The sequence below is a fragment of the Hippopotamus amphibius genome, chromosome 7 (genome assembly GCF_030028045.1).
Source record: "Hippopotamus amphibius kiboko isolate mHipAmp2 chromosome 7, mHipAmp2.hap2, whole genome shotgun sequence".
NCBI lineage: Eukaryota > Metazoa > Chordata > Mammalia > Artiodactyla > Hippopotamidae > Hippopotamus > Hippopotamus amphibius.
In genome coordinates, this window is record NC_080192.1 from 3845091 (window position 1) to 4112251 (window position 267161).

The 267161-nt window shown below is 47.2% G+C and overlaps 1 protein-coding gene and 1 long non-coding RNA gene across 4 annotated transcripts; both read right to left on the reverse strand.

Moving 5' to 3' along the window:
- Nucleotides 1–57989: 57989 nt before the first annotated feature.
- On the reverse strand, nt 57990–216856 carry ATXN10 (ataxin 10). 3 transcript variants are annotated; one of them, XR_009054719.1, is made up of 13 exons: nt 216597–216850; nt 195559–195750; nt 190421–190503; nt 182200–182296; nt 179843–180001; nt 173428–173508; nt 165629–165794; nt 149989–150097; nt 148148–148317; nt 87651–87714; nt 58772–58958; nt 58221–58289; nt 57990–58045 (listed from the first exon to the last, which is right to left on the reverse strand). XR_009054719.1 is itself a non-coding variant. In XM_057741951.1 (12 exons), exons 1-12 carry the CDS (start codon nt 216710–216712, stop codon nt 58283–58285), a joined length of 1431 nt encoding a protein of 476 aa, XP_057597934.1. In that variant the 5' UTR covers nt 216713–216848; the 3' UTR covers nt 57990–58282. The 3 variants fall into 3 exon arrangements, 2 of the variants coding, with proteins under 2 accessions (XP_057597934.1, XP_057597935.1); XM_057741951.1 differs by having other exon boundaries at nt 57990–58289; nt 216597–216848; XM_057741952.1 differs by lacking the exon at nt 173428–173508 and having other exon boundaries at nt 57990–58289; nt 216597–216856.
- An 11768-nt stretch (nt 216857–228624) lies between these two features.
- LOC130856921 (uncharacterized) lies at nt 228625–239125 on the reverse strand. The gene is made up of 4 exons (XR_009054724.1): nt 239011–239125; nt 238490–238655; nt 238187–238255; nt 228625–228699 (listed from the first exon to the last, which is right to left on the reverse strand). It is a non-coding gene; the product is annotated as an uncharacterized LOC130856921 (long non-coding RNA).
- Between the last annotated feature and the right edge of the window lie 28036 nt (nt 239126–267161).

The window sequence follows — 267161 nt, forward strand, 5'->3', positions numbered from 1 at the left end:
CCCAGCGGCCTGTCCTCTGCCCGCGGTAACCGTGTGAGCAGGGCGGATGAATGGCATTCCTGCCGAGGGCCGGAAGGCATGCGGTGGGGCCGGTTTGGCCACTGCCCGCTGTCCCGGCAGCCTGGCATCAGGCAGAACCGCTGATCAAACAGCCCCCGTCTGCCTGGGTACCCACACAACCTGGCCCCAGACCCAGATCCCAGCGGAGAGGCCACCAGGTGGGCTTTTGGAGGAGGACACGCCCCTCCACGGTGAGACAGGAGAGAGGGGGAGACAAGAGAGAGCCCTGGACCTGGAGTTCAAATCCTGTCCCTCCTGCAACCCTACCCAACCCCGGGCACAGCAGCCTCTGGGGCACCCTCACCCCCACCCCGCCCCGGCCAGAAGGCTTCAGTTTCTCCATGTGAGAGCCGGAGGTGGCCAGGGCCAGGACTCGGGGGTCGATGGGGTGTGTGGGGCCTGAGCCAGGCCGGGCCAGGGAGTTTGGCAGGAGGCCCCTGTTCCCCACGAGACGGTAAGCAAATCCGCGGTGGCGGCTGCAGCGGAACGCCGGGGTCCAGCTACTCCCACAGGGCCAGGAATGAGGAAAGAGCTTCGAGAATGCCACGGCCCCAGTGCCCAGACTGTACTTATTTCTTGGCCACGGTTCAACCCCAGCCCCGGCCTCCCAGGGCCGCCCAGAACATCCTCCAAGGGGCCCTGCCCGAGCCTTCAAGCCCACACGGCCGGGCCCGGCCTGTGGGCCCCCCGACCTCCAGCCCCAGGTTCCACCTCTGAGGCTAATGTTTCACAAGCATTTCCCCAGGGGGCCCTGCACCCCCAGCACGGTGGCTCACTTCCCACAGAATGACACCTGTGCCCCACGCCCCCCCGCCCCGGCTCTGGCCCGTCTTTCTCTGCTGGCCTCGGAGATGCCGGGTGCCTTCCTGCCTCTGAATTTGCCTGGGACGCGCCTTCACCAGGCTTGCCTTCCCTCTGCGCCCAAGAGAGGACAGAATCACCAAGGCTGCAGCGGTCACGTGGGCTGCCCTGGGTGGGATTTGGGGCCACTAGCAGGGGGAGCCTGGAGTTTGGGGAGCACGTCTCCACCACCCATTCATTCATGCATTTGCTCAGCAATTCATTCAGCCCTGGTCTGGCCCGGGGACAGGGGTGGTTCAAGCCTGGCCTTGACCTCCAGGGGTTCCAGGTCTTCGCTCCACCCCTGCCCTAAGCAGGCAGTCCATTCTGGGGGGTGCAACTGCGGACTGACACAGGCTGGGAGGTGGAAAGGGCTTTGGACCAGCTCTTCCACACCTCTGAGCCTCACTGTCCCCCTCTGTAGAATGGACACAGAGGAGGCAGCTCTGTCCAGCCAGGCTGGGGTTCCCTCTTTCTCTGTCTGGAGGGCACTCCTGCCCACACTTTGCTCTCTGGCAGAGACTTTGCATCAGGGTCTACCACGCTATCCCCCCTACAGGCTGTCCACTCAGCCGCTGTCTGGTGGCCAGAGCTCAGGGGGGCCCTGTGGCCGTGGTGGGCAGAGGCTCTCTCCTCCCTGTGGCCTTTGAAGTCCTTCCGGATGCTCTGTCTCATCTCCTACAGCCCGAGGCCCCCCCCACACAAAGCCCCCAGCCCTGCCAGCAAGCCTCCCGTCCCCAGAGCTGCCCCTCCCCACTTCCCTGCCCAGCCTTTGTTCTAGCTGTGCCTTCTGCCAGGGATGCCCTTTCTACCATCCCGTGCCCACACCCCTCTTCCCCATAACCCTCCCCCTTCCCCAGCAAGCTCGCTGGGGCTCCTGCCCTCCCTCACCCTCCTTCCTGGCTCTTGTCCTCACAGGCAGAGGTCTCATTGCTGTGACTGCCCCGCCCCCCAGCAGGCTGAGGGTGCTTGGAAGTGAGCAGGCCTGCGGAATAAAGAACACCACCCTCCACCACGCCGGTCACTGGGCCTGGTCCATGGTTACCCGCAACCTTCACAGCAGCCCTTCCCCAGATAGGTCAGTGCTAACTCCATTTTATAGATGGGAAAATCAAGGCATAGAGAATAAAGGATTCTGTCCCCAAGATCATCCAGCTAGTGAGAGGCAGAACTGGGATTTGAACTCAGGTCTTCTGGCATCTTCCTTCCACCCAATTTATATGCCAGCTCTCATGAGGGGAAACTGAGGCCCCGGGGCCTTGTCCAAGGCCTCACAGAGACAAGTGGGAAGAGAACAGCTAAGGCGGGTCTCAGGGAGGAGATGACAGCAATGTTGTCTCTTCCCTGAGCGCAGAGCAGGGAAGACTGGGCGAAAGAGCAGCAGGCGGGATCTGGGTTAGACACCTGGGTGAACTTCCTACCTCCTAGAGCTGGGAGGTGGGGAGGGGTCAGGATGGCGGGCTGTGGGCCTGGTGAAGGGAAGAGGGGCAGGTGACCTGGGCTGAGTGGGCCTGGAGCGGGCAGAGCTGTGGTCCAGGGGCCCGAGGGGCCCAGGAAGGGGATGAGAGGAGAGTGGGGACTGGAGCTCCTGGCACTTGGGCGAACAGGGGACGTTGTGAGGTCCCCTGAGCAGAGAAGGGTCCCTGGGAGCCAGGGGACGCAGCTGAATATGACCTTGAACCTCACCTGCTGCTGTCCCTGCCCTTCCCTCCTCTCGGTCTGATTTTGTGCCCACCTTCCTTCTCTGTGATGCCCCCTGCCTGCTCATCAGGTCCTTGGTCTTGCAGGACCCGGGGACTCAGCTGCCTGACCTGGGTGTCCCAGGACTCTTGGGAATCTGAACGTGTGGGTCCTAGAGGGCCCAGGGAGTCACCGGCCTGGCACCCACAGCAGTGCCCAGCAGAGGCCTGGGAGGTGGGCACGTCGTCCACCAAATGCACGGCTGAGGGGGGTTCAGGGCCCACCTGCAGCCTTCCCTGGGCGGGCACTGCTCCTAGGGTGCCAGGGTGAGCAGCGCCCGGGCCAGAACTGCCTGGCCAGGGCCCCTGGCTGGCCTGTCCTCCTGCGGGCTACGTGCCTCTCTGAACACAGCTGGACTCTGCAGCTGCCTGGGATGCTGCGGGATGGACAGGCCTCGCAGAAGGAAGCAGCCCAGATGCAGGCAGTGCAGGCCCAGGACCAGGAGTCCTCTTACTCCACCTGCAGGCAGAGGCCAGGGGCCAACAGGGCAGCCAGGGCTGAGACGCCCTCCAGGTGCTGGACACAGGTGGCCTGGCTCATCCCCTGTGGGTGGCCAGCCCACCCACCCTGAGGCCCCAGGGTGGCCTCTAGGACTCCAGTCCTTCTAGACTAGCCCAGTGTGGGGTCTCACTGGTAACACCGTGCAGGACCCCATGAGGCCTCTCTGGGGTCTGCAGCTCGGGAAGCCACCTGCCTGAGCTGCCGGGGCCAGGCCACAGCTGGGGCCAGTCTGCCACTCTGCTGTGTCCCTCCCTGGTTTCTGGCTCAAAGCCTTGCTTCTGGCTCCTGAGCCCTTCTTTTTCCACCAAGCAGGATGGGATGGTGCATCCACCCATCCCCACATTCCTCTGTTCCCTCAGCCATCACCGCTCAGAGCTTGGCTGGGCATGGCGGGGTCCCAGAGCTGATTCTGAAATGACGCCCTCCCTTAGAAGCCCCAGGCCAGGATGCGGGACAAAATGATGAACAACAGGTCCCTTCAGTGCCCACCCCCCGCCTACCATCCATCCCTAAGTCTGCAGCGGAGGGAGGAGGGGCTGGGAGTGCAGAGGGGCAGGGAACTGACCCTGGGGGGACATGGGGCTGTCAGCAAAGCTTCCTGGAGGAGCTGGTCTCTAGGCTGAGGCCTTGAAGAAAAGGAAGGAAAGAGAGGGGTCGGGTGGGAGGCAGGAGGAAAAGGGATGCTTCGGGGTCAGGATGGAGGTGAGTGAGGGTCTAGGGTGGGACCTGGGATTAGCTGGATGCACCCGGAGCACAGAGTGTGCAGGGGCTGGCAGTCGGGAGAGTGGAGCCTGGAGAGCTGCCCCACCACTGACAAGATTCTGGAAGGTTCTGGAAGGACAGAAGGGAGCCTTGCACTTGAGTCCCATGGTTTCCAGCATTTGTCAGGAACTCTCACTCCCTGTTCCTTCTTTCCCCAGGGTCAGCACGGGTCCATGTCTTCTGGGCAAAGCCCGCTGGCTTCCCTGACACTCAGGCTGCAAGATACAGCCTCCCCTATACCATAGAAAAGTCTCTCAAACAAGAATCGTAGGGCTGGGCGGGGTGTGGGGAGGAGGGCTGGGCACTGGGGTCCCACCTGAAGCAGCTCCTCCCCCTCTCCGCTCTCTGCTGGGCCTGGAGGCCGGGCAGTCCATTGCCCTATTTGGCTGGCGGCGTCAGGTCCAGGATGGGCCCGGCCACCTGGACTCCCCATGCCTCCCGCCTTGAGCTACCAATGCCAATGCCAGGACTTTGAGCTTCTCCTTGTCAACCAGTGGCGGGGGAGGGCACCCTGCCTGCTGAGGAAGTGGGGATGGCCTTGTCAATGGGTCCTGACACGGGGTGACTAACGCCTGCTCCCTCTCCTGGGTTCCCAGGGGAGAAGGATCGATGAAATCTCAACGGCAAACACTCTAGGAGACGGAGGGCAGCTGGCGGCCAGAGCTGAGTCACCAGGTCTGTCTCCGGGAGCTGGGGGTGTGCCCACAGCCGGGAGAGGCACTCCTTGATCTCAGCAGCCCTGTTCTAGTGGGAAGGGCCTGCAGACCATCAGGGTCTTCCATCGCTGCTCACCGCTCACCGAGGAGACTCTGGGGCAGCCCCAGGAGGTCCAGTGCGGGGCAGGCTGCAGGCCACATTAGAAGGACTTTCTCACTGGCTGAGCTACAGGAAGCAGGGAGTTCCCTGCCACTGGAGGAATTCAAGCATGGTTTGATCTCCACGTGCTGGAGGGGGAGGTGTGCAGCCCCCATGGTATTCTGATTTCATGATTCTCAGATGCTGAGAGTCTGTGCTTTCTGTCTAGGGTTCCGGGAATCTCAGTTCTGTGGCTGGAAGAAGTCACAGTTCTGGGCCAGGGCCCAGGTGGGGTTGGGATGGGTGGTGTCGGGCTCTGGGAACGCTGCCTTGTCCAGGTCCTTTTCTTGCGTGCTTCACCTGGAGTTTCCTCTGGAGGTGGGAAGCACTTCCTCTCACCCTTACTCATCTGCTGGGCAAATATTGTTGTGCATCTCTTGTGCGTCAGGCACTGGGGGTGCAGTGAAAGTCCTGCCCACGGGGAGCTGACAGTCTGGAGGGGCATAAGACAAAAAGCATCTATTAGAAGTGTAATAAACATCACGGCCCATAAAGGGTTCAGTGTGGAAGGAGGTAACCAGGGCTTAGGAAAAGCCAAGGCAGGTTATGGAAGATGGGTGGGCGGTCAGAGTGGGCCACATGAGACGGATGAGCTACCGCTTCACGGAGACAAGGGAGGAAGACATAGAGGATGTTCCAGGCAGAGGGACCAGCCAGGCCAGAGGCTGGGAGGAGAGAGAATGGTTGGCAGATTGGGGGAGCTGCAGGAGGCTGGTGTGGCTGACACAGAGTGAGGGTGAGAGGGCGGAGGGTAGGCGGGCAGCAGGCTGGAATGTGCATGGGCCTCTGCGAGGACTTGGGCGTCCCCCCCAGCGACAGGCGCGGCAGGGTTTTCCGCAGTCAGTGCCATGGTCTGCCTTCATCTCTAGCAGGATTGAACAGGGTCTCTCTGCTGCTGTGCAGGGAAAAGTACGGGGCAAGGGTGGAAGCAAGGAGACGGGCGAGGAGGCTACTGTAACCGTCCGGAGGGATGTGGTCTTGGAAGAGGTGGTGGATTCTGGACGTGTTTTGCAGGTGATCAGATCCTGGGCAGGAATCCCAGGTATGGGAAGGCCAGAGAAGGCCCAGGTGTGCCTGGCCAGGCCGAGTGCCCTGCTGCCCCTCAGGTGCAGGGGGGAGGGGTTTGCCCCAGGGCACGCAAAGTTGGGGAGGACCTGGACTGCAGGCCTGCGTCCTGCTCAGAGGGCCTGGCCCCTCTTCACTGTGGCCCGCGCGTGGAGGGGGTGGCTCGCTGGGCCCAGGAGCAGGCTGACAGCAGGGCCTCTAGGTGGGATCCTTTCCTGTCTTTGCGACCTTGGGCGACTGTGCCTCAGTTTCCCCTCTGTAAGACAGGATGAGAGTTCCTGTCCAAGGGGCTGCGAGGCAGTCCAGTAAGATGGCACAGGCCATCTGATGACATCACTTGCACTCAGAAGACGTCATCAGCCTTTCCCTACCCCCCTCTCCCCCTCCCCCTCCTGCCCCCTCCCCCCTCCCCTCCCCCTCCTGCCCCCCTCCCCCTCCCCCTTCGGCCCCCCTCCCCCCACTCCTCCTCCTCCTCACCATCCGGTCCAGCTGAGAGGCGGAGGGCAGATGTGCCTCCCCAGGCTGTGCCAAGCAAGGACACTGGGAAGCCCCTCTGCCACCCGCTCTGCTCGATCCCCCCTTGGCTGGGCAGGCTCATGGGTGGGGTGGGCGGAGCTGCAGGGGTGGGCAGACCCTTCCCACCCCCACCTCATGAGAGCAGGACGGCTTCCCTGGGGTATTCTGCCTGTGGACAGAGCCTTGCCAGCCCCAGGCAGCCCCGCGCACAGCAGGCACCACAGGCTCCGGAAAGATACCAAGAGCCCCGCCTCGGTGCGCCCACCGCGCTGTACAGTTTGCAGATTTCCCTCCGGACCGTTATCCAGCTCAGCCTCAGGCCTGGGAGCCCCAGGTCCCGACCTCTCCCTCGTCCTCGGGGCGCCCCTCAGCGGCTGCCCTTCCCCTTCCCTGGTCCCTTCTGGGGGGCTTCTCACCCGGTGCTGGCCCCTGGCTGAGGCTGGGCCTCAGGGGCCCAGGGTCCCCTCCCGTGCCCCCACGGGCTTCTCATGGCCACAAGCCGTCTACAGTTCCGAGCTGCTGCTGTCTCCTGGGCTGGGGTGGCCACCGAGGTTCCTGCAGGCGGCCCCCAAACTGCCCTCCCCCTCTGGGGACGCCTCCGGGGCCCCTTGCCCTGGACTCCTCCCCACAACCCGGTCACCTCCGCTCCCTGAGGACCCCAGGTTCATGTCCCAGCTATACCCTGGAGCGCAGCGCAGCCAGGACACCTTGACCTGAGGTGTGAGCAGACCACCTGGCAGTGCCCTCTCCCCACCCCTTTTCAGACCCCTCGAACCTGCCAGTCCCCGGCCCTTCCCTCCCCCGGCCCTTCCCTCCCCCTGCCCCTGCACCCGTCTCCAGCCCCTCCCTCACCCCTTCTCTGGGGCCCCTCCGCCTCCTCTGGCCGATACGCCCCTCCCCTGGTGGCTCCTGGTCACCCCTCGGCCGGGACGTGGCTTCCGCCGGGACAGCCTGTCTGTGCCGTCCCCACCCGGGCTGGGTTAGTGTCGTTTCTTTCCTTGTTAGTGGGGGCGCTTGATTACCATCAGGTGAAGGGGGCCGGACGGGGTCCAAGCCCCTCCTGGGTGCCCCCCGCCCCCGACGCGGCCCCTGGCCCGGCTGGCCCGGCGCTGACGTGCCCCCCGCACAGCCGTAATGGGCACCTTAATCCCATAATCGTTTTCTGATACCTTCGTGCTCCTGTCACCGGCAGTGAAGTCAAAACTTGGCACGAGACCCGGAGCGCCAGGCCAGGCCAGGCCCCGCTGGCGGGCGGGGCAGGAGTCCCCGCAGGGGACGGGAGATGCACCTATTTTTAGCCTGGAGAAGAAAACTAAACCCCAACACACACAACATGTGCAACACAAATATTTGTTTTTATTCTTAAAAGGGCTCGGGTGGCGGGTTTGGGGCCCGCCGCACACGCTCGGCTGCGCCGCGCTGGCTCAGGGGAAGGTGCGCCTGTCCCCACACGCCCCAGCCAGCACGCCCCCGCCGCCCCCGCCCTGCACCCTGGAGCCTCTCGGGTCCCCACCCACCGGCGCTGTCCCCGGGCACCAGGCCCCTCTCCCCGCGGCAGCCGCAGAAACCCCGGCCTCCTCGGACGTCTCCCCCTGCTCTGGATGCTCCGGCTGCCCTGTCGCCCCCAACCGGCCTCCATCAGCCGTGGCGGGGGGCAGACGCGCCCTATCCGGGGGTGCCACTCTGACTGCCCCGTCGGCTCCTGCACTGGGTTCCGGGCACGGGGAAGATACCCCAAGGTGCTCACACCCCTGCGGAGGCACAGGAACGTCTTTGCTGCAGGGAGGATGCGGCCCGGCCCTCCGTTCCCTGGGTGCCGGGGAGGCGGCCGGGCGCGCTCTCCTGAGGCTGCTCTAACAAACCGCCACAACTGGGCGGCTGGACTTCTGAGGCCAGAGGTCCGAAGTCGAGCTGTGGGCAGGGCTGCCTCCCTGGAAGGTTCCTGGGGACGGCTCTTCCTGTCTGTTCCAGCTCCTGGTGGCTGCCGGCTTCCTTGGCTCGTGGCCGAGTCACAGCAATATTCAAGGCCAGCATCTTCCCACCTCTCTCTGCCCCGACGTCACGTGGCTGCTCCTCTGTGTCCGAGCCCCTCCGCTCCCTCTCAGGACACCTGCGCTTGCGTTTAGGGCCCACAGCGAGTCCACAATAATCTCCCGTCTCAAGATCCTGACCTTAATCACAAGTACCACGTAAGGAAACGTGCACAAGCATGGCATTTGGCCCTGGATATCTGCGAGGCCACTGTTCAGTCTACTACAGACAGCCTGGGCTGGAGTGCTCCCCAAAGCCCCCCAGAGACAGCTCCTGTGAAGAGGAGGGCTAATTTGTTGGGGGCGGTTGGGTGGTCCGCAAGGCAGAGGGCAGCTGATGCCTCCAGAATCTGGGTTTGGGGGAGAAACGCAGAGCTCCTGCCGCATGCCAGCCGCCCGCCCGCCCCGACCCCAGTGTGCTTGCTGGCTGGGTTGTGAGGCCCACTCCGGGGTGGAGTGGGCCCGGGTCAGCCCGGCTCACACTCGTGGGCCTTGTACCAGCGAAGAAGCGCCTGTACGAGGCTGCTCGGGGTCATCACGGTTCACGCCTCGGAGGGCCCTTCCTCGGGAGGGCCAGCAGAAACGGGTGGGTGAGCAGTGAACGTCCAATACACCGTGGCTCTTAATATTCTCCTGACTCCACTCTGTCCCCGCCCAGTCCCTCCTGCCCAGGAATGTCTGATCCACCTCCAAATCGGCCAGGGTTTGCCCGGGACCCCGCTATCCCTGCTGCCCCCTCGCCTGCCTGTGGGGGGTGCCCTCTGCCCGGGACAGACCCCTGAAGACCTCCATGTGGCTGTCCTCCTGCTTTGGGTCTCAGCTTGGTGGTCCACCAGCTCAGAGAGACCCTCCCAGGCTCCAAACTGTAGAGGCCACTTCACTATCTGCACCATCCCTGGAGCTGGCTCTCACTAAGCTTGTCCCCAGATCCTGGTTGGTTCCGCTGGCTGTACGACCATGGCTGGCTGGTCACCACCGAGGCCCAGTGACAGGGCCCAGGGCCTAGCAGGAACACAGCAATGTTTTGTTGACCCAGTCAATGGATGGGTATTTTCCAGACCTTGGTTCAATGAGAAAATGCCATAAATAACAGAAAACAGCAATGTGTAAAAACAAAACCCAAATAGTGGGCGGTGCTAATGGAAGAGACAGCCAGACCGCTCTGGCAACCCAGGGGACACAGCAACCCCCTCCCCTCACCCCCACCCAAGGTCCTGGCTGGATTCAGCTTTCTACAAGATTAGGAGCTCAGGTGGAGCTTTTGCCCAGTGAGTGCATTTATTGAGCGCCCACTATATGCCAAGACTGCCTGGTAAACAGAGTGCTAAGTGCCAGATCCAGAGACACGCCCAGCTGGGGGACCATGATGAGGCCCTAAGCCCAACCTCAGAGCCCAAGAGATCTTCCCGGAGAAGAACGAGAGGCTGGATGGATATCTTTCTGTTGTGTCCTAGAGCCAAGCACCCGGTAGGGCTCAGCGATGACTCTTGAATCAAATCAAACAGAAGGCTGAGACAAGACCTTGTCACCCCTGTGCACACAGCCAGGCAGAACTCAAGGAGTGTTCCCAATGGTTTAAATCGCAAACCCTCTTCCCCCTCACAGCCCGTGTGTGTGTGCTGCCGGGAGAAGGGCTCGGGGCCTGAGTCACTGGCGTGGCCGTCTTGGGGGGCGGTCACAGAACCAGCAGTCCTTTCCCACTCAGACCTTGTTTCGGGTGGGGGCAGCGGGGGCGCAGGGGACATTGGGGCGCGTTCCCTGTGGGCCTGTGCTCGGGGCAGGGGTCCAGGCGCTGATCGGGGACGGGCCTCCGGGCCCTGCGACCTATCCCTGCAGAGCAGCTCGGCTGCGGCCGCTTTTACAAGCTGGGGTTCCACGGGAGGCTTAGTCTGACAAAAGCGCTCTGCTGCTAACAGGTTGACAACCATGAAGGATGTCCGGCCCCGCTGTTTCATGGAAGGTGTGCAAGGCTCAGAGAGGGACACCGTCTGCCCCGGGCCAGACAGGCTGCACAGGTCCCCGGCCCCCATCTGCCAACCCAGGGGCTCCCCGCAAACAAAGGCTCCCTGAAGCTGGACTCTCAGCTTCTGCAAATATCTGGGGGTGGCCTGGAATGGAGCAGCCCAGCGCTGGTCCCATCGCCCCCCACTCAGCTGGGGACCCAGAGGGAAAGTCCCGGCGGAAAGCCAAAGTCCAGGTCCTGTGCTTGAACGTTCCTAAGTGACACTGTCACATGAAAGACAAGTTCCAGAAACGCTCTGAGAGCTTCTAGGCCTGCTAATTAGCTACGGAGGTCATGGGCCAGGGCAGGCGGCACAAGGATGCCTTGTTACCAGGTACGGGCGGGCTTACCTGGGGTTACACTGGGAGACCCGCCTGCCATTTCCCGGGGGATCCAGCTGCTGCTGTCCACTGCTGGCTGTCGCCCCCTGGAGAGGGGCGGTCCAGACAGAGCCTGGCAAGTTGGCGGAGTCCCCCTGTGCCCCGTGGGCGGGCTGAGGGCCTCGGCGCTGGTTGATCTCAAGAGGCAACAGCGCAGCCCACCCACCAGCACCACAGCGACCCTAGGCCTCCTGCCTGGATATGAGAAAGGCTTGGTCCTGCCAGAAGGCGCCGCCCAGCAAGGAGACCAGACCAGCACGCAGGGCCCAGAGAGAAGTGCCTGGTGGGCGGCAGAGCTGTGGGACGCAGAGGACCACCCCCAGCTTCCTAAGGCCAGGTTCAACTCTCCATATCTGGCTGGCAGAGATGGGGGAGGGGCTTCCAGAGCCAAGGCCAAGGGCAGAAAAGCCCAGGGACCTCAAGGGCCAGGTGAGCATCTCGGTCCCCACAGGGAGCAAGCGGAGCTCTGGGAGGCCAGCAGGGGCTGGGTCAGAGTGTGCAGGGCTTGAGTACCGAGCCCGGACCACAGACTCTGCTGCAACCCCAAGAGCACACCTGCCCCACCCCGCCAGGCACAGCCTGGTGCTGTCTGGGGTCAGATCCAGTGGACGCTCTCAGGCCCCTGGCGCCTGGCTTTCGGTGCGTCTGCCACGGCTGGGTGTCAACGTCGCAGGGAAGATTTCTCCTCCGTGGCCCACACCCAGCACCTGCCCCCGGCCTCCGGAGGGTAGCCAGTGAAAGAACGAGCTGGGGGAGGTGTGAACAGAAGGATGAGCGAGTGAAAGAATGAAGGAAAGAGCGAGGGTTCCATAAGGGGAGGAGTGAACGAACACATGAGCAGAAGCCCTCCCCGCAGAGCAGACCCCCTCCCCAAGTGGGGCAGAGGAGCCCCAGGCCACGCCCAGGCAGGACTGCGCTGGGGCCTAGACGGGGGTCAGCCCAGCGCCCCCATCCCCAGGGTCTCGATGGCTGCTAGGTCTTTGAATGCCCCGGAGGTTCCCTGGGGTCTCGCAGGACGTGACCGTGGCCAGAGTGGCCCGTTCTCAAACCCACGGTACCTCAGCCCCCTTTCCTCGGTGCCACTGCCGCCCCAGCCCCACTGCTTTTCCTCTCCCAAGGGGACCCTCCAGTCGTCTCCGCTGGGTAAACTCCTGCACATCCTTTAAGAGCAGCTCACAAGTCACCTCCTCCGGGAAGCCCCAGGTGCTATGCAGACAAGGGCAGGAGCAGGGACTCCAGGGGCCGAGCCACCGCTGACTCCTCCCAGCCGCTGTGCCAGGCTGTGCTGTCCTCCTGTCGGCACCCAAGGGCCCACCCTTGGAGCAGAGTCGAGGGGAGAGAGACTCCCGCACACAGTGCTCCGCGAGGCAGGCGGGGTGAGGGGCCTGCTGGTGGCTGCTGTAGGGATGGAGTTAACACAAGGGGAAACTGTTTGGTCTCTGTGGCCTCGTGCCATTCCCCCTCCCCCCTCCCGCCTCCCCCCCAGCAGTGAACACTCCCTGACCCTCCAGATGCCCGGTAGGGCTGGGGAGGGGGTCTGTGTGTGTGGGGGGGGCTCACAGGGACCTGACTCCTGCCCACATCCCTCAGCGCTGGTGTGGCCCAGGAAGTGGCTCTGCTGTCCTGGGCCCGGGGAAGTCCCTGGGTCCCCTCTGTGAGACCATCACAGCCACAACCCCACTCCTGTGAGCTGCTGGGGCTCCCGCCTTTTACGGGGATGCCTCGGAGCTCGGAGGGGTCTGGCGGGCCGTGGCCAGCCAGGCCGGGAGAGCCGGCGCTGGTGGGTCCAGGCCTCAGCACAGACGCTCCCTTCTGGGGCCTCAGCTTCCTCGTTGGTGATAACCCCAGGCCCTGGGAAGACGCCCCTCTGCTTGGGCCCAGGAGGGCGACCCCCCGGGCTTTCACTGGTTGCCCCATCCTTGGGGTAATTGAGAAAGCGGCTTCCTTTTAATTAAAGCTCTGTAAAGGGCCTGAGCTCCCCAGGAAAGGAAAAGTGGAGATGCAGAATAATTAGCCGGACAAAAGGCAAATCCTCTTAGCATCTCCCGGGCGATCGCAGGTTAATTGGTTGACGCTCCTGCCCGCCCAGGCCAGACCCCGGCTTCCCCCAGCCTCCTACTGCTCGCTGACCCGGAGGCCACACCTGCCCCGCTGTCCAGCGTGGGAACCCAGCGGGGACTCCAGTTGCCCTCTGATCCTCCCTGCCCCGCCAGGCCCTCTGCTCAGCCTCTGGCCCCTCCCTCGTGGCCCCCCAGAGCCTGGGTGAGCCTCCACAGCAGCCCTGGCTGGTCTCCCTGGAGCTCCTGCCGCCCTGGGGAAGCGTCCCACCACGGCCCCGCAGGCACGCGTTCCCGCGGCCACACGCCAGCCGCAGCACAGCCCTGAACCACTTCTGCCTGGCCTGCCCCTCCCAGCCTATACCTCCCCCCACCCCCACCGGGAACCCGGGATAACTCCTCCTGCGGGGGCAGGACTGGCCCAGCCTCTCCCGAGACCAGCCTTGGGCAGGGAGCCGCTTGGGGCCCTCCCAGCAGGTGGCCTCGCTGGCTATGAACCCCGGCTCTCCAATTGGTCCCCGTCCTGATCTGTCCCCAGGCGGGGTCGGAGTCCTCCCCAAGGACTCAGGGCCCCCACACAGGCCCAGCACACAGTAGGCACTGAAGGATGGCCAGGTGCCCAGCACAGGTTAATGCAGGTTGGAACAAGGAGGGAACTAGCTCGGAGAAACTGGAAAGTTATCAGAGGGCAAGAAGGAAGGAAGGGGGGAGGGTGGGAGAGAAGCAAGGGGGGAGGGTGGGAGAGAAGGAAGGGGGGAGGGTGGGAACTAGGGGGAAGAGATGGGAGGGAGGGCGCGTCGGCGCCTGATGACCAGACCGAGGCAGCTTCAGGACTGGCCGAGGCCCACCGGGAGGCCCGTTCCATCCCCACCTTTGTTAAAAGTCATTCTGAAACAATCGTTTTCCTGTCCTGCTATGGTGAGGCCTTTCTCGGGCGGTGGCCCCTGCTTGGATCCCAGAGCCGCAGGCACCGCTGTCACTGTCCACAGCCGTGGACGGAGCCTGCCTCTGGTTCAGGCTGTGAGGCCACTGAGGTGGGGATGGGGGTCGGAGTCAGGGCCGCCAGTCACGAGCTGCGCCGCGGGAGCACAGGGGCACAGTGGGAGGGGCACCCCCCTGTCCTCCTGCCTCCGGGGCACGTGGGGCCCAGCTGGGGCAGGCCCGGCCCGCGGTCCCCGCAGGGCTCCTCGGGGCAGCCCCGGGCCCCTTCCCGCTGCCCCCACCCCGGTGGACGGTGACTCAGCCGCACAGCTTGGTCTGAGGCCGCGGGCCGCGGCGGTGTTTCCAGTTGTGGAGAGCGGTGGACAGCTGTTTATTTTTCTTGCCGGTAAGGGGGGTGGCGGGGGCGGGGATGGAGGGAGCTGACCCTGCTGGTTCTCACACCAGCGCAAGCTCCCCAGGAGCCCCCAAAAGGAAGGAGGCCTCGGGGACAGGCGGCCGGGGGGGTGTGGGGCCGGGGCCTCCCCGCCACACTCCTGGGGCGGCTGGCCAAAGCCAATTCCACAGGCCAGTTCCTGGAGCGGGATGTTGGGGTTTCCGAGGTCGGGAAGGACCTGGCAAGGCTCAATTCATGATGTCACCGGCCCAGCCCCAGCCCCGGCCCCGGCCCAGGCCCCGGCCCTGCCCCCACCTCTCGGGGACGAGGGGCACCCTGGGGTCGGTGCAGAACCGCTGCGGTGAGGCGCCCGGGGAGGACTCAGGTGCCTGTCCCAGGGCAGCCCCAGGCACCCCTGCCCCTCGACACCCGGACTCTGACTGCTGGGGCCCCCAACCTGGGGAGCCCCTGGAAGGTGGGGACTGAATCCCCTATCCCTGGGCCTGGCCTCAGGGGCATCGAGTGGGTGTTTCCCGAACCAGAAGAACATCCTTCCAAGATGCAGTGATTCACCCATCCTGGGAGGCCCTCCCAAGCACGGCTGACCCTCCTCTCGGCAGGCTTGGGCCCCAGAGGGGACAGAGACCCCTGCCCGGCCCAGGGCCTGGTGCAGGGTTAGGGGGCCATGCGGTCTGCAGGCTAGATGCCCCCTTCCCGAGCCTTCCAAGTTGAGGACCCCTCCTGGTGGGCAGAGGATGACCGAGAGGAACCGTCTTCCTTCTCCTTTTCTGGGATTTCCAGTTTTCTGCCGCAAACACTATTTTTTCTGGAACTTTTTAATGAAGTATAACCCACAGGAAAGTGGACACAGAAGTGTACAGCTCGACGAATTTTCACAAACCAAACCCTGCACGTAAGCGGCACCAGATCAGAAACAGAACGTGGCCGGTTCCCAGAGGCCCCAGAGCCCCTCCCGGCTGTGGTCCCACCCGGGGTTGCCTTTCTCGCTTCCCGCTTGCTTCACCCCTCGCAGGGATGGTCACAAACCCTGTCCCCTCTGCTGTCTGGATTCTGCGTTCGACTCCGTGTTTGTAAAGGAAAATAACTATGTGAGGTGCGGAACACGTGAGTTAGTGGATTGGGGTAATCACAGCACGAGGTGAACGTTTTCAAAGCTTCATGCTGTACATCTTAAATAGTACACTTTTTAGGGGTCGGTAGTACCTCAATAAAGCTGGAAACAAAAGAATGCATCAACAAACAAAAATGGGACTTCCCTGGTGGTGCAGTGGTTAAGAATCCACCTGCCAATGCAGGGGACACAGGTTGGAGCCCTGGGCCGGGAAGATCCCACACTCCGTGGAGCAATTAAGCCCCTGCGCCACAACTACTGAGCCTGCTCTCTAGAGCCTGCAAGCGACAACTACTGAGCCTGTGCGCCACAACTACTGAAGCCCGTGTGCCTAGAGCCTGCGCTCCACAACAAGAGAAGCCACCGCAGTGAGGAGCCCGTGCACTGCAATGAAAGAGTAGCCCTGCTCGCCGCAACTAGAGAAAGCCCACTCACACACAGCAAGGAACACCCAACACAGCCAAAATAAATAAGTAAATAAATAAATTTATTAAAAGAAACAAACAAAAATGGTGTTTGTGAGATTCAGCCACACTGTTATATGTGGCTGTAGCTCATGTAATCCCCCCCTCTTTTTACTTTAATTTTTTTTTTTTTTTTTTTTGGCACACGGGCTTAGTTGCTCCGCGGCATGTGGGATCTTCCTGGAGCTGGGATCGAACCTGTGACCTCTGCATTGTCAGGCGGATTCTTAACCACTGCGCCACCTAGGAAGCCCTCCCCCCCTTTTTTAACAGACTTTTTTTTTTTAGAGCAGTTTTGCTTTACAAAAAAATTGAGGAAAACGTACAGAGTTCTCGTATACCCCACTCCCCACACCCCTACAGTTTCCCCTAATATTAACATCGCCCATTAGTGTGGGGCATTTATTACAACTGAGGAGACAATATTGATACATTATCATCCGTAAAGTCCACAGTTTACTTTAGGGCTCACTCAGTGTTATACATTCTATAGGTTTTGACAAACATATGATGACAGGTATCCACCACTACAGTATCACACAGAGTGTTTTTACAGCTCTAAAAATCCTCTGTGCTCCCCTTGTTCATCCCTCCCCTTCCTGCCCCCAGTCCATGGCAACCGCTCGTCTTCTTCCTGTCTCCACAGTTTTGCCTTTTCCAGAATGTCACAGAGTTGGAATCGTACATCATGCAGCCTTTTCACATTGGCTTCTTTAACTGAGTGGTATGCATTTAAGGTTCTTGCATATCTTTCCAAGGCTCGATAGCTCATTTCTTTTTAGCACTGACTAATATTCCGTTGTTGGGATGGACCACAGTTTCTTCATCCATTCACATGCTGCAGGACATCTTGGTTGCTTCCAAGTTTGGGCAATTATGAGTAAAGCGGCTAGAAACATCCAGGTGCAGGTTTGTATGTAGACATGTTTTCCACTTTTTTGGGTAAAAACCAAGGAGAGTGAATGATGGGACACATGGTAAAAGTATGTTTAGTTTTGTAAGAAACTGCCAAACTGTCTTCCAAAGTGGCTGCACCATTCAGTGCTCTCACCTGCATTGAGCGAGAGTTCTGGTTGCTCCACATCCTCACCCGCATTTAGTGTTGTCAGTGATCTGGAGTGTTGGTCCTTCTAATAGGTGTGTATTAGTATCTCATTGTTGTTGGTTTTTTTAAAATACATTTATTTATTTATTTATTTACTGGCTGTGTTGGGTCTTTGTTGTTGCACACGGGCTTTCTCTAGTTGTGGAGAGCAGGGGCTGCTCTTCATCGTGGTGCACAGGCTCCTCCTTGCAGTGGCTTCTCTTGCTGCAGAACACAGGCTCTAGGTGCACAGGCTTCCGTAGTTGCGGCACACGGGCTCAATAGTTGTGACTCTAGGGCTCTAGGCTCAGTAGTTGTGGCGCACGGGCTTAGTTGCTCTGCAGCATGTGGGATCTTCCTGGACCAGGGCTCGAACCCGCGTCCCCTGCATTGGCAGGCGGATGCTTAACCACAGCACCACCAGGGAAGCCCTCATTATTGTTTTAATTTGCATTTCCCTGATGATATATGGGGATGAGCATCTTTTCATGTGCGTATTTCCCACAAGTGGGTTATGAAACCTGCCATTTCATATACTTACTTATCATCTTTGGTGGGGGCATCTTTTCAGACCTTTTGCCCATTTTTAAAATGGAGTTGTTTGCTTTCTTACTGTTGAGCTCTAAGAGTTTTTTTGTGCCTTTAGGATACCAGTCCTCTATCAGATGTGATTTGCAAACATTTTCTCCCAGGCTGTGTGTGGCTTGTCTTCTCCTCCTCGCGACATTGTTTCTCACAGAGCAGAGGTGTTTCACTTTAATGGAGTCCGGCTAGTCAACTATTTCCTTCGTGGATCGCGCCTCTGGTGCGATATCTAAAAAGCCATCACCATTGTCAAGATCGTCTGGGCTTCCTTCTGTGTTATTTTCTCAGAGTCTTATGGTTTCACATTTTACATTGAGGCCTCTGATTTTGAGTTCATTTCTGTGAAGGATGTGAGGTCTGTGCCTAGATTCTCCTTTTGCATGTGGCTGTCCAGTTGTTCCAGCACCATCTGTTGACAAGACTTTTCTTTGTTCCGTTGTGTTGCCTTTGCTCCTGTAGCGAAGGTCAGCGGGCTGTATTTATGGGGGTCTGTTTCTGGCTCTCAGTTCTGTCCCGTGGATCCACTTGTCTGTTCTTGCGCCGACACCACACCGTCTTGATGAGTGTAGCCCTACAGCCTTGTGCATTGTGCATTGCTGTAGCTTCCTAGCAAGTCTTGTGTAATACTCTTTTTAATTAAGAAAAACGGCCACTACTATTTTTAAGAGATGCCACGGTAGGAAGAGCTCTGCTTGCAGCTGGCCTGCTGCCTGGGGTGTCTGCTCTGCTCGCCCCCTGGTCCCTGGCCGTGATGCCCAGGCCCCAGGGGGCCCCTGGGTGGCAGGGTGGGGGGGTGGGGGACCCTTCCCCATCTCCCCATTGTCGGTGAGTCTGGTGTGTTGTTTCTCAGGCTTGTGGTGGGGGCGTGGGGAGTGGAGAGGGGGGATTCCTCGCTGTGGTTTGTACATGAACAACTTTATCAGCCAGACTGGGCCTGGTGGCAGCCGAGGTGGGATCCCCGTTTCCCCGAGTTGGGCAACTCCCATGCAGCTTCCTGTGGCCACTGTAGAGAGGAGTCCCCACCAATGGTACTGCAGTCCCGGGCGGGGGTGGGGGAGGCGGTGAGGAGGGGAGCTGAGTCCCTCTGGGAACTTGGGCAGGTCACTCCCTCTCTGAGTCCGTTTCCTCACCTGCAAATTGGGCAATGGGCAGAAAGCCCTTTGCAAACTGTAAAGTGCCAGGCAGACCTGTGACTTTAAATGTCCGCTGTAGTGTGCGCAGGGGCCAGGTGGCGCATGGAGGTGGTGGAGATGGGCCAGGAGGGGAGCTTTCCAAGTGCCTCTGTCCCTAATTCACAGGTGTCTCCCTGTCTCCCGAGGGACGAGAGAGGTCACTTGCCAGGCGCACAGGGCGTAGGAGGTAACGGCTTCCCTGACCTGGTCCTTCCCGCCTCCCGGCACCAGCTCGCTCCCAGGCCGGGCCATCCACCTGGTGAAGACCTGGGCTTGAGCAGATTGAAACATGCAGAAAGCCTGGTGCTTTGTGAAGGGAAGTTTAAGAAATAAGGTTGGAGAAGGAGGAAGGGGTGCATCCTGACACCCCTGGAACGCTGGGCCTGGAGTTGAGACTCTGTACTCTGGGCAGTGCGGAGCCGTGGGAGGTTCCTGGGCTTGGGGAGGAGGGGGGGTGGCTGGAGGGAGATCGCCCTGGTGGGCACTTCTGATCTTTGTAATTTACAAGTCGCTCTCAGGACATCCGTTCCCTTGACTTAGAGACAGCACATCCAAGGCTGGAGCAAGGCTTCCCCAAGCCAAGGACACGAGGCCCCTGGTGGGTGCCGGACATGTGGGTGGTGCAGACTCACCATTGGCTGCTCTCTAGCACCTGGGGCCAGACTGTGCTCCTAGGTGGGGGCTGCAGGGCCCTCAGTGACCGGCCAGCTCCTCATCTTACAGATCTGGAGATGAGGCCCAGGCCAGCCCAGGGCAGAGTCCCCTCCCTGCTGAGGGCCAGCGCAGCGTGCAGTAGGACCGGCAGACTCATCCATCAAGACCCGTTAGCGCCCCCAGGCTCCCCAGGGGGACATTAGAAACTGGCCAAACCAGTCACAGCTGCAGGGTTACCCACCAGCAGCTGTTCCTTCACTTCCTACCAGAAGCTGCAGCTTCCCTGCCTCTGAGGCCAGGCAGCCAGGCACAGCCCCGCCGTCGTCTGGTCAGACATGGGCCTCCCTCTGCCGGCAACCCAGCCTCACCTCCTCCCCTCTCTCCAGTCTCCCCACCTTGCCCCCCACCCCCGCCCCAGCAGCCCTGTCTGACCTCAGACTCCACCTGGGTCCTTGCCTCCCTTCTCTGGCAGGCTGACTCCCGCTCACCTTCTGAGACAAAGCTCCACCTCCCCTCCTCCAGGAAGCCCTCCCTGTTTCCTCTCAGGGCAGGGCCCTGATGAGGGACATCCAGGGGCCCACGGGAGCCCTGCCTGAAGGTCAGGAGGGCTTCCTGGAGGAGGTGATAATGGAGCAGAGGTTTAAGTCAAGAGGAGACAAGAAGGAGGTATTGAAGGAGGATCAGGTGGGCCTAACACTGGCCACTCACATCTCTATGGACATGGGCAGGGGAGCAGAGTGATCAAGAAAGTGAGTTCTGGATCCCCCACTGTGACGGTGACCTTGGACAGTTCACTCAAGCCCTCTGTGCTCTGCAAGAGGAGAGTAAGCCATGGCCAGCCTGGGCTGTGGGACTGGACAGCCCACACGTGGAAAACAGTGGGACCAGGGCCAGCACAGCAAACCCTGGGAACGTGGCACCAAGGGCTCATCATGTCACAGATGCCCCCGAGGGGAGGTTATCAGGCTCCGTGGCAGTGCTGGCTGGGGGCTGCAAGACCCCAGGTGCCTGTTCTGGGGTGACGCCAGGAGCAGATCCAGACAGTCCAGCCCTGGATGAAGCCTCCAAGCCCCTCAGGCCCGGGCACTGCCCCAGGGGAGGGACAGAGACCCCAGGGAGGGACAGAGAGCCCAGGAGTGGGACAAAGAGCCCAGGGGAGGGACAGAGAGCCCAGGGGAGAGACAGAGACCCCACGGGAGGGACAGAGAGCCCAGGGGAGGGACAGAGACCCCAGGGGAGGGACAGAGACCCCAGGGGAGGGACAGAAACCCAGGGAGGGACAGAGAGCCCCAGCATCCCATGAAGCGAGTAGGATAAGGGACTGTCCAGGCCCAGGGAGGGGCAGGGGCCAGCTAGCGGCAGAGTGGGAAGTGGGGCTGGGCCCCTGGGCAGGACAGTCAAAGCTGGGGAACAATTCATCGTACAAACAAGGACACATTTTGAAAGGATGGGGGACACGAAAAATCATTTAAATTATCAGTTGTTTGAACCGACAAATTAGTTTTATTATAACAGTGGTTCTATAAAATAGCTATATTCAAAAAAATTTTAAACAATACAATTATTTCTGAAATAAGTTAAATAAATTGTATCAGTGCACATTAAGGCCCATTAAAACGATCAGCCTCTCCCCAATACTATGAACTTTAAAAAAATAACATATGTAGAACGTCAATTCTTGGTCACACTCACATCTTAGAGCCCCATCTGTCTCTGTTCCTGGAATTTCTCTCCACAGTGTATTTTTAAAAATATGGTCTTATTATTTTTAAGGTTTATTTCCATCCATTTTCCAATGTGATGTGAATGTGTTGGTAGGTTTGCTCAATGCTTCTCTGCAGGTCGCAATGTTTTAGCTGAGAAGATGCTCTGTCTGTGGGGTTGGGGGACCTGGTAAGCTCAGAGCAAATTCTGTAAACAAAGAAAGTTCTTCTTTTTTAAAAAAAAATAATTAATTAATTAATTTATTGGCTGCATTGGGTCTTCGTTGCTGCATGTGGGTTTTCTCTAGTTGCGGTGAGTGGGGGCTACTTTTCATTGTGCTGCACAGGCTTCTCATTGCGGTGGCTTCTCTTGTTGCAGAGCAAGGGCTCTAGGCGCTCAGGCTTCAGTAGCTGTGGTGCACGGGCTCAATAGTTGTGGCGCACGGGCTTAGTTGCTCCGCGGCATGTGGGATCTTCCTGGAGCAGGGATCGAACCTGTGTCCCCTGCATTGGCAGGAGGATTCTTAACCACTGTGCCACCAGGGAAGTTCCAGGAAGTTCTAAATCCTAATATTTTGCACTGAAATGTGTAAATAATTCAGCCCAAACATTCTCATGGGCATTGCCTTTCGGCCTCCACTCAGGGTGCAAGCATCCAAGAGCCAAAGACCAACAATAAGAGACAAACCCTGTCAGATAAGTTATCTCTATTTATGACTCTTTTTCATGATTCTTCAAACTTAGATGATGTAAAACTGTGGGCCTTTTCCCTTTCAGCCCATTTCAATCCAGAATATGAATGTACCCAATTAATAACAGGAACTCCAGCCGCAGATGCTTCCATGGGTCAAGCTGTCCCAGTGGGAAATTGTACAATTACAGAATATAATTCCTCATCACCTTCGAATGGGATCACCTCCTCCCTTGCTTTTGTAGGGATGGATTTTAACGTCTTCTGGTTGGCAAGCTGTTGTTTGAATCCTTGCAATTCTGTAAAGGCTTCCAATGCTGGAGCTTTTGAGTGCTCTATTTGTTGAAATACTTGATCAAGAATTTCTGACAGATTTTTTTTAACGAATTGCTAATGAAATTTAGGAAATTCTCTTCCCAACCACTTGTGAACATCGTAGGTCTCTTGGGCTGATTCATGAAGCAAGGCTCCAGCGGCTTTTGGGCTGAAGGGCGAGAGGGGGCAGCGGGCTGCGTGTCCCCTGAGGGCTGGGGACTTTGTAAGCAATGCCCTGTGATTGCAAAAATGCAGCCGTTCAGCCCCGGCCTGGACACGTGCAAAAACACATATAAAGACGGATGGCCCCAGGTCCTGATGTGCTGCTTGCAATTAGGAATTCTGTGTCCATCACAACCGAGCACGACTCGACCCCAGCGGTTGAGTGTAGTAGGAGCTTTGCTTTTACCACCAGAATCTGTATCGTTAAACAAAGCATTTTGGGGACTTCCCTGGTGGTCCCGTAGTTAAGATTCCATACTCCCAGTGCAGGGGGCCCGGGTTCGATCCCTGGTTGGGGAACTAGATCCCACACGCATGCCGCAACTAAGAGTTCACATGCCACAACGAAGGTGCCGGCGAGCTGCAGCTAAGGAGCCCGCCTGCAGCAACGAAGACCCAGCACAAGCAAATAAATAAATAGATAAATATTTTAAAAAGCACTTTATAAAAAAACCATTTTTCAAAACCAAATTATTTTGTCTTCGTGCTGAACTTCTAGCTGAATTCACAAGTGTGTTCACGCTTGTGTCACCCCAGCCACCTCGCCAGGATTGACTTCTGGAGGCTCTACCTTGATTGCATAAATGGGGTGGAAGTGTCTGCTGTCGGAGTGGGTGAACCGTGTGCCCCAGGCAGGGAGTGGGGAGGGTAAGTCCCCCAGGCGTCCGGAATCAGGGTGCGGCAGCCCCTACCCCAGGAGTCCCGCCAGCGACCGCCGTCCTGGAAGCACAAGACGCTGCCTCTCAGGGCCCCCTGCCCTACCCGGGCCGGTTGACTCTGGGGGATCAGGGGCTGAGGGGTGGGCCCCGTGAAGACCCCTGGGCTTCTTTCACTGACTCAGAGCCACCCCCCGTCCAGAGCACGGGGCTGGGCCTTAGAGAGCACTGGGGAAACTGAGGCTCAGAGCCAGACAGAGCCTGGGGTCTGGTTGCACCTGCCTCCTGGGGTGAGAGCAAGGACACGGCCTGGATTGCTGCCTGTGGGGACGGGGGCCAGCAGGGCTCTGCCAGGAGGCCGTGGCTCCTTGGGGACATGACATCACAGCTCCTAAGCCACTTCTCCCACACCCTGACATGCCACCCTCGTGGCTCCACACCCACGGCTCCGTGCTCCCGGCAGTTTCCCACACCTCCATGACCATGGAGCCTTTTTGTGGTCCAGCTTGCATGCCTCGCGGGGTTCCACGGAACACAGTTTGGGAATCACTGGGCGATCCTCACATTCATGACACTGCGGTGAGAGCACCTGGAGGAGTCGGAGGCCTGGCCCAGCAGAGAGAGCCCGGCCCACGGGGTAGCTTCTGGGTTTCTCACAGTGGAGGGTCTCTGCCTGCCTGCTTGGCCTCCAGCTGCTCCCTTCCCCCTGCCTCAGTCTCCCTGCTTGTACAGTGAGGCCACTGACCCTTCACGCTGTCAGGAGCTGCTTCCCTGGGGCCTTGGGCACACCATGCAGGAAGGGACAGGGTCCCAGTCGGGTCTGCTGAGTCTGGGGGCTGCTCACACCACTTCAGACCCTGCAGAGTCCCAGTCCTGTTCCCTGCAGTTCCCAAGTCACAGCTGCCCAGGGCCAGGCCTGGACGGGGAGGCCCTGGAGGAGGCAGGAGAACTGGCAGAGAGGCGGCCCCCGACACAGGCAGCCGTGCCAATAGGCAGAAGGGCCCCCAGCGGTCACTGTGTGCAGAGGAGTCCCAGAGTGCCAGCCAGGGCTCTCTCAGGAGGCTACTTTGTGTGACATGGTCACTGCGTCCAGGTCCTGGGGCCCCGGGTCAGCCCTTCCTTCCTCTGGGCCTCAGTGTCTCCATCCAGAAACAAGAGCTGCAAAAGGTTGAGAAGGCCACAGGCACAACAACAGGGCTTCAAAGTGCCCAGGGTCCAGGGTGTGGCTGAGGAGGCGGAAGGGATTGTGCCCATTTCACAGATGGGAAAACTGGGGTCAAGAGAGCAAGGGAGGGGCCTGGGGTTGGAGGAGGCCTGGAGGCCCTCGGGGGCCCCAATCTCCCCTACTGGAACAGGCACCCACTCCCAACACCCATCAGCTGCATGGTGGGTGCTTGTCTGCGGGTGCGTGGACACAGCCGTGAGTAAGAGAGACCACTGAGCAGGTGCCGCCTGGACCCGCCACTCCATCACAGCCACAGAAAGGAACTGAGGAAAGAAGGAGGGCTGGGGTCAGAGCAGGGGGGCCGGGGGGTTAGTTCAGGGATGAGGGCCTCACTGGAGAAACAAATGAGGTCTTGGGCTGACGGGTGGTCTTGGGTCTGACAGGACCACGAGGGAGGGAGTGCAGGAGGTAACTCTCTGGGCCTAGCCTAGTGCTGTCTCCCTTGTCCTCTCTGGCAGCCTGATTACTGCACACGTCCCAACACCTCTGCTCTGCTCCCTTGTGCACGGGCCCCGCGCTCTCACACTGTCTGCTGGGCACAGAGAGCCCTGAGGGCCAGGGAGGCAGGATGGACATCCTCAGACTCACATGGTTTCGCCTTGATTTTTGCAGATTAGAGAGTAAGCAGAGGCCAGGGAGCAGCAGGGAGCGGCTTGCCCAGAGCCCCACTCAGTTAACAGGGAAAACACCTACCACTGCCCTGTGGACCCCCGTCTGGGGCGGGAGGTCCTCGCCCCCTCGTGCAGGTGTGGAATCAGAGCTGGGAGTGGCGGTCACGCGGCCCAGGCCTCAGGGCCAGCGCTGGGATCTGGACAGGGGCGTCGGGGGCCAAAGCTGCTGTTTTCCCAGGGCTCACGCCTGCCTCTGGGGCCTGTGGGAATTCTCTCTGGGGAGCATCCTGAAAGGCCAGAGGGGCGGGGGTGCTGAGTCCAGCTGATGGAGGCGAAAGGGCCACATGCTTTTTGTGGTCGAATTATCCAAACACTGAATCGCTCTATCCGCCCGGGTAGCTGTGAACGGGCCGGCTTTGTCCAGCCTGAGAACCGCGGGACGCGCGGGGCCAGACAAAGGCCGGCGCTGACGCGGCCTTTTCCATGGTCCGGCGGAGAAAGAAAGGCCTGGCGGACAAAGCCCGGTGGAGTGGATGGGGCGGGGACAGGGGCTCGGGCTTTAGTCACGGTGGGGCTGGCGGGCGGCGCGAGGGGCCCCCACCGGAGCTTCCCGCCAGCTGGTCCTGCCGTGAGGGGTCAGGGTGGGAACATCGAGGCAGGAGCCGACCTGCCGATGGTCCTCTCCACCCCGGGGGTGCGAGGCCCACCCCAGAGGAGGCCTGACCGGGACACCAGGTCCCCAGTGCCATCAGCACCCACCCAGTCTGGCCCCAGGGCCTGGCCGCGCATCCCGGACAGAGGAGGGCTGGTCTCGCCACGCCTGGGTGGGCAAGGGCCCCCCCAGCCCCACAGCCAGCAGCCCCCGGGAGGAGCCCAGAGCGATGGGCCAGACGGACCTCTTAAAAAGTGTGTGCGGCGGGGGCAGGGTGGGAGATAGCGACTGTCTTCAGGGCTGCAGCCCTTAGGGGCCGGGTGAGAGGCACACGGAGCTGGGAGGGGGACCCCTTTGTCCTCACCATTCTACTCCCCGGAACCCAGCTCTGCTCCAGGTATGGGTGTCCGAGGAGTGACCACAGGCTGAATGCCAGGCTCGCGGGGCTTAGAGCGAGGTCAGAGCTGCAGGGAAGGGCGGGGTGGGGGGGTGCTCCAAAGAGGAGGAGACCCCGGCAGGAAGTACAGGCAGAGCCAGGCCCCGTTCAGGCCCCCTCCGCCCTCCGGCTTTGGCTCCCCGGGGTCCGTCTGAGGATCCAAGGCCGCGCCCTGGCCCCCCGAGGAGCAGGCAGCACCCACGTCTGTGCCCGAGGCCCCTGGGCTGCGGGGAGCCTCAGGCCAACGACAGGAAGGGCAGGGAAGGTGCTTCCCCCTCAGGCCCAGGGCTTCAAGGGAAGAAGGCGTACCTTCCTGAGGCTGCCTTGCGAGGGAGCGGGGGTGGGGGCCCAGGTCTAACCTGGGTGGGCCCGTGGGCGGCCGCTGTGGACCACTCAGCACCGCATATCGTCAAAATGAGGGATGGTGTGGGTGGACGGTCAGGGTCCCCTGGGTGAGCTGGGAGGAGTGTGGGGCCTGGGGCCAGCAGGGGGGCCGTCCCATTCTAGGGGGCATCCAGACGCCAGAAGGGCAGGCCCTGGAGACGGGGCCTGCCCTGCCAGGCCTGGGGCAGCCTCTCCACACACCACGGTTACATCATTTAGTCCTCAGGACTGCCCGGAGGGTGTTCTCTCGTTTACGCCCGTGGAAACGGAGGCTCAGGGGGAGTGGGCACCAGGGCCAGGACCACGCGGGCTGTCCTCACCGTGCCGGATGGCTGCCGTGACTCATCCCACCCCACGGCTGACCCCGAGACCCCTGTGTCGTCCCGTGGGAGCGCTTGCACCGTCCCTGCAGGTGAGGCCGGCTCCCCCCAGCACCAAGTCCACCTGGGGCCCTGGGGGACACCGGACACCAGCGCGTGGCCTGCTGGGAAGCCACCTGGGCCTTGGCCAGGGCTGGCGTCATCCTCCCGCAGGCAGAGCAGGGCCGCTGAGCCGGGAGGGGGAGCCCCCAGCCTCACCCCGGCCCACATGGCCCTCTGAGGCCCGCCCCAGCTCCCATCTGGGTCCCATCAGCTTTGCCCTCGGCCAAGAGCGTGTGGCGTCCGTGGGAGTAGGAAAAGCAGCCGCAGGGGCCCGGCCTGCTGCCGACGGGCCTGGCTGCCCCCCAGCTGGGAGGGCGCGTTTCTGATGAGGAAGCAACTCGGCCGATCACCCCCCACCAGGTGGTGCCCGGGGGGCCCCCGGGCCCCCACCCGGCCCTGGCCACCGGGCTCCGGCCGCGGTCTTCCGCCAGGATGTGACGAAAGGCCTGGCCGAGGTCTGCGGGCCGCGGGGAGGGCAGCCCAGCGGGCACTCAGAAGGTCAGGACTGGCTGTGTGTGCGTGTGTGCGTGTGCACACACGCGTGTGTGCTTGTGTGCATGTGTGCACGTGTGTGTGCGTGTGTGCAGATCTGCACTCGGGTCCCGGCGCCGGGAGGGGCAGGGGGCCAGCCAGCCGCCTCCAAGCAGAGCGGGTCCTGCGAGGCCTGTCGGGGTCCCGGCCCCCCGCCCCAGACCCTGGCAGCCGCATCAGACGCCCAGGGCTCAGGTCTCTGCCTCTTTCGTCCACCCGGCCTCGTGTCTGAGCCCCCACTTCCCCAGCGAGACGTGCCGGTGACGCTCTCTCCCCACAGGCCTGGCGTGAACGGCAGGAAATGAGGTCATTTCTGCAATCCCCCGGGTGTCGCCCTCGGTCTGAAGCAGGTGCTCAGTGAACAGGAACCTGCCCTCTGAACAGTCCAGAACCTTCAGGGACTTGGCCAAGGGTATCAGAGGGACCGTCTGTGAGGAGGCAGGGAGGGGACCTCGGCCTGCAGCCCGGCCATCCCACTGGACTCAGCAAACCTTCCCCAAGGTCCTACAACAGACCAGGCCTTGGGTCCAGGGTCCAGGGCTAAGGATCCCAAGATGACTAGAACCTGGTCCCTGCCCTTGCAGTCTGACTGCCCCCCAGCACCTGCCTCTCTGGACTGCAGTGCAGTCAGGGAGGGCTTCATGGGAGAGGGAGCGTTTGAGCTAAATGTATAGAATGAACACGTCGGCCGGGCTGATGAAGAGAGGGAAGAGCCAGCAGGGAACGGGACCGGCACAGGCAAAGGCCTGGGAGAGAGGCTGTATATTGTGTCACATGTGGGACCGAGTGAGGTGTAGGGAGGTGTGTCAGGCGGGGCCAGGGGACACACCCGAGCAGGGGCACGTATTACCCGAGGCCCACGTAGAAGGTGGGCTCTGCAATCCTCTGTGCCCACCCTCTCCCGTCCAAGCCCGGGTGCCCGATGTGAAGGGTCTGGCAGCGACCACCCCCCCCCCAGAAGAGGAGGTGGCTGGACCCATTCCCGACCCTGCAGAGAGCAGTGCGGGCCCCCGAGGGCTGGCCTTGCAGTGGACACTCAGCGAGCCGCCTGGGAAGGGCATCTGCGTTTGGGTAACGAGGGCGGAGAGAGCATACATTCCAGAAAGCTGATGTGTTTGGAGAGAGCAAGCGAGCGGCCCAGGATGCTCGGTCACTGCTGGTCATCGGAGGCCCGGCCTTTGTTCCCCGGCCTCTGGGAGCTGGAGTCTGGGGGTCAGGGGGCCCCGTCACAGTCAACCGAATCAGGCAGGCCCTGATCAGACTGGGGGTGGGGGTCAGCCCCAGGGTCCCCTCCCCCGCCCCTGGGTAGGCCTCCGCGCACAGGGAGGGCACACACCCTGGCCCCCCAAGTTCACATCAGGTGGAACAGGCACGCGGGGAGGCCTCGAGGCAGGTGGTGGTGGCAGTGGGGACAGTCAGGGACAGAGGGGACACCCGGAGGGTGAGGAGGGTGAGGGGAAGCCAGGAGGCCGAGGGGCCTGGGGAGCAGGGCTGTGGACGGGGTGCGCCTCCCGCTCCCGACAGGGCCCTCAGCGGTGCCCGGGGCCCTGCTCAGCTTCCTCGCAGGAGGGGGCTCCGCGGGGGGCTGCTGGGAGATGTACGCCCCAGGCTGACTTCCTGCCCGGCTCCTGGGGGCTTGGAGGCGCTCAGGCTGCAGGAGCTCAGGGGCTCCAGGACCCGCCACGCAGACCGGCTGGTGCAGGATCCCACGGGAGAGACGTGGGGGAGCGGAGGGTGCTTGGACCCAACCTTGAATGAAGCCTGGGCTTGCAGAGCCCGAGAAACCGAGGCAGGGTGCTCCAGGGAGGGGGGTGACATTGGGCGGGGAGCTCCCACGTCACCACAGCTGGAGCTGGGTCAGGGCTGAGGAGCAGGGCTGGGCTCCCAAGCAGGGGCTGCTGGCGCTCGCGCACCTTTCCAGACACTGCTAAGCTCCACTGCCCTGCTCTCAGCCAGGCCCTTCTCTCCAGGGTGTCAGTGACAGGGGCTGTGACAGCCGCCGCCTGGTGGCCTCTCGGGTGGCCCTGGGCCTGGGCTTCTGTCCTCCGGGCCCCAGGCGTCCATCCTCCCCCCGTGAGCACCACCTCACGAGGGCGCCCCATTGTACAGTGAACACAAGTGAGGCCATCGAGGTCCCGCGGTTTCCCTGGGGTCTTCTGGGTGAGGGGCAGCCTGGCTCAGGAGCCGTGCCCTGGACCGCCACACCATGAGGTGAGGATGGGCACAACCGTGTAACCTGCTAAGGTTTATGGGTTGCTTTCACTTTTCCTGAAACAGGCCCTGCTCCCTCCAGCACCTCCCGTGGCTCCCCGTTGCCCACAGGACGCAGCGGACATGAGCCCAGGGCGGCTTCCCCACGCTGCTCCTGAACGTGGCACGGCCGTGCCTTGCCCTGCTGCTCCTGCAGCATGAGGGCCTAACACCGTGACCCCCGTCAGGAGCCTCGGCCCTAGGGCTTCGCTTGGGGCCGAGGCATCCACAGCCCCCCAGCCGCAGCCCCGGGCCCCGAGATGCGCTCGTTTGAGCCTTTGGTGGCAGGGGCCGCTGCGCATCTCGCTCCTCCGGGCTCACGGAGGACAGAGGCTGCCCGTCACCTGCGTCCAGCGTCTGGTCCCAGAGGCCCAGTCTTGGCCGGTGACCAGGCACCGCTCTGGGAGCTGCACTTCAGGCGTCCCGCTAGACCGCGCTGTAAAGCGGTGTGGGCCAGACCTAGGGCTGGACAGACGCTGGTGTCAGGAGCTCCCCCGGCGGACACAGACACTGTCAAACCCAAGGACACGGAGGGCCCCAGTTAGCGGTCACGATGCCACGCTCCCTGCCTGCCTCAAGTGACGGCTTGGAATTATGGTTCCCAAATCTGTACTTACTTGGGTTTGCTTTTGAAAAGGTTGGGATTTAGGAATCACCCGATAACACACACATGCCCAGCTACACCCGAAATTACAGAGCAGCCGGGCCCAGGGGCTGGCGGGGGCCCACGGCTTGGTGAGGAAGCGTCCCCGGGCTGCGGGCCCCTGCGTGCAAGGAGGGGCCGGTCTGAGCGGCGCCACAGAGCTGGGGCATTGCAGGAGGCCTCAGGGTGCTGCTCCCCGGGGCAGAGGAGGGTTTTCAGGGCACCCCGAGGACAGAGAGAGACCCCGCCGGCGGCACACACACAGTACAACGGCCGGTCCCTGGGAGCGGAGAAGAGACCCCGGCTCACACAGAACAGCTGCTCCTCAGACCTGTTAGGAGTCTGCATCGCTGGGGTCCTGGGCAAGTTTCTTACCCTCTCTGTGCCTCAGTTTATCCTCTGTAAAACAGGGATAAGGCTGTTGTACGTAGAGGGAAGGTGTGCAAAGACCAACCCCCGGGCCCACTCGAGGCAACACCGGGAGAGTCGAGGGCGAGCACGGCCCGGAGCGGGCAGGTGGCAGCGAGCCCGGGCGTGCGCCTCCCAGCACAGGGCCTGGCGTGTCCCACGTGCCCGGTCATGGCCGTGGCGACTATTATTATTAACGACATTGTTGTTCTTGGCTGCGCGAAGGCCACCGGCAGGAGCCAGAGAGGCAGGGCAGCGTGGGTGACGCCGGGGACCTCTCTGCTGCTTGTGCCGGTCAAGCCTGCAGGGGGAAGAACAGGCTTCGGGGAGGAGCCCTGGGCGAGGCCCGGTGCCTGGGACCCCTGGAGGTGCCACCCCTTCCCTCCCCTCTGGCTACAGAACGGGGCCTGTGTTCTGCGGCTGCAAAGCCAGGCTGCCCAGTTTGAGGGCCGGTCCACCAGCATCCGCTCCCACGTCCGCGTGAAGCAGCCGCCTCCCGCCCAGCCTCCGTTCCCGGGCCCAGCTCCCCGCCCTCAGGCCCTGGGCACCCTCTCCCTGTCCAGCTTCTGCTGCAGGGAGCCTGGCGGGTGTCGGGTGGAGCCTGCTCTTTCCCTGGGAGCTGTGGGGCTTTGGGAAAGTCGGTTAACCTCTCTGTCCCGGGGTTCCTCTCTATGAATGACGGTAACACTGTCTCCCCCAGGGCGAAGTGGGTGGGTCTCTATGGACATCATAGGTGCTCAGTCTAGTGCCAGCAAACACCGGTCGGGTTGGCACTGGGGACGGTGCCTGAACCCCCAGGCCCGAGCCGGGGCCCCGGACCCACTGTCCAGGCTCCCAGGGCCTCCCGGCCACTTGGGCCAACGTGGTTAACACAAGGTAAATTCTGGTCAGCCTGTTGGTGGCTGGACCGCGAGCTTCCCCAGTGCAGGACTGTGGACGAGGGGTCCCCCGGGTGCCCCCCACCCTGTATCCTCGGGAGGGGCATCTGCCGGCTCCCAGGGTGCAGTGCTGCCCCGGGTCAGTTCAGCCTCTGGGAGCAGCCTGCCCGGCGGGCACTGAGATACGGGCGCGGGGAGAGGGCAGAGGCATCGGCAGACGTCTGACCCTGGGCTCGTCGAGGCGGTGGGTCGGAGCGGAGGTGACCGTCCACTCAAGTTCATTTGCTCACCTGGAGCACTTCTGGTCACAGTCTGCAGTGGACATACCCCCATACGGTGTGACAGGCCAGGGAGGTCTGGCCTGGAGGCAGGAGGTGTCCACAGCCACGGGCCCTGGGAGGATGGGGCTGGCCTGAGCCTCTGCGGCGGGGCGGTCCAAGCCCCCCACCCCGAGGGCCGTGCCAGCGTGGGGCTGGGCGCAGGGACACGCCAGGGACCGGCACACAGCTGGGGGGGTGGGGAGGCCTGGGTTCAAGTCCCTGCCCGGCCACCACAGGGCTGTGCCGACCTCGGGGGCCAGTGGGTCAGCCTCCCGGGGCCTCGGTTTCCTCGACGCTAACGGAAGGGAGCAGAAGCTCCCCCCCACCCCAACCCAGCAGAGCCGCCGTGAGCAGGAGGCCCGGTTACCATCACTGCGGTTTCCGTGGCGCGCCCATCACCGTGTCTCCAGGGAGTACGGCTCTCAGGAACGCCAGCGGGGACATCCCAGGGGTCTGGCTCACGCGAGCCTCTCGGGACAGCAGCTGCGGGGCTGGCTGGGAGCCGCCAGGAGGTCAAGTTTAAGCAGAGGCCTCCCTCGCTTCACTGGCTTCTGCACGAGAAACCCAAACCCAGACAAAACGCAGCAGCAGCCGCCACCAGTGCCTTTGTGTCTGCAGAGGCTTCCACCCACTGGGACATGTGTGGCTGCCCCGGCAGGGGACACGGCAAGAACAAGGGCCACACTCTGAATAGGGTCCCGGGGCGGCTGCATTCAGCGGGGACCCCCGGCTCAGGGGGCTTCCTCTGGGCCCCGCCCCCCAGGACCCTGGGCTGCCTCCAGCATTCTCTCCCCAGGGTGGTCCCCAGCGGAGCCCCCCATCCCCCGTGTCTGCCTTCGCCCCGAGAGATGCCCAGGGGTCTGGGGTATTGTCCCCGGGCCACCTGTCCTGTCCCGGGGTCACGACTGCTCTGGCTCATTCACACGGGCCTGAAAGGAGCCCCTTGCAGGCAATTGCCCTCCTCCTCCTCCGTCGCATCTGAACTGCGCAGGGGGAGGGGCGGGCAGAGTCAAACAGTATTTTTTCTGTTCTCTCCTGCACAAATGGAATTCAATTAAGAAAGAAGAAACTCAAGCCCAGCCAAACAGTACTTAAAAAAAAATCCTGCAGGCAAGAATCATCTTCCCAGACCCTCAGCAAATCAATGAGATCAACGGGTCCTGTGCATTTTCCTCCCAAACGCATAGGGTGCAGCCAGAAAGTTCTCTCCCGCACCTACGGGAGGCCAGGCGGTATGGGGAGCCCGGGGAATACGCACGGAGCTCACTCCAGCCCCTGACCCCGTTCCTGCCCCACAAACCGTGGTGTGAAAGCAAGACCGTCCCCGAGAAGCGGGCGGCCAGCAAACGAGGCCAGCTCTGCCGCCTCCCTGTGCCAGAGCCTGGGCAGGTCACGGGTGTCACCGGGCTCTGAGGGAAGAAAGCGTCTCCCTGCTGCCCGGCTGCCTCCGCTCTTCCTCCGGGGCTTGGCCACCGCCCAGAGCTCCCGAGAGCAGGCAGGGCCGGCCTGGGCCCAGACACAGAACGTCACGGCAGGTGGCTGGATCCACGGGGCCTGTCTCCCGCCATGGCCTCGGTCACCAGGTCCCTCCCAGGCTGTTCCCAGGGTCTCAGGCAGCCATTGCTCCTAAACGGTCTCTGTAGAGCCCCCTGTGCCACTGCTTCACGGGGAGCCGTCCCCTTCCCAAGGAAACACCCCAGCCATCCTGAGGCCAAGCCCCCTCCTGGCCTGTGTGTGGTCTTCTTTGGAAGAGGACGGAGGACTCTTCGAAGTGTCCTTTCTTAGCTCTAGACGCTTCGTCTCCAGAGACTTTCTCTGCCTAGAGAGCCAACTATTTTCAGAATATCAGTATGAAACCAGAAGCGAAATTGATCAGGATTTTTTAAAAAAAGAGCCTCCTCTGACCCTGAGTAGAGGCAACGTCCGCCTGTGACCTCACGTCACGGGAAGACCACGGAGCCGAAGTCTGGGTGTCTGGGCTCTGGCCGTGCCCCACCCCCACCCCGCCAGGCTCAGTGCTGTTCTGCAGATCCTTGTTGCTGAGTTACCCTGTCTGGGAGGTGCGCAGGTCGGGCCCAGGACCCCGAGCACTTGGGGAAGATGGGGGTGCAGCAGTGTCTCAGCTGTGGGGAGGCAGCACCTCCCTGACCTGGCAGTAGAGTGGTGGTTTCCATGCCAGCTGCTCTGGCCCTTCGCACCTACTCGTTCCTCTCCCCGTGGGGAAACCGCCTGCCCGTCTCCCCAGCCCCCACCCCGACCCCAGCTCCTCTGCTGTCTCTTCTTCCAGAAGGGGCCCGTTTTGCCCCAAGACGCGGGCCATCCTGACCTCCCCCAGGCTGTGAGCTCCCCAAGGGTGGCAGCCCCTGTCTCATACCACCCAAGGGTTCTCAGCAAGGAACCGGCACATGGAAGGGACTCAGTGAAGCGGCCCGACGGCAGCCGCATCTTCTCAGCTGTGCGGTGAGAGTCCTCAAGGAGGGACCCCTGGCCTGCCCTGCGTGTGCCTCTGCGTCCTGCCCTGTGGATGCTCTGCCTTGTACCCACATTGAGGTGGAGTCCCCTTGGGAAGAGCAGGTGGTCAGGACTCAGCCACCGAGCGCACCCCCTCCCCACCCCCCTCACCACAGCCCGTTCTGCAGATGCCACGGGTCTGAGGTCGCCCAGCCAGAAGGGGCAGGAAACACCTGGGCGTTTCAGCAGAGGATCAGCTTGTGTTCAACGCCCTTTGATGTTCTGAACCAGAGGGTGACTTGGCTACCGGTGGCTTGTCTCGCAGATTGCCGCAGCACTAATTAGCGCTAATTAGAATCTGATCGACTCGCCAAGGCAATCTGTCCTGCTGGGGCAGGCGGGATCCCAGAAGCACGTCTGATCTCGAAGGGAGTTTGGAGCCTTTTCTGCAAAAAGAGCCTGTGGGTAGCTTTGGGTGGGGGGCGGGATGTCTTTGTGCCTCGGTGCTGGCTTTGAGGACATAGCTGTTGGAAGCAATTCTGTTCAGACGTGTCCAATGTATTCCAAGGGGAGGCAGGACGAATGCACGCCTTTAAGAGATGGGTGAGGAGAGCAGCAAGGCCAGCCAAGTGTCATCTTCAGCGTTTAGTACAGAGGCACCCACGGGGCTTCGCAGGCCAGGGTTACCATGGGAACAGTCTCTGAATGGAAGGGGAAAGCGGCATCCTGAATCTTCCCTCCCTTCCTCTCCCCCTCCCCCTGGGACCCCCTCCTGGGCACCTGCCTGGGCCCTTGCACGGCCTGGAGAGGGAACAGAGTTGGCAGAAAGAAGCCTGAAGCCTGGTCCTGGCAGAGGGCAAACAGCCAGGTGAGGGTGCGGCTTAAAAGTCGTGCCAGCCACTGTGACGGGTGATTGACAGGCACGATCCCACCCACTCTTCACAATGGGTCCTGGAGGTCAGTGCTATCATCTCCACTTGACAGGCAGGCGAGGGACAGGCAGGGCCGGTGACAAACCAGGGCCCAGAGGTGCATCCGGTCACCATGGTGAGCAGCGACGAACACCCAGTCATGCTGCGTATCGCGCAGCAATGGCTACGCTCGCAGCCTCCATCCCGGCGGCTGGGCTTCTTGGAGTCCAAAGCGCACCCCCATTTTATAGGCGGGGGATTGAAGGTCAGCAGGGGCGGGGACTCGCCTGTGGTAAGACTGAGCTACCTGCTGTGGTTGGGCCCGTGCGTTTACATCCTGACGCTTTGATAGGAAATACCCACCTGCACACACGTCCTGTTTTTCTCCACTGGCCGGTGGGTGAGCACCTTGGCCACAGAAATGAACCCTCAGGATGGCCGGTCCAGCGTGGAGGGCAGAGCCTCAAGGGGCCCCCAGATCGGCAGAAGCACAGCTCCCGAGATGCTCCTTTGGGGACACCATGTAGCTTCTCCCTCTGGGCCCAGGGGCTCCCTGTGTGCACGTGGGGTGGGGATGAGGGGTCCGACTATGCTGGCCTTACCAGCCACAGGCAGACCTTCCTGGGAAGAGGGGGGATTCCATGTGAGAAATTCCTGACCGAGGCCAATTTGCAGAAGGGAGCGAGTGAAAGGTCAGAACCTCTGGGTTTCTGATGAGCCCAGGGACAGCAATTCAGATTCTGGGTCAGCTCTCCATTATCAAGTACCTCCGTGTTGTGGCCACGGGGAGGAAGGGGCCTCACTTATGGAACATTCCTCTTGCTCTTTTCTTAAAAGCAGCTTGTCGGACAATTAACTGCACGTTTAAAGTGTACAGTTTGATAAGTTTTGACACACGTATACATCCTTGAAGACACACATATGCCTCCTTGAAACCACCACCACAAAATCAAGATAATGGACAAATCCGTTATCTCCAGAAGTGTCTCTTTGCAATCAATCCCTCCCTCCTGCTCCTCTCACCCCCGCCCTGTCCCCAGGCAACCACTGATCTGCTTTCTGCCACTACAAATTAGCTTGTATTTCCTGGGATTTTAGATAAATAGAATTATACGATACGTTCTCTTTTTGTCTGGGTTCGTACACTTTGTGTAATGATTTCAAGATTCATCTGTGTTGTGGGCAAGATGATCGTGAGTTTCTTTTTACTGTTCAGGGTCTACCATCATTTGTTTTCCCATTCACGGGTTGATGGACATTTAGGTTGTGTCCAGTTTGGGGTGACAAATAAAGCTGCTGTGAATATTCATATGCAAGTCTCCGTACAAAGCTGTGTTTTCATTTCCCTTGGGTAAACACAAGACTGGAATGACTGGATCCTAGGGTAGGTGTATGTTTAACTTTTTAAGAAGTTGCTAAACTGTTGCCCAAAGTGCTTGTACCATTTTACATTCATTGCTACCAAGAAGTGGGTGAGAGTTCTAGTTCCTCCACATCCTCAACAACACTTGCTGTTGTCAGTCTTCCCAATTTTAGCCATTCAAAGAGATGTATGGGGTATCTCACTGAGACTTGACTTTACATTTCCCTAATGAATAATAATACTGAGCACCTTTCCATGTGCTCATTTGGTCTTCATATATCTTCTTTGGTGAAATGTTCAAATATTTTGTCCATTTAAAAAATTAGGTTGTTAAAAAATAAAAACAATTTAAAAACTGGGTTGTCTTCTTATTATTGGGTTTTGAGAATTCTTTGTTTGTTCTGGATACAAGTCCTTCATCAGATATACACTTTGAAATTATTTTCTCCCAGCCTGTGGCTTGTCTTTTTGTTCTCATAACAATGTCCTTCAAAGAGCAAAAGAGCTTAATTTTTATAAAGTCAAATTTATCAGTTTTCTTTACTGAATCATGCTTTTGGTGTCATATCTAAGAAATCTTTGTCTAACCCAAGATCACAAAGGTCTTCTTCTAAAGTTTTATAGTTTTAGGCTTTTCAATTATGTTCTGAAGAGATTAGAATTTTTAAAAAATGTCACATACATACCATTTCCAGTGTTCTTAATCCCTTTGTTAGACCCATGTTTCCAGCTGGTATTATTTCTACTCTGCATGAAGGATGTTAACGTTCCTTGTGGTGCAAGTGTGCTGCTGATGAATTTTTTCCTGCTTTTTTGTGTTTAAATATGTCATTATTTCACTTTTGCAAGATATTTTTGTTTCAGAGATAGGTATAGGTCAATAGTTTTCTTCTAGTAGTTTAAAGGTGTTGCTTCACTCTCTTCTCACTTGCATTGTTTCTGACAAGCAATCTGCTGTCATTCTTATTTTCTTCCTCTCTATGTAATTTTTTTTTTCTTCTGGCTGCTTTTAAGATTTTTATCCTTCTCACTGTTTTTGAGCAATTTGGTTATGATGTCTCTTGTTTTTCTTCATGCTTACTGTGCTTGGAGTTTGCTGAGCTCCTAGATCTGTGGGTTTACAGCTTTCATCATTTTGGAAAATTTTTGGTCATTATTTGTTCAAATATTTGTTCTGTTCCCTGCCTCCTCACCTTCAGGGACTCTAATTACTCATATATTAGGCTGCTTGACACAGCTCACTGATGCTCGTTTCATTGGGGGATTCTTCTTCTTCTTCTGTGTGTTTCTTTGTGGATGGTTTCTATTGCTATGTCTTCAAGTTCATTCATCTCTTCTGCAATAACTAATTTTCTGTTAATTCCACCCACTGTATTTTTTATCATGCATTGTAGTTTTTGATGAAGTTTGATTTGGGTCTTTTTAAAATTCTCCATATCTCTGTTATTTGAACTTGCAGAAGAATACAGTTAGGATGTCCTTCTCCGTTAATTCTAACATCCGTATCTCTTCTGGGTCAATTTTGATAGATTAGTTATTTCTTCACTATGGCTCACACTGCCTGCTTCTTTGCATGCCTCATAATCTTTGGTTGAATGCTTGACATTTGTAAAAATCTATCTTTGGGGCACTAAATTGTAGTGTATCCCAGTAAACATTCTTGAACTGTGATCTGGGATACAGCTAAGTTACTTGGACTCAGTTTGATCCTTTTGGGTCTTGCTTTTCACAATATATTAGGTAAGTCTGGGTAAGGACTCAGTCTAGGAATAGTTCTTCTCCACTACCTTTCTGAGTCCTTTACCCTCTTCCCCCAAGTGTCTCACTCACCAGAATTATGATTTTTTTCCAGTCTAGCTGGTGGGAACAGGCATTGTCCCCAGTGCTATGAAAGCACTGGGCACTGTTTCCTTTGATCTGTTAGGATGATTCTCTCTCAGGCCTTGAGTAACTCCTCACACACATGCAGGGATCAGTCCTCTGGGGAATACTTGAGGGGGGGCCCTACACACATCTCCAGGGCTGTCTCTCTGTGCAGCTCTCTCTTCTTTGATACTAAACCCTATCAACTCCACCCACCTTGGTTCTCCTGGACTCTGAGCTCCATCTTTGGAACTCAGGGCGATTCCTGGTATTGGCCTGGGAACTCTCTCAAGGCAGAAAGCTGGGCATATTGTACAGTTCACCTTGTTTCCTGTCTCTCAGGGATCACTTCATTTTATTTCATTGCCTGATGTCCAGTGTCTTGAAAACTGCTATTTAATATATTCTGTCTGGCTCTTTTGGTTGTTTCATGTGGTGGTAAAAATAGCCCATTACTTCATCTTGGCCAGAAGCAGAAGCACTCCTTTTTAAAACCAAATATTGGCCGCCTCCTTCTTGCTGGGTGTGTGACCCCATGCAAAGCTGGACAAAACGCCAGCCCTCTCCTGATGACAAGTCCTCCCCAAACCTCCCAAGGGATAACAACTTACAGACAGAGGTTTCAGCAGGAAGAGAGTCAAATGTGATTTGACACAGGTTGTTGGGTACCTGGGCTGGTCAGGGAAGGACACACCTGGATGGAGGCAAGACAGCCAGAAACAGCCTCCTGGTAAGGGTGCTCGGGGCCTCTGTTCACACAGACAAAAAGAGCCTGGTGTTCACTGAGGGAGTCGGGAACCCCGCATTCTGGTTCCAGTTGGTGAGCAGAGAGCATTTTTCTCCTAAGTTGGAGAAAAAGATGGACAACTTTTCCAGCAAGAAAGGTCTGAGGTGTTACAAGTCAGGAAGAAGGGTGAGAACCAAGTTACCCAGGTGAGGGCAGAATAAAATAACAGCTGGTTGACGGGCTTATTGTAGTTTAGGGGGCCTAGAATTACGGTAACAACAGTCATCACCACTCGGTTCTTGAGAAGCCACTGTGATTCTGCGCTTTGGGCACTTCCCACCGGTCATCTCATTTGGTCCACACAGTGACCGGGGGGGTCCCTTTTATCCATGCTCACTTGGGGGAGGTCGTCACCGAGGCTGGTGCTTGGCCTGGGAATGGCACCCTCCCTCACAGTGTCTAAACGCGGCACGGTAGAGCAACACTGCCTTTGGAATCCAGAGTAACAGGTGATGCAAACCACAGCCTCCCTCTGGGCAGCGTCCTTGCCTGTGCTGGAAGATGCTAGAGAAGACTGTCTCGACAAGAAGGGTCTGCTAGCGCCGACTCTCTGGGGTCCAGTCTGATGCCAGGGCTGTGACGGGTCATTAGCAAATTTGAGGACCCCTGGCTCCCTAAACAGTGCACACATGGGTGTGCGTGCGTGCGTGTGTGTGTGGCAGTGAGCACTCCCAGAGGACAGAGTCCACGTCTGAGACTGGGGCCTCTGAATCTTCCCAGCCCATAACTGTCACAATAATGTGGCGGCCAGGGTTGAGCCGCGAGCTAATCTGGCTTTGAAGCTGACCCGCAGGGCAGCCAGGGGACCAGGTCAGGACCACCTGCTCTGGCCCTGATGAAACGCCGAGGGTGACTCCAGCCCACCCAACCTGACCTGAAGCCACTTGAAGGCTAAAGGGTGGGGGTGGGGCTGGGCTTCCCCAGGACCGGAGAGAACCTGTCCCAGAACCTTCCTGTTGGGACACCCGGTTCTGAGCAAGCGGCAAAGGGCCTGCCTTGTGCTGTTCACGTGGTGGGCATGGAATGGGCAGCCGCCGTGCGCCAGCGCTGTTCTGGGCACGGGGTAAGGAGCAGTAAGCAGAGAGGGAGAAATCCTTGCCCTTGTGAATCTGAGAATCCATGAGACAGACACTGGACGGGCTGGAGAGAAGCCCAAGGCAGGGAAGGCAGGGGCTACTGCGGAACAGGGGCCGAGCTGCAGTTTCACTGAGAAGGTGACATTGTAGCAAAGACTAGGAGAAGGTGAGGCAGTGGGCTGGGTGGACAGCTGAGGGAGGAGCGTTTAGGCAGAGGGGATGCCAGGTGCAAAGGCCTTGAGGCAGCAGAGAGCCAGGCTTGCTGGAGGAGCACCTGGGAGCCCGCGAGGCTGAAGGGGAGCTGGAGGAAGGGAGCAGCCCTGGCGACCCCTGTGATGCTCGGCTGTGCCCTGAGCAAGATGAGAGTCTTGGGGGGCTGCTGGCAGAAGAATGACATGAGCAGGCGATCCCATCCATCCTGCAGAACAACGTGGTTCGTGGTGGCTTCGATGGGAGGTGGTGAGAAGTGTGACACCAGGTAGGGAGCTGGGTGCAGAATCTGGAGCTCAGGTGGCAGTCTGGGCTGGACATATTTTGGGGTTGTCAGGCATATTACTGGTATTTAAAGCTTTGAAACTCGATAGATCTCCAAGGAGTGAGTAGATGCAGAAGAGAGAAACTCCACCACCTATACCCTGGAGGATTCCAGGCTTTATGGGCTGGGAGATGAGAACAAGCCAGTGAAGGAGGTGCCAGAAGCAGCAGTGAGGGGGCAGGAGAGAGGGCTGGGGAGCCGGCTGCAGACATGGTCGCATCCGAGGAGGTCTGAGCACCCATCACCGTCTGAGGGGTGTGACGGTCTTCTGTGGCCTTGACAGGGGTCTTCTGGTTGCTGCTATTTCCAGAGCTGGGAAGGAAGACCCTGAGCTGGGAGCCAGGGTGGTGCACGGGGCGGAGTCCGAAATGAGAGATGCAGGGGGCAGCGGTGTGTCCCGTGTGCAGAGGTGCTAAGGCACTGGGGACAGGGTCACGCCTGCGCTACCCGGCTGCAGGGCAAGCATGTCCCCCAAGGAAGCGGCAGCCACAGCGTGGGCAGGAGGCTGGATGCAACCAGGACTGGGATTCTGCCAGGAAAGAATTCCCTGTGGGAGAGGGGCCAGGGCTAGGGCGTGCGGGCGCGTGAGGACAATGCAGAGCATGGACCAGGGTGAGGACGTGAGGCACAGAGGGCTCTGGGGGAGCTGCAGGACTGCGCCCCGCAGACGGGAGGCAGTGGGCTTCGGGGCACCTGCAGCAGGATGCGATTGTTGGCAGTGACACGCTCCAGCCGTGCCCGTGGAAGGGAAAGGCTGAGTGGTTCACTGGAGTCGCTCTCGGAGCCTCCGTTTCCTCATCTGTAAAATGCTAAAATGCAAACAATAATGGCAGCACCTCCGAGACTGCTGAGGGTTAAACGTGGCGTGTGCATCCCGTCCTCAGGATGATGCCTGCTGAACCGGCAGCACTGGCTGAGCGTCAGCTCTAGTCGTCCTCACCATCCTCCCTGGAGGAGGGGCGCCGAGGCCGAGCCAGGGCTGCCGGCACCATCTCTGGGTGGGCAGGGGTCCGGGTACCACTGCAGAGGTAGCGGAGCATGTGGTGAGCGGGGGCTGCGGGCAAGGAGGGCGGGGCAGCGGCAACCCCACTGGGAGTGCGCGGGGCGGGGGGGGGGTCCTGGGTGCCGGCCTCCCCCCCCCCCCCCCCCCCCCGTGCCCAGAGGCCGCATCCGCCGCCTTCCTGCGGGGCAACCCCCAGAGGGCAGTGCAGGATCAGCGCTCGGCCACATGCCGTCTCCCCGCGGCTGGGAGGCCGGCGCTTTCTGCAGTCCCTGCACCTGCCTGGGCTGGGTTCTACCCTGAGAGCTCCTGTTTTTCTTCTTTCCCGGCCCGCGGCCCCGATGGACAGCGCTTCGGCCCAGCGCTGCCCTGAGCTGCTGCGTGTGCCATCTCACTGGGCCTCCAGTGCAGCCCCAAGCAGCCCTTACCATGAGCATCTCTGTCTTACAGAGAAGCAAACTGAAGCTCTGAGAGGTCGAGCAACTTGCCCAAGGCCACGCAGCTAGGAAGGAAGGGGCTGAGGTTTGCACCTGGGAGGGTCTGGAGCCAGAGGGGGGTCCGATCCCTCCCCTGTGCTGTGGGGGCCCACACGCTCCCTGCTACCGCACACAGGGCCCCTGTCCTCCCTCCCACCCACCGGCTCGGTCCCTTCTTGGCCCATCCCCATGTGTCATCTTGTAACTTGTTGGTACCGGGTTCTGCCTCCTGGACATCAGCTCCAGGAGACCTGGTCGGTCTGCACAGGACACTCGATGACCACCGCTGACCGGGGACCGGCTGACTGCGCATGGTCACAGGAGGAGAGAACCCCACGCTGGGCCCCCATAGGGTTCTCTCGTCCCTGGATCCGCCCTCCCCGTCACACGGCACCACAGGTAGGAGGCTGGAACTGCAGGGAGTCCACGGGGAAGTGGGGTTCTCACACCTTCTTGAGCTAAACCCCGTGTTCCCCGGGGCTCAGGCCATGGCGGGCAGTGACAGGGCTGTGGGTGGCTGGGGATGGCTGCAGTGCCCTGTATGCTGCACCGTGTCTCCGCACTGCCCCGGGACCTGCCCCTCGCCGGGTTGTGGCTTGTCCCCTCCACTGTCCAACCCCAGCCGGCCCTGTGCCCTGGGCGGGGGGCAAGACGTGAGTGAGTCCAGCACCGAGGCCCAAGCCGAGAAAGGAGGGCGGAGAGGGGCAGGGGCCCCAGGAAGAAGCAGAAGAAAACAGAGAAGGAAGCAACAGAAGGGGAGGAGCGGCGGGGGGGCGGGGGCAGCTGGAAGCACGGAGCCGAGGGTGAGGAGCGCTGGGGGTCTCCGCAGCCGGGCTCCGAGCAGACTTACTATTTACAGGATCTTAACTGCGGGGAACAGATCGCAGCTGGACACCCTCTAAGTGCCGGCTAAATGCCTCAAAGAAAACCCTAGCCTGTGCAGGACTCTGGGAACAAAGCCTCCACGTAAACATCTCCCGAGGTGTGGAATCTCTGGGTGACTCAAGGACCTCACATTCAGACACCGAAGTTGTGAAACCTGAATCCCTCTGAGGCTGTTGAAGTCTCTGCTGGGCCTGTTGACAGTGGAATGCTGACTTTCCGAGCGTGAGTCGTCGCAGCAGTACCTAGGAAAACACCCAAGTCACCCCAACTACAGAGTTATCAGTCGTTGCCACTGCTCTGTAACCCAACCCCACGAAACTGGAGGAAACGCCAGCTGGGCCTGGCTGGGAGGAGGCCAGTCCCTGGCAAAGGCTGCCCCCCTGGCAGCAGCCTCCGCGGTCACGCCCAGTCACAAGCCCGGTGTGGTCGACGTGTGCAGAGGTGTCGGCCCCATTTCACAGTCATGGAAACTGAGGCCAGGCAAGGCCAAGGCCGCTCCTGCAGCTCAGACCCACGGCAGAGAACCCTGGAAGAGAAAGGCTGCCTGGAGGAGGCAGCGGCCTCAGGTGGCCAAGGGCTGGCGTGGGGGGTGTCCCCTGTGCCACCATTTCGGGGCACCTGTGCCGTGTGGGCAGGTGTCAGAGGCGCCCCCACCCCCCCGCATTACCTCATCGACCTCGACAAAGTAGGTGCCACCACTTCTGTTTTACAGATGGTGGAACTAGGGCATAAGGAGGCTGTCACTTGCCCAGGGTCACTCAGCTAAAGAGCAGCAGCCCTGGGTTAGACCAGCCCTACGTGAGTCCACGCCCACGCTCCTCCCAGGGTGACCTGCTGCCTTTCCATCCCCGACATGAAGGCAAACACGCTGAGTGAAGGAATCTGCCTTGCCTTAGCGGGTCTGTTTTAAGGCCCCGTGTGTGCCCGCCCGCACGCACGCATGGCCATCCCACCAGCAAAGATGTGCGCTGGGGCATCCGCGCCGCCCCCTGCCTCTGCCATGCTGCGGGCGGTGAGCCGGGCCTGGCCCCGGAGAGCGGGGAGGCCGATGGCGGCTGGCCCACCCACGAGCCGGGAGCTCTCCATGCCCTTAATCAGTAAGATATGTTTCTGGAATAAAACCCGCATCAGCATTTTTATTTTCAAGTTCAGACAAGGATTTTTTTTTTCCCTTCCCAATTTTCCCTTCACATGGGTGAGGCTAATCCGCTTGCCTTGACTGACAGGTCTTTAGACTCTGCCATACACATCAAGAAGCAAAGAATCGATGGCAAGAGCACGGGGTTGGCAGTGGGGGGCGGGGGGGTGCTTCTCTTCTTCCACACTTTTTCAGGTTTCAGTAAGACCACAACCTGTAGTCACAACGCAAAACGGTTAAAAATTGATAGCAAAGCGGCAGCAGGGCCGGCTCTGCCGTGGTCCCCGCCGACACACAGGGAATGGGCTGACGGTGGCTCTTGTCTTTCCTCTGTTTAACCTACGGATCCGCACCTCTCTTCCCGAGGGTCTGCCCTGTGGGGTGGGGACAGGGAGTCCACAGGTAGATGGGCCTGGATCAGGGGCGGGGAGGGGGGAAGCCCGACAGAAGCTCGACCTTGGGGGAAAGACGACCTAAGATAATAAAAAGCAGAGATTAAAGGGGACGAGGAAGGGGGAAGTGGGAAGGAGAGGAGACTGGGGCACTCGGGAGGGCCCAGGTGTGGGCCGGAGCTCCCAGGGAAACCACTCACCATCAAAGAAAAGGAAGATCTGGAGACAGCCTCTCTTTCAAGAGTGGGGAGGCCTAACCGTGGTCACAGAGTAAATATTAGAATTTCCTCCCCCTCCCCTTAGTGCTTTTAGTGCTTAGCGTATATTCAAACTAAAAGTCGCTGCTCCTGGAATTGAACCTGACTTATACTTAATAAAAAGGGGTGCAGGGGGAGGGAGGCAAATCCAACGCAGCAGGTTTGTTGGGCACGTGTTTGGAAGCAGAGCCGGAAGGCTGAGCCGGGATTAGGCAGGTGAAGACGAGGTAGAAGGGCTGCAGGCAAAGCTAACAGCATGTCTAATTCCCAGGGGTGAAGCCACGAGAAGACTCCGTCCGGCAGGGCTCGGGGCGGGGGGCGGGGTTCCTGCGGCATTCTCAGCAGCGTGACTCTTCACTGTGGGGTCTGCTCCAGGCATCGCTGGGTGTGTGACGCCCGTGCCCACTCAATGCCCAGTGACATCCCATAAGGGTTGTGACAACTCACACTCCCACGCCTTCCCAAACGCCCCCTGGTGGGGGGGCCGGGTCCTGCCAGCAGAGGACCACGGGGCAGCAATCGGGCGTGTGCGCACTCCAGTGTGCGTGCGCTCCCGCGTGCGTCCATGCGCACAGGGCACGGAGCGGGGTAGGACGGTGGTCAGAGACGACGCTGTGGAGAGGCAGGCAGCGCTGGGATCAAAGCCACACTCTGCGGTAGGAAAGACCACTGGCAGCCGGGTGCGGCTCGCGTTACAGGCGTTAAGATCGAAGACAGAGGCTTGGGATTTTCTTTGTGGAAAGACCAATCGCACATTCAATTTCTTTGACATAGGGCTATTTGGATTTTCTATTGCTTTCTGTGTCCATTTTGATAATTCATGTCTTTAACAGAAATAATCTGTTTTCAATTTTTTCTGGCATAAAGTTGTTCATGCTTCCCTCATATTCCCCCATTTTCCTTTTAATGTCTGTAGGATTTGTAGTGATGTCCCATCTTTCCTGCTGATCTCGCTCATTTGTGGGGGTTTTCCCTCGAGCACCCTCACTGGAAATCTGTCCACTTTATTAATCTTTTTAAAGAAGCAGCTTTTGGTTTCACTGATTTTCTCTCCTGTTTGCCCATTTCTTATTTTATTGATTCCAGCTTTTATTGGTATTGTTCCCTTCCTTCTACTTACTTCCTGTTTCATTAGCTCTTCTCCTTCTAGCTTCCTATAGTGAAAGATCATCAATTTTAAATCTCTCCTCTTTTCTAACAAAGCATTTTGAAGCTCTAAATTTCCCTTAAACACTGCGTTAGCTGCATTTTGAGAATTTTCATATACAGTTGACCCTTGAATAACACAGGGTGGAACTGTGTAGGTCCACTCATACTCAGATTTTCCTACACAATCCTGATTGGCTGAACCCCCAGATACGGAACCTTGGATATGGAAGCCTGACAATGGGACTTGAACATCCGTGGACTTTGGTATCTGAGGTGGGTCCTGGAGCCAATTCCCCTCAGATACCAAGGGACAACTAACTGTACTGTGTTTTTCTTATCATTTAAATATTTTAAGTTTGTTTTATAATTTCTTCTTTCACCTACAGGTTATTTACTAGTGTGCTTTTAAATTTCCAAATATTCAGGTATTTTCCAGGTATCTTTTTGTCATGGATTTTAATTTAATTCTGTTATGGCCAGAATTCAATTCTGTATATGAAATCATACATATTCTGTATGACTTCAAGCAACAAAATACTACATTATGATAAAATTCTGTGAGTAAAATAAAATAGAAATGCAGATTCCGGAAGAAAAAGTAAAAATATTATTTCCAAACATTAAAAGAAATCACATTCACCTTTAAAATGGATTATGTTGGGAACCACATTTTTCTATATTTCAAGTCTATTAAAGTCATTTAAAGGAGTGATGTAACAGTTCTCTTTAAAGCATCTCTACTATTTGTTGCAAATTATATTATTTGTAACTATAAAGACTTAAGATGAAAAAAAGATGTCAACTTGAAATGGTGTAGATTTTGCAAAGTTCTTTTAGTGAAATGTGAACAAAAAGTTTGAAGACAACTGAGCTAAATAATGAAAGGGTACCTGGAATTTTTTTTTAAGATAGTTGAAACCTGAGCCTTTTGAAAAGGAGGCAGGAAGGAGAGGCTGAAGACATGACACTGCCTGATGCTGAGATCCCTGTGGGAACAGAACAGAGGCACCACTGTATGTGGGGAGGGACCAGCCTTGAAAGAAGGTGGGGCTCCTTCCTGCGACAGGAGGGATGCAGGAACAAGGCAGGAAGCCTTGCCGATCTGGTGGTGAGAGATGTCAGCAGTTCCTGTTCAAGGGCCCTGGTGACGTGGCAAGTGGGGGGAAGACAGTGGGGCCAGAAGCTGGGCGAGATTCAATGAAGGCTCTACAGAGCGGCGGTGGAGTGCCAGGGGTGCTGAGGGTGTGATGCGCCTGCGTGTGCCGGGGCACCGCTGTGCACTCATAGGCCCGTGTGTCCCTCCGGGCACTCACCACGGCCGTATCTGCACTTCTGTGATGATCTGGTGAACATCTATCTCCCTCCTCCAACTGGCAGTGGCTCGGGGGACCACTGACAACCTAGTCCCAGCACCCAGCACGGTGCTTGGCACTTGCTACTTGTTGAAGGGAGGGATGACTGGCCAGGTGTCCGGTCATCGAGCAGAGCTCTGTGAACGTCATTTCTGAGATTCCAGCGAACTGCTGTGTCAGGGCAGCAGCCTCCCCTCCCTCCCCCATCACCTTTTCTGCCTCAGTGGTCCTGATACAGGACATAATCTAGGCAGTGGCTGCAGACACCAGCGATTAGTGGAAGGCGCAGATTAAGGAGAACCTAAATCGTTGAAGGCCTCCCAGAGGAGGAGAGTGTTATGGTGGTTTGAAAAACTGAGCAGGGCTTAGGAGCACAGTGGGAGGAAGACCCAACTCAGATCCAGCAGAAGGAAGCAGGGACGGGCTGGACCCAACCCGAGCCCACCCCTGGCCCCACCCTCTACAGGGGGCGGTCTCCGCCCTCTGCAGGGTGGGGGGGCTCTGCCCTCTGCCCCGGAGCAGGTTCCCCGTCCTGCTCCTGCCACCCCACCCTGCGGGAGCCCCAGGAGAGGAGCTGCCCCTCGCTGAGACTGAGCATCTCCTAAGAGCGATGCCCCTTACATAAACCATCAGATTAATCCTCACCTCGACTCTGGCTCGATGGGTGAGGTAGACAGTGACGCTCGGAGATGCCCGGTAACTTGCCAAGCTCGCAGACTCGGGAACCGGACCTCGGTTTGAAGCTTTCCGCTCCGCCAGGCTGCCTCTCGCCCGGCCTCTGTGCCATCAGTTTCGCTTTGTCCAGCACATCTGCAGCTGCCAGAGAGAGGGTCTCCTGCTGGGGGTCGGGGGGCTCCACACCCTCTCAGGCCGTGGCCCAAACTCCTTAGGGAGGCACATGAGGTCTCCCTGGCAGGCGACCCTTCAGCAGCGGTGAAAATGTTCCCAGAGGCACTGTTCTTTCCCGGTGCCCTGCTTAGGATGCCCTTCTGTCCCACACCCACCAGAGTTGCCCCCGAAGCCTCCTCCAGGAAGCCTTTTCTGGACACCCTTCTCCTATGGTCGCTTCAGAGCCCGGTGCTGTAGCTTCTTTGCTTATGTGGCTGCCCCCGACATTACAAAGGGGGCTCATGGAGGACAAGGGTGAAAGCGTCTTATGGCTTCAATCTTCAGCAAACCTAGGGCCGCCATAACAAGATGACATTCTGGTGACTTACACCACAGAAGCCCATCCAGTCTGGAGGCCAAAGTCTGAGATCAAGGGGTGGGCGGGGCCGGCTCCCTCTGCCCCCTGAGGCCTCTCTCTTGAGCCTGCAGGCGGCCGCCCTCTTGCTGCCTCTTCATGGGACTGGCCCGCTCAGCACGCAGGCCCTGCTAACCGTGTGTCCAAATTCGCTCTTCTCATACGGAGCCACCAGTTAGACTGGACCAGGGTTCGGGCTGTAATGAAGTCACCTCTTTAAAGGGCCTACCTCCAGGCACATTCGGAGGTGCTTGGGGGTTAGGGTTTCAACATGTGAACGTGGAGCGGGGGCGTGATTCAGCCCCGAACAACGCTGAATACATGAGGGACATCAGACAGCGTCCGGGCTCTGGCTGGCCTGCTAGCCAGCTGGGATGCAGGCGGTCCAACAAGCAGGTGACCTGGGCCCAGGCGGGCGGCAGTGCCAGCCGAGGGTCCCTTCCCCGGGGGGCCCAGCTGCAGCAGCCCCTTCCCCACCCCTGCTCCTCCCCCCTCCCCCCTCCTCCTCCTGGCCAGTGTCCACTGTCACACGCCGCGTGCGCATCTCCCACCTCGTGGGCCCTCAGAGAGCGTGATGGTTTGTTCCACGTGAGCCTGACTGGGCCGGGGTGTGCCGGGACAAGGGGTCAAACATGATTCTGGGCGTGTCTGCGAGGGTGAGTCACACCGGAATCTGAGTACGTGGAGCAGACGGCCCGGAAGGCCCGAATACAACAAAAGGCTGACACTCCCCTGAGAAAGGGCTTCTCCTCCTGCCTGACTGCCTTGAGCTGGGCTATTGGCTATTTTCCCTGCCTTTGGACTTGAAGGGAAACTGGCCCTTTCTGGGGACTGAGCTTGCAGGCCTCGGGACTGGAACGTACACCACTGCTTCTCCGAGACTGGCCGCCTCCACAGTCACAGGTGTGACTCCATCCACCACTCTCTCTAAGGGTGTGTGCAGACACCCTCAGCTTCTGTTTCCCGGCAGAACCTGACACAGAGGTGCTGCACCAGCCTCGGAAGCTACGGCTCACGGGGACCTAAAACAGGCCTCCTCCAGGGCAGGCACGGAGGCTCCACACCTTCCCTGAGCCCCGGGGCCCGCCCCTGCTGCCTCCTCCTGGCCCCCCGGACAGTGACCACTCACTGCATGACCCACCCGGCCACGGCACACGTGCATTTAAGCAAGGACTCCCAGAGCTCCCTGCCGTGGGGCCTGCTACTGAAGGGAAGGCACCCCGGGCTTCACACCCCCCGTCCTGTCCCCGCCTCGCCATCCCCCGCTCTCCGTCCACGCCCTGGCTTCTCTTTCTCTCTTGAATTGCCCTGGCTCCCACTCGGCCTTCATGCCTAGCTCTGGGACCCGCAACGTCTGGCTCCTCGGGCCTGACCCGACACTTACTCCAGGCACCGTGCTGCGTATCTCTGCAGGCTGCCTCATCCTTCAGGCCATTCCAGCCAAATACATCTGCTCAAACAGCCCTCGGCCAGCCGCATGAGAAGGGGGCTGGGGACACTAGAAAGAAGGGCCAGGAGATGAAATCCCTCCCACGCGGGGCTTGACATCACAATTCTTGGTGTTGTCACAGACCCTGCCAGCTGCCCCCACCACCCACCTTCCCTCCTGCCTGTGGTCAGGGACCACCAGCACTCTAGGGGGGCACATGGCCCTGGACTAGACACGGCCCGGCCCAGCTTCACTCATAACTAGGTGTGGCTGTGGGGAGCGTAAGACATGTGCCTGTCCTTCACTCTCCTTCCTTCTTCCCAAAGGCAGGAACAGGCACAGCAGCCGTCGCCCAACTTCACCTGTGCACAGAGGTGACGGCAGAGCCGCCGGACAGAGGAACAGGGCTCCTGCTGACCCCAGGGCTCTCTGTCCCCACCCCACTTGTCCGTCTACCTTGAGTGACTGCCCAGAGGCCACTCATCACGGGATGAGAAGGAAGCATCAGTCTGGTGGGGCCACAGTGTTTTGGGGTCTCTGTACAGCAGCTCAACTTGCCCCCAGGGGACCAGGGGGGCATCTTTGTTAGTGTGGAGTATAAAACGCACAGGGAAGGACACAAGACCTACGTGCACAGCTCAGTGAATGGCCACAGAGGGACCGCACCCACGTGACCGCTCTCCTTGCTTGTACGGTCTGATCTGTTGGTGAACTTCACAGAAGCCGTCCTATGGTAATCATCTGTGCGCGGCATCTTCACTCGATGCTGGGAACCCACCGCTGCTGCGTGTGGCTGCAGAGCCTCGCACTCTGCGAGCGTGTCCCTAGTGATGTCACCACAACCCTGCTGAGGACACTCAGGTTGTTTCCACATCCTGCCGTCACAAGCAACGGACGTCTGCACCTCTCTGTGTCTCTGCTTCACCGACGCACACGTCTTTGCTACACATGATCCACGTGGTGGAACTGCTGGTCATACCCTACGCTTAGCTTCAAACTCAGCAGACAGCGAATGCCAGGCTGCTTCCCCAAGTGGTGACAGGGTTGTGCAGATTTACACGCCCCAGCAGTGTCTGCCCCACATCCTCCTCAACAAGCACATGGTATTGTTGGCCTTTTTAACTGTTCTGGTGGGGAGCAGTGGTATTTCATTGTGGTTTCAACGTTCATCTTATTAATGAGCTTAAGTACCTTTTTGTGTGACTGTTCGTGAAATGGACATCCTCTGTGTTGAGTGCCTGTTCAAGCTTTCCCAATTTTTTAACTGTAGTAGTTTACATATTTGTAGTTCTTTTCATACTTGGGATAGGAACCCTTTGTCAAGTTAGGTATGTTTCAAATAGCTCCTCCCACTGCCTTTTCACTTGCTTAAAGGTGATTCCTTAGTTTTTAATAAAGCCCATTTTAATCGCTTTTGTAACAGTTAAGAAATCTTACCCTATCTAAGGCTGTGAGATTCTTATTCTTTAGAATTTGTAGCATTTTGCTTTTCGTATTCAGATTTACAATCCAAGTCGAGCCTGATACTTTAATATGGTAAAAAGGGTCAATTTCCTTCATCCTCTATAGTCAATGGTCTCAGCAGGGTTTTTTTTTTGTTTTTAAAAGATCACCCTTTCCCTGTGCTCTGTGACGCCACTTTAAACATATACCCAGCGTCCATTTGTGAGAGTCTGTTTCTGGACTCTGCTCCACTTCTTTGGTCCATTTATTTATCCTTGTGTCAATATAATACTATTCTAAGGAATCTTGCTTTCAATAGTTTGATCCATCACTTTCTTCTTTCAGAGTGCCTTGGCTATTCTTGGCTTTTTGCATTTCCTCTAAACTTTTCAGAATTTATTTAAAATTCTTACTTTCTAAATGTTTGTTGATAGTCTGTAGAAATTCAATGGATCTTTGTATATTAACCTTGTATCCAGCAACCTTGCTATAGTCATTGATTCACCGTAACATTTCACGCACAGACTTCTGCATTGGCCACGTAAATAACCCTGAGTTCTTCTTTTCTGATTACTATCCTTTCACCTCCTCTTCTGGATGCCTCTCATTGCCTATTTCACCTTTCCCACGTAAGTGGTGAACTGTGACTGACCTTTATTAATAATGTCAAGAGGCCAATTTTCAACTTTTCTTCATCAAGCTCAGTATCTGTGCTGTTCGGTATCTGTTTCTGTAGATAACGCCTTATCAGAATAAGGAACTTCCCTCCTATTCCAAATTTGCTAAGGTGTTTTAATAATATGTTGGATGTTGAATTTTGTGAACTTTTTTCTGCATGAATTATGATTTTGTCTTAATTTGTCAATGTAGTTTACTACTTTAAAAAATGTCATCCCAATCTTGCATTCCTAAAATATAGTCGATAACGTCTTTACAATCTTTGGATCTATGTTCACACATGAGATTGGCCTTTACTTTTCTTCCAATGAACTTTTCAGATTTTGGTATCAGGATCATGCTGGCCTTATAAAGAGTTGTGAAATGTTTCCTTTTTCTGGAAGAGTCTGTGTGTGGTTAGCAGCATTCCTAAATTGTTGGTAGAATTTGTTACACAAGCTGAACCTCAAGTTTCCTTTGTGGAAGTTTTAAAGATTCAATACATCTTTAAAAATATTTATTTATTTATCCATTTACTTATTTTTATTTTTTATTTTCTTGGCTGCATTGGGTCTCATTTGCGGCATGTGGGTTCTTTGCTTGCAGTGCATGGGCTTCTCTTTAGTTGTGGCGCATGGGCTTAGTTGCCCTGTGGCATGTGGGATAGTAGCTCCCTGACCAGGGACTGAATCAGTGTTCCCTGCTTTGCATGACCGATTCTTAACCACTGGACCACCAAGGAAGTCCCAAGATTCAATATTTTAAATATTATAAGATTTTCATTTTGTGTCTGTTTTGCTTTGGTTTTTTTTTTTAAAGGAATTTGTCCATGTCATCTAAAAATTCAAATTTATGAACAAAATAGTCACGATATTCTTTTATGGACTTTTAATGTCTACAAGGCCTGCAGTGATAATGATTTTCTAGGTGCTCTTTTTTTCTTTATTGGTCTTACCACAGTTTTCTCAATTTAACGTATTTTTTCAAAGAGCCAATTTTTGGCTTTAACCTTTTTGCGTGTTTCTTGTTTTTTTAAAAAAATTATTACTTTTGTGGTTATTTCCTGTTTAATTATTTTCTGCTCTCATATTTATTCCTTTCTTTCCCTTGAACCGTGGTTTTAAGTTCTTTTCATAACTATTTAATGCTTAGGTTATTGGTTTTTGGTCTTTTCTTGCATGTGCATTTAAGGTAATAAATCTCCATCTAAGAGTAGCTTTAGCTGCAGTGCACAATCCTGTAGCATTTTCATTAACATCAGTTAAAAACATTTCCTCATTTCCATTCCTTCATTTGACCCTTAGGTACTGAGAAATACATTATTTAATTTCTAAAATTGTGGGGATTTTGCAGTTACCTTCCTGGTATTGGTGTGCAGCTTAATGGTACTGGGGTCACAGTAAGCCACGTATGATTTCTCTTTTCTCTTTTAAAATGTTCTTTTTTGGTTGCACCGGGTCTTAGTTGCAGCAGGCGGTCTCCTTAGTTGCGGCATGCAAACTCTTAGTTGCGGCATGCGTGTGGGATCTAGTTCCCTGACCAGGGATCGAACCTGGGCCCCCTGCACTGGGAGCGCGGAGTCTTATCCACTGAGCCACCAGGGAAGTCCCCCGGTGTATGATGTCAATCCTTGGAAATTTAAGATGTGTCTTACGGCACAGCAAAAGGACCAACTTTGGTAAGTGGTTCCATGAATACTTTAAAAGAACACGTGTTCTGCAGTCGTTGGGCGTGCTGCTCCATAAGTCACACAGGGGCAACCCTACAACTGCACTGATCAAATGTTTACCATCCTTCCTGAGTACTTCTGTCTGCAGATTTTTTCACTAAGAGGACAGACCACTGCATGCTGACCACACGATGGCTGCAACCAGCATGCAGATGGAGGCCAAAACATCCACAAGTGGTCTGTGGACGCCTGACTGGGAGCAAGGGGCAGCTGAGGCACCGGGCGGGGGGGGGGGGGGGGGGTGTTTAGAAACGGACAGAACAGTCCCTGGAAACACAGCCCCTCCCCGATGCTGCTCACAACTACCGCTTAGCTTACTTGAAGGAAAGACAAGAGTCATCTAGGTTGAGTGACGTTCACATGAAATTGCTCTCGCTGCTGCCTTCTTCTTGGTCACCTGAAAGTCAAAACTAAACTTATGTCCTCATCTTGTTTATTTTCTTCATGGCATTTACTACAATATGTGATGCTTTTGCTTTTATCCGTTTTGTTTCCTTGTTAACTGTCAGTCTCATCAGAATGTAAGCCTCACGAGAACACGGACTGTGTCTTGTTTATTACTGTTGGATCCCAGGACCAGCCTGGTATACTGCTGGAGGAGGAAATTTAGGCTCAGAGTGGTTAAGCAACCTGCTCAAGGCCACACAGCTGGCAAGAAGTGGAGCTGAGATTTGAGTTTGGATTTTTTCTAACTGCAAAGCCTGCGCTCTCCCCATGAAGCTCCCCTGACTCTACGTCTACAACCACAACTTAGGCATTTCTGCTACATTTACTTTCTATGCTTCTGGGGAAAGAAGCCCTATTTTGTCCCACATTCATTCCCTTCTCATTAACCACAGCAGTTAACCACTAAGCGTTTACTGCTGTGTGACTCCAGGCAACTCACTTCCCCATCCATATAATGGGATTAATACTGGAACAGCTGCACGACTGCTGTGGGCATTAAGTGACTAATATTTTTAAAGTGCTCAGAACACTGCCTGGTACACAGAAAGCATCACACAAGTATCTGCTAAAGAAACAATACACACTTAGTGAGCACCTACTGTCTGCCCAGCACTGTGGGGAGAGGAGGAGAGAGACAGGACGCAGCTTCCACGCACGTCCATCAGCTATGCTCACAATGAAGGTGTCAAAGGCTTAAAAATGCGTGTGGCGGCAGCAGGAACAACAAGCAACCTCAGCGCGTGTCCACCACGTGCCTGGCAGTGTCCTGAGCACGACCACACCCTCATTTATTTTTTTCCTCATGCATCCTAGAGGCTGGTGGTGTTACAGGCCCCATTTTAGTTCTGACAGAATCTGGCCAAAGTTATGCAGGTGAAGGAGGGGGCCCGGAGGCCAGGCCCTCACACAGAGTTTACGCTCTCAACCACCCTGCTGTACACAGTGGTGGTTAAAAACTACATCCAGGCTGTAAAACATCACATAAGCTCTTGCTTAAGTGAAGTAAAAGAAGCAGAACACAATTTTACATGTAAATGGAGAATGTACATTACGTTGTTTAAACAGATAGAAACATTTAACTTTATGTTCCTAATTTAAGGTTTCAATTTACGCAAGAATAAACAATTATCGAAACCCTCAGAAAGCCCCTTCCATCGACGTAACTGCCTTTGGACATGACGAGGCAAGGCTGGCGAGCGAGTTAACGCTGTGACTACCACACTTCCACAAACAGGTCACCTTTAAAATTCATGTACGCTGTCGATGGTAAACCATTTTTATATTGTAAAATGCCACCTAAATAAGATCTGACTTGAAAAATCCAAATGAATACAGTAAAATGTGTAGGGAAGAAGAAAACATATATTCTATGATATAATTACAAGGGGAAAACACCTGAATTTTTTTTAAAAAAGGGTTTTAATTGATTTTCCATATTCAGGCCACTGTAGCTGAAATTATCAGAACCTTGGACAGCACTGGAAGGGCTTTTTCCTCCAAAGGACTGGTTTTATGGTATATTTTAAATGTTAAGGTTACTTCCTTCCCTTCTCTGCATTTAAAAATTCTAATTTTATTGCCTCTCATACAAAAATTGATTCCTTTCTGTGCAGAACTTATTGATGGCGAAATATATATATATTTAAGTCTTCCTCTGGCATTTCTGTCCCAACACCTTATCACCATTCACGTTATCCCATTATCATTACTCAGATAATTAATAATCGTGAAATTAAAGGATCATGAAAAATCACTTAAGTTAACATTTAAATCCCAGGTGTTGCTATAAGAGCAGCAGATCAATGCCTTCAGAAGTTAATGGACACGAGATATACATATGTAAAATCTAAATTTTTGGTTTAAAATTTACTCATGGGTAGCCCAAAGGAGGTCAATCATTCCTCTACATCCCATACTGAAAAATGGACTTTTAGCAGCTTCCAAAGCGTGGTGGTTAGCTTCAGAAGTTACTGAACAAAAATGCATCTGGTATTAGTTTCCAAAAAAGCCAAACCCATGAGATGTATTCATATATGGATATATAGACAAATTCTAATAGTTTATTACTAAAACTGTGAAAATAAATATTTTTGAAATATTAACATCCATTGTTAAGGTATTAAAGAAATCATTCTGCAAATACTTGGCCTTGATGTCAAGCAGAAAAGCTTTTGCTCCACTATCTTTTAGAAAGAAGCAGGCTAAAAAATGGAACTGCTTTGTCAGTTTGCTCTTGAAAGCAACAGTACGGTCACAAACTTGCTGTGACCATTCTGTCTCTTCACAAATTTTGTAAGGCTGGTCAGCCTTTTTTTCCCCCCTTCTAAATGACTGATTGAGGTGGTGCTTTAATCCTCTGTAGCATGTAAAACAAGGTTCTCAGAAGCTCCAAGTCCCCTGGCAGAGGACAGGGAAGCTGTTGTGCTCAGGAATTAATCTGTCCAAAGGCATCAAAAGCGGCCACAATGCAGCCATGGGCATGTTTTCACTATGCGAGCCCCACGTTTCCTATTTAGAAAACATGCAGCCGTCACCCCATTCTGTATCCTCACAGGCTCCCTTGTATTTGCTGATACCGGCATGTCTGTGTGATGCCACTGGGGTGCACACATCCATGAGAGAGGGAGAAAGACGTGTCTATTGCAAACTTGGTGAAAGGAACAAGGGACCCCCACTGCTTCTTCCCTTTGGCCAGACTTCTATTTAGAGGATAGGGTTTTAACTCTTTGTGTCCCAGAAGAGAATGACTTCTTTGTGCATTTTGAATTCTGCAAAGGATTCTTCACTGATGGAATGTCACAAACGAGAGAAAATAAATGTTATTCAGAGATTATCACAGTCCTAGAAGCTGGCATTTCTTCAGTTATACAGAGGACATTAGATCGCACTTGGGAAAATGTTTATTTCATTCTTAACATGCTTAAGCTGGTTTTTACAAAGCAATGTAAGTATGGCTACAAAACCTTAGGGGCACTTCACTTTAGAACAATCGGTATTTCTGTAAAACTTCTGGTTGGGCCTTTGTTGTTTCCATTTAGGGAGGTTCAACAGGAGTTGCACAAAATCTCACTAGATAGTTTAGTAACACCACTATTCAAGAAGACAACGTTTGAAACGTGTGCGACACGATGATCTGAGTGGTTACAGAGATTCTAGTGCTCACTTAATCCAGTTCTACCTGTGAATGTGTGTATATAAAGAGAGAGATAAAGACAGACAGATAGACAGACACAGGTCAAATTAACCTCCCACCTCTTCAACTCTGCAATTCCAGTGATGCCCTGGCCTAAACTGAGTAGCGTGTCTTTCCGAGACTGGTGCTTTCTAAACTGGGGAAGACCCGGACGGACGTTTAATGCTATGGCCCTGCACACAGAGACGACCGTGAACTACTCCTTCCTGCTTAGAGCCGTGACGGTGGGTAAGATGCAGGCACTGGCCGGTGAACGTCGTGGGTCTGGAGAAGCCCGTGTCTCGGCTGGTCCGGGGCAGGAAGAGTTAACGGCCCACATGTTCCCTCACCCGCTCACTCCCCCCACATTCCAAAGGGACAGGGCTCAGTGACAACACAGCCCAGGACCCCAGTGAAGAGGGAGAGCCTTCTATTCTTCAGCATCTCTCGAATTAATTAACTGGAAATGAGTCTTGTCAATGTTTTGGAAAGGCAGAAGGGGTGAGAAGAGACTGCTAGAATTAATCACAGTGAGAAACTACTTCAACTGCCTGCCAGAGCCCAGAAAACCCCACAGGAAGGGACAATGAGGGGAAGGAGGCCGACCTGCCATCTAAAGGAGCAAGTGGACCTGAGCAAAATTCCAAGTCTTTGCCAAGGAAGGGACATGCGCTCAGCAAGAGGGGTTTATTTTCTGCAGCGGCAGTAAGTACATCACTTAAACGCACACTGTATCCATGGGGACAAAAGCAAACCAGACAGTTACGTTTTTAAAGCAAAGAAACAACAGAATACTCAGGTACTTTCACTTTTAAGCTTATACACATTTAACTCTAGTATCTAAAAGATTCACAGGTTCTTGAAATTAGTACTTAATAAATCTTCAAACTTGCAATTCACATACCGCGGAAGATGAAAAAAATCCATGAAACAGATTCCAAAACTTCAGATTTTTGGATGGAGAATTCATTCACTGAGAAGAAAAAAGAAACAAAATTGTAGATGTAACAGAGCTATTTACAAGAATCATCAAAGGAAAAAAACATACAGGCAATTTTGTTCAATGATAGAAATAATGGAAAGAAACCTGAAACAACTCATTCAATATCACACAAGGAGTTTTCTGTTCTTTTCACTTGGTCAACATGAGCTGTCTTTTAAAGAAAGTCTAATTACTGCCAGAAACCTTTAGACCACGTGAAAATTTTGACATGCTTTTCCTACTTCTTCCCTAGAATGAGTCTGAAATTTCAACTCTCTTAAGAAAATGGCAGCGTAAAGCCTGAACAAGAAGTTATCTGCAATTAAGTTTAGGGCTTTCCTTGCCATCTTAGAAGGCAAAATACTCCCATCCACGTCCTTATGAAGGAATCGTGTCGCACCCAAGGCGACAGAGAAGCGGGGACCACTTTCTACAAACTGAAAGGGAACTGCCTCTCCTCCTGGCATACTTACCACTGTGGTGTGTCACTGGTAGACTTTAGAATGAGCTTGTCACCCCGCTTTTCAACTTCAAACCCCATTTTCTTAAGCAGGGATGCGTCTGCCAGCCCCTGCTCCTCCATCTTCGCGATCAAATCCTGGTTCTGGCTGTTGTCCTCTGTGAGGTTTCGGATGGCGTACACCACCCACTGTGTCAGAACTGGAACCAGAGTGAAGGAGCCTGCCAGCGTACGTGCCTGCTTCACAGCTTCCCACGAGCGTTGCTGGAGCGGGGAGAGGGCCAAGCGACCCTAAAACCCAGAACCCATTTACAAATTTTTCCCGAAGATGTGCTGTGAACACGCATGCCAAGCGGGAAATAATTAGAAAGGTATAAGACACGCACACACACGTGGCCAGCGTGTGTGCACGCATGCGTGTGACGTCCAGCACCCGGCACAGAGCGGTGCTTAACTGACTGAACGAGGAAGCAAAGGCTTAGAGCAGACACGTCTGAAGTGTGTGAATACAAGCGTGTATATGGGAGCATGGGCACGCACACGCACGCCTGCTGGACACTTATGTTACCAAGTCACCAGGGAAGGACTAAGAGCATTACAGAATGGGTCACAACGATGCCAGGTTAGAATCAGACAAGAAAATCATCTTGTTTAAAGTAAGCCCAGTTACAAATAACAGCTGTTTCCTGGGAGTCACCATGGAATTCCCCTCATTCCGTATTTTAAAGATGAAGAAAGCCTTTGAAGGATTTACTGTTTAGTCTGAATCCTTGTGCCTTACTGTGCCCTGGCCCTAATTTTAAATGTCGTGCACAGAGTCCTTCATAGCAGACAGAAGACACCTTACGAAGAATATAGAATCACTGCATTGTTTCCTGAGGTTTTTTATTTAGTTACCAAGGGCTGTGTAAACCTCACAAAGGCATCAGGTTGCTACTATATGTCCTTCTCTATAGGCCACATAAAAACTGCTGTAGCCTTGTACCCAGGGACACAGAGAGATGCTAGGACCAGTGGGCCTGGCAGCCTCTGTTGGTTTGGAAGGAACAAAGAGCCCAGCAAGGAATAAACACTTTTTCCAATGAGAAGAGGCTTCTCTAACCATGATCGGATGGAAAGGAAAAAATTCCTTTCTCCTTATCACCAGATGCTTCCCATGCACGCGTTTTCTGATGCCAGCACTGGGGCATCTGTGCCCCCAAGGGAACCGGGCGGGTCCTGCAGCTGGAGAGTCAGCCCTCCTGACCCTGGCCTGCACCTGGCACAGCGCTGAGGCTGGGGCCACACACTGCGGGCTCCTCGGCTCGACGCGGGAAGCCACAGAGACAGGCCGCCATGTGCACCAAGCAAGTGCATCAAAACCGTTTCCCTAGCTCTGTATCCTCAGAGGAAGCTAGCAAAAAACGCGCCTGTCCACTGAGGTCAGGCAACCGGAGCACAGGAAACACGCCCGTTTCGTGCTCAGGAAGCACTTTCTGGTTGCTCCATCTTAGTTCCTCCGACGCGGCCCACGCTGGTCCGCAGTCCTGAGCACACACGTACCCTGCCCGGGAACCAGCTGCCGGCTGGCCCACCGCTCCAGCTCCTCCAGGATGGGCCACGGGGCTGCCCGAGGAGAAGGACCAGCACATGTCTGCGGAGTAAACGAGTCGCTGGCCTCTGGAGGTTTATCATCAAAACCACTTGTGGGTATAAATGACAAACCTTTTCCAAAGGGCAAAGGATGGGAACTGTGAGCGCCCAGCTGAGGTGACTCTAGAGTTAGCTGCCCCCGGGAGGGAAATGTTTTCATTGCGCCACCAACCGTCATCCTCTCACGGTAAAGCCCCGGCCCTTCAGAAGACTGTGTTTCTCTTCCGGAGACGAATCCACACAAATACTTCAACGCGTAAAACCTAACCTTGAATTCCTCCTTCTTTTCCACAACCACCAAACCCCACTCTGTGACAGGACAGAGAATAAAAGTAATGATTCCGGCAACAAAAACTTCCCACACATCAGTCAATTTCTCAACGATGCATCGCTCGCTGTAATTCATCTCTCTCGCGGGAGGACACCATCGTGACACAAACTCACTTCCTCACTTGCTAGAGGAAAAGGGGGAGGCAGTGACCACGAAACGTGACGGGTGGGGCAAACCCCTAGGGGTGAATTTAGGCAAGACAGTGTGTAAGCCTGGAGAATTCCCGGGCACGCGCACAGCAACTCTCTAGTGCTCAACGACAGACACACAGCACTTCCTCTTGAAGCTCCTGGTTATTCACTTAATTGAAAGTAAAAAAAAGGGAAATTCCCATAAATGCACTGAAAGCACCTCAAAATTGGAGGGTTGGTTGGCTCTGTAACTGAGGAACGTGATGGCAGCCTTGGCACTGCCAGCTGCCAATGCTGAGTGTCTCCAGAGCTTCAAACGGTCAACGATTTCAGTTACAGGCGAATGAGACCCCCTGCCGAGGGTCGCCGGGCCCCCTCCTGCCAAGTGCCCTTCACACCCCAGGCTCCAGCAACATCACCTCGCCAGGCGCCACCTGCCTGTCCACACACGAGGCCCTGACCTGGGACATGCTTCACCCTCCCCTGCCCCTTCCGCGCTCCTGGAAGCCCACCCACTCTGTTCCATCCACCCATCGTCACCAGCTTAAGCTAGGCGCGCCCACCTCTGTTTCCAAAACATTCTCCACGCTTTTTAAAACAAGTTCTCATCATGTTGCACCTACTTATCTGCTTATGTGTCTGTGAGCTTCTCAAGGGCAAGGAGCCACACCGACACCATCTCTGCATGCCCAGCACACAGCAAGTTCCCGACACAGAGTGGATTCTCCATGTGTTTGTTGACATTATGTGAGCCATGGTTACTTGTTTACATCTCTGCCCACCCCAACACCCTGTGAACTGCTCATAAGCAAGCCTGATGTCTTATTGACCCTTCTGTCCTCTGTTCCAAGAACAGTGCTAGGGACGTTTGCTTGATGTCTGAGTGAGCGAATGCTATCTTCCACTCACTGAGTGTGTGTGTGTGTGTGTGTGTATAGAGGGGGGCGTGGTGGCACTGCAGTGACCCACACAGGCTGTGCTTTTCCTTCTTGTTCTTGGTGTGGTTTCCTGACTCAGGACTTTGCAGGGTTGAGAGATTAGATGAAAGTGAACCAATACAAATGCAACTCAGGCAAGGAAGCTGGACTGTGTAAATAAAAGGTCCATGACGACAAAACACAGGAGAATTCCCATGCGGACGGATGCAAGGGTGGGTTTCAATCATGTTCATCTGGGGGGAATGAGCACATTTTGTGGACGTCCTGTAACAGTGCTTCCACAGCATTCACCCTTAGGGTGTTTAGTAGCTCATTTCTGTAGAAAAGCTTACACAATCCCCATTGTAAATGCAGCAAAAGAGGAGCACAGAAGAGAATGAGATTAACACGATTCTGCTGAAGAACAGCCCCCGTGTGCCCAGCCCCCCCCCCCCCCCCCCCACCGCCCCTGGCGAGGGCGCTGCTCCCAACTGGGCTGCACGGCTTCAGGAACAAACGTGACCATCCCCGACCTCACAAGGAGCAGGTTCCTGTCACGGCGGCCACATCAACAACCTAACAGAAGCAGCACTGGAGCCCAAGGCAGAAAAGGCAACTTAGTCTCCTTCCAAAACCTGGTACTCACAGGGCAAGAGACATAAGTGGAGGGCATGGGGAGTGGGGTCAGGGGAAGTAAGGCCACACAACCACAGCAGAGTCAACGCCTTTCCAGCCCCTTGAAAATCAGAAATAATCCATGAACAACAGTGAAACCCCCAACACTTTTCACTTAAATGTCTGTTTCATATTCTTTATGTTACAAGCGAAACTAACCTTACTTCCTCTTTAAAGGAGGAAATTCACAAAGTGCTGCTTGACACTCTTCCTGGGCAGCTACTAAAGGTGTGCGCTACATGTCTACCCTAAGCAAACAAAGCATTTTGGGATTTGTACTGTCTGCCTATACATTAAACACCATACAAAGGTCCTCTAATTTGTCCCCATCTCCAGTGGGAACATTTTGGCACTGCTGTCTAGGGTCTCTGACTTAATAATAATTAAAAAACCAAATTTCAATAGTTGTTCCTTTTTATAACGTTTGCACTGAAGAGAGGAGCATGGAAAGCCCCGGTGTGAGCTGTGTCTGATGCCCAAGCCCGGCTCATGAATATGCACGATTCCCCTTGTTAGTGCAGGAAGGGCCCAGCCTGGGCGCCCACGCAGACCCAGGCGCAGACCCCAGACAGCCTCGAGGGTCACCGCGAGATGAAAGCGCGCCCCGGTTAATATTCACAGTGCCCTCTGGCTCCCTCTCCCCGGAGACACAGAGCAAGCAAGAGTGGGGGAGAAAATTAAACATCCTCTACAGTCTCTAATCCCACCAACACTCCAAGTGCCTTATTGTCTGCTTAGCTTTAGAAAGAGAGCTTCTCATGTTTCCATAGCAACTCCAAATAGAAGGCGTGAGCCTGTTTGTTACAAAACTGCCTTCAAAGAACCCTTGGATCAGCACTTGGGTGAGGACTCGGCAGTCCAGCCAGCTCTTCATCAGAACACGTGGTGTCCTGAAAGAGCCACAGAGATGCTCACGGGACTGAGCACCGGGAAGCCGCAGGGCCTGGTGAGCTGAAGCGAGAAGCGGTGCCTGGACCCTGAGCACTCTGGGCTCCACACTGAGCCCTGCAGCCTTGCACCAGGTCAGTGAGGAGACAGGGCAGGCAGAAGGATGTAGGCTAGGGGAGGACCCGAGACAGAAAGATTCCATGAGCAGCAGATTTATGTGCCAAATTCACTTTTAACAAGTCAGGTGAGATAAAGCATTAAACCTGGAACTGTTCTGACAAGAAAGATTCCACCTAACTTTCAGTTATTGGAATCAGTGCTACTTCAAGTCCTGCAGGTGACCAGGACACAGGCCCCGCAGTGACAGGGACTCTGCTCTGGTCACTGCACTTCGTGTCTAGAAAGCTGCTGAGAACAGGGTTTGGTAAATTATGGCCTGTGTTTTTGCATGGCTGCAAGTTAATAGTTTTCTTATTTTTCAATGGTTGGGGAAAAAAAATCAAAAGAAGAATACCAATTTGTAACACACAAAAATTATTTGAAATTCAAACTTCAGTATCCATAATAAATAAAGTTTTATTGGCACATAGCCAAGCCCGTTCATGAATTGCCTACGGCTGCTTTCATGCTGTAGCGGCTGGGCTGGAGAGTGTAAGGGAGACAGTATGGCTAGCAAAGCTAAGGATGCTGAGTAAATGCAGCCCTTGAAGGAAAAGGTTTGCCAAACTCTGGCCTAGAACATGGAAGGAATCAATAAATATTTGCTAATAAATAAATAAATAAATAAATAAATATTTGCTGAATGAATCAATGAGCTTTTAAAAGAACTGGCACTGAAAAACAAAGTACTTAAATTAAAACAATTTAAATGATAAAAGACTTTACTGATTTTTCAGGATATATATTATGTACACACAAAACTATACGTGTAATATCTATATATGTTGTTTTACATATGAATATATCTGTAGATGTACAGCATACATCTATATCTGATATAAAATGTATAATATACATCTAACAAATGTGTACTGTACATAACATCTATATTTAATTTTGCTTCCAGGATATTTTTAAAAATTATTTTTAGACAACAAACCCATTTATGGCAAGGAACTTATGTACTGGCAAACTTTCCAAAGCATATGACTTACTAGGGCACAGAACATAACACTGGAAGCCTCTGACGAAGTTGGTCTGAGAACAGGACGCCCCACACAGCCAAGGCTACTTCACTAGGCTTCCACAGAACCACGCCCTCGTCTGCCATGTGATGACAAGGTTTCCCTCAAGATGCGGCTGCTTAATAAGTAACTGCCACATCTAAACCAACGTCTTCTCAGACTATGGTAAAGCTGCATAATACTTCAGAGTACGAAGCAGTAGTTCGGTTTTAAAACTGTTCTGAAATTGCTTTATGTTGTTGAAAATCAAAACACTTCAAAATATGGCAGTTTGTCAGCCAAAGGAGAAAGGGCATGGAACGTGACACTGAAAGGATGATTTCTTTCCTTGCTGAGATGACACGGTTCTGCCTCCCTCCCAGCCACGCACGCTGGAGAGACGGAGCACCTCGGGGGCCGTGTTCCCCGTCGGCCCAGCTCTCCGATGCCGACCCTGTCTGCAGGAGTCCTAACCAACCTCCACCCTGCTCTTCAAGTATGCACCTCCTGAGGGTGAAAAAGGGGTTTCCCAAACTGTTGGCCAGGGAACCCCAGGCTCCCCTGAGGCTTCTCTGCTGGAGGAGGAACTTGTCCAAACCACCCACAGAGGGCACCCTGTGGGGCTGGGGCAGTGCGGCGGGCTCCAGCTGGGAGGGTGGGCAGCGCTGGGCTGAGGGCAGAGGAGGGAGCGCAGCTCACTTACGCCACGGGGGACAGACCGGAGAGCGTCCTTGTGGAGGAAACACACCTGAAAAACACCGTTACTGTCCTGTATGGGTGCCACCCACTTCTCCTGCAGAGGTGAACTCTATCTCCAAACAGCAAAAGAAACTTCACTGCGTAGTAAATTGCATTCTAGCTCTGCCTTCACCTGTGACAGTTCTCTCTCAGCTTCCATATAAGTCACTCAGTTAAACTACACACTCTCCTCACTGAGAAAGTTAAAGTGCAAGCCTTCACTGTGCAGCCTCCGTGCAGGACACTGGAAACCAGCGTGTGTTCAGTAACCACCACAAACCGCCCTTCGGGATCCCTCTTCCTTCTCCAAATTGTTGGTCTATCTGGTGTCTAATTTCCCTCCGCATTTTTGCATTTTAATACGAGGGCACATCTGTGGTTCCAGTGTTTCAGTGCCGTGCTGATGCGGACTGTTCTAGGTTTTGTAAGGTATCCTAACAGTACTGACAAATCAATGTATGCGTACTCTCTCACTTGCCCATTAACCGCTGATCATTAATACTGAACAGCGTAAAATAAACCCCAACAGAAGAGGGTGGGGGAACAAACTGCTGGATTTGTGAACTGTAGGCCACGGTCTGAAGAACATAAAATAATGCTTGTGTTTAATATGTCCTACAAGAAGGAGCAGAGAGTTTCAGTCTTTATTGAGGGAGAAAGTCATCTCAGAAACACCACTGCTTTGAAAGCTGAGGCTGCTTTTCGGCCTCTAAATCCCTAGGGAACTAGAACATCAAAGGACGTGGTACAAAGGCCCAGAGAAACACTGCTGAGTTCTGACAGAAGTATCCTAACATGCATCAGCCAGAGAAACCATATCTCTGTGTATGACCCAACTTTTTTTGTTTGTTTGTTTGTTTTCTTGGGGGGCTGCATTGGGTCTTCGTTGCTGCGTGTGAGCTTCCTTTAGTTGCAGAGAGCTGGGGCTACACTTTGTTGTGGTGCTCGGGCTTATTGCGGTGGCTTCTCTTGTTGTGGAGCACGCGCTCTAGGCATGTGGGCTTCCGTAGTTGTGGCGAGTGGGCTCAGTAGTTGCAGCACGCAGGCTCAGTAATTGTGGCTCGTGGGCTCTAGAGTGCAGGCTCAGTAGTTGTAGTGCATGGGCTTAGTTGCTCCACGGCATGTGGGATCTTCCTGGACCAGGGATCAAACCCGTGCGCCACCCCCCCACCCCCCGAATTGGCAGGCAGATTCTTAACCACTGTGCCACCAGGAAGTCCCGACTGTTTTTTTAATGATCTTGAAACAAAGGCTACATTCACTGTCCTCGGTACACACAACTTACTTTCCATCAGTTGACTGTTTAAAGTGAGAGATTAGGTGGTCCCAGCTTTAAGGCGCCTCTCCTTTTGGAAGCCTGTGCTGTCTTTCCATCTCACCAGGCTCCTCAGTGTCATCATGTGGGCACAGAACCACGGAACCACGGTCCTCAGCCTAGGCCCTGGCCGGGATGAGCCCTCCGTCCTTCACAAACCCCAGATGGCTAAAGTGCGGGCGCCTGAGGTTGGCTGCTGTCACCCCGCCCAGTGAGCCTGTCAGTGCGGCGGTGAAGTAACGGGAAGATGACACCCCGCTCGGGTCCGCAGTCACCACGCGCTCCCCACTCCAAAGCGCCTGCGGCCAAGCGAGGGCCAGGCTCGCAGGTACCTCACATCCACGGGGTTTGTGGTAAAGGATCCTATGGCACCGAAGCTAATTTTGTCCATTACACACTCCGGAATCATCTTACTCACCACTTCAAAGCCCAGCGTGGTACGAGGCAGTCGGTCTGGCATCTGCCGCACAACAGGTTTCAGATCAGAACCAACCAAGGCCACTTCTAACTGAAACCACACCAAAGGGCCTGGGGCCTGGCTCTGTGTGCATTTGGGGCAGGGCTCTAAGGTCACTTCTGAGACTCTACACGAGCCACCGCGCGTACTGCGTTCAGCAGAGCCGGCACACGCCGGGCATAGAGCAGAGGCTCACGGCATGCAGCAGGGCCTGGCACGCGAGGTGTCCTCCTGACCCCTCCTGCGGAACGTGCGTGCACCTGTGCGCGGGGACTCCAGGCGCACACAGGAGGAGGGAAGTTTTACATGTCCGCCGGATGCCTGCTCCCCGGCCTCCAGCTGCTAACAAGGGGTGGCCCTCAGCTCTCCTGTTAGATCTGAGCACGTAACATGTCACTGGCCACGCAGACTCCCCATGCTACACAACCTCTGCCCTCAGGCTGCAGAGGAGACCTCCTCAGGGAGAGGCTTTCTGGACACAGGAAACTTCTCAAGAGAAGCTACTGCCCCAGAGTCTCGGCTCACACCAGGGTCGCTGCTGGTCACAGTGAGCTGGCGGCACAGGAGGGTGTGAGGTGGCCTGAGATCAGATCACTGGGCTCTCATGAGAAGCCAGTGGCCGCCCAGCAGAGACAGCGCACACTTAGCTGGCGGCCAGGTAAGAGGGTATTTCTTTAGCACCCTTGTGCTCTTTGGAATAAAGGAATTGCTGGCTTGAATGAATTTCCACCTTCGATGTAAGCAAAGCTTTGCCCGAGGAATTAACTTAGGCGTCTCTCACGTAAGTCCAGACTGCCAGTTCATCTGCACAAAATACCAGCAGAGTAACACACACAAGGGCAGCAGCGCGTGTGACCATCCGCAGGCCGCACAGTGTGTCAGGGGCTGTCACGGGCACGCACAGGAGGTACGCAGCCTCCACAAACACGCCACCCGTGGGAGGTGTTATCCACCCATCCCGCTGATAGGAAAACTCAGACACAGGAGGCTGAGGACCTGGCCGAAGTCACACCACTGACGTGGTCGGGCCTGGCTTGGATGCAGGCTCCAGCACCCTCCTCAGTGACCGCAGCCGGTGAGGGGAGACCTGGAGGAGGCCCAGCACAGGCCTTCCTCTGGCCAGTCTGACCGCACGCTTCTGAGCTCTGTCTACACATCCGCGGAAGGAATGGCAGGTTTTAAACTACTTGAAATAGAGTCCCTTTATTGTCAAAGAAATCTCAAAAAATAAAATAAGCTCTCGGATACCAGTTAGAGTGACGGGCTCTGCAAACACCTTTGGAAAGAACAATTAAGAGTTCAAAATTTGGAGAAGAAAAAGTAAGTAACCCTATCTAAATAATGCAAGACGACTGCTGGTCTGGTACTACTGACACTGACATTAATGAAGCACAGCCAAGGGGCCAACAGAGCGCTCAGACACAAAGGCTGAGTGAACAGCACGCAGCTTCTAGAGGGCTGCGGGCCAGGTGAGACCGGGCAGGTACCACACTGTCAGCACACTGCACGTGTGGGTGCCCGGGCATCCGTTATCACCGTCCTTGGTCCAAATGTCGCTAGTCTCTGGGGACGATGAGCTCCACAGGTCACCCCCGCCATGCTGGTGGCCTCTCCACGCCCCCCTCCCCTCCCAGCAGCTTCCAGAGAGCCCGCACTCAAGAGTGGGTGGGCCCGCAGCCTTCAACAGGCACAGACCTGCCGATATCTCGTGCTGGCTGCTCCCATTTCTATCTTGGGCGCACACCTGTGACTCTGCTCACCCTAAGGGAGGGGCTCTGCTGTGTCCATTTTAAAGTCAAGACAACCTTCAGCAGAAACATAATGTGCAAATGACTCCAACACTAATGGGAACTAAACACCAGTAACACTTGAGAGGATTTAAAAGCCATGTTGGTTGCAGGGATGACACTAAGTTCTAAAGCTCTTCGTTGATGCATGTCTCTTCTAAAACTTCTAAAGTTCTGGATATCTCACTTTGGGGGGAAAAACCTCATTCAGTGATAGAAATCTAATACTTTAACATGTTTTTCCTCTCCTCTATAAACGACGTGCTTCTCGATTCTTATACTGGAATTAGAGAAGGGATTTCAATACAAACGCACACTTACACTGGTAACCACACATCCAAAGTCTCTCGAGAGTTCAATCATGGTCTGTGCACTCATCTGAGAACACGAAGGTCTTGGGCTCGATGCTGGGAATACAAGGACTAACGGGACAGCCGGGTCCCTGCCCTTGTGGCGCGGACCTTCTAGAGGGGAGGCAGTGCCAGCCCCAAGCAAACCTTCAGGTGACCCGGTAACGTGTGACCACAGGAAGACAAGGCACTGAGCAGGGAGGGCGGAGATGGCTGCTCCGAGGAGGGGACTGAGCTGAGACCACAGGATAAAAAGCCGCCGGTCACCCGGGGAGCTGAGGGGACGGCAGTGGCGCGGGCTTCGTGGGGCCTCAAGACAGGAGACACGAGCCAGGCAAGGCCGTGGCCGGAGGTGGGGCGTGTGCGGGAGAGCGCTGTCGAGCCAGAACCTGAGAGACTTTAGGCTGTGGGGAGGAGTCTGTGTTTTATCCTAAAATGACGAGAACCCACTGAAAGAGCCGAAGTACAAAAACTAAGCAGCTCGCTGGCAGCCGTGTGGAGGGTGGCTCGTGGAGGCAGGTGTGGAGTGGGGACCAACCAGGCGTCCTAACGGCAGCCGTGAGACTGAGTGTGGAGCAGGACGGACTGGGCTCAAACCCCAGCTCTGCGGCTGCAAGCTGTGTGGCTTCGGGCAACTTCTGTCACTTCGCCAAGGCCGACCTGGACAGGCCGAACGTGAGGGTGACAGGAGGGGGTGCCTGTCGCGCCTCGTCCAGCCCCTCCCTCCGCCCCCCCCACCATGCAGCCCATCGGCCGGCCACGGGCACTCAGCCCCCTACCCGGCTCCCCTGCCAGGCGCGGGGCTTCTCTTTCCTCGGCCTCAGTTTCAATGAGGGGACGACAAAACAACTTCCCGATATGGCAATGACAGCCCAGGACAGAGATGATGTCTCCGGCCCTGGAGTAGTTACAAAGTCCAGGTTGAAATCACCATTCCTGCTGCTCCCCAGCTCAGGGCCTTGGCCAGGTACAAAACCTTTTGCCTCATCTTCCTCTTCTACAAAAGGGGGGATAATCATAGTATCTGTCTCCGACAGTGCTTGTGAAGTCTTATAGATAGGATCAGAGTGCCTGGCCTGAAAGCAGCACTCAAGAAACACGGATATACAGACCAGCTGTTACAGCTACAGTTACTGTCCTAGGCATTTACCCTGAGACCAACAGAGTTGGGCTACGGGTTACGGGTGTCACAGGAAAAGCTCCATCACTCATGTCTGTTCAGTTAGCATTTGGTTCCCCAGCTGCCACCACACCACCCAAGGATATATGACCTGTTCAAGGCATCTCACAAGTCACTGTTTCTCAAACAGCATCTAAAGCTACAAGTAGATCTCGTTAAATACCATTTGTCAGAGTTTCTTTGTTCTCCCTTTGCCAATTTTCAGCTCAGGGATGAAAAGCGAAGGCAACCACCACGGAGGGCAGGCGAGGCAGAGATGGCGTGCACGCGCACGTTCACCTGTTTACTCAGTAAGTACCAACCAAGCACCCACGGGCTGAAGGCCTCAGGCCGCAGTGGTCCTGCACTTCGAGGTCCTGATCTTCCTGGAACGTCCAACGGAGAGAAATAAACACATCACTAACTGGTAATAACAGATACGATGTGAAATGACATGATAAATGAAACAATAAAAGGGGGCCTTATTTGAACTGGGGTCCTAGAAGATTTCTCTTGAATAAATAATGTCTAAATCTAACTGGGAGAACAAGCAGGGGTTGGCCAGTGTAGGGGTTGGCAAGGGAGAAAACCCCAGGTAGAGGAAGAGCCTGGGGAGCTGGGGAGGAGGAGGGAGGCCAGGGTGCTGGAAGGGTGAGTCAGGAAGGGCTCAGTGACACTGGGTGGGACAGCGTAGGGAAGGCCTAGGGAGACGCGCCCCTCCCTGAGCTGGGGGTGACTGAAAAAGAGGGAAATCCAGGAAGCTCATGATCAAGTACAGGTGGCAGACCCAGCCAGGGCACGTTGCAAGCTGCTCGGGGCACAGAGGGGAGGCTTCCGAGGGAGATGCCAGGGCCCCTGCCCTCTGGGATGCTGAGCAGATGTCCTCCAGCCTGGCACACACTGTGCCCACCCCCCTAGACCACGGGCTCCACGAGAGCACAGACAGCGTCTCCTCTTTAGTCACCACTGTATCCCCAACAGCTGGAACAAGGCCCAGTGCATAACACAGCAGATACTCAAGGGACAGCTGTGGAATGGACCAGTAAAAGTAAGGATAAAGACGCCAGTGAGCTGAATCCAGCCGCACAGGAAAGGGGTAACGCATGAAACACTGGTTACCATCCAAAATGTCCTCAGCCTGCTATCAAGACGACATGGCCACAGTAATTAAGACAGTATCACGCAAGGACAGAGAAAGAGACTGACATTTTCAACAGAGAAGCGATAGTGAAGGTGGAATCGTGCCCACAGGACAGTGACTTATGACAAGGTGGCCCTGCAGAGCTATGGGTGAAAGGAAGGCCTTTCCAGTGCTGAGACAACTGCATACTGCAGCGGGAATTAAAAACTCTGATCCCTGCTGTACACTGTAAATATGAATTAGCTTCTGAGAGGCTGCAGATCTAAACGCGAAAGGGAAAACTATGAAGCTTTTAGATGAAAGCACAGAAGAATATTCTTATAACCCCAGGGTCTTCAATGAGACACAAAACCCACTAACCACAGAAGGAAAACCCCACAGAAGTGAGAAGAGCTCTGGGGATTGCTACTGGGTGAGGAGGGATACAAAGGAGCCTCCTGGGGGACGAGAACTTCCGCATCTTCATCTGGGTGATGGTGACATGGGTGTACACACGCTGTTGTGTTTTACTACATGTAATTTACACCTTGACAGCAACAAGACACAAAGAAAATAAACAGAATAAAACAAGACAGGATGGGAGAGACCGTTTCAATATTGATAAATGGACAAAAAATTTATATCCTGAATACAGAAAAAAATCCCTATGAATCAATAAAGACAGAAAACATAAATACAGGAAAAAAACCTGAACAACTTCATGACAGGAAGTCCAAATGGTCAATAAACCAAATGATCAACAAAAAATGCAAACGTACTTATTACTAACTAGACTCATTAAACAGTATCATAGCACGCACTGTGCTCTTCAGAATGGCAAAAATGTGGACGTGACTGCCTCCAGTGTGGACAAGAACGTGGAGGAAGGGAGCTCATGCACTGCTGACAGAGGTATAGACTGGAACAATCAATTCTCAAGATCCTGGCACCGTCTAGTGTACGGCTGAAGACACACAAGAGAGATTCCACTCCTAAAACCCCTCAGGCTCATGTGTCAAGACACATGTGTGTACGAAAAAGCTCACGGCAGTATCAACTGTGATGGCCCCAAAGTGGAAATGAGCCACACGTCTGCTAACTGAGTGAATGAATAGATGTCACATTTCCTTGTGATGGAGTACCATGCGGTATACTACACGCGACAATCTGCGTGAATCTCAGAGTCATGCTTTTGCGTGACACATGGCAAAACAACACAAGCCATGATTCCACGTGTATGAATTTCAAAGACAGCCAACTCAAAGCACACTGTGCAGGCCGCCTGGGCAGCAGCGAACCAGAGGCGGGCAGGGATGTCGGAGGAGGAGCTCGGATGGGGCGGGGCTCAGCGAAATTGCGGTGTTTTCCCCATGACCTGGGTGTTGATCACACATCTGCTTTACAATTATTTGCGAACAACACACATAGACTCTTTCCACTTTTCAGTACGCACGTTATATCGCTATTTCAAGATACAGTTAAAAAAATCAGGATGATGGCTGAACTTGAAGTTTGGGGTGATTTGCCAAAGGCAAGTTACGTGTTCCTTCAACTACAAATACTGCCCGACACCCCCAAACTCCTCCGAATTCCATGGGTCCCATGGTCGTGGTGATTGACAAGCACTGCCCAGGACGTGCAGTCATTCCCAGCCCAGGTACCTGAGCAATTGGGCACAGGAAACTTTCACTGTCATTTGCTTCTTGAAAACCCATATGGATTTCCTGGTGCTCCCTAATTACACCCTGAGGAAACACGAGAATAAGAGCCGTGCTAGTTTCTGAAGGTGCTTTAGGAGAGAAAAATAGCAGAGTAGTTTTGATTCGATATATTTTGGTTCCTCTCAAAAGCTGGGAAAATGTTTTGACGTTTTAGAGGCTTCTCCTGTCCTTAACAGAAAGTGCAGGTCTCTCTCTGCATCTGACACTGTCATTGTCACTGTTCTGTCAGTGTCTATGAGAATGTAAAATTAGGCCATCAACTAGAAATGAAGACAAGAATCTCTTGTAAAAGGCTGATCACAGTCACCTGAGAACTCTCCAGCGCGCGCTGGGTCTGTGTTGTACACTGCAACCCACCTCCTGGTCTTGCTCTAGCCTGGCTTCTGTCACCAGTGAGGTATCTGCACAGCCCGGGGCCTGTTCTCTGCTGCACTCAGTTAACCCTGAAGAGGAGGTCTGTCCGTTCCCCACGCGGCCTTTCCTGCAGCTCCGAGGCCAGCTGCCGCCAGTGGGAGGGGGCCTGCCAGGGTCATGGGCCACAGGGCCATCCCCCCCCCCCCCCCCCCCGCCACTGGCGGCCCCGGGGCAGAGGCCCTTCATCTCTACCTCAGAGACGTCCAGACCTGAGGACCGTTAGGGTGGAAAAAGCGAGTGTATCTGAAAGTTAGCGTTATTTTTATATTTTGAGTTTTGACCATTATCCAAACGAAGGGGGCTGGTGTGGACCCATAAACCAGGAGGATGACAAAGCCCAGAGCACCGGGGGCCTCCTTGTCCCCGGTGCCCCCGTGAAGCCACCAGCTCCAGGCGGAAAGCAGGCCCCTGCCTTCCCTCCGAGTTGCTCAGAGCCACGAAGAAACGTGGGAAAGCTGCCGGCAGGGTCAGCGTCGGGACAGAGCCGGCCCGGCCGCTCTCCTCCATCACAGCCCACGAGCAGGGGTCCCAGCCTCCTGCCCCAGCATTTCCAGGGCCTGGCCCATGGCCTCCTTGTCCATATCCAACGAGGGCCGACCTCATCCCTTCGCGCCCAGTAAGGGCTTTGTTTTCCTTTAATCTTCTGATTGTAGAAAAATAAGTGGTACAGAGAACCCAACACCTCCTGCTAAGAAGGATGATTGCAAATGGACAGCCAGGCAGCTATTGCTTCCCGGGGCTGCACACGGCTGTGGCACACAGGAGTTTCCACCAGCCCTTCTCTGTCACTGCTAAATTTCACTACGGTCATTTTAGGCAAAAATACTGACATCCGTCAGGGTAACTGGAACATGTTCCTCTACGTCACGCTTCAGCAGCCCAACCTCTCAAGTGTCATACAAAATGTGTATTCTGTGTGGCAGTGTCATTTGCGTACAGAGACTTAAAAAAGTTATTAACACCCTAAACATTTTCCAAAGTCACCGCTCACTTTAATAAAGAAAGCAAATGCAAAAGGAAAAACTGGCAATTACCTAACTTTGCACGAAAATATATACACCTAAATAACAACGATACTCTGACAGCACAAACGCCGTGCCCGGAACTGCTCTGTGCTCAGCAGTCCTCCTCGACCCTGAGCTCAGCAGCTCTCCCGAAGGCAGATCCTCCCCCTCTGGGGCCGCCGTGATTACGACAGCCGGAGGCCTCTACCTCGAGCAGGACAGGCCTAGCGAGGCGGCCTGTGAGGCCATTTGGGGAAAGAGATGAAGTATGATTGGCAAGCACTAAAAGGATGTCCTTGCGCTGGTAAACTTTACGCTGAACGTGCTTTCAAAGGTGTCCGACACGCTCTGTGCAGAGAGAGGTTCCCGAGACTCTGAGTACAGCCTCACGGGAGGTGGGGTCTGAAGGAAACTGTCATGCGTCTGAATTTTAGGCTGATGTTTCAGACTTACAACTTTACGGTCTCATCTACACGTCAGACGTACAATTTCTGACACAAAGTCAAGACTTAGGGACGTTCTCTGCACATGATCCTCTCTTTTGTGGAGAAGCTGGGAGGGTGCAGAATGACACCACGCAAACACTGTCGGAGAGCACAGCTGCGAAAGCAAGCATCTGGCTCACCCGACGGCGGAAGGGAAGAGGGAGAAACAGAAAATAACCAATATTTCATATAGTTTCTTCCCGTTTCAAAATTCAAAATTCTCTCCTGGGTGGACTACTAGCGTGGAATGGTTTAATAAGCAAGCACGTCTAACACGGTTTCCCAGCAACACCCTCCCTGGAGTTACGCTCACCCGGCAGCGTCTGTTAAATCAACCTGCCTCAGGAGCAGGTCCTGAGGAGCACAAGTGAATGGCAACACATGTCCACATGAAGTTTTGCTCCTGGTCTGAAACCAATTTTACACGGTGGCACTTAAAACACTAATAATAACCACTGAGAAGGAAAATTAAGCAAACACAGTGTCACCTCAAAGCCAGGTGGCTGAAGAGACAGACAGAAGTCCAAGGAAGCAGCTTCCAAGGACCCTTTCTCACTCCTTCCCGTCCCCACCCAGGCTGAATGGGAGCAAGGGCGACGTGGCCACCTGCAGACCACATGGTTCACATGGGGCACCTCACCTTGGAAAAATGACTCCCATTTTCTAACCTACGTGACAGTAAACCTCAAGCAATCTTGCTTTCCGTGCGAGTAAACCAGACAGAGCGGGCTTAGCAAGACCAGCCCAGAGGCCGGGCGTGTGTGCGGGGCTGAGCTCAGCGGGCAGGTGCTCTGCACCCCAGCTTCCACGTGCAGACGTCTCAGGGTGGCGGCAACAGTTTTCACCGCTAGCCGCTACGACCTCAGAGATGTGAGAAAAGGAGACACACACAACTAAAAGCGAAGCAGACATGATCTGAAGGAGTACAACCTGAGATATTTCAGGCTTATTTCAAAACAGTTTCACTATTTGCCAAAACACCTGAACAAGGAAACAGAGTCCGCTTTTGTGAGAGCGTCATTCATGACTTGACATCCCAACTCTTCCAACTTTCAGCTTCGAGCCCTGGGGAACCAGTTGCTAGGATACTGCAGAAGCCACATAAAGCGGGTCTTCTTCCCTCTTTCACTCTGAACGGGTCACTCAGATGACGCCTTGGCCAGCATCTGTGTGAGCGTGTGTGGGGTGCGGGGTGGCGGCCTGGGAGCGGCACCAGAGCATCGCCCACCCTTAGCCCCACAGCAACTTGCTTCATATGGGGCCCAGGGAGGCCTCCGCTAACCTGCGAAGTCACGTGCGCGCTTGTTTGCTTTGGATGGGGAGAAAGGTTTGGTTTGCACATCTTCAATCACACTAGGTGAGGGGCAAGCGAACCAATGAGAGGCTTTAAAAAACCAAATTAGGTCACTGGGAAGCCAAACCCAAAGTTTATCTTTTTAAAGCCAAACAGCATTAAGAGGTTTTCTAGTTTTAATAAACGTCAGCTCAAAGGCTGAAGGAATGATCACCAAACGTTCATCAGCTGTTTAATGCTGGGGACACCGAAATTGACAGGAGACAGTCCTTACCCTCCGGAGGAGGAAAGACTGATTTCAGCAGAAAGACTTCCTAGCCATTTGAACATGAGGACAGGCAAAGTAAGCTATTAAAAGCAGAAACGTAGTGTTTTGTGAACACAGCATGAGCAGTTCTCCAGTGTGGAAATTCACTGATACCTTCCACAAACAACATAAAGTTTAGTCCGCTGTGACATTCTGAAATGTTCAAGGCCTTTCCCTGAACGACGCCTCCCTCTGGCGGCTGCGTGGCAGGCCTGGTTACAAGCTGGACTCCTCATGAAGAAAAGGACAGAATGGAACAGGTTTCCACATTTATACTAAAATTCCTGCATTCCCCAAGATGTGGCACTATAGTCCAGAATTTCCAAAACGCACATGAGAACAGTAGACTCTGCGGAGTCCTGCAAGAGAGGCGCCTGCTTAGCACAGGTCCTACACACATATATTCTTTAGAAACCTCCTCTCGTGTAATAGCTATTTAAGGTACTGCAGAAAAAACCTGCTTTGGAACGAACACACTGTGGTAACACTCCCTTGGCTCTATGGGGTCCAAGGTGGGGTGTGCAGAACAACACAGATCCCGCCTAGGAGAGACTTTCCTAGAGGAAAAGAGTTACGGACCCAGTTGTTTCCATGTGTGCTGTTCACGGAGCACATGAAGCAACACAACTGACCCACAGAAGACCAAGATGAGGCACTTGGGCTCAGGTAAGGGGGATCGTGCAAGAATTCGAGGGAAGACACACAAGCTCGAGTCTGAGAAGAGGAAGGAGAGCGCCGTAGGAGAGGTACCTGTTTTTCAAAGCAGCTACCACCTCAGGGCTGAGGTATCTACCTTGATTATGACCTGAGGCCAAAGCAGAGCAGTGCATGGGTACCACATGCTACACGCGCGACACGATTAATTAACTCAAGACTGGATCCAACCCCCAGCTGAAGACCCATGTGTCCCCCAAGAAAGTACACCTGAAAGAAACACTGTGAGGGAGGGAAGGTAGCGCCCACATGGAAGTCTGGACACTTGAACCAGGACCACAGCACAGACAACCCTGGGCTCGCACCCTGGCCCTGCCACTCGTGAGCTGGGAGAACCCGGACCAACTGTAGGCAGGGAAGCAACTTGCTGACCTTTACTTTTCTCACCTGTAAAATAACAGTCCCCAACAAAGAGGCTTGTTAAAAAAAAAAAAACTGTGCAAGATAATGTATGTCAAGGGTATAGCACAGGGTTTGGCACCTACAAATAACTCAATAAATGATTAAAAAAATATTAATATGAGGAGCAACAGAACGCACACATCCTAAGCGTACATCCTGATGGGTTTTCTCACGCGTATACATCACAAAACCCCACCCAGATCAAGATACAGAACGTGCCCAGCACCCTGGAAGGCCCCCGGGTGCCCCTTTCCAATCAATATCCGCCCTTCTATCCCTCAAGGTAACCACTATCCTGACTGCTATCAACAGAGATCAACTCTGCCCGCTCTTAAACTTCGTGTAAGTGGAACCATACAGCATGTACTCGTTCAGAAGCTGGCTTCTCTAGCCAAATACTGTGTTAGGGAGAATCATCTATTTGTTCCACAGAGCAGGTCATTCTCTGCCACTGTACAGCGTCCGTGGAGTCATCATTCCACCAACTTATCTATTCCACTACTGAGGACTGTTTGCGATGTTTCCATTTGGGGCTATTGATAGTGCGACTAGGAAGGCCCCTGCACACGTCTTCAGATGGACGTGTGTATGCACTTCTCCTGGGGGAACACACAGGGTGGGTGGACGCCTAGTGTTAGCAGACACTGCCAAAGTTTCCAAAGGGGCTTTTCCACCTGACATCTCCACCATCAATTTATTACAGCTCAGGGTGCTCCACATCCTTGCCGTCCCTTGGTGCTGTCAGCCCCTCGTTAGCCGTTCTGGAGGGTTCCTCACGACCGACAACACTGAGCTCTTTCTACATGTTTACTGGCCATCTGGATTTCCTCTTCTGTCCATTCTTAAAAACTGAATTATCGTTTCTTTGTTGTTTTGCAGGAGTCCTTTATATATTATGGGTATGAGTCCCTTCTCAGATATGTACGATACAAATACCCTTTCAAAGTCTTTCTCTTACAGTTAGCGCTTTTCGGTGATACTTTTATTTATTTGTTTATTTAATTTATTTTTTTTTGTGGCTGCGTTGGGCCTTTGTTGCTGCAAGCGGGCCTTCTCTAGTTGTGGTGAACAGGGGCTACTCTTTGTTGCAGTGTGCGGGTTTCTCATTGCAGTGGCTTCTCTTGTTTGTGGAGCATGGGCTCTAGGCGCATGGGCTTCAGTAGTTGTGGCATGCAGGCTCAGTAGTTGTGGCTTGTAGGCTCCAGAGCACAGGCTCAGCAGTTGTGGCACAGGGGCTTAGTTGCTCTGTGGCACGTGGGATCTTCCCAGCCCAGGGATCGAACCTGTGTCCCCTGCATTGGCAGGCAGATTTTTAACCCCTGCGCCACCAGGGAAGTCCCCTGGTTATAATTTTGATGTCTTGTTTAAGAAATCTTTGCCTATTCCAAGACAATAACCATATTCTCTTATGATTCCTTCTAGAAGCTCTCTTGTTTTTTCCCTTTCACATTAAGGTCTATGATTCATCTTGAGTTAATGTTTGTGAGTGGTATGAGATAGGGGTGGTAGGCTTTCTTCCCCCTTATGGATATTGAATTGGTCTAGCACTATTTATGGAAAAAGACCATCCTTTTCTCCTCAACTACAGGGGGCCCTTTGTTGTGTACGTGCAAATCTGTTTCAGGACTTTCTCTTCTGTTCTGTGATACTATTATCCTTATTATTTGAGTTTTACCACTGACTCACAGTGCAATCACACATGAAAGTCTACCTTTCTCCTAGGCATTAACAGCTATCACAGGGTATTTGTACGAGCACATCTGTTTGTTGAGAAACTAGAGGCTGGGCACTTTGCAAACACGATGACATTTCATATTCACCATAACCCTGTGGGGACAGGTCCCACTTTAAATAAATAAGCTAAAGCTCACAACAGAGTGAAGTGTTTAGAGGGCAGGAAGCGGCAGAGTCTGGGTCTGCCTAGCCCCAGGGCTGACACGCCTGCGCCTGTGCCGGGCATCCTCCACAGGAGACTGCTGCGGAAGTGCTGCTGGTTATTACTCCTGTGAATAGTGACATTTCTGTGCACGAGTACAACTTACAGATGAGGCCTTTCAATAAAAAGGAAAGAAGAAAGAGAAAGAAAGGAAGAAAAAGACAGAAAAGAACAGGGAAAAAAACCCCAACCCTGTTTAGACACTCATCCTATCTCTATCCCCTCCCCCTCCAGTAAAAGCAAAATATATAAAAAAAAAAAAACCACATCAAGGACAACTGATCAAAACACAGATCAAAAAAGAATCAAAGAAAAACATTTCAAATAAAGTTCAGCTGCTTCTCTTTGGAAACAACAACAAAAAATTCCACTTGCCACAATAAACTGACAAATAAGCAACTGGCTCTGTGGTAGCGGAGCTGGAACTTTCCGACGGCATCTGCTCCTATATCATTACTGCGGGTCTCCGCAAGGGAGCCGGTGAGTGAACAGCTGGGCTTCTGTCCCTGACGCGGCGGCCACTGCGGAGGGCCATCCTTCGGAGTTAAGCACCCTTTGAGATGATGCCTTTTCCCTGGAACTAGAAATCCCAGTCGGTCTCTAGAAGCCACCTCTGAGAAATGGGACCGTAAGCTTTCCAGACCTGTTCCTAGCCTGGGGCAGTTTTCAGCTCAGTTTGCTCTGATATGCCACCTTGAAATTCCTAACCCTCAAGGGTAGCCGAGAAAGAGGAAGTCTTTCATGAGGTGTGAACCACAGATTTCTCACGGAGAACTGAGGGCTACTACCCTAAAGTAACTCGAGCCCCCACCCCCACGCTGTGGAGGACACGTGAGCACACGGACACATGGATCCACAGTGACAGAGAGCGGAGGTATTTTTACTGACTGACAGTTACTGTCAGCACGGATTCCTGGTCTAGGCATACACAGAATATCTATTGCTTTTTAGCACAAAAAATACTGAAAATTCAATGAAAGCTTGACTGGCGTTAAGTTAGTCAGGGGTTAAACCAAACACAGTTGAAATAATATCACTGCCAAACCAAGCTTATTCAATTCACAAAAGAATCATCAAACCCAGGGAAGAAATTTCTCCTGTGCCTAGACCCACCCTCCCAGCTGTCAAATAAACACACACAAACACACACACGTTTCATCAAGCTGCTGTTTTTTCACTCATCTGCTCACTGTTCTACTCCACCATCCACCATCTAAGAAATATTTATTGGACATTTACTATGTACCTTACAGTGGCATTTTATATTGAGGTGAAAAACAGAAAAAATGGTCCCTGCCCTTATAGACCTTGGTCTAGAGGGTAACTAAGACATAAATGCACAAATTAAGTAATTAATTATAGGCTGTGATAAGCTGAAGGAATAGAGCAGGTTCTAGGAGGGGGTGATGGGGCGACCTGGCCTCGACTGGGGCCACAGGAAGGCTTCCCTGAGGAAGGGACGAGGAAGGTGGACACAGAGACCATGAGGACTGAACCAGGGGAGTGAGTCCAGGCTGAGAGACGAGCGTGACAACTGCCTGGAGGTGAGAAATTAGATGGATCGGAGACACAAAAAAGGAAGCGTGTCTGGGGAATGCTAATAAAGGGAGAACGGCCTAGATGCAAATGAAGAGGCAGGTGGGGCAGGACCAAACAGGACCTTTTAGGACGTGCTGCAGCCTGTGGATTTACACTAAGAACAACTGACAGGCTTGGAGGTTTCGTAAACAGGGACATGTTTATGAGAGATGGTGTGGGGCAGGGAGAGTCAAGAGGCAGAGAGGAATGACCCCATTTTGGTTTTAAAAGATTGCACAGAATGGATGGGCAATAAATATCACCTGAACACAACAAAACCAGAAACTGAAAGATGAGTGATAGGAAGCTACTGCTTCCAGGCCAGGAGTGAGGAAATTATGGACTGGATGGTACCAATGGAGATGAAGGGAAATGGGTGGGTTTGGGATGTAATCTGGAGGGAGAACCAACAAGACTTGGTGACACTTTAGAAGTGGGAGAATGAAAAAGAAACAGCATCACGGGCGACTCCCAGGTTTCTGACCTGAGCAACTAGATGGATGGAGATATTCCCGCATTTACTGAGAAAAACAGGGGAGAATTCTACAGAGATATTAATAACTTAACTCTGGACATCCTACATCTGGGATGTTGGTGAGATATACAAGCAAAATGTTAAGCAGGTGTCAGAGAGATAAGCCTGAGACTCAGAAGAGTCTGTCTAGAGAGGAAACCTGGTAGACACAGGTGAACAGATGATGTTTAAAGCCTTAAGAATACCCAGAATACAACTCCATCTCCTGTCTCCACGGCTACCCGCCTGGCCCAAGCCACTGTCATGGCCTGCCTGGATGCCTGCAGCAGTCTCCCTACAGGACTCCCTGTCATTCCACGGGCCCTGCATAGTGCCTGGGATAGAAAAGGTGCTCAATAAACACTGAATGAATCAACAAATAAAGGAATAAATTTAAATAAATAAATAAATTTCCCTAAGATTCCCCAGGGAGAAAATGTGGAGTCAGAAGAGAGCTCCTGAGCTCTGGAGTGTCCAGGAGAACGCCAACGTTTAAAAGCTGCGTAGAAGAGTAAGTAACAACAGTGAATGAGAAGGAGGAGGCAGGAAGACGTGAAGAAAAACCAAGAGAAAGCACTACCATGAGAGAAACAAGTGTTATGTTAAGGAGGAAGTGATTAGTTCTGTTGAACTGAGTTGTAATATGATGAGATCTGCAAAGCATCCGACGATTTTGACAGCACATTCATCTGCCTATGTTCTCCTTTGAAATTACTCCCTGTCTTTCTCAATAAATGGGGGAATATCTCCATCGCCCTAGTTGCTCAGGTCAGAAATCTGGGAGTCACCCTTGATGCTGTTTTTTATTCTCCTGCCTCTAAAGTGTCACCGAGTCTTGTTGATTCTCCCTCCTGATTACGTCCCAAATCCATCCAACAAAAAGGGTAAAGGGGCTTCCCTGGTGGCACAGTGGTTAAGAATCTACCTGCCAATGCAGAGACATGGGTTCAAGCCCTGGTCCAGGAAGATCCCACATGCCGCGGAGCAACTAAGCCCGTGTGTCACAACCATTAAGCCAGTGCTCTAGGGCCTGTGAGCCACAACTACGGAGCCCACATGCCACAACTACTGAAGCCTGTGTGGCTAGAGACTGTGCTCTGTAACAAGAGAAGCCACTTCAATAAGAAGCCTGCGTACCACAACGAAGAGTAGCCCCTGCTCGCCACAACTACAGAAAGGCTGCGTGCAGCAACAAAGACCCAATGCGGCCAATGATAAATAAATAAATAAAAATTTAAAAAATCAATTAAAAAAAAAAAGATAAAGTAGAGACACTCTGGCTTGAAGGATACCAGATGCAGAGGGTGTAGATACCACGCTGGAAATACTGGAATTAAGTCTAAGTATACATATTAAAACATTGAGATCCTGTAGCTATCCCAACAAGATGCTGGAATCAGGCATATATTTTCAAACAAACTCAAATAGTTCCTTACCCATGAACCCACTTTAAAGAAAATTCTAAAAGAAGGACTTCAGGCAGAAGGAAAATGATCCCAGGTGGACAAAGCAATGAGATGGGGCAAAAGGCAGGAAAGTAGTAAGTGTGTGGTTAGATCTAAATGAACATGGACTTTATAGAACTACAATAATAACATTTTATAGGACTGTAAAAATAGAATAAAAATATATAACAACAGCATATAAACTGGGGGGTGCTAGGTGATCCTGTATTATCTGAGAAGGGGGGTAAAGGTCTGAAAAACATTAGATTTTCCTTAGTCAAGGATATATGTTATAATTTCCCAGGGAACTATCAACAGGATAGAAAAAAAGAATTAAAAACTTTTAAACTAGAAAAAGATAAACACTGAATTATATAAAACAATAAATCTGAAAGAAGGCAAGAGAGAAAAATAAAATAGAAAGCAAACCAGAATGGCTTAAATATAAACAGACCAGTAATTAAATTAAATATAAATGGGCTAAATGCAATAGCTAAAAGGCAAAGAAACTAGATTAAGAAAAAAATCAACTATGCTGTTTACAACAAACACCTCTGATACAGAAAGGCTGAAAATAAAAGGACTGTAAATGTTATACCATGTAAATACCAACCAAAAGCGAGATAACATAGCTATATTAGTATTAGGCAAAAAGCATTTTTAGAGATATAGAGGGTCACTTTACAATGACAACAGGGATATTTTTCAAGACCTATTATACACCTTAATCTAATAATACTGTCTCAAAATATATAAAGAAAAATTTTATATAACTAAAAGGAGAAATTTAGAGAAAACTATAAGCACAGTAGACAAAAATATCACTAAAAATGCAAAAATTTTTACAAACTTGACCTAAAAATACTGTACTCCACTACTAGAGAATAGATGTGATTTTCAAGCACACATAGAACAGCTGCAGAAACTGACCACAGATGAGGTCATAAAGCAAGTCTCAATAAATTTCACAGGACAAAGAACATCAAGTGTGTGCTCTCTCATCGTAATACATTTACGTTAGAAGTCAGCCTCCAAGAGATGATTCTTATCTGTTCAGAAGTTAAGAAATGCATTTCTAAATAATCCATGGGTCAAAAAAAAAAGAAAGAAATTAGAAGACACTTTAAGTGCCTGGTAACCAAAATAATATGTACTAAAATCCACACACAGGAGCTATACAAACACACAGAAAGGAATAAAAGCTGAGAAGTAATAACCCTGAATGAACGGACAGATAGAGCATGTTCACGGGTTAGAAGACTCATGTCAAGTCTCATTAAACTGATTTCAGCCGATGCAATCTCAATGAGCAGCTCACTACGTAGGGACTTCAAATTGTTTTTGTTGGTGGTGACTTTACATGTGCGCACGTGTGTATGCACGTGTGTTCACATAAATGTACCAGTGTGAATGTGCAGAATTTGACTAGCTGGTTTTAAAACTTTTATGGGGAAATACAAATGACCAGAAATAGCCATAATACTCTTAAAAGAGGAGAAACGCCGAAGTTGTACGGACTCAACTGACTGACATCAAGATACTTTAGAAAGTGACAGTCCTGAAGACCACAGAACTGGTGCAGGGATCGACGGAAAAGAGAAGAGAGTCCAGACCCACACATATATAGACACCTGACTTATGACACAACAGGCACTACAGTAGACAATGTGTGTTCTTTTCAATAATCGGGCTGGGACAACTGTGTGCCCTTATGGAAAAATATAAAAACAGACCCCTAAGTCACACCACACACAAAAATCACCTCTAAGTGAACTACAGACCTAAATATAAAAGGTAAAAATGTGAAGTATTCAGAAGATAATATAGATTATCATCATGACCTAAGGGTACAAAAATATTTCTTTAACAAGATACACACCCAAAAAGCTAACGATTAAAAAAAAAGTGATAAATTTGACTAAAAGTTAAGAACTATTAATAAAAAAACAAACAAAAACTATAAAGAGAATGACAAGTCATAGAATAAGAGAAAGGAAATACTAGCAAACCATGTAGCTGACAAAGGACTTTGATCTAGAATATATAAAGATTACAAACAAATTATAAAAAGATAACCCAATGAAAAAATGGACAAAAGGTTTTGATCAAGTGCGCACACACACAATCCTACACCTCCTGGCATTTTTTTAAAAAGCCAATATAGATTTATTACTTTGATGAATAAAAAATATGGGAAAGAAAAAAATGTAAGAACGGGGAGGGGTTAGTGAATGAGAGGTAAGGAGGCAAGGTCGGGGTAATGAACTAATTCTTGGGAGAACTTGCCCGGAGCAGCGCAGAGGAGCTACGGGTGGGTCCAACTTGCTCTGGCTTCTAGGGAGGCCGGGTTTTAATTCATGGCTCACATCTAAAAACTGAATCCTCAGGCTATGATGCTTCTTCATTTCTGACCATTCAACCATCATTCTTCCTGTGCTCTCGTATTTTGGTAGGTATCTCATACCTTATTAAGTATATTTTGCATGTCTTTAAAATCTAGTAGGCATTTATAAACAGAAGTCCAAAGAGTTACTAAATACATATCACACTAAACATGTAACATTTTACCTTTTCTTGACAATTTAGAGGAGATTCTGGACTTGTAATGCTTCATTATCACTATAAAAACCATCCATATAAATTTTTTAAATTTATAATTCTGAGTAATTTCTCCACTACATGAATATGTTACTGTGCTTCCTCTGCATGTGTTCTGTCCCCTCCCAGTGACTCATAAAGAGGCGGTTTTGGAACATGGCTAAGAATCAGGCACACGCAAGTTTCACTTCTGGGTCTGACCTTCACGTCAAGTCACTAAGGCCCTCTCTCAGCTACAAACAGGCAGGATGCTGAGAATAGCATGTGTGTCAGTGCTGTCCAGTTAAATAAGGTGATGTATGTGAATCCACAGGAAGGATTCAACCAATGTTCCCTGAAAGAAGTGAATGAATGAATGAGTATCTGGCAAGGAGATGCCAACATTTTAAAAGTCTCTGCAAGCATGAGCCACAGGCAGCGTACCTGCAGCACTGCGACATGCTGTGTGCAAGCAGACTTTGAATTTTTTGGTCTCTGCTAAAGGCCAGAGATTAGCGAGAAAAACCTTTTCTCACTAGAAGGTCAATTCAGGGAATATAAAAGTAAAACTGGGTGAATTTCTTTGTTTGCAATAAATCATTTTTTTCATCAGGAAATGCAACACCTGCAGGTACACCTGAATGTTCTTTTACTGCTTTCCTGTACGGAAAGCTTTCTTTTTTTTCCTTTCCTTTTTTGGGGCTAAAAAATTTCAGAACTCTCTAACGAGTGCAGCCTGCGGTGCCTGATTCTAACGCGATGCAATGAAGCAACTCTATTTTACTTTGAAGAAAAGTCTTCTGAGGCTGTTTTTCTTTCCCTGACTGAGCTTATAAAGCTATCATGCTCTTCAAAACAGGGGATTTTCTTCTATTGCCAATCACACAAATGACAGTATCTTTAGCACAAATAATAAGCATTTCTCAATCTACTTACTTTGAAACACATGATTTTCATCAGCCCCTTTTCTCTTCTTGACAGAAACCACAGTGAGCATTTTAAAAATAAAATTCCTCTCCTCCTTAGGCTCCTACAGGGTTACAATCGCAGGTCCTCGCAATGGCCTGATTCACCCCGCCCTGACCTACGATGAGCATGAGACCAGGCAACAGCCAGCGCGAGGGACTGGGCTGACAGCTTCCCACCAGGGAAGGTCATGAAATTAAACAGATTCTCTCTCAAACCTTAACAGGCTGCACCCTGTCCCTGGCTCCTCCTCCCTGTACCAGATCGGTTTCCTACCGGGCAAGACGTTGGTGGAGTGGTGGGGAATAAGCAAGTTCCCTGCAGAACACCCTCCAGAAGGGCAGTCAAACCAGGTGGGGGCAAGTGCCAGAGTCCCCAGCGTCAGTAACACAGGGTCGCAGGACAGCACCAAACAAAAACAAGAATTGAGGGCCACAGAAATGTTTCTCCCTCCTCCTGGGGTCTCAGAGGCCTCCAAACTACTGGTAAAATGGTTCTTTCAAAGGACTGGATACTCTGAATTACAGAAAAAAAATGTAAGCTTCTTCACATTTACTCCCAGGAACACACAGTGTGTGGAAAAGTGACACCAGTGACACGCGGCGTGCACAGGGGCCATGGACGAGCTTTTGCCCTGAGTCATGCGGCACTCTGCAGTAGAACGCTGGTGGAGAATGGCCTACGCACCTGGAAAACTTGAGCTCGCTACACTGCCCAGGCTGCAGGAGTGATGCTCCAGAATGTGGCTTAGTTCTTAGGAATGAGCCAGCAAGAAAGCCCCCAGCTACCCACTGAATGAACACCAGGCCAGGGCCTCGTTCTGCGAAGGCCCCTGAGTGTGAACGAACGCTCGTGAGTCACGTCAAGGATACAGGGGTTACTGTCATCGATGCTACAGCTGTCCAGGATCAGGGGAATGCCGTCCAGCTCGTTCACCTACAAGAACAGAGAAGACAAATTTACACCCTGAGACAGCCAGGGAAGGGCTGGAGATTACCTGTGACCTGTTTTGCCCTTTTTTATTTCTATACTCATTGTTAAAATAATACTATTTGTGCAATTACCTGAAATGCCTATATCAATCCAGAAATATTTACAGATGTGTAAACAAAGAGTGATACTTTTTCTTTTCATCCTTCCTCAAAAATGTTGAGCAACTGGAAAGCCATATAAAAAAGTATAATTAAACACAACACTGTAAATCAACTAGACTTCAATAAAATTTTTTAGAAAAGTATAAAAGCGGATCTCTTCCTAATACTATTCACCAGGATAAATCCCAAATGAATCTCAGTTTATTAGTAAGTGAATTCTTTTTCTAAGTCAGAAGCAGGGAAAACGTTTCTAACCATGCCTCAAAATCCAGAAACAATAAAGGTTTTAAAATTTGACCACATTTTTTTAAAGGCAAATGAAAGCTGTAAAAATTATCTGAAAGATACCACAGGCAAAGGGTTAATATTTTAATATACACAGAGCTTGTCATAATTGAGAAAAGACCAACAATCCAATAGAAAAATGGAGAAATACACGAACATAAATGGCACAGAAAAAAGGAAATGCGGATGGACTGCAGAAGTATCAGTATCTGCTCTGCTTTGCTCCTGATAAAGACACAGGCAAATGATGACACCCCTCCCCAGCTGCCACAAGGGCACACGGTCCCGTGTGACAGCACCTGCTGCTGGTGAGGCTCCCCCGGCACCGTGGGGGTGGGTGCTGAGGGCAGCGGGCAGTACACAGAAAGACCGCATATGATCCCACCTCTAGGACTGCTGATCAAAAATACAGTCATGTGGAATTATGTTTGCACAAAGTTATTCACTGCAGCACAGCTTATATTTGTAGAACAGTTTTACTGAGGTAAAACTCACACACCATAAAACTCACCTTTGTACAGTATACGGTTCAGTGGGTTTTAGCGTATTCACAAAGCTGTGTCACCATCACCACAATCCAGCTTCAGAATGTTTCATCACCCCCAAAGGAAACTGCATTCCTATCAGCACGCACTCCTCACTTCTTCCTCTCTGCAGCCCTTAGCAACTACTAAGCTACTTTCTGTATCTATGGGTTTGTCTATTGTGGGTGCTTCAAACACATGGGCTCATTCAACATGAGACTGGCTCCCTCCCTTACTGTAATGCTCCCAAGGTTCATCTACGCTGAAGCATGTGTCCACACTCTATCCCTTTTTACGGCTGAATAACTTCTGTTGTCTGGATACATATTTTACGTTCCATTCACCCGTGGATGCGCATCTGAGTCACTTCAAACTTTTGGCTGCTATGATAATGCTGTTACAATCATCTGTGCACCTCTTTTTGAATGGCTATACATATTCAATTCTCTTGGCTATATACCTAGGAGGAAACTGTTTAGTCATACGGTAAACTCTATATTTCACCTGTTGACGAACTGCCTGACTGTTTTTCAAAGTGGCTGTACCATTTTACATCCACCAGCCATGCATGAGGGTTCTGATTTCTTGACATCCTTGATAACACTGTCTTTTATTTTAGCCACCCTAGTGGACGGACATGAAATGGTATGTCACTGTGGTCTTGATTGGCATGGCTCTGATGATGAATGATGTTGAATGTAGCACAATTTATAACAAAAATCCTGGAAAAACAACTCAAGTGTCCATCAGTACAGGCTGGTTGAATAAACCATGATCACCACGTGCTGCTACGGAGAGATCATCAGGACAGAATGGTAAGTGGAACAGCAGAGTGCAGAACAGGCTTCTACGTGAAACTTTTGTGTAGTAAAGGAGGAGAAACATGACTTTTCTATACTTAAAAAAATAATGAAAGGTTAAAACAAAAAACTAATAATGGTTATTTACAGGGCAAAGCAAAGACTGAAGTGGATGAAACAGGAATGGAGGAGAGACTTCTGTGACTGTACCCGGTTGTACAATTCTGACTTTGGAATCCTGTATACGTTTTATAAAATTTTTAAAATTAAGTTTATAATGCATGTTAATCAGACTTATTGGGGTGATTACTTCACCATATATACAAATACTGAATCATTATCTTGTGCACCTGAAATTAACATATTATTATATGTCAATGATAGCTCAATTTTGGAGAATTAAATTTATAAAGTTATAAAAACAGCGAACAGAAACAATCTAATCTGATGACACCTGAAACAGAGACAAATTATCTCACAGAACTGAAACAGTGCTTTGATGGGACGTCCCCAGGGAGCTGCGTCCTCAGCTCAGATGGCCGCCTTGGCACCGTTAACGCTGAGGCTGGCATTCTGAACCCGTATTCACAGATTTAGCTGAAAACAAATGGGTAATTTATGTCATTAGGAACCAAGATTTTTTAGCATGAAAAAGAAGTATCAAATCAAAGACGTTTACGTTCACATTAGAAATAGCAGCATGAACTCGCAGTTTTCTCTTTCTGAAAAATGTTTATTTCCTAGCTATTTACTGAAAAGGCCTAGAAGCAAAGATAAGCCAAGAGCAATGAATATTCCCAGCATAAGACTAAAGATTCTAAACACCACAGTCCAACTGATAGAAACCCGAATCTCCAGTTGGCTGTGATGCACAGACTTGCTGAAGGCAGGAAAGAAGAGAGGAAATCTAATTCCTATAAATTTCCCTAGGCACTGGAGGCTGGTTAACGAACTACTATTTAATAGACATCCAGCATCTACCAGGGAATGATAGACACTAATGATTTCATTTAATTCTGACAACGCCAAGGTAGGTATTAGTGGTTCCATTTTAGAGATAAAGAAAGTGAGGCTCAAAAGTTAGTTACCCTCCCCACGGTTATTTCATTAGTAAGGTCTATTCAAAGTGAGGTCTGGAGAGCACTGTCAAGTCTGTAGGAACAGTGTGTGAAAAGAGTTAGAAACCGTGCCAGTGACTTAACAGACTTTGCTCTCTTTCCTGAATCTTATAATAAAATTTGGACTTGAATTTTCTATGTCTTAAACATCTTTTTCGTTTTCTAGTAATTCATTTATATCATCTTTTATAGGCATACTGGTCCAGGACGGTGTGGGAGCAAGATAGCTAGCTCTTCATCACTGATAGTCTGAGAAGCTCTCGGATGGAGGATTAGCCCACTGCACAGGGCTGGACCTCACGTTTTTCAGAAGCGCAGAGGGAAATTTTCTGGCCAAACTGGTAGTGGCCCCACCTGAGACTGTACCCAAAGCTTCTCCTTGCAACCGTCACACCCTACTTGTCCAATAACCTGCCGTGCGCCTATCCTCAGGGGGTGCTAACAGTGAAACCTCCAAACGGGAGAGGAGAGCCCCCGCCACAGGCACGTGTGTCGGGGAGAAGAGGACGCCCAGGAGAGCAGCCCTGGTGACCGGCACAGACGGGGGGACACCAGCTGACCCTCACCCGCTCCCCGCGAACATGAGACCCACGCCCTTGTGGAACACGGGTGCGTCTCCACGCCAGAGGAGCTGGGTGTTTGGGGTAGCAGGGGGCGCTCAGGGAAGGCCTCCCTGCAGAAGAGACCCATAGCTCAAAATGAGAAGAATGAACAGGAATTGGACACAGACGTAAAGGGGCTGTGGAGATGGCTCTCAGCAGGGGGAAGAGCACGCGCGGGAGCTGGGGGATGAGCAGCAACCTGAGTGTTCCGGGAACCAGGGGGCGGCGCAGCGCAGGGACGGAGGGCGAGGACTGCGCAGCCAGAGCGCGGAGCGCACAGTCTGGCTCCACAGCCCTTCTAGCTGGCGGCTTTGGGCAACTCCTTTACCCTCTAAGACCTAAGGTTTCCCGCCTGTAAAATGCGGACCATACGACCCACTTCACAGTGACCGTGAGAAGGGCGGGGATCACTGCGCTGACCGGCAGGCAGTCAAGACTTAACACAGGGCAGCGGGGGCGGTGGTGGTAGCTGGTAAGTTCTGTGTTGTGAGCTGGGGGACATTCAGTTGGTCAGAGCAGAGTTCGGGGCTGGCGCCCAACAGCACAGGAAAACTGGAGGATAACTTCCACAAGGCTGAGTTACAATTCGACTTTGTAAGAGGCAAAATTGTGAATTTATTTTCAAAAACCAATTTTTCTGATAAATGAGAAAGTATTCAGGATCTATTATTCAGTGCAAGAAAAACATCTCATTTTCAGTGGGGGGAGTAGACTTCTCAGATATGTTAAAAATGGGTAAGGAAATAAAATCACACGCTAGGGGCTTCCCTGGTGGCGCAGTGGTTAAGAATCTGCCTGACAATGCAGAGGTCACGGGTTCGATCCCAGCTCCAGGAAGATCCCACATGCCACGGAGCAACTAAGCCCGTGTGCCAAAAAAAAAAAAAAAAAAAAAAGAATCTGCCTGCCAATGCAGGGCACATGCGTTCGAGCCCTGGTCCAGGAAGATCCTACATGCCTCGGAACAACTAAGCCCACGCACCTAGAGCCTGGCTCCACAACAAGAGAAGCCACTGCAATAAGAAGCCTGCACACCGCAACGAAGAGTAGCCCCCCGCCCTGCCCCCGTCTCCGCAACTAGAGAAAGCCCCCACAGCAACGAAGACCTAATGCGGCCAATAAATAAACAAATAAATAAATTTATTAAAAGTAAATAAAATAAAATCACATGCTAAAAACTGACATTTGAAAGCAGGCAGTAAGGGTGAATTAAAGAGTTCTTGAAAATCACGGTTACACTAGAGCCTTGCCTGAACCGAGGGTCTGCTTTCCTAGATAAATATTTCTCATTCACACCACTGCATTATGAAATGATACGAGATAATTTTTTATAGAAATTCATTAAATGTTTATAACATAAGCGACCCATTCTAGACAAGGATGGCAGTGACATCATGACAAAGACATAATATACACTGCAGAGTGAACACAGGGTAGTCTCTGGGAAACGAATCCCAGGACGCAACACCTCCAGGAGAAGTGACTTGATCTATGTGTCATCACCAAGCTCAGGTTTACAAGTTCCTGCTGCCCTGAGCTGAGCATGGAGCTCATGTCAGGAGCAGGGGAAACAATTAGGAAATTAACAAGTTCTCTTCTGTTCGCACTTCTGTAAAACAAGGAAGTTTGTTTCTTTACCTAACATGCTGGGAACTGATTCTAGACCCATAATAAATGAGTCACAAGTTGTAGTTCCTATTAAGGAGCCAAGCTCAGACAATGCTTTCACGAAGTAACACATCTCAACAAGACAGTAAGTCTGGCTTAAACAAACTAACATTTAGCCTCTGGAAACAGAGTGTAAACAGCAGGACAACTCACTGATGTGCTAACTGTTCTCTCCCACCGAAGCCAATACTCATCTCAGAGAATGCACTCTGCAAAGCATGCAGGCCCAACTCAAATAATATCTAAGCTTCTTTGGGAAAATGTATTAGGTTGACAAAAAAACAGAGCCTCAATCATTCTGTCTGCTCTCAAACCGAACAGTAAATACAAAACCCCAAAAAACTGAAGAAAGGCAAGAGTCCAACACCAACACAGGACTGCATCTCCTATTTAAACGCCCCGCGAATCAACACAACCAAAATTTGGTGAAAATGTGTTCGTAACATAGTGCATACACAAAGGTCAGCAGTCCTGTGCTGAAGTGAGCACACGACCAACGCGGGTGTGGCAACGCTCAGACAAGGCTTTTATCTACCCATGAAGCCATCCCCGAGGTGTGACAGCCAACTCAGAAGGCCTGAAGCCCACGGGAATGGAGGCGGATGTCAGATGCTGGGTGAAGTGGATCGTCCTGTATGAGATGTGTGTGTGCCCACCCACGGGGTCAGACCAATCACCATCCCAAGCACTGAGAGGAAACAGATACTTCTGGAGACAGACAGACAGACCTATGAGAGAATCCAGCTCAGCCCTCTAGCCATGTAACCTGCAAAGAGTTCTGAACTTCAGGAAGTCCAGATTTTCTTGTATGTAACAAGAGGGTGGTGCCCACCTCACAGGGTTAGAGTGAGGGTTACACAAAAAAGCATTCGGCACAGCACCGAGCACATAGTAGGACAAAGCAAACGGCAGCTCTTTGTAATATTATTTTCACCTGGTTCTGAGGAATCTATAGGATTCCTTTACCACCCACACTTGAAAAGGGCTGCACATAGTAATCCTTCACCAAGCACACGTTTTTGTTCAGCAGAGTTTGAACTTCTAAAGCTCTCTTTCTATAACCCATAGGAAATGTGGTAGGTAAGGGTCACTCTAAGTTAGTCTCATGAACGTGGTACACCTCTGGGTTACTAATTTCCACACAAACTTTTCTCCTGGCTTTTGCCCTAAACAATCAATTCTAAGTCTTGTAAAAATACAGTACTGTTTATCTCCCTGTTGCACCTATTTCCGCGGTGATCTGTGCAGCTTACTCCCGGGCATTTCACGATTGAGCTGCTGTTCTGTCCGCAGGGCCAGAGGTACAATTAAGGGTGTTACTCAAGAAGCAAAAAGAAAGCACACGACCTGCGTTTTGCAGACAACCTTTCTACGGGACTCAGAGCAAAAGCTGAGGCCAGTGGTTCACAACCTTGTCTCCACATCAGATCACTGGGGAGGTTTCAAAAGGAACCAAGGCTGTGGTCCCAACCCCAGAACACCTCTATCAGAGTCTCTGGGAGCAAAGCCTGGATATCACTGTCTTCGACAAACTCTTGAGGTGATTCCGACATGCAGCGAGTTGTGGACTCCTGATTTCGGCAAAGTCCAAGAGCGCCCACTGAGGTAAACAAAGTCTGAGATCTGCTGCAAGCCCTCAAAGAAATTCCTAAAACTGAAGACACTATCCTTCATGTTTTTCCCCCTGGAGCTTTAATTCTGAAACGAACTTTATTGAGACGTAATTTACACACAGCAGACTGCAACTGCGCCTGTGTAACCACAGACAAATCAGGATAGAGAACATTTGCATCACCCCAGAAAGTTCCTGTGCACCCCTGCAACCACCGCTGCTCATCCTCCAGCTTTAGCAACCACTCGTCTGCTTCCTGTCACTAGAGTCTATCTTGTCTATTCTATACTATGCTATGAATAAGCCCGTCTCAAGGGAAGTCTTTCCCATTGTTTCTGATATTCATCCATGTTGTTACATACATCAGTAGTTTACTTTTATTTCTGATTAGGTAATAAACCATTTATTTACCCATTCACATGTTGATGGCTAGTTTTATCTGTAATGAATAGAGGTGCTATGAACGTATGTGTGCATGCTTTCTTGTGGACATGTGTTTTCACTTCTCTGGGGGTGATGTCTAAGAGTGAAATTGCTAGGTCATATGTTAAGTTTATGTTCAGCTTTATAAGAACTGCCAGGCTATTTTCCACTGTGATTGGACCATTTTACATTCCCTCCAACAATGTAACTGAGTGACCCTGGATCCTTAACAATGCTTGGCATTGTCAGACTTCTTAGGTGACATCATATTATGGGTTTCATTTGCATTTCCCTGATGAGTGATGTGGAGCATCTTTTCAGGTGCTTATGGGCCATTCCTATCTCTTCTTTTATGAAGTGTTATTCAAATATTTTGCCCATTTTATTAACTGGGCTACTCTTTCTTGTTGAGTTGTAACAGTTCCTCACATAATTTGGATACAGGTGAGTCCTATGCCAGATGTATGCATTTTGGATATTTTCTCCTAGTCCATGACTTGCCTTTTCAGTTTCTTAACAGTGTGTTTCAAAGAGTGTAACTTTTAAATTTAGGTGAAGAACAATTTATCAAAATATTTTTCATGCTTAGTGCTTTTTGTGTCCTAAGAAATCATGGCTTACTTCAGCAAATCAACATGTCTTCTTCTATAGGTTTTATAGTTCTAGCTTTCGTATTTCCATTATAAATCAACTTTTGAGTTTGGTGTAAGATACGGGTCACAGTTCTTCTTTTTCCTCCATAAGGATATACAGTTGTTCCAATACCATTTGTTGAAAGGACTAGCTTTTCCCCATTCACTCCACATTCGGACTCTATTCTATACTGGACTTTCTACACATCTACTTATATTTATGCCAATGCTACGTTGCTTTAATTAGCCTACTAGTAAGTCATGAAAGAAGAAGCATAATCCTCTTTGTTTTCTGAAATTGCTTTGGCTACTGTATTAGTGTCTTAAGGCTGCTGTAACAAAATACCAGAAACCGAGTGGCTTAAGTAACAAAATTTATTCTCTCACAGTTCTGGAGGCTACAAGTCTGAGATCAAGGTGTTGGCAGGATTGGTTCCTTCCAAAGGCTGTGAAAGAGAATCTGTTCCATGTCTCTCTCTGAACCTCTGGTGGTTTACTGACCACCTTTGATGTTCTTTGGCTAGTAGATCTCTGCCTTCATCTTCACATGCCTTCTTCTTCCTCTTCTTTTTTTTTAATTGAAATATAGTTGATTTACAATATTGTGTTAGTTTCAGGTGTACAGCAAAGTGATTCAGTTCTGTATTTACATATTTTTTTCAGATTCTTTTCCATTATAGGTTATTACAAAATACTGAATATAGTTCCCTGTGCTATACAGTAAGTCCTTGTTGTTTATTTTATATATAGTACTTTGTACCTGCTAAACCCAAACTCCTATTTATCACCCTCCCCTTCCCCTTTGGTAACCATAAGTTTGTTTTCTGTCTGTGAGTCTGTTTCCGTTCTATAAATAAGTTCATTTGTATTATTTTTTAGATTCCACATATATGTGTCATCATATGATATCTGTCTTTCTCTGCCTGACTTCACTCAGTATGATAATCTCTAGGTCCATCCATGTTGTTGCAAATGGCAATATCTCATTCTTTTTTATGGCTGAGTAATATTCCATCGTGTGTGTGTGTGTGTGTGTGTGTGTGTGTGTGTGTGTGTATACACACAACATCTTCTTATCCACTCATCTGATGATGGACACTTAGGTTACTTCCATATCTTAGCTATCGTGAATAGTGCTGCTATGAAAACTGGGGTGCATTTATCTTTAAAAATTAGAGTTTTCATCTTTTCTCGATATATGCCCAGGAGTGGATTGCTGGGTCATACAGTACCTCTATTTTTAGCTTTTAAAGGAACCTCCACACTGTTTTCCACAGTGGCTGCATCAATTTACATTCTCACCAATAATGTACAAGGCTTCCCTATTCTCTAGCACTTATTATTTGTAGACTTTAATGACAGACATTCTGACTGATGTGAAGTGATACCTCATTGTAGTTTTGATTTGCAATTTTCTAATAATCAGTGATACTGAGCATCTTTTCATGTGCCTACTGACCATCTGTATGTCTTCTTTGGAGAAAAGTCTCTTTAGGTCTTCTGCCCATTTTTTGATTGGGTTGTTTGTTTTTTGATACTGAGTTGTATGAGCTGTCTGTATGTTTTGGAAATTAAGCCCTTGTCGGTCAAATCATTTGCAAGTGTTTCCCTCCAGTCAGTAGGTTCTTTTCTTTTTGTTTATGGTTTCCTTTGCTGTGCAAAAGGAAACATTTATACATTTGATTATACCTTTATATGTTTGATTAGGTCTCATTTGGTTTTTTGCTTTTATTTCCTTTGCCTTGGGAGACTGATGATTTCATTGAGACTTGTTTTATGGTCCAGCATGTGGTCTGTCTTGGTGAATGTAAAGAATACATATTCAACTGTTGGGTGCAGGGCTCCACAAATTTTAAGTGGCTGAGTTTGCTGATAGGTGTTCAAGTTTTTGTATTACTCCTGAGTTTCTCCTTGTTCTAGAATTTACTAACATAAGAGTGTTGAAATCCTCAATTATGATTATACAGCTAGTTCTCCTTTCAGGTCTGTCCGTTTTTGCTCAATGTACTTGATGTTCTACCATTAGCAATATATGTTCATGTTTCCATGTCTTCTTGATGGGTTGACCCTTCAATCATTATGAAATCTCCCTCTGTATATCTCAAGTCTATTCTGTCTGATATTAATATAGCCACTCCACCTGTTTCATACGTGTTTGCATGGTATATCATTTTCATTGTTTTGTTTTTAACCTATCTTCATCTTTACATTTCAAGTATATTTCTTGCAGCTATCATATAATTGAGTCTTGCTCTTTTTAAATCCAGTCTAACACTCTGTCTTTTAATTGGAATATATAAGCCATTTACTTTTAATGTACTTATCAATATAGTTGTGTTTAAGTATATCATTCTGACATTTGTTTTCTTTTTATCCTAAATGTACTTTGTTCCCTTTTACCTCTTACCCTGACTTCCTTTAGGCTGAGTATTTTTAACTATTCCATCTTTTTCCCTCCACTATTGGCTTATTAACTAACTCTCTTTCCTTTTTTTTTTTCAAAGTGCTTGTTCTAGAGTTTAGAATATGGATCGTTAACTTGTTATAGTCTGTTTACAAATAATATTATACTATTTCACATACAATGTAAGAATCTTGACACAGGCAACTGCTCTCATACATTTTACTTCTACATACATTATAAACCCCCAAATACACTGCTATTATGATTGCTTCAAAGAGCCAGTTATATTTTTTAAAAATTAAAAAGTGAAGATAAACTATATTTTACTCTTATCCACATATTTAATTTTTCCAATATATTTTATTTCTTTTTATAGAATCAGGTTTCCATCTGGTACCATTTTCCTTCACCTGGTACAACATCCTTCAACACTTGTCATAGCACAGTTCTGCTGACAACAAATTCTACTTTTGTCTGTCTGGAAATGTCTTTATTTTCCCCTCATTTTTGAAGGATATTTTGGCTGGATATATAATTCTAGTTTTCTTTTAGTATTTTAAAGACGTCATTCCTTTGATTCCGGTTTTGCATTACTTCTGGAGAGAAGCCTTATCTTTGTTCCTCTTGATTGACACCCAAAAGTGAGTGAATTAGAGAGTAAGAACACACAGAAAAGATGAACCCAAACCAAAAGCTTGCTCACTGTAAACGTTAATAGAATGGAAAAATTCCAGGAAGTCTGAGGGAGGAAAAAAGTTATCTGTTTCAAAAGAATAGAATGAAAAGAGAGAAATACAGAGATAAAATATTATGAATTTCATGAAAAACAAAAAAACAACCAACCAGAAAATCTAGATGGATATTTCTGAGAAAAGCTGACATAATAAATAAAAAGCTTGAAAAGGTCAATACTTTAAATATTTAAATGTAAATAATTTAAAGATATGAAAATGACCAAGACTCCTTGACAAAAACAGTTAAAGACCCAAACACTGTCCGAGTAAGCACCATCAACTTTTTAAGGAACAGATAATCTATTATGTATATAAGTTATTCAAAAACAATAAAAAAAAGAGGGAAAGCATCCCAATTCATTTATAAGGCTACTATGGCTTGATTCTAAAAGCAGGATTAAGACAGACCAGTATATGAAAACAACAGGTCTATTTAGTTTATGAACATACACCACTTCCCAAGACACCCGCCCCCAAAAATTTCTGGAAATAATATTAGATTAATTAAACATACCTTAAAAATTCCTCACCATCTTAATGTAGATCAGAAAATCTACAAGGCAATCATCCTCATTAATGTAATCTCAATATCACAGAGAAAGCATCGAATAATGCTTAGCACTTATTTATTTTTTTAATTCTCAGAAAACTATTTTAACTTGAAAATGGCTTATGCCAGAAACCTATGGGAAATACCATACCTAAGAGAAAATTAGATAGATTCCCAAGACCAGCAAAAACACAGAAGGATACTGTCTTCTTACTCTGACGTAGAAATATAAACTCAATAATAAGATACTGTAATTTTAAAGGTCTTTGTTTGGAGCATTGGAGTGGTGTGAAGAGTGGTTCAGTCTTACTACCAGAACAGAAGCAGTGGATGAAGGAAAAAAGAAAAGAAAACAAATAGCAGGTTTAGATGAAGTAAAAGGGATTGGGGGCGGTGGTGTGTAAGGGGGGAACAAAAGTTGAAATGTTATAGGACAGATTACCCAGATGTAAAATGGTAAATAATTATCTAGATAGGATAAAAAGATCTAAAGGGAACTGAAAATACACCTACCTAGTCCTGACTGCTCCTAAGCTGACGTTCAGAAGAGGGTTGACGTTTTAGTTGCTACTAGAACAGAAACTGGGAGAAGCATGTTTCTGGCTCCCTGGAATTACTCACACAAAGCAGAGCAGGCCCAGGAAAGCAGTGAGTAGACTCCTCCCAAATGTCATAGGCCACCAACTGTCACAGACTGAAATGCTGGTGGAACACAAAGTAAGATTTTCTACACCCACCACTTTCCCTCAGCTATCTCAGACTTTCTGCTACTTGACAACAAACACTAAGGTTTCTAGGGACACACTTTTGCTTGGGGTAATGATGAGAAGACTGGGAACTGGCTTGTTTCCTGACTTTGGTGTGTGGGGACCAGCAATGATAAGCCTGTGCCCTGTTAACTCTTTTTAGAAGTGAGGCGTACCAGAGATTTAGTATTGGAGTTCATGAAGCCCTAAGACTGTAGCTGTTAAAACACTCCTGACCCCATGCAGGCGTTAAGAGCCCCTCCAGCTGGGATTAAGCAGAATAAGAAATTGGGAAGATATATTTTGAACTTTAATTTCTTTGAATTTTAACTCACATGGGCAGTGAATTTGACTTTAATGTCTTTGGACTTTAATTTAAAATGAAATGTAATCTTTGGATTTTAATATTTCACTGGGAATTTGATAATGAGATAGAATTACTATTCAAATATAGAGTATCTCTTGTGGGCATTTTACTATTACAGTGAATTTAGGCCTTTCACTGGAGTACCTTAATATGGAATGAATTTTCTGCCTTGAGGTCAAAGTGATTTTGGAGTTAATTTGATTCATGTATTGGTCTGACCTACTTAAGAGTCTTCTGGGGGCAAAATCTCTACTCCCTACCAGTAGCCCAGGAGAAAGAAAGGAGTGTGGTTGGTACAGGCAGGAAGTGGCCTTTCAAAGTTGGGAGCAGAAGGGTCAAGCCAACTTAAGTTTCTCTCCAAAGAAAGGACACACCTCTGGCCCAAACATTAGCAGAACCACCACCAAACCAAACAAGAATGCTGAGCGGGAGAGAAGATTCTTCTCTCTTTATGCTGTGGACAGAGCTGAATTAACACAATATTCCTTGGCTTCTCTAGTGACAATCAGATCAGTGAGTCTGGCTGAATGAAGTCCACGGTATATGTAACAGGTACCTATATGTTTGTCTGATTCTTTCATTAGACTCTGGGGTTTTCAATTGCATGAAGCAGGTTTCATGCATCCCTGCACCCCTTGCCCTGCCCTTAGATGTCAATTTGCTGAAAAAAATACATGTGTGTGAAAGAGGCAAAACAGCTCTTATGACTGATCCCACCCACACACCCATTAGTATACACGTAATCAGGGTCCCTGTGCTCACGAAACTTAACACAGACAGACAGACAGCTGCATGAGAGGGAGAGAATGCACAAGCAAGAAATAAATAAACAAATTAAGAAATATCTTCACAGATTATGATAATTCCTATAGGAAATGAATAGAATGATCAACTAGAGAGTGACAGGGGAGGCACCATTTCAGAAAGGGTGGGAAGGTAAGACTTCTCTACACGACTGTGATACCTGAACTTGAGGCCTGTGCTGTAACAACGGGCAGACACTCAAAGACCTAGAGCGAAGCAAGACCCCTCACAGAGGAGGGAACCAGAAATACAAAGACTCAGCGGTGAAAAGAGCTGAGCACAACTGACTTCTGGCAAGGAAGCCAGCATGGCTGTGTGCAGAGGGACAGTAAAATGGTTGAGAGGAGGCTGGAGAGGAAGGAGGCAGACCCTACGGAGTGGAGGCTCCGAATGTGGTCCCTGGGCACTTGTTCTCTAGAAACGCAAATCATCAGGCCTCACCCCAGACCTACTGAATAGGAAACTGGGGTTAGGGCCCAGCAGACATTTTTGTTTGTTTTTGTTTTTCAATTGAAGTCTAACTGACCTACAGTAATGTGATAGTTCCAGATGCACAACACAGTGATTCAGTATGTCTCTACATTATAAAATGACCACCATGATAAGTCTTCCACCGGTCACCATAAAAAGTCTGGTTCCCACCAGTCACCACACAAACTTATTACAATATTATTGACTACACCCCCACGCTGCACATTTCATCCCCCTGCCTCACTGATTTTATAACTGCAGGTCTGTACCTCTTGGTCTCCCTCACCTGTTTCACTCCTCCTTCCACCCCCTCCCCTCTGGCAACCACCTGTTTGTTCTTTGTTTCTGTTTTATTATATTACTTCATTTGTTTTGTTTTTTAGATTCCACACCTAAATGAAATCATACAGTATTTGTCTTTCTCTGGCATTTCACTTAGCATAATTCCCTCTAGGTCCCTCCATCTTGTAACAATGGCAAGATGCCGTTCTTTTTTTTATGGCTGAGTAATATTCCTCTGTGTGTGTGTGTGTGTGTGTGTGTGTGTATGTGGGGGGGGAGAGAGAGAGGGGGAGAGAGAGAGAGAGAGAGAGATCTTCTGTATCCATTCACCTATTGATAGACTGCAGGCAAGGTTGCAGACAGCCTTTCAGACAACATGACGCACACTAAACTCTTAAGAATCACTGGTACACAGCGGTGGTTCAGTCCTTACTGTCAATCACTTGGGGAGCTTTTAAAACTAGAGATGCCTTGGTCCCACCCCATGTGGGGTGGAGGTCCAGGCATATATACATCTATGTATGTATGTACTTTAGAAGTTCCCAAGGTAATTCAATGGGGTAAAATATAGCCCTGAAGGTCAGGAAAATTATTTAATTTTTTCCTAAGTGTAAAATGAACCACTGAAGATTTTACACAGGTGAATGAAACAATCCAATCAGGATTTTTAAAAAAATGACCCTGACTTCCAGATAAAGAGGCAAGAGTGGCACCAGGGAAGCCCGTGAGGAAGCACTGCAGGAGACGAATCAAAAGGTGACGCAGGCCAGGGCTTCTGTACTCAGGGACAGAAGAATCAGGCTGATGGGAGATATATTTTAAAGGTAAATGAAACAGAAATTGCTTTCTAGACTGGTGGTTGGTAAGAGAAAGATGGCTCAAAGAGTCTATGTTTCTGGTGGGCTGGATGGGGGTGGTGTCATTTACTGAGATAGAGGAGAAAAGGTTTGGGGAGTAGCTGGGGGAATCGAGAGCACTATTTGGGATGTGTTAGGAGTGAGGTGCTTGGAGGGTCCAAGTGAACGTCAGCAGTTACATCCTCTATGTTTCACATACAGAGAATGTGAGCAGTTCTGTATCCAAGTGTGGGGCCCAGGGCTTCAGAGGTCTGAGCTTAAGAGGTACTTTGGGGTCATCTGCACACAGATGATCTTTGAGGCCTGGGAACTGGAGGTCTCCCGGGGGATGGGTGCAGACAGCTAAGGGCAAATGTAAGCACCCATTCCCAATGGATTACTGTGTATGCAATAGGAGCTTTTTTTTTTTTTTTTGCATGGAACGAGATAACCAATAACTGAAAATACACGGTGGTAAGATTTCCTTTAAAAGTTAAGGTGATCATCAGATTATCTGTCCACTGATAATTTTTTAGGGTAACTTCTTTTAGAAGCTTATTTCCAAACCAAATTACACTGTGGACTGTGAAATATGCAAATTTCTTATCTTGTTCTGTTAAAACTACGTAGGAATAACATAGATATACATACACACACAGCTCACTATAATATCTTAATCTCAGCCTAGTCATTCTGTCCCAGTCCCAGCCATGAGAAGAGCAAAGACGAATCTGATGAGAAGTTTGACTTCAAGAAGACTGATGGACGGCATTCTCATGAAGCGAGTCTATCGAGTGCCCAAGGTAAGAAGCTGTCAGTCCTGGGAATGGAGGCTGGGAGGCGGGAGGGAAAGAACGAGCAGAGGGTTGAGAAGGCCAAGGCACCCAGACTTGTTCAGAGACGGCAGCCCACAAGCCAACCCCACCCCCTCCTGGACACTGCAAGGCAGAACACTCTAGAAAAGAAGAGCACATGAAAAAGAAAACCACGCAACAGCTATTACAGTAGCTATACTTAGAAAAGAGTTTAGAGAGGAGTGATCCTGCAATTCCACAGTGAAGCCCAGCGGGGTACACCAGCAGTGCCCTGAAAGCGTTTACGGAAAAACAAAGAAGCTGTTCAAGAACAGTAATACTGAGGCTCTTAAAACGTCCAGAAGTACAGAGAACAATATGATTAATAAAAATATTTTTTAAATTCAACCACCAAATTCCAGGAAGATTAACAATTAACTTTTCTTCAGCAAAAACATCTGCATCTGAATTTAGTGCAATTTTCTCATGCATTCTTCACCCAGCAGATGAAATCTTTGTTTAAACGAATGAAATTAACTGGTTTTAAAGAAGCTTACTATATTCTGCTTACAAGGCTGAAAAAAGAGTAACTGTTTTAAGTGAGAAGGAAGTGCCACACATACGGTAGAAACTCAGGAACCATCTGGCGAACGAACACTAAAGCACAAAAAGCATCTGCTTCCACACTGACCAATTACGAAGCAGCCAGAAACCTTAGGGCTAGATGTCAGAAAGGTAGTTTCACCTGATGTGGAAGGTAAAACGTCCTCAAGTGTTTGATGCAGGAGAATGAGGGTCAGAGGCTGCCAAGCAGGCCCCTCCCGCTGCATGGAGCCCCGTCCTTGGCACAGTACCTCCCTGACACCCAGCCCCTGTGACATGCATAAGGAACAGTGGCAGGAAAGCAGGAGCAGGACCCAGCACGGCCACCCTCTCCGCTATGTGAACTGGGATGAGTCACCTTGGTCTCACGTGGAAAACAGGCAGAAAGCTCTCCTACAGGGTGTCATCAAGTAGATGGTGAGAAAAAAGAGCGTCTTGCACAACACCTGGCTCTAGGAAGTGCTCAAGAAAATGCCAGATATGAACACATCATCAACTTTATTTATCCTTCTACTTATGGCATCTTTGTTGCATTCTTTGTAAAGAACTTCGAACTAGCTGACGCATGAAAAAAAAAGTATAAGCACAGTGTTATTTTTCCATTACTGTCATTTCTTCAAGAGTTTAATTAAGCAAAACGTCAAAAGCTGACCAGTGAAATATGTGAAGAGCTGGATGAAAAGCGTCTGTTCTTAAGCAGAAGCAGGCGAAATGTGAATCAAGAGGTGCATTTCTCTCTAATGTGCATGAGTGCCTGTGACTCCGAGCTCCACTCCATCTAGCAGCCTCCCTATGGCACACAAGACACGACACGAGAAGCCAGTCACACTGAAAAGGGATCGGGAAACTGTCGGTGGCAGAGAAAACAAAGGAGCTCAGGAGGGTTGTTTCGGCACATCTGTGCTAACACGCATAGCCACGTTTACAACAAAAACAACGCAGAGAGCAAGTCTTTTAAAACATGCATTCCACCTCTGCTACTTGGGGTATAATTCCCACCCATAACGCATCGTCTACCAGGTCACACTTCAGTGCCTGAACAAACAGAATTCTGTCCTGAACACATTTACTCTTTAATTTTTAACCCACAGACAGAATCTCAACTGCTCGTTGTATTATGATGAGTTCCTTGCCACTAATGAACATAGCCTCGGAAATGGTTTATCAACTGGCCCACGGGGTTTAAAAAAAAAGGCTTGCTGAGAGCTCGAGCCTCCAGCCAGTGCTGGGAATCATGGTACATACCAGCCCTTGGAAGGAGCATTGTGAATGAGAATGGAGGGGGCCCTGCTCTGAGGCGTTCAGCCTCTGGGCACAGACAGGAATGAAGCCGACAGGTGAACTGGCGGGCAAGGGGGGAACCAACACCCTGCCCTTCTCTCCCCTGCCCGCCAACCATGAATCCTGACTGACTGGCTGACACCATCACAGCCTCTGAAGGCGTCACATGGAAGGCCCCCTATCACCTCTCAGGAGCAGACTACCAGGAGGGGATGCGTCTGTGAATAAAGATGCCACATCTCAGAAACAGGCCTATTCTTAGAAACACTGTTTGCTCTGCTGGAGACGGGAATGGAAAAGAGGAAGGACACCTATACCAAGTATCTCCTTATAGGCCAACATTTTACTTGCAAAAATGTGGTGCTCACAGAGCTTTGCAAGGTAGGAATCAGACAGATTAAAAAAATGAGATTTTTTAAGGATTAGTCAACTTGTTCATAGTCAAGAGTGAGTGGCAAAACCTAGGTCTGTTACCTTTCAAAATTCAAGCTTTTCTTGACTACACCATACAAACTGCAGGATGATATACTTCAGGTCTTCAGAGAACAGACAGCGACTGGAATAATATTAAATATGCTGGAAAACCCCGACATATTCAGTTGAGAGCGCTCAGGATTGAGAGAGGGAGGGGAAGGGGCCAATGAGGCAGCCTGGGAGTCCTGTGCAGGGCAGCCCAGCCAGGAAGGATGGGAAAGGCACTGCACCAGCCTCAGCAGCCCTGGGGAAGAGACCTCTGGGGCCAAACTCGAACTACCGAGCGGCAGGAAAGGACTCTGGCCATTCCTCCAGTCCCCCAGGAATCTCACCATCAGCCTGACATGAAAGTCACATTTCATTTTCAGGTCCCTTCTCCACGACTGATTTTCTTGTTTGCTAATATTTGAGCACTTGAAAATCTTTTAACCTGCAACTATTTATTCACTTGACAAAAATGTAAAAGACAGCTACTTTATGACAGATCCTGTGTTGGGGACTAAGGGGTGACACAGTTATTGCCCTTACCAAAGTCGGGGTGGGGGTGGGGATAAGGGAGAGAGAAAAGGCCCTCGAGACCACCACACCCCACTGCTAGCATCCAGAGCTGGAGGAAACATGAAGTGCTACGGGGGAAGCCGAATGGGGCACACCTAACCCCGCCAGGGCAGGCCCAGCACGGCAGGCCCTGAGGCCAAGCTCATGAGCTTCCGTTTCATCCCGAAGGCAACAGAAAGATTTTACGTAGAGATCTGTGTTTCAGAACACACACACATTTTACTTTAAAACTGAACTTACTATAACAGAGTGCACAATTCGTAAGTGGGACAGCTTTTAGACATTTTACATATCACTGTGGTTTTACAACAACAGATTAAGACAGAACGTTCCAGCACCCTGCCAGGTGATAAGCCCTCACAGTAACTGGTGCTCTAGTCTCTATCATCATAGACCACTTCCGCCTCTTCTGGACTCCGACTACATGGAATCATACAGTACTCATTCTCCTCTGTCTGGTTTCCTTTACTGGACCTCTCCGCACCTTACAGTGGCTTGTCCGTCTTCTTTGATGTTTATTATTCCACTATATGAACACACCACGGTGTACTTACCCATTCCAGTAGTGAGAGACTCTTGGGCTGTCTCCAGTTTTCAGCTATTATGAATAAGACAAGGCACTCACTTCTCCTGGGCATACTACCCAGGTAATTGCTAGCTCAGGAAAACGTAAGTTATTTAGCAATAAGACTATCCTGTTATGCTTCCATTGAAAATGTTGATTGATGTAACCTAGACTAAGATTAAGGCAGGCGGATCTCGGTCATTAAGAATAAAAGATTGAAAACGACCCTTTCTTAAGAGGACGGGTGGGCAACTGGGATCACAAACATTTCTAAAGAGCCGGGCCAGTCGCTGTCTACAAGCTGAACCAAGGAAACACGACCCAGTCTGGGCCCTCCTGAATCGGCAGGTTGGGTTTTTTGTCAACTTTGGGAAACTGTTTCTTTGAACACTTTTTCAGCCCTACCCTCTTTCTTCTCTCCCCTGGGACTTTGATGACAGAATGTCAGACTGTTTATTACAGTACCTACATGTCCCTGACAATTTTTTTTCCAGCCTATTTTCTTTCTGCTGCTCAGACTGGACACTTTATATTCTATGCTCAGGTTCACTGACTTTTTTTCCTCTTGTCTTTTCCATTGTGCTACCGAACCAGTCCGATGAGTTTTTTCACTTTATTTTGGTTGTTACATTTTTTCAGTCCTAAAATTTCCATTTGGATTTTCCTTATATTTTCTCTGCTGAGATTTTCTATTTCTTCATTTGCGTGAACTGTTCACAACTGCTCGTTGAAGCACTTTCACGAATGCTACTTGAAAACCCTCGTCAGATAATTCTAGCATCTCTGTCATGGAGGTGTTGGCATCTGCTGACTGCCTTTTCTCATTCACGTGGAGATTTCCCTGGTTCTCAGTATAGCGCATGATTTGTAAGTGCACTCTGAACGTTTTGGGTAGAATGCTGAGACCGGGTCTCAGGTCAGTCCCCTGCTTTAGCTGGCCTCCTCTAAGGCCGTGACGGGGCCGGGGAGCATCCTGCTACTGCCGTGTGGGGGCGAAGGTCCAGGTCCCCCCTCAGCCTCCTCCTGCTGGGCAGAAGGAAACCACAGTTTTTATACCCACTGTTCCCGAACAGGTCAGAGCTCCGGTTCCTCCCCTGGCCTCCACGGACAGCAGGGTTGGGCCGGGGAGGGAGGATGCCTTGCTGCTCGGAGCAGGGATGGGAGTCCTGGTTCCCCACCTAGTCTTCTCTGACCTCAGCCAGCAGAAGGGGGGCGGGTCTCATTATACTCAGGTGAAGGTGTAAGTCTAGGCTCCCCACTCGGCCTTTGCTGGGGGGGGGGGGAAGGGGGGCTACATTTTTTCGGTGGTGCTTGTTTGAAGTACAGCGGTTACTGTGTAAAAGTCTCTCTTGCTAAACTGCCTCTTTCCTGTCCTTTGGCTAGAGAAGGCATGCTTCTCTTGGGGGCTTTTTTGGTCTGCACCCATGTTTCTGGACTGACAGGTTCTCTAACATGCAGTCTGAGAAACAAGAGGCAAGAAGAAAACCCAGAGAACGCAGCATTAGGCCATCACTGGGGCCCGAAGCCCCCACAGGCTGCCCTCTCCTCCACCTTTCGAGTCCCCCCACCATGCTTGTTTTACATATAACACCCAGGGTTTCTAGCCCGACTTAGCAGCAGGAATACGGAGAAGTCCATCTACACTATCCTGATCCAGAACTGAAAGTCCAATTTCCAACATACTGCTCTTAAGGTGCCAAAAGACTTCCATTACGTGATAAAGAAGGAAGTCGATGACCAGGGTTTAGATTTCAGAAGAAAGGTCAGGATCACTCGTGCAAACAAAAGTAACTGCAGTTAATATTTATTAAGTCTCTGCCCAGCACCGTTCATGTTACATCAACTCTCTGTCCTAACCCTCCCAAAAAGCCTGAGACAGGATGTCCTGTTGCCCCATCTTTCTGAGGGCAATGGGCTCCTGTAGGGTCACTCCCCGGTCCACAGCATGGCCGGGTTTGGATCTGGATCTACCTGACTCTAGAACCAGAGCTCCTAACCACCACTCTACCTACCCAAACACCTTTCACCACAAGAAAACCTCTAAAATGGGCAGAAAGGAGGCCTTCACTCATGCTCTGCTCTCTTTCTTCAAAACATACAATGTAAAAACAGGCTAAAAATCAGCAGCTTAAAATTACACAGTCTTCTTTTTATCTAGATGAGCCTTCTTAGTTGGAATTTCATAGATCTGGAATACTGCAGATATTATGAGTCACAGATACTATTAACCGTGTGTGTGTGCACGCACATGTGTGATATTTACATGTGTGCTTTCACAAGGGTTAACTCATTCAATCCTCCCTGCAAGGTAATATCCTCACTGAATACGTGTAATTGGAACGTAAGCTCCACGAGAGCAGGTGTTTGGGTCTATTTTGTTCACTCCTGCACTTTCTGAGCCTAGAACAATGCTTGACTCATAGCAAACACATAATACTCACTGAATGGATGGATAAATAGTATTTATAGAGGTAAAAACATAAGGTGTGAAGAAGTACAGAACATGGTTAGTCATGGGTACTGAATAGCACAGCTGAGATTCAAACCACGAGTTTTGACTGCATGGTATCAGGGGCCAGCAAACTTTTCCCGTCAAGGGCGAGAAACCAAACAATCTAGCCTCTGCAGGCCATCCAGTGGCCTCTGCACAACCACCCAACGCCACCGGTGTAGTATGTGAGCAGCCAAAACATCACGAGAGGAAGAAACACCGCTGTGTCTTGACAAACCTTTACTGACAACAACAGACCCCCAGGCTGTAGTTCGCCAGCCCCAGCATCACACCCTCACATCCTCACGATAATCAAGCCCAGTGCATTCGTGAGAACCGAGACTCAGCCACTCCGGGCTGCATGCAAGGCCACATCATGGATCTGAAAGTTCATGCTCTTTCTATTAAGCCTCGGGCTCCATGGAGATCCACCGTGTCCTCAGAACTTGCTTCTGCATGTTTATGCGACAAAGCAGAACGTCCACTTTCTTTTGCATCTTGAAATCAAACCCATGACCTTAGCAGGTTGCTGGAGCTTAAGCGCACAGGCAGGTGTGGAGGGGAGTGTGCAAGTGCACACACATAGTTAATCCAAAATCTGTTTTCACAAGAAAATCTGACCTTACACTACGCACCGTGATGTGGGAACAATGCAAAGACTCCCTCTGGGAGGCAGGCAAGGCATGGGCGGGCCATGTTTGTTCTCACAAGGAAAACAGCCTGAAACTACAGACTAGCCCGGTTACACGTGAGGCTGAGCATAGCTGAGTGCATTAATCACCAGGCAGGATGATAAAGGGAATATGCAAGCTCTCTCCAAACTGTTTACCACCTGTATTTTTCTTGGAACAGAAATGCATTTTATATATTATATGAACCTGTAAAAAACACATACCTGGTAAAATATTTAAACACACACTGTGTATGAAGAGTATTAAGACATGAAATATTCCATCATCATAAAAGAATTTTGAGTTCACAAAGGTTTAAACACCCACCCGACTCCAGCTATGGTAACAAGTACGTAACAAAAACTAAACTGCATGTATGCTAACTGGATAATCTTGATAATTATAGGCTACTCAGTATGTAGCAAAGTATGACAAACTCCTCCTTAAAGCTGGCTGATCTCAGTACCACCGAGGAGTGACACAGTAAAATTTCAAGAGAAAAATCCACATCAATTATTTTTCAAAATATAAAAGTGGTGTTTTGGTTTATTTAAGATTACTGCTCATATACATAAAATCATTCAAGTTCAATGCTGTCCACTATTCAACTGACATAATAAATACTACTTGGCTCAAAAAGTTCAAACTGATACATTTACTAAGTAAATATTTGTGTAAAATGATATCTGAAAATAAAAAGCTGAGAAAAACACAGTCCCTCCCATCAATAAATTTGGTAAAGTTGCAGGATACAAAATTAATACACAGAAATCTCTTGCATTTCTATACACCAACAATGAAAGATCAGAAAGAGAAATAAAGGAAACAATCCCATTCACCATTGCAACAAAAAGAATAAAATACCTAGGGATAAACCTAAACAAGGAGGTAAAAGACCTGTACTCAGAAAACTATAAGACACTCATGAAAGAAATCAAAGACGACACAAAGCAGATGGAGGGACATACCATGTTCTTGGATTGGAGGAATCAAAATTGTGAAAATGACTATACTACCCAAAGCAATTTACAGATTCAACGCAATCGCGATCAAATTACCAATGGCATTTTTCACAGAACTAGAACAAGAAATTTTACGATTTGTATGGAAATGCAAAAGACCCCGAATAGCCAAAGCAATCTTGAGAAGGAAAGACAGAGTTGGTGGAATCAGGCTTCCCGACCTCAGGCTATACTACAAGGCTACAGTGATCAAGACAGTATGGTACTGGCACAAAAACAGAAATATAGATCAATGGAACAGGATAGAAAGCCCAGAGATAAACTACGGTTAACTAATCTATGACAAAGGAGGCAAGGATATACAATGGAGAAAAGGCAGCCTCTTCAATAAGTGGTGCTGGGAAAACTGGACAGCTACATGTAAAAGAATGAAATTAGAACACTTCCTAACACCATAGACAAAAATAAACTCCAAATGGATTAAAGACCTAAATGTAAGGCCAAACACTATAAAACTGCTAGAGGAAAACATAGGAAGAACACTCTTCGAAGTAAATAACAGCAAGATCTTTTCTGATCCACCCCCTAGAATAATGGAAATAAAAACAAAAATAAATAAATGGGACCTAATGAAACTTCAAAGCTTCTGCACAGCAAAGGAAACTATAAGCAAGACAAAAAAACCCTCAGAATGGGAAAAAATATTTGCAAACGAATCAACAGACAAAGGACTAATCTCCAAAATATATTAACAGTTCACCCAGTTCAATATCAAAAAAACAAACAACCCAATCAAAAAATGGACAGAAGACCTAAATAGGCATTTCTCCAAAGAGGACATACGGATGGCCAAGAGGCACGTGAAAAGCTGCTCAACATCACTAATTATTAGAGAAATGCAAATCAAAACTACAATGAGGTATCACCTATCACCGGTTAGAATGGGCATCATCAGAAAATCGACAAACAGTAAATGCTGGAGAGGGTGTGGAGAAAAAGGAACACTCTTGCACTGCTGGTGGGAATGTAAACTGATACAGCCACTATGGAGAACAGTATGGAGGTTCCTTGCAAAACTAAAAATAGAACTACCATATGACCCAGCAATCCCACTACTGGGCATATACCCAGAGAAGACACATGCACTCCAATGTTCACTGCAGCACTATTTACAATAGCCAGGACATGGAAGCAACCTAAATGTCCATCAACAGATGAATGGATAAAGAAGACGTGGTACACACACAATGGAATATTACTCAGCTGTAAAAAGCAATGAAACTGGGACATTGACATTTGTAGAGACACGGATGGACCTAGAGACTGTCATACAGAGTGAAGTGAGTCAGAAAAACAAATATTGTATATTAACACATATATGTGGACTATAGAAAAATGGTACAGATCAACCGGTTTGCAAGGCAGAAACAGAGACACAGATGTAGAGAACAAACATATGGACACCAAGTGGGGAAAGCGGGGAGGGTTGGGGGGGGGGATGAATTGGGAGATTGGGATACCAAATTGTACACTCTAAATATATGCAGTTTATTGTAAAAAATAAAAAAATAAAAAGTTTAAAAAAAAAAACTAAAAAAAAAAAAAAAATCAATAAACTTTTAAAAAACAGTTTTGTCTCAGACTCTCCGGCACAAAAACTAATTTAATTAGACTATAAATGCTTAAAAAGAGTAGCAGCAGTAGTTAGTATTTTGGGGAGACTGTCAAATACCAAGCACCACTTGATGTACTTTACATACATTATATTTAATGCTTATAGCAGCCCTGCAAGATGCAATGCATGCATTATTTTTCTCCATTGAGAAAACGGGCTCAATTATTCCTCCCCCTTATCACACAGCTACTAAGCACCTGAGCACCTGTACAATTTAGAATCAGGTTGCCCGGCCTTCATGTCCAGAGTTTTCTTCCATATCACAGTTTAATTCGCTTAAAGCAGAGTACTAACTTTTGAGGTCCAAAAATAGATTCCAGGGAGTTCATGGACCTCTGCAAATTGTATGAAAAACTGTGCACGGGGACTTCCTAGGTTGTGCAGTGGTTAGGAATCTGCCTGCCAATGCAGGGGACATGGGTTTGATCCCTGCTCTGGGAAGATCCCACATCCCATGGAGCAACTAAGCCCGTGCGCCACAACTACTGAGCCTGTGCTCTAGAGCCTGTGAGCCACAACTGTTGAGCCCTTGTGCCACAACTACTGAAGCTCATGCACCTAGAGCCCGTGCTCCACAACAAGAGAAGCCACCGCAATGAGGAGCCCACGCACCCCACTCACTGCAACTAGAGAAAGCCTGTGTGCAGCAATGAAGAGCCAATGCAGACAATCAATCAATCAATCAATCAATCAATTTATTAAAAAAAAGAAAAGAAAAACTTTGCATGGCTATGGTACGTGAACTTTTCTGAAAGGAAAGGTTTTCAAAGGCAAAAGAAAAAAAAAAAAAGAAAAAGGAGGAGTCGGTCAGATGAAACACACAGCGTGTGCGCCATACCTGCAGAGCATGCTCATCGTCCGCGGAGCCTTTGAAAACCTGCTGCTCCCATCCACCTACAATTCTGAAAGGAAGAGTGGCTTATCCTCTCTTCTTTGGCTGTAAGAGCAGAAGGGCTATGATAAAACACCCCCCGGAGACGCTCCACTCTTCACCAGGACGGCAGGAATGGTCCACTCCCACGTGCACCTTGAGAAGTGCAAGAAACACAGCCACAAGTTCCAAGTCCCAAGACAAACCCACGGTAGCATGTTCAGCTGACTGGAAACCATTTCTGCTTCTCTGGAAACAGGGGGGTTTACTCTCCAGCTCTGTGTAGGAGTTTATCGGGAGGGACATCACTGTGCACTGAGGGGCTCCCATCAGCCACCGACTTCTTCCCACACACGCCATGACTCTCCAGAGCGTTTTACGCAAAGACTATTATTTTGCAAACCTCCTTCAACGATGTGCACGTGAAAGCGCTTTGTAAAACGTAAAATGCTGCAAAAGGATTAGTTATTATTCACAAACAAATTCAAGCTTCAGGTAAAATATGGCCCACATTTCTTAGGTTTTAGATAGAAAAAAATGGAAACAATCACCTGCAGCCTCTACACAGCGGGTGTTTTTCTCTCTGCAGAACATTCCCTCTGTTACAGAGTCCACTATCATCTTGGTTTTAAGGACAGGAAAACTAACATTCAGAAAGACCATGAGACATACTCAAGGGTGATGGTACGCAGCCCGGGGCCCTGATGAGGCCACCCTCAAGCAGATGTGATGTGTAGGCCGCGGATGGAGACAAAGGGCAGGGCGGCGGCCAGAAGTCAGTGCCCACAGCGGCTGCCAGAATCTCCCAAGCTCCAGGTCTCCATCAACAACAAAGGGCTGCTAACTCCACCTCGCAGGCCTGTCAGGGGCTAAGTGGTATCCCTTAAGCATTTACTGTTGGTATTACTATGTTAACTCCATTGAAGATCCACGTTCACCACATAAGGCTCTAAAGAGACAAAATCTTTAAGCATGAAAACTACTCAGATGCTGTCCTTCACGAAACTTCCATTAACAATACTCCAAGTTGTATCTGCATTATAAATAGTCATGCTAAGGAGAAACGGTGTTATTACACAGACTAAAACTGTCCAAAGCCATCTTTGGAATTCACCTAACTCTAGCCATATTTTCCAGTGTTAACTATATTTTAATAAAATAGAAACACTATAGAATAATTATTTCTGAATGATTCAACAAGCAAATACATAAATGTTTGAACAGATTAAAAAGACCTAAATGTGGGTAAAATATAAACTTTTGGCAAGTGCATTCCCCTTCCATAAACCCTCACGATGTTTTTATTTTCTAACTTTAGCCTTAATTTCCTATAAAATCTCAACTAAGCCACTTACAGAGGGAGCACACAGTCCCTATTCTGAGGTCCAGAATGTGAGCACAGGGACGTGGACACGGAGCCCCATCTCAGCACCAGTGAGCTACAGGTTTTGCTGCCGGTTAAAAATACAGAGCGATGTGTCACAGAACCCCACACTCGTTTGCAGGCGCAATCTCTTCCCCACTGCCCACCCCACCCCTCCTTTTCTGAGGATGGTAAGGACTGAGGGGCAGCGTTCCTCGAAGGCGGCCCCAGGCTGCAATTAGAACCTCTGGAGATGGCCGGTCTGAAGACCTGCATGGTCAACAAGTGCTTCTGGGGACAGGATACTAACAATGTGTAATGATCAAGAGTGGGGAACAGAGAAGGGAAAAGGCAGGAAACACACTTTAGTGTAATGTTACCCACTCCCCACCCCCATTTGGTAAAAACCATTTAACATTTTCTTTTTCTTCTCAGGAGGCTTGACTCGGACGAGTCCCTGGACTGGCTTCTTTGAGGCACCACCTGGTCAGGACCAGGAGAGGCAGCTATGGCAGGAGTACAGCTGGAGTCTGATGGGACTGTCATCCTCTTTCAATAAAGCAGTTGCTCTTTTGCTCCAAGGCAGCTTTGGTGTCCAGCAGGAAGGGCTGGGAGACCCTGGGAGTCCTCTCCATGAGCTGCCCGCTCACACGCTGTGCTGAGACTGTTTCAACTCTAAGACTGTGACACAGTGGAAGAGACAGCCCAGTGTCTGCTCTCTCTCCACAAGACAAATGGCCATGAGAACCGGGAACAGAGTTATGGTGACAAATCGACAGGCATCAACAGGAGGTGGTGACTTGTCATATATCTAAGGCAATGCCTTGCACAAGGCCCACCCCTACATCAGCAGACTCTGAAGGGGCTTCCCAGAGGGTTTGTGACCACACCTGTGCCCTGGGATGGTGGCGGCTGGAACACATGGTACAGGATGGTCCTTTCTGTCCAATAGGCCAGAAGATGCTCTGTTGCTATGGTTTTGCATTTCTTTACAATTCAGTTCTACTGGCTATTCTCTCTACCCAGAAAGGACTGGAGTAAGAATGCTCCAAAGTTAACTCCAGGAGAGGAAATCTTTACACACAAACGTGCCTGTGTATGAACAAAACTATTTTTCTCTTGTTCTTCTGATAGCTGGGTCACATATTTTTTTTTAAACATTAGGCCATTTTCTTTCTTTTCCTTTTGGTTTTGCTTTTCCTGTAATTATTTTTTTCTCTTCAGTTTTAATATATCTCCATTCAGTAAAAAGTGACTTGTTTCCATTCAGCACCCCCAGAGAAGAGGGAAGAGAGATACCACAGCATAATCAGAAAAGGTTTAGCAGTGCAATGAGACAACAAATGGCAATAAAAGTATACAGATTGGAAAGGAAGAAACACAACTTCATCCTTGTCCAAAGAGGATATGCTTATCTATGTACAAAATCTCAGGAAATCTATTTTTAAAAACCCTAGAATAAGTGCGTTTAGCAGGGCCACAGAAGACAAGGTCAGCACTCAAAAATCAACTGTATTTCCATATACAAGCAAGGAACAACTAGTAACTGAATCTTTTTCAAAATACCATTTATAATAGCTCCCTTCAAAAAGTAAAATGTTTAGGTATAAATCTAACAAAGCATATACAAGTTCTGATGCTGAAAACTACAAAACACTAATGAAGGAAATCAAAAGACACCTAAATAAGGAGAACACTCATTGTTCATGGATTGCAAGACTCAATGTAGTAAAAATATCAACTCTCCTCCAAAGTGAGGTACAGATTTAACGTAATTCCAATCACAATCACACCAGATTTCTAAATAGTTGTAGATAAGCTCCTCTAAAATTTACATAGAAGGGCAAAGAAGGTAGAACTGTTTAGGCTAAAACAAAGTTGGAGGAATCACAGCACCCAATTTTAAGACTTCATATAAATCTACAGCAATCAAGACAACACGGTATTGGTAAAGAGTCAGACACAGAGACCAATGGAGCAGAAGCAAGTGTCGAGAGATAGACCCATACAAATAGGGCCACTGACTTCTGACAAAGGATAGTATTTTTAACAAATGGTGCTGGAATCATTGGTTATCCACGTGCAAAAAAAAGCAATTTGACCTAAACTTCACATCTTACACAAGACTGATTGAAATGGAACACAGACGTACTTGTAAAACATAAACTATAAAACTTTTAGGAGAAAACAGATGAGAAAATCTTTGTGATCCTGAACTGGGCACAGAGTTCTCAGAACGACACTAAAGGCAAGACCCATAAAAGAAGAATCTCGCTCTGCCAAAAACACTGCCAAGAAAATGAAAAAACAAAACTACAGACTGAGGGGAAACACTGTGGCTCACATATCCAACAAGGCAACTATCTAGAACACATGGAGAACTCTCAAAACTCAACAATAAAACAATTCAACTTAAAAACAGGCAAGGACTGCACAGACACTTGACCAGGGAAGATATAAGGCTGACAAATTAGGCACATGGAAAAACACTCTACATCATTAGCCGTTAGGGAAATGCAAACTGAAACAACATGAAATCACATGACACGCCTATCAGAATGGCTACAGTAGAAAATACTGATAATATGAGGTGTGAACGAGCGTGTGGAGCAACTGGAATTCTAATATATTGCTGGTGGAAATGCAAACTGGAACAACTACTCTGGAAAATGGTTCTGCATCTTCTTATAAAATTAAACACATACTATCATGCAGTCTAGCTCCTGAGTACTTACCCTGGAGAAATGAAAACACTGAACCTATACACAAATGTTCACAGCACCTGTATTTGTGATAGCCAAAAACCTGGAAGCAACAGAAACGTTTTTCAGAGGGCGAAGGATAAACAAGCTGTGACAAATCCACACCAGGGAACACTACTCAGCAGCGAAAAGGAATTCACTTCTGTTCACCTGGATGACTCTCAAAGACACTACGATGAGTGAGAGAAGTCAGCCCTAAAATGTCACATACTGTATGAGTCCATTTACACGAACCCTTCAAAAAGATAAAACTACAGTGGTAGAAAAGAGATCACTGGTCGCCAGGGGTTTTGGGTGGGGAAGGGTGCAACTAGAGAGATGGGACGAGAGAGATTTGAGGGTTGATGGGACTGTTCTGTATGTTAACTGTGGTAGCATGTTACAAGAATCTACACAGATTTTTAAAAAATTCAAAGAACTATATACTCTCCAAAAAAGTCAACTTTACTGTATGAGAATTAAAAAGAAAAAAAAAGAGGCCCAGAAGAAAGAAAAAGTGCTCTAAGGAGATGGAAGAAGAAAGCGTCTGTGCTCTCCTCACTCTGCAAGGGCAGTCAGAGGGGAGAGTCCGCCTGCAGGTCTCCTAGAATGCTCCCGGGCGGGTGCCCCCCTCCAGCAGAGCCTCACTGCTGGGAGAACACTCGTGTCAGTCATGCAGAAGGAGGCAGACCACGCAGCATATCTATATCTACATGTTCTAGGACTCTTCTACCTCTGCTGTGAAGACAAAGAGGAACACTGAAAGCAGCCCCGGGAAGACTCTAGAGAAGATGGAACCGCCTGTGGCCTCCTGGACTCTGAGGCCCCTCTTGGGAGAGCTGCCAGAGTGGCTGGAATGGCCCACGGGCCCTTCAGAGGTCCGGACTCCAAGCTGGGAACGCTGAGAGCCCTGACGGGATGCTGCTATGGCTGCCCTGAAGAGAAGGGGCCCAAGAGACCGAGCTCCCAACTCCGTGCGATGATGGCATCGGGGAAGGCAGCCCTGCAGAGCCAAGAGAGCTGACCTAGCATTTCCCTGAGCAATGAAAGGTCTTCGGTACGGGAGGGTGGGCTTCTTTTTCCAAGTGAACAGTTTCCGAAAGGCCACACGGGGAGCAGTGAGGAAAGCAGCAGGGCATTCCCAGGTCATGTGATCAAAGGAAATGCTGGCTTAGGAGCAAGGCAAGGGACAGAGAGTGTGAGGCTGCTGGGCCTGGAAGCAACAAACTCTCATGTTCACATACCTGTCATCCCATGACAGGCCGAGCTGCATCAGCTGTGTCTCTCCCAGGCTGCACACGTGCTCTGGGGTGAGCCCTTGTATCTGGTCCATTCAAGGACACCTTAGAGCCCAGCCTGGCCACCCTCCAGCTCATTCAGACAGCCTCCTGCGATGTTATGTACAATAAATACTTCTAGACTTTAAGAAATAGTAAGAAATACATTTTATATGGAACCTAAGACACATATCCAAACTTACACAGAAACACACGCGTGCGGGTGCGCCTGTCAATGCACGTATTCATCACGCACCCTTCCCCATCTTTCTCACATCATTTGTCCCAACTGGTCATACAACATGTGTAGTTCCTGCTAAATACTTATGTGATACATGAAACATTTTCTATTCCATCTTATCCTGCTTCATTTAAAAAAAATTCTGGCTATGACCAATTAAACTGGTTCCATATTCCATTAATGGGTTGCAATCTACATTTTTAAAAAGCTTTGCTTATGATGGAATTCAAACAGATCTAGGTTCAAATCATACTTGCTACAACTGGTTTGGGCAAATTATTTCCATGACCTGGGTTCTTCATCTGTGAAACAGGGGTAATACCTTTCGTAGGTAAAAGACAAGCATAAAACACAGAGCTGACACACAGTAAGCTCTCAAGAAGCTGTAGCATTATTAATGCAGAAACCCTAAAATCCACTTCACCGGCTGTTAGTCTTACCATCTGGGACACAGCCTGCGCTGAGAAACTGCATCTGGGCATCCTCATTTAGAAACGTATTTATAGAGTGGCAAAATACTTATGGCAAAGTTTACTCTTTATTCAACCTACATATCTATACCTTGTGTTCCAGCAAAAAAGTTTTCACATTTTTTAAACTTCCTGACACTCTTACAGGTTTTTATTCAGGTCAGTTCCCCTCACTGTACACAGAGTAAATTCATTCAACAACAATTTTCTGAGTCCCAAGCGGGCACTATACCAGGCTCCTCAGGGAGACAAAATAAAAGAGGCCTGGCTTCCGGCCTGGAGCTCCTCTAAGCCAGCTCCACGGCCCTGTGGAATCTGGCCTCCGTCCACTTTTCTTGACCAAGACTATTCAGTATTCGAGGTTCTCCCTGGCTTCAGCCAAGCCGGTACTCCGCTCACTGCTTACTTCTCTTCCTCTGCCATGGCTGGTATAATCCAGCCCTTTTGAATACTCTCTTCACTGCCACAAAGCTCAATGTCACCCACCCTTCCTCAAGGCCCAGTCAAGTGCCTCCTTTTCCAAGCAATCTCCACTTTCCCTACACTGTGCTAGCAGTGGCCTCCACCCTCTTCACAGGTCAGGATTCTAACCATTTCATCCTTCACTCCCCATCAACCTGGCACATGTCGCTGCACCAACCAGACAGTGTGGAAACTGTTGGGTCTATGAACGTAACAGCTAAAACACGTATACGTGTGTGTGTGGACCGGCACCACACGCACCATGGATATTATTCTACCCATGATGCTGTCATTTAGATTCCACAGTGACCCCCCCCCCCCCCGCAAGAGTTTCAATCTAAGGTCAACAATAGGAATTAAAAGGTTTTTTAAAATCCTTTTTTAGTGGAACTTTCCTAACATACCACAAAGGAGAGAGAAAGGTATAGTAAATACCCACACACCCAACATCCAGCTTCAGGTCACTGTGCTGTCAATCTTGTTTCTCTATCCTCTTTCCATACTTTCTACCCCTGGAGTATTTAAAATAGATCACAGGCATCACATCATTTCATTGGCTAATACTTCAGTATTTCTAACAGATATCACCTTGACAAAAATAACCAGAATGCCGTTATCTCGCTTAGTAAGCTTAAATGTAACTCCTTGACAACATCTAACGGCCAGTCCATGCTCAAACATCCATAAATGTCTCAAAAATGTCCATTCACAGCTGGTCTGTTGAAAGCAGCACTCAAGGTCTCCACACAACACGGGGATGACAAGTTTCCTATGTCTTCTGAAAAGTCTGCAAGATACTCCCCCCCCCCCGCCCCCACATCACCCCTCACTGAAGGAGCTGGTTGCTAGTCTTGTACGTTTCCTCACCCTCTGCACTGGCTGGCTGTGTTTCAATGACACCTTGACAACGCCTCTGTATCCCTTATACTTTATCTAAGCTAGTAGTTAGATCTAGAGATTTGATTTGATTCCGAATATTTTAGCAAGAAAACTTCAAAAGGCATGCTGCACTTCTTATGCCTGAAACCAGGAAGTACAGAACGTCTGGTTTCTCATTTCAGTGACTACTTAGTGGGTTCCGGGATTGGGGACTGGATATACCCATTACACAGTTTCAGATCATCTTTTACCCTAATGGGCTTGCGCAGTTATTGATGTTGGCTACCTAAATTCAATATTTCTTTAAGGGTTGCAAAAGTAAAATGGTGATTTTCTTATTATCCTATTCTTTCTTCACTTATTAGAGGGAATTCTATAAAGAATTCCCACTCTTTGATTGCCCTGGGGTACAGCTCAAACTTGAAAGGCAGGGTAAATGCTGGATTCTTTCCCTTTATCAATTTTCAGAAAAATGAATTAGTGCCTTGGTAATCTTCAAAAGTGACGAAAGAACTATATTTTTACCACTATATCTTATAATGTGAACGTACGGATCTCTACGTACTTGATGTGTCTGAATCCACTGCAGTCATTTTCCTCTTTCACCCTAAAGCCATCCCATCTGTGGCCACTGGACACCCGTTTCAGTAGGCACTTATATCCTGTGACACAGCTCCACGTAATCTCTGACAACTTTCTTGCAAATCTGTTTGTCTAATGTATGTCTTCCCTATTTTCTGCCCCAGAACCAGCCATTTCTCCAGGGACCCCTGGTTCCTTTTAGGGAGAAATGGTATTAAGAAAACACAATGTGGATGCTATAAGGGCTCGTTGAGTTTAGTCCTTTTCAGTGAACAAAGCTAGAAAATATGTTCTTTCTACAAAGAATAATTACCAATCATGAATTCATACTGCTATCTCCAACTCCAACTTTATACTAAGGGCTTTTAACTTCTCTGCTTTTATATTTGGGTCTCTTTTATGCTGACAATCTTGCTTCTTAACTGCATAAACATAACCGTTTATTTTCTTTATCCTAAATGTGAAGTATGTGGTATGCACAGGTACACAGTATGTAAGTGTAAACATATACATGTGTAAATAAATACTTCAGAATAACAATACCCATATCACTTCTAACAACAGAACGCAGTTTGTAATTTCTCTGTGGCTCCTTTGTTGTTAGGATATATCCCAGGAGAGCAACAAAGTCAAAATGTGTTGTTTTAAAATCACTTCAAATAATTTTCTCTGTAATAGATTCCTTCCTCCTTCCCTCCCTTTTTTCTTCCTTTTATTAGAGGAAGCACATTTGTATTTTTTCTTTTTGATGTAATTTTTAATTAAGTAAAACATATACATGATTTTGAAGTAAATACTATAAAACAGGTATACCTCTAGAGAATTCTAGTTTCCACCCCTGTCAATTCCATGCTGTCCCCTTCTCTTAAAGTTAACCAATTTTAAAAAATCAGTTCATAGTTTATTCTTCCACAGTCTCTCTTTGAAAATAAATGGAATTCATATTTCTCCCTGTGTATTACACAAAAGACAGCATACTCAGATACCATTCCCATTTTATTTGCAAGGTTATGTGATGACAGAAAGGGAAGATGACAAAGAAATTGGGAAAAATATGGGAATTCGGAAGCTAATAAAATCTTCTGAAAATCTCCCTCTTTGGGATCAACTATGAATAACAGCTCTGATTCCCATGGTAGGTAAATGCCTTGTATCCAATAAAATTTCACAAGATTCACTGAGCTGATGAGCCTATCTTGTTTTTAGCCGCCCTGGAACCCTAACAAACCATGGCTTTGTGGGGGATGGTACCAAGAACAAATACCTACCCAAATTCTAATGAAATTCTATAGATAATAAAGCAGATAAAGAAAACTGTAGGGACATCCCTGGGTGGCACAGTGGTTAAGAATCCACCTGCCAATGCAGGGGACACGGGTTCAAGTTCTAGTCCAGGAAGATTCCACATGCCACGAAGCAACTAAGCCTGTGCACCACAACTACTGAGCCTGCGCTCTAGAGCCTGTGAACCATAACTGTTGAGCCCGCGTGCCACAACTATTGAAGCCTGTGCTCTGCAACAATAGAAGCCACTGCACTGAGAAGCCCGCACACTGCAATGACGAGCAGCCCCTGCTCTCCACTAGAGGAAAACCTGTATGCAGCAACGAACACCCAACACAGCTAATAAATTAATTTAAAAAAAAAAGAAAACTGTACAAAAAGTGGCCCATACATGCCAAGAGAATAGCTCTCCAAATACACGAGAAATCTATGTTGAATAGGCCAAGTAACTTAACTGTCTCCCCATTGGAACTGTCTCCCTCTAGAAAGTACTATCACAGCAATGCAATGACCTAATTGTGATGCTCTGTAGGGCTATTTTGCATTTGCATATTTTCATATTTATTGCATGAAACAACACTTGGATATATAATTAACAAAATGCTTTTGAAATTAAAAAAAAAAGACAGCATACTCTGAAGTCTTCTGTGGTTGCTGTTCTCACACACTGAAGAATGTACAGAATGTACAGAGGACCACCTCACTCCTGTTTACAGTGCATCACAGCTCACTGTGTGGATAAACCCCAGCTCGCAACCAAGGGGCCCTGGGTTGTTTCCAACATCTTAGAATTGTAACTAATGCTGCCATGAACCTCTTAAGCTAGTCTCTGAGAAAGTTTCCTGAAAGCAACCCTGCTGAGTCAAAGAGTAAATATGTATTAATTTTGCTGGACACCGTCAAATTCTTAGCCACAAAGATTGTTTCGTTTTGCATTCCTAGCATAACATATGAGAATGTCTACTGCCCCCCAGTCTCACCAATCACATTTATTCTCAAATAGGTGAGAAACGGTATCTCAGTGTATAGGTTAGTGTGTGTTTGTCTTTTTATGAGCAAGACTGAGCAGTGTTTCATTAGTTTGATGGCTCCTTGTATTTATTTCTCTGTAAATTATTCATCTTTTATACATTTTTAATATGACTATTGCCCTTTTTCTTAATTTTAGAAACTGTATTACAGATATTAGCTTTCTAGTTGTGATTTAAGTTGTAAATAATTTTCCTCCATTTTGTCATTTTACTTTGCTTATTTGTTTTATGCTGTCCGAAGGCTTTTTTAAAAAAGCATATTTAAATTTATCCAGCTTTTCTGTTACTGCTTTCAGAATGAGGTACACAGAAAGGTTTGCTCTACTCTGTAATGTAAAAAAACTCATTCATGTTTTCTTCTGATGCATGTAGGTTTCAGGGGTTTTTACATTTATATATTTTGGCTATTACTGCTCATTTATTCATCTAAATAAACCTGATAATAAACTTAACTAGCTCCAGAGGAAAAAAAACCTGAGAATATTGTTGAGATCATACTAAATTGATAAATTAACATAAGGGGAAATGCCAGCTGCATGAAACTGAGTCTTCCTGTCCAAGCACATCAAATGCACAGCGACCACCTTCATGCAAAATGCTTCCCTTTTAGTAGTGCATTTATGAGAACAACCAGTATTTCTTAACAGCAAGATTTGCAATTTGCTAGGAAATAATTTATGTCTGAGGAGTGATTTATAACATAAGGGGCTTCTAAAACATTTGCAAGGAAGATTTAACTAACCAAGAGGGGAAAACTCGGGCAGTGCCAGGGTACAGGTGGAAACGCAGCAAAATCAGCAGCATTCACACCACCTGTCCCAGTGTGAGCCTCTAGAGCAACTTCTTATACGAAACTGGCGTTAGAGGAGTTAAAAGTTCCCCAAATCCTCAAAGATACACTCCTGCACAAGTGAAATACCCTCTCTCTGTAACCACTGAGGAAGTCTGGCTTTACTGAGAAGCCTACCGGCCTTCCCCAGCTCCCCAGCTCCGGGTCTCCCTCCAGCTGGCTCTTAGACCCACCTTCCTCCTCTCCACATCTCTACTACTCTGACAGTCAGCTGCAACCTACTGCTTTTTATCATCCCTGCACTAGGTCCAATATTTCCTTCTGCCACTGCTCTGGGAAGGGGTGGGCTCCAGGACCAACCCAGCCTTCGGAGGGCATCTCCTCTGATCCCCTAGCGTTTCTACAGGCAAGTGTACTTTCCTTTACATTGCTTGCCTATCAACACGGCTCCTGAAAATCCCTGAAAGGAAACTTTATCATTTACAAAATAGAAAAACTATCATAAGATCACTTACACTGTAAAGAACAGGATTACTGGAAACAATGGTTGCTGAGAATTAACCGATGCATAAATGAACAGCACGTACTAAGGATGTGAGGCTGTTCACAATCAAAATCCAACGAGGTTGAAAATGGACAAGAATTTCCATGGTCGCCAGTACGTGAGCATATGGGGTTGACGTTCTCCTTGTTTGCCGCGGAGAACTCAACAGCATGTGTGAGGAGGAGAAGCGTCTGTGAATTTCAAGCACACAGCTTACTAAATACATGTGTGGTTTTGGAATTGTGTTATTTTTTCCATCCAGAGTCTCATTTTAACACAGTTTTGAATAAATTTCTTGGTTGCTTAAAAGCTTGTTTGGTTCCTCTTCAGCAAAGCATGCAATGGGTTTGATACCGAAAAAAGAAAAAACCCTATCTTCACTTAAATCTGCCCACAAACGATGATGGGCGAGGGAAATGTCAACAGAAAGGCCGCTGGCAAGAGACAAAGGATAATAAACAGCAGGGCGGACTGTGAAGCCCGCAGTCAAGGCCAGACAGACCCGGACCAGCCTGACGACGCAGGATTCACGAGGGGGGAGCAGCTGCAAGCATTCTATGTGGAAGAGGTCCTGCTGGCAGAAACCCTTCCTCCAGATCCTAACTGTGCCCTGCCCCTGTGAGGACCAGCTGCAGGGGGAGAGCCCAGGTGAGAGGAGGCGGTGCTGCCGTGAGGGGCGAGGGGGTGGTGGCAGATCTGGTCCTGAAGACACGGAACTCCTCCCACCACAGGGAAAGGGGAAGATGACTCAATGCAGAGAGTTCAGACTTGGAAAGAAAGCAGGCATCTGAAGTTCAGCTCAGGGAGCTGCGGCACCGAAGTCGAGGCTCCGCAGTGAAAGGGGTCCGGATGCGCTGTGCAACTTGAGGGAAAGAGTCATGCCAGCGCGCTGCGGATTCACAATGAGCGGAAAGGCCCAGGAAAAACCGCCTGGCAAAATTCTGGACTGGAACTCGTCAGGTACCATGATTTTCTCCGAGAACACTTAGCGGCCTGAGGAAAGAAGCAAGGGGAGCCTGGAAGACACTGGAGTAGGAAAAGCTGGTCTGTAGTGAAAGCCACTCTCCGTCTGGTGCTGATCTAGGCACTGCAATAGGGACGGAGAGAAACATGGTCCTTGCCTACCCTCACTGTACTTACATTCTAGGAATATCAGTGCGGACGGGGAGCCGACAAAACCCAAACCCAAACACAGTATAAATACAGCGCACGAAAATTGAAAGCAGAACTACCATATGATCGAGCAACCCCACTTCTGGGTATTTATCCACAGGAAATGGTTGCCAGGGGGCTGGAGGGAGAGGGAAAAGGGGAGGTGTTGGACAAAGGGTACAAAGTTTTGGTTTTGTGAAATAAATAAGTTCTGACATAAAAAAAAAAATACAGCGCACGACAGACGGCAGCAAGGGTGACAAAGAAGGGGGGGGCGCGCGAGCAGTGGGGGTGGAGGAGGGTGCAATTTTAAAGGGAGGAGAGGCAGCAAAGGCCTCTGATACGATGAGCAGAAACCTCACGGAGATGAGGGAGCAAACCACGCAACTCCCTGGGAGTCAGGCCGAGAGAAGAGTATATGCAAAGGCCTAGAACGTGAAGGGCGGGTGGACGGCCCAGGTGTCAGAGCGAAGTGACGAGAGGGGTGAGGTCCGAGTTCCTCGCTTGATACCCAAAGGCTTTCCACAGCCCCGATCAAACCTTTACTCACAGCCCTACCTCTCAGGGGCCCTCCAAACACAAAAATCTCTTTTTCCAGCCAGTTACCTCCTGCTCTCCTCTGATCATAGCAGGCCCACCCTCCCCATCACACCTCTGCACTGAGCACTCTGTGGCTTGGATACGCCCTTCTGCCATCTTCCTGCACGCCCCCCCACCCCATGACACTGTGTCATGGTCAACCTTTCCCCAAGACAGTTACCAGGGTGGGGAAGAGAGGGAGGGATGGCCACAGGCCAGGTCATTTCCAGGATAAAATGCTGTCGTCACAGCCTCCTCCTCCAGGAAACAGTGCCATGCCGTTCTCTGGGCAGCAGTGGCCATGGCCTCCACACGCGCTTCTTAAACTCTACTGCACAGTCACACCACCTGGGCATCTTGTTAACATGCAGGTTCTGATTCAGCAGGTGTGAGGTGGAGCCTGAGATTCTGCATTTCAAAGCCCCAGGGGATGCCTCTGTGCTTGGTCCAGGGTCCATACTGAGTAGTGAGGGACCTACAACAAGGATGGAAACTGACCCAAGAGAAGCCACACAATTCTTAAGATGTGGAACCAAGACACAGAGGGACGTGACCTGTCAGAGGTGGGCTCTGGAGCAGTGAGGTCAGGGTGCACCAAAAGTCACATGGGTGGACACTTGGCACCATAAGCGATAAAGAAGGGGTCTGAAGAGCTGGGAGGCCGGGCTGGACGTGCAGGCAGAGAGCAGAGGGTGAGGCTGGGTGACCTCTGAGGGACTGTGGGGGCAGCTCTGGCTCCCGATGACTTCAGAGTCCCTGAGACCCTGCAGGCCCTTCAGCGCCTGCTCTAGGACTCCACGTACTCAGTGGATCCTTAAAATACACACTCTGGCCCAGCTGGAGCGAAAAACTGGAAGGAAAAGCCTTGCCCAGACCAAGTCTGGGAGTTATCCAGGAAGGCCTAATAAGTTCAATACCTCATTATGACTGAGCCAATCAGGGTGAGAATACCATTTTATTTAAAGAACAAATTTTGTGCAGACACACATCCAAACATGTTATATTCAAAGTGTGTGTGTGTGTGTGTGTGTGTGTGTGTGTAACTAGCAATATTAAGCAAAGAAAATACAGTAGTCAAAAGGACTCTACTGCATTTACTTCTGACTGAAATAATCGATTTTACCTGTTATCTACCATTTTTACAAAGGTAAGTAAGAAACAGTCATCCCTCCCATCTAGAAAAGGGAAGTGTCCATGAGTATCTGAGTACCTGCTGGGGGTCAGGTCCTCGGTCAGGTAATGTACACAAAGAGAACAGGAACCTAAGGTACCTGGCGCTAAAGAAAGAAATATAGAGCAGACAAGGGAGACACACAAAAAGAAAATAATTACAAAGACAGCTGCAGAAATGCCATGACAACAGCTAGTACAGAGAAAATTTACTTTTTTACCTATAACTTCAAGCATTTCACTTTTTCTGTAATTGTTATGAGTATAATATTACCTTTTATGATTAATCTTTGTTGTTTAGCTCACTTAAACCACAAAGTGAAATGAAAACGTTTGTTTAAATAGGAAATTTTTTTAAAAATCAGAAAAACCTGGGAGTCAGAGGCCTCTTAAAGGCTTACATGGCCATTCACCTGCTTAAAATTAGGAACCACACCTACCACATCCCAGACAGATGTGGTTTTTTAAAAAAGCCAGATTATAGTTTAATCCATTTAAGTACAAACAGTTTCAAGCTGACTGCACTTAAATCAGCCTCCTCTGTTTTAGGCAGCATTTTAAAAATATCTGCATCACAATGGCCTAATTTTTTTCAACTTTAATTAAAGACCATTTAGACAAGCAACCAGCTTTTGTTATTCCCTGGGGTGTAGCTTAAAACAGATTTTTATGTAATTACTAACGATAACTAGGCAAAGGCAGGGAAGAGGTATATGATAAAAAAGTAAAGAGCAAAGACTTGTATAAAATGTTCTAGTCACCGGATTCCGAAGTTTCAAAAACAGGAAAAGTAGATATTTTCTAGCACAAGCTGTATTGTAATGCGACAGTATGTTTAACTTTCACGTCTTTAAAAGAAGTGATACCAGCTAAACTGTATTGCAATTTTATCAATTATCATTTTTGCATCTAAATCTCCCTAGAAAGGTTAGAGGAAAATGAAAAAGCAGCATATGCACCATTAAATAAGAGCTTAGAGAAGTTTAAGTGTAAAAAAAAGAAAACATCTTTAAGAATATTCATTTGTTCATCCTGAAAAAACGCTTGCCCTGGACACGGCAGGTGCCAGGAGCTGAGGAGAGAGGGAGGGAGGCAGCGGAGTTCATAGGTGTCTGGTATTTTACAAGGTATTTTAACCTCTGCTCAAAGTCACCCACAGAAACACCAGAAATAGTCCTTGACCTGGTCGGGCAACAATGAAAAGCTAACTTCTCCCCCAAAAGGACAGCAACAGTCAAGTACCATCATCCCACCACAGGAAAAAACATCCTCTTGCATTCCTATCTTTCTCAGATTCTTTCCTGTCCAATCTGTCCTCCTATTTCCAGCCTTATCATCACGCCCCTGACCAGGCCTCCCTGTCCTCCCACTCCAGACACCCGGAGCCAGCTTCTCCCTGGTTCCCACCCTGGAGAGGCTCTTCTCCAAGCCCTTCCATACAGACACTCTTATCAAGTTAGGATAGGCTAGCTTATGCTGCGGTAACAGCCTGAAACATCCAAGTGGCTAAACATTCATGTCATTAAACAGCTGTGTGGTTGTGGGCATATTACTTAACCTCTCTGGCCCTCAGTTTCCTCATCTGCAAAATGAGGAAAACAACACCAAGAGGGTTGAGTTAAGAGGTACGTCCCGAGAGCCATGCCCAGTACTCAGTAAGCGCTCAGTAAGTGTAACTGTTATTACTGTTGCCGCTGTTGCTACTCCCAGGAAGCCGCCGCTGACACCCCAAGCCTTCTGCTTGCTCCCTCCCCGGCTGCCGCCACCCCACCCCACAGCTCTGCTGATCATCTGCGCCCACACTAGATCAGAAGCCACCTGAGAGGAAGGACTGCACCTGACTCAGTTTCTGAACCCAAGAGCTTAACACAGACTCCGGCATGGGGCAGACCCTCGGTAAACGCTTGCCAAGCTAAAGAGAGTAACGTGGACTCTAATCCCTGTGCATGGATAAACCCTCGTGTGCTGTGTACACATACAGAGGGCTGTGGTGATGAAGACACGTTCGCGGAGGCATCTGGCCTGCAAGAAGGCCATGAAGAGGGTCAGAAACGTCATCTGAACATGGAAAGGCTTAGCGCCCTCAGGGCCCTAAACCAGGCCCCACAGGACCTCAGGACACGGGCTGCTGCTCCCAGGACGTCTACGCCAAGGCGCGTGGATCTCTCGGCACAGGTCCATCTCTGCCACAGGAATCAAGCAACCCAGGATCCTGCCCTGGTCCTCGGTCCTTACTCAGGGCCATTCTTCCCCTTCATGGGGCTGCAGCCGCACACAGAAGCCAGTCCGACACGGTGGAGTGTTCTGGGGTGATGAAAACTTCCATGTATCTCGATCGGGGGGACAGTAGCACAGATGCACAGGTTTGCCCACACTCAACAAGCCATTCATTCAACAAGCATTTTGCCTGCATGTAAATTAGAAAGAGAAAGAGGAGCAAGCTCTGGACACGAGCCACTGGTGGTTTCCTTAGCTCCCAACTCCTTCCCAAACTAGAGCCTGAGGAGGGAAGGAAAGGAGAAAGAGGGGGAAATTTACCGACACTTATGTGAACCTGACCTCTGCTGACGACATCATTAAATACTATTTATCCTGAAAGGTGGAAGCCCTTCCTCCTGCTCCAGAGCCCCATGCAGAGTGAGGGCCGCTCTGCCCTGCCGTCCATCCCCACCACACGATGCTTTCTCTCCTCTACCGCGGAGACGGACTTTCCAGATGGCATCATCATCTTTCACCTTTTAGCATCTTCCTCCGGGCTCTGAGTTACTTAAGGGCTGGGGCCACTTCTTTCACATCCTTTTCTGCTGCACTTAGCAGAGTGCTTGGCACACAGGGTGCTCTTAATAAGTATCTGTTTCTCTGGCAATACGTCTTTAAAGCTACCTTCAAAGATATGAAATATACTGCCTTTAGATAAGAATGTTACTTCTAAGTAAGAATAATGGCTAAACTACATTAAATCTCTGTAACTCGGTAAAGATTTAAACCTCTTCTTTTTTGGATATGTATGAATCCTACTGTCATGATTTATAAGTCCATAAAAGCCATATATTTACTGGGCCGAATAGACAGTAAGCCTGGAATGCATAACGGCATGAGAATTCTTGCTCTAAAGATTACTGATGCCTCAGGGTTTTAAAAAACGAGATGTCACATGAAGCTGTACATCAGGAGTCTGCCCTAAATATAAAGCATTACCTACTGCTCTATCAATTCTACTTAAATCGCAGCTCCTGGCCCTGTGGCAGAGTGCGTAGGCATGCGTGCACGCACAAGCACACAGGCCGGTGTGTGTTTAAACGAACACCTGGCAACCTGAAAACAACATCTTAAAGGTAACTGTCAGAGCACGAGACACGGCACTAACCAAGAATGCCCAAGGCTGTGCATGGCACAGTAACAAGTCCAAGGCACCCTGAAGTTCAGTGTGACACTCTGTAGGAAACTTCAGTTTTCAAGATCAATTCTTGGAATCTGATGTTTTGAACCAGAAATCATGATGTACAGCACTGAAGGGGGTATATCTCAAGCCATGAATATGTAATTTCATAAAAGTGAAACTGGTTTTTCAGAGCTTTCACATGACTTTGAAATGGCTAGAAAGCCTGCAATACTACACGGAGACACTGACGGTCCACGTCTGCCTGTGCTCCACACACTGTGGCTCAGGTAACTCTCCCACAACCCCAGCTAAGGAGACTGTAGACCTACTGGGCACATGAGGGCGGGGAGCAGGCTGCACAACCCTGTGCAAAGGTCAGGCAGGAACACGGGAAGCTCAGGATGAAGGGGTTGGGTGGGGGTGAGGGGCTGACTTGGGCTGGGGTCTGCTGACCGCCACACGGGGGCTTTCTGATGGCATTGTTCCAGTAACAAATAGCTAGGTCACTCTCTGCTGTACAAACTTTGAAGTATCAACTATAGTTTGAATTTTCTGCATCTCATCACAAAGGCTGAACTTGTGTTTTCTTCTCTTTTACAAACATAAATAAAACTAATAAACAGTGTATGCAGAAGTCTAATAAATGCCAATTTAATAAATGTAGCCTAAATGAGTACGATTGATTGGAGAAGGTGTATCAGTGCTTAATTTTCTAATAAGGCTAAGCTGAACTGTTTATAAAAACTATAAAAGAGAATAACACTTAAAAGAGAATAAAATATCAATTAATTTGCACGGGAATTCTAGTCACAATTCTGACATTAACTAAAATTTCAAAACAATTTGACGTGAAGTTAGTATACTAAAAATCCTTGAATCCTACGTGCCTGTGAAAAGGGTTTTTTTTATCCTATCCAAAATTACCGAGGCTATACAAATATTCTTCTAAAACTGCAGGAGGTGATTTTTCAAGATTAAAGACAAGTCTGTCTTAAAGATACAGAAAGGACTGATTTCCTTCTCGCTTCACAATGCTCAATGAAACATCCCCCCTCCCTGTGGAACACATTCTCCAGGGGCCCTGGAGGGTAAACAGCAAAATTCTAAACCTGACTAAACTCAGGGCGGGGCCCCGCCTCTGGCCAGGGCTCTCCAGCCTGGGCCTCCACCAGCCTTGCTGCGGGGGCTGCTGGAAACAGAGGCTGCTTCTTGGCCGGGGGGCGGGGCTTGTGCCACTGCCCATCTCCATTTTAAAAATCAGCTGGTACTGCCCCTCTCTGCACTGAAGCTCTGAGATATTTTTGTTTGGTTTGGGTTGGGGGAGGGGGGGGGTTTAGTTGAGAGCTGCCAGGGCTGAAATTCCAGCAGGCAAGGGACACACCTTCCCCCCTCAGCTCCCAGAGGCCTGCCAGTCGGATTTTTCTGTCAACGCCCCCACCCAGTACCTCCCAGCTCAGACTTCCCTGGCCTGCCTCCTCCACACCCCCAGCCCCCAGGCTGTCCGTTCCAGAGCTGCAGGTGCAGACCAAAGCCACTCCTTGCCACAAAAAGGAGGAGGGTGTGATTTGTTTCAGAAAACATGTGAAACTGTATTTCTCATCTCATCTCATCTCTGATCCTCACGTCTCCTCTTCCTCCCTCTCCATCGACCCTACGGGCCTCAAAAGATGAAAACTCCACTCCCGCTCCTGTCCCAGCTCTGCCATGGAAATGACTTATTTTTACAGCTTCCTGTTGGAGTTTCCAGTGTGTAAATTCAACACTTGTCACTAAATCATACCAAGTAAATAGCGATGAGCCACTCCCAGAAATCAGTCTCACCTTAAACCAATTATTCAAATGTCTGAGAGTAACATGAACTAAGTAGGGCTTGGGAAAGGATTTGTAACACAAGATGTACAATAATACAAAGAGTCCAACCTGAAAAGGACAATCAAGCCCCACCCACCCACCTAACAAGCAAACTTCTGATCAGCTGTTGCAGCTCACAAGAGGAAACAAGGTCTCCCGCAATTTTCAGCAGAGGGGGCTGAGAGGATGCCCAAGGGCCTGCTCAGAAATTTTTGGTCAAACAAAAACTGGAAATATCCTCTAAGCTTATCATAGCTATTTAGCAATTTTCTTTTAATGTCAATGGCTTATTATCTTTAAATGATTAAAGAACATGCATTCTCTCTGCTTATGCATGTATACGTGTGTGTGTATATATAATAGTAAATATTAGCAGACAAAATTTTCTTTAATATAGGTATCTTTTTTGGACATGTCAGTCTTTCAAGACTGCACTCAGATTGTTAATTACTTAAAATAAGTAAGCAAAGAGATAAGCAAAGAGAATCATCTTTACTCCTAAACCTGAAAGATTGATAGTGGATATTCTGCACGCATTTATTTACACACAGAAGTAGAATCTGTGATCATAAGGAGAAAACTGGAAGCACCATGTCTTTGGCTAATGATGTCCCCAGCAGACGACCATCACAGAGATCTGGCCAACACGGAGTCTGGGCCGAATGCTGTAGGAGGAGCAGGCGGCTGAGAGGCCGTGGAGCCAGGCCGCCTTGTCTCCGTGCGCCTCCACCACTGACTGGCTGTGTGTGACCTTCGGCAAGTAGCTTAACCCTAATGGGCCTCAGTTTACAAATCTGTAAGATGGGGATAGCAATATCACCGACTCTAGGGAGTGCCTGAAGGTAAATGCAGCAGTATATGTAACAGGATGGAAGGTGTCTGTCACAGCGCACAACGCTTGCTTCTGTTATTATGACTGCTTTGTTAGTCTTCATTTTAGAACTGATTTACTTTCCCAGGGTCTTAAATAAGGTTTAAAATTTTATTTTTCCAATCTAAGCAAGGGGCCAAGGTATCGCCTTTTCTCCAAAAGAAAACGCAGGTACGTGGGCAAGTTACTCCCCCTGGGAGCATAACGAGGGTAAGCAGGGAGGGGACTACGGTGACTGACCACAGGCTCCAGGCGCGGTCAGGAGGAGAGTCTCGGTCGCTCCGAACCATACTATCAAGCTGGCTCGCAGGAAAGACAGAAACACATCACACAAACCCGTGAAAGCCTGACGAGGGTTTGAACTGTTTCCTCTCCAAGGTGCACGTGCACCGTTGACCTGTGCCTGGACTGAAGGAGCCTCAAGGCCGATAAATGGAACTGTCGGCGTGATGCTGATCACGGGGAAGACAGGGTCGCGGAGTCGGGCCTCCCCTGCCCACCGCGAGGGCAGCACCACACATGTCGTCAGCACTGCGTGGGCGCAAGCATCCCTGAGGAGACCCCAGAGCCCATCTGCCTTGAGGGCTAACGTGGCCAGCAAGGGACCACGTGTGGCTTTCCCATCCAGTGCCGGGCCTCCAGCATTCCCGGGCTCCAGGATGCTGCCTGGTGAGAGAAAGCAAGCCAGTCCTTGTGCAGGGGGAGGGCAGCAACCATCTGGCGGTTCCCCGGCAGAAAAGGAGCTGGCAGGGCCCTCAGCCTTCTCCCGCCCCGGCTCCTGCGCTGCCCTCTCAGGAGCCCGGCTCAGCGGGGCTGAGGCCCTGCTCCGAGAGTCGGGGGAGGGCGCTGCCACCGCTGCGGATGCTGGCCGTTCCCTGAGCCAGGCCCCGAGCCAGGCGTTTCCTACAGGCTGTGCTCAGAGAGGCAGTGCCCTGGTGGCACTTGGGCTTTGGAACTGAATGGGATAAACAAAACTCCTCCACAGAACACCCCAGTCAGGAACACTTAGGAGGCACTCGTGAAGGGCAGTTACTCACATTATCACCACGAAAAATCATTCAGTCCTCAGAACAAATGCATGAGGCCAGTAATATCTCATTTTATAGAGGAAGCCTAGACTCTGAGAAGTGAATTGTACTCAAGGTTGCTTTGTTAGTAAGTAAAAAAAAAAAATAGAATTTAAACTTTCTTTTTCCCCCAAATCAAAATTTCCCCACATGCTGTGCTGAAGGTGAGAGTGTGAGAAGGCCAGAAGCAGAGAGTCAGGGGCAAGCTCAACAGTAAACACCTGCCTGGGCTCCCTCCCAGCTGCTCTGCTTGGCTGCCAAGACTCACTTCTGCAACTAACCCTGGAGGGCCCAGGGGAGCTGGGTGACATCCTGCACTGCGCAGCCTACGCACCACCCGTGAGGCCGAGAATGAAAAGCCAGGGCAGAAGACGAGAGTGGAGGGATCCGGGACCCATCCAGGACAAAGTCCCTGGAGGCTGGGGTTTTAGGACCCCTGTGGAGGGTATCAGGTAGGTGGCCTTCAGCCTACAAAGGGCAGTGACAAGGAATGAGAAACTCCAGGCTAGGATGAGGACCCAGCCCACGCTGCCACTTCATGAAAAACTGTCCACTAGTTCAGTGTGGCGTGTGGTTTGCCCAGAGATCTAAGTGAGGGGGGGAGGGGGGGACCACTACCGCAAGTAGGTACTAGGTCCAAATTTACATTGTGGTACTAGAACCCCTGGTCAAGAAAATACATGAATAGAAAAACTGGGGCTCCTAGGACCCCAGGAGATGGAAGCAAAAGCAAACCACTCTATGAGAACAATTCCACACAACCCAGGAACCATGAGGCAGAAAAAAGTACCCCCGCAGAAGATGAGGCTGCTTTAAAACAATGACAACTCCCTGGGAGAAAGAACCAGTGACAGAGAGATGGAGGAGGAGTGGAGAGGATGGGGGTGGATGAGAAAAATTATACCCCAAGGACTAGAAATGATAAAAAACAACCCGAAAGAGAAAGAAGTATGGCTAAAGACAAAATACACATAGCATAGTGAAGGAATAAATGGATATGAAAAAGAGTGAATCATTTTCAGAAACGGAAGATATTTTAATGACTCTGTCAAGACTGAAACCGTCCTAAGACTCACAACTCCTCCCATGGAGTTCAGAGCCCATCGGCACAGCGAACAAAGGCCCGCGTGGCCTAGATGGTCAGCCCTCCGCTCTGGCCCCATCCCTGGTCACCCTGCCACCCACCTCCTGCCCCTTGGTCCTGGTCAAGTCCAGCACAAGCATGTGGTCCCACACACTTGCTCACAGGTGCTGCTCTGCCTGTCCCTCTCTCTGTCACCCCTGAAGGCCTGGATCTCAGGGCTCTTCCTGAAGCTCTGAGGTGAGTATGTACACCAAGCACTTGGAATGTCTCTACTGCTCATTCTGAGTGCTTTCCACACGCCACGTATTCGACTCTATTTTCACCCCTGTCTCCCCCTTTAAAGTGTGAATTCCTTGAGAGTAAGCACTAGGCCAAATCCATTTCTGCATTCTCGGCGCCTGGAGTACTGGCTGGTACACAGCATACGGCACATACAGATCTGCTGAACTGAACTAAAAGCTTTCACCACGACGCCAAATAGCATGTTCGTTCATATTTGGTGTCAAAACTATTCCTGATTTTACTCTTAACTGCAACACAGCAGTAGGTTTGAATTCAAACTAAATTCCACAGCTTGAGACTAAATATCACTCTTGGTTCATTAGAATATGATAGGTCTGAAATTAAACTCTATCAGATGAAATAAGCAATAAGCTTGGGGGGCGGGGGAGGACCCAATAGTGACTTTAAGTGTTGATGAAAAAAAAGGCTTTTTATAGGAACACGACTTTGATCCTCTTAATTTTCAGTTGCTGCCAGGGGGGGAAAAAAAACACGAAATATGCTAAAGATCAAAACTGTTTTAGATGTGTGACAGACAGTTCCATCACAGTTTTTTAGAAAAGCAAAAAAATTCTCTAACATTTGAAATAAAAGCACTTTTCTTATTTAACCAGAGAAGTGAAGCCTAGGGAGATATAAAGAAATTTCACAACGTCAAAAGCACTCAGATTTTATTAAGTTGAGATAAGTAACAGAAATCTTGGACACTCATGCACTCGGCAAAAGCCAATGTACCCAAATCAGGACACCTGACAATAAAGAGTGAATTAGAATCCCTATTCCTCTCTATGTTCCACACACTGGAACAATAGCCTTTATTATCTTCTCCCCTCCGTCTCACACACACACACCCCACCTACTACCTCCATCCCAGCTGCTCTTTGTTGGCAAAATCATCCAGATCCTATGCCCACATTTTACTTTTTCAAATCCTTCCACTAAAAATATAACTGAAGCTGTAATTGTTAAGCCCCAGACCTGTCCGGGAAGGGTCAGGATGGCGTCCTACGCTGAAAGCAGAACAAGGAAAGAATTACCCCGGTCGCTAACGAACCTGGCATACACTCTTCGTGTCAGAGAGGAAACCAGAATTCTACATCCGTGCCCCTTCCCTTTCTTAATAGTATTTTCTTATTATTTTTAAAGTGATTTCATGTTCATTGTAAATACTACAAAAAGTATACAGAGGGGAAAAAAAACCAACCCTTAATTTTACCACCTAGAGATAACTGCTATTAATGTTGTAATATATTTCTTTGGGGTCGTTTTGCTATGCACATCTGTATTTGTGTAAATATAAGATAGATACAAAAATATAAAGGTAGGGACTTATGAGATACAATGTTGTGTCCTGCTTCAAATTCACAATGACTATGCTGTCATGAGCACTGTACCAATATGATACATGCTCCTTGAAAACGTGGTTTTATTGGCTACATATCATATTACCATAATTTATCGAAACATTCCCAAAGGATGCAAAAGCAGACTGTTTCTAAATTACCAATGATGCTGAAGTCGGCATAAGTATAAATGCAGCTGACCGTGATGGAGTGCTTCTCAACATCTTACGTGGACGATCTAATCTACTCCTCACAGCCACTCTTCACCAGAAGAGCTAACATGACCCCCTTTCTGGCTGAGTAAACTGAGCTGCAAAGAGGCTAAATGCTCTGCTCAGGGTCCCCCAGCTATAGTCAGCAGAACCTCAGGTGTGCACCTATTTAGGGTGCTCTGAGCACAAGTTTCTCATTCATTTATAGTCAAATCTATGATAATCTTCACTGTCTAATCCATAAATATCCTTGGTTATTCTGAAAAATCAACTAAATACTATCTAGACTTCCATGGTTCCACCTTTAACACTTTATTGTTTAATCAATTTCAGGCTCAATGCTGTGTTCGTTATGGGTGGGGTTAGACTTCTTTCCAACTAGTTAACCAATTATCCCTGGTTCACTTTTATAACAAACTTTCCTTTTCTCTCTCAGTTTCTGGGCTTTCCTTCTTACACATTAACTTTTTATAACTTCTCAGGTGTCTGCTTCTAAAGGATGCTCTCTTGCAATAACCTATACATTTCCGTACACTGTTGATTATTTTAACTTTAAGGTATGTTTTAATACTGTTAAGATAAGTAAGTCCCCAGTTATTTTCATTTTTTGTCACAATTCTGGGTTCCCCTCTCAGGGGACTGTAACTGGCCTAGCAATGAACAAATAATGAGCCTAAAAATGAGTATCTTTACAATAATCCATATTTCCATTCAGGAACAAGGTACATCTCTCACTTTATGTGGCTGGTTTTCTCCTCACCTAAGTCTCAGATACCTCTTGTTACAGATACTGCAAAATAATGGTTTTTACTATTAAACACAAATCCCTTTAAAACCTCTACTGCCTAGTAACTGAAGACATAGCCTAGGAAAGAAACTGGATTCCAGGCTTTCACAAACTGCTGAGTCACCCCAGGCAAACGACTGCCCCACTGTCTTCCTTTCAGTATCTAGGATATGTGTATACGGTGCTTCTGAGAAATATGCACGTCCCTGAAATGCAGTTTTCTACCCAGATCTCCAGGGAGTCACAGACTACTGAGAACAGTGCAACAGGAACTGAGGAATGGGACCACGGCCAAGAACAAAGTCAGTCCCGCACGCGCTGTTCTATAAAGCGGCCCCCTCTTAAGGACTCATACATGTTGGTCCAAGATTTCAAATGTCTCTTTCTCCAGCGAATGTGGGTGTAGTGGAGCACAGCAGAGAGCCTGCCACTGTGCCAAGCAAGGAACTCAGCTCTCCCGGCTCTGACTCGCTGGTGAATCGGGGCACTCATGCACTGCCCACCCACGGCTCACACTGCACACCAGGTGTAGTGGCCGGTGTTCAACCAGACATGGCATGTCCGGCCTGCAAGGAGCTTACAGTCTCCCAGGGAAGAGAGCGCTGGGAACCACGGGAGGAAGCACGGAAGAGCCTGGCACAGGCTGAAGCTTCGTTAGTGTGCAACAGTAATAATGGCAGTAAACTGCTGTATTTTATTTATATATTCAGCATGATTCTTCCTTTTAAATAATATTACTTTTCTGCAAAAGAACAAGCTGATCACTCTACAAGATACAGAAAGGGGCTTGTGGGTCTTTAAAAAGGAAAAATTTACAGCTGCAACACACTCAACCATGATATGTGTCCTCTAGACAGATAGGAATTTTAATTTCATTTACTGTAGCAGGAACTATAAGTTCAGGAAACTAATGGTGACGGTTTGATTTATGAATTCTGACATATTTCTTGAACTGGGATTACATTACAAAGAGCTGGAATTCTAAGCAAGCCAGCTCTTGCCTATACATTCAATCTTCAAATCAATAAGCTGCGATTCTGTGCAACGTGTTTGTGACAGAGGGAAACACACAGTCTAACTGAGATGGGTCATACACCTGTAATTTAAAAGTTCCTTAACACACTCTCAGGACTGAGCTAGAAGAGAGCTTGGTATCCACACAGAAAACACTTCAGCTCTCTACTCGATAATAACAAAAGAGAAATTCAACTCAGAAAGCATTTGTGGTCAGACTGAAGAGAATACAAAAAAAAGATTCTCATCCTAAAGAAAGTTCTCATATTTGCTTTCACTCTGCTTCCTCCCCAGAGTCCCATCTATTAGAAAAGTAATAAACAGAGAATACAGAGAACGAGGGTTACTGTAAACACCTGTGAAATGTGTACACATTTCCATTTAAATACACACAATGGGGAGACAGTGAAATGAACTAGATCCACTCATTTACAGTGAGGCTGGCGGCGGGGGGCGGGGGGGGGGTGTAAGTGACACCAGACAAGCTGTTAGATGCCTTATGTAAGTGATCACATTTAATCCTTCCAACCAGGTAAGGCAGGTGTAACAGTTTCCATTTTACACATGAAGAAGCTGAGGTTCAGACAGCTTCCGTCGCCTGTGCAAATTTAAACTTTACACAGCTCAAAGGGCGTCTCTAGGTCTTGTCTGGATTCTCTGCACGATCCCAAGCCTTCTGTCCATTGCAAGGGTCCCCCATAAGCACCACTCGTACTCATGGATCTAAATGTTACAAGCTGAGGGAAGGCCAGGGGCCAGTACCAGGAGAGCCCAATGCCAGGGCATCTTCACCAGCCTACCTGGAACTCCCCAGGCAGGCACACAGTTACGGGACTGAGGCTTCCTGTAAAGATGGAAAACTATGTATCCGGGAAAGAGGGCAGATTAGCCATCATCAACGAGGAAGATCTCGGGAAAGGAGCTTCATGAAAGTCTAACCCTCAAGGCAGAAGCAAGGAAGAGTGGTGCTGGTGGCAGGTGATTAGGAAGGCACCGCTTTTACTCACTAAAGTAAAACTGAGGGGCACTCATATCAAATTTTGTGTATGGCATGGTTTTGCCCGTAGCCAGTGTACACGTGTGTATCACACTAACGTCTTCAGTAACAACAGCAGCACACATATGCTGCCATGTGCACCGGAACTCGCACCCAATAACGCACCTACACACAGACGCTGAGCGCAGGGCGCAGCACAGAGCAGCGGAGTAGCAGCAGACAGACGGGGCAGGGAGGGGGGCGTGCACTGGAAAGCTGCCTGCACTGACCTCAGAAGGTCTCCAACCTTTACTTCTAAAGGCCAAGTTAAGGTCACTGGGGTAAAGAATGCAGGCTAGGATGTCCACACAAGACAGGCATGGGCCAAGAAGGCAGATGCTGGCCTTGCGTAAGGACAGAGCACCAAGGGCCCTGCTACCCCAAACCACTTTACAGCAGCACGAAGCAAAACACCAGCATACGCCTGTCAAACGTTCATTTCTCTACAAAACAACCACTCAGTCAATTATCTGGGTAACTGTGCGGTCAACCAGTACTGATCCACAAAACAAGGACTGACCCCCGGTTAGAGCAACAACCTAAAGAAAATAATTAGGAAACAGCAATAGATTTTTTTTGTTTCATGATTTAACAGGCAAATATGCTGCTTAAGAACATTTCAAATAGAAGGAAATCATTTTTAAAAAGGATTTAATAGTTTGTCTGGTCATGGCTTCTTCCATCTGGATGTGAAAGGTACCCCTCCCCCTCTAAAAAATAATCGTGTTACGAATGCTTAACGATCATAAATTTAGTCTAAAACTTTAAGATTAATGAAAAAGTGCAATCAGATTTACAAAACCTAAACTTTGGATTAAAACTTTTTTTAATTATTTGCAAATATCATTCTATACAGATGTCCTAACAGTCATAAATCAAATAAAAATAAGGCAAGGGACTTCTCTAGTGGCGCAGTGGTTAAGAATCCACCTGCCAACGCAGGGGATACAGGTTCTATCGCTGGTCTCAGAAGATTCCACATGCCGTGGAGCAACTAAGCCCGTGCACCACAACTACTGAGCCTGCCCTCTAGAGCCCGTGAGCCACAATTACTGAGCCCATGTGCCACAACTACTGAAGCCTGCACGCCTAGAGCCTGTGCTCCTCAACAAAAGAAGCCACCACAATGAGAAGCCTGCACATTGCAAGGAAGAGTAGCCTCCGCTCACCACAACTAGAGAAAGCCTGCGCATAGCAACAAAGATACAATGCAGCCAAAAAATAAATAAATATATTAAAATAATAATAATAATTACAGAACCCAGAATTTAGAGGAACATTAATTTTTCTTTGAAAAAGTTATTTTATCTTTACTACATGACTTTGTTTGCAAATATAGTCAGGAAATTTTATAGTAAAATTTACTTAAAGAGGAGGGCTGTCTTACTTGCTTTATATTTTCAGCATTCAAAACTGTGCTCAGTACATAGTGGACTGTGGACAAATATTTTAAAATAAATTCTCATTCAAGAAAAGTGTACTGAATGCTTCCTACGTGGCAGGTATAGTTTAGATGTTGGGGGTCACACAATGGGTAAAACATTTTATGAAAAATACATCACAAAGATTATATATATATGTGTGTACGTATGTGTGTGTGTGTATATATATACATATATATAAAAAACCTGCCTTCACAATAAAAAACTTCTGAATTGGAGTGGTCAAGTAGTTTACTGTCTTTACATGTTGAACTTTTCCATATAGAATGGACTTGTTTTTAAAATGAAGTTATGCCTTTAATGAAAGCTTTATGCATGTGTATGTTTGAACACATGGGATCAAACATGTGTGAATGCTAGCAATCTTTTCTATCAGGAGGAAGAAAAGGAAGAGAAGAAACTGAACAGCATTTCCACAAAACCTTTGGCATGAAGGACTCAGCAGCCAAAACACTGGAAGGCCCACCTTAGTCAATACGATTTCTTTGAGGGAAAAAGAAGGTAGAGAAACTAGATCACCTGTTCAACCATTTTTTATAATGAACTTAGCTTTATGAAAAAACAAAAACCAAGTTTGGTTTTTCTTCTAATAAAGCATTCCCTTAAAGAATTTATGACACCGATTTGCAAGGCAGAAACAGAGACACAGGTGTAGAAAACAAACATAAGGACACCAAGTGGGGAAGCGGGGAGGGTTGGGGGGGGAATGAACTGGGAGATTGGGATTGCCGTACATACATTACTAATAAGAAAAAAATACCAAATTGTACACTCTAAAAAAAAAAAAGGAATTCATGACAGTAGCAAAGAAAAGAAGAATGGGGAAGAAAAAAAGTAAACCACACATTCCTTATGCGAACAAAAAGAAGCTGGTGAATGCTTTCTTCCTGTTTACAGCTTAATACCCATGTGCTTCTCACAAGAGAAACCAAAATAAAATCTCCATTTCAGGTCCACAAAGGTTTAAAAGCATACTAACCACTACAGACATAGCAACAAAATACCACGTAAGTCGAGCACAAAACGCAAGGTAAGAATAGAAGTCACTAAGTATTTAAGAACATCTCCCTACCATGACTTGGTAAAGGGAAGTCTAGAAATTCCTTTACAATTCAGGAAATATTACAGTCCATTATGTGTACAGACCTAAGAATTCAAGATGCATGGAAGACTGGCTAAGATAAATTTCTGAGCAGATTTTCAACCTGAGACTCTTAAACACTGCCCAAAGACACAACTGGAAAGGAAGGTTATCACCCTTCCTGTTACCACCGTGCAGGCCAGCTCCCGTCCTGGCTGAGAGGGCTGCTCCTGGCATGGGTTCGCCATTCCTCTCCAACAGCCCTCCCCACAGGGACTTTGGTTGGAGCTGCTAGTGCCTGTGCAGATCTCCCTACTAAGGTGGCTTTTTCTTCCCCAGAGCACACGGCACATGGCAGTTTCCATTCAACACATGCTAACTGAATTAAATCACACTTAGTCTCTCTGAGACTTGGTTTCTTCATTTAGAAAATGATGATAATATCTTTTCAGCCCTTTTCACAGAGGCGTCAAAAGGCTCCAAAGAACTAATTGCAGATGAAAAGAACTCTGTAACAGGGAAAGGGCCACATAACTAACCAGGGGCAGCCACCAGCAGGTGGGCACCTCAATCAGGGCAATGAACGAAGTTATTACGCAGACAAGCAGAGACCCAGACGCGCTTAAGTGGCTTCTGGTCAAACCTCAGAGCAATCAGTAGTGCACAAAGGCCAGGAAACGTGTGTCAGTAACTCTGGGATTCTGCTTCAACAAGGCAAGGAAGGTCCCTCAGTGCTCCCAGAGTGGAAGCTGCACAGGGGACACCTGTCTGTCTTATTGATCTAAGGGTCCCCAAGGTGGGACCATGCATATTTGATGAATGCATGAATCAGAGACAGAGATGGGAACAACAAAAGGGTGGCAGACTTGAACCGAGAGTGGGCCCAAGGGGCCTGGTGCACCTAGGAGACCCTGTCCACCAGCCTCCAGCATCTTCAGTCTCAAGTCATTCAGGAAGTCTATTTTAAGCCCCTTTCTCCAAACCCCTGGAAAGCTCCCAAATGAGAAGCACCACGGTACAGGGGAGAGAGCACAGGCCCAGGAGCTCACAGACAAATCTAAATTCTCCTCTGGACTCTGCAAATCACGAACTGCTGGCCTCTCCCTACAGTGTGGTTGGCAGAACTGGATGTGCACAGCTGATGCAAAGATTAAAGTGGATAATACATGTGGTTCACTAAGCACAACGCTGGACACAGCAGACATCAAACCCATTATCTGCCCCCTTTTCCCTCTGGGTGACAGATGAGCTACACCAGGCTCGCTGACACAGTCCCATAACTCATATTTTTAGTCTAGAGTAGAGAAAGGGCCAAACATCCCTTCAGGCCCCAATCTGCAGAGACGTGGGACACCCCATGCAGACAATACAATGAAGCTTAACAGCACAGTGATACATGACCACCCACTTCTCCACAATCATAACTACAGTTGTCAGGTGTTAGCGAACTCCATCCTTTGAGGCATCAGTGCTCAAGGCTAATGTCTGTAACATCAGACAGAATCAGGATTTGGCTACAAGACTGCGATGCTGTGGTAGATTCTTTGGAAGGAGGAAAAAAAATCCCACAAGTAATGCTTTCAGGTTAAGCTTTTTGTTGGCATAGGTAAAAAAAAGTAGGAGAAGCAGAGGCATTCTTATACTGAAAGAATGAACTCCTTCACACCTTCCAGAGTGTTTGGTCAGAAGTCAGCAGTGCTGTCAGCACCTGCATACGTGAGGGACACACCACAGACTTCCTGTGAGCCCCGCAACCTCTCCAGAGCAGCACTCGGGCACACTCCATATTTACTTACGCTGCAATCTGATCCTGACTTCACTGAGTTATTTCATAAGCCTTTTTTTTTTTCTCTTTTTTTTTCTCTCTTTTTTTCTTTTCTTTTTTTTTTCATAAGACTTTTAAGGGTTACTACATTTTGTTCCTTTAAGAAGCCAATTCAAATTAGCAACAAAAGAAAAGTTAAACACAAGAAACCACCTCTTTCGTGCTCCTGAAGAAAGGTGGTCTTGGTCATTAAAAAGGTAAGGTGTTTTATTCTCTACCAACTTTCTCTTACAATAATCAGCCCAGAAATTTTCCAAGGGTGGATTAGGAGTCTTCCACTCACACCTGCTTGAAGGTGAGGAGTCGTCAGAATGCTAGACACATACCATGAAAGAGCAAATCGCCCGGTACTTAGTTCTGTGTCATGTCCTGTGGGAATTATTCCAGCTACCAAATGCTGCATAACATGCTACCCCAAAATTTAGCACCTTAGGATGACCATTTCATTTTCAATCTTCCCTCTCCTCTGTTGTTTAGACTGGATGACTTCTACTGATCTATCTCCAAGTACATTGACTCTTCACTCTGTCATCTCTGTTGAGTCGTTAAGCTCACTCAGTAAAATTTTCATATTTTATTTGGACACTGTAGTATTTTTCAGTTCTAGAATTTCCATCTGGTTCTTTTTTATAGTTTCTATTTCTCTGCTGAGATAAGCTATCTTTTCATTCATTCAAAGCATGTTTTCCTTTACATCCTTGACCACAGTTACAACTGCTTTAAAATCCTTGCCTGCTAATAAACCCAACGTGTCATCACAGTCTATCTCCATTTTTTTCTCTCTCTTGATAATGGGTCATATTTTTCTGTGTTTCAAGTAAGTTTGGACTGTAAGTTATCTTGGACATTGTGAATGCTATGCTGTGGAAAACTCTAGACTCTATTATAGTCCTCTAAAGAACACTGGTATTTTTGTTTTAGTGGGTAATTATCTTAATTGGACTTAAACCTTAAACTCTAAGGTGGCAGCTCAAATCTCAGTATAATTATCTTATCCTCAGCTTAGCTGCTTGGAGCCTGCCCCATGCATCTCTGATTCAGGCATCAGCAGGGATTTAGGTGGTTGGTACACAGAACATGGGGCTTACTTTCTCCTTTCTGGGATTCTCCCTTTCAGTTTCCAGAGGCTATGGTTGCTCCAAACTGTCCTTGGATCCTTCAAGCTAAAAGTCCTGCAGATTTTCTATCAGAGTTTTAACCTCCCTGCATGGCACACTCTCTGCTGTGACCTTCATCCAAGTGTCATTTCAACTCCAAAATCTACCTGTCTATATCAAATCTGAGTGTCTCCACAGAGCTGTCTTTTGTCCAGAGCTGATAATTACTATCTGAAGGAGGATCAGTCGAACAGCAGCTTACAGAACCTACACAGCTTATTTTTCTTCCCAATTTTTTACTTTTTCTCACAATGTTGTGGGTCATGAATTCAGAAAGGGCTCTGCCAGAAAGCTGTCCCTGATTCATGTGGCATCAGCTGGGTGCAACTCGAGCTTGGAATGAAGGAATTGCGCAGCTACCTAGAAAGTTCCAAGATGGTCTCTCACTTCCATGCCTGATGCCTCGGTGTTCCTTGACTGGCCCCTTTCTCTCTCCTCACTGCATCTCATCCTCCAGGGCTTCTCCATGTGGACTTGGTAATCTCAGGGAATCTGCACTTCTTACATGGCGACTGGCTTCTAGGAGGCTAGATATGGAACCTGCCAGACCAGTTAAGGACTACACCAGATGTGGTACAGGATCACTACCACTGTATTTTACCATTCAAAGCAGTCACAGGGCCTTAGTCATCTAGATTCAAGAGGATGGAGAAATTAATCTAACCCCTGATGTGGGAGTGGCAAAGTCACAGTGCAGGAACACACGCAGAATGAGGAGGTACTTTTGCAGCCATCTTGGAAAAACATAACCTGCCGCACATATATTCAGTATCTGATGAAGCAAAACGAGTGCCACCCAAAGTAAAACTCCGGAAAGATACAGGTAGGCTTGTCCAATGGAAAGCATGTGGTCCAATTCTCCTGCCATCTCTTTTCATCACCCTCTAACATTCTCAATACAATTGCCCCTAAGCTAGCCAGCACAAAAGAGGTTTCTAACGGCAGTCTATTGAATTTTCAGAGATTTAATACTTAAGCATTATGTCCCTTTTAAAATATGTGGACCAAACAGTGATGGTGCTATATCATCCGTAAGTGTAGGGCACAGATGTATGGTAAGGATTGTCTGTTTTTTCTTAAGATGATGGTCAATAAAAACTACTGTTTATTAAATGTCTACTATGTGTTTGAAAATTTCTAGGTCCTGTTTTTCATTCACTGTTCTCTATATAAACAAATAGTGTATTTAAATGCACAGGCTTAGGACATGCATTGGCTATTTATAAAAAAGGAGACTGGCTCAAACACACTAAGGACAAATACAATACAAAATTACAAAAAAATCCAACCCTAATACAAACACATATGACACACTATGTTTATCTGTGGTAATATACGCATATACATATACCTCAGGCTACTTTCTAAGCACCGCAAGCTTTCATTCCCCAAAAATGAATAGATTCTACATCCTAAATATTATGTTCTAAATAAAGCCACGTATGTATGAAACACACTAAGAGAGAACCTTACCTTGTCTTGGTTGTCTTTATTCTTGTAACACAGATTTCCAACCAGACGAATGAGATGAGACTTGAAGCCCTCAGCTACATTTGAGACGTCGCCTTCCGCTTTTATGCAGGCACAGGTGCTGAAGATGTTTGTGGTGTCACTGCCAGCTACATGAATCAGTCGTAAAAGATCTACAACAAAAAGATAAACTTCACTTTCCACAGAAAAATGTTTATTTTTATGTTTTGTATTAGATTCCCATAAGTAAATCTAACTTATTTTAACGGATTAAAATAAAATAGAGGTAGAGTACTGAAAGTGTTCTTTAAAATAATGATTAGAAGGCTCTTCTGCTTTTGCTTTAGAATTTTTCATGACTCTAGTTTTGGAGAGAGAAGTCAAAATGATTACCCCAACCTGGACTTTCCATTTATCCACTAAGAAAAGTTAGCTAAACATTTTCCACCGTCTTTTCTAGTAACAGGTTTCCAATTCCAACTTCTTTATGAAGGAACTCATGTGACAACTACAGTCAGCTAAGTCTAACCTGCAGCACCTACATGTAATGAGCCATATGACAAAAACAAAGAAGCACGGCTGATTCGTTTTCTCATTGCCCAGATACTCAGAAGGCAGCATGTGTTATCCACTAATCAATTTTGGCTACACTCAGAAGAAATAACTTGACATTGTTGTACTCTATGAAATGTCTGTAGGCAGCCTATGGGCAGGTCACTTTCCCAACTTTATGGTGAAGGAATCGGCCCCAGAGAAGTTAGTAATTCAGCAGAGGTGGGCTAGCAACCCATTTGCCCTGGTCCAAACGCATGTTTTTCCCATAACGATTCAGTTTCTCAGGTTTGTGATGTCTTATTTTAATTATCGCTAAAAGCACTGCATTCAAAATAAAACACTGATATGAGATTCGAAATACCTTCTAAAGCTCACCACTAACGCACCTACCCATCTAGACACTGATCCATCTTTCTTAGCATATGGGTCTCCAGGATCAGTAGAATCTTTTTTTAAAGAAAAGAACAGCAAACACTGAATAGCAAGCATAAGCATGGCTAACCACAGGGAACAGGTTGTACGTGACTATTCTGCTAACAGCTTTTTAGCAAAGACGGTAATATTTCAAACAATACTTTCTTCTTTAAAACAGTTGTCTTATAAGAATGGAACACACAATTATCGATACTACGGGCAAAGCAGTGTTCTTCAGGTTCCACAAGTGTCACTGGGAAAACTTTACTAACAAATCTGGTAAAACTACAGGAGTATAAACATCGCCGTCATTGTCTCACCCCCCCATCACCACAACCACCCCCCAGCATCATCACAGCCACGACGGATGGGACGCCCACTTGAGCACCTGTGTACCAGGATTAGCACCCGCATCAACTGACTGGGCATCACCAACAGCCAGAAAGTGGCAAGAGCCTGAGCTGTTACCAAAACACGACGACTCCTTCCAAGAAAAAATTTTTCAAAAAAATCTCAGAAATATACTAACACACTGAAAATTAAGGATCTGTGTTTGAACTTATACTACTACAGTATAAGTCAAAGATTTTTTAATTAAAAATAACAATATGGAGATTTCCCTGGTGGTCCAGCAGTTAAGATTCCACGCTCCCAACGCAGGGGACCCAGGTTTGATCCCTGGTCAGGGAATTAGATCCCGCATGCATGCTGCAACTAAGAGATCCCGCACACCACAAGTAAAGATCTCTCATGCCAAAACCAAAGATCCTGCATGCCGCAAGGAAGATCCCGTGTACCGCAACTAAAGACCCAGCGCAGCCAAATAAATAAATAAATATTTAAAATAATAATAATACATGTGATATTTCACTCACCAATCACTCTTTCCAGCAAACCAGGAAAAACCTGTAGATAGCCGAGCAGGTCAGTATTAGCAGTCATTTCACAAAGGACATCAAGAAGCCTAATTGTAGCCAGTGCCTCCTGAAAAGAAAAGAAAATATGACTTTTAGGGCAAGCTATTATAAATGACTGTAGGAGAATGAAATATTACAAAAAATATTTGAGTCAGTGCAGGTAACACATCTAAAGAGAGGACCAGAACCATCAAGAACAGAACAGAAGTGCTAAACCTGCGCAGGAACAGTCCACGTCACTGACAGCAGACATCTACCATCAAGAATGCACGATTCATGTCACTATGCGTCTTCTTGGAGCAAAGAGTCAGAAAAGTTCTTATTCAAGCAAAAATACCTTCCAACAGTGGAATAAACGTTCAAAATTACTAGCTACGTACATAACATTTATGCAAATACTTTCTTTTTAAAGCGTCCCCAGCAAGCAAGTTCTACTTTAAAGATACAAATACCCCATGAAATACATTAATTTCTTGTCCACAGGAATCCTGTAAAATGCTGTGGTTGAAAGAACTTCGGCTGCAATAACGGATTATTTCTGGGTAAATATAAACCTATATGCAATATCCTGGTAGCCTGGAAAAGATATTATTTGAAAATGTTAGTTCACATAACTACTAAATTTATTATCAAATAGATTACATGACCAAGATACTACCAACTACCAACTGCACGGCATGAAGGTAAGTCTAAACAGAATTTTAAAACGCAATTTTTGCACAGATTTTTTTTACTTCATTTTTACAGTACACATTATTTGACAAAAAGTAGTAAATATAAATTTAACCCCTTATTATCTCAGATAACATTCTTCAAAAGAAAAACAAGTTATTTCCTTTTTAAAATTCTAAATGTGTATTTATTATTCTCCAATTAGGAGAAAATATTTTTTTAAAGATGTTTTTGATGTGGACCACTTTTAAAGTCTTTATTGAATTTGTTACAATATTGCTTCTGTTCTATGTTTTGGTTTTTTGGCCGTGAGACGTGGGATCTTTGGCAGCGAGGCATGTGGGATCTTAGCTCCCCGACCAGGGATTGAACCCACGGCTCCTGCATTGAAAGGAGAAGTCTTAATCACAGGACCATCATGGAAGTCCCCAGGAGATAATATTTTAATATAGTATTCCAAAATCTCAAATAGCGAGAAATACACATTTTTCGTGTCTTTAATTGTTTAATAGCTTTCACTTGCTAGTTTAAAAGTTGAGAGAAAACATCTAGACCAGAAGTCTATGATTAGTACCATGTTTAAAAGACTGGAGTAAATCCATCAACTTACTTAGCACGGCATCTACACCCTCTTTTATTAAAGGAGTAGCTGCCCAGATGGTCATCTTCAGACACCGCTTCCCTTCAAGAAATGGCTGACTGGCCATAGGTCTGGGCAGAGCACAGCCGAGATTACCCTGGACCCAATCATACCAGAGAGCAAGGCAGCTATCAGAGACTCCTTGGATCATGTCAGAAGGAATCAGAAGCAGCCTGAAAAGGCTCCCCTCGCCAGCAAAGGAACGTGAGACCCTTAGAAAGGATTACTGCTAAAATGGACTGAAAACAAATCCAGTGGTTTATAAGCCATGACTTCACTACAATGATTAAAGCGAAACTAAACAATTCACGCGCCATCTTTGTATGATGCCACAAAACCAGCTCAATACTCTGAACACTGGTAATCAAGGTGGGGTGGGGCGTGAATCAAGCATTTCTCCTGCTTTTCTTAATTAAAATGTACCTTGCATAACCTAACAGTTGATTAGGAGAAGTTTCTCTTTATAAAATATTCCAGCTAAAAAATGAAAACTGACTAATAGTGTCCAAATACCTCCATTTCACAAACTTCCAAAGAATTAATGGACCTAGGCAACAATCATTAACAACTGCTAACATCACAAAAAGAGAAAATTAGACACAGCATGACTCTTGATGAAAGTGCTCATCACCAGCAATGAAATATACTAGAAAGAGAAAAAAACACCTAACCCGAATCTGAATAAGCCTCTGGCAGGAATTATCATTCATAGGAAATGCAAGGAAAAAAGGAATATCTTAAACCCACCATGGAGATATCCTCATCAAAAATGAAACTGCAGGAAACTCTACAGGTAAAACAACCCAGTTCAACAGAAAACGAGCAAAGGTGGAAAAAGAAAGAGGAGCAAGCAGGAAGAGGAAAGGGGTAGCCATTCAAAGGAGATTTAAGACACAGCAGCCAATCTCAATGTATGGCCCTTCCTTATATCCTGACTCAAAGAAATAAACTTGAAAAAAATTATTAGATGGTGGGGAACATTTGAATACTGTTCATCTGATACTAAATTTTTATTGTTAAGTTTTCAGATGCACTAACTGTATCTTACTTATGTAGGAAGACTTCTTATCTTTTAGAGACACATGTAAACTATTAACTGATGAACTACATGGCAGCCCCGTTTGAATCCAGGGCAACTGGCCTAAGAACAGGTGGGAATGTGGATGAAACAAGCACGGGGATGAGCTACTAAGTGCTGATGCTGGGTGATGGGGTTTCAGTACACTTTTTCTCTTAGCCCATGTTCGAAATTCTTCATGATAAATAGACAAAAATAAAAGCAGGGGGTTGGAAGAGATGATCTAAAGTTTCCTTCCAGCTCTTACATTCTATGATATTATCTGAAATAAACCCAAAAGGAAATTAATCTATCCTCACCTAATACAGCTCCAATTTTAATCATTAGAATCCTTTTATTGATTAAGTGTTTCTAATGAGCATTTGGAAACTAATAATGAAATAAAACAGCCAGAAAAAATTATTCTCTTAATAAATAAGAGAAATAAGTGCAATGCCCCTCTATTATTTATAAGCATTATAAAATTACATTCATTAAGTCAGGCACTAGTGGGGGAGAAAAGATGTAAGCACATCAAAGGAACAAGATTTTGAAGTGAGAAAAGAGAAAAACAGATATTAGTCTACTGTCTAGATCATCTGTCTGGGTTCACTTCACCATTCAGCGTCTCTGAGCTACTTTATGAAATTGTCAGGTGCAGAAAGCTGATAACCATGCAAAGATCCCTGTCTACAGCGATGCAGGTCAGTTCCGTCTGCCTAGAGCGCAATTAATCATGGCCTTGTGCATAGACCAGTTTCTGCATCTCTTGGTAACTTCATTTCAGCATTCCTTTATCACATATAAACATGTCTCTTTGAACTCTTTAACAGTTGTTAATATCTTACTGATTTCCAGAGTAAAAGGTTGGATATCCAGAAATGGATCCAAAATTATATTAAAAATTTAACATATGATTTGGGTAGCATTAAAATGAGAAAGAATGAGATTACTGACTAAATGGTACTGATACAATAATGAACAGATAACATTTAGGGAACATTAGCTACGTACCAGTCAGTATACTAAGTGCTTATATTAAAATACAATTCATTTTACAGGTAAAGAAACTGGGGCACAGGGACTTCCCTGGTGGGGCACTGGTTAAGAATCCACCTGTTGAGAGAAAAGATGGCGGCAAAGTAGAGGGACGTGGAATGCATCCCTCTCCACAGATGCACTGGGAATGCACCAAAAGATGTAATAATTCCCGCAGAGAACCAACTGAACACCAGCAGATGACCTTGGACACCAGAAAGGACTGCAAGGATCCTGACATAACCGGTAGGGAGGCATTTACGACAGCTCAAAGAGGGTGAAGCGGCTGAGCTGTGGCAGACAGGAGGGAGTGAGAAACACACCGGGGGTCCGCACCACAGCTCAGGGTTCCCGGACTGAGACATCAATTCACAGCTGAACAGGGGGTCTGGGAGCGGGAGCATGGGAACCGCAGAACTGGTTCAGGGTGAGAAACTGTTGCCAGTGGGGAGATGAACCGAGAGGACAGGAGGGAAGAGGTCCGCAGTGAGGAGTGCCTGCCCCGGAGAGCTGCGGGGCCATGGTGGCAGCTGGATGCTCCTGGCTCACGGACAAAGCCCCCCCGCCCCGCACCCCCAGCAAAAAAAGGCCAGAGAGAGGTCCAACCCTGAGACATTCTGTTTATACCTGAGCCACCGGCATCCCTCTGCAACAGGCACCTCCACGCCCAACTGAAACGACGTGGCCCAGACAGTGCGCCACTGCTCACTCCCTCCCAGGGGAAGCAGCCACTATTGTACCCTCTCCCTCCCCACACACCAGCGCTTACAGACAAACAATAACTGAAACTCTGCTGGTTGCAGAATAATACAAAAAATCCAAGGTGGATAGAAGGACAGTTACAGCTGAGACTCCAAGGAAACAGAATATTAGTATTAATTCTACTGAACTGGTCCATTCTGGGGTCAGTTCTGGTTTTTTGTTTTTTTTTCTTTATTAATTACGATCTTAGTCCTAACGGATCTACAATTTTTATAACACATTTTTTTATTCTATTTTTTATTCTATTTTTATTTTTAGCCTTTTTATATACTTCTTTTTCTAGCTAAGTTTTTTGTAGTGCGGACTATATATCTCTCCTACCTTCTTTTCATCTCTTCTATATATTTCTATTTCTTTCTTTTTATTTTCATACTTCCAGTCACACTACGCTCTTCTGCTGCTCTGTCTTCTATCCTTTTTTAGTTTATTTTATCTTAACATACTTATAAGCAACATGATCGATTTGCTCAGTCTCCTTGCTTTATTCCCCAGATGACATACCACCTTGGTATTTATTATTAGGTTTTTGTCTTTATCTTAATTCTTAGTATAATTGTCTAATTTCACTCTGAGAATCTCTAGCCTGTCTGGTGGTACTCTAGCTCTTTTTTATATTTGATCCTAGCTCTCAATATCTCCCTGGATTTGTGTTTGTGTGTGTGTGGTGTTATTTGTTTGTTTTTGCTTTTGTTTCTGTTTTGTTCTGTTTTGGTTTTGAATTTCTGTTGGTTTCTTCTTTGAATGTCTGATAGCATACTGGGGTTCTTCTGTCAGGTTTTTCTAGTGCCTTACGTTCTATTGGATTCAGTAATTGTGTGTCTTATACATGTGTGTGTTTCCTAGACTTAGTATTTGTTTGACTCAACACTCTGCCATTAGTTTGGGGCTTGGACAGTCTTCTTTAAACCCCTCTATTGCTGGGACAAGCAACCCCTGAAGTTTGGACTACCATGAGAAAACAAAGAAACACCATGCAGGCAAAGGAGCAGGAAAAAAAACCCACAAGACCAAATAAATGAGGAGGAAATAGGAAAAAAGCCTGAAAAAGAATTCAGAGTAATGATAGTAAAAATGATACAAAATCTCAATAACAAAATACAGAAAATACAAGAAAGTTAAGGACTCAGAAGAACTAAAGAACAAACAGCAATGGACAACAGGATAACTGAAATTAAAAATACTCTAGATGGTATAAACAGCAGAATAACTGAGGCAGAAGAACGAATAAGTGAGTTGGAAGATAGAATGGGGGAAATAACTGCCACAGAGCAAGAAAAAGAAAAAAGAATAAAAAGAATGGAAGACAGTCTCAGAGACCTCAGTGATAACATTAAGCGCACCAACATTCGATTCATAGGCATCCCAGAAGAAGAAGAAAAAAAGAAAGGGTCTGAGAAAATGTTTGAAGAGATTATGGTGGAAAACTTCCCCAACATGGGAAAGGAAATAATTAACCAAGCCCAAGAAGCACAGAGAATCCCATACAGAATAAACCCAAGAAGAAATACACTGAGGCACATATTAATCAAACTAACGACAATTAAACACAAAGAAAAAATATTAAAAGCAGCAAGAGAAAAGCAACAAATAACATACAAGGGAAAACCCATAAGGATAACAGCCGACCTTTCTGCAGAAACTCTGCAGGCCAGAAGGGAATGGCAGGATATACTGAAAGTCCTGAAAGAGAAAAACCTACAGCCAAGAATACTCTACCCAGCAAGAATCTCATTCAGATTCAACAGAGAAATCAAAAGCTTTACAGACAAGCAAAAGTTAAGAGAATTCAGCATCACCAAACCAGCCTTACAACAATTACTAAAGGAACTTCTCTAAGTAGGAAACACAAGAGAAGGAAAAGACCTATATAAGCAAACTCAAAACAATTAAGAAAATGGTAATTTGAACACACATGTCAATAATCACCTTAAATGTAAATGGATTAAATGCTCCAACCAAAAGACACAGACTGGCTGAATGGATACAAAAACAAGACCCCTCTATATGCTGCCTACAAGAAACCCACTTCAGACCAAGGAATACAGACTGAGAGTAAAGGGACGGAAAAAGATATTCCGTGCAAATGGAAGTCAAAAGAAAGCTGGAGTAGCAATACTCATATCAGACAAATTAGACTTGAAAGTAAAGACTATTACAAGAGACAAGGAAGGACACTACATAATGATCAAGGGATCCATCCAAGAACATATCACAATGGTAAATATCTATGCACCCAACATAGGAACACCTCAATACATAAGGGAAATGCTAACAGCCATAAAAGGGGACATCGACAGTAACAAAATAATAGTGGGAGACTTGAACACCCCACTTACATCAATGGACAGATCATCCAAACAGAAAATAAATAAGGACACACAAGCTTTAAATGACACATTAGACCATCTCAAATTAACTGACATTTATAGGACATTCCATCCAAAAATGACAGAATACACTTTCTTCTCAAGTGCACATGGAACATTTTCCAGGATAGATCACATCTTGGGTCACAAATCAAGCCTCGGTAAATTCAAGAAAACTGAAATCACATCAAGCATCTTCTCTGACCACAACGCCATGAAACCAGATATCAATTATAGGAAAAAAACTGCAAAAAAATACAAACACATGGTGGCGAAACAATTCACTATTAAACAACCAAGAAATCATTAAAGAAATCAAAGAGGAAATCAAAAAATATCTAGAAACAAATGACAATGAAAACACAACCACCCAAAACCTAGGGGACACAGCAAAAGCAGTTCTAACAGGAAAGTTTACAGCAATACAGTCCTACCTTAAAAGAAAAATATCAAATAAACAACCTAACCTTACACCTAAAACAATTAGAAAAAGAAGAACAAAGAAAGCCCAAAGCGAGCAGAAGGAAAGAAATAAAGATCAGATCAGAAATAAATGAAAAAGAAAGGAAGGAAACAACAGCAAAAATTAATGAAACTAAAAGCTGGTTCTTTGAGAAGATAAACAAAATTGACAAACCATTAGCCAGACTTTTCAGGAAAAAAAGGGAGAAGACGCAAATCAACAGAATTAGAAATGAAAAAGGAGAAGTAACAACGGACACCTCAGAAATACAAAACATCATGAGAGACTATTACAAGCAACTATATGCCAATAAATAGGATAACCTAGAAGAAATGGATAAATTCTTAGAAAAATACAATCTTCCAAGACTGAACCAGAAAGAAATAGAAACTATGAACAGACCAATCACAAATACAGAAATTGAGGCTGTGATTAAAAATCTCCCAACAAACAAAAGCCCAGGGCCAGATGGCTTCACAGGCGAATTCTATCAAACATTTCGAGAAGAGCTAACACCTATCCTTCCCAAACTCTTCCAAAATATTGCAGAAGGCGGAACACTCCCAAACTCATTCTACAAGGCCACCACCACCCTGATACCAATACGAGGCAAAGATGTCACAAAAGAAGAAAATTACAGGGCAATATCGCTGATAAATAAAGATGCAAAAATCCTCAACAAAATACTAGCCAGCAGAATCCAACAGCACATTAAAAAGATCATACACCGTGATCAAGTGGGGTTTATCTCTGGGATGCAAGGATTCTTCAATATACGCAAATCAATCAACGGGATACATCATATCAACAAACTGAAGGATAAAAACCATATGATAATCTCAATAGATGCAGAAAAAGCTTTTGACAAAGTTCAACATCCATTTATGATAAAAAATTCTCCAGAAAATGGGCACAGAAGGAAATTACCTCAACATCATAAAAGCCATATATGAGAAACCAAAAGCCAACATTGTTCTAAATGGTGAAAAACTGAAAGAATTCCCTCTTAGAACAGGAACAAGACAAGGGCGTCCACTCTCACCATTAGTATTCAACACAGTTTTGGAAGTTTTAGCCACAGCAATCAGAGAAGAAAATGAAATAAAAGGAATCCAAATTGGAAAAGAAGAAGTAAAATTGTCACTCTTTGCAGATGACATGATATTACACATAGAAAACCCGAAAGACTCTACCAGAAAACTGCTAGCACTGATTGATGAATTTAGTAAAGTAGCAGGATACAAAATTAATGCACAGAAATCTCTTACATTTCTATATACTAACAATGAAAGAGCAGAAAGAGAAATTAAGGAAACTCTCCCATTTACCATTGCAACAAAAAGAATAAAATACCTAGGAATAAACCTGCCTAAGGAGGCAAAAGATCTGTATGCAGAAAACTTTAAGACACTGATGAAAGAAATCAAAGACGACACAAACAGATGGAGGGACATACCATGTTCTTGGATTGGAAGAATCAACATTGTGAAAATGACTGTACTACCCAAAGCAATTTACAGATCCAACGCAATCCCTATCAAATTACCAATGGCATTTTTCACAGAACTAGAACAAGAAATCTTACCATTTGTATGGAAACGCAAAAGACCCCCAATAGCCAAAGCAATCTTGAGAAGGAAAAATGGAGTTGGTGGAATCAGGCTTCCTGACTTCAAACTATACTACAAGGCCATAGTGATCAAGACAGTATGGTACTGGCACAAAAACAGAAAGGACGATCAATGGAACAGAATAGAGAACTCAGAGGTAAGCCCAAGCACATATGGGCAGCTTATCTTTGACAAAGGAGGCACGAATATACAATGGAAAAAAGACAGCCTCTTCAATAAGTGGTGCTGGGAAAATTGGACAGCTACATGTAAAAGAATGAAATTAGAACACTTCCTAACACCATACACAAAAATAAACTCCAAATGGATTAAAGACCTAAATGGAAGGCCAGACACTATAAAACTCCTAGAGGAAAACATAGGCAGAACACTATGACATACATCAAAGCAAGATCCTTTTTGACCCACCTCCTAGAATCATGGAAATAAAATCAAGAATAAACAAATGGGACCTCATGAAACTTAAAAGCTTTTGCACAGCAAAAGAAACCATAAACAAGACAAGAAGGCAATCCTCAGAAAGGGAGAAAATACTTGCCAATGAAGCAACAAAGGATTAACCTCCAAAATATACAAGCAGCTCATGCAGCTTCATACCAAAAAGTAAATAACCCAATCCACAAGTGGGCGGAAGACCTAAATAGACATTTCTCCAAAGAAGACATACAGATGGCCAACAAACACATGAAAAGATGCTCAACATCACTCATCATCAGAGAAATGCAAGTCAAAGCCACAATGAGGTATCACCTCACACCGATCAGAATGGCCATCATCAAAAAATCTAGAAACAACAAATGTTGGAGAGGGTGTGGAGAAAAGGGAACTCTCCTGCACTGTTGGTGGGAATGTAAGTTGGTACAGCCACTATGGAAAACAGTTTGGAGGTTCCTTAAAAAACTAAAAATAGAACTACCATATGACCCAGTAATCCCACTACTGGGCATATAGCCAGAGAAAACCATAATCCCAAAAGAAACATGTACCATAATGTTTATTGCAGCACTATTTACAATAGCCAGGACATGGAAGCAACCTAAATGCCCATCAACAAATGAATGGATAAAGAAGATGTGGCATATATATACAATGGAATATTACTCAGCTATAAAAAGGAATGAGATGGAGCTATATGTAATGAGGTGGATAGACCTAGAGTCTGTCATACAGAATGAAGTAAGCCAGAAAGAGAAAAACAAATATTGTATGTTAACTCATATATACGGAATTAAAAAAAAAATGGTACTGATGAACCCAGTGACAAGACAAGAATAAGGATGTAGATGCAGAGAATGGACTGGAGGACACGAGGTTGGGGGGGGGGGGGCGGGGGATGAAGGGGAAGCTGGGACGAAGTGAGAGAGTAGCATAGACATATATGTACTACCAACTGTAAAACAGATAGCCAGTGGGAAGTTGCTGTATAACAAAGGGAGATCAACTTGATGATGGATGATGCCTTAGAGGGCCGGGACGAGGAGGGTGGGGGGGAGTCGAGGGAGGGAGGGAATATGAGGATATGTGTATAAATACAGCTGATTGACTTTGGTGTACCTCAAAAACTGGTACAAGAGTGTAAAGCAATTATAGTCCAAAAAAAGAATCCACCTGTCAATGCAGGGGACACAGGTTCAATCTCTGCAACTAGAGAAAGCCCATGTGCAGCAACGAAAACCCAATGCAGTCAAAAAAGAAGAAAAAGAAACTGGGGCACAGAGAGGGTAAGTAGCTTCCAAGATCACACACCAAAAATAGAAGAAATCCAGGTTCAAACCCAAGCAGTCTTCTACTGAAGATTATATAATCTTAGAGAGTTAAAAGACACAAGCAATTCATCTGGATCTACACTACACGTCTTACTCAAAAATAAATTCTAGGTTAATTAAAAATGCAGACAAAGTACTGAAAGAACTAGAATATACAGGTGTATATTTCCACAATCTAAGTGGAGATGATTTTTCTAAATTTGTTAAAAAAAAATTCAGAAGTCATACGGATAAAATTGGTAAGCCTAACTAGATTAAAAACAAAACAAACTCCTAAAAGGCTAAGACTACCATAAATAGATTTAAACAAAAAATTAACTACGGGCAAAAAAGCTTCTTATATGTGTGACAAAAGATTAACTTTCTAAACATGCTCATTAATAAATGTGCTTTAAAAGGTAACCTAATATGAAAAACAAACTAACATATTAGTCACTGAAAAATGAGAGAGAAATGATAATTAGATTAGCGAAGGGGTGCAGACCCACATGCTCTTGTGCTCTTAGGTGTGTCATTCAGAAATGTCCCTTACAAATTTCCAACAAACATACTCTCTGACTGAGCAGCTCAACTTCCAGGAATTTATAATCCCAGATCACTTCTCCAAAATTGAAAAGGTATTTTTACAAGGATGTTCACTGTACTATTATTTGTAAAGGTTTTAAAAAAAAAAAATCTGGAAGCAACTCCTATGTGTATCTATGGAGAACAAATGAAAAAAATTCTGATGCATCTATATAGTGAAATACTATTCAACTAATAAAAAGGATGAGATGAATATACACACATGTGTTAAAGCATAAGATATATCAGAGTAGGTGAAAAGAGGAAGTTACAGGATAGGATATGTTGTATTGTTTTTAAAAAGCAACAAAAATGTATAGGTGTGTATATACGAGAAAACTTTTGGAAGGAAAAAATATATGCTATGTCTGTAGAAAACAGATGGGGGCTGTGTGAAAAAGTTGTTCTTAACTTTTTGTTTCACTGCATTTGGCTTGAATTATTTTTTCTTACAACAAAGAAAATATTATTGCATAAGAAAGGAGAGTTTCACTGCAGCAAGTGACAAGACTGAGATTCAAGATAAAGCTAAACTGACTCTTCAATCTTAAAAAAGAAGCATGCTAGAACTGACAAAAATACACCAAAAACTGGAAACAAGTGGTACACCAGAATATACCAAAGGACAGAAACAGGTATGTTAACATGAGAACCTAAGACTATCTGTAGAAAGGAACACATGAATAAAACCTTAGAATTTTAAAGCCAAACAATTACATAAATTAAAAAAATAGCTGCCATAAAAACATCTATTTTCATTCTGATTTTTAGGTCACAGCATCATGAGAACTTTACTGGACATCCTGTCCTAAAAATAATCACAAATGGGTAAATGCAGTGGTTTGCTGGTAAACTGGCAGTGGAAAGCCCGGATTAGTAGCTTTCGCTGCTCTCCATGGTATGAAGACTTCCACCACGGCTGACTTCAAACTACCAAGAGTTTAATGACCAGCTCACAAATTTTGAATATTTAATAACTGACTCTCAGAAGCTGGTACAGGCCAGCTCCAATACACTACAGGGTTTATGGTATAGTAAATACTGAGGTACGAGTCCTTAAAAACTACTGACGCTTTTTTCTAAAGTTCTAACTTAAAGGATAACATATATACATTAACATGCACAAGTCATGAGTGTATAGATTAATGAACTTTCAAAAAGTGAACTATTTGGGCTTCTCAAAAAAAAGCCATCTACAATTTTCTACCTTTTAATACATAATAAATCCTCTCACCTTTAAAGAAAAAAGTGTGAAAAATGTAACTTTTCCTAAACATAAAAAGTTATATCAGGTAACATTACAATACTGAAATCATCTATGCTATAAATGTAAGTGCCTTGAAAAAGTTCAAAGCCGTGATTTAACAAGTACTAAGTTTTACTTCATCTTCTGTGACCTGGACAATTCGTTTCTAAAACTTCCTTGAAGCACAGCTCACTGCTCCTCCTGCTGGAAACAGAGGCAAATCTTTCTCCAGAAAGGAAGGCAGCCTATGAGTAAGACTTTCTTCTATCACAGACATGAGAATTAAAATACTGACCTTATCAGTAAGACCTACCATGGCCTGTTTGATACAGCACAGAAAACCTCAATAGCAAAGCAACCTTGAAAAAAGTACTTTTGCAAAGAAGGAAAGACACTTCCACGGCAGAACAGGCATCACCTGCCGGTGCTTGCTGTGGGAGTTCACCGGTGCACAGCACCACACAGCTCTCCAGGAAATGCGGTGGGGCAGGGTCTACCTTCCCTACCTTCCCATCTGGAGACAGCAAGTGGACAGGCCTGTCAAAGGGCAACCGCGTTCACCTATTTCTGCCTGTCTGCCCAAGTGATTCCCTCTCTACTTATCATAACCTATTATGTTTCTGAACATACTGAAATCAACACTGCCAAGGCAAAATTTACATGCAATAAAATACGTCCACGTGAAGAGTAGGGTTGTGTCACTGAACACAGATATGTACAATACGTATAATTATACATATAATACGTACAATTACCCAAATGTGCCCCCATGTCCCTTGACAGTCAACTCCACCCTTCCCCTCCAGCCCTGCAACAGCTGATCTGCTCCATTACAGTCAGTAAGTTTTGCCTGCTGTAGAATTTCACAGAGATGCGCTCGTGCAGTATATTCTCTAGTCTATTTCTGTTTGAGATCCATCGTTGTTGTTACATCAGAAGTGCATTCCTTTTTACTGCTGAGTAGTATTCCAGAGAAAGAACAATGCTGACTTTAAGACAGAAGGGAAGGGACTTCCCTGGTGGTCCAGTGGGTAAGACTCCGCACTCCCAATGCAGGGGGCCTGGGTTCAATCCCGGGTTGGGGAACTAGATCCCGCATGCATGCCGATACTAGGAAGTCCGCATGCCGCAACTAGGAGTCTGCATGCCACAACTAAGAAGTCTGCATGCTGCAACTAAAAAGATCCCACATGCCGCAACTAAGACCCAGCACAGCCAAAATAAATAAATATTAAAAAAAAAAAAGGGAAGGAAGGAGCAGACAAAAATTAAGAGAATTCCTGAAGTAAAGAGGAGAGAAACAGAGTTACTATAAAAGCTAGTGTCCATCTCCTTAGTAAAGAAATGATCTAGGATAGGCTCGAGAAGAATTTTAAAATGTATGAAGACATAACTACAAAGACATAGACTATAGCATTAATTATAATAAACAGAAATAAGAACTCAAGTGTCCAACTACACACAAATAACTATGGTAAATTCTTTACACAGAATGCTACACCAGCATTTTTAAAAGACATTCACTATGTATTGTTTGTTTATGCGTTCAGCAAATATGCACTAAGTGCCTACTATGTACATAGTTCTATGAACGTAACAGTCAAAACTGCCTTCATGTAGCTTACTTCCATTCAGGAGAAGAAAAAATAGGAACTTACAAATAGGTGGCATGGAATGACTTCACTACATATATATATAAAAAATGTATATATATACAAACATGTTTGTGTGTGTGTGTATATATGCATGCATATATTTGATGTTATCTGCCTAGAAAAACATATGCAGGTGAGTCAAAAATTATCTGCACTCGCTGTAGAATTTATTTTAATTAACTTCTAGAAAAAGACAAACATCATTTTTTGACGTAACCCCCTTGCTTTTCAATACTTTGCCCATCTGTCAACAAGCTTTCATATTCCCTCATTAAAAAATGTTTTCAGCTGAGCTGCGAGCAACGCATGCACTGCTGTCTTCACTTCTTCATCAGAAGTGAATCTTCATCCTCGTAGGGCTGCTTTCAGGGGACCAAACAGGTGAAAGTCCTATGGAGCAAGCTCAGGACTATAGGGAGGATACTTTAACACCTCAAAATGAAGTAATCCATGACAGACTTAGGTTTTGAAAGTTTGTGCGAGATGGGTACTAAAACAACTCACAGAAGAGCATAACAGAAGCATCTGGATATCTGCAAACAAAATTTGGACTGATAGTCTAAGGAAGGTGAAAGTTTCTTAAAGAGAATCATTACTGGTGACCAGACATGGATTCATCACTACAAGCCTGAGAGTAAACAGCAGAGTATGGAATGGAAACATCCTCAATCACTGACCAAGAGAAAGTTCAAAAGTCAACCATCAGCTGGAAAATTGATGCTTACAGTTTCTGGGATTCTCAGGAAAAACGTTCAACAATCAACAGTGCTCGTTACAGCGAGATGCTTATTGAAGAGCTGAAGCCTAAACTTCAGACTAAAGGCAGAGGACTGCTATCCAAGGGCGTTGTGATCTTGCGTGACAATGCACGTCCGCACACTTCTGCTCACACTGTTGACACTCTGCAAAAACTTCGTTTTGAGGTGTTAAAGCATCCTCCCTATAGTCCTGATCTTGCTCCGTCGGACTTGCACCTGTTTGGTCCCCTGAAAGCAGCCCTACGAGGACGAAGATTCACTTCTGATGAAGAAGTGAAGACAGTGGTGCATTCTTGGCTCACAGCCCAGCTGAAAACATTTTTTAATGAGGGAATATGAAAGCTTGTTGACAGATGGGCAAAGTGTATTGAAAAGCCAGACTATGTCAAAAAATGATGTATTTGTCTTTTCTAAAAGTTAATTAAAATAAATTCTACAGCCAGAGTGCAGATAATTTTTGACTCACCCTCGCATTAACTATAATTTTTTTGAGTCATTAACTCTGGATGGTGAGAATAAAGGGACTGTTTTGCCTTATCTGTATTTTCATAACTGTTCTAAAATAAAGATACTGTCTTACCTTGGGCAGCTGTAACAAAATACCACAGAGAGGGTGGCTTATAAACAACAAACATTTATTTCTCACAGTTCCGGAGGCTGGAAGTCCAAGATCAGGGTGCCAGAATGGCTGGGTTCTGGGGAGGGCTCTCTTCTGGCTGCAGATGGCTGACTTCGCGCTGTGGCCTTACGTGGTGGAAGGGGCAGGGAATCTTTCTGGGGGTGTCTTTTAGAAGAGCCCTAATCCCATTCCTGAGGGCTCTGCCCCATGACCTAATCACCTCCCAAAGGCCCCGACACAGGACTTTTAGAGAGGGAGTGCACCCACCAACATTCAGCAGACACGTGGATTATATAATAGTTTTCACAGCTTCTGCCCTAGAGGGCCCTAGCTGAGCTAGAGCACCCGCCTGTCCCCTTACCTCATCGTCAGTATACTGCTCAGAGGCCAACTTCAGCACGATCTTGCACTGATCCACAAAGGTGCTCGCAATCAGCTCAGCGTGGCTCAAAAACACAGGGATGTCATCCTTGGTCAGTGGCTCATCACTCACTATTTTGGCTATCATGAGGTCTAACAATGTGACCCTATAAAACATGAAAGAGTTTTACATGAAGACTGAAATTGTATAATGCTAAAAATATTTATAGAGACTATTTTAAGAGAATATATTTATTTTCCAATTCCTTGTTTATAGTGTCTAGTTAGGGGAAACATTTTTTGTGAATATAATTAATCTTCATCAATTACCTATTTTTTAAAACCTTGATTTCTTTGCTGTGACTTGGCCACAGAAACAAGCTCCTTTCTATATCCATTATTTTCAGTACAGGAATAGTTCTACATTTCAGAAATGCCGTCAAATTAAGTGTATAATACATCCATCAATACTATACCAACAGCAAAGTTAAGTGGGCTAACAATTATTTACTACTTACTATAGAGTTAAGCATTTTGCATACATTTTCTTATTTAATCTACACAAAAACTTCGTGAGGCAGGCACTGTCAGGAGCCCCCACAGTAAAGGGGTAGCTAAGGCTTAGTGAAGTTAACTGATTTACTCACCAGGGTCACACACACTGAGCTGCCACGGCAGGACTAAAGCACAGGATGCAATCTCTGTCTCCTGGGCCAAATGCACAACCACTCATTTTACTGTCTTCCTTGTGAAGGTTGGCTTTTTTGTTTGTTTCATTATTTTACTTTACAAAAAAAAACAAATCTGAAGACCAAACCTATGCCATTTTATTTCAATATTTAAATTATCACAGAAATATTTCTATTCAATGGTCTCTTTCCTTCTCCCAGGAGAAACAAATCACACACAGAACAATCTCTTCAGCATAAATCAAGCAGGATGTTTCTCCAAATCACACTCTGATTGGGACTGTTTCTGACATGCGTAACTCTCAGGTATTTCTATATCAGAAATGATACAAATATCTAAAATGCTTAGCAAATGGGGGGATATACTTGCATCAGGCAGGGAGCATGTCTCACTAAGAGAAAAATCAGATTCGTTTACTGCTTGAAGTAGAAAAGAAAACGCACTGAACTCTTCCTGTACTTTGGCCAAATGCTGGGAAAGATCATCAGTCTGTTAAAATCACCCACAGATCTTGGCGCTTTTCAAAACTCCTAAAACCTCAGATTTCCTACAGCAATTATTAATCCAAAATAAAACAAGTAATTCCCCTCAACTGAGCACAAAAGAACAAGTAGTTCAGTATTGGGATATGTTTGTTTTCTCTAATTCACTTATGATCTTTCAAGATGAACGGGGTGCCCCAGCCCCAGAGCCAGGCCTCCCACCTTCCCTGAGCAGGTTGAGCCTCCGGGAACGCCAGGGCAGAGGCCACCTAGCAGGTGTGATTCAAGAGGCACCCAAATGTCTGGTGTAAACATACTCCTTGTAAGTTGGGATGAGGTGGCAGTTACTGCGAGGTGATCCCTGGCTTTCGGGAGTAGAGCAGCCAGTGGACCATCACCCAGAACAGGGTGACAGCAAATGAGGAACGGAACAGACAGGTAATGACAGGGGAAAGGCCCAGACACCAGGCGGCTCTTGAATGAGGAAGGAGGGGACCCTGAAGGAGTCGGGTGGGGTCAGGGGCCCGGGGTGGTGGTAATCAAGGCTGTCCAGCAGGCACAGGAAGGCCCTGGGGCCCGTGGAGGCCCACTGAAGGGGGGAGACGTGGGAGGTGGCCCTAAGAGGCCTGGTAACCACAGACTCCCCGCCTGCCTCACACAGCCACCCAGAGGCGGTGCCTCCCTCGGACTTCTCCCGGGCTCAGCAGACACAGCCCCACGCCCCACTAGCTGATCATACGGTGGGAGATCCAAGCAGACAGGGAGTGCGTGATTTTGAAGGAAAAAGGGGGGAAAAAAATCAGAAATGAACCTTTAAAATAAAAAAATACACACCAAGCTTGAATATTCCCGGAGAATAAACTGTACTTCATTAAAAGACCCTACTTACATTAAGGCATCTGCGAATAAAAACTTTCAAAGGCTCCCACTGTAAAGGAGAGGGCCCCAAAACTTGAGTCTGGTATACAGGGCCCTCCCGCCCAGAGTCTCACCTAACTCTCCAGCTCCCTCTACTGCTATAGCCATCATCAAAAACCATCCTTCTCAGGAATTCTCTGGTTGCCCAGTGGTTAGGACTTCACGCTTGCACTGCCTTGGGTCCCGGTCAATCGCTGGTTGGAGAACTAATATCCCACAAGCCATGAGCCGTGGCCGAGAAAATGAAAAACAAAAACATAAAGCAAAGAACAACAACAACAAAAAAACCATCCTTCATAAAATAAAGGAATCACACACAGGACATACAACTCAGCAGATTCTTTTTCAGAAGCATTTATTGTGATTGTGCATTGCATTTGCCATCCCCAGTTCTCTGCCAGAAAACACGTTTCCTGAAAAGTGCTGCAGAGTCAGGGAAAATGGGACTTAACGTGGAATGCCTTATTCTCCCAGCCGCGGGGGAACCACACTAAATACTTCCCTGAAGACACTAAAGAACACAAGCGGTCTAACAAATCCATTCACTCAGGAGTGAAGGATGCAAACCCAGTCGAAGAGGTCGAGACTAGCCGTCTAAAATTCTTACAGCTCAGTCTCGCTGCCTTTAACCCAGAAACCATCACTCGACCTGCCTCAGGCTCACCAGACACACCTCTCAACTGGGAGTCACTCTCTCATTTTCTCTCTCAGTCACTGGCTGTCATTAGCATTCTGCTTCTAGTTCACTTCTGATTCAACAGTCACATACTCTGTCCTCAAAATCATGATTCCTGTTTCATAAAAAAACTGACAGCAATGCACACGTGAAGGATTTTAGGCGAAAAAATCTATAGCAAGATTCATATTTTAAAGTTATGCTTCACTGATGCAGTCTACAATTTCAAAAGCCATGCTTGCACCATCCTGAAACGGGTAAGTTTTTTGTGAGGGGACTGGAGTGAGGGGCAAAAGAGGAGGGGGAAAGGGTGAGAGAGGGAGTTTCACAAGCATGCTAAGGCAGGAAATAACATCCCTTCATTCTGGAAACAAGACATCTGTAATTCAGGTTCAAAGACTGACATCTCCAACACATTCTGAATTTACATTTGAACTACTCCACCTGTGTCATCTGTTGAAAGGCACGTCACAAAGGCCAAAACTGTTATTAACCTGAACAACAGGCTTATCAAGATACAGGCAGACAGCTGCTGCTGAATTAATCTCATGGGTCCCTTCATAAATTACAGATATAAGAAGTTAGTGTGCTACAAGGAAAATGATCGTGGATTTCAGCATCAGACAGACTGAGAGCTTTATATGTATTTATATACATATATGTTTCACTTAATAACCACGACGATTTCATGGGCTGCCTACTATTATTATCCTCATTTTACAGAAGAAACAGAGTTCCAAAAGGTAACTGACCCAAAGCAGTGAGTGGCACCACTAGCCTCTGCCCTTACTATGCTCTACAGATGAGAAGCCTGAACACTACAAAAGCGGGTTTCCAAGAGCAGCTAGGTTAATTCAGTATTACTCCAATTCACTGGGAAAGGGGACCAGAAAACTGCATAAATGCAGGCTCTCACTTCCACTGAATCATACCATGTGAATGGATTTTGACCCTGTATCCAAAATATTTTCATCAAGTAATCTGCCCAAATATACTACCAGGGTGAAGGAGTCAACTAACTGTGACAATTAAAAGAACCAGCACAAGAAAACAGCTTCCAAACTCACGTGGTGCTTCCCCTCCCACACTAAGGGCAGGTGAGGACTGTGCACCCTTGGGCCCCAGGGACCATCAGCAGTGCTTAATGAATACAGAGCTTGTTCTACCAACTGAGCTTCGGACGTTTTTTGATCTAACAGCCCCCAACCCGACTGGACACTCTAGGTCAGCAGGCTGGTGCCACAGCCTGCACATTCCTCGGGAGACTCTGCTGTGCGTTCCCAACTGAGAAGCACCGCAAAGTCCCCCAGGAGTCTCTGGTGCAGTCCCTCATCTGAAGCATGGAACACAGAGAACGCTCTGAGGGACTGACTGCCTTCCCAGTGCTCACAGGTGGTGTGGCACCATTTCAGGTGCAAGGGGAGAAAGTAATTCACTGTACATCCTGTTGAGAAAACACATCTTCTCAATTCTGTTCATCTGTCAACATACCACTCTGAACAAAGCATCATTTATCATTGCCCAAAATGAGTCAAGAGGGAACCCAGCAGCCTTTACTCTGAGCGCTCCTGCCAAGACCCCGTCCCCTCCTCCCACCACTGAGCGAAAACAAGGAACCAGACGCAGCAGTTCCCACAGTGAGATTCACTGGAACCGGCCGAGCCACGTGAGGCCCACGGCTGCAGACCGCCTCCTCTCGGCTGCCGGAGCCACCTACGGTCTACAGACGTATCAACAGAGACAGCATCTCAAAGACGTGTCTCAGGAAGTGTGTGATGTTAGCAGAGTTTGCCATTCCAGTACTGTTCCAGTACTGATTCCAGCGGGTGTTAAGAACAGAGAACTCATAAGATTCAGTCTTGGTCCCTGAAGAACACACATTCTAGCAGAAAAGCAAATAATCATGATAAACATGCAGATCAAGATGCAAGGAGCTTTGCTCGGGGAAGTCAGGGGAGCCAACGGCAAGCAGGCGGCATCTGAAAAGGGCCAACAGAGCATGAGTGTGTATTCACCAGAAGGAGGGGGGTCGCCAGGACATTTAGGGCAGAGAAAAGGACACAGGCAAATGCACGAAACCACAGGATGGCCTGGAGAACTGAGACGAGCCCTGAGTGCCCACAGTGTGGTGATGGGGGAGAGGCGGAGGAGCTGGATGTGGAGCTACGCCGTGGACCTGAACTGCCGCCTGAGGCCCGGTACATGCGCCACTCCACGGCAGAGCAAGGCCCACGCGGGCAGTTCAGCGGCCGGCAGAGGAGAAGGGGAAGCAAACATGAGGGCCATCAGACTTCCGCTACTGCCCACTCGCATTCCCAGCAGCAGCGTTCACAGCAGCTGAAGGTGCAAGCAACCCAGCTGTGCATCAACGATGACTAGATGAGTGGAATGTGATACGTGTCAATACACACAGTGGGAAGTCATCCAGCCTTAGGAGGGAAGGCAATTCTGACACAGGCTGTAACGTGGACTAACCTGCGGGCACTGTGCTAAGTGAACTCAGCCAGTCACAAAAGGACAAATACTGTGTGATTCCACCCACAGCAGGTACAGCTGACCCTTGAGCAACGTGGATCTGAACTGTGTTGTGGGTCCATGTGTACCTGGAATTTTTTCAGTAAATAGGCCCTACAGTACTCCAGGACCGGCCGCTGGCTGAATCCGAAGACGCGGAGGACCCTCAGATGCAGAGGCTGGAGTAAGCTACACTCGGGTTTCCGACTGCACTGGTGCTGGCGCCTCTGAGCCCTGCCTTGTTTAAGGACCAAGCGTACTTAGAGGAGTCAAAGTCACAGAGACAGAGAGTAGAATGGTGGTTGCCAGGGGCTGGGGGAGCTGTTTAATGGGTATAGTTTCAATTTTACATGATGAAAAAGTTCTGCAGGTTGGTTGCACAGTAATGTGAATACACAGACTACTGAAGTGCACATTTTAAAAAGCTGACAATGGTAAATCCTACATGATGTGTATTTCATCACAATGTTTAAACAGGCTCTAGCCAAAGTCCAGTCAAAGGTGACATGTAAACCAGAGCTGTGACAAGGAAGTGAATTCACAACATGCTAAGATGATACGCTCAGTCAGTAAGGCTGACTGACCCATGTAAAATGGACAGTGGAGGAGGAGGTGGGGGTAACTGTGAGGTTTCCAACCCAGTAGGTGATGTTACATTAACAAAGACACTAGGTAAAACTTCTCATGAGTAAGAAAAATTCATTCACCTACGTAAGCTTTCATTCGGAAACTTTTTTTTGCACCTATTAGTGCCAAGCACTAGCTAGGAAACATGGACACCACAGAACACAGAAGACCAAATACGGGCGCTTACAGAGCTAACAATCTAACACTAGGGTCCTACAACAGCAAGCAGGTGTGTGACATGATACAGTGGGTAAAGATAGTGTGATTAAACAAAAGTACCTCTCCTTGGGAAGAAAAACGGGAGGGGGAGGAGGTGACAGCTGAGTAAGAAATTTGCATGAAGTAGGGAAGCAGTGGCTCCAACTTCTGTACAAATAAAAATGGACAATGTTTAGCCTGTCAACCTCGTTTGGTCAGAAAGGGATTAGGTGACATCACTTGACAGGAATATGGAAAATATAAACTTGAATATTAAAGTACAATTAAACTGGGACTTCCCTGGTGGCACAGTGGTTAAGAATCTGCCTGCCGATGCAGGGGATACGGGTTCGATCCCTGCTCCAGAAGGATACCACATGCTGCAGAGCAATTAAGCCTGTGCGCCACAACTACTGAGCCTGTGCTCTAGAGCCCGTGAGCCACAACTATTGAGCCCACATGCTGCAACTATTGAAGCCCATGTGCCTAGAGCCCGTGCTCCACAAGAGAAGCCACCACAATGAGAAGCCTGTGCACTACAATGAAGAGTAGCCCCCACTCGCCACAACTAGAGAAAGCCCATGTGCAACAACAAAGACTCAACGCAGCAAATAAATAAAAATAAATTTATTAAAAAAAAAAGTACAATTAAACTGTGTATTCTCCTTGCATTTGGATGTTCCTTACTGCAAAGCAAGTTACTAATTTATGGCACTATTCTTCATATTACCTATTTCAATTCTTTTTCTGCAAGAGAAGTATGCATATGATGGTGGTGGCAGTGTGACTGGATTTATAACCATGGCACTTAAACCAACTTTAAAAGCATGAACTTTTCCTTTATTTGTCAAAGATATTAAAGAAGGAAAAAAACACTGCTTAACAGGACTACAAAGGAGTGCATAAAGATTAACCGTTGGAACCCAAATGTATAGAAAGAATTTCAAAACCACGGCAATTATCAAAATTGTGACTATAATCCAAAGATTAACATTTTTTAAGGTTTTTGATCATTAGATCTGTGATTTCTGAATAAGTTTTATTTTCCTAAGGCAACATTTCCAATCAAGTCAGGAAAAACATACACTCTTGGAATAGACAGAGTACCAGGAATCATTTTATTCAATCCTCTAATTTTACAGGTCAAGAAACTGAATCCAAACAAGGTGAAAGCCCTGGCCAAGGTCACATAAGGCGTCACTATCACAACAAGGCACAGAGCCAAGGGGCTAGGTCTCTGGGCTCCGAGGGCACTGCGCTTACCCTCCATGCAGTGAAGGTCGCGGAGGGGCACTGATTTTCTTTCGGTCTAAAGCATCTACTGGAAAACTATAAACCTCGCAGAGTGTATCCCAAATCATGACAGCAGGGACGTGAACACATGAGCATGTTTCACCTACACAGCTGCACGAATCACTTTCATAAAACGAGGGACAAGCATAACACTTTGTTCTCAGCGTTTTTAATATGGTTTTACTGAAAAATGGCGCCAGCCTGGATTCTGCAACCCTACGTAAATCACCGCCTGTTGCGGCTAAGCTGTGATGTTAACCAACCAATTTAAAACCATTACTGACACAGAAACATGTATTTAGAGATTTTGTGCCAACTAAGAAACCACACGGTTTTCCAGTCGTGTACGGATACTCTATATGGAATGCTAAATACTCAAAACCACACTGGTCTGGGGGTTACCTTTCCTGATTGCTCATTTTGGCATACATGGCTTTAACCAGTTCCGGGTTTTTCAGAAAATGGTCTGTAATGATCAAGAACCTAAGAAAAAAGGAGGAAAAGGTTCGGTTACTAGAAACATAGTAAAATAGACATGGCCGCATCTACTTTACAGGCATAACTTAGTTCCTGTTTACTGAATTTTTGATTAGCTGTAACCTTCAAATATTTTAAGAGGTTCACATACTATTTTTCTATTAGCAGCTAAAAAAAAATGAAAACCCTCAAAATATTTTTCTCCAATTTTACTTCTGAAAAACTTGTTGAAATGATTCTAATTTATTTAACTGGAGGAAAGGGCCTACTATAGTTTTTATCTAAATTGAGAAAGGAAAATATTTCACCATAGTTTAAACTATAAAATGAAATTCAGCTACAAGTTCAGGTATAACAAAACATATTAATCAGAGAGACACACAGGTCATCCTTTCTACTTAAACATATGCCAGCAGCACGGTAATGAACACTGGCTGGGTTATCTATTCCTTAAGAGCTCTCAGGTTACCAAGAAAACATCCCCACTGTCCAGCAACGCACTCACTGAAACTTAGAGAGCAACTTGTGGAAACCCTTGAGGCAAAGATTAGAAGCATATTTCTTCAAAGTACCACTGTGACACCTAAAGACTGAACAGTACTATTAATTAATTCTGAATCATATTTACCAGAGGGCATCTGAAGACTTAAGAACTAAAGAAAGAATATACTATTCATAACCAAGGTTATGAATAAGCATGACAGTAAAGCATTAAATATATTTACAAACACAGTTTAATCACTTTTTAATAAAGTGTGCCTTTTAAGTATGACAGCCAAATGAAGCATATTAACTACTGCAACACAGTGTCACTTCATGTAAACACAAAACCTAAACACACATTCTATTTCTTCCACAACCTTTCAAATACCTGATTGACACTGATGGAAAATATTTCTAACAATAATGAAAATATTCAAAATTCTCAATTTTCACATCAATTTAGGTAGGTCATCAAAGAGCAACAACAGAAATCCATGCATATCAAGCCAGGTACACAAAACTGTGATCCTAAAGCTCATTCATCATTCACCTATTTGGAGCTTGAAACATTTTCCCACAGAAACATTCATTCAAAACCAGAACGTTCCGAATACTGTGTGTGAGGGCCTAGACCCCAAGCCCCTCGCTTTGTTAGGTTCCACACTCGAAGAGTGGAGCAAGATGCACGCACAGACGGATAATTAGAGAAGAATGTCTTCCGTGCAACACACAGACGCACATCACGGATTACAGAAACAACCAAGTTTATCTAACTAGAGGGCTGGGGGGAAAGGGAATTATAAACAATAAACTAATATCAGGGTTTAAAGAGGGACTCAGGACATAACACTTACACCCCTGAACACTATTGCAAACAGCCCGCAGCCTGCAGAACTGTCAGCTGAAGATACTCTCACCAAGGTTTGAGTTTAAGACTCAAGTGGCAACCACTTCTTTCATGATACTGGTCATTAGTGTTCTCTTTCCATTAATAAGCAATTTTGTTGATCTTTTTAAAGAGCCAACTTAAGAAAAAAAAAAAAGAGTCAACTTTGCCTTTGTTAATCTTTTCTATTGTTTTTCTGTTTTCCATTTTATTGACTTGTGTCCTTTTAGTTTCTTCTTTCTACTGAGGATTTACTATACTCTTCTCTTTCTATCTTCATAAAGTAGAACCTTAAGTCACTGATTTCAGACCTTCTTTTCTGACAGAAACACTTAAAGTTATAAATTTCCCTCTCAACACTGCTTTAGCTTTATCCCACAAATTTTATGCTTTCATAAAGTTCAAAAGATTTTCTAACTTGCCTTGTGATTTCCCTTTGACAAATCAATTGTTTACATGTGCTGATTTCCAAAACTTTAGAATTTTTCTAGATCATCTCGTATAGTTTTCTAGGCTAACTGTGGTCAGGGAACACATTCTGTATGTTTTCAATCCTTTTCACATATTTATTGAGACTTTTTATAGCCCAGACTACGGTCTATCTTAGTGAACATAACACAGGCAGTTGAAAAGAAAGTAGATTTTGCGACTGTTGAGACATGTTTTATAAACCAGACTCAGGCAAAGTTCTATAAACCAGACTCAGTACTATTGAGATCATCTACACCTATACTGATGTTTGTCTACTTCTATCAGTGGCTAAAAAGCGAGTGTTAAAATCTCCAACTAACACTTCCAATTGCAGGCATAACAGATGAACAATTCACCCTCCTACCTTAAACAACTACAAAAGCAGACAAAGTATATTGAACAGTTTTCAGACAAGAAATAACAAATCCAACTCAACAATCCAATTGTGGGAATAAAAAGCACTTTGGAGAACTTCCTCCTAAACAAACAAAATACCTTCAAAAATGCACGAAAAGTGTATTCTGATCAGTATGTTTATAAAATCCTTATGGCCTAATTAGCAGACTGAGACACACTCAGTGAAGGAAAGAGTAATTCTACATGCTGGAATGTGTGGTGAAGAAGTGGAACTTGAACTGAAAAGGTTTTCCACACATGAGGCAGTTGAGGGCGCAGGGAATGGGGCAAAGACAGAGGGAAGATGCGTCCACTATGGTGCCATCGCTGTGACCACCAGCAGCACCTGGAGCAAAACTGAAAGTAGATCCACACTGGGACCTTTACACCAAGATAAATTCCAAACAGATCAAACACTGAAACATCAAAATTGAAATGATACAATACTGGGAGAGAACCTAACTAAAGGCCTTTGTAGCTATTACCAAAAATCTTAAGACATTAAAAAAGACTGGCAATTTCATCTACTAAAAAATAAAAAAATTTTACATGGAGAAAAGTGCCACAAGCAAAGTCAAAAGACAAAAAATTGAGAAAAAAAATTGGATTTTACTTCATGCAAAGGACTAATATCCCTAACTTAAAAAATATTCCTACACAGAGATATAGGAAAGACGGACATCCTAATAGAAAAATGGGTAAAGAAAATCAGAATGTATGTAAAAGAAAATTAGACTCTTCAAAACATAAAAAGATGCTCAACCTAATAACAAGAAAAATACAAAGTAAAACTATACAATGATACTATTTTAAACCCTGGCAGAACCGGCAAATCCAAAACTCTAATAGTACATTCTGTTAGCAATGATAAAGGAAACCAGGTACTACTCTCAAAAGTTGCCAAGGGAAGCATGTACTGGTATAACATCTATGAAGGACAACTTGGCAGTGTCTATCAAAATTATAAAAGCACATTCTCTTTGACCTAGTGATTGCACTTGTGAATTTACTCTATGGTCATACTTGCCCACGTGCAAGATGACATGTATGAACAAGGACGGCTCCGCTCAGATCCAGAGAGGGCACCTCAAACCTAACATGGTCAAAACGAACTCCTGACGTCCCCTAGCCCCACCCCGAACTGTTCTACCCACCTCGCTCATTCGAACAAGCCAAAAACCCAGCTCCCACCCTTGCCTTCCTCTCCCCCACTTCACCCCCAAAATCAAACCCATCCTAAGTCTCATCAGCTCCGCCTGCAGAGCACACTCACTCTATTCATTTCTCGTGGTCCCACTGCGACCACCCTCATCTAAGTCACCCTGGCCTCTCGACAACTACAGTTGCCTCCTAACAGGTAGCCCAGCCTCCATTCCGCCCTCTCCCCTCCCCACAGCTCAACCTCAGGCCAGCAGCCAGAGGGAACCTATAAAACACACTGCTTAAAAACTCCCCAATCACCTCTCGTGGCAGAGTAAATCAATCGCCTTTTCCTGGTCTCCAGATACCCCTTCACCCATTACACTGTCCCAACCCTGGGCTCCCTAATCCTGTGACAGAGGCCTCTGCCACAGGGTCTTTGCACCCCATGTATTCACTGCTGGGACTGTTCTTCCCAATCTGTCTCCACCTTTACCCACAGATCTTCCAATGATTGGCTACCTAGTTCTCCGTTCAAATGTCACCACGCAGGAAAGGTTTCCTTAACTTCCAAATTTTAAAGTAGCATGAAGTGACTCTGCGTCACATCACCTCACCAGAGTACTTAATCAAAATTCAGCATGGGAATTCCCTGGCAGTCCAGGGTTAGGACTCTGCGACTCCACTGCAGGGGGCACTAAGATCTTGCAGGTGGCCAAAAAACAAAAAAGATCCAACATTGTTTCTAATTTCTTCCACTGTCTGTCCTCTGTACCAATGATATTTAAATTACTACTAATAAAATACTAGCTAATACTATACAGTGTTTCCTATGTCAAGTACCATTCTAAGCTTAGTACACAAACACACTGTGTATTTTTCTTCAATTTATCTGACATTTGTTATACATTTATTTGGGGTTTGGGGTTCATTATCTGTCTCTCTCACTAAAACATAATGTCTTATTAATTCTGAACCTCCAGTGCCATGAACACTACCTGGTACACTTCAAACCCTCTATCAATAATTACAGAATTAGTTAATTAATTTATGTTTAAAGCAAGCATCGGCATGTTTTCTGAATTTTCTAGAAGTCTGCACAAAGCAGGAGCCGTTTCTAATCCACAGGTTTTCCAAGATAAAAGCAAATCAGATCCTCATGAAAAGGGCAGTTAGTCTCTGCACAGAAACCCGAGCCCCTTCTGCTCTTACAGTGTGGACGGTGCTCTCAGCAACGTCCTCGTGGCGGGCCCTCAACAAGACAAAGTAAAGCCACCTGCGCAGCACTCTTGAGCGTGGGCCAGGCCCCAGACCAGGGAGGTACAGACAGGCAACTCTTGATCTGCAGGACTGACCCAGGAGAAACCCACAGAGGTGCAGTGGGACTATTCATTCTTCAGGGAAACCTCCTAAGCATTCCTTTGCACTCTTGACTTATTCAGATAAGCACTAAGTGGCAATGACAGCAAGCCTGTGCTCACCAGGCAACCAGTTAAATGCAAAACCATGTGCTTTAAAAGTCACCAGAACTGAATGCTGGCTTGTTTGCTTTAACCAAATGTAACTAAAAAGGTAAAGTCTTCAGAGCAATGGGCAAGAATGACATCTTAAGGTACTGCCATTCAAGCTCAGACAGGGAGACAGCAAGACCATCCTAGTGCCAAACCAACCATGCCAGTGAGTTTGTACCTATGTCCACAAGCCTTTAAAACAACATATGGGAGACGAAATTCACCAGTCTGGAAACTTCTAACCTAAATCAATTCTTTCATTTTAGAAATAAGGAAGAAGAGGCCCACAGAAGTTTAGTGTCTTGGTGAAGGTCCCTCGTTTACCTAAAAATCAAAACAAGTGCTCACTTTCCTGACTTCTGGGGTACCTTCTGGAATGCTCCCCAGGTACTTTTGCTCTGGCAGCCTCTCTGGAAAGAAGTTTCAGGTGAACTTAAACCCTGAGCTAGGGTCTGGTTCTTCACGCTGCTTTCAATTCAGAACAATCAGAAGTAAAATCCATTCATTCTTTCTTTCACTCAACAAATAGTAAACATCTACTAGTGAGTAAAGATAGCGGCATTTTTACTTTAGAACTACTTAAAGGGTAAGAACTGTCTCTCACAATTTACAATACAGGCAGGAAAAAAGCGTTCTGTCTGGACAGCCATACAAACAATTGGAATTCTTTGCTATACCGCCTCATGGCATAACACTGAGTATATAATCCTGCTGCAAATAATATTATACACACAAAGCAATGATGGTGGAATGCCAGTGGGAGGCAGATTTTTTTCTTGCAACTCAAAAATGGCAACTTAAATGGTTGTCAATTATGCATAGGTTTTTACGTTAGTTTGCTGGGACTGTTTTTCTAAATATAATATACTTTCCATTCTAGGAGCTGCACAAATTTATACATGAATTCTCAACTTTCACTCAGAATTCACTGCATTGACTTTCTTACCCTATATCTGCTCAAGGGAAGAACCAAAGATAAAGACCTTTATATAGCAATTCGAGTCTCAATCATGTTTGATATTTTCTAAGCTACAAACTTTAAATTTGTAATTAAATTTTTTTTGCAGAATTACTATTTCTGTAAATGCAGAAATTTTGTGGTAATATTTTATGAGGGAAGTGGGGTCCCAGTAATCTGAAACATAAAATGCCACAAAGGCATTTAGGGCTTGTAAGTAATACTCCAACTTTATGGAAAATAGAACAAATTATCTTGGGAGAGCATCAAAAACATATTTCATCCAAAGCAGAAGTCAGAGTAGAAAGGGCATCAGAGAAACATATTTATTTACAAACAAAAAGGGCTAGAAATGGAATCTTTTCTCATTTTTTCAACATATGTTAAGCTTTCACTTACTGTTCAGTTGTTACAATTCAAACTTTTACTTAAAACCTCTAGCAGGAAAGCGATGTCAGGATGTTCAAGCAGCCACATTTCTAACAAGATACTTACGGCCATTCCGATTCAGGCTGCTTCTGGTGAGCTTCTATGACATCAATTGCAATATTGAGGTTTTCTTCCAGCTCCTTCATCCTTTCAGAATTAAGGGATGTGAACAAAATCATTGATGAGTAGGCAACAATTTTTTTGTCCGGATGATTCAAGCAAGACCTTCCAAATGAAGAGATCAGTGTGTCAGCCCAATTTAGCAACATGATAAAATATGATTATAAATCATCAACAATGATCCCATTAACAAACTAAGTATATACTGATATTCTGAAGGATTTAATCAAGAATTACAATGCTGTGAAACAAGTACATTATTTATGGCAAAAATAGGAAATATAAAATTAGTCACAACACAAAGTATTCAATACAAAAGCTGTAGCTCACTTATAAGTCAGAAGCGAAAAGCAAATAACACCTGATTAAAGAAAAAGATAAAATGATTGCATTTATAAAGCATTAAAATATTCATTCTTGTTAGAAAAAAAATTAAAAGGCAAAAAAATGATACTTCATTGACTACAGACATTTCTTTAACAGTTTAAGGGACAGAATGTTTAAGGGAAACATGATATATTGGCAAGAAATAGAATTTGGAGTCAAAAGCCTCAGTATAACTCCTGGTTCATCCACCTACCAGCTACGCGATCTTAGGTCACTAATTTATCAATTTTCAATTATATTACAGGTTATGCACTATGGCAGGTTTTTTTTTTTTTTTTTTTTTCATTTAAATTTCATAATACCCTTCCGGAGGAGGTATTATCCTTATACTATAGATGAAGAATGTGTTGACTTTACTTCCTCAAGGGTTCAAAGCCAGTACCGGCCAAAGCTGAATTCAAATTTGGTTGTATCTGTCTCACAAATGCATATAAAGTCACATAACCTCTTTCTGACTTTAAAAACGGAATATACAATAACAAGGCCTCCTTGGCCTGTCTCAGAGGCTTCTGTGAGGACCAGACTGGAAAACGAATGCAAAACCAGCATGTAAACACCACGTTAACTTCTCCGACAGCCTTCTTCAGGGCCTCTCCTCTGCGTCCCTATGACACCTGGATTCACACTGTTAGTAATACTCGGTTCTTACCCTACAACACACTTACAGCACAGGCTTTTGGACAGTGATAAGTGTATCTAAGTTACCCTCATTCCACTCCTCTAGCTCAGAACCTGGCAGATGTGAAGTGTTCAAAATGTTTTAAAGGAACGAATTCTCAAAAATGAGTAATTCTTATTTCTATAGCTTGAATTCCACAATTCTTTCCTTACAACCTCAGCTCAATTATTATTAACCATCACAACTCTATCTGCAGAAATTTAAAAGCCAGTTACAAGCTCAGTGAGCTGGAGATAACATTAGCATATATCTGCTCCTCATGCCACACAGATGAGCCCAGAAACCTACCCAAACAGGGAAGGCAGAACAGGATTCAGGCAGCTGGTGTTTAGAGTGTGGGCTTTGGATCAAGAGGGCAGTGGGCGGATCTGGTTCCAGCTACGCCATTTACCAGTGACAAGTGCCAGTCCCCTCATTCGTCCACATGGGGACAGTACCCACTGCACAGGGTTGCTGTACAGGACTGGAAGTACACAGAAAATATCCAGCTCAGGGCATCTGAACAACAGCTGCTCCGCTGCTAACACTGTGGCCACCACCAGAGATGCCCCATCAGTTGGCAACAGAACCTGGATTAGAAGCCAGGCCTCCTGCTCCCGGACGGGGCCTCCCCTATTACCTATCCTGCCTACATCACCTCCTCACCTTTCATTTCCACACTCCATTTCTTAGGAACTAACACAGCTGGTCAAACCACAGTGGTAAGTCACCAGGAAAAGTACCACGAACCAATCTAGATGAACAGATTGGTTACCCACATCTCACACTTCTCCATACCTACCACAACATACAGCACTGTGCTGAGCATATAAGAAATACTAAATTAATAAATACATGATTAATTCATCGCCCGCACTTAAATGTTTTATGGGGGTTTTTTTCTTATAAATTTTTTTCTTATAAAAAAAGTGTCCTTAATAGCATTTCTTACTTTAACCAAAACTTTTATTTAAAGTAAAAACTGACATACAACGGACAAAAACCTTAAGTGTACAGCCCAATAAACTATTAGATGTGTATGTCCCCATGTGACCACCACCCAGATCAAGATACAAAACATTCCCAGAAACCTAGATAACTCCCTGTGCCCTCCCCCAGCCAGTACTGAACCCGCCACCGCCTACCAAGAGCAACCACTATCCTGAGTTCTATTAGCATAGCTTAGTTTTTCCAGTTTTGGAACTGATATAACCACAATCTTTTCAGCAGTTAGAAAAGCTCTTCTCCACATACTCACAAAAAGAGTTCTGGGAAAGCATGCATCCAAACAATAGACTGGGAATCTTCATTCCGTGAGGCGATATTGCCTAAAAACTGCAGACCACAGCGGAAAGCTGAGGATTTACAGAGGCAAAAAAGATACATGATTAAAAAAATTTTTCAACACACCAAATAAATACATCTTAGTAAGAAATACTCTACATGTTATCATTAAACAGAAAGTTTCTGTTAGCTTCTTTTAACTATAAAAGTCTCTCACCACAATGAAACTTTGGGCATGACATTAATATTAAAATGCCTTACCAAAACAATGTACTCTACACAAAATTAATTAACTTCTTTAAAAGACTGTAATTGTAGGCACAATTATACCTGTAATCACATTAAATATCATTGGAATATGTGTTCTAATTGAAAGACACTTACTTAGACGGGATCTTTTAAAATCTAACAATATACAATTTAAAACAAGACACATGAAATATAAGGCTACAGAAGTACTGAAAGTTCAAGAACGGTGAAAAGATACACGAGACAAATACCAGCCTACAAAGATAGTCATACACCACTTAAAATCAGACATAATAAACTTTAAGGCAAAAAGCATTACTGGAAATTTTTTAGAAGTCATTTCAGAATTTCTTAGTTCACCAGAAAGGTATAATTTTATATTGGAATCACCTAATAATACAGTCTCAAATATACATAAAAGAAAAACTGACAGAAGTATAGAGGAAAGAGAAAAATCCACAATTAAATTTGGCAATAATAATATACCTTTTCCAGTAAATTATAAAACAAGCAGACAAAACAATAGCATATTTAGAAAATCTGAGTAAGATTTCATAGCAACCTAGTTGACATATTTAGACTATCTCACCAAATAAAACTGCAGAATTCTGGACAAAACCCAGAATGCTGACAACAACGCAGGCAAGGATGTAGAGCAACAGGAACACTCGCTCACTGCGGGTGTGAGCACAGCATGGCGCAGCCACTCTGGAAGCAGTTTGGCGGTTTCTCACAAAACTAAACACACTCTTAGCACACAATCCAACAATCACAGTCCTTGGTATTTATCCAAAGTAACTGAAAACGTATGTCCACACAAAACCCTGCACTTGAATGTTTATAGCAGCTTTATTCATAAATTGCCAAAACTTGGAAGCAACCAAGATGTCCTTCAATAGGCAAATGGATAAACTGTGGTACATCCAGACAATGGAATATTATTCAGCACTAAACAGAAATAAGCTACCAAGTCATGAAAAGGAACATTAAATGCATATTACCAAATGAAAAGCCAATCTGAAAAAGCTACAAACTGTATGATTCCAACTCTATGACATTCTGGAAATGGCAAAACTATGGAGTCAGTAAAAAGATCAGTGGTTGCCAGGGGTTAGGGGACAGGACAGGGTGTGAACTGGTGAAGCACAGAGGATTTTTAGGGCAATGAAACTACTCCATATATTACAATGATGGATACATGTCCTTATACATTGGTCCAAATCTCCACAGAATGGGTGTGTGTGTGTGTGTGTGTGTGTGTGTGTGTGTAAAAGAAAAAGCACTCAAGCCCATGGGAAAACCACAAGGTTGTACTACACACCCATTAGACTGGCAAATATTAGTCAGAAAATAACAAAGTGTTTGTGAGACTGTAATGCATTAGGAACTAAAGGTTCTCTAAAGTTCTTTGTGTGCATGGACTCTGCTACACGCATTACTACACAGTTAAATTATTTTCCACTGAGTACCAGTTATCAGTCATTGCCTCTTAGCTTCGCTGCCTGCTCTGCAAACACAAAGGTGGGCCCTTCTAACATCTGCTTTATCAGCTGACATGTCCGGCCTCTTGGGCAGAGGCGCTAGAGGGGCACTGGAAGACTGGAGGGCGCGGAATGTTTCTCTTCCTAGTTCTGGGGCAGTCCTCTGGCCAGGCTTCTCCTGTTTTTCTGGCCCTTACCTCCCACAGGGAACAGCTTCTCAGAGAGGAACTCCCGCACAGCAGGACCAACCAGCAGTGTCCAACAGCCAGGAACTTTCTCAGGATGCTTCAAAGCCAGTTCCAACTCATGGAACCTCCCTGTAGACGACATCCCCCTGCACCCCAGAGGGTGGACTTCCAGCAAGTTCCACCAACACCACCCCTCAGCAACTTGGCCACCACCCAGTGAGCCACAGCTGTGCCCTCTCCAAGCAGGCCTGGATCTCAGGCCTAGGGGGAGGGGAGCCTCTTCCTTGGACACTCATCTCAGCCCCGGGGGCACTGGCTGCTCCTTATATCTGCAATTCCTGTGTTCTCTGGCATTCTCTTTACTTCTTAGTAGTCAATCCCCTGTTATTTCAAGTCTTTGTTATAGTTAGTAATTCTTTATTTTAGATTTTCCCTATTCAAATTGCAGTGTGGTTTCCGGCTCCTGGTTGCACCCGACCTGGTGGCAGATGGAAAGAAGGAAGGGAAGGAGGGAGGGAAAGAGGGCCCCAGGGGGCCCTCTCGTAGAAGACTACGGCAGGAGCACAAGCCTTAGCAAATACGAACAGCTCAACCGGCCAGGACCAAGTCAGACAGACAGGAACCAAACGACTCTTTAACAAAGAAAACTTAATATATGGAGCTAGTTAAACTAAAGAGGCAACAGTGAGGTGACAGAGAGACTAAGGCTACAGGAAACAACCACCTACCACCCTTAAAACTGGAGGCACGAAGAGAAGAGGGTAAGGGTCTGAGGACCCAGAAGCCTGGAGGGGCCCTGCAGGGCTGGAACCCAGGCCTTCGCAGAAGGGGCTGCCCAGGCCACAGCTGGTGCCACTGGCGCGTGGGGGAAGGGCCCGGGCCGGCTAGCGGGGTCTCTGAGGGGACACCAGGAGGCTTGCTTAGTGGGAAGGGAGCTGGGAAGGGAACCATCCAAGGGAGCGAGTCACTCTTTCCCTCCTCCTGCATTCTAGTCTCCCGCTGGGCCCTCCCTCAGCTGGACCTCTAAGAAAGCAGAGGAGAAATGTGTTTCTGGACTCCCAGGCCCAGGAACACGAAACAGCACAGAAGGCTAAGTTCAAAACTGAACAACAGCAGCCTCATAACCAGGACAACATCTAATGTTAGACAATCACTAGAGAAACACGGACCGTTCTAGGTGCTTTATTTCACACAAATTCTTATTTAATGTTCGCAGTAAGGCAGATACCGCTACTTCACCTTACCGGTGAGGAAGTGGGTGCGCAGCGGGTCAAGCACATGGTGAGGCCCCAGTCTACAAGGGCCGCCCGACCTCAGCGCCAGAGCGCTTTGCCACCCCAGGCTGAGAGAGGAGCGAGCAGGAGACATTTTTAAGGGCGAGAGGACTTCCCAATCCTTCAACCTCCTAGATCCCTGCTTTGCTAGGAGAGAGGGGCGGGCCTGCTGACCCAGCTCCGGAGTTCAGCTCCTCTGTCCTCAGACTTTCCCGGAACCCAGGCCTTCCCTTAAGCCTGTCGCTGCTGCTCCAATACCTCAAAGGCAGGGCAGCTGTAAAGATGAAAAAGAATGAGGCGTGTAATGTGCCCGTGCTATTCACGTATTCACAGTAACTCGACAATTGGCTGCTCAAAGAACAGTTGCGAAATTGTGGCCAAAAAGCAAAACACTGAGATAAAAAACTATGCAAACAAAATGCTGAACCAAGAACCTCAAAAGTGAATTAAGTTAACATTATAATCTAAAATAAAGCAGGATACAAAACTGCAGTACACATTCACACCCGTACATACAAATACTAAAGAATGACTAAAACGAAAAAGAACAAAAACCATCAAGTGTTTGTCTAATGTGGCCTATATATACAATGATGATTATTTTTCTTTTCACTTTTTTGAGCTTTTAAAAATTACTCTATAACAAAATTATACAAAATGTTCATAATAAAAAATATTTTTGTTTTACTCTTAAATCGTAGTTTAAAATAACATTTATATTTCTGCTAAATATTTTAGAATATTAACACCAAAATCCTTGTAAAATTTAACTTAACACACACAAAAAGCCAACAAAATAAGTTAGTCTGAAAGCCGACCAACCCAACAATTCATCAGGGAACTAAAAATTAGCACTCTGAATCAGAACACAATTCTGGGAAGGAAAAGGTTTAAAGACATCCTAGAAACAAGAAAAGAAAACTCCAGACAAGTACAAATGACAGTTTACTTTTACCAAACAGCTTATCAACTGATCTTTATGTAAATATTGCAAATGTTACAAAGCCCCTCAAAAAGCCCAACATTATTTTTATAGATTAGAAAAGAACAAAGGCCAAAAACAACACCAATAACTCAATTAAAATAACTCATGCTTGTGTTTACATAAAATTTGATGGGCATAATATATTCGTCACACCACTGCAATTATTCTCTGAAAATAATACTCTAAATATTATTTTGACAACGTAATTATAGTTCTTACCTCAAGAGCGGTAACAAAAAACTGGCATAGATAGCCTGCTAAAAATCTACAAAGAGTAAGGTTCTCACAGAGAAATAGTCAAAAGACAGTACAGGCATTGTGTTAGGAATTAGAACATTTTTTAAAAGATTTGTGTTAGGTCTGAACTAACATACTATAAAATTTAAGTTTCATTGTTGAATCAAAGTTGCATTCTTGAATTCCAAATAAAATTCAGTAATGCCTTTTTCAAGAAGGCAGTGAGAAATATCACTTCAACTTCCATTTTCCTTCTTGATTCAGTAATGTCCTTCCAACTCTGTCAATAAATTCAAGTCATCTACTTGAAACTGATACAAACTGAAAAATTAAAGACAACCTAAATAAATGGAGATGTTCCATATTCATGGACCATAAGACTCAATATCATTAAGAAGGCAATTCTCCCCCACTGGATCTACAGATTCAACATAATTCCTAGTATCCACAATATATAAATAACTTTCACAACTTGACAACAAAATTTAAAAGCCCAATTAAAAACTGGACAAAGGACTTGAACACACGTTTCCCCAAAGATTTACAAATAACCAAAAAGCACATAAGAAAATGTTCAGCATCATTAGTCATTAGGGAAATGCACATCAAAACCACAATGAGGTACCACTTCACACCCACTGGGATAACTATACTCCCCAAAACGGAAAACACACGTCAGCAAGGATGTGGAGAAACTGGAACCTGGTACGCTGGTGGTGAAAATATAAACTAGTCAGCTACTATGGAAAAGTTTGACAGTTTCTTAAAAATTTAAATATAAAATTGACACAGCAATTCCACTGCTAGGTATATACCCCAAAGAACTGAAAACAGGTACTCCGATAAATACACATACACACGTGTTCACAGCAGCACTACGCTCAGTAGCCGAAAAGCGGAGACAACACAGATGCCATCAATGAACGGATGGACAAACAGAAACGTGGCCTGAGCACACGATGGCGTGTTCTTCAGTCATAAAAAGGAACAAAGCACTGATACACGCTACAGTGTGGATGAATCTCAAAACACCTTATGCTACGCGAAGCCAGACAAAAGAGGTCCCATAATTCTAGGATTCCATTTACATGAAAAATCCAGAACAGGCAAGTCCACAGAGACAGACGCAGCATGGTGGTTGCCAGGGGCTCGGGGAACTGGGAAATGGAAGGCAACTGCTCAAAGGGCACAGGGTCTCCCCTCGGGGTGATGAGAGTGCTTCCAGCGAGACAGAGGCGGTCGGTGGTACAACTCTGCGAACGCGCCAAATGCTACTCAGTTGTTCACTTTAAAGCGGTTAATTTTATGTGATGTGAATCTCATAATGATAAAAAATGTATTAACTGATATAACTGCAACTACTTATGTTATGAACAGCTCTTAATACACCTGACCTAAAACAGGCCTGTAAAGATCTACGCTCTCAGACTGTGGATATCAACGAACAGCCAAGCCACCAACCAAACAACTAACATTCATCAGTGACAAACCAGTTCGTAGAAAGGTTCAGAACTCTGCTCCTTTGATTTTTTTGTTAGATCGTCTATTTGCTTCAGTGAAGAGAAAATTCTGACAAGAAAGGATGAAATGCTCTTTCATCATATATTGTAAACACCAAGTAACCAATCTTCTGTAGCAGTCGCAGGACAGAGAAAAGGGACGATGGACCAAGGGGGACACAGAGTTAAGAGTGGACACTTCTAAGATGGAAAATAGGAGAGCACATTATCTGCTGGTGAAATGATGGAGTAAAGAGGGGGAAAGGGATGATGCCAGAGAGAGAGGGGACACTTTCAGGAGAAGAGTTTCTGAGTGGGCGAGTGGGGATGGCATTATCTGCACAAGTGGAGGAGGGCTGGCTCTGCTCTGATAGTCATTTAATCACAGCGTTTGTGCAGTGCTTCCTCTGGGCGTCTTATTTAGGAATCCATCGTTATGAGAGAAACCCACCCCTGCCTACCCCAGTTCCTCAGCTCTGTCAGTGACACACTACCCACCACATTGCTATTTTTCAGCAATTACAAAACGCAAAACATTCTGAACTCTCTTTCTGAATTACCATACCACAATCAGACTTCAAAAATAACTGCCTTTCCATACAAGAGAGTGAAATCTGTATTTTATTGCTGATTTTTAATCCCCTAATTTGAGCACTGAGGCTTGTTTTATCACAAAATGGAGCTACAAAAATACTTCTAAATATATAACATTTTAAAACACTTTACAACCTAATCCTACACCCTAACAAATTGAGATTACTCAAGATATTACTGCTGTTTCAAAAAAAAAAAAAAAAAAAAAAATTAAAGCAAATACTCTGTGTGCAAATTCTTAGATGATTTAATTAGTTCAAAAAAAAAAAAATTACAATGTCCCAAAGGAAGAATTCTAAATCAAACAGAAAGATGCAGGAATTTTAACAAATGAGTTTTAAACAAATGCACTAAGAAATCACAGAGCAGAACGATAATTAAACCAAGCCAGGCCGCCCCTCTAACAGCCGTTTAGCTTGTTTCCCTGTGGGCCTCGGTCTCCATGCTGTGAAGAAAGGCAATCAGCTCAGATTTTTCTCCCCACCTTCTCAAAGTAGCCTCCCCACTAACATTTAGATAAGTGCACTTCACTTTACATAGTAAGTACAGGCAAGAAGAATCGTATATAAATCAACTTATAGATCAAATCTTATTTTAAATACAGCTGGTGAGTTCTCATTTTAAGTAATTATCACTGAAAAAAAAATTTTTAACCTCCAATCTAGTACATTTTATAAGCTGGATATTTACATTGAGATGTTCTATTAGATGACCTAGATGACTTGGGTTTACCCACAAGGATTTCAATTCCTTGGATAAAGAGATCATCTGTTAAAATTCGATGTTTTTTAAAACATAATGTTATGATAATAACCCCTGTTCAAAGAAGTGTTGGTGCAAGTAGTTCAAGAACCAAAAACATTCCAAAAAGTTTGGAAAAGCTTCCTGGTCTTCAAATTAAGGAGCTTGGTTTGTCTCTTAATCCCATATAAACAGCTATTAACAATCAGAGCTAACTTCCCTCTCTGTCATGCTATATATTTGACTTATTTAATATGTTTGATACAAGGCTCGCCTCACGGGAACGTAAACCCCCTGAGGACAGAGATGTCTGGATGCTTTCGTGCCTGTTCAGATCACCCAGCACTAGAACAGGGCCTGCCACACCCACTTCGCTGGGGCTGCCAAGAAAGCACCACAGACTGGGCGGCTTACACCGGAAAACTCTGTTTCTCAGTTTGGGAGCCAGAGGGCTGAGACGAAGATGCCGGCGGGCTTAATTTCTTCTGAGGCCTCTCTCCTCAGTTTGTAGATGGCCATCTCCTCCCTCTGTCTTCACATGGCGTCCCCCTGTACCTGTCTGTGTCCTAATCTCCCCTCCTTACAAGGACACCCGTCACACCAGATTAGGTTCTACCCATACACCTCATTTTACCTTAATTATCTCTTTAAAGGCCCTATCTCCAAATAGAATCGCTTTCTGAAGTACACCAGGGATTAGGATGTCAACATCAACATGTGAAGGAGGGGGTGGGCATGGAACACACAATTCAGCCCACAACAGAGGGAGGAAAGGAACTTACTACAACTTTCTTCTATGATAGTTCTTTAGTATCACTAATGAAGTTTCTCGGTATTATGAAATATAGAACATTTACCTTAATGAATGATGTAATACTCCGAGTAGTGGTATTTACATAAATCCTTTTCAAAAATATAAGTAATCCATGAATCATACTGCAAATTACCTGTCAACAGGGATTCCTGTTCCACTCGAAGTTCACGAAAAAGAAGAATCAAATCAACAGCAACACCAATCGTATCCAAGTTCCTGTATACGGTTTTTAAAAAGGACAAAGTTAGACACATTCTTTTCTTAAATCTGCACTTCAAATTAGGACCCACGATGAGCGCAGAGACCACTGGTCAACAGTTCCTGTGGTGTGTGGAATAATGGCCCTCCACGGCATCCACATCTTCATCCCCAAACCTGTGAATAGGTTACCTTACATGGCAAAGGGGACTTTACAGTCATGAGTAAATTAAGGACCTTGAGATGAAAAGACTATCCTGGATTGACCAGGGGGGCCCAATGTATCACACGGGTCCTTATGAGAGGAAACAAGACGGTCAGGGAGGGAGGCCAGGCACCAAGGAAGGCAGGCGCCTCTGGAAGCTGGGAAAGGCCAGGAAAATGATCCTCCCCGGAGCCTCCACAAGGGATTCAGCCATGTGGACCCACTGTAGACTGCTGAGTTTCAGAACTGTAGGATAATAAATCTGCGTTATTTTAAGGAGCTAAGTTTTTGGTAATCTGTCACAGTAGCAACAGGAAACTAATTTGGGTAGCAGAAATGGGGTGCTGCTGTAACAAATATCTGGAAGTGGCTCTGGAACTTGGCAATGGGCAGAGGCTGGAAGGATTTTGAGAAGCATGACAGAAAAGGCCTAGATGCCTTGAACAGATCGCTGGAAGAAATGTGGACACTGAAGGCACGGATGGTGAGATCTCAGAAGGAAATGAGGAACGTGTGATTGGAAACTGGAGGAAATGATCCTTTTTCTATAGTGGCAGAAGCTTTGCAGAATGATATTTAGCTGAGCAGACTTCCAAGCAACATGTTGAAGGCGTGGCCTGATTCCTTCTTGGTGCATATGGTAAAATGCAAGAGGAGAGAGAACGGAGAGTAAAAGGGAACCAGGTACGACTTGGGAAATTCTCAGTCTATCCTGATTGCAAAAGACGCTAAAACTAGAATATTCACTGTTAGTAAAGTGTGCTCTGGAGAAAAAGCCAAGGGTGTGGCTAGATGACCTTTTGCTAATGCCTCAAAAGAACCAAAAGGTCAGTGTTCAGTCATACAGAGGCTCTTTAAAGAGACTAGGCATGTTACTCATTCCCCTCAGTCATCTCAGAAGAAATCAGGAATAGAGATGGGGTTATCTAAGAAAGCTCTACAGCAGACCCTAGATTGCCTAATGGTATATAAGTCCTCATGACATATGTGTGAGACCCACAAGGTTTTTGAGAATGTCATACCAGTAGAAACTCTGCCAATCTGGATGAAATGCACAGAGAAAAGGTGAAATGAAAGAAGACTGTTAAACTCCCAAAATTCTATAGGCAGGAAAGAGGCTGATAAAATTATTCAGCTGAAAACGTGTTACTCTTCACCTTCAAGAAAACGGAAGGATGACTCTGAGGGCTGGACCAAGGGTAAAGCCTCAAGCCACAGAGGATTATTCCCAGGCCTCAAAACCTGAGTGTGCCCAACTGGATTTTGAAATTGCTTGGGACCAGTGACTCCTCTTTTCCCTCAATTTTCTCCTTTTTTAGAGGGTAATGTCTAAAACTGAAATCCTAGGCCTGTCCAACCACTGTATTTTGGGAGCAGACAACTTGCTGTCTAGTTTCACATGTCCAAAGATAAAAAGGAATTTTGCTCCGGGATGAATCATACCCAGAGTCTCAGCCAAGTATAATTTAGATGGTCCGATTTGGGACTTTTCAGCTAATGAGACTTAGATGAGATTTGGGGCTTGAGTTGATGCTGTAATGCGTCAAAAATCTGGGGGACCTTGAGATGAGATGAACGTATTTTGTGCAAAGGACAGACGTGAATCTTTAGGGGCTAAAGGGTGGACTGTGCAAGGCAAAAAAATGGTCCTGAAAGATGTCCACGTACTAAACTCTGGAAACTGAATATACTACCTTACATGGAAAAGAGATGTGATATAATAAATACATATTTGAACTCTGTCCCCAGTTCCAGGCACACAGCCCCTAAAACCCTTGTTAGTTCCTGTGTGACAGGAAGGCCTTTTGCTATTTGTAACAAGCCCCTTTCAACCATACCTGAGTTTATGCTAAGGAGGTGACTCTCACTGGACTTCTAGGATAGGAGCTGGCTGCCAGAGGAACCAACCTTAAGATTAGACAGCTGGAACTTTTGACCTCCCACCTCTGAGGAAGGGAAGGCAGTCCAATCACCAATAGCCGATGATGTAATCAATCGTGCCTCTGTGATGGAACTTCCATAGAAAACCCTCAACAATGAGTCTAGAGAGCTTCTGAATGGGCTGATGAGCACATCAAAGCGCTCAGAAGACGACATGCCTGCAGAGGGCACAAAAGTTCTGTGCTCCTACCCCCTACCCCCCCCATGCATCTCTTCCACGTGGCTGTCCCTTTACAGTCAACTAGTAACAGAATGTAAAGTGGTTCCCTGAGTTCTGAGTCTTTCTACTGAATTATCAAAGCTGAGGGGTGTCATGGGAAGCCCTGAATTTATAGTCAGCTGGGGAGAAATGTAGCCTGGGTACCCCACTTGCAGCTGGCATCTGAAGTGGGGCAGTCTTGTGAGACTGAATCTTGAAGTGATGGGATCTGATGCCACTAACATGAGGTAGTTAGTGTCAGAATGGAATGGAATTGATGGACTCCCAGCTGGTTTTAGAGAATAAGAACTGGTCGGAAAATACTACAAGGGACTTTCTAGGTGTGATTAAACTAATGGTCTGATGATGGGAAGGTTATCCTGAATGACACAGGCCAGCCTCACGTGACCACAATGGTCCTGATCAGGGGGATGCCATACGGCCAAAGTCGGAAAGAGACGGGAAGATGTTACGGTGCTGCTTTGAAGTCAGGAATGCAGGCAGCCTCAGGAAGCTAGAAAAGCAAGGGAATGGATTCTCTACTAGAGACGCCAGAAGAAACCAGCCCTGCTGACACTAACTTTAGGTCGGGAGAACTGATTTTGGACTTCTGACCTCCAGAACTGTCAGATAATAAATCTCCATTCTTTTAAGCTACTAAATTTGCAGTAATTTGTTATAGCAGCAAAGGAAACTCATACTGTTCCCTACCTTCTTCACTTCTTCTCAACACAAATCAGAATTAAGCTAAGACATTCACTGCTAAAGAAGAGGGTCAGGGCCGGTGTGCACAAGGCTAGGATCCTCTCTCCCCTCCCCAAGGCCAGGCGGGCAGACAGCCACTGCTCCTTTCTGCTCTATCCAAACACAAGACTGGTGAGAAAGGGGCTCAGCATCTGCCTCCAAAAACAAGAGGTTGTTCCACCTCTCTTCCTGCTCTTGCCTCTACACATACAAGTGGCTGCCAGGCAACGGGGCCCACTGCCTGCTTCTGTATGGCCAGATTTGGTGTGGCGAGAAAAATGTAACTTCATGACATGAAAATTCTATGAAATTCATATTTCAGTGTTCACAAATGAGTTTTTACTGGAACACAGCATGTGCATGTGTCCACGCACTACAGACAGCTGCTTTCTGCTACAAGAGGAGAACTGAACCACTCGGACAGATATCACAAAGCCTGGGCTATTTATCTGGCTCTCTTCAGTAAAAGTACAGCCACCCCAGCAACAGGGGTTGTATTTACATGCAGAGCTAACTGCTTTCACCAGTGTTCTCTGAGTACTTCCTGGAATTTCATATGACTCAGATTGTTTGCTATGCTGTGTTATATACCCCATGTTCCATACATCCTTGGCAAAAAATAATTCCAGTCCACACAAAGTGCAATATTCAGACAAAAGATGTAAAAAGATCTAGGTCTTAACAGCATCCCACTTAATTAACTCTTTAATAACTTAAAACATCATAAAAATACATATTGGTTGAAATCTGAATCTTGACAGGCTTGGGAATATCAGCTTTAATTAAGGTTGACCTCAAAATCCTTACCAGAATCTTTGCTGTATTTCTGACTACAGAAATGTTTTTTCCAGGAGCTGATGCCCTAAGTGGTTAGAATTTCCATTCTAGGGCCCTCCTTTCCCTCTCCCATCACACTACAGGGCCTCCCGGTCTGGAGAGCGACAAAATAAACTAGCCTCTGGCCTGCTGCTTCTAGCATAAAGCTAGTTATACTTTTTCAATGTTAACTATTATTACCAAGATCATTACTGCTTCTATCCATTTATCTGCATGTGGATGCCATGTTCAGTTTAGTGTTGAAGTTAAACAACCCTCACTTTCCCCCCCTCCTTTGATGTAAAAAAATCTCATTAATCATATCAAAGCCTCAGGTATAAGACTGTCTAGGCAGCGCAGGGAGTCCTTCCATTGGCTTCTGGACCAGCCCAACTTCACTCCTCATGGCACGGACAGGGAGCCCGGGGCTCTGTCTACATTCAAGTCCAGGAAATAAAAGTGAGCATGCTTTGTGGCTTCTGACACTTCATTTACAGTAAAAAATTTTAATAAGAAGTAGATTCCATAAAATCAAAGAGGAAGGTGCTCAGCTCTGGGAGGAGATTTTAACGTGTAACAGAGCGAGAGCAGGACGGGGCAGTTCTCTGGCTCACCTCTGTAACCACATTTTAGCTGCACATTACAAATTAGGGGGAAGTAGAGCTGGCAACGTCACACGATCTTAAGGAAAGCTTAAGATAAACCATCTGAGACATTCGTATCATGCTCCCTGTTCAAAGTAAACACAAGGGCAACTAATTAAAACACTAACACTAATTAAAACATTTATGACTAAGAAACGTGAAGTCCAGAACTGCATATGCATTAAAGCAGGCAAAAGCTAGAATCAAAGGATCAAAACTAAGTTCAAATCATTGTGCTATGCAGAAAATCAAATACTTCAAAACACTGTAAATACAAGTAAGAAACCTAAAAAAATAACTCCTAATGTTAAACATACTGTCCCACTACATACTCATCCAAGAGTCTCCCACAGCAAGTCCTGCAGAGCACCTGTCCCCGGAGATGCAGACACAGGCCCCTAGTAACAACGGGAGACTGTGACGTCAAAACCATTTCTAACACACAAACCAACACGACAGAACCAGCGTGCACATACACAGATATAGATAATCAAAGGCATATATGTAACTACAAAGACTAGTACCTGATCGAATTCTGGTTCACAGAACACTCGATACAAGCATTCCGGAGACACCGGAAGCATTCCGTTATTAACTGCAGACTGGAGGCCAGATGTTCCACTTGGGATGGGTCTCTGCAGGCCAGCTCAACAGCATGAGAAGACTTCTTTAAGATATCCAGGACTCTCTGGAAGATAGTCCTGGGTGCTGTTTCTCTGAAAAAGGATAAAATTGTTACAAATCAGGAAAAAAAGTAATTTCCAAATGTCCTTTTCACAACACTGTTTGTATTTAATTTGTGGGGAGGTAGGTGGCCCTATCTGTTCCAGCTCCTTAATTTACCACACAGGAGAGCTACATATACTGAGCGCCTGGTCAAGCACTGTTCTTATCGATCTGTCCCAGTACTACCTCATATCATCTCTGCATTAACCTTATGAAGCCAACACCATCCTCCCCGTTTTGAAGACAAGACAACAGACAGAGAGCAGTGTAAGTAACTCGCCCTCATCACTCAGCTGGAGAGCTGGCAGAGGCACAATTCCAGCGGAAACAGTCTGACTTCCTCACCCCAGCGACCACCCAAACCCCCATCTAAGGGGACTGTTTACAGCTCTGGATCTGCCCTTCGTTAGAGGCAGAATATCTGCATCTCACGTTCTAGACAGAGAACAGAACTGCGTCCTCTGTCACCCACTCCGTACCTAAAGGAAAACTATGAGGAGCGATACTCATGAAGGACTGCCTGGGGGGCAAAGACGCCATCCACTTACTTAGACACAGGGGACACAAATTCAACCACCAGATGGGGGATGGGGGAGTGGGAAGGAGGGAGACAGAAGCAGAGGGAGAGAGACAGAGCGTGTGCACCCCAGGGGAGGAAATGAGCCTTTGGCGGTCCCCCCCCCCCATCCCCCAGCTGGGCACTTCAGTTCCCACAGGCCTCTCGGGCCAGGAGCACTGCCGCACTGGCTGTCGCCCCACAGCTATGACGAGCAGAGCTTCTGTGTGCAACACGGCACCTAAACACAAGCCCATTTCCTCATTCCACGAATCCCCTAAAGAAACAAGAATCGGCCTTAATGTTAGAAGAAAAATTGCTGTTAAACAATTGCAGAGATTCTCACAGATTAGCTGTGACCCTGTGAACCTTCTCCCTGCGCTCTCACTGTGGAAGCCCAACACCCTACATCTCACCCCTGGACGCACCAAGGCGCCCCAAGCTGCTGCGCTTGCTCAGGGCCTGGGAGACACTTCCTCTGTGAGCTCCGAGTGTCTTTTTATCTTAAGGATGGGTAATATAAATCACATTATTCATCGAGTTCTCCTCTCTGTCTTTGCCTTTAAGAAGCCTGGAGGCAAATCCACCACCCATCTTTACCACTGTGAATCCCTCAGCATGACTTCTGAGTAGTACTGACCTTACTGTTCCTATCTGGTTTTTCCCTTCTCTCCAATTTCTTCCCTTATCTTTACTTTATCTAACTGTATTTTCTAAGGCACTTCAAATTTGGCTTTGGAAAGAGGCAGAGTATAAATTAATCAATTAAAAACTGGGAAAGCATGCATAAAATACTTTGCCCCACCTCCCCATCAGCCCTCTCTAAGCTGGGATCGTGAAGCTTTGACTGGGGGTCTCGGTGACTGAGCGACCAAACAAAAAAGTGAAAGTTCAAAGATGCGGCATTAGTCCTGCCTCAGAAACTGTATAAAACAATGAGGTGTGAAGCCACTTTCAGTGAAAATATGCCATAAAAAGAACATTCACTAACACTCAAGACAGCTTGAAAGAGCACTGGGTCCTGCTGGGGAGGAGGGAGTTTCCCACTTTACCCCTCCCTCTTGAGTTCTTGCGACTGGACTAAGAATAAAATCGACAGACTAACAGGAGGAAAAGAAATTTTAATTCGTGCGCATGGAGGTCTCAGAAATGGGACCTAGAAAATGGGCCAAAGCAGGCAGCTTTTATACTTTTTAGACAAAGAAACAATAAATTTGCCAGGAATCGACAGAACAAAGAAACTTATGCTTTGGGTGCTTAGTTAGTGAGACTCTAACCAGAGTCTGGACTTGGGGCAGTAAATTAAAGAAGAAAAAAGGTTTGTTTATATAGGCTTCTTGGCCCCAGGTTCGTCTCTGGGGATAAGGGTGCCCTTCTGCCTCCAGATGCAGGGAGGGCGCCTCTCACACGTAGATTTACTGCCTGCTTTAGGGAGACAGCGAGGAGAGCCAGAGGGTCCCTCTTGCGTCGGCTCTTTCTTAAGCAACTTTAATTCAAAAAAATCAATATGCCATTGAGGTTTATGTGGGAGAGGTGCGCTCTATGCTCCAACAGTACTAAATATAGCGCAGGCACTATTAATACGCTAAGAAAATACCCAAGGGTTTAAAACATTCTGAAGAATGCCAAGAGTGATCATGATTTCTACAGCAAAGAATAAACCTAATTACCTCTATTTGCCCCCATCTGCATAAAGTTTTGATAACATTTATTACTTAATCTTATAGTCAAATAAACGCGGGGTTCTACAACTCGAATAACCTACAATAAAGCCTCTTTTTTTCCTCCCACGATGACTAAGAGCTGTGTGTTTACACCTGGGATAAAGAAGCCAGGGTGATTTTTTTCACCTTGTCCTGAGCACGCGCCCTCTCTCATGGGCACCACCTGCCTACTGCGCATGGTCTATGATGTCACTCTTTGAAATTTTAACATCTGTTTTACTCAAAACTGATACCTAGCATAGCAAAAGCTTTGAAATCAAACTATAATAGACTACACAAAATAAAAGCGCTGTCTTAGGAAAACTGGGTAAACTGATATTCCAACCACAGAACAATTAGTAAGCTCATGAACTACCCTGAATAATTTCCAATGTTACATGTTAATTTGTCATATATACACCATGCCTTTCTCCTTTATGACACTTTTAACCAAAACAAAAATGTTTAACTGAACTAAAGCCAATCAAAAGATTCCTGAAACACAAGTAACTGTTAATAGCTACTAACGAGTAACCAAGGCAGCATCTCTCCGGCACACAGCAGTTCACATTTGCAGTATAAAGAGAAAATCAATTGGGATTGTGGTCACTGTCATTTGTTCTGCCCATGGATTCCTGAAGCCAGCAAGCACTGGCAATCTTCTGGGTCTGTTCACGTGTGTGCCCTCCACCAGAATCCCTCTCACACCACCCCTCCCAAGCCTCTGCCTGGAAGAAACTGGGGGCTCCTTTTAGAAACTCACAGCCCTAGTGAAACGCCTCAGAGTACTCAGGGGAGCCGCCTCCCATCTCTATGCGCCACAGGAACTCAGTCCACAGAATGGAATACCACTTATCCACATCAGATGACATTCACTGATCCAGTCCATCATGCCAGCTAGACTATAAATCCCTATCTCTAGGGCCCAGACCTGCATTCACTAACTGCATTTATTCAAGTTGAAAACAGTGATGAGACTATTCACATATTCAGAGCAGCATTTAACTGCTTCAGACTTGTCCTATAACTCAAACACTTCCTGAGCATGTGCCCTGAGCCAGGAGCCAGGCACCAGGCCTGATGGGAGCAGGGAAATCAGTGCACTTTGCAGCAGCAACTGGAAAAAGGAAAACATTGAGGAACCAGCTCAACTCGTCCATTCCCATGAAGAAATCCACACATCCTGGACCCAAAACTTTGAAAAAAAAATGGTCATATTTTAAGATGTAGATATCTTATAATTGATATTTAAGAAACATCTAATTTCTCCTTCCCCACTAAATGATACAATAGGTAAGCTTAAAGGAAGAGGGAGAGGTAAGGAGTTGTAATTCAATTAACTACATTTTAAATTTCTTGAAAGCAAAGACTATTTCTTAGATGTCTGTATCCGTCTATACAGAGTGGAAAAAAAAAATAAACCTTTCCTCTAGAACCATATAATAAACAGCTACAGATTTTATTTATCATATTTTAATACAATATAATAAATTAACAACTTCCATCAGATGAGGACAAAAAACACTTTTCACTAACTACTATGAAAGCATTTAACTCTCTTCCGTACCTCTTAACATTCTCCACAGCCTTGAAAGAAAACTATTTAGCATTACACATCCAAAGGAGTCCTAATGTACTCTGTCTGCAAACCCCATGTTCAGTCAAGACAGCACAGCTCAGTATGTGTAATGATTAACGACAGTGAAATAACTAGTAAAGATCAGTCAATCGTTCGTATATTACAAATGTTATTAATAATAAAAATTGCTGTCATTTCTGCTTTAACCAAACTAACACAAAATATTCACAGAGACTTTAAAAAGCTTAGCTACTTCATTCACAGAAGGCAGAAAGTGCTTACAAGGACAATTAAAATTCAACTGTTAGACATTCCTTTTAGATAGGAATGCATACCCTGAAGACAACTTATAAATGAAATGTTACATTACAGAACAAAAACAGCCTTTGAATTATACAAAAGGTAGAATTTCATTTCCTTCAAGTTTGGACAGATCTGTAGGTTTAATCTTGGCAAGTCCTGTTTGAGTAAAATTAAAGAAAACTACCGGTGATTATAAGTAACAGGTTAGATAGGTCTAACATACTATCTGTACACACATCTTACAGCTAATTCATCAGGTGGGACCTCCTACTGAAAAGGAAACTAACTGCTCGTCATTGTAACACTACGATTAAGGCTTTCATCCTTGTTAAAAGATCTATTCTAATACCTGAGATTTAATTAAAAATTGGCACATGTGGTTTGGAGTAGTTTAACCACTGTCACTGAGAAAAACTATTAGAACACACGATTTCAGAGGTTAAAATAACAATCATTGGTTGTTATTTAAAACCATAAACCCCTTACTGACTTGACTGCATTAGAGGGAATAAAAACAGAAAATAAAAACATTTCTATTGGACTTCCTAGGTGGCGCAGTGGTAAAGAATCCGCCTGCCAATGCAGGGGACATGGGTTTGAGCCCTGCCCTGGGAAGATTCCACATGCCACAGAGCAACTAAGCCCGTGTGCCACAACTATTGAGCCTGTGTTCTAGAGCCCGTGAGCCACAACTATTGAAGCCCACGCACCTAGGGCCCGTGCTCCACAACAAGAGAAGCCACTACAATGAGGAGCCTGTGCACCACAATGAGGAGCAGCCCCCGCTTGCAGCAACTAGAGAAAGCCCGTGTGCAGCAACGAAGACCCAACGCAGTCAATAAATAAATTAAATAAATAAATAAATTTTAAAAAAATTTCTATCTCCTACCAGAAACAGCCTGAGTAAAAATTTGAAAATCATCTCTACAGACTCCAAAACTCTCCTTTATATACTCTCTTCCCCTCTTCTGTCACATCCAGGACTCTCAAGCTGTCCCTGAGATAGGGTTGCAGGGCTGGCAAACTTTTTCTGTAAAGGGCCAGAGAGTAAAATGCTTTAGGCTTTGAGGACCTGACAATCTTTGTCACAACTTCTCTGCTGCTGCAGGGCAAAAGCAGCCACAGACAACATCCAAACAATGAACACAGCTGCATTCCAGTAAAACTCTTTTTATGGACACTGAAATTTAAAGTTCATATAATTTTCCTGTGTCATGAAATTTAACTGCCATTTAAAATGTAAAAAATCATTCTTAACTCAAAGGCCATTAAAAAAAAAACCAGGTGGGTCAGATTTAGCCATAGTTTGGCCACCCCATCTTTAAAGGGTTCCAAATATATCAGTCCTCTCCCCACCCCCCAAAAAATCGCATGCTTCCCTCTTCCCCAACGTCCTCACCACAGTCAAAATTCATCTCTCATCAGAACAACGAGAATTTCAAATGCATTATACCAAGTAAAGGAAGTGAAGAGAAGGTGAAACGCACAGTTAGACAGTGTCCAGAACAGAACTGTGCACACAGAGAAACCTGACAGATAACACTGCGCGGATTAAAGATCCCAGGGGAAGGCCAGAATGTTCTAGAAGAGGTGCTGGAACAACTATCAATCATATGGAGAAAATATCTAATTGGAGCCTTACGTATAATCCTGCTAAAAAGTAACTCCAGATAGATTTAGGCACATATGTTCGGCAAAATCAAAAAACTCTGGAGGAAAATATATGAAGAATGTCTTTATATTCTTAGGTAAAGAAAGGTTTTGTATATGAGAACTTATTAAAACCTAATTTAAAAAGTGATATTTGAGCATAGAACTGCAGAAGGTGAGGAAGCAAATGCTGCACCTTCCTGGGAGAAGAGCTCAGACAGCAGGCAAAGGCATCACAGGACGGCAGGGGGCTTCCTGGAAGCATCCTGTGACTTGGGGGCAAGACACAGGCTCTGTAGGCCACAGAAAGGACTTCAGCTCCTGAAGTGAAGCCAGGGAGGGTTCTGAGCACAGTGGCATCACCTGACTTTCACTTTTAGAGGATCGCTCTGGCTATTCTGCAAAGAAGTGATCTTAGCAGAAGGAAGAAAAGACACCAGGAGCTCAGTTAGGACACTATTCTTGGAAAAGAGTGGCAGCAGCAGACATAATACGCAGAGATCAGACTCTGAATATATTCTGAAGATGGAGCCAATAAGATTTGATGGTAAAACATTACAAGAAAGGAGAGTCAAGCATGGCTCCAAACTTTGGCTGCTAGTTACTGAGTTGGAGAAGACTGCTGTAAAGATATCTGGAGGAGGGGGAATCGGGAGTTCAGGTCAAGATTTGTTAAATTTGAGGTGCTTATTAGAAATACAAGTGGAAATGTGGTGTAGGCAGATGAACATACAAGTTTGGAGATCAGGAGAAAAGTCCACGTAAGGAAGAATGTTAGAGTTATCATCAAATGAAAAGTTGTAAAAGCCCAAGACTGAATGCAATCAACATGAGAGTACAGGTAGGTGGGGAGAAGAGGTCTGAGGACTGAGCTCTGGGTGGTGTTCTAGAAGCCAAATGAAGAAAATGCTTCGGGACTTCCCTGGTGGTGCAGTGGATAAGACTCCACGCTCCCAATGCAGGGCGCCCAGGTTCGATCCCTGGTCAGGGAACTAGATCCCACATGCATCTCACAACTAAGGAGCCTGTGAGACACAACTAAGACCTGGTGCAACAGAAAGAGAGAGAGACAGAGAGAGACAGAGAGAGACAGAAAGACAGAAAGAAAAATGCTTCAAAGAGAAAGACGTGACGAACCACATCAACTGCAGCTGAGAGGTCGAGTAAGATGAAGACCAGTGGACTTGGCAGTGTGCAATGGGTTCAAGAGAAAAGAGAAATTGTAGCAGGTGAAAATAAACTCTTTAGAGAAGTTTTATTATAAATGGGAGCAGAAAAAGAATCAGGGAAATGAGGGAGAGATTTTTCTTAGGATGGGAAAAATTATAGCAGATCTATAAACTGATGATCTATAAACTGATGAGAACAATCCAATAGAGAAAGGGTAAAACTGCTGATTTAAGAAAGAGGGGGGAAAAAAGAGAATTGTTGGAACAACGTATGCAAAAGGGAGCAGAATTTAGCACAGACCTGAGGGTGGCTGGCATTCAGAGCAAGACAATTCACCCACAGCAACAGAGAGAAGGCAAACTATGGGGACAGATACAGGCAGGGGGGTAGCGGGAGTTCCTGGAAATTACCTTCTGGTTGCCCCTATCTTTTCAGAAAAAATAGGAAGCTGAGAATGAGGAAGAGGGAGAGACAATGGAGACGTAGGGAGAGCACAAGGCATAAAACCGCTGACTAGGGAAGCAGGAGAATTAAATGGACTAGGGAAATAGCAGGATTGCCAGGCAGAACGAACAGCCTACCCAAGGTCAGTGATCATCAGATGACAGAAAGACCAATCAGTACGGCTGCAAGTTCTTCTCCATCCCTGTTCAGTTATCTGGGTGCAGGCACAAAGGAAACAGCAAGTTGGATGTAACCAGAGCTGGAGTTTTACCAGGAAAACATAACAAAAGAGAAGAGGCGAGGGAGAATGTAGATAAGGAAATGCTTTATTACTGATCCACAGACCTAAACTGGATTTAAGAGGGGAAATGGGAACATAGGAACAAAAGGGACAGCGAATGGGAAGGAGCAGGATCCACAGACTGTGGGTCCCGGTGGGGGCTGAAGACATGTTGGAGCAGGCAACCCGGAGAGACGGGATAAAACAGGCAGCCCGAGTGGGACTCTTGGAATTAAGACCGTGGAGGCAATGCAGCCATGGTCAACCATAAGGCCCAGGTAGCACATGGCAATGTGTGGTCAGGTGGGGGGGGGGGGGGGGGGGGGTCCAAGTTCACTGAAGGAGAGAAAGACAAGAAACAAAAGGCCAGGAAATGAAAGGATAATCTGTGCACTAAAATAACCAAGATTTAGGACAGGAGAGAGAATGCAGAGTTAACAGTGAACTAGAGCTGCGCTCTTCAAGGAGCGACACAGGGTGACCCACAGATCTTTTAACAGCAACAGAGGTGATCTATGAGGTATACTCTGATGGCACGCGATGAAAAGTTGGAGGGGTTATGGAGGAAAAGTTCTGAAAGCAGCAATGACAATCACCTTCACACCAACACACCTTCAAACCAAGCAGTACACTGGATATAGGAGAAAACAGCCCACGTCGAGGCCCTCCTGGGAAAGGCTTGTCCTTGGGTGTGAGCCACATTCCACCTCGATCATGAAGATGGAAGGAACGTTCAGAGGTTGAGGACGTAAGGGAACTTTGCACATGGGAAGGGTTTTAAAAGCTGAGGAGTCAGAAAAGGACGTGTAAAAAGCCTTAAGGGAGTTCAGGGAGCAACAGGACACCTAGGAGTTTGCCGTATTAATGAGAAAATCAGCTTGTGAGTGTCTAGCAAAAACCCTGTTGAGATTTTATTTTGAATGGCATTGAAGCCACAGGTCAGCTTGGGGAGGATGGATGTCACTATGTTACTGCAGTTTCCTATCATATAATGGTATAACCATTTAATGTCTTTTGATCAAGTTTTACAATATCCTCCATGAGGATGACAGCCACTAATACTTAAAACTGCGCTTATTCCGTGCCCAGCACTTTGCTAAGCACCGTGTACAGAAACTCCTCCACGACTATCATGAGCGCATCCCTCCCTTACAAATGGTCCTTTCACCTCTAATGTGACTTCTCTGGGCTCGTGGCCATCGGAGAGGTTGATTCAGCCTAGAGTGAGTCCCAGGGTTCCTCTGCCTTTGAATAAGTGTCCTTGCCCACAGTCCAGTGACCACACCTTCAGGTCCAGGGACCACGACAAAAGACTGGAAGGATGAAAGAGCTGAGACACTGTCCTCTGAGGGCACAGCTGGTCACAATTCTAACCTTTTTTATTTTGATTTGCTGGCTCAAACTTCTTCCTGTCGACTCTGTCCACTTAAGATAATTGGCCGTGCGGGGAGGCTCACGCTGACCACATGTGTATTTTGAAGCTGAGTCAGAACACCTTACCAAGTAGTTCCGTGTGGTAGTCCAGCTCATGGCACAGGTAAAAATAAAGGAAACTGTCACCACACTCTGAGAAGTCCTTTTTATAGTGTGGCGTAATTGCTGTTCTCTCTCATTGCAGCTGACCTGAATCATGCTTGAGTCAAGACAGCACATGGCATCCTTCGCTAAGCTGACAACTTGTGTGGGTTGGGGCGGGGGTGGCTTCGTTTCATTTTTTGTTTTTGTTTTTGGTGCAGCCAAAGACTTGCTGGCCAGAGGCTCAGAAATGTTTGGGGAAGACCTACGTGAATGTGTGTGCGCACAGACGGCAGGTTTATTCTGAGTGCTGCTGACCTCTGATGTGCTCGAGATGCCTTTTCCTTCTGAAAGCTAGTCAACATGCTGATGCCAGCAGTGAGGGCACCGAGACACTTTTCATCTCTTGAGATCGTCACGCTCTGTCACAGCCGATAACTGTTATACCTCTTACTACAGTCTTTCCTCTCTGCTCTCACTTTATATCTAATGGTGCCAGAAAATTAAATATGTAAGGAAATAATAACGCAACCAAGTGCTCATTACGTGCTAGTAGGTACTGAGAACACAGAGGTAAGCAGAATCCTGCCCTCGGCTGTTCCCACTCTAGCGGGACTGGCAGCTGATCATGATAGTCTAGTGCAGCTCTGGGAAAGAGGCAAGGGGAACACGGGACAGGAACACGTAGGTCAACAAAGGCTTTCAGTAGCGGATGAAATGGTCATTAAAACTTGAGGGAAAGTTAGGAGTGTGTGCATGAGGAAAGGATGAAGTTATAAGTTTAATATTACAGCACTCAACCTATTCCTCCTTTTGTGGTTTGAAGTGAGCTAGAAATAGTTACTTACACTATACCAACCACAGCTGCATCACTAAACACAGAGCATGGTACACAGCATATGGAAGTGATTAAATAAGTTAACTAACATGGTAAATCGAATTATAGCTTTGAAGTAATTGCAGCAGCATCACTGACTGGCTGTCTGTGCTGAGACGCGATTCTTTCAGCATGGCCCTGGCTCTCCACTGCTTACTCTGCTCAACGTGTATTAACAAGCCCTCACAATGGACCAGGCACCATGCTAGAAGATACCGTAAAGACAGACCCTGCCCTCGGCAAAGCCACAACCAAGTCAGGGAAACACATATAAAAGTCTATTTCATCATGAAATGAAAGTGCAGTGAGAAAGGAGTTCACATCTTAAACATCTCCCCTCCGTTCCAGACATGGTAATCATGTTTATTCCTAAAAATTATAAATATAGAGCCCAACTTTAAAACAAGGTGAACATCTCCATACACCAGAAACTGACTGGAAACACTTGGCTGTAATCAGGTCTAAAACCAGAGTGGACCGTGTCCAGAAGGGCCTCTGGCAGGATGATGGGGACGTACACCTTGTGGTGATCACAGCCACTGTGTAAAAGTCAGTGCTAGGACAGGACTCCCCTGCATCTGAAGAGACAGGAAAAGAGCGGGACTCCACGTAGCCCTATGTATGGGTTACAGGCAAAACTGTGCACCTCCAGCGTCAGGAGGAAGCCAAGAGAGCTTCAGGGATGGAAGCTGGTCCAAGGTGCTGGCTAGCTTCGTGACCAGATACACGATATCCCCAATACCACTGTGCGACAAACCACCAATAGCAGGAAGACCTGATCTTAGGCTGGGGTCACTGGGGACATCAGTGGAGGAAAATGCAACATCATTATACAAAGAGGAGTGAGCCCAGAATGGGACAAATCTCTCAAGGTGAGCCAGCAAACCAAAAGTCCAAAGAGAAAATCTAACCCTAAGAAAAACTGGCCCCTTTCCCCCCCACTCCCAGGGACGAACCTGCAGAATCTGTGCTCCCCAGCCCCGCAAGTCTAGACTGTGCTGGACTAAGCCCTCGGCCAAGACAGACACGTCCGTCAGGGAGCACAGGAAGCGATCTAGTGTACCTTAAGCTAGATCCACAGAATGATCACTTTGAGATTCTCAGCCAGTGAACCAGCAGGCAAAGAAAAGTGGCAACACTGGCAGAAGGAACCCAGCCTGGTTATCGAGCAGAGCCAGGGCTGCTGCTACAAGCTGGGCTCAGGGAGGAGTAACCTGGACCTCGGGGGGTCGATGGGCTGTCTCTCGGTACTTCTGTGTCTGGGATCACCATCAACAGGCAGCTGCAGCAACCACCGGGCTCAGCCCCCTCGGCCCCAGAGCCCAGCTACAGCGCTGGGGGAGTCAGGGAAGTCTAGCCTGGAAGCCGCAGCAGGCAGGTGACTATCCAATCATGGCCTCAGGACAGGCTGCACCAGTCACTGCACTAACACTCCTGCCTAGGTCTTTCCTTGTAGACTCCACACAGCGACGGCCTCTGAGAGTCCATGACTGAGTAGACGCGATCAGGCAAGAGGGGGTCTTGGGAGAAGAACAGACTGTGACAAATGCTCATGGTGTCCCTCACCGCACCCTCAGTCTATCTAGCTAACAACCCTAGGGGCAATCCTCAACCAACAGGCAACAGGTTAACAGATAAATCACCCAGCCCTGTGCTCAGACAAATCAGAGGCACACCCTTCAGGGATACCCAGCGGGGCTGAGTCCCAGCTGCCTACAGGAGTTACCACTCAACACGGCGTTCTTACATCGGTGGCCTCTCCTTCACGCCTGGCTTCTCCCATCCCACACTCCTGACTGCTGGGGGTCACCTACAATTAAATTACTTCACCCAAGTCCCTACCTCAAGCTCTGCTCTGGGGAAAAAAAAACCCAAAGGCTCAGGTATACAAGGAGGCATGTATAAAAATGGTCTCTGTGGTGCTGTTTGAACTGCCAAAAATTCAAGACAAATCCAATGCCCATCAGTAAGAACACAGGTAGATAAATTATGAAGTAATTTATAATTTATAGTGTACACTCTACAACAGCTGAAGTTGATGATCTAGCACTCTATATATGAAAACTGGTAGCACTCAAAAACAGAGCAAAAATTAAAAATGCAAACTGCAGAGTACAGCATAAATCATACTGTGTAACACACACCAGGGAGGCAGGAATGAGTCTGGAAAGAGAAACAAAGAGCCGCTACCCACCACATCCACCTCCGGGCATTCACACCCTTCTGTGTGACCCTCAGAACTCGCAGCAGTAAGGGTCTGTCACGAGATGATAAAGACACCCCAGCCTCTATCTTGAGCGCGCCCTCTTGGATCACTCGCTTTGGAACAAGCCTGCTGCTGAGTCACGAACAGCCCTGGGGAGGGGTCCATGTGGTAAGAAAATGGAGCTTCTTGCCCAAAGCCACTTGCATGAGCTTGGAATCTATGAGCTGGGAACCCCATCCTCCCACCCCAGGCAGGCCTTCAGGAGACCACAGACCTGACCCACAGCTTGACCGCAGCCTCACCGATGACCCCGAGCCAGACCCATCCAGCTCAGCAGCTCCTGGATTCCAGACCCTTATAAACTGTGTGAAATAAGACATGTCTGTGGCTTCAAGCTGCTAACTTGTGGGGTTATTTGTTCTAACACCGAGGACATTAACAATATCAGCAATGTTTTGGGTTTTGAGAGAACAAGACAAAATTTTAACATCTGTTGATTTTGCAAGTGAAATACATGGGTACTTAGATTATCTGTTACATCACCCTCCATAAAGGCATTAACATTATTATATATTTGTAGTTTTGACTTGATAAGAGTTTAAAAATAAGCAAACAAACCAACAAAAACACTAGAGTGAAAGTTAACGGAAAACTTCAATTTCCTTTTTCCTTGGAGTATACAAGTATGGTTTTCTAAAATGTCAGTTTCTGAAGTAAAGTCTCTCCATGCAAAATCATCTAAATTCCTCTGCTCAAGTCGTTAGTTTCAAGCATACTGGAAATTCTTATAGCATTTTAAAATTATTTAATATTGTTAAAATATCTTGCTACCAAGAAATTAAGATTTTGGCAAGAAATTACTACCTGTATCTTTTAGATCAGAAAAATCAATTTTCTTCCACTGACAGAGTTACTAAATCTGTTCCTTATTCTCAAGTTCCAATGGCAGTTCCAAAAGCCTATTAAAACAAGAAACTGATCACAGAATTGAGATGAAATTACAAACTTTACAAGCACTATTTTAAAATATGCAAAAATTTCAAGCATTACCACACTTTTCATTTCTCTTCACTCGATTCTGACTAGTGCCTGCAATAGTAATACCGGTGTCTGCCGGCATCAGCTACACTCCAGGCTCCACCCCAGACTTGACATCCAGCATCCGCTAACAGCCACATCAAGCCCTACACGGCAGGTAATGCTATAATACCCCTTCTACCAGGGAGAAGACGGAGGCGCAGAGAAATTACAAATATTTGCAGTTCACGAGCTATTAAGTTGCAATACTTGAATCTGAAACTAGGTTTATGCCTTACAAAAGCCTTTTTCCCCTGAAGCCCACTGAATCCAAAAAGGTATCAATATTTCATACTGACACATGTCAAGGGGGAGGGGAAGAAGCTCCCCAAACGCAAACTGTTTAAAAAAAACAAACTATTTCAGTTACTCTGCAAAACAGCCCCTGCATCATTCACAGGTCACAAAAAGCAGAGGGATATCCCATCCCCTGCCCCCACCCCCCAAGGAAGGAGGTCTCAGGTCCCACACCAGTGGGATGATAACACACTACAGTTACCCTTGCAATGCAAGACTGCAAAAGCACCCTAAGAATGCAATCTGCAGCGGACAATGAGCTGAAATTTCCACCGCCACATCACTTTCCTCGTCCCTCTAGGAGTTCTTCCATTTGTTTCCTAGATTTGGTGTCAAGCATTTCATGCATTCAAATATCAGCCACCTCAGCTCCTCTCAGGCTGTTGGAAACAGAGAGCACACTCTCTGGCATAGATGAAAATGTGGAACAAAACCCAATTAGCTCTCAGTGTACTAAGAACATTAGATGCCCAATTCTCTTTCCTTAGAGCAAATCTTACTATTCAAAAACATTGTTTTACCAGTGATAACTTTCAATAAGTGAGCAGAAAAGAGTAGTGATATTTCCACCAAGTTCTTCAATGATGCTGCCTGAGATTTAGCTCAAGTAATTTCTCCTGGGGGTGAAGAAGGAGGACAATAATTTTACACACAGAAAACTGAGATACAATTTACATACAGTGAATTAAGACAGATCATTAGTGTTTAATGAGTTGTGTCAAATCCAGGCCACCAACACCCCCACCGAGATAGAGCACACTTCCTTTACTCCAGAAAATTCCCTCATGTGCCTTGGCCATCAACCTCCTTTGACAACCACTGTTCATGTCAGTATCGCCAGTTAGGGATACAGACAAGATAAGAATCACACAGCACGGGCTCTTTGTTCAGCTTCTTTCATTCAGTATATGCTGAGATTCATCCATGCTGTTGTGTATACTGGTGGTTCATTCATTTCAACTACCAGGCAGTTTCAGACATTCTCCCACTGACGGACATCCAAGTTGGTTCTAGTATTTGGCTATTGTCAATTAAGCTGCTATAAGCATTCTTTTACAATTCTTTTGTGGACGTATGTTCTAGGGTAAATCATAGGCAAGTGTACGTTTAACTTTATGAAAAACTGCCAACGTGTTTCCCAAAGCAGTTTGCACCATTTACACTCCCACCAGCAATGTACGAGAGTTCCAGTTGCTCCACATCCTTGCCAGAATTTGGTGCTGTCAGTCATTTTAATCCTAGCAATTCTAATGAGTATGCAGAGGTATCTCATTATGGTTTTACTTGTTTATAACAGCTTTATTTAGATACAATTAACAAAGCATACAATTCACTCATTTAAACTACATAATTCGATGGATTTTGGTATACTGCATTATCAACTTTTTAAATTGTGGTAAAACATATAGGCAACATAAAATTTGCCATTTTGACCATTTTGAAGTGTAGAATTCAGTGGCTTTAATTATATTAATGATGTTGTACAACTATAACCACTAATTCCAAAACATTTTTTTAAGACCCCAAGCGAACTCTGTAACCATTAAACAATAATTCCTCCCCACCCAACCCCCATAATCTCTAATCTCTTTTCTGTCTCTATGAATTTGCCTAGTCTAAGTACTTCACAGAAGTGAAATCTTACAATACTTGTCCTTTTGTCAGGCTTCTTTCACTGAGCACGTTCTCAAGGCTCACCCACGTTATAGCATGGATCGGTACTTCACTCCTTTTTACGGCTGAATAACATTCCATCGTGGGTACACAACACGTTTTGTTCATCCATCATCTGTTGATGGACACGAGTTGTTTCCACTTTTTGGCAATTGTGAATAATGCCTCAAGGAACACTGGTGTGCAAGTATCTGTTTTGAGTCCCTTTCAATTTTCTTGGGTACATACACACCTAAGAGTGGAACTGCTGGGTCATATTCTGTGTTTAGCTTTTTGAGGTGCAACCGAACTGTTTCCATAGTAGCTAAACCATTTCACATTCCCACCAGCAATGTACAAGGGTTCCAAATTCTCCACATCCTCATCAACACTTATTTTCCATATTTTTGGTAACAGCCATCCTGAAGAGTGTAGAGTGGTGTCTCTTGTTTTAATTTGCATTTTCTTAATGATGAATGATGTTGAGTACTTTATTGTGAGTTTGTTGGTCATTTATATATCTTCTTTTGTAAAGCACAGATTTTGTTGCCCAATTTTTTAATTGGATTTTCTTTTTGTTATTGAATTGCAGGTGCACTTTACATACTCCAAAGCAAGTTCTTTGTCAGATATATGTATTGCAAATATTCCAGTCTATGGTCTGCCTTTTTCATTTCCTTAATGTCGTCTTTTGATGAGTAGAAGTTTCTTAATTTTGATAAAGTCTAATTTGATAATCAATCTTTTCTTGTAAGGTTAATGTTACCTGCGTCCTGGATAAGAAATGTGTGCCTACACACAAGATCAAAAAGATATTCTCCCATCTTCTAAACATTTTATAGTTTTAGCTTTTATGTTTAAGTTTACAAAACATGTTGAAGTATCTTTCATGAATGGTACAAGGTATGGGTCAAAGTTCATTTTATTCCAGTTAGATATCACATTGTTCTACCACCATGTGTTGAAAGAAATAGTTTTTAGACTGATTTTGGTTTAGAGTTTGCAAATATTTTGGAAATGGCCTTAACATTCCGTATACAACATTCATCATTCAATAAAAGATAAGACCAAATGACTAAACACAAGAAGACAGAAACTGACAACAGTTAGTTATCAGGCACAGTCTCTAAAATAACTATAATATGTTTAAGAAGGTAAATGACAAAATGAATTTCAACAGAGCAATCCATTTAAAAAAATCAAATAGAAATTCTACAATACAATAACTCAAACACACAATACCTGACACTAAGAACACAATAGATGATAGCAGATTAGACATAGCAGAAAAGAGGAATAGAGAACTAGAAGGCAGATCAGTAGAAAATTTTCAAACCAAAGCTCAGAGAGAATGGGAAACACAGAAAGGAGGTTTTGAGACATATAAAATACAGCAAAAGGTTAGAGTCCTTGAAGGGAAGGAAAGGAAATAGGAGAGAAACAATATCTGAAGAAACACTGGCTGAATATTTCCTAAACTGTTCAAAGACATCAAATTCAAAAAGCATTATCCAAACAGGATAATTACAAAATAGCCAACCATCTCTGTCCTCATGGGCCTTCATTCTGGAAGGAGACACAGAACAAATAAGAAACCACTATTTATAATTACATAGTAAACATGTTAGAATGTAATACACTTTCTTTAAAAAAAGGGAAAACAGTTTATAAGGTAAAGGGGTCCCAAAGTATGGAGGGAAGTATCGGCACTAGGATATACAAAGCCTTGAAGGAAGCAATCAGAAAAATAATTTTGACTAAACACAGATTAACAAGAAAAAAGAAGCCACACTGACAAAAGCTTAAAAAAAATTATCTATATGAGTATGGAAGAAAAAGACTACACATGCACAATGAGTAATAACTTATACAAACAGCAGCAACTCCACAAGAATTTGTTAAGCATCCACAATTATCAGACTGTATGTTAGATACCAGGGATACAGGGAGTGTGATACACTCACTTTATTCAAGCAGCTTATCGGATGGAAGAAGAATGAGGTATCAGTTTAAGCCTGAGAAGAATTTACAGAAGGCAGTATCCAAATGTTACATTGTTTCATGAATATTCAAGAACTAGAGCACAATCTTCCCTATACAAAAAAAAATAGAGTAGCATTACTCAACAGAACTTTCTGTGATGATGGAAAAACTCCATATCTGCATGGTCCAATAAGATAACCACTAGCCACACATGACTACCAAGTACTTAAAATGTGGCTGGTACAAGCAATGGAAATTAATTTTACTTACCGCTAATTAATTTAAATATCCACACGTTGCTAGTGGCTGCACGGACTGGGAGGTATAGAGTATGACAACCAATCTCACTTGGCTCTACACTTTAATAGAGGGGTCTGGATACATCATAAAGATAAATAACGAAGAAATACATCATAAGGGTAACTAAAGGGGTGGAAAATAAAAACCTCTAGGAAAAGGCTGAAAACAGAACTATTAATGTATTTATATCGTACTTTATTCCAGAAAGAATTTAACATGACTTGTAAAGACTCAGAGCACAGCAAGAAAAATCACTTGTTGAATGTTAAAAAAAAGATATTTACATTAAAAAGGGAAAGAACAGATTTAAAATAATTAACATAAAGAACTACCTTCCACAAAGAAGAAATAACCGAATAGCCTCTTAGTACTGATATTTCATGACCATAAGCAGTTTTTTTTACTGATTTTAGTAGTTAAGATACTATTCAAGGAGTAGGTTATAGAATATGGGTTTAACCCAGAGTATGAAAATTTTAAATTGGTGTATTGATGCTCTATTGCTATATAACAAATCACGTGCAAACTGAGCAGTTTGAAACCATCACATCTACAGTCTCACACAGGGCAGAGTCTCTCATGACTTGCACACAGGGCTGCGGGCCTGACTGGGACTGAGAGGATCCACTTCCAGGACAGTCATCACACGGCTGCTGGCGGAAGGCCTCAGTTCCTCACCACACAGATCTCTCTACACGGATGCCTGAGTGTCCTCACGACATGGACACTGGGTCGGAGTGAGTGATCCAAGAGAGAAAGTGAAGGGGAAGCTGCAGGGCCTTTCGTGTCTCAGAAGTCACACACGGTCACTTTCCCCAAGCCTATTATTTAAAAGCAAGTCTCTAAATTCAGCCCACACTCAAGGGGAGAGGAATTCTTCTGTTCCATCAGTTACTTTCTTACTTTTCTCAGTATATTTTTGCTTTGTCCAGTGTTTTTCTATTTGCTACTCTGAGGCCTCACTTTGCTTCACTTTACATCCCATCCAGCTCCTAACACCTCGGTCCATCCCCCTCCTGGGTCCATCAGCAATGGATGGATCCTCTCAGAGCAGCTGGACTCTGCAAACCCCATGAGTTTCCATGAGGGGCAACCAGTGATTTGCCCAAAGACACACAAAGCTGCAGTGGCAGAGCCAGGACCAGAAGCCTGTCCTCACAAACCCGCATCAAGGGCTCTCTGCACCACCACTACCTGCTTCCCTACCCCAAGATCTGCACACCAGTTCCCTTCCTGGTCTTCAAAATCGGCCTGGAATCAGGACAGACTTCCTGCCTGCCCCAGGGAAAACTCAAATCAAACATGGGATGCATCTTCATCTCCTTGTTCTTCCCCAACAATCCAACTGGCCCAAGTCTTGTCCATTCAATCTTGTTTCAACATTTATCCTACCCATCCCCACAGATAATATCCTAAATTCTGACACTTTTCCTTTCACTTGGGCCTCTACATCAACTTCTTAAAAGTCCCCTGCCTCTAGCCTCACCCTAATTTATCCCCCTCAATGGCAGTTGGAGATCCTTCTGATACACAGATCTTGCCATGACGTGCCCTTGAAACAACCTTCAATGGTTCCCTGTAAACTTCCCTCACAAGAGACGGAGTCAAGAAAGACTCAGGGTCTTGGATTTTACCCTCCAGGTTACAAAGAGGAACCTGATGTTTGACTATCTCCTCTGTACCAGACACCTTACCTGTGTCATTTCATTTAAACCTCTCAGAAACTATGCAAAACCAGCACACGGTCCCTTTGCACATACTGTTCTTTCTAACTGGCCCTCTCATCTGTAAGCCATGAAGCCAAAATAAAGCCCTTCCTGGCCCACCAATCTATTAGATTCACGGTCCCTCTGTGCCACCACCTCTGCTTGTCTAGACCCCCATTACAATTTGTTTACACAGCAATTACCCTAACATGCTTGAAAAAAGGGATATTACAGTCATCTCTGCACCTTCAGCTTCTAGCAAAGAACCTGTTTCAGAGTAGGTGCTCAATAAAGGTTGATGACTGATTCACTGACTATAAGGAGAGTCCATCATGGCAGAGATATGCCCAAGCATTAATTCCACCAACACATCTCCCAGGAGTAGCGTATCAATGAACACATCTCCCAAAAAGCCCAAGGAGCAGCGCCCTGGGCTCTTAGCGCTCTTCCAATTGCTCAACACTCATTGTGATTTGAGGCAGCAAAGTGCTCAGACCAAAAAGACCTCTAGGACCATCTGGACTTTTATGCTTCCACTGCTCTTTCTATGTACCTCTGCGATTGTATAAGTATTACCTTCTGGCTCCCCAGAACAGGACTTTCCAGGAAAATACTTTTCATTTTTCAACTTCATCACCTAGCACAAAATCTGGCACACGGGGGACCACCCACACATGTGTTAAAGGATAAAATCAGCTAACATGTATTTAGTTCTATGCATCAGCTATGTGCCAAAGATTTAATATGCATTTTCCCATTTAACCCTGACAAACAATCTCCCCACGAAGGTATTGTCCAATAGTATTCCTACTAAACAGAGGTGGAAGCTGAGGCCCAAAGAAGCCCGGAACAAAATCACAGAAGCACTGACTGAGGGTATCACATACGTTATATCTTCCCATGCTTTATTTCATGTAGTCTTCTGCACAATTCAGCAATGAAGTCATGTATTAGATTCCCATTTTCAGACAAGAAGTCTCAAGGCTTGGAGAAATTGCACAAGAATGCACAGCCTGCAGGACCAGGAACCAAATCCAGGTCTGTGACACTCCCGGGCTCCTTTTACAAGGGCGATCTGGCCCTTTAGTGGCAGAGGCAGGATTGAAGCGGCCTCTCCCCAAAGCGCGGCCGCCACCGGAGAGGCAAAGCCTGGGCTGACAGGCCTAACGGAGCGACGCCACCTCCCCCCTGCACCTCTGCAACGTGTCTCCCCCGCCCCCCCAGCACGCACGCTGACCCTAGGGGCCTGTCCGTCTGCTCCCAGCCAGGGCCTCGGAGAGCACCCTGCACGTTACAGGGCCACCACTGACGCGGCTCAACTAAGCAAACGGGCAGAGGGCGGCCCAGCGCTACGTGCAGCGGCCCCCCCTTCCCGCGCCCGGCTTCACACCCGCACTGGAGGGTGGGGAGGATGGGGAGGATGGGGAGCAGGGGACAGCCCCCCGAGGGCCCCCGGGCGCCGTGCGGAGGCCGCCCCCCCCCGCCGCCCCCGCAGCCCCGCGGGCCGCCCCGACGCTCGCGCCGCCCGGGCCGTTACCGATTCCGCTGCTCTTTGAAGAGCGCCGTGAGCGCCCGGAGGGCCTCCAGGTCCTGGATGGGCGCGGGCACCATGACGCCCGACAGCCTGCCGGGCGGCGGCCTGGGCGCCGCCATCTTGCCGCTCGCAGTTCGGGCTGAGCGCGCGACGACGAGGAGCAGGGGAGGAGGAGCAGGAGGCAGGGGAGGAGCGGCAGGAGGCACGGCAGGAGGGGCAGGAGCGCGCCCCGTAGCCTCCGGACGCCGCCGCCGCCGCCGCCCCTGCGCCGCTGCAGCCCGCGGAGCCGGAGAGCGCGAGGGCACGCGAGCAGGCTCGCCTCGGGCGGGAGGACGCGGCGGCGCGGCGAGGGGAGGGGGCGCGGGCGGAAGTCCCCCCTGTAGCGGGGGGGCGCCGGCCGGAAGTTCGGTCTGTGGGGAGGGGGCGCGGGCGGGACTGGTGTTTCAGGGGGCGGGGACGTCAGAGGGTGTCGGGTCCCAGAGGAGAAGTCCAGAGGCGGCGCTGGGCCGGGGTGCCCTGAGGGGAGATGCGGGCGGGGGTCTCCACGGGAGGGGGTTTGGGGGACGGGGACCCCTGAGGGGAGATGCGGGCGGGGGTCTCCACGGGAGAGGGTTTGGGGGACGGGGACCCCTGGGGGAGAGATGCGGGCGGGGAGGTCTCCACGGGAGAGGGTTTGGGGGACGGGGTGCCCTGAGGGGAGATGCGGGCAGGGGGTGTCTCCACGGGAGAGGGTTTGGGGGACGGGGACCCCTGGGGGAGAGATGCGGGCGGGGAGGTCTCCATGGGAGGGGGTTTGGGGGACGGCCCCCTGAGGCAAGATGCGGGCAGGGGGGTCTCCACGGGAGGGGGTTTGGGGGACGGGGACCCCTGAGGCGAGATGCGGGCAGGGGGGTCTCCACAGGAGGGGGTTTGGGGGACGGGGCGCCCTGAGGGGAGATGCGGGCGGGGGGGCTCTCCACGGGACGGGGTTTGGGGGCCGGGTGGAAAGCCCTGCAGAGGCTCCCCCGGAGGAGGAGGCTGAAGACCTGGGTCCTGCGGTTGGGTGGGTTGATCGGTGCTCACCCTGACCCACTGGGAGCTGGAGCAGTCTGTGTCCATCTTGCAGATGTCAGAGCCTGGAAGCTCAGTTCCCAATTAGTAGTGATCATTTCCTGACACAACAGATGATTTACCAGGCCTGCTTGGGGTGAAAACCATTGTTCCAGCTCATCAAGGGCACAGTATACAATTAGAAGTCAAGGAGGTAACTTCTACAGAGGTAGGACAGGAATTGTGTTTTTCTAAGGGAAAGTGTATGTTATAGCAGGGGTCCCCAACCCCCAGGCTGTGGACCAGTACAGGTCTGTTGGGGGCCTGTTAGGAAACAGGCCGTACAGCAGGAGGTGAGAGGCAGGCTAGTGAGTGAAGCTTCATCTGTGGCTCCCCATGCTGGCGGTTACCACCCGAACCATCTCCCCGCCACCCCCCCAACCCCCCATCCCCCACGCCATAAGTGGAAAAATTGTCTTCCGTGAAACCAGTCCCTGGTGCCAAAAAGGTTGGGGACCACTGTTTTATAGGAATCAGACAAGACTTCTCTGGGGTGTTGGTAACTCACATATTTTCTTCCCACTGCCCTTTATCCTAGCATGTACATGTTCTTTAAACAGGCATGGTTGCCAAGCCCCGTGCTAGGTGCTGGACAGATGGTGGTCCCTCCGTATCTGCATGGGATCGGTTCCAGGCCCCCACCGACACCAAAATCCACATATGTTCAAGTCCCATAGTCGGCCCTAGGTATCCATGGATGCTGGCGCTCGTGGATACAGAGAGCCAACTGTGTAAAGATCAGTAAGAGATGATCCCAGCCCTGAAGGAACTCAAAGAAAGAGAGCAGCAGACATAAATGAGTATAGTTGATTACTGCTTTGATAGAGGACTGGACAAATTGCTTTGGGACCACTTAAAAGGTGTAAATACATACCCTCTACATTTCAACTTGGAGAGTAGGCATGTGTTTATAACATGGTGCTTTTGATGTTCTTTGCTAAGTAAAATTAAAAGACCTGATAAACACACCAGAGTAAGCAGGAGAAATGAAACATGAACAAGCAGGTCACCTAATATTGTAATTCAGCCTTACCCATTTAACTGACTCCATATTCATTCATTCCACAAATTTTTTTTTTTTTTTTTTGTCTGCATGGCATACAGGATCTTAGTTCCCAGATCAGCGATCAGACCCTTGCCCCCTGCATTGCAAGCGTGGAGTCTCAACCACTGGACCACCAGGGAAGTCCCATATTTCTACGTACCTACTATGTGCCAGGTATTAGATGGCCTCGCAGTGCTCAAGACCATACAAAATGTTTAACAGTGCTTACAATTGCAGGGCAAAAATCTCCTAATTTTTCCCTGAGGAACAGAGAATAATAAAATGTATTGTCACCAATCAAAATCTTACCCCTTAGTTTTCTATCCTTAATCGTAAAACAAAAGTAACTACTCAGATTCTTCCAGAAAACATGTCCCATAATATTCAAGTTCATTGTCTGGAATATTGCAATACAAACCTAACTGCTCTCTTTGCTTATTCTCTTGCCACTCTACATGTCACTTTGCTCAAAACCCTCTAAAGGATTTCCATTTCACTCAAAGCAAGAGCCAGAGTTCTTCCAAGGTCTCTAAAGAGGCCTTCCTCCTCCCCCCCATTCTGATCACATCTATTAGTCTCTTCCTCCTCCATTGGGCCTCAGCCACCCTGCCCTCCTTGTGCTCTGCCTGGGGAGTACCCTCCTGCCTCAGGATATTGCACATGTTGTTCCTTTTGCGTGGAACACCTGCAATGCTCTCCCAGGAGATACTTGCCTGGCTTACTTCCTTCATCTGCTCAAAAGAGCTCTTAATGAGTTTCCCTTACCAATCTTTAAAATTGTAACACACCACCCAAATTCCTGTTTCTTGGGAATTTTTCTCCATAGCCCTTCTATGTCATATCCTTTACTTATCTATTTATTTATCGTTACTTAATCTATTTGGTTTACTGCCAGAATGTTTAAGCTCCACGAGGACAGAGATTTTTGTCCGTTTTGGTTTTTTTTAACTTTTGTATCACTAGCGCCTAGAAAAGGACCGGCTATGTTGTAATTGATCAATAAATATCAGTTAAATTAATGAACAAAAAATATTTTAAAAATATATTTTCAGAAAGGAGAAAGAAAATAACATGCCTCCAGAACAAGTTCAACGATTTAAAAAAAAGTACAGGAAAGAGGAAGGATGGGAGAGAGGAAGAAAAAATTTATAAAGAAGATTAACAGTGAAATAGAGACATTAACAGGACAGGCTAGAAGAGTGGGTGAGTATGAGAAACAAAAGAATATTAAATAGGTCAAACAGTGGGGTGTTATCGACTGCCTGGAATTGACTAGAGGGTTTCAACCTTGGCTGCACTGACAGAACTAAGTTAATATTTCACTTGGGCTAAATGGCATTTTTTTAATGTTACATAATTATGCCTTGGGATGAACGTGCCACCATGTAGATGCATGTGTTAAACTTCAGATGAAATTTGCGGTATATTCGTGTCTTGAGCCCACAGCAGAAGAACTGGATCAGCAATGCTTCGATAATCAAGAAGTGAAAATAAGTACAGAAAGAGAAAGTAAAAAGAAATGGGGGAAAAGGAAAGCAGTGGAGAAAGTAGGTGAGGTGCAAGGCAAAAAGATTTGGACCAAAGTGCATATGGTTTTGGCAAGGAAAGTGATGCTGGTAAAGATGAGTGACAGGTGGATAGAAACGTTCGTGCTTGTGTTGGCTCCTCCCTCTGATACTTTGTTCTTACCATCTCTGCCTATGACTCCCCCACTAGAAAGCTTATGTTGGGGCTTCCCTGGTGGCGCAGTGGTTAAGAATCCATCTGCCAATGCAGGGGACACAGGTTCAATCCCTGGTCTGGGAAGATCCGACATGCCAAGGAGCAACTAAACCTGTGTGCCATAACTACTGAGCCTGCGCTCTAGAGCCCATGAGCCCACGTGCTGCAACTACTGAAGCCCGCACACCTAGAGCCCCGCAATAAGAGAAGCCACCACAGTGAGAAGCCAGCACACTGCAACGAAGAGTAGCCCCTGCTCGCCACAACTAAAGAAAGCCCACGCGCAGCAATGAAGACCCAACACAGCCAATAAATAAAAATTAAAAAAAAAAAAGAAAGCTCACACCATATATCAGCTCCTCCACCATAACATCACGCACGTCAGTCCACACCTCTCTTTGGCACTAACTTTGCAGAGTCAGCCTTATACTACACATGTGTTTACGTACTGTCTTTCGAATCTGAGGTCCCTCAAGGCAGGGACTTTATCTTCCTCATCCCATTCAGGACCAAGTTCAATGCCTTGTGCTTAGAAGCAATGAGATAAGTGTTTGTTGAACTGAAAACTTTGGAGATGGAAGGAAAACAATAACGGGATAGTGTGATGGTTAAGAGCAGGCATCAGCAAACTACAGCTTGCAAGCCAGATCTTTCCCACCATTATTGGCAACTGTCACACTCATTCATTTACATATTGTCTATGGCTTGTTTGATGCCACAATGGCAGACTTGAGTCATTGTGACAGAGACTGTATGGCCTGCAAAGTCTAAAATATTGAGTGTTTGATCTTTCATAGGAAAGGCTTGCCAGTCTCTGGTAAAGAGCATGAGGTCTGGAATCAGACAAACTTAGATGGTGTGCATCCTGTTTCCATCTCTTGGCACCTGACTTTGGACAAGTAACCACCTCTTCAAGGCTATTTTTTTTTTTCATTTGCAAATGGAAAAGTAATAATACCTACTTAACTGAGTGGTTGGGAAAATTCAGTGAGACAGTCTATGTCAACCCAGTGTCTGTCCTATATTTAGCTTTGCTAAAGGACATTAAGCTAAGTGAAGTAAGCCATTCACAAGAAAGACAAATGCTGCATGATTCCACTTATATGGGGTGCTTAGAGTAATCAAAGTCATAGAGCAGAGAGTAGAATGGCGGTGGCCAGGGGCTGGGGAAGGGAAGAATGAGGACTTTGTTTTAATGCACATAGAGTTTTCAATTTCACAAGGTGAAAAGAATTATGGAGATGGATGGTGGTGTTGGTTACATATTAGAATGCATTTAATATCACTGAACTGTACATTTAAATGGTTAAGATAGCAAATTTTATGTTATGTGTATTTTACCGCAATTTTCTAAGTGGGGGAGAGGCCACCTCTGTGGGTACAGGCCCAGGTATATCTCTTGCCTGAGGGCTTCCTCTGCTTTACACTTTTCAGCAGCTAAGATCACAGGAGGTTGAAGGTCATAAAAGAAAGAAAATCCATTGACAGTCAGAAAAGAAGAGAAACTCATTGAGAACAATCTGCAAAGGCGAGAACTACTTAACATCAAATGAGCTTTGTCGATTCAATCAGTACCCAACGATATTCAGATATTATTAACCCTCCTCCTGCCCTTTCTGCCTGAACTTCAAAATCTTCCACTGGTATTGACACTGTCTGGCATTGACCCTTAATTATAAACATCTGGCAGAAAACTAAGGAAGAGAAACGTAAGCATTCCATTCTGAATGGAGCCATCATGGAGACAGTGGTTTAGAGCAATGCTATTCAAAGTGTTCTTTGTGAACCAGCTCATGACGAGCGTCTACTTCTGGGTGAGATGGATGAAGATCCTACCAGATCCTCCCCCACCCCACCCCACCACACACAAACCACTTGAAGGTATTTGAGAGTGAACAGAAGCTGACCAGTTCTTATGAGGAGTGCACACTCCTTGGAGGAGGGGACACAGATAGCCTTGCAGGTAAGTTGATGTATCTGTGGCTTTTATCCCAGGACTGCATGTTGTACACATAGTGCATCCAGCATGGGGACCACATGTGGAAAACCTGGCATCTTTTCTGGCCTGTGGAGACATAAAAGTAAATGTATGAAAATGCGAGCACTGAGAAGAGTGGGAGAACCCAGGAAAGGGAAAGGGCCAGAGAAGGGATCCTCAGATTCATTCTGTCCATACCTCTGACTGCCCACTGAAGCACACACACGTGATGTAGACCCAGAGCAAATCAACTAAGACAGACAATCTGAAGCAAGACTAGAGCTATCCCTGAAGAAACAGTTTTCAGTTCAAGTCCACGCGAGAAAATTGCCTGATGAAACAAACACTTAGTAGAGGAAAATAACAGAATCCAGAATCTCTCCAGCTTAATATTCATAATATAGGATACAATCCAAAAGTTACCTGAAATACAAGGGAAGAAGAAAATGGACAAGAAAACCAATTAAATCCATCCATGCAATGAGCCAGATGTTAGAACTGACAGAAGCAGATTTTAAAACAAATATTATAACTAAACTCAATGAATTAAAACATAACAGACATCAGTGAATAAAAACCTCAAGAGAAAAGTGGTAAATCTCAGTAGAGAAAAATGCAGAAGGGAAAAAAGAAAGGAATAAAAAGACCAAGTGGAAATTGTAGACCTGAAGAAGATATGACAGAAGAAAGAATAAGTGAAATCAAATCAAGAGCTAGGAAGGAAGGAAGGAAGGAAGGAAGGAAGGAAGGAAGGAAAAGAAAAGAAGGAAGGAAGAGAGGGAGGGAAGGAAGGAAGGAAGGGAAAGAAAAGAAGGAAGGAGGGAGGGAAGAAAGGAAGGGAGAGAGCAAAAAAGGAAGGAAGGAAAGGAGAAAGCAATTTTCCAAGAATAAGAACAGAAAGAGAAAACTTTTTTTTAAATTTTATTTATTTATTTATTATTTTTTGGGGGGTACACCAAGTTCAATCATCTGTTTTTATACACATATCCCCGTATTCCCTCCCTCCCTTGAAAAAATATTTAAAAAATATTTACTTATTTATTTGGCTGCGCCAGGTCTTAGTTGTGGCATGTGGGATCTTTACTTGTGGCATGCGGGATTTTTAGTTGTGGCATGTGAACTCTTACTTGCGGCATGTGGGATCTAGTTCCCTGACCAGGGCGCGAACCAGGGCCGCCTGCATTGGGAGCACAGAGTCTTAGCCACTGGACCACCAGGGAAGTTCCAGAAAGAAAAAACATTGAAAAAACAAAGAACAGAATCTCAGGGACCTGGTAGAGGATATCAGATGTTCAAATATTAGTGTAATTGTAATACCAGGAGGACAGGAGAGAGAGAACAAGACACACAAACACACACCAAAAAAAAAGTATTTGAAGAAATAATGGCCAAAATCTTCCAAACCTGATGAAAGATGGAAATTAGCAGATATAAATGTTAAACTAGCACCAAGCAAAATAAACACGAAGAGCCTATGCCAAGACACATCATGCTATTGAAAGCCGAAGTGAAAGAGCAAACAATGATAGCATCAAGAGGAAAAGTACATATTATACAGAAAAACCATGATCTGAATAATGGCTGACTTATTAGAAACCACGGAGGCTAGAAGACAGCAGAATGACGTCTTTAAACTGCTGAAGGAAAAAACTGTCAATTCTGAATCTGGAGAAAACATCATTTAAGAATGACAACAAAGACATTTGAAGAAAAAATATAGCTAGAGAATTCCTCTCCAACAGAACTGCATTGTGAAATGCTGATGGAGCTTCTGGCTGAGGAAAATACTATCAGATAGAAATGCAAATCCTAAAAAGATGGAAGGGTAAATGCAAATGACCATTTCCTTTTATTTGCCCTTTTCCTCCTAATTGTTTTATAAACTATGTAATGGTTTATAGCAAAAATTATAACATCTTCTTCTCAGGTTTATAACGTATGTAAATGTATGAAGTATAACGACAACAGTAGGAGAGACAGAGGAGGTATTGATTGACCTGTGAGTTCATTGTATAATAGATTCCTTAGGACAACTACTGAAAAAAATGCAAAGAAGTATAGATAAGATGCCAACAGGAAAATTGAAATGGAATTCTAAAAAAGCTTTCTAAAAAAAAAAAAAAGGAGCAACGGGGGAGGGAGGGAATGCAGAGGAGACAAACAAAACAAAAATAAAATGATAAATCCAGTCCAACTGTATCAATAATTATAGTAAAGGATAATGGAATAAACACTCTAAAGGTTAGAGATAATCAGAATGGATTTTTTCTAAAGACAACTATATAAAGATACAGATAACTTGAAAGTTAATGGATGGAAAATACATATACAATGCAAACTGTAAGCTTAAAAAGGTCAGAGTGGCTATATTACTGGATAAAACAGATTTTAAAACAGAACGTTTTACCAGGGATAAAGAAGGCCACTTCATAATGGTGAAAGAGCAAATTCATCAGGAAGACATAATAATCATAAATGTGTATTTGCTCAATAAGAAAGTTTCAAATACATAAAGCAAAAAACAACAGAACTAGGACTTCCCTGGTGGAGCAGTGGTTAGGACTCCAAGCTCCCAATGCAGGGGGTCTGGGTTCAGTCCCTGAGAACTAGATCCCACATGCATGCCACAACTAAGAGTTCACATGCTGCAACTAAGGAGCCCTCATGCCGCAACTAAGACCCGGCGCAACCAAATAAATTAATTTTAAAAAAAAGATGGAATCAAAGGGAGATAGACAATTCCACAATCATAATTGATATTTTAACACTCCTATCTTACCAATGGCTAGAAAAACTAAACAAAAATTGGCAATGATGTAGAATATCTGAACAATATTCTAAACCTTTTTTACTGAAGTAATTGTTCTACAATGCAACAATTCCCAACAATGATACAGCATACATTCTTTTCAAGTGTACCCGGGGTAGACCATATTCTGGGCATAAAATAAGTCTTAATACATTTACAAAGATTGAAATCGTATAGAGTATGTTCTTAGACTGCAGTGGAATTATAAGAAACTAGTAATAATAACCAGGAAAACCCTCCAAATATTTGAAAAATCTAAAAACAAACTTCTAAATAATAATTGGATCAAAAAAGAAATACAAAAGAAATTAGAAAATGTTTTCAATTAAGTGATGCTGAAAATGTCATATCAAAATTGATGGGATAGGGACTTCTCTGGTAGCACAGTGGTTAAGCATCCGCCTGCCAATGCAGGGGACATGGGTATGAACTCTGGTCCCGGAAGATCCCATGTACTGTGGAGCAACTAAGCCCGTGCACCACAACTACTGAGCCCACGTGGCACAACTACTGATGCCCTAGAGCCTGTGCTCCGCAGCAAGAGAAGCCACTGCAATGAGAAGGCTGTGCACCGCAACAAAGAGTAGCCTCCCACTCACCACAACTAGAGAAAGCCCGAGCGCAACAACGAAGACCCACCACAGACAATAAATAAATAAATAAACAAACAAACAAACAAATAAATGTCTAAAAACAAAACAAAACAAAATTGATGGGATAAGGTTAAAGCAATGTTTAGAAAGAAATGTAGTTTTAAATGCATAGATTGGAAAAGAAGAAAGAACTCAAACACATTATCTAAGCTTTCACCTTAAGATACTAGAAAAATGAGAGTAAGACACAAAGCAAGCATAGGGAAGGAAATAATAAAAATGGGGGAAAAATCAATGAAATAATAGAAAAAATAATGTGGAATATCAATGAAAGCAAAAGCTAGTTCTTTGAAAAGGGTAATAAAATTGAGAAGCTTCTAGTTGGACTAATTAAAAAAAGAGGAAGACACAAATTTCCAATATCAGGAATAAAAGGGAAGACATTATTGCAAATTCTATAAACATTAAAAGAATAATAAGGGCATGTTATGAACAACTTCACGGAGATAAGCAGGACGATCTACGTGAAGTGGACAAATTCCTTGAAAGACACAAATTACCAAAACTCATACAAGAAAAAGTATAAAATTTGACCAGCCTGATATCAATTAAATAAATTGAATTTATAAATAAAAACCTTCCCATGAAGCAAACTCCAGAGTGACATGGCTTCCATGGTAAATACTGTCATGCATTTAAGAAAGAATATCAATTCTACAGAGACTCTTTGAGAAAAAAAGAGGTAACACTTCTCAACTTATTTTATGAGGCTAGCTAGTATTACCCTGATTCCGAAACCAAACAAAGACCTCACACGAATAAAAAAAAGAACTACAGACTAATATCCCTCATGACCATAGACACAAAAATTCTTAACAAAATATTCACAAATCAAACCATATATTAAAATCACAATACATCAGAACCAAGTGGGGCCATATTCTGGGAATGTAAACTTAGGTTAACACCTCAAACTCAATATGGTTCATCATATTAATAGAATAAAAGAGAAAGGCATATTATCATTTCAATAGATGCAGGTAAAAACATTTGATAAAATTCAATAGGCTTAGCAATTATATGCCAATAAAGAGCTTAAAAAAAATTCAATAGGTTTTCTTGGCAAAAACTCCCAGAAAGGTAAAAACAGTAGGGAATTTTCAAAATCTACTTAAGAGCATCTACAAAAACTTACACCCAACATCATATTCAATGGTGAAAGACTCAGTGCTTTCTACATAAGATCAGGAACAAGGCAAGGATGTCTGCTCTTACTATGTCTATTTAACATTTTACTGAAAGTCCTAGCCAGACATGAAAAAGAAATGGAAGATACACAAATTAGGAAAGAAGTGAAAATGTCCTTTTTGCAGACCATTTAACCATGCATGTACAGAACCCTAACAAATTATGAAAATTCTCCCAAAACTAATAAGTGAATATAGTAGGATTATATATGAAAATTGATTGTATTTCTATGTGCTAGTGATGAACAATTACAAGTTCAATTTAATAAACAACTTCACTTACGATAACATCAGAAATACTTAGGGATAAATTTAAATGAAAGATGCACAAGTCCTTTAGAATGAAAACTACAAAACATTACAAAAGGAAATTTAAAAAAAGATGTCAGTCCTCCTCAAATTGATCTATAGATTCAATGCAATTCCAATTAAAATGTTAAGTCTTTGTAAAAAGACATTGACATTTAAAAGTTTGTATGAAAAGACAAAGGACACAGAATACCCAAAACAATTTTGAAAAATAAGAACAAAGTTGAAGGATTTAAACTATTTGATTTCAAGACTTACTGTAAAGCTACAGTCATCAAGACAGTGTATCATTGAAACACAGATCAACGGAATAGAGAATCCAGAAATAAACCCACACTTACGTGGTCAATTCGTTTTTGACAAAAGCACCGAGGTAATTCAAAGGAGAAATCAATGAGATACCATTATGCATCCATTAGAAAGGCTAAAGTTAGGAAGAGTGTTATTGATATAGAGGAACTGGTGGGACTAAAAATTGTATGGCTATTTTGCAAAACAGTAGGGCAATATCTTTAAAAGTTGAACATACACTTGAAATACATCCCAACATTTCCATATACACAAAGTATATATACATACCTTTCTACACGAAGACATTTATAAAAATGCTCTTAGTAACACTATTCGTAATAGCCCCAAACTGGAAGTAACCCTAATGTCTATCAAACAGTGAATGGATAAACAAATTGTGGTACATCCACACAATGGAATACTATTCAGCATTAAAAAGGAACAAAAGAGTAACACATCCAGTAATGTGGGTAATCTCACACACTTCCTATTACATGAAAGATATCAAACACAAAAGACTACATACTGTATAACTTCAAAAGTATAGAAAAGGCAGACCTTTTCGAGAGTGGCAGAAAGAAGTTGCACATGGCGGGGATTCGGGGGGCAAGGGTGTGAAGGGGCATGAGGAAACCTTTTAGGGTAAGGGAACTGTTCTCTCTTGTGATTGTGGTGGTGGCTACCAGTTACGTACAATTCCCAGAATTGTTCAAACTGGTTAAAAAGGTGAATTTGATTTTATATAATAATAGCTAGTAAAAATTCAACAACAAGAAGATCATGGCAGGCTGTAATGGATAACTAGTAGTAGACTTGCCTTCATGCTGTAAAGAACTAGAAAACTGGACAAAATATATGGAAAAGACCTTTTTAGACCTTGAACAACAGGCAACATAGCACTGGGATCCCTGAGAGAACCGAAATACCTGAGGTGGTCTTTGTGGTCTCCCAGCCTTTCTGCAAGGACTCGCTTTCCACATCGCAGAGCAGAAAGCAGGGGCTCAGGACAGCAAGGTCGTCTCACTGTATTAAGACAGAGATCACAGGTTACAGACCAAAGTGGCTGGAATTCACGGAGGTGGGTGCCCTGCAGAGAACGAACTCCAGAAACCAGATAGGCATCTGCTTGGGTTTCGGACTAAATATTAAACTGTGCGTGCACAGCGCGAGAGTTTGTGAAGCAAGACAGGGACCAGGTATGAGGAGCTGTAATGTCACCACCCCCAGCACCCACAAGGCAAGCAGAGTGTGAGTGTCAGCCGGTCAGATGGGAGAGATACGTACCACACGGGTGAACCTCAAACACATTACGATAAGTGAAAGAAATCAGACCAGAGAGACTACATGTAGTATGGTTACATTAACATGAAATGTCTGGAAGAGGTAAACACTATAGAGGCAGAAAGGAGATGTGTATTTGCCTGGGGTTGGGGATAGGAACACGGACAGACCACAAATGGACACAAGGGAAACCTGGGGGGATGATGGAAGTATTCTAAGACTGGAATATTGTAATGATGACGCAACCAAATAAATTTACCAAAACTCATCAGACTGTTACATCGAGAAAGCTCTTGGCGGGACTTCCCTGCTGGTCCAGCGGTTGAGACTCAACACTCCCAATGCAGGGGGCCAGGGTTTGACCCCTGGTCAGGGAACTAGATCCTGCATGCAGCAACTAAAGATCCCACACGCCACAACGGAGATCTCACACACGGCAACAAAGGTCCCACGTGCTGCAACTAAGACCCAGAGCAGCCAAATATTTAAAAAAAAAAAAAGAAGCTCCTGGCATGGTACTAGGCCCTAGAAGACACAGAGCACCTGACTGTAATGTCAAGTGACCAAGTGGCCAGAGCTGTCCACCAAGAGCTGGATTCTATCAGATCCCCCAAGGGGGCAAGAGCCACTTGTCCTGGGATAAGCCGCACATCTGGGGTTGAGGACTAGCAGTGCCAGAAGGCGAAAGGCAGTTGCACAAGCAAGTGGCCCAAGCTCCTGTCCTCCCCCACTGTGGCCCTGGCACGTGTCCCTAAGCTCCCACCATCTCTGGCTGCACGATGGGAGTCTTTTATGATCTGACGGAGAAGGGAAAAGAGCCTGCTTTGTGCACAGATGGGATTTCTGATGGCCACTGTAGCAAATCATCACAAACTTAGTGGCTTGAAACAACACAAATTTAGTATCTTGCTGTCCTGGAGTTCAAAAGACTGAACTAGATCTCACAGGGCTAAGATTGAGGTATTGACAGGGACAGGCCTGCAATCCTTCCGGAGACCCTGGAGGAGTATATTTTTCCTGGTCTTTTCCTTTCCAGAGGCGCCCACGTTCCACAGCTTTACGGCCCCTTCCTCCATCGACAAAGCCAGCCACAGGGCTGCAGGGCCAGCCCGTCACCCACTGCCGTCCCTCTGGTTCTTGCTTGCATCATCACATCTCCTTTTCTGACTGGCGCGATAACTCTCCTGCCTCCCTCTTTCGCTTCTAAGAACCTTTGTGATTCCACTACACCCACTCAGATAATTCAGGGTAGTCTCCCATCTCGAGGCCAAATGATTAGCAACCTTCCATCTGCAAACTTAATTCCCTCTTGCCATGTAATTTAGCTTATTCACAGGTTCCAGGGATCAAGATGGGGCCATCTTTGGGGACTGTCACTCTGTTTACCACCCACCCTGGGAGCGTGGGTACCAGCCAAAAGTGGAACGTGGCTGTAGTGCAGCCCCATTCAGAGATGGCTTCGAAAGACAGCAGTGAGTTGAAATCTTAAGGGACAGAGTTTACGTAAAGTGGGCCTGGTCAATGATTCTACGTGGAAAGAGAACTGGCCCAAGGTTAGACCAAGGAGCAGCAGCAAATAGCTTGGCTGCTTGGTCAGAGCCATGAAAGAAGGAATATTAAAACTTGGGAACAAGAAGAACTGGGGAAGCAGATGTGTATGAACCTAGGAGAACAGGCACCAAGAACAAAGATGTGTGCGTTCCCAGTTGATGCCGACCAGAGAGTATCCAATGCGAAAGAGGCATCAAACATCTGAGGAGACAGGATGACCTTAGCCACAGCCTTCGTCACCAGCCGCCCTGGCACTAATACAATATTCTCATGAGTTGATTAGCCGTAGTGGCAGGGACTGAGGCTCTGCGTGGGCCCAGCAGCACGGGCAGCCGCTCACCAAAGCTGATGTACCCACTGCCTCTGTCAGGTGTCCAGTCTTCCCTCCCCCAGTCCTGCTTCCTCCACTGCACACAGGTGTCGGTCCTGAGAGTACTTCCCAATGAGCGTCCCACACTGAGATCTCCACCCCCCACTCCCCAGGGAACCCACCCTGGGACAAGCTGCTCCACAGCTGTTTGTTGGACGGACTTGAACTACCTGCCTCTGTCGTGGTCAGTGCCATCCTTCTCCTTACCGTGGAGGAAGGCAGCTGAGGCACCACCCAAGGCTAGAGACCAAGCCTCTAAGGACCCATTTCTTTCCCAGATGATGGACTGATCCCAGAAATCCCCCCACCACCTTCCTACCTGTGGACCTCAGTCATTCAGCCCACTGAGTTCAGCACCTCCAGAGAACACAGCTGCTCCTGGTGCAGGTGACACTGTTTTGCTAACGACGGTATCCGGGGTGCAGCACCCTTGAACAGGTGGAGGTGTCTCTTGTGCGACCAGTGAGTGAGGACGGGAGGCCAGCGGCATACCTGGCCTCCCCAGGCGCCCGCTTTCCAGCTCATCTTAGCCAGCCTGCTCTGCGCTCTCGGCCACTGGACTTTGCGTCTTTGTTGGCTGGCGCTGACAGTCTGCAATTATTTAAGGCAATCATTCACCTACTTATGTATTGTCTATCTGTCCTTCTGAAACGTGAGCTTCATGGGGGCAGGAACCTCGCCCGTCTTGTTTCCCGTTATACCTTAGCAGCCGGCACAGCGCCTGGCACAGCGCCTGGCTCTCTGGAGTAAGAGCACACGTTTGAGGGCTTCCCTGGCGGTCCAGTGGTTAGGACTCAGCACTTTCACTGCCGTGAGTCTAGGTTTGATCCCTGATCGGGGAACTAAGATCCCACAAGCTGTGCGGCACGGCCAAAGAAAAACCCAAATGAAAACAAAACAAACAAAAAACACATTTGAAAACACAGCCTCCTTTCACCACCTAACTGAGCTGCTGGTTCCCCATCTGTGAAATGAAAGTAAAGGGAGGTGGTTGTGAGGATAAACCAGGTAATGCAGTAACGGAGCACTTAGCGCGGTGCGTACAGGTAGAAAAAGGCACGCACAGGTAGGGGAACCCTGAGCGGATGGCGTCCATGCCTGGCTCCTCGCTTTCCTTTGTGAACCAGAAGGCAGAGCCATCTGCTGGGGGAAGATGTTGGAGGTTTGGAATAGATGCCAAGAAGAGGAGGAGGTGGAGCTGTGTGGAGTCGGCAGCTGACTGCGGGTACCATGGCTTCGTGGGCACCAAACATCCTTGGTGTGGGATTTCCTCCGTCAGGACGGAGGAGACAGGTGCTGGTGCAAATCCCTCACTCAAGTTTGGCCGGATGAGTGGGGCGGAAGGACAAGGGGGCAAAGCCGTTGAGGGTACTGGCAAGAGAATGGTTGTGACGATGCCCTGTGTGGTCTGGAGGTCTGGAGCCCGGGAGCTGGGAGGCGCTGGTCCACATGGGAAAGTCTGGGGAGTGGAGATCAGGATGAGGTCAGTGGGGGGTGTGGTGGGACGGAGGCGTGAGAGGATGGGCAGCGTCGGAAGCTGTGGTCAGGCAGTGGGCTCCTGGAGCAATGACAGGGCCCAGGGTGTGGGCGGCCGGAGGGCAGCGGAGGTGAAGGTCACCGGGCGGGAGGCGGTGTGGTGGGCAGGGAGGCAGAGCTGGCAGCCCCTTCCGTCTGCTTTCTTTGCTCAATGACTGCCCCTCCTCTCCAGGGGCCTCCGTCCTCCCAATGACTCCGTGACTCAGGAGGTGCTTCTCTGCCCCGCCACTCACCCTCAGTCCTTTCATGTCTTGCCCTCTACCTACCACGTGAACGAGGTTTCACCACCACTTGCGACTAAACGTTTCTCAAACAGAACTTATTTTCTTTGCACCAAACCCTTCCCTTTCTTACCCACCCTATCATTGTCTTCCCAATCCCCCAATTTTTATGTCATTCGTTTCCTCTCCTTCTTTGCTGGTTTTGCCCCCACTGTCTAGTCTATTACAGATTCTCGGGAATGATTTTGTCCATCACAGTTTTAAGCTAAGCCCCTTCTTCCAGTTTTCAGAGCTAAAATCCTACCCGTGAGTTGACAGCACTGGTCCACAAAGTGAGGGGTGAGAAACAGGCTGAAGTCATGGTGGGCGGGGGTGCACAGGAGGGAACGGGCGGAAGAAGCCCGCAGACAGGTAGAACGAGCACAACGTTGTAGTCAGACAGACGTGGGTTCTGGGCCTGGTTCTGCCCACCTCGTGGTGGACCTGTCACTTCTCTCAGCCTCAGTCGAGGAAAAGGGTCCCTAACAGGGGATATGGTAACCATTAATTCAAATTAGCTCTTAACACACCAGACACACAGCGGGCACCTGCTGTGTGCTAGTTCCCTTCCAGTAAAACAACTCCAGCTGCAGCCTTATCCACAGCGCAGTGGCTGGTGGAATAGACTCTGGGCCAGAGTCAAGCCCTGCTCCGCCCCTGATGAGCCATCCAACTAGCCTCCGAGTCTGTTTCCTCATCTGTAAGCTGGGGTCACTCATATTTGCTTTGCACTCTGCACAAGGCCATCGGGAGAACCACACATGGTTATGTATGTGAAGACACTTTGCAAGTGACAATGTTTTTATTTTTTTATTTATTCTTTGTCTTTAATTGTTATAATGGTATATCTTTTTAAACGATGATTTTGTTTGGATGCTTCCAGGCTTTTTTTAGTTAATTTTTATTGGAGTATAGTTGATTTATAATGTTGTGTTAGTTTCAGGTGTGCAGCAAAGTGAATCAGTTACACATATACCTTTATCCACTCTTTTTTAGATTCTTTTCCCATATAGAGTGATAATGTTATAGTCTCAAGTAAGTCAGCAAACTACTGTTCCAGGCTTCTCAATGTGTACCAATCTATTGCCAACATGGGCCCCTTCGGTCTGGGTCCAAGGAGAAGACTCTCCCTGAAATGCTATTTTATTCACAACACTCAGAACCTTCATAGTGGAGGCTGGTTGATGTCAGTTGAGAGGGGAGTTCTGGCATCAATCGGCCTGTGCCCAAACCCCTGCCCGTAGCACCCCCAGCTGTGTGCCAGCATGTAACGTAAGCCCCACGTGACAGTTTCCACAGCTGAAAGGTGGGGATGGCCAGTGGTGACAGGCCTGCCTCACTCGGCAACTGTGAGCATTCAGTTCAAGGGCGTGGGAAGCTCTTAGTGTCTGCACATAATAAGTGCTCAATAAATACGAGCTCTTGTTAGCAAACCTTTCACTGGTTCACCTCAGCATCTAAAAATGTCCCCATGTTCTCCCCAGTGCACGGAGCCGCATCATCTGCCCTCTTAGGATGGTCACACTACTTAAGTCCTGGGCTGAACGCACCCCAGGCCTGACACTCATCCACAGATTGACCCCTCTGCCTTCCTCAGTGGTTCCCAGCTTTGTTTCTGTTTTTTTTATCACCACACACAAACCCCACTACCACATGCAGTACCGTCCAGAGGAGAAGGTTAAGTAATTGATGGTTTGGCCATTTTTTAACCTAGGCTTCTGGGAGAGGAGATGTTTGTACATGATCTGGAATGGGAAGTGAGACCCAGGGTGGGAAGGGGTTTGGAGCAGCTCTCAGAACTTACAGGAACTCCTGGCTACCCCTCGGCAGCCAGAAGATTCTGTGTCCTCCGTACAGGCATCCCTCTTTTCTGCCTCCAAGCATAGCACATGCCTTTCCCCGTGCCTGGGACTCCCCATCTCTTCGGCACCCTGCCTCCCCCACCAGAGCTTTCCAAGCCAGCTCCTTGCCACCCCAAATTTATCCTCTATGTGGAGACACATCTCCCTGTGTCCCTCACCTTTATGATTAGAATCTTTTTTTTTTTTTTTTTTTGGCTGCATTGGGTCTTCATTGCTGCATGAGGGCTTTCTCTAGTTGTGGTGTGTGGGCTTCTCATTGTGGTGGCTTCTCTTGTTGCAGAGCACAGGCTCTAGGTGCGTGGGCTTCAGTAGTTGCAGCACTCAGGCTCAGTAGTTGTGGCACATGGGCTTAGTTGTTCCGCGGCACGTGGGATCTTCCTGGAGCAAGGACTGAACCTGTGTCCCCTGCATTGGTAGGTGGATTCTTATCCACTGCACCACCTGGGAAGTCCTCGTTTTAGTTTTGAATGTGTTTTCTTGTGTCAGTTTTCTATGTTTAAAATGTTTTCTTTTCCTTCAGTGCCATCAACCCCAAATACCCCACATTTTACCATATGCTTTGCTTCGTGATGTGGGGTATAGAAAGGTGGAAGAGGGACTGCCAAAGGCCCAGTTTCGATCCCTTTTTGAGGAACTAAATCCTATAAGCTGCACAGTGCGGCCAAAAAAAAAAAAAAAAAAAAAGGAAAGAAAGAAAGGTGGAAGCTGTTCTGAGCTCACACTCTAGAAGGTGAAACAGACCCAAGAGGCAGGCGTTTACAGGGCAGACCACGAGAGGTCCCAGAAGGAAAGCAACATGTGAGGGAGGGTGTGGAGCTCGACACACTCATTCCCGGGGAGGTGGCTGGTCACTGGGGGGATGCCCAGGAGGCTTGCGAGGCCAGGCTGGCTCTCCTGCTCTCTCAGGCACTCACAGAGTCGTTTCCATGGGGACTTTCTATGCTGCTTTCACCCCAGGAGCCACACCATCGCGTGGGGTGCACCATGGTGGGACACTGCCAACCAGAGGGTCTGCAAAAGGGGGAGGAAGTTTGTCAAGGAGGCAGAGGCAGGGAGAAATGAGGGAAGGCCATTTAGTAGAAAAGCAAAAATGTCCGCCATGGAGAATTTTGGAATGTTTATGCTGGAGGCAGAGAGGAGAAAAATGTAAACGTCTGAAAAGAGCTGCTGTGTCTGGGGCAGCAGGAAGCCGGCATTTAAGACCCCAGGGTGACACCTCGTGGATATTCGGGGAAGTGCGCCCTGCAGGGGAGGCCGGCGCCGCCCGGCCCAGGTGCTTCCAAGAGCTCAGGACAGAAAGGCGGGGGCCGGGGCGGAGGAATCTGGGCCAGCTGCTTCCCTTCGGGAGCTCGCCTGGCTCCGCTCTTGGAGGATGCCTGGAAGGAGCAGTGCGTGAGGACTCCTGGCTCAGACATCCGCTGGGAGACCTCAAGCCAGCAACACTGCGTGTTGGGAAGGCTCTTCCTTCTTCCTCCTCCCCAGCGTTCTGCAGCTCCCATCCTCCGCCAGCCCCCAGCCCCGCCGCGCACAGCCCCTGCCTCCGCCGTCCCGCCCGCCCTCCTTGTGGAACTGGAGTGAGCTTGGAGGAAGCGCAGGCTCCTCAGGGCACGGGGCCCACCTTTGGAGCTTCTTCTGCTGCCCCAGACAGAAGACCATCTCCGATCATGGGTGCCCGGCTATGGGCACGGCGCTCTGCCCGCCGTAGGTGCTCCAGGAAAGAGCCCTGGATCTTGAGTCAGGGTCCTAGCCCCAGCTGAACAGAAGCACTGCGGGAATGGGAGCTGAGCAGTTCTTCTAGAAGGTTCTCCCTGTTCCTTAGTCAAAATTGGCCCCTGTAATTTTACCCCATTTGTTCTGATACGGCCTTCTGAAGCAATTCCAAGTCTTTTGTTTTTTATGTGATGCCTGCAAACAGCTTTCGTGTTCCCTGTAAACATTGTCATTTTGGGCTAAATATGCCCAACTTCCTTCATTCTTTAGAGCAGTGGTTCTCAACCACAGACGACAGCCCCTCGGGCGGCACTTGGCAGGGTCCGGAGACCTCTAGGTCCGAACACCTGGAGGAGGGAGGCTGCTACTGACATCTAGTGGTCAGAGGCCAAGATGCTGTAACCTCCCGCGTGCGCGGGACCCCACCCCTGCCCCACCACACACAAAGAATTATCCAGCGCGAGATGCTTTAGTGCAGAGGCTGTGGAACCCCGCTTCCGAGTTCCAAGACGTCTCAACATCCCAGTCCTTTCAAGGGACACTCTTTATACCGCGATGTGGTACAGAACTCCAGACCAGCTCCGACCAGCCTGGGCATCTTGGGGTCTGGTCTACACAGTGGACGTCTCTCGATGGAGCCTAAAGATTACATCACCCCTCTTAACAATCCTTTGCTCATATGGTCAGTATGTCCTTAGTCAACGTTTGCAACAAAGAACTTACAAACTCAAACATGCCTACAATTAAATAAAAGATTGCCTGGAAAAAGTAGTATTCACACACAAGAATATTGGTAAAATGAACATTCCTATCAATGCATTCAACTTTAAACGATTACTATTATATAAATGTCTTTTTAAACCATTCCTCTTAACAAAGAAATGGCAAAGCCCTGCTGAAGCCCTCCAGAGCAGGCAGAACAAAGGCAAAAGATGCTTGTCAAGTAAAATATGAAAGGCGCTCTGAGCTCCCCTAATTACATCTTGGAAGGGAAGCTTTGTCCTATTGACATTTGGGATCATTTTTCACAAGCTCAGGTTACCCCCTTGACGTTTTTTAGGAAGTTTCATGATATGGAGACATTGTTGAAAAATTGGCTGGATGATTTCTGCTAAGCAATCAGATACAGAGACCAAATCCATTTGTGCCCACTTAGCTCACTTCTGGTTATCTTGGGCCAAATGAGTGTGCAACCTTAACTCCGACTTTTAAGAAGCCAGATGGTTTACACTGCTTTGGTGCGTGGAGTTTTTACAGAGAATCCCTGAGGTAGCTTGGCTGAAGGTGGGGACTGATCTCTGATATCTGACTTATCTGTACTCGTTAATATCAGAGTGTTTAAGGAACAACAAATACTGTTTTTTATCTTTATAAACTGGAAGCAAAGGAAAGAAAATTTCTTTCACTAGACCTTTAGATCTTTTCTTCAGTATGTAAAATTCGAAAGCAAATTGTGAGCTCTGTCCTGCTCAGTCCTGAATTTTAAGTGTTTGACTGCTTAAACCATCATGAAACCGTAATGAACTTAAGCTCACTTGGCGCTGTGGAATCTTGATATATGCACATCTGTGTATGTGCTCGCTGAGACCCTGGTGGAGTATGTTTTTATGTGGGGTCAAGATACTAAGTAGACCTCCTGTTTTTGCACTAGGCCTTCATTCCTGGGAACAGGAGTGTCTAGCAAATAGGAATATATTATAAATCACATTTTTAGTGAGAATGACAAAGCTTAGTAACCCTTGCCTTAGGGAACTGTCCAATTTGTCAGTTAAAATTCAGCCTTCTGATATAAAACGAGCCCGTTCATGTTGTGTGAGAGCTGATTCCCCGCGGAAAGAATCTGTTGGGAGTGGTAGGGACACAGGGTGGAATGTGGGGACCCCTGAGGAGAGCTTTGTGGTGCTTCCTCGGTTCAGCCCTGTGCCCCCTCAATCACTCACCCATCGGGGCCTTTCTCAGGCCCCAAAGCGGTGCTTGAACGAGCCTCTGAATCCAGGGACGTTTTTGCTCTGAAAAATGAGAACACAGATTGGAATCTGTAACTGATACGAACAGCACAATGGAAATATCGAATCTAAAAACAGTAGCTGAAGTAAAAGTGCTTCATTGAAAGGAGAGGGTCAAGACAGACCCATTTCCACCCACGATTGGATCTAGGCTAGACAGGCCTTTCTGGGACAGGAGGAAGGAGTGAGGTTTGATTTTGAACCCTATTTTTAAAAAATATTTATTTATTTACTTACTTTTGGCTGTGTTGGGTCTTAGTTGCAGCCTGCAGGGTCGTCCACTGAGGCATGTGGGCTTCTCTCTAGTTGTGGCACGTGGGCTCAGTAGTTGCAGAGCAAGGGCTTAGTTGCTCTGCAGTGTGTCGGACCTTAGTTCCCCGACCAGGGATTGAACCCGTGTCCCCTGCATTGGAAGGCAGATTCTTAACCACTGGACCACCAGGGAGGTCCCTTGAACCCTGTTATTTGATGATTCTGAAGCATCTACAGCTCCGGGAATCACCATGGACAGGTTCAACAAAGGGCCTTGGAGGGAGCCAATGAAAGGGGACTTTATTCTTGATAATGACATGACCGCAAATGCTTTGCTCCCTCATGTGGTCTCCACACCCAAACCCAGGGCAAGCCCAGTCCCATCCGCCCTGTGCTCCCAGGGCCTGGCAGCTCTCAGCCAACCCAGCCACCACCAGGGCCCAGGACCAGCCCTGGACCAAGGCCTGGAGGGCCACCTGCAGACCACCTGCTTCAGAATCCATCACCTTCAGGGTTGGCTGAAATCACGCCTTCTTGGGCCCCATCCCAGTCCTTCTGAGTCTGGTTCTCTGTCACCTCTGAGGTTTGGCCACTCACTAAATCACGACCCACAGAGCAAGCACTGGTGGAAGGTCCAGCCTTTCCTTCTATGCCTTGGCTTCGCCCAGGGGTAGACATCCAACACGGCCATGCCTCACATTATAGGGCTCCCCACACCACTGCGTGAAATTAGAAAACAGATTAGAATCTGTAGCTGATGTGAACAGGATGTGGTGGAAATATTGAATCTAAAACGCCACCTGTGCCAGGTCCTACCCCACCCCTGCCACGTTTGCATGGAACTTTGCATACCCACCCTGGGTGCCTGTTTCCTCCACCTCCTGGTGTGGAGTGCTCTCCAGACGTCGGCCTGCTTAGACCCCACAGGCTGGCAGCACCATGTTACAGATGGGCCCGGAGGCTCCAGCTCGAGTCGAAGCTCATACTTGTCAGAGCCGGGACTCCAGGGCCCCATCCCTTGGCCTCGCCCAGTGCCCAGCACAGAGGTGCTGCAGACTTTTCTGCCTCGTACGGAGGAAGTCTGCAGGACTGTACACGAGCTAAGCTGGGAGCACCTGGGAGAGGAACCCAGGGCATTGGAGGAGCTTGGTTCTGGGCCTACTGGGCTGCTTCCCTGCAGGGTAGCTTCTGGAATGTCGGTTAACCTCTCTGAGACTCAGCTGCTCTATCTACAAAACAGGGAAATGGAGCGCCTGTGCTTCTTCTCGGGGTGAAAGTGCTCTGAATGTGCAGGGGCCATGGGCGGGGGCCGCCCCCTCTCCCCTCTTCCTCCTGCCAATCCCCCACTGCACTGAGCAGGGAGAGCGGGTGGACACTGTTCCAGTATTTGGTCCCCAGCCCTTGGTTGCTCTGAAAGCTGAGTGCGGCTGCCACGAATACAGGGTGCCCAGCGGCCCCCATGGGCTACTGCTGTCCCCACTCCGGGACTCCCCTGTCTGCAGCCCCCTCCCTTCCTCGTGTGCCTCAGAGCCAGAGCCAGAGAGCTCAGGAGGAAATTCGGGCACGGCTTTCAGCCAGCACCCCCAAGCCCCCTTCCTCTGGGACACAGCAATCTTCCCAAAGCCTGCCTACCCCCCCGAAGCCCCCAGGACCTGCCCGCGCTGAGGCTGACCATTGGTGTGGGACAGGCCCTACGTAGCCCAAATACAGCCTCCTGACCAGGGGCTGCCAGGTTTGCGAGTCTGCATCCCTGACTGACCCTGATGGCCGGGCACTGCTGCCCCCAGTCCCTGGGGTTTAAGGAGAGTTAGGGTGGTTTGCCTTCAGAGACCTTAGGATCTGATGGGAAGCGTCCTCCTTGCCCGCCAAGACTCCAAGAAGAGCCAGCGCCCTGCGCGCCACGCCTCTGCGGGGTTGCCCCTGGCTTCCCGAGCCTCTGCAAGCTCTTCTTCATTCTTCGAGACCCACCTCAAAAGCCACCTCCTCCAGGAAGCTTTCCCTAGTCCCCCGTCGGGCCCCATCAGCATGAACTGCCCGCTCACCTCTGCTCCCACCCAGGGCTCCAGGCGCCGCTGGCTGGCATGTGCCTGGGGCTGTGGCTCTCACATCTCCCTCACGACAGCACCTTCCCGCGAGGAGCGTGTCTATTCAGTTGATAAGCATTCGTGCCGCTCTTCTCCTGGCTGGCTTTTCACTGTCCTCAGCTTGACCGTGCAGGCTCGGCCCCCAGAGCCCAGCAACTGCGCTGTGGGGCTTCCCTCCCACCTGCTGGGTGAGAGGAGACAAACGATTTCTCCTCCTTGGCTAAAGTGAAGGGCTGGATGGGAGGCCCAAGGCACCTCCTCATTTAAGGTTCCGTGGAGGCTCCGCAGGTGCCCAGTACCCAGAGCAGAGCCAGGAGGTGGACAGTTGCCCGCTGGAATTCTGTGGGCTCCTGCTCCCCTCACTGTTGTAACATCGGCAATGCACACACACCCCAGGTGACACTCTCAACCGCCCTTCAAGGTAAGTGCTATGACTGACTCTGGTTTACAGAGGAGGAAACCAAGGCACAGAGAGGTTAAGCATCTTGCTCGGGTCACACAGCTCCGAAGGCACGTACTCTTGGCCGGCACCCCAGACTTGGCCCTGCAGTGAAGGGCCACGCTCCCCTGTGGCAATGACCATGACATTTCAGGGAGGGCATCTGTAATCCTGAGAGAAAGAGGATGCAGGAGTGAAGGGAGGGTTTCTCTGAAAGTGTCTGGATGGATGAGGGGTGAGGAGGGCCAGAGGCAAAGCCCACCTGGGATGGTTCACTTCTCGCTCACCTCCGCCATGACCCCCAGGCCCAGTGGGCACCAGAGGAGAAAATGCTGCCTCACTCGGCCAGCTGGAAATCATAGGAATTCACGAGAAGCCAGGACACTCCCTCATGTTGCAACTTTAGCATCCTGGGGGTTCTGGCCTCACCCAGCCACCAGGCCTCACATCCTTCCTGGGTTTGCACCAACGCACAGAGATCATTCTATCCCTGCAGCTGAGGCCCCTTGCTGCCTCCTGCCAGCACCCCTTCCCCATGCCACGAAATCTGGCCACTGAAAAAGTCCCCATGAAAACGGACATGATCGTGGGTCAAAGCATGTGACTTTGCCTCTACTCACATCTGCTTTTCAAACCAAAAAGTGCTTTGTGTTTAAGTCAAACTCTCCTTAATGCATTTTCCATTCTCTACAAAACTCACAGCCACCAATTAAAAAAAAAAAAAAAAAGAAAAAGAAAAAACCATGAAGCACACATCTCTTGCCCGGTTTACCATTCTCTTTGATCCATTAAAATCTGAGAGCGGGTCCTCCTTCGACTCAAGAGTGAGGCCAAGAGGGAATAATGATCGGTAAAGTGGCCATCCGAGTGTTTGCCTTGTGATGAAAGAAAACTTTTGAGAACTTGGAATAAAGAAGGGATATGTAAGTCTCTCCAGGTCCCATCAATAATGATATTAATGAATTAATGATTTACTCGAGTGTTATATGTCTATTTGCTTTGCTGTTCATAAGCCTACATCGTTTCCTTAGTAACCTTGCCATCAGCCCAAACTTCATCTCTCTGAGAACGAAAGGGCACCTCTCAAGGAAAGGCACACAGCTTTCTTGCTTTTTTCAGTGTTTGCAAAGGGGGAAATGATGAATCGATATATTCTAAAGGAGCCATTTTTCTTTTTTCCTTTCCTTCCCATTACCATTGAAATCTGACATTTGAAACAGCTACTGTATCAACATCTAATTCCACCACTTTCCTTCCCAACAAAGCCTTCAGTCTTAACCAAATAACGTTGCTTTCACCAATGTGTGTCATTTATTTAGATACGTGTATGTGCACACACACACACGAACGCACACAGATGGACGTATATGCCATCCACTTCTTACTGACAAACAAAAATGTTGATTTATTTTCTCTGTTGACTTTAAAAGCTTTACTAATCTCATTGCTTGCATTCAGGACCATCAGGACTTAATAAGTGCTCACAAAGGCTTGGTGGATGAGGATAGAAGATTCTGGATCTGCCGAGTAAAAGGCCCATTTATCCACAACAGCTCAAAAGGCAGCAAGTCAAATTTCCTTGGTGCAAATACATGTAAAAGAATTTGGTCAGACAGACAGATACAGATGGCTAAGAATTGAATGAGTATAGATTCAGATTCATGCCCAACTCAATAACATTTTTTTTTTGATCTGACACTGCTGCTGAGAATATTCTTATAAGAGGATTTTGTAATTTTCCTTTGGTGGGACAAGTTATACAAGAAATGGAAGAGATGGGAAGAGAAATCTGCTTGCTGGGGAAAATCTAAAGGGGAAAGTCGATATTTCCCAACAAGCAGAAACCTAGGAGGTCAGGACAGCCTCCCCTCATATCAATGAAAAGCTTTGCATTTTGAAAGCTTTCCCCTTTTCTACAGTAGCTGCCTTATCTTGGGTCTGAGAAGCACAGGTCACAGTCAAAGTGATGCTTAGCGGTAAGGGTGGCTCAAGCAGGGGGCCGCTTGCCTAGACCTTCAACCAAATGAGTGTGTGCTAGGGGATGACCCTGGGAAGCCCTCGGTCTAGTTGGCTGGAATGGGTGCTGTAATAGACAAGGGATCACAAAGGGGCAGGGTTCATTTGGCAGGAAGGGCTTGGAAAGGCATTACCTGGACACAGGTTGAGTAAGGCCTTGGCGGGTGCACAGGGTGGGGGTGGGGTGGGGGGAGAAGACACTATTTAATGGTAAATTTCAGATTTCAAAACTATCACTTCGCTTCCCATGTTGGCAAAATCCACCAGGAGCAAACAACCGGCCAGGGTTGCCTCCTCTGCCCTGCCAGCCCGTTTGCTCCTCTCCTGATGGTTGTAACAGCCAATGAGGTTTCACGTCTTCAACATGAATCTGTCACTAGTCCTAAGTATTTGGAATGTACACTTAGGGTGAGTGGCTCCAACCCCCATGACTCACAGGTTTAATATCATTGGAGTCACACGGCGGGAAAAAGGAAAGCTAACTTTGAAATGACCCATTTCACTGACAACCAAGTGTCCTGTTTTTTTCTGAAGCAAACTTGGTGTCTGAAATTTTGGGCTGGGAATGTTAGAACCTTCCAAGGGGAATCCAGTTGACCCATGGCCCAAGCCATGAGAAATCACTGAAGTTTTCCACTGTTTTTACCAAACTTGGCCCTTGTCGTTTACCAGCTGACCCTGGTTTTGAGAGAGTGAGGCCGGTTTGCTTGAAGGTTAGTAGGGGAACCTGAGACCCACCTGTTCTGTCTCCCACAGGCTCAGGTTTTCCGATAAAAATGTGACCAACACTTTTTATAAACTGTTCCCATGCCAGGGCAGCCTTCCTGCAGTGAGGTGCCTGGCAGGTGAGCAGTGGGGAATCATTGGCTGTTATACAGAGGCAGGGAGAGCTGGAATACCGCTGTCCACTCTTTTTTTTTTTTAATTATTTATTTATTTGTTTGTTTATTTTGGCTGTGTTGGGTCTTTGTTGGCTTTTTCTAGTTGTGGCAAACGGGGGCTACTTTTTGTTGCGGTGTGCGGGCTTCTCATTGCGGTGGCTTCTCCTCGCGGAGCACGGGATCTAGGCGCGTGGGCTTCAATAGTTGTGGCATGTGGGCTCAGTAGCTATGGCTCACGGGCTTAGTTGCTCCGCGGCATGTGGGATCTTCCTGGACCGGGGATTGAACCCGTGTCCCCTACATTGGCAGGCAAATGCTTAACCACTGCGCCTCTAGGAAAGTCCTATCATCATCTACTCTTACCAAACATTACCCAGCCCTCCCCATGCGACCTGCAGCCACAAAGCAAAGGAGTGAGGCCTTGGAAGGCTCTGGAAGCTCCTGCAGGCAACTCCTGTCTTGGCTTCTTACTGGACTTTGTGACTCTGCAGAATTTTCCTCCCGCCTCCGTGTCATCTCTGAAGTGGCTGGAGTAACTCCACCGCACTCCGAAGGGCTTATAAAGGAGCATCAAAATCAGCTGCTTAAATCACTCAGTAAATGGAAATTCCTTGCCCTGCTGCTGTTCATCTGATTGGGTTAAATTCATGCAGGGCAGGGACCTTCAACATTTCTACTTGGCTGTGGCAGTATGTGAACAAAGGGGTCTCTGGTCTTCTTTGCAGCTTACGCTGGTCACTTGCACTGGCCTCAGTGCTACTTGGGGCCTAGTTCCAGGGTTTTCCGGAAAGCACAGTGGAAGTCTGGCTTGGAGATCTCTGCCCAGTCCCGTGCCACCTTGTGTGAGTTCTACTGTCTTCTACTGGTGGTTTTCCTTGGGGGAAATCTGTCTTCTTTTTCTTAAAGACCCAGTTATACAAACTTCAACCAGACTTTGAAAAAAAGAAAGATCCAATGCAAACAAAGCAGGTGGTTTTAGAATCTACTGTCTTGATCAAACCCCATCTGCAAACATATATATATATTTTTCTTTTTTTTAAAAGAACTTTTATTGAGATATAATTGACATACAATAAACTGCATGTATTTAAAGCGTACAATTTGATTTTTTTTCTTACTAGTAATGTATACATGGCAATCCCAATCTCCCAATTCATCCCACCCCAACCCCCCCCCCCCACTTTCCCCGCTTGGTGTCCATATGTTTGATCTCTACATCTGTGTCTCTATTTCTGTCTTGCAAACTGGTTGATCTGTACCATTTTTCTATATTCCGCATATACGCGTTAATGTACAATACTTTGCAAACACATATTTTTAAAAGTTCTGAGAGGCCCTGGCACCTGGGGATGAAGGGGAGAATCTGGCTCTGGTCCACTCCAGACACATGCTGGCCCTGCTGCCACTGCTGCTGTGTGACCTCAGCTCCACCAGGCAGCCTCTCTGTGCCTCGGTTTCCCCATCAGCTGTGTGGTAGGATGTTCGCTCTCCGCCCAGTTCTTCCCACGTTCACACCAGGGTCCAGGTTGGGCCAGGCTGGTCCTACTGTCGGCGCTTCTGTGGTATAGCCTGGCTCAGTGGGAGTCAGGAGCCCAGCTCCGGGGAAGTGGTGACTAGCTGGCTGCTTCTTGGGTCTAAGGCTTTTTATCAGCCCCGTCCCTCATCGAGTCTTAGTTTCCATGACTAATATTTCCCAGGGTCAACCCTGAACTGCACACACTGAGGTAGCTTCTTGAGACAGAACAATGGAAGCACATTCTTGCTTGGGTGGTTTGAAGTTAGGTCATAATCCCAGGCTATCAGGTAGGAAAATAAACACTGGTGCCCCCATCCACCCCACCCCCTGCCCCCTTGGAAGGGAAGGCGGGCTATGAACTTGAATACAATGCCTTTCTTTTTCCACAGCCTGTCCTCGGGGATAAAGAATCACTTTCAAGGTGGGGTTAGCCGGAGGAAAGTTAGACAACTTGCCCTTTGACCCATGGGGAAAAGGACAGATTAGGCACTTCTCGGAGGGTGGAGGGGTGATGCTGCAGGACTGGGTCACGTCTGGTCTGAGGCTCCCCCAGCCGGTAGGTGGCCGAGGACCTAGTGGCAGTGCCCAGAAACCCTGGCTCATGGCGCCTTCCCCTGCTGGGAACAACCTTCTCCCCACGCCTTCCTCCTCTTTCTCTTCCTCTTCTGCCTCCTTTTTGTCAGCAATACACTTCGTCCTGCTTGCTCTGTTAATTTCCGGAGACATTCTTCTGTGCTCGGACATTTCTTTCTCAGTGTTTTCTGTTCCAGTTTTATGAACACAGCATCTTCTCCAATCTCTCTAAGGATCCTAATTAGAGGGTTTTGTGGTTCTCCTTGTTGCTGATTTTGCTCTTGCAAACCATTCCCTTAATTCTCTGTTGACTTCGGTCTCCAGTGTCAGAGGCTTTCCTTGAAGTCTGTGTTCCTCATGTGGGGCAGAGAATGAGCTGAGTCGGAGCCCTGGACAGGTGGGCAGGCCGCACTGGTGGGTTTCAGTTTGGACTGACCGGGTGGGTGGCGGCTCCCTCAACGTCAAAATGTGGGAGGTTGGTCTTTAGAGGATTTTGGTGGGGAGGGTATGGCCGAACACCTGGCGTTTTCAGGAATAGGTGGCTGACTGTTCTAGAAACCCACTTTTGAACTGATCCCAGAGAGACCCAGCGTTCAAATCTGCTGCCACCTCGAATAGCCTGGGTAGGTCGCTCTATCTTTCTAAGCGTCTGTCTTCTCACCTGTGAGCAGGAGAGAATTCTAGCTCCTGGGTTGCTGACCCCGCCCCTCTGGTCTATGGGGCATCACAGGGGCCCACCCGTGATGGGCCCATCTGACCATCGCAAAGTTAGGGGAGTGACAGCAGGACTGCAGGGCACCCCCAGCCCACGGGCGGCTCTTAGGTAAGGCCAAGTTTTTCCTTTCTTGGTCTTGTTCTTTGTCTGCAGCACAAATGGCTCCCAGACATCCCCGCCCACCCCCAGCACTTCCTGGAGGACGGAACGTTCACGGTTCCTCCTAATTGCAATTTACTTCATTTGCATGTGGCTTTTCGCTATAATTCCCTGAACCTAAGCACCCGTGTTGCCGGGGCAACTGAGAGCCAGCTGGCTTCACTCTCTCACTCACGGGCTGTCAGGGAGACCCTGGCATTTCTTGGTCCAGCTCCAGCTGGGCTCTTGGCCCCCCTGAGAAGGCACCGTCTGCAGATTCCTCCTGCTTGTTTTGTCTGTTTCTCCACAAGGTCTTGGTGACCTTTACCTGTGCCCCAGGCTCCCTCCATCTCTCCTGGCCACCTCGGAGGTGTGCATCCCCCCCGCCACATGCTGAGCCCTGCCTGTTCTTATTAACCCCACCCCTCACCCCAGCTGTGCTGGCCTCTCGTTTCTGGTGATGCTAAATGAGATGAGGTGGGGTGAGCACTGAGCAGGTGTAATCCCCAGGACCAGGTACATCAGTCACCTGTCCTTACGCTCCGGGGGGCCCTGCTCCACCCCAGACACTCAACGCGCATTTGCTGAATCACGTGCCCCGTGGGCTCCACCTCCCGCGTGGGTCTCAGGAGGGTGCTTCTCAGATCAGCTCTCCACGCCGCTCTCACACGCCTCTCGTGCTTCTCACGCCAGCCCTCTGCTTCCTTTCTTTAAGGCATCTTTTAAATGGGAGCCTCCGGTGACTCTCACTGAACTGGCTCAGCCACAGCCTTTGGCTTGTGATGTGACGCACGGGTGAACGCATCCGCCATGCTCACCCCCCTGCAATCTATGTCGGAGATGTGAACTTTTCAGGTATTTCCCAGCTTAACTGGGAGAACCAGTGATGAAGGGCAAGGACAAAACGTGGTTAACAAGCCCACAAATAAACCTCGGGCCCCTTTGAGCCAGGAGCGTCACCCTCTTCCCTGCAGTTACTAAGTAGCCCAAGTTACTAAGTAGCCCAACTGACTTTCCCCGCAGACCCCCAGAGAAAGGGAGAGCATGTTATGAACCTAACAGAGGGCGGACAGAGGAGATTGTTGCACAAGGGAGTAGTGTGAGGGTAAGTGTGTAAACTCTAACTCACCCTCACCTGGCCAGACTCGTTAGACGTGGTCTGCCTGGCCACGGAGTGCGGACGTGTGGATGTCTCCAGAGTTTCTGCCTCGTCCTGACTCCTGACAGAGGAGTGAGGGGAGGGGAGGGTGGGGAGGAAAGCCCTTACGATAATTTTTCATTCAACAATTTGAGTAGAAAAGGTCATATTTCAGAAAGCTGAACTCGGGACTTCCCTGACGGTCCAGTGGTTAGGACTCCACGCTTCCACTGCTGGGGGCCCGGCTTCAATCCCTGGTCAGGAAACTAAGGTCCTGCGTGCTGTGCAGCCAAAAAAAACCCCAAAGAGCTGACCTCATTGACACTTTGAGGGGCAGCGGCTATTTAAACAACAAAAAAATAAAGAAAAAAGAATTTCTACCTTTTAACTCCAGCTCAGCTTCTTACTAGCTTTGAGACCTCGTTGAGTCATTTGACTTCCCTATAATGTCATGTTCTCACACCTTGCCCGGAATCTAGTAGGTTCTCTGTAAAAATTATGGTCAGACCCACATTCATAGTTCAAATCGGGAGAGCACATGGTAAAGTATAACAGCAGCTGTGATGGCACAGAAAGACAGCCAGCTCACGCTCAGGGAGCCCTGACCCAGTGCCAGGCTAGGTGAGGTCTGCCACAGTGTAAGGTCTGCTTCTACCTCGTGGTTGTTCCCACTTTACTGACCAGGAAATGGACTCAGGGAGTTGAAATGACTTATCCAGACCCACGGAGCTTTCAAGTGACTGTTTGACTTTGGTAGGTTACATGCTTGGAGTCATTTGTATGTTTTTATTTTTATTTACTTTTTAAATATTTACTTATTTATTTTTTGTCTGCGTCAGATCTTTCATTGCAGCACGCAGCCTCTCTAGTTGCGGCTCGCAGGCTCAGTCGTTGCCCCGAGGCACGTGGGATCCTAGTTCCCTGACCAGGGATCGAACCTGAGTCCCCTGCATTGCAAGACGGATTCTTAACGACTGGACCACCAGGGAAGTCCCTTGGAGTCATTTTTAAATGACAAATGCTCTATCTCCCTAAAGAGATACTGTGGATGTTTTTTCACGTGCCTCTAATAGCTATCCTAGCATCATGAAAAGAAAGGAAGAAAGAAAGCAAGGGAGGAAGGGAGGGATCTTTAAGGATGCACAAAGAAGTCCCCATCAGGGTGTGCTGAGTGGAACGCAGGATGCTGTTGCGCAGCAGTTTACTCCACCACAGATTCTGGGTTTCTCCTTCTTTTTTTGCTGAGGCTGTGACTCCCGCCCGAAAGGACGATCACCGAATTGAAGCAGCCACAACATAGTTGCCACGCATCCATTTCGTAGACGTGAGTTTGTTCACCTTTGCATCCTTCTCGCGTGTCTCCCGAGCCATTGTCAGACTGGTCTGTCGAGGAGACGGGCCTGCAGTGTCCCGCCACGCAGCGCCCAGTCATTCAGACCAGGAACTGCCTGGGTTTCTGGAAATATTTTACAGAAGCAAACACGCCTGACCGCAGTATCTTCATTGATTTGTCCTATCCTGTTTCATTTGAGGCTTGGGGGTTTGTTTTGTTTTACCCAGTCCCTGGAAAGGAATTCAAGGGTGAGACCCACCCAGATAAGCAATGCCTGGATGCACGTCCCCCCCACCCCCCGCCACGAAACCAGGGCCAGTGATACACCTGTAGATAAGCAAGGGTTGCCTGACTGCTGGGCCGGGCAGCCCACATGGTGGAAAAACACAGCGCAAACTCAGCTGCCACCTCTCCTGCCAGCAAGCCTGGGGCTTTGCAAGGAAGAGTGCAGAATTTAAAAATTTTACATTTCAGTATCTTTAGTAATTATTTTCAATGCCATTAGAGGTTTTTGGTTTGTTTGTCTGTTTTAATTTTGTTTTTCTCCTATTTATACCTCTACCCAAAGTCAAGAGGCCGGGTCAGCATCTGGAATCCTCGTCTTACTAAACGTGTGAATTGCAGCAAGGCCTGGGCCTCAGTTTTCTCATTTGTCAAAGAGAAATAAAGAAACCAGGACTTTCTTGTGGGGATGGGAGGTCATATGCGTGACACTGGCAATGCCTGGCTCAAAGCAGCTGCCATGGCTCCTACGATCACCCTCACTGGAAGTGCTCAGGGTGTGATAAAGGCCTGTCTGCTGGGTGCTTTCTGGCCTGGCACTGGGCTGGGGGTTGTGGGAGACGAAAGGAAAAGGTAACAGAATCCTTGCTCTGAGCAGCTGAATCCAGTTGTGATGACAGGGCTTCAGACAGATAAAACAGGGCCCCATGTGGCTAAGGTATTCTAACCGGAACGGGGTTTTTGCCCCAGCTTCTTGAAGACGAAATTCAGTCCTTATTTGGCACGTAAATTCCTGAACCCTAGTAACCTCAAGACTTCTTCACCTGGTGACCATGCCCGCCCTTGTCTAAAGAGGGGTGGGCGCTGCACAGAAGAGGCGTTCCTCACACACGTGTTCCAGCCTGGAGCCGGCAGCCTCTGCCAGCAATGACTCAGGGACACATGCCAACCAGCCGCCTGCCGCCTTGCTGTGCTTCTGCCAGTACCATCACGCTAGGGGTCACTTCTGCTCACCTGTGCGGCTCCCAGAAATCTCCCTGGCTCGTCTCCACCAGAATCTGGACCCAAGAGGAGGGGGGAAGCAAGTGGGAGGAGAAAGAGGAAAGTCGTGAAGAGGACAGAGGAGGAGGAGGAGGGGACAAATACCCCGAGTACTGAGTGCTCGGCTGGGGGCTGGGAGGACGGCCAGCAACGAAGGACAGGGGCCCCTGCCTTCGAGAAGCTTCGGGTCTAAAGGCGGCAACATCCATAAACGGCGAAGTTACAGAAATAGCAAGAAGACTCATTATACGGTTACAGCGTATGGCAAGTTCTAGAAAGAAAAAACTGAAAGGGGCGTGATAAGAGGTTATAAAGGGGACCTGATTTAAATCGGGAGAGGGGTTAAAATGGACGACTTTTTTTTTTTTTTGGCCACCTACACGGGCTGCAGGATCCTAGTTCCCCCAACCAGGGATCAAACCTGGGCCCCGGCAGTGAAAGCGCCAAGTCCTAACCACTGGACCACCAGGGGATTCTCAAAACAGACACCTTTAAAAGGAACGTTTAAATGAAGATCCGCAGGAGTGGGACTTAGCGAGGTGAAGGGCGCCGGGACAAGCATATTAACAGAGGGAACAGCATGCAGGACTCCAAGGTGGGAAAGACTTCAGAGCATCTGAGGAACTGAAAAAGGCCCATGTAGCCAGAGTATTGTGAGCAAGGGGAGAGGGCGGCTTGATGCCATTATTTCATAAACATAATATATTCTACCCAGTTTAATAAACCTGCCACGTAAGGCGCTATGCTGGAAACTGAGACCCCATTCCACTTTTAAAACCTGATTCAGTTGTGACTGGCGAGGATTTGAATTCTGCTTACAAGCCTGGTGGGAACTCTGCTTAATTCTTAGAACTTTGGTCTCCTGCCCACTGGGTGGAATTGTTAACACTTGCTTCACAGGATGGGGCTCCGAGTGGGCTGAGACAATGTGTGGGGCGTGTCCATCGTGGTTGTGGGCATATGGTAGCCCTTATTCAAGGGGAGCTACTGTCCTGGTTCTAAATGTCCACCTCCGCCCTCGACTTGGGATGCTGTGTCCAAAATAAAAGGGATATTTAGCTCGCAACTGTCACTTCTCGTTCTTCGTAGCTTCCTCAGAACCTGAGTGAAGGAGGACGGTATTATTTATAAAGGTCTTTTTGGAACCTCCCCCCCCAAAACACACACCCGCAAGGAGGACTCTATCTGCTCCTCATTGAGAGGAAGGAACCAGCAGAGAAGCTGAAAGGAAAGATTTTTTTAAGGACAAGTATACATGTTTGAAAAACTATGTTGTGTGCTTGTTTTGGCAGTGCTACACTACTTTTAGATTGACTCGTGGAAGATGGCACGGCCCCCAAGGGTGACATGCAGGTTCGTGAAGCATTTCATGTTTTCGGAATCCAGGAGACAATGGAATAACATCTTTAAATTGATGAAAGAAAAGGAACCCCAAACCCTGCCAACCTTTTTGAAGAAGATATTCCACAGAGATGCAGGTCAAACAAAAATGCCTTCAAACAAAAGCTAAGAGAACTAGTTACCAGCAAGTCAACACTACAAGGATCCCCACAGGAAGTGCTTCAGGCTGAAGGACAGGGACCCTCAGAATGGAGCAGGAAGGAAAGAGGAACATCAGAAATGGTAAAGATACAAAAACATTAACTATTTAAAGCAATAATCGATTATTAAATGCTAAAAGACATAACATTGACGGCACAGGGTGGGGGAGGAATAAATGCAGCCATGGAACATTTACCAGAATAGACCATATGCAGGCCCTAGAGCAAGTCTTAACAGATTTCAAAGAGCTGAGATCGCACAGAGCGTGTTCTCCAACCACAGCGCAATGAAATAAGAAATTAATAACAGAACGATAACTGGAGAATCCCCAAGTGTTTGGAAATTAAGCAACATACTTCTGAATAACTCATGGGTCAGGGAAGAAATCACAATGGAAATTAGAAAATACTTTTAACTGAAGATAATGAAAACAAACATATTGAAACATGTGAGGAGCCGCTGAAGAAGTGCCCGAGCAGACAGTTTTAGTTTTAAATGCATCAATTAGAAACTAAGAAGGTTGAAAATGAATGATCTAAGCTTCTGTCTCATGAAACTAGAAAAAAAAAAAACCAAACAAAAAACCAAACCAGTAAATTAAATCTAAGGAAAGTGGAAGGAAGACTGTAAACAAGGCAAGAGTATGAATCAATTAACTAAATAATAAAGATGGGACAGAAAAAATTAACAAAACCAAGTTAGGTGTTTGAAAAGATAAATACAATATAATAATCCCATCAAGACTGATCAAGGAAAAGACAGAAAAATATAACCCCCACTTTTTTTTCATCCCAGGAACAGAAATTAGAAGGGGATATCACTACAGAGCCCAATGACATGTTAAATGTAATAACAGGATATTACGAACAATTTTATGCCAGTAAAAGTGACACCCTGAATGAAAAGGACACATTCTTTAAAAACCAGAGTTTAGCAAAACTAATACAAGAAAAAATAGAAAATCCAAAGAATCCTATACTGTTAAAAACAATAAAGTCTATAATTAAAAACCTCTCACAGAGAAAACTTCAGACTCAGATGGCTTCACTGTTAATTCTCTAAGCACTTAAGGAAGAAATAATACTAATCTTACACAAAATCTTAAAGTGAACAGAAAAAGGGAATATCTCCCAACTCGTTTTATGAGGTCAGCAAAACCCTGATATTAAAAATTGACAAGGATATTACAATAAAAGAAATTTACAGGCTTATATCTCTCACAAACACAGATGAAAAATCCTAAACAAAACTTTAGTAAATCAAATTCAGAGATACATTAAAAGGTTAATACTTTATGATGAGTGGAGTTTATTACAGAAATGCAAGGTTGGTTTAACATTTGAAAATCAATCAATGTCATTTGCCATAGCAACAGAATAAAGGAGAAAAGACATATGATCATGCCCATTGATGCAAAAGACCATTTGATAAAATTCAACACTTATTCATGATAAAAACTGTCCATCAATTAATAATTTTTAAAAACTTTCTTAATCTAATAAAGGCTATATATTTAAAACCCTACTGTTAACATAAATAAAACTATTAAGCACTCTCCTCTTGCTGTCCTCTATCACCACTACTGTTCCATATGGTACTAGAATTCCTAGCCAGTGCAATAAGGCAAGAAAAAGAAATCAAGATTGGAAAGGAAGAAAGTAAAACTGTTTTTATTTTCAGGTGATATAATTATGTACATAGATAATCCAAAAGAATGTATGAACTATTAGAATTAATAAATGAGTTTAGCAAGATCACTGGATAAAATGTCTATATAGAAAATTAACTTTATTTCTATATACCAGCAACAAACTAGAAAATGAAATTAAAAAGCAATTTATAATAGCATAAAATATAATACACTTAGGAATAAATCTTTTGAAAGGCGTGCAAGACCTACACTGAAAACTACAAAGCATTTTTAACAGAGATTAAAGAAGACCTAAATAAATAGAGAGACATACCACATTCATGAATTGGGAATTTCAGTATTGTTATAGTGTCAGGTCTCCCAAACTGATCTATAGATTCAATGTAATTGCAATCAAAATCCCAGCAGTGGTTTTGTAATGGATATTGACAATCTGATTTAAATGAAATTTCAAAGAACATAGAATAACCAGGAAAATTTTGAAGAGGAAGAGTAAAGCTGGGAGATTTACTCTAGTAAATGTTGAAACCCATTATAAAGCAAACATAATTAAGCAATGTTAATTAAATAGTGTGATGTTGCTATTAGAATATACATACCAATGGAATAGAAACAGACCCACACATATATGGTCACTTAATTTACAATAAAGCACTTAAGCAAGACAATAGAGGAAAGGATGGTCTCATCAATAAATGATGCTAGGACTTCCCTGGTGGTGCAGTGGTTAAGAATCTGCCTGCCAATGCAGGGGACACGGGTTCAATCTCTGGTCCAGGAAGATCCCACATGCCAAGGAGCAACAAAGCCCGTGCGCCACAGCTACTGAACCTGAGCTCTAGAGCCTACGAGCCACAATTACTGAGCCCATGTGCCACAACTACTGAAGCCTGTGAGCCTAGAGCCTGTGCTCTGCAACAAGAGAAGCCACTGCAATGAGAATCCCGTGCATTGCCACAAAGAGTAGCCCCCACTCTCCGCAACTAGAGAAAGCCTGCATGCAGCAACGAAGACCTAATGAAGCCATAAATAAATAATAAATCTTTAAAAAAAATAAATAAATGATGCTGAATTGGATATACATGTGGAAAAAAGTGAATCTTGACCCCCTACCTCATAGCATGCACAAATATTAATTCAAGATAAACTGTGTTCCTAATGACGAAGGTAAAACAATAAAGCTTCCAGAAGAAAACAGGAGATTATCTTCATTTTTTTCCGATAAGCGAAGATTTCTTAAACAGGACATAAAAGCCATTAACTGTAAAAGAACAGTTGATAAATTGGACTTTACCAACATTAAGAACTCCTGTTTACCAAGAGAAACTAATCAGTGAGTAAAAATATAAGCTCCAGACTGGGAGAAGATGTTTACACTACCTATATCCAATACAGGACTCGTATCCAGAATCTATAAAGACACTTTACAAATCAATTAAAAAAGACAAGTGACTGCATTAAAAATGGGCAAAAGACTTGAAGAAGCACCTCACAAAAGAGGATATCCAAATTACCAGAAAGCATAATGGAAGGATCTCAGTATTATGAGACATCAAAATATATATATATCAAGTTAAAACCACAATAAGATACAACTCATTAAGGTTAAGAAGATACTCAAAGTCATATAGCCAACTAGAAAGGCTAAAACAAAAATGACACAATACCTGTGTTGGGAGGATGCAGAGTAAATGAACTCTCCTGCAGTACTAAGAATTGGTACAATCATTTTGGCCACACCATGAACCAACAATTCCACTCCTGCATATGCATCCAACAGAAAAGAGTGCATGTCTCCACTCGAAGACATGGACAGGGAAGCACCTAGCTGCTCTATGATCAAGAATTTGTAGTGTATTCATACATACAATGGAATGCTACACAACGATAAAAGGACAAACTCCTGGTATACTGGTAATATGGCTGAATCTCACAGAAATAATATTGAATAAAAGAAGCCAGACACAGAAGGGTACATAAAACATAATTCCATCTATATAAAGCTCAAGAATAAGCAAAATTATGACGGGGTCAACATGACTATGTTACCTCTGGTGGGCTGAGCACTGACAGGGAAAGGTCATGGGGGAGTTTTCTGGATACAGGAAATATTCTGTGTCTGACTGGTGATTATGTGGGTGTGTACAAATATAAACATTCTTTAAGCTGTACACTTAAGATCTATGCATGTTGTTGTACACATGTTAAACCTCACTTTAAACAAATGACAAACTGAGACCCAAGTGTAGAAATCACCTTCTCAAGAAATTACTGTGGTTGAAACAAAGGTCTTCTATGAGCCCAATCAAGTATTTTGTTAGCGATATTGCTTATATACTTGTAGGGAAACAGCTCTGCTCTGGCCCCTGCTTGCGCCCAACAGAAGTCTCACGGGCAAGGCTTGAAACACAGCTGGTCTGAGTCTTGGTCTTGTGGTCCTCCTGGACCACGGGATGGTGGGAGGCTTGTGAGGAGCTGCTACAAGATCTTTTCTCATTCTCTTCTGTGACCGCCAAGCAGGCTGTCATAAGACAGTTGGTGAAGCAATTGGATATTCAGTTTCCCACCACCTCCTGGGTTCTGATGAGGTCTGAGAATTTCTGTCTCACCCGCTCAGGATATAGCTGCAAACTATCCAAGTCAAGACCTTACAATTAGCCCTTCTGACTGCAGGACGCCAGCCAGAGCAGTTCTGAGACGGGGACAGTAATCACTGTCCCTTAGAGGCTGCCCTCTCCATGGATGGAGGGAAGTGCAGGGACCACCTGAGCACGTGGGAGGCGTGTCTGGAGTCTTGTTACCAAAACCAACAGGACTGTATTTCTCATGTTGGGGATGAGAAAGGGGGAAGGGGACTGGGTGTCAGGACCATGCTAGGAGCTTTTGCAAGTAGCATCATGGTCCCTATGTCAGCCTCAGAGAGGTTTAGCAACTCGCCCACATCACACAGGTCATCAGTGGCAGAGCCAGGGCTCACAGCCGGGCCATCCAGGTCCACAGTCCGAGCTCTTCCCACTGCACTTTGGCTACTGTTAGAGTCGGTTGCCAAGGAAACTGTGTCCCTACCCTGCCTCCTCCTGGCCTGGATCACTTCCAGCTCAAAAGGCAGCAAGACCTGGGACTTCCCTGGTGGTCCAATGGTTAAGACGCCAAGCTTCCATTGCAGGGGTCGCAGGTTCGATCCCTGGTCAGACAACTAAGGTCCCACATGCCACACGGTGTGACCGAAAATAAAAAATAAAATAAATAATTAAAATGAGTAAGACCCAAGTCAGGCACAAGCACTGCCAGGCCTCCGAGGGCACCGGCCAACAGGGTGGCCTGGCCTCTGTCCACCTCTAGTTAAACTGGCCTCGAGGATTTCCAAAGATGACAGCCTTTCCCTGGGCCCCCGTCTGTCACCAGCACTGTTGAAGCACCAGGCATACAGTCCCCCCTGCCTGCCTTCCTCCTTTCCCGGAGAGAGACGGCTTCTTTTTCTTTGCTCAGTGCTCCCATGCTATAATGGTACCTCCTTCCCCGAGCCGGTGGACAAGCAAAATTATGGGTGATGATATAATAGGACTAATAAAGGGGAATAGTGTGAAGCCCCGGAGGCCAGAGATAAAATAAAATGGTGATGACAGTCACGGCCGCTGCTGAAGGCCCCATTTGCTATGTTTCTTCCCGACGAGGCCTGTGGGCTGGCCGGCGGGGCGGGGAGGTGGGGACAGCGTTGCTCTAGCGATGGCCTGTGTCCGCTGCTTAACAGATGCCCACCTGCTTTGGGGACAGGGCTGCATCGGATCACAGCAGGACTGTGTTAGCTGCGCTGGTGGCAAGGCAGCATTTGTGCAGCTGCCTCCTTGGAGAGGCCCAGAACCAACCAACTTTGGTAAGAGGACAGAAACATCTATGTGGAGGCTACTGCATTATCCTTCTCCTAAGAAAAATCTAGTAGAAATTGGCCTAGGGCCTTTTCTAGAGGGCAAAAGGTTTACAGTGTTCATTTTCAGGTGATTTTTTTTCAACTGGATTTTTTCTTGTGTGATAAAATATACATAATACAAAATTTACTACTTTAGGGACATCCCTGGTGGCACAGTGGTGAAGAATCTGCCTGCCAGTGCAGGGGACATGGGTTCGAGCTCTGGCCCAGGAAGATCCCACATGCCGCGGAGCAACTAAGCCCGTGCACCACAACTACGGAGCCTGTGCTCTAGAGCCCACAAGCCACAACTACTGAGCCCAAGTGCTGCAACTACTGAAGCCTGCGTGCCTAGAGCCCACACTCCGCAACAAGAGAAGCCACAGCACTGAGAAGACCGTGCACCACAATGAAGAGTAGCCCCTGCTCATAGCAACTAGAGAAAGGCTGCGCGCAGCAACGAAGACCCAACACAGCATAAATATAAGTATATAAATAAACAAATAATTTTTTTTTAAATTTACTATTTTAATCAGTTTTAAGTGTACCATTCAATGGCATTAAGTCCATTCACATTATTGTATGACCATCACCACCGTCCATCTCCAGAAACTGTTCATCTTGCAAGACTGAAACTCTGTCCCCATCAAACACCAACTCTGCATCTCCCCTCCTCTAGCCCTGGGCACCCACCATCCTATCTTCTGTTTCTATGAATTTGACTCCTCTGGGTACTTCAGAAAAGTGGAATCACACCGTGTTTGTCTCTTTGTTGTTGACTTATTTCACTCCGCATAATGGTCTCAAGGTTCACTTGTGTAGTAGCGGGGGTCAGAATTTCCTTCCTTTTTTAACGCTGAATAATATTCCATTGTACGCCCAGACCACACTTTCTTTATCCACTTATCCATTGACAGACGCCTGGGTTGCTTTTATTTTAAACCAATTTTTACTGCATATCTTCTATATCACAGATATGAAGCAAGGCCCAGAGATACAGTGAACGAGACACAGTGGCCAGCGGGGAATGTGAAGAACGGGGGTGGTGGTGGGGGTAGGGTGCTCCAGGGAATCCGAAGCGGGCAGGTCTGGCATTAAATCACTGGAAAAGGTCCAGTGAACCTTGCCAACAAAGGGATTTGCACGTAATAAATATTCAATCAATATTCATCAAGTTGAATGAAACATGTTTGCAAGGAGGAAAAACTGGTTCCACAATGCTAAAGTTTATCAAGATGGAAGCTAGCAGACTTCCCTGGTGGTCCAGTGGTTGACTCCGTGCTCCCACTGCAGGAGGCATGGGTCCCATCCCTGGTTGGGGAACTAAGATCCCAATGCCACATGGTGCAGTGCTCCCCCCGCCTCCCAAAATAGATGGAAGGTAGCCTCTCCTTTCTGTGGAAAGAGCGTAGGAGGCCCCAGAGGAAGGAGCAGCTTGACTGAGTGCCAGTCTTGGTGAATCCCTTAATTTCTGAGGCTCAGATTTGTCCTCTGCAAAACGGTAATAACGAGAAAGACCTCTCAGTGTTGTCTGGAGGTGGCATCGGCCAAGCTGGTGATATTTCTCTAGCGCAAGTCATCCTTGTCCAGTTGGCGATGTCTTTGTCTTTTCTCTTCCAACCTCTATTAGAAACAGACAGAACTCCATCTCTGAGCTCCGCCTGCCTGTCTCCTGTCGCGCCCACCCCGCCTCTCCCTAAACACCCTGGTAGCACTGAGGACACAGGGTGCTAACCCACCTACCTCCAGATGCATCTGTCTCCCCGTTGTGTAATAAACAGAAAGGCTGGCAGGAAAGCCACAGACGGACCTGATGAACTTTCTCATGTTACCCTAGGTTAGTGTTTTCCGCCAAACTTTTGCGGCACAGAAAACCCCCCCCCCGCCCCCCACCATGAAACCTATGAAGTCTGGAATGTGAAAAATGCTCTTAAATCCCGATTGGATTAATTGTGCTGGAATGGATTTTTTCTTGTTCACCAAAAACACGAATATTGTCAACAGTAAGTCACCATCAGCACAGGACAGAGAGGATTCTCCTGTGACCTCCATGCCACTAGCCTGTGGTCCAGGGATGCCTAATGAATGCGTTTGGGGGCAGACAGGCTTATGTTTCCAGGGCAACACTGCTGGAAGGTTCTGCTACTTTCTAACCAGAAAGTCTCGGGAGATGTGATTTTAACCAGGGGACTCTGCTGATCTAGGGAGACAATGCGGAAATAGTTCCTTTGTGCAAACCCACACTCTTCATTCTGGGGTGGGCGGGCTCTGCTGTCCAGAGCTAAAAGTAGGCACCTGCTGTGTGCACAGCAGCGTACTGGTCAGAGAGGAACGGATTCTTGGCAACAGGAAGATTTTTCCTGGGATCTACCTGATTTTGACCACAAGAAATGCAGAATAGAACCCTATTCTGCTTTATGTTTCTAAGAATTTGCCTATTCTAGGAATCACGCAGTATTTTGTCTGCCTTATTTCACTTCGCCTAGTGTTTCCGCTGAGTGCACGTGGCAGCATGGATCAGCGGGAATAACGTTCCGTTGCCCGGACACACGGCGTTCTCTCTGCCTGTTCGTTTGTCAGTGGACATTTGGGCTGTTTCCACCTTTTGGCTGCTGTGAACACCGCTCTGAACACTTGGTGTACAAATAGCAGAGTCTCTGCTTTTGAAATTAAATTAAATTTATTATTATTATTATTATTTGCCTGCATTGGGTCTTCGCTGCTGTGTGCAGACTTTTCCCTCCAGTTGTGGAGAGCAGGGGCCATGCTTCGTTGCAGTGCGTGGGCTCCTCACTGCCATGGCTTCTCTTGTTGCAGAGCACGGGCTCCAGGCACACGGGCTCAGTAGCTGCAGCACGCGGGCTCAGTAGTTGTGGCTCACGGGCTCTAGAGCACAGGCTCCGTAGTCGTGGCGCACGGGCTTCATTGCTCCGCGGCATGCGGGATCTTCCCGGCCCAGGCTCGAACCCGTGTCCCCTGCCCTGGCAGGCGGATTCTCAGCCACGGTGCCCCCAGGGAGGTCTGGAGTCTCTGCTTGTGACTTTTTCTGGTCACATTTTGCTTTTAAACTAGTGCCTAGCACAATGCTCAGTTCAATAATTACTAAATAAATGGAGTGATTTATTGGAAAAAAATGCAGACTAGGCTTTCCTCTTAGGAATGAGCCCTGGCCACTGGCCACTCCACAGACCGACTGGAACAACTTACCCTTAAAGGCACAGGAACTGGGGCAAGGTGTTGCGAGTGAGGGTCTCACACAGTAACACAATGTCAAGGTCAGGGTTGTGGCTTGATGTGGCCATCATGGTTGACTCTGGTCACTGCTTAGGTTTTGCAGTGAGGATGTTGCAACTTGGCCACCGCCGCCAGGAGGTCTGCCAGCAGGGGCGTTAGATGGCCACCTCTGCTCTGTGACATTTCAAAACGTTCTGGGTCCCTTCGAGGTGACCCCTTCTTTCTCAGTTCCACAAGCGGCACCCACCCCTCCCCCTACCTCCCACCCCTGACGGCCCCTCTTCTTAATAGTCTTGCCCAAAGCCAGGGTTCCGGGTCTACGTAGGGGCCTGTGTGGAGGGAGGGGTGCTGGGAGGGGGCGCCAGGCTTCCCTACATCCTGGGATTCTGCACCACACGCTACAGTTATCCCAGGCTCAGGGGCAAATGGTCACAAGCTCACCACATACAGAGACTGTCTGCTTTTCCCCAGACTTTCTGCAAAGGGAGAGAGAAAGTGAGAGGGAGGGAGATGGAGGTCTGCAGGCCAATGGCAGTGATGTAGCTATTCCACTGCCCCCCTGACAACAACTCCAGGCGGATCCCTTCCACCCACCCCCCAAACCCCGCCCCTCCAGCACCGGCGGCTGTGTCTGCCCAGGCCCTGAAACAGCAGAGGGGGGAGGGGCCTTTGGAAATGTGCACCTGGCACATGATGTGGCAGAGGCCAAGGATGGTGGGGGGCCATTTCTCTGCCCCCAGCACCCAAAGTATTTGGTCCAGTGGTGCCCAGGGCACATTCACTCCAGGTGACAGCCCTCTGAGGGTTGGCCGGGCTCCCCGAAGGCTGAGGGCCTTTAGGATGGGGCTGCAGTGATTCCCCAGCCTCGTGACTTGGCCGGGGCTCAGGGAACCAGCCCGGCCGCAGGTGCATCAGACCCCTGGGGGAATGCACGGCTGTGTGGACCATGGTGGTGGGGGGGTGCAGGGGGAAGGAAGTGGAGGCTGGCTTTCCAGAAGCCTCTCAGAAAACCCAAGGGGGAAGGGCCAAAGTCCCCCAGGGAAACCCCTGACTGTTTCTAACCTCAAGGTGAGGAGAAGGCTTCACCTCGACCACCTGGCAGGGCTCCAGGTTCAGGAACGGCCTCCGACGTGACCCGACAGAGCAAACAGGCAGCGGCAGGGCCACCAGGTCCTCAGGCTGAGCTGCTCCCGTGATCAGACGTGAGCACCGCAGCCCCGCACGCTGGTGGGCGGCTCCCCCACCCGGATCTGGTGCAGAGGCAAGCCTGCCCACTTTCCAGGGGAGTGGGCGTCGGGCTCCCCGCTCCTAATGAGCACCTTCTCTGGGTGAGCTACCTGCCTGCAATTAATTATGCAATTATCTAGGCTGGGCTGAGAAGAGCAACTCTCAAGTTGTCAAGCTAGGCCATGGGGCAAGAGCGTTTCCCTCTGCAGAGTGGAAAACTTTCCTTTCTGATTTCTGAGTCCCGTAAGGCCAGCTACAGTCAAAGCAACACCCAGCACTTTGGGGTTAGCCCAGCTGACGCATGTATTTATCATTTTTAAAACCTAAACTGTAGCTACAGAGGGATCTGTCACTCAAGCACATGCTATTGAGCAGGAATTTAAAAAAGATATACATACACGTGTATGTACACATACACACACACACACACACACACACACGGTATCAGTTTCCTAGCGCTTCGGTAACAAATTACCACAAACTTGGTGGCAAAAACCAACAAATATCTATCAACGCACAGTCTGGAGGCCCACGGTCAGAAATCAGGGTGTGGGCAGGGCCGGTTTCCTCTGGAGGCTCTGAGGGACACTTCTTCCCCAGCTTTGGTGGTCGTCGGTGATCTCTGGCCTAGGGACACCTCCCTCCCATCTCCGCCCCCATTTTCATATGGCCTTCCCTTGTGGGTCTGTGTCGAGTCTCCTTGTCCTTTCTTTATAACGTCACCAGTTGTTGGATTTAAGGCCCACCCCAAATCCAGGATGATCTCACCCCAAGATCCTCAACTTGATCACAGCTGCAAAGACTCTATTTCCAAATAAGTTCACGTCCACAGGGACCTGGGGTTAGGACTTGGACATATCTTTTTGGGGAACACTACTCAATTGCCTACACATAGATAAATGGTACCTTCTAACTTTATTTCACTCACCAGAGTCGGGGTGCAGTCGGGGAGTTGTCCTTGCAGCCAGCTCACCTTTGCTCAGCCTCCTCCCTGCCCCCTCCAACCAGCTGTGGGGCTGGTGCACAGGGACTGCCGCTGGTACCACCCCTCGTCCCCCGTCCTGCCTGGCCCCTCACTCCCGGCTCTGATCACCAAGCCTAGGAGTGGCCCAGAGCCCTGCCTGCAACCAGCTGACCACATCGCGGCCCCAGGGCAGGCGGCCCTGGGATCATTTGGGGTGTGCACTTGAAACACGTGTTGTGGGAGAGAGGTCTGCGCCCTGGGTGGTGGGAGTCTAGGGGAAGCCTCAACTCAGGGAGGCACGTTTGGGCTGAGGCTTGAAGGATGAGGAGGGGCAAGTCTACTTTTTGGTAAACTGTGAACACAAAGTGGAGGCTGGTTTTGTAAAACAGTCCCAAAGTGAATCCTTTGGTAAATGAAAATTTCCTTTTGTTAAGGAAATAACTGCCTTCTATTTTGCCCCCAATCCCAGGGAGCAGGGATTGCATCTTCCTTATCTTTGCATCTCTCCTGGGGTCCTTCTACCCATCTTCCTAAATGCTTGTCAAGCTGGATTAGATATATAAGCCACTTATCAGAAAATATTAAAGAATCACTGTTAATACAGTTAGGTGTGACAGGTGTGGTGGTTGTCTTTTAAAAGTCCTTATCATTAGAAATGTATATTTTAAAAGTATTTAAGGGGGGGGACTTGAGGGAGGGTGGGGGGGGAGTTGAGGGAGGGAGGGAATATGGGGATATGTGTATAAAAACAGATGATTGAACTTGGTGTACCCCCCCCAAAAAAAAAGTATTTAAGGTTTTGAAATATGAAGTGACATGATGTCTGGGATTTGCTTTAAAATATCCCTGCTCTCTGCCCTCAAGGTGCTGGAGAGTGAATCCTTCAGGGTGGTGTAACCGAGCAGGACCCTATGAGGCTTTCCCAGAATAGACCCCCACCCATGTCCTCACCTGCCTTTTGTCTGTAGAAAAACTTTAGTCAAAGAATAAATTTAGTCACAGAAGTGAGAAAATGCAGAAAGAAATGCAAACAGTCAAGCAAGACAAAATAATAATACTTTTGCCATTAAACACAGTCAAGGACCTTTGCTTCCTCCTCAAGGAGCATGGATAATATTCTGAGCCATGTCCTCTGAGCTGTTCTGCAGGTACTGAAACCCCCACCAGGTGGGGCAGTTAACTGCGTGCTGCCCACGAGCACCGAGACCCTAGACCCGCTGGAACCAGAGGTTGATGATGCTGAGTCCCGATGACCTCACCACCGACCAATCAGAAGAAGGTCCACGAGCTGACCACGCCCTGCTCCTTGAACACTGTAAGACTCCTCACTACCCCCTCCAGGGTGGGACACACAGTTTTGGGGGCATTAACCCCCGTGACCTCCTTTGCCTGACAAAGTAATAAAGCTGTTCTTTTCTACTTCACCCAAAACTCTGCCTCCACATTTCTATTGGGTGTCGGTGAACAGAGGCCAAATTTCGGCAACAGTGGGTCAGGCACAGTGACTTCCTCCCAAAGAGTCCAGAACTGATGAGGGTTGTGGTGGGGGGGGCTGGGCGGGCAGGAAGAGTGACTTTACAGTGGGGAAGCCTGACACACACCCCTCAGGCAGGCGATCAAGGTCAACATCACATGATCAGTCACATTGACGGCACGTGCCCTGGTGGCACGTCCCCTCTGTGTTCTTCCTCCCAAAACTCTGAACCCCCGTCTAAATATGAAAAAAACATCAGACAAAACCTAATAGAGGGGCATCCAACAAAACACCTGCCCAGTCCTCCTCCAAACTGCTGAGGTCATCAAAAAACCAGGCAAGGCTGAGAAACTGTCACAGCCCAGAGGAGCTAAGGAGACAGGACGACCACGTGTAATGTGCGGTCCCGGGTGAGGTCCTGGGGCAGCAAAATGGCGTTAGGTACAAACTAAGAAAACCAGAAAAACGTATGTATCTTAGTTAATAATACTGTATCAATATGAGTTAATTGCAACAAATGTACCACACTCCAGTAAAATATTACGGTGGAGAAACTGGTGGCTGGGTACACAGTAATTCTGTACTATCTTCACACTTTTTCTGTCAATCTAAAACTGCTCTAAAAAATAAAGTTTATTTAAAAAAAATACTCCTGGGCTTCCTCAGTGGCGCAGTGGTTAAGAATCCGCCTGCCAATGCAGGGGACACGGGTTCAATCCCTGCTCCAGGAAGATCCCACATACCATGGAGCAACTAAGCCCATGCGCCACAACTATTGAGCCTGAGCTTTAGAGCCTGTGAGCCACAGCTATCGAGCCCATGTGCTGCAACTACTGAAGCCCATGTGCCTAGAGCCCGTGCTCCACAACAAGAGAAGCCACGGCAATGAGGAGCCCGCGCACCACAACTAGAGAAAGCCTGCACGCAGTAAAAAAAAGACCCGACATGGCCAATAAAATAAATAAATTTTAAAAAATAAATAAATAAAAAAATAAAAATAAAAAAATACTCCTGCAAAGTAAAAGGAGTCGGCGGGGGCAGGGGGAAGATGAAAGATGGGCAGAGAGTTGATAATTGTTGAAGCTGGGTGATGGGGATGAGAGGTTTTCTATACTCTAATGCATTTTTAAAAACTATATAATAACAAGGATTTTAAAAAGTGAAAGTCACAGATCCAGTATGTCAGGGGAAGAAAGCTTTTCATGCAGACTTGTGGGTACAGAAAGAGCGCAGGACAGGAGATCACACTGCAAGTTCTGTAGCGATGGGAGCAGATGGCCAGCCCAGGGCGGGAGACAGGCAGGCGTCCTCTTGGGAGAAGATGGCCCTGAGCTTGCCCGGCAGAGGCACTGAGGGTGAAGTGTGTGTGCGTGCTTGCGTGTGTGTGTGTGTGTGTGTGTGTGTGTGTGCGTGTGTGTATTGGGGGACCACGACAGAGGTGTTCCTGGCCCACGACAGATCTTCAACAGAGTGGAATGTGATTGTTGGGAGTCACAGTGACTGTCACCACACCTCCCCCAGGCCACGTTATAAAAGTTCTGCAATGGCTCTATTTCTCCCTGGAGACTTCAAACGTCATTCAAGACTCAGTTTCCATCTCCTTCCACTTCCGGGATGAAGAGGCTCAGCCCGAACACTGGTGCCTCCAGGACGCCAGGTGACCCAGGCACTCTGGCCACACACACGCCACAGAGCTGCTCGGAACCTTGGAGTAGCTTCCCTTCATGCACAGCAGACACAGCCTCTTGGTGGAATATGACAGCACGAGACCTTCTGGAACCTCATGCGGCCGACCCTGGGCCCTGACAGTAATCCTCTGCAAGGATAATGGGATATTTATCTGCCCACTGGGTGCCCAACCCGGAGCATGTGAAATATGAAAAATTAGGCTCATGTGTAACATACACGACCATCTATCCCACGTCTCTCAGAGACGATTAAGAAAAGGAAATGCAGAGTTTAAAAGATGCCTGGCTTCCGGAGGACATTCGTGTGCTTGACTGTGGCAACCGTTATCATCGACACCGTCCTTACCTTTAATGATGAATGATGATAAGATCTCCCGTAGGTACGCGGCCCTTTACATCTGCAAAGCCCTTGTGCCCTCATCAGCTTCAGGGCTGCTCACTGCCATTGGGGAGCAAGGCAGCTCAGCAGGGATTCCCGGCTCCATTTTGCAGATGCAGAAACTGAGGCTTGGTAGACGGCAGTGACTCCCGCGGCTAGCTGCTGCCAAGGCGAGGTTCAGACCCGGCCCTCCTGGCCCTCTGAATCAGGCAGGACCAGGACTCCGTGCCCTTCGCCCCTCTGCTTTTCTACTCCACAGCCCTCTGACCTCACCACCTCTCCTCTGCCTTCTCGCACGCCCCACCGCGCTTGATCAGGAGGGTCTGATTGGCTAGCTTGGGCCATGTGCTCATCTGAGAGCCAATCAACGGTGGGAGGGTTGGCCCTGTCCACCAATGGCACCTCTCACCTTAATCCCTGTTAAGAGTGTGGGAAAGGCCCTTTCCCAGAAGCAGCCAGCACTTCTGTCTTCCCAGCCCACCCCACCCAGGCCTC

Excerpts from the sequence above, each read along its gene's own strand:
- ATXN10 (XM_057741951.1), bottom strand. The coding sequence starts at position 216,712 with ATGGCGGCGCCCAGGCCGCCGCCCGGCAGGCTGTCGGGCGTCATGGTG. Across the intron at positions 180,002-182,199 it reads GCTTTCCCAGAACTCTTTTT|GTCTTGCTTGAATCATCCGG; the intron begins GTGAGTATGTGG and ends TTCATTTGGAAG. Across the intron at positions 173,509-179,842 it reads CAGCCTGAATCGGAATGGCC|GTTCTTGATCATTACAGACC; the intron begins GTAAGTATCTTG and ends CTTTTTTCTTAG.